General features: G+C 38.1%; 1 protein-coding gene across 2 annotated transcripts; it reads left to right on the plus strand.

The window, feature by feature from the left end:
• The first annotated feature begins 22,130 nt into the window (after nucleotides 1-22,130).
• Nucleotides 22,131-241,759, plus strand: BCKDHB (branched chain keto acid dehydrogenase E1 subunit beta). 2 transcript variants are annotated; one of them, XM_040983676.1, is made up of 11 exons: nucleotides 22,131-22,332; nucleotides 35,841-35,918; nucleotides 39,353-39,421; nucleotides 76,431-76,564; nucleotides 77,103-77,258; nucleotides 80,930-81,038; nucleotides 100,992-101,089; nucleotides 103,514-103,624; nucleotides 178,466-178,552; nucleotides 239,792-239,944; nucleotides 241,461-241,759. In XM_040983676.1, exons 1-10 carry the CDS (start codon nucleotides 22,137-22,139, stop codon nucleotides 239,930-239,932), a joined length of 1,179 nt encoding a protein of 392 aa, XP_040839610.1. In that variant the 5' UTR covers nucleotides 22,131-22,136; the 3' UTR covers nucleotides 239,933-239,944; nucleotides 241,461-241,759. The 2 variants fall into 2 exon arrangements, with proteins under 2 accessions (XP_040839610.1, XP_040839611.1); XM_040983677.1 differs by having other exon boundaries at nucleotides 239,792-239,940.
• Nucleotides 241,760-288,358: the final 46,599 nt, after the last annotated feature.

Below are 288,358 nucleotides of genomic sequence, written 5' to 3' on the forward strand. Positions count from 1 at the left end.
GCAAGTTTGACATTATTTTGAAAAAAAATTTTAAAGCCAAAAACAACGAATTATCTTCAGTTGTTCTACTTCATAGAGTTAACACTACACCGAAACTTGCTGAGAACTTGCTAACTGGGAGCACCTGTACTGTGAGTCCTTAGGGAAGTTACTCCAATCTCAATTGCTTCATGAATGATGAAGAAAATGCTATTAATCCTTGTATTACACAGTAAGCTTCAACTTTTGGTCAGAAATTGATTTCAGTGTTGACCTGTGGGAATAAAACCCAAATGGTGTTTGCCAATCAGCCTTAGTTGGGGGTGGGGGAGAGGAGAACTGCTTCATCTCCCAATTACCGGAGATACTGCTTGCTGGGAAGTTTGATAGGCAAAACTATTTGACTGGCTAATAATAAACACGCTCTGTTATTAATTGTGCCATCATTGTGTTTGATTTTGTTGTAATGAAATCCCTAGATTGCCACTGGGTGTCTTAGCATGGCCCAGAGAGTCACTGTTTGGAACTCACATCACGCGGCGGCTCCTTGTGACCTGAGGATCATGGAGATTCAGGTGTGGTAAAGGTTTCCATTGCATAGACTTCCTACCTCTCTGTAAACCATACCCTCCTGCTCCTCTCCCGCTGCACCTGCTGCCCCCTATAGACTAAGGTTAAAAGGATTCATTCTAATTTCTGTTTTCCTCCTACCCTAAGCCTTTTGAAATTGGCACAGATTCTTTCTGGGGATAAAACAGTTCTGTGCTTGGTCCCGATTAAACAAATAACTTACAATTCTAACCTCACACATATGTTTAAAAACATTTTTAAAAAGAAGGAGGACCACTTGAAATTTTTTCTCCTCCACACAACTTTTCTACTTCTATTTTAAGTTGACACCTAAAAGGCTATACTTATCCATGGAGTGCCATGATGTTTCTGTGTTTGAATCTACGCTATAATGGTTTCTCTACAGTTTTCTTTTTTCACCTTCAGTTTGCACTTAGCAATTTCATCTGTGTTGTGCCATAGTAGACAGAGTTCCCGTGAGTGAAGATGGAAACCACTCCTGTGGCACCTGCTTCCTCCAAGAGGAGCTCAGAGCACTCCAGCCTCTGGCCAGACTCTCCAGGTGACCTGTGCTCACATTTCTATCCTTCTGAAATTTTATGAGAAGTGCTAGAAAACGGGTGGGCACAATTCACATCTATCTCAGTCTTACAGAGCACATCCCACCCGTTACCACCTTCCTCGTCAGGCCCATTCCCACTGAGTTCCCTGTGCATGTTTTTATTGTCTTGCATTCATGAAGCAGGTATTAATATCGTCATTTTCCAGGTAAGAAAGGTAAAAGCTTATGGATGAATGATTTACATAAATTGTACAGCTTATTCTCTTGTTTATTTTTTAATTTATTTGAATCATAAACAATGTAGCAGAAGCATGTTTAAGGATGCCATACATGTTCTCAGACCTTGATGAACTCAGTCTGGTGACAAAGCCATTTAGGCATTGTGGTCTTTTTTGTTTTTTAAGATTTATTTTCCTTATTTGAAATGCCGGCTCCATCCACTGGTTCACTCTCTAGATGGCCACAACAGCCATGCATGGGCCAAGCCAAAGACAGGAGCCTGGAATTCCATACAAGGGATTTCAGCGGCCAAAATACTGTTGTTTTGCCTGGAACATTATCAGAAAGTTGAATCAAAGTGAAGCAACTGGGACTCAAAAATGGGTCATATGGGATGCCAGCATTGCTAGTGGAGGCTTCACCACTGCACCATGATGCCACTCTTGATCATCTTTTCTAAATCCTTTAACCTTACAAATCAGTATTTGCAGTAAAATGCACACACACACACACACACATGCACGCACGCACTACAGTACCTTTTTAATTGAAGGCCATGCTAAAAGCATTTTCATTCTACAAAGATTTGGGGAATGTCTAGCTTTTATTGAGTCTCAGTAGCCCCTTCTTCCACATTTCACACTTTCTCCAAATCCAATATGGCTCATCTAAGTTTCTTTGGGAAGCAAAATTACCTTGTGTTGTGGTCAAGGGTGGGCATTTTAGTGGAGAGAAGCACAGATGACCTTTCATCCCAGGAGTGGGTGTTCTGTTTGCAGAGTGGGCTGGCTGTCTGTTCTCTGTCACCTTTGGCCTTGAAGCAGTTAGGGAATCCAGATAGTTGTAACCTCTGCATTATTGAATTGAGGGCACCCCACATTTTGCAACGTTGTACTGTGTGTGCTTCAAAATTGTTGCAAAATGTATTTTCCTGAGCCTCTTAGTGACCATCTTATGAATATTTTAAGGCATTGTATACTGAAGTGTATTTGGATGAAATGATATATTAGTTTTGACATATTGTAGTGATAATGTTAACCACATAGATAAAGGAAGTTGACAAAATCTTTATGATCAAAATCTTCAAGGTTAATGGATAAATGTGGTTCATTATACATATATTTGTAAATGCTAAAAGCATGAAAATGGGTGATCCTTTAAGATGAGTAGAGAAGGCAAAAGTGTCATTTGCAAGGTTCTGTAAGATGTTTTTCAAGTTTATCTTATATTTTATATAATATAAAGATGCATACAAGTAGGGTATGTAGCCTCTGAATCTCAGTTTTATTCTTTACTTAGTTTTAAAGTTACTTGCATTTTTAGAAGGTGGTAAAAATGTCAAGAAATTCAATAATGAATAGGAGTAAAAATTTTTGAAAATTTTTTTACAGATTATTTTCCATGATCCAGTTTTGTAGGCATAGGCACTACCAACTTTTTCTCCCCTTTTCCACTCCCCACTTTCCCCTCTCACCACTTCCCCCATATTATAACAGTATTATAGTCCTTTATAAACAGTTATAAATTTAAAATTCTGCTATTTAAGTGCATCATGGCATTGTAGGTATAGGTAGAAAATCTAGGATCAAATTGTTGAGGCCTATTTAGCAGTTTCATTGGGAACTAATCCTTCTGTTTGGGGATAGAGCTATGTACTGCAATATATTTTCATTTCTCAGTATGCTAGTCTCCATTATAAAATTCATTTATGAGGATAAATGTATGTACTTGTCTGCCTGTATATAAATTCATTTTGTATTTTGCAAGAAGGCTGCATTATATCAGACAGAACATATGATATTTGTCCTTTTCAGACTGGCTCATTTCACCTAGCATAATGGTCCTAGTTTGGGACCATTTGTTGCAAATGGAAAGGATTTCATTCTTGTGTTTTTAAAATTTTTTTTTACTTCTTTTCATTATTATTGTTATTATTATTATAATGATTTTATGATACAGTTTTATGGGCCCTGGGATTTCCCTTACTCCCTCTTCAACCCTTTTCCCCCTCACTGAGTTCCCCTATATTATTACTGTAGTATAGTTCTTCACAGTCATATGTCCATCGTTGTGGGCATGGACATGGCAGAGAGTCCAGCATCCTGTTGTCAAGATATAGTAAACAGGTTCATTGACAGTCCATCTTTGGACTGGAAGTAGAGATGCATACTACATTGTACCTTCACATGTGAGTATAATAGCTTCCCTTACACAGTTACTGTACATCCCTTTAGAAAAGCTACAGAACAAAATTAATAACAGAAAGAAACAGCAATTAACACTGCCATGAAGTTAAGTAGCATGCTACTGAATGACTAATGTGTGGCTGGAGAAATGAAAGAGAAAATCAAGAACCTTCTTGAAGAAAATGATGCTGTTGTATGATCTATCAGTGAAGAATATAAGAAAACCCATCTATTTGTTGCCTACAAGAGACATATCTCACCAACAAAGATCAGAAGAAACAATGTCTCATGGATTTTCATTCTTTTTTCAGTTTCATCTCTTTAAAACTCTTTTTCATTAAATTCTTCAGTGACTCATAGATCATACAAATCATCATTTTCTTCAAGAATTTCATTCTTTTTAATGGTTGAGTAGTATTCCATGGAGTGGATATACTATATTTTCTTTATCCATTCCTCTTTCAATAGTCCTCTTGGTTGTTTCGGGAGTAAAATCATAACCATATTGGGACTAATATTGAGTCGTTTCTTCTTGCTTAGAGCAGAAATCCAACTATTTTAAGCATTAAATAAGAAACCGATTTATGTAAAATCCAAACAACTAAGAATGGATAATAAGCAACACTTTGGCATGTATTATATGCATATAATAGATATGAGATACTGTGAAAGATAATAATTCTACTATTATATATAACAACCACGATTTTCATGGATTAACATAACTGGCTATCAATAAGCAGATGTCAGACTGGAGCCTGATCACAATCATGCTGTTGACCCGTCTGTGGATAGCTGAGTGGACAGCACTTGGCCGTGTGAGCATCAGCCTTTTTCCAGGTGTTGTAGGTTAGTCATCTTGGGCTATGCTGTACCAATAAACTTCACTTGCTTAATCAAGTTGTCCTTTATGGCGTTCATGTCCCAAGATCTTGTGAAACAGACATGTAAACACACAGGTCTCTGGTTGCTACAGTAAAGGAAGAGAAAAGATGGAAGGTCATTTGACTTAGAAAAAGGTCACACATTTTACACATTTTCCTGTTGTAGAGAACTAGTAATGAAGAGTGGGACAGACATGGACATCTTGTGAGTAGTGTCTCTGCCAGTACGACAAATATAATTTAGCTCTGAATGTGCTATGATTTCTGTCCAGAAAAATCCAAAATGTCTTACGAAAGAAGTACACTTTTTTTTTCATAGTCCTCTATATTGGTTTATTAAGAAACAATGTTAGCAGCCAGCAGATACCCTGCAGAGAAGGGAACAACACAGAAATAATAAAGCACTAATGTTTGGGGTTGACATGGTGGTAGAGTGAGCTAATCCTCTGCCTGTAGTGCTGGGATCCCATAGGGGCGCCGGTTCTAATCCCAGCGGCTCCGCTTCCCATCCAGGTCCCTGCCTGTGGCCTGGGAAAGCAGTCGATGATGGCCCAAAGCTTTGGGACCCTGCACCCATGTGGGAGACCTGAGGGGAGTTCTTGGCTCCTGGCTTCAGATCGGCAAAAGCACCGGCTGTTGCAGTCAATCATCAGACGGAAGATCTTCCTCTCTGTCTCTCCTTCTCTCTATCTGACTTTGCAGTAAAATAAATAAATCTTTAAAAAAAACTAAGGTTTTTATTTAAAAAAAAAAACATAGAGAGTGAAAGCAAGCTCTCATCTGCTGGTTCAAATCCCGTTTGCCACAATGGCTAGGGTCGGGCTAGACCAAAGCTGGGAGCCTTTAGCTCAATCCAGATCTCTCACGTGAGTGATTGGGAACCAAGCACCCACAAGACATTACTCGTTTGATCTGAATGTGGGAAACTGGAGTCAAGAACTGGAGGTAGGACTTGAATTCAGAAACTCTGATATAGGATACAGGCCTGTCAAGCCAATATTCTAAACACAAGATTCAATGCCCGCCTTCAAGTTAAGACTTTTTGGGAATGTGATTCTTGTCTGATTGGTGTTAAGACTCCATGCAATACTAAACACATTTTTGCTGAATAAAAAAGGCCAAAAATAAATGCTACTTTGTGAAAAACAAGCACCAGAATACTCTGAAACCAACTCTGAAAATGAGTTTTGAGGTAATGACTTCAATTACTCCTACAGAGCTTCTGTTTTTCCTTTTACAAAGGAACAATCTGATGCTTGTCCACTTTAATTGTTTTTAAACAAAATATTACAAGCCACTTGGATATGGGTAGCATATAAACATTTTTGCATTAATCAAGTTTCAATTTGGGGCCAGCCAGCACTGTGGAGTCATAGTCTAAGCCTAAATCTGCAGTCTTGGCGTCCCATGGGGTGCTCCTTGCGCTTCTGAATGCTCCATTTCTGACCCAGCTTTGCTTATGGCCTGGGAAAGCAGTGGAGAATGGCCCAAGTTCTTGGACACTTTTGGACCCAAGTGGGAGACTCAGGAGAAGCTTGTCACTCCTGATTTGAACTGCTCCAGTTCTGATTGTTGTAGCCATTTGGGGAGACAACCAGCAATGAAAGATGTCTTTCCCTCACTCCTTCTCTCTGCACTCTGCATTTCAAGTGAAAGCAAAGAAATCTCTAAAAAATATTTCACATAAAATTTCGTTATAGTTGTGTCTGTTAAAATCAGTATTGGGGGTCCGTTGCGGTGGCCTAGTGGCTAAAGTCCTCACTCTGAACGCGCCTGGATCCCATATGGGCGCAGCTTCTACTCCCGTCAGCTCCACCTCCCATCCAGCTCCTTGCTTGTGGTCTGGCAAGGCAGTCAAGGACGGCCCAAAGCCGTGGGACCCTGCACCTGTGAGGGACACCTGGAAGAAGTTCCTGGATCCTGGCTTCTGGCTCCATATTGGCAAAAGCACCGGCCGTTGTGCTCACTTGGGGAGTGAATCATTGGACGGAAGATCTTCCTCTCTGTCTTTTCTCCTCTCTGTATATCTGACTTTGCAATAAAAATAAATAAATCTTTTAAAAAAATCAGTCTTGTACATTCACACCCAAATATAAATGCCATAATAGATTTGAGATTGCTTCCTACATTTTGTTTGAAAAAATTACATACAACTAAATTCTTTACTCATGCTGTATAGGAATTAAAGGCCATAGGAGACTATATAACCTGATTTAAAAAAAAAAAAATTTCTGTTAAGTCTTGGTTTAAATACCAATTTTGTGTTTGTTTTGGTTTTCCTGGTTATGAATTGGAGTTGGTGTCTACTTTGTAGGAGAGTTGAGGACACATAAAGCAATGTATGAAATATATGGGACTTGGCATGTCATAGCTGGACAGACAAGTGCAGGCACACGGCAATGCTGAAATTGCTAGCAGAGTTAATGAAGACACACTTTAAAATTTGTCCATTGACACAGGGAATTGATATTTCAGTCCTTCATGAATATGTCACAGGAAAATTAACGTACAAAGTATTCTGAAGAGCAGCGTATGCGCTAATAATTTTTTATTATCTTATGCCACCTGGTGTTTTGGCTACGTTACTACAACATGTATTTGTGATTTTAATTTAAAAAAAAAATCACCATGGCTAATCTTTGCTACATTTTTTTTTCTAATGCAGGCATATATAAACCCTCTTACATGTGCACCTTGCTAATTAATTAATTCAGCAAATATTCACTGAGCAATTACTGTGTATTGTAACTTTTTAATATTATGTGATTTTTATCACATGGGAAAGTTTCAACGCTACTCCCATGAGATTCAGAGGTATTGAATCATATCCTCAAGCTCACATAGTCAGAGATAGATGAGTTGGCACAAAGTCAATGAATCTTTTCCTTGCCTTTATAGTATATAGTCATATAATATATTTATTTACATTTTCTGTCACAAGATTATTCCTTCAATAGTACAAGCATGTCAATAATCTTTCAATATAGGCGCTGTTTTCAGATAGACTGAATATTTATTCCATTTGAATTCCTTTGTTGGCAGGGCAGGTTGACTCTGAACAACATTTGGTGGTTTCTCTTGGGACTGTGTTGTTCATTTTTAACATTTTATTGCCAATAGGCAATAGATATAGTCTAAATATGGACTTCAGGTCACACTGTTTCAGGGGGCTGGCATTGTGGCATAGTAAGCTAAGCCTCTGTGGTTCCTGTATTCCATACGGGCGCTGGTTTTAGTTCCAGCCGCTACATCTCTGGTTCAGCTCCCTGCTTATGGTCCAGGAAAGCATTAGATGACTCAAGGTTTTGGGCTCCTTGTACCCAAGTGGGATACTCAGAACAAATTCCTGGCTGCTGCTTTGGATTGGCTCAGCAACAGCTGTTGCAGCTACTTAAAAAATAAACCTGCTTTCTTTTTTTCTTCTCTTCTCTTCTCTTCTCTTCTCTTCTCTTCTCTTCTCTTCTCTTCTCTTCTCTTCTCTTCTCTTCTCTTCTCTCTCTCTCTCTCTACTACTAGAGTGATGTTGATAATTCTAACAAGTTGTTGGTTTCATCTTTCCAAGGTATACTGATTGACAAAGTCTACCTTAGAGCATCCACATACCCAGGAACATGCTGTGAAATGAACCCAGGAGATTTGTCTATCCTGTTCTGCTTTTCATTTTCTGACAAGGCACTTGACATTCTCTGCTGGCCTCGATGAACTGGCTGTCAAGTCCCCCATATGCATCTGGATAGGTTGTCCACCATCAAGTATTATCTGACAACACGTTCTATGATTTTTCCCTGTGGCTGGGATCTGAGTCCAGTGGTACAGTTGGGGAGTCCCCCAAGAAACCTTGTCTGAGGTGACCTTATACTTGGTTTTTCTGTGTGCCAGGGGTCAGATTCACTCTGTCATCTGCACCAGCCAATGCATTTAGGGTAGATGCAGCTGCCTGGTCAGTTCTAGCTCAGTCCTCTCAGCCCCATACCTCATTTGAACTGATGGGTGTTGTGGCCCAGCCCAGCCAACTGCCACATATCTGGTCCTCACACGTATCAGTATATGCTGTGGTCTAATATGGGTGACTCCCAAAAACCCCCACCAAGCCTGACTCCACCCCGGTTTTTGCATGTGCCAACCTCTGCTGTGGCCCAGCTAGGCCCAGCTCATATCCCATCTGGTTCTCATGCATACCCATAGGTGCTGTGGCTTAACTCATGCCACCCTGCCCCCAGACTTGGCCCTTACATATGCTGACAGACACTGCCATCTTATCCAGCCTGGCTCACCCCAGTCCTGGTTTCCACGTTCACCAGTGGTAGGTGTAATCTAATAGGGGAATGTCCATCTGGCATGCTCCCAACCCAGGATCTTGAGCTTGCCAGAGGATACTCTAGTCAAACCTTACGTGATTTGCAGTCAGGCCGGGAACCAGTTGGTGCTGTGGCCTAGCCTGCTGACTGGTACCCATTCTGGCTCTCATGCACATCAGTGGGTGCTGCAGCCTTGGTCAGTCTGGCCCGCCCCTAGTCCCAGCTCTCATGCTCCCAGCAGGGGAGTCCTGGCTCATTCTCAGTCATGGGTCTTGCACATGCTAGCGGGTGCTGCAGCCCACTTCGAGATGTCCTCCTTCCCAACTCCCCATCTTGGCATTCGATAGCAGGTTCAATAGCCTGGCTCAGCCTACCCTGCCTCTAGTACAGCTCTTGCCAGTGGGTGTAGAACCCTAACCTAGCCTAGCCCACTCCCAGCCCTCATGTGAACTGGCAGATGTTGTGGTATAAATAGACCTAATCTGCACCCCATCCTTTCTCTTGCGTGGGTCAGTGTGTGCTGTGGATTGACCCAGTCTGCCCTGCCACTACACCTAGCTCACATGTATGCTGGCAGGTAGTTCACACCAGCCTGGTCTGGATTGCCCCCAGCTCTGACTCTCGTGCTCATCAGCAGGAGCTGTGCCAATAGGGAAATTCCCTAAGTTCCTCTACCAGATGCCCTCCTAGCAACGACTCTTGTGTCTGCTGGTGGGTGTTGCTGCCCAAACTGTCATTGTCAACCTCCAGTCTTGGCACTCACTGATTGGTACTGCAGCCTAGCCCGACTGGTCCATACACATTCTGATTCTCACTGATAGGTGCTACAGCTTATTCTAGCCTGGCCTACTCCCAGACCTGGCTCTCATGTAACCTGGTGGGTACCATAGCCTAGCCTGTCCTGTCCCACACCTTTTGGCATGCTCATTCTATGCTGGCACACTGGTATAGTAAACACAGATTTCGCATTAACCAGGCCCGGAATGCCTGCTAGGTATTGGCCATTTTTTTGCCCATCAGTGTAACACTTGCTTAAGTACAAGGCAACCTACGAAGTTGCCTAAACTGAGGGTAGTTTTGCTTTAAAAAAAAAAAAAAAGTATTTTTAAATAAAAATAACATATTTTTCAAAAACTGTATCACATTGTCTCATACACACTGTGAGAACTTTGAAAACTACAATTCCATTTACTCTGTATTCTTTATACCATGATTGGTATGTATTTTACATCTAAACGTATCATACAGCTGACAATAAAATGTTACTTTTTTTCTTCAAGGATTTTTCACTTAATAGAATTAAGAAGTGGACCAAGATGTTGGCCTCTGTAACTGAGCACCTATTTTCTGTTTTGTTGTTCTTTGTTTTAAGATTTATTTTTATTGGAAAGGCGGATATACAGAGAGGAAAATCTTCCGTCCAATGGTTCACTCCCCAAGTGACCGCCACAGCTGGTGCTGTGCCAATGCAAAGCCAGGATCCAGGAGCTCTTCCGGGTCTCCCACGCGGGTGCAGGGTCCCAAGGCTTTGGGCCGTCCTCAACTGCTTTCCCAGGCCACAAGCAGGGAGCTGGATGGGAAGCAGGGCCGCTGGGATTAGAACCGGCGAACTTATGGGATCCAGGTACGTTCAGGGTGAGGACTTTAATCACTATGCTATTGCGCCAGGCCCTATTTTCTGTTTTCAATCTTTCTCATTCCCTTTGTCTAATATAAAAATTTCCTCCTTTCATTTCTGATTATGCTCTTTTCTTGATGAATCTAGATAAAGTTGTATGAAATTTTTGTTTCTAATGTGCCAATCTTTTGGTTTCATTGATTTTCTCTGTTGTCTGTCTTTTTTCATATTCTTTCTTTCACTAATTTGACTTTAATCTTTATTATTTCCTTCCTTCTGCTTGGCTTAAATTGATTGTATTCTTTTTTCAGTGTCTTAAGGAGTTTTTTTTTTTAAAGATCTATTTAAGATTTATTATTTTTAATGGAAGGGCAGATTTACAGAAAGAAAGGAAAGACAGAATCATAAAGATCATCCATCCACTGCTTCACTCGCCAAATAGCCATCACAGATGGAGCTGAGCTGATCTGAAGCTGAGTCAGGAGGCAGGAGCTTCTTCCTGGTGTCCCACATGGTTGCAGGCTCCCAAGGCCTTGGTTGACCCTCTGCAGCGTTCCAAGGCCATAATCAGGAAGCTGGAAGGGAAATGGAGCAGCTGGGATATGAACCGTCTGCCATATGGCATGCTGGTTCTTGAAGGTGGAGGAATAACTTGTTGAGCCACAGCACTAACCCCTGATTTGAGGGTTTTTTTGTTTTGTTTTGTTTTTAAGGATTTGTTTATTTGTTTGACAGGCAAATCAACTGAGAAAGAAGAAGACTTACAGAGAAAGCTCTTCCATTTTTGGGTCACTCTTCAAATGAATACAACATCGAAGCCTTGGCCTTCCTGAAGCCAGAAATCAGAAAATCCATCCTAATCTCCACACTGCTGGCAGGAGCCCAAGGTCTGCTGCTTTTCTACATGCATTTGCAGGGAGCCAAGTTAAGAGTAGTGCAGTGCCACAACTGGGGCTTTGATTTGCTGCACTTTTGTCTTTCATATAAAAAATTTTTTTTATATGAAAGACAAAAGTTATATAGAGAGAGATATCTTCTGTCTATTGGCCCACTCCCAAATGTTCACAATGACCAGATCTGAGTCCATCCAAAGCCAAGAGCCAGGAGCTTCTTCTGGGCCTCTCACTTGGTGCAGCAGCCCAAAGACTTGGGTCATCCTCCATTCCTTTCTCAGCTCATAAGTAGTGCACCAGATCGGAAGTGGAGCAGCGAGGACACAAACAGGTGCTCCTATGGAAGGCTGTCACTGCAGGTTGCGGTTTAGCCTGATATACAATTGCACCATCTCCACCTTATTTTTTATTTAGGCATTTACAACTATATATTTCGCTCTAATAACTGCTTTGGCTATATCCTATATGATTTAATAAGCTGTATCATAATTTATTTTTTATTTATTTTTATTATTATCACAAAGTCAGATATACAGAGAAGAGGAGAGACAGAGAGGAAGATCCTTCATCCAATGATTTACTCCCCAAGTGACCGCAACAGTCAGAGCTCAGCCAATTCAAAGCCAGGAGCCAGGAACTTCTTCCGGGTCTCCCAGCTGGTGCAGGGTCCCAAGGCTTTGGGCCGTCCTTGACTGCTTTCCCAGACCACAGGCAGGGGGCTGGATGGGAGGTGGAGCTGCTGGGAGTCGAATCGGTTCCCACATGGGATCCCAGCATGTGCAAGGTGAGGAATTTAACCACTACGCTATTGCACCAGGCCCAATTATTGATTTATTTTTAAAATAAGTTTATTTTATTTATTTGAAAGGCAGAGCTGCAGAGAGATTGATTGATGTTGTAATAAGCTGGTTCACTTCCCAAATGGCTATAATGGCCGGGGCTGGAGCAGCCTGAAGCCAGGCACTGGAAGCTTCCTCTGCATCTCCCTCATGGTAGTGGAGGACGTGAACCTGGGCTGTCCTCTGCTGCTTTTGTAGACACACTAGCATGGAGCAAGATTGGAAATGGAGCAGTTGGGACTTGAACTGGCACCCATAAGGGATGCCAGCATTGCAGGTGGTAGCTTTACCCTCTAGGCCATAGTGCCAGCCCTCTTTAATTAATTTCTAATTTAGTTCCATTGTAGCCAGAGGGTATGTTTCATGTTATTTCTATTGTTTAATGCACTGATGATTATGTTATAACCTAAAACATGGTGTATGTTGGAGAAGGTTGCATGTGTGCCTCAGAAGAAGCAACAGTCTTATCTTTTTAAGTGGCACGTTCTAGAATACACGTGTCAAGTGTTTTTTGGTTTTCTGCTTTCTTGCTGATATTTTGCTTTGAAAATGGAATATTAAGGAGTTCGTGCAGTGACATAGCAAGCTAATCACCTGTCCGGTGGTGCTGCCATCCTATATGCGCACTGGTTTGTGTCCCAGGTGTTCCTACTTTTGATTAGCTCCCTGTTTGTGGTATGAGAAAGCAGCAGAAGATAACCCAAGTCCCTGGGGCCCTACCCAAGTGGGAGACACGGAAGAGACTCTTGGCTTCTGACTTTGAATCAGCTAAACTGTGGCCATTATGGCCATTTGAGGAGTGGACCAGGAGTAGAAGACTTCTCTCTTCTTCTCCTTCTATCTTTAACTCTGCTTTTCAAATACAATTAAATGTTTAAAAACTTGAGTACTAAACTTTGATCTGTTGCTGAATTGCTTCCATCTCTCCTGACATTTGTATCACATATTATGATGTTCTGTTGTTAGAACGTTTATAATTGCTGTATTTTCCCGATGGGTTGACTATTACATCGTTATGCAATATCCCTCTTTATCTGAAGTAGCTTTGTTTTAAAGTCTACTTTGTCTTGTGGTAATACAGCCACCCTGCCTTTCCTGTGGTTTGCTGTTTGCATTGTTTATAGTCATGCGCTGTTTTGCAACAACAGCATGTTCTAAGAAATGTGTCGTTAGGTGATTTTTTCCTTTGTGTGAACATCAGACAGTGTACTTACACGAACCTAGATAGCTTATTTCAATCATGTGATGTGATCCATTGATGTAATCAGCAGATGCAGTAAAGTCCAGATCAGTGGGCATGTGTTAGAAACACTGTGTGTTGCTCTATAGTAAGGTATTTCTAAAATAAGAAGGGGGAGTACATTCTAATTTGATGTAAAGGGGTATTGTAACATCTTTTTAAAAATCATTATCAGGTGTGCTGTCCTGTTACAATGATCTTTGCTTTTGTTTTGTGGGGCAGGCAGCACTACAGATTCCTTCACAGCAGCATTCCCACAGATGCCTGGGTAATGAACTGAGCTATAATTTTGTTAGCTCCAATATCGCTGGCTGATACGAATTTTTCAGCTCCACTACAATTATGGGAATATTTTATGTTCCCCTTTGCTGAGTGAAATGTTTTTCTTTCTTTTTTAAAAATTATTATTACATTGCATTATGTGACACAGTTTTTTAGGCACTGGGATTCCTCCTCCCCCTCCCCCAACTCTCCCCCCATGGTGGATTCCTCCACCTTGCTGCCTTGCCACAGTTCAAGTTCAGTTGAGATTCTTTCATTGTCTTTCTACGGCACATGACTGTATCTTTTCTTAGTCTCTTACTTTCATGCCTTTGAATTCAAAGTGTTGCTTAAACACCTCATTTAGTTGGGTCTCATGTTTTCATCTAGCCTGAAAATCCTTGCTTTAATCATCTGTTCTTTTTCTGCTTCTACTGAAATGATTGCCTGCTTGTTTTTCTTTAATATTTTTTTTCACATTTTATTATTATTGCTATCATTTTACGATACAATTCCATATTCCCTTATCCCCTCCCCAATTCCTTACCCCCCCAGTTCCTTTATATCATTACTAACATATAGTTCTTCTTACTCAGTCATATGTTCATCATTGAGGGCATGGACAATGGCAGAGAGTCCAGAATCCTATTGTCAAAATATAATATAAGCAGTTTCACTGTAAGTCCATCTTTGTCTGGAAACAGAGATGCCAACCACACTGCATCCTCACACCTGGATGTTAGTCTCCATTTCACAGCTACTGTACATCCCCTTAAATGAAAAATCATGATACAAAGTCAACAATAGAAAGAAAAATAGAAATTTACAATGCCATGAAGTTAAATGACATGTTACTAGATATGACAGTCTCCATTACACAACTACTATACCTTCCCTTAAATGAAGAGCCACAAAACAAAATCAGCTTCCGGGAGAAAAAAGAAATTAACAACACCAAGAAGTTAAACAACATGCTATTAAATCTATAACGTGTAGCTAAAGAAGTGAAAATCAAGACCCTTCTTGAAGAAAATGATGCCACTGTATGATCTACGAGTCATTGAATGATTTGATCAGAAGAAAGTGTTTTGGAGAGATGAAACCAACAGAAAACAACAAAACCCATGTGATAGTTTTCGCTGATCTTTGTTGGAGTGTGTCTCCTCCCGACAATAAACAGATGGGTTTTGTTTTTTAATCCAGTCTACTAATCTATGATGTTTGATTGAGCTTAAGCAATTTACATTTAGAGTTAAATATACATAGGTGGTACTTTGGTCCTGTCATTTTAGGAATGGGTTGCTCATTGATTTAGTCTTCTGTTGTCATTTTACTGGGATGTTCTTCCCGTTTGCCTTTGGTTTTGGTAGGTGCTATTCCTCTTCTCTGTCAAGAGAACATCTTGAAGTATCATTTGTAGGGCAGGTTTGGAAGAGGCAAATTCTTTTAACTGTTCTTTACTCTGGAAGAATTTTATTTCATTTTCAAAGACGAAAGAAAGCTTTGCAGGGCATGTTATCCTAGGCCGACAATTTTTTTCTTTCAGAATCTGGAATATGTCACTCCATTGACTTCTTGCTTGTAGAGTTTCCTGGGAGAGATCTCCTGTGACCTTAATTGGCTTTCCTTTATATGTCAATTGATGTTTTTCACATGCACATTTAAGGATCTTTTCCTTATGTTCAATTAAAGAGAGCTTGATAATCATATGTCTTGGTGAAGATCGCTTTTGATCAAGCCTGTTGGGAGTTCTGTGTCCCTCCTGGATCTTGTTTCCCAATTCTTTCTCCAGATTAGGGAAATTTTCCTTGATTATTTCATTAAATACATTTGCAAACTCAGCTTCTCTTTCTGCACCTTCTGGGACTCCCATAGCTCTTATATTTGGCTTCTTAATAGTGTCTTTCAATGCTTGAATACTTTTTTTGGCCTGATCCAGCTCTGCTTCCAGCTTTTTGTTGGATTCCCCCTGGTGACAGGAGATATCTACCAATTCTGAGATTTTTTCTTCTGCTTGCTTCATTCTATTTTGGAGACTCTCCACTGTACTTGTAATTTGCTCTACTGTGTTCTTAATTTCTGATATTCCAGTCTTGATTTGCTTTATTGCTTCCTTAAATTCTTTGAACTCTTGCATTAACTTCTCATTTTTGACCAGAATCTTTAAAATGAGTCTTATGGATTCTGTGTCCCCCATTTTTTCAATGTCTTCCTCAGTTAACTCTGAGGTTGGCATAGGGTTTTGCTCCTTTGCAGGGGAGTTTTCAGTAATATTCATTGTGCCTTTGTCTCTTCTTTTGCTCTTGATCATTGTACTTCTGGTTAGCAGAGTCTTCTCCTTGGGGCAGGTTTCTAAGCTGTGTGACCCACAGGTCTACAATGCGATTTTACTTATTGCAGTTGGTACAGAACTTTTTGCTTGCAGACACTTGTGCCATAACCTCCAGCGAGTTCCAGGCCTGGATTCTTATGTCAGATATCCACCGTGATCTCCACAGCCCCAGCTCTTGGCTCACCACTCTCCACCTCCTGTGATACCGTGCTGAGGCTGCACTGTTGTCTCTGCAACCTTTCTCCCTCTTCTGGTTGGAGTGGGTTCCAGGATTAAAGAGACACCAGGTGTACTATCTAGTTAGGTTGTTGGTGGTGCTGATCTTTTCGGGACTTGTTGGATGTTAGGTCTGTGTGCTACACGGACCTGTTTTGACTGGTATGATGCCACAGTCGGTATTATTTTCCTGTGGGACCTTAGCGTGTTCTCACGAGCTCAGCACATGCGCAGTTCACTGTTGTCCCTGCAGTCCCAAAGCTATTGCCACAGTGCGCAAAATGGCGCCCGACGTGCTACCACAACAGTTCTTGATCTGCTGGCTGTCAGATCTGAGGGTTACACAGACCTACGCCGGATGGAATCCGTAGAACGCCATGTCGTTGCAGTTCACCGAGTCAGAAATGAGCACACTCCCTGCTCAGAGCATGCTCAGTCCTTTCCCTTGCCCTTTCTTCCTTTTCAAAATGGCGAACAATTCAGCTCTAAGGGGCTGACTGGGCTATGAAATCCTTGCTGTTCTCGCACTGCCCGCCTGGGATCTGCTGCTCTGTCTCTGCTCCTGGTCAAATCAAACGAACCAGCAGGACAGACAGTTCCCCATCTGGGTTCACCTCCCAAGCTTCCATTGAAAGTCCTTTCCCACCTGGTTGCTGGTGGAGTTCTGGCTGCTGGTGGAGTTCAGATTGCGGTGCTGGAATATCATTCACTGCAACACCACACTGCTGTGCCCACTGCCTTCCTGTGTCTGTCAGTTTCCAGGTACCCCTCTGCTGTTGTTCTGTCCTTTCGTATTTCCTGAAATATGCCCTCTCTGCTTCATTCTGGTTAAATGCTTGTCTGTCCGTTTAAACGTGTCCTTACCCTATTCCGCCATCTTGATTCTCCCTTTCTTTAATATTTTGAAATGGTTAATTGCATTGACTGCTTTTCAAATGTTTAATCAACTTTGTACCCCGTGATTGGCCTCATGTCTTTCTATATATAGTCATTTATAATATTTATTAGAATTTATTGGACAATTTATGCTAGAATTATTGTTTATTAGAAGTATTGAGAATATTTTCATGTATGTCCATGAGGGATAGCAGTCATTTTCCTTCGGTATGGTGCTTTGGCTCCTTGGAATATAAGAGTAATGTTGCAATCATAAGTGCACTGGAAAGCATTACCTTTCCTAATAAATGTTGGATTGTTAAAAATGTGATTGTTATGATTTGCTTCTTAAATTGCTGAGAGAATTCAGCAGTGAAATCATCTGAGCTTGTTATTTTCTTTCCTGGAATGTTTTAAAGTATGAATTTGTGTTCTTCTCTACACAAGTCTCCTAGATTTCTTCTACCTTTGTGAGAGTAACAGTCTGTTTTATTTTTCACTTCGGTTTAAATTTGTGGTTTTTAGAATTCTGCCTGCTCTGTGAATTAGATATGTTATTTGTGTCCTTAATGTGCTACTCTCTACATTTTAAAATATTTTATTTGCTTACTTGAAAGGCAGAGAGAGAGAAAGAGGGAGAGAGAGAGACAGAGAGAGAGAGAGAGAGAGAGAGAAATAAAGAGACTTGTGTCATCTACTCATTACTTTCACTTTTTCAGGTGCATTAGAGGTAGTGGTACCTGTTTGCCTCAGGGCTAGACCCCATTACTGTTCTTTTTTTTTTTTTTTCTTTTTAAAAGATAAGATGTAGGAAGATTCAAGTTTATGAAGCCATCAATGTCCTACGGAAATTCAGAAGTATATTGAGGTAGACTTCTTATGAAAATCTTTAGTCTATGTTGAAGAATCCAGAAGAAATTTCATCATGAGATTTCCACAACTGGAGGGACCATATAGATGTCTACTGAGAAGGAAGATGGACATCACTTCTTTTGGTTTCTAATCATCAGTTGCCCCTTTGGTTAGTAAAAATGCGTTCTTTTTTTCTTTTTAAGATTGTCTAATTTATTTAAAAGTCAGAGTTACAGAGAGAAAAAGAAAGAGAAAAAAAGAAAGAAAGAAAGATAGAGCTAAAAAACCAGAGAGAGACAGTTCTAGTCACTGGTGCACACCCCAAAATGACAGTAATGAATGACAAATGACAGTAATGACTAGAGCTGAAGCCAGAGGCAGGAGCTTCTTCCAGGTCTCCCATACGGTGGCATTGGCCCAAGCACTTGGGGTATCCTCTGCGGTTTTTGCAGGTACATCAACAGGGAGCTAGGTCAGAAATGACTCAATATGGTGGCCATATAGTATGCTGGGATCGCACTAGCCAGCGTTATCTGCTACATCACAACAGCAATCCCACAGTTCATTGATTTATGTTTATGTTTACGTTTTCTGGAGCTTATGGGTTGCCATATGCTTGTCTTTCTTGTCCATGTGAAAAATGTGTTTTGCTGGTCCAAATTCCATGCTGGGGAGTTTGAGGACTGACTTCCTGGTGAATCTACAAAGAAAGACATAAGTTATTTTTTCTTTATGGCTCTGCCTCTATGGGAGTTGAGTAATATAGGCTTCTACATAATTTTGCACTTTATTATATATATATGTATATATGTGGATGACATATAATATATATACACATATAATATATATATGTATATATAGATGACTATATATATTTTGATGTGAACTTTTGTGCCCTGAATCATTCAGTTTCCTGAGTTTTAGTATTAAGAAACCAGTCTTTAAACATGGGCCCAGTGGTGTGGCCTAGCAGCTAAAGTCCTCACTTTGAACGTGCTGGGATCTCATGGGGGCGCCGGTTCTAATCCCGGAAGCTCCATTTTCCATCCAGCTCCCTGCTTGTGGCCTGGGAAAGCAGTTGAGGACGGGCCAAAGCCTTGGGACCCTGCACCAGCGTGGGAGACCCAGAAGAGCTCCTGGATCCTGGCTTTGCATTGGCACAGCACCAGCCGTTGCGGTCACTTGGGGAGTAAATCATTGGACGGAAGATTTTCCTCTCTGTCTCTCCTCCTCTCTGAATATCTGATTTTCCAATAAATAAATAAATCTTAAAAAAAAAAAACCAAACAAACCTCAAACTAAGGCCTACCATGGCAGTATAGTGACAAAAGTCCTCGTATTGCATCTTCTGGAATCCCATATGGTTGCAAGTTCAAATTCTGGCTGCTGCTTCACTTCCCATTCAGCTCCCTGCTTGTAGGCTGGGAAAGCAGTTGAGGATAACCTGGGGCCTTGGGACCCTACACCAGCTGGGAGACCTGGATGAATGTCCTGGCTCCTGGCTTCACGTTGGCTGAGCTCTGACTGTTGTGATTACTTGGGGAGTGAGCCAGCAGATGGAAGATCTTCCTCTCTATCTCTTCTTTTCTCTTTAAAATATGACTTTCCAATAAAAATAGTGGTTACGTGTGATATAGGCATTCCATATGGATGCTGACTTATGTTCTAGATCCTCCACTTACCATACAGTTCCCTGCTGATTACCTGGGAAAAGCAGGGAAGAAAGTCCAAATACTTGGGCCCCTGCCACGCACTTTAGATTCTTGGATAGAACTCTTGGCTTCAGTCTGGTCCAGAAGGGCTGTTGTTGCCAACTGGAGAGTGACTCTGTGAATTTTTCTCTAGATTTTTTACTCTCTCTGTAATTCTAGCTTTCAATATAAATAAATATTAAATAAGCAAATACTTAAATACTTTAATAATACTCTTTCAAATTTACTGTCTCTGCCATAAGCTTCAAACTCTAAGATTTGAGGCAAAAATTTAATTGTCCCGCCCAGCAGGACAGTCAAGGGGGGTCGCAACCAACCTAGGAGAGAATGATGGAGACAAGAGACACGAAGAATGGACAGCAAGACAGGATGTCTGATCAAGCTGTCAGTATATTGATTTTAATTGAGGGTTTTTATATTCTTCAGTAGCTAAGGCTCAGGGAGGAAAGGAGAAATTGGGACACAAGCCATGGTCTCAAGACCGATTGTTCTTAAGCAGCCACCATATCAACAATAGTAAACACCATATGAACAATAACAGGTAATCAATAACAAGATGTCGGCAGGTACAGCATAAATCACATTCTGAAACAGTCGCTAGAAACAATTGAAGCTAAGGGTGTGATTAGTTTCATAACTTCTTTCCCAAGCATCTAGCCAGCCGGGGTTTTTCCACTGGCCCATAGTTCTATATTCAAAATGGCTTCAGTGTGGCTCTAGTACATGGCTCCTGACATGGCTTCAGTGTGGCTATAGTACATGGCTCCTGACATTTAATTTCTTTGCTGTGTATTTCTTTAATGCCTATGATTTTTTTTTTTTGGTAGAAGATGCCAGGATATAAGAATCTAATACTGCAAAATATTATCTTGGTATGCTCGATGTTGTTTAAACATAAGAAGTAGGAGAATCAAGATAGCAGACTGAAGTAAGGACATATTTTAAGAGATGGAGAATCATTAACCAGTGTGAAGCAGAGAGGGCACATTCTAGGAAATAGAAGAGGGCAGACTGATGGCAGAGGGGCACCTGAAGACTGACAGATAAGGGAAAGCAGTGGTGATGTAGTGACCAGATACCCCAGTGGCACTCAGCAAGTGGCCAGAGCTCTACCTGAGGCCAGAGTTCTATCAGCAGCAAGGTGGGAAGGGAGATCCATGGGGAGCTCAGGAAGTGAACCCATATAAAGAACTGCCCTTCCTGTTGCTTTGTTTGATTTGACCAGGGGCAGAGATAGAGGAAATGCTTCCTTTACATGAGCCTTTACTCATATTTTTTTTTTGTTTGTCTGCCCTTTTAGTCTGGCATCTTGTACCCGCATTTGAAGTTCCACTTTGGTGCTACTGCTACAAGCATTCGTGGCTTTCTGGAGCACAGTTTAATTCTTACTGTGTGTTTCTTGTTGTTCACACTGTCCTAGGGCCATTATTACATGTGCTTATAGTTATCACCTAATCTTTCTTCTTTCTGTTGATCATGTCTGCCTCCATGGTGGAGATTACCGTATAGTAGAGGTGGAATATACCAGTTTTTAAAATAATTACAGTTCTCTTTTTCGTCAAGACCCAAGATATCTTAGCTTGCTAGACTGTTAGCAAATAGAAAGAAAGAAATTTGATTCACTTTTATCCTTGCTGTTAGTCCTATTTAAAATTGTATTTTACTATACAAATGTAATTTCATTTGCCATGTTTCTTCTGCTTTAAAAATAACCTTTACACACATAAAAATGAGAAATATCACACACAACACACACAGAATTAAAGGAGTGGAAATGAGCACTAACAAAAGCCAAGAGTAAAAATCTTTTGAATGTTGACATTTTCAGCTCAGTGTGGCAGTATGAGCAATGGAGACATTGTTCTGGTTCTCCCTTTAAACATTTCTCAATCCCAGTCAAAAAAAACAAGCAACTGGCACATCTCTGTCTTTCCTTTCACCTATTTGTTTTCTTTCCTTCCTTGCCTTTTTGCAAAAACCAGATGGGCTGGGAGGCCAGAAGTAACACAGGAGGAATATTTTCTTCTCTCGGCTTTATATTCCACTCTGGGTGTGAACAGAGCCAGAGACTTTGAGCAGTAATCCCATCGGTTTTTTTTTTTAAATTCGAAAGCAGTAACCAAGGCTGACCACTTTCATTTGTTCACTTAAAGGAAGATAGAAAAATAGGAACGAATAGAAAACGCTTATTTTATTTTATTTACAGAAAACACACTTTGAAATTAAAAAGCCATTTCAAGTGGCATTGTAAATGGTAGTGGAACCGAATACATCCAGACACGGTGCGGAACCTCGCAGATCCGTGTCCTCTTCCCAAATCCACACAGCTGACGTCGCGAAGGCTGCACCAGGAACCAAACCATTGGCACTCACGTCGGCGAGCACTGGCCCCTGTCCGCCTTCCGCATGCGCACGACGATGATCGGCGACTTGGATGTCCGGGCGTCGTCCCCGCCCCCGAATTCCTAACCCCGATTGGTCCGTTTCACAGGCCCGCCCCTCTGGCCCAGCCAATGCGGAGGCGGCCCCGGGCGCTCGGCCCTCCTCGCCCGCGGCGTGCGGCAGCGGCAGTGCTTGCTCTGCTGAGCGCCGAGAGGGGATGGCGGCTCTGTGCGTGACTGGGGGCCGGCTGTGGAGGCTCCGGGCGGCCGGGCTTGAGGTGTGCCTGCGACGGCTGCGTGGCACGGGGCTGGCCCGGGCCTTTTTGCAGTCCACCTCGGCTGGCGAGAATGCGGCCCAGAAGCGGCAGGTGGCTCACTTCACTTTCCAGCCTGACCCGGAGTCCCGGGAGTACGGTGAGCCTGGGGGCTACCCCGTCCGGTTCTGCTGCAGCGCAGCCCGTCCGGCCCGCGGGCGCAAGTCAGGGGCGAGGGCCGGCAGGCTGGTCCTGCACCCGGGCTTCATCCTTGCCAGCTCTCTGGCTCCTCTCTGCCTCGGGGTGCTGCTGAGACTGCCGGCTCGGCACCGTGGTAGAGGCTGTTCAGCCCTTGAGACACAGCCTCTTGCATCCCGGAGGTGGGTGAGAGGCTGTGCCGGCCCTCTGGAAGGGCTTGCAGGGGCAGAGGTGGTGCTCGGGGAACGCCTCTCTCCCTTCTGCCTCCATCAGTGTGCTTTCCCAACCCAGGCCTTAGGTGTTGTCCTAGCTTGCCCAGAATTGGGCCACTAACTTTAGGCAGAGGCTTTTAAAAGAAAAGATCCCAGCCCTCCTCTAACTCCCTCCCTACTGCCCCCCTTGTCTTCTAACGATGATAAGGAACTCAGGACCCGAGTAGCAAGAGGCTGTGATTTTCCTCAAGGTCACACAGCAGCTTCTTTCTGCGGGTAGGAAAGATTCCAGGCTTCCCCTCTGGGCCTTGTCCCGAGCCTTTACTGGGCTGTGCAGCCGCTTAGCCAAAGAGAGGTCCATGGAGGCCGGGTAGGTTGCGGGAGGGCACACACCACGCTGGTTGTATGGCTTGTACCATGCAGTTATTATGTGCTCCCCCAGGACCCTTTGTCTGTCTTCAGCATCCCAGGAAAGAGTAAGAAATGGCAACCATGTCTTTGTGCACAAACTCCTTATATGCTAAAGCTGATGTTTTGGGAACTGTGTTGTTGAGCTTTGACAATCTTTAATAATAGTTAAAGTTTTTAGTCCCATGTTGTCATTCGTTTATCTTGAGATAGTTTGCCCAAGATTCCATTAATGAGTTAGTGGTGGCTACAGGTTTGAAACCGAAGTGGATTCTAGAGCTTCCCTTCTAAACAGTGCGTTAAGGTGTATTTCTGAATAATTGGTGGAGAGATGTTCTAGTTATCTTTTCCCACTAATAAGGTGAACACTTAATTTTCTTCAAAGCAAAGGAACTTTGGCCAGGTCTTCATCCCTCTGCCATAATTGTGTGATTACCAAATCTTAGTACAATTCCACATTTGTTGTTGTTTTTTTTTGATGAATTTATGTTTTAATTCTATTTTCTGTAAATTTTTGCTTTTTTAAAAAAGAGGTATTTATTTAAAAAGCAGAATTACTGGGGTGTAGGGGAGAGAAATATTTTATCTGTTGGTTCACTCCTCCATGGCCACAAAGGCCAGATGGATGCCAGGAGCCTAGAACTTCATCCAGGTCTTCTACATAGATACAGGGGTCCCCCTGGACCATCTTCTGCTGTGTTTCCAGGTGTTTAGCAGGAGCTCCATCAGAAGTGCAGCAGCCCCCATTGGGGATGCTGGCATCCATCATAGGAGGCAACTTAACCTGCTGTGCCAGTGGTCCAACCTCACTTCTTTTGAAACAATGTTTGTTCTTGTTACAACAGTAGTATACACATATTAGAAGATCATTTGGTTAATAAATAAAGCATGTAACTTTAACAAGGACTGCAATAGATTGTCAGTATTTTAGGATGTATTTTCCATAATTGTAGTGTTATGTAAATGTGGTTTGTATTATTGAATCAGTGCCATTTTCACATGAGGTTATACAGTTTTTATAACCTTTAGAATTTTAAAAAATTTATTAAAAATTTTTTTTATTGGAAAGGCAGATTTGCAAAGAGAAAGAGAGACAGAAAAAAACATCTTTTAGCTGCTGGTTCTCTCCTCAAATGGGCACAACAACAAATGCTGAGCTAATATGAAGCTGGGAGCCAGTAGCTTCTTTTGGGTTTCCCATGTGTGTATGGAGGGTTCCAATGCCTTGGGCTATCCTCCACTGTTTCCCTAGACTGTAAGTAGGGAGCTGAATGGGAACTGGAGCAGCCGGGATATGAACTGGTGCTCATATGGGATGCTAGTGTTGGCAGGAGGAGAATTAGCCAGTTGAATCATCATTCTGGCCCTATAACATTTAAAACATGCATGACATGCTCTGTGGAGCAGAGACACTACAATTCAATAAATAAAGTCTTCACTTGGAATCAGATTGTTCTAAATTTCTTTTTTCTTAAATGGCTTATGTAATTTGAGGGGCAGAGTTACAGAGAGAGGGAGGGGGAGGATGTGGGGAGAGACAGAGATATCACCCATCTGCTGGTTCACTCTCCAGATGACTAGCATAGCTGAGGCTCGACTAGGCTGAAGATAGGAACTTCATCCGGGTCCCCCATGTGGATGTAGGAACTGAACGCTTTGGGCTATCATCTACTGTGTTCCCAGGTCACAGGCAGCTAGATAGGAAGTAGAGCAGTGGGTGCCCTAATGGAATCCTGGAACTTGGAACGGGAAGATTAGCTAGTTGAGCCATTGCACCAGATGTAAGCCTCACTTTCTTTAAGAATCATGGGCTAGGGCCTAGATGTGGTGATACAGCAGACTAATTCTCATTGCTGTGGCACTAGCATCCCATATGGATGCTGGTTCATGTCCTGGATGCTCCACTTTCCATCTAGTTCTCTGCTTGTGGCCTGGGAAAATGGCCCAATTCCTTGGGAAACCTTCACCCATGTGGGAGACCCAGAAGAAGTTCTTGCTGCCAGCCTTGGATCAGCTCATCTCTGATTGTTGGGGCTGTTCACAGAGTGAACCAGCACATGAAAAACTTTCTCTGTTTCTCCTTCTCTCTTGGTAAAATCTGTCTTTCAAATAAAAATAAAATTCAAAATTAAGAATGCCCTAATTTATTTTGAATGCCTCCTTTAAAATGACCAGTTTATAATTCTATCTGTATACATGAAAATATTTGATATTAAGCATGAATGTGTGCACATTAACACTTAGGTATTTTGTACTAAGTATATTTTGTAAGTCGTATGTGTTTCATTGCTATTCAGGAATATTTTTCTCATGCGTTAGTTCATTAGGTTTCTTTTCTTTTTTTTTTTTAAGATTTATTTTATTTTTATTGGAAAGGCAGATATACAGAGAGGAGAGACAGAGAGGAAGATCTTCCGTCCGATGGTTCACTCCCCAAGTGAGCGCAACGGGCCGATACTATACCAATCCGAAGCCAGGAGCCTCTTCCAGGTCTCCCACGCTTGTGCAGGATCCCAAAGCTTTGGGCTGTCCTCGACTGCTTTCCCGGGCCACAGGCAGGGAGCTGGATGGGAAATGGGGCTGCTGGGATTAGAACCAGCACTCATATGGGATCCCGGGCGTCAAGGTGAGGACTTTAACCACTGCGCCACCGCGTGGGGCCCATTAGGTTTATTTTCTTTTGCCAGCTGAATATTCTGTTTTTTCAGTGTTTTAAAAATGACATGCTTAGCATTGTTCTTACTGATACATCTCCTGTTACTAACTGTTCTTTTCCAGAGGCTGTGGTAGAGATTCATCTGTCATCCTGATAGTAAACTTGTAAACTAGATAGGATTATGATTTTACAAGTGGGAAAATTGAGACTCAGAGATCCTAGCGGTCTTGTCAAGTCTGGTAAATGGTATAAGTAGAGCCTAAACACTAATTACATCACTCCTCAACCTGTGACACAACTTAGGAACTGTTATTTTGTGTCTTAAATATATAAATGAAGATAGTAAGTTTCTACTTTTTTTTTTTTTTTAAAGATTTATTTTTATTATTTTTTCATTGGAAAGGCGGATATACAGAGAGGAGAGACAGAGAGGAAGATCTTCCGTCCGATGATTCACTCCCCAAGTGAGCGCAACGGGCCGATACTATGCCGATCTGAAGCCAGGAGCCTCTTCTGGGTCTCCCACGCGGGTGCAGGGTCCCAAAGCTTTGGGCCGTCCTCCACTGCTTTCCCAGGCCACAGGCAGGGAGCTGGAAGGGAAGCGGGGCTGCCGGGATTAGAACCGGCGCCCATATGGGATCCCGGGCGTGCTAGGCGAGGACCTTTAACCACTTGCGCCACCGCGCCGGGCCCAGTTTCTACTTTTTGTATGTGCTGCAAACATTCTCCATTCTTTTGTTAGCTTTTGACACATGAAACAGACTACTGAATGAGTGGATGGTCAGGTGGACTCTAAGTGATTTTTAAGCTGCATAGTGTGGTATCACAAGGAAATCACCTCTATAAAGACTGGGGCAAGAAGTGCTTTTAAAGAAGAAACAAAAATAAACCAGGGCAAAGGCCCTGAAATTAAGTGAGCTTGTGTCTTCACAACAGAGAAAGTCATTGTTGTTGGTGTGTGCTCAGAAGGAAAGTGATATGTAAATCTCTTCAATATCAAGAGTGAACTGAAGAGTCGTTTTTCTGTGAAGAGAGTCCTCTTTTTGATATCAAGGAAGGAATAGCATGGATAACGAGAGAGATGCAGACATAGTGTTCAGTGTATTCTACTGTGCTGGGTATGTTCTATTCAGGTTCAGATTGTGTTGGCCTGTGGAGGGCCATTGATTATTTTTAGACAAGGAAGTATGATGTTGTTATTTTGTATTGGGAAGCTGCAGAATGGATTAATGAATGGAAAGGAAGAAATCATAGGGTATTGTCATTGGGCAGGTGAGAGGCTATAGTTGAACTTGGAAGATGCCAATGGGAATGGTTGTAATGGTTGTATGTTTGGCTAAATTGTCCAGATCTGGCAATATTTTGCCCATGGGGGCCTAGGGGAAGGTATGGCTGCTGAAAAGACTGATAGCATGGTGATGTTATTGACATCAGTGTGAAATACCAGGTGAGAAGCAAATTGGGGGTGGGGGAGTGGGAGAGCATGTGCAGGAGACTTGGGTTTTGAAACTGTTGGTTTGAAGCATTGGGGACTGTAACTCCCTCAGTCAAATATGAGGGCAAGACTGATTTTCGTCAGAATTGGAAACCCTTGAGACCAGATAATTCTGTTCCTTTTCTTTTTTTTTAAACCCATTGTGTTTGGAATTGTCCTAAATGGGTGCTTTTCATCTTTCTTTTCCCTTTTCCTTAGTCTGTGTTTATTTTATATTTCTCATTGCTCATCCCAACTATTTCCATGGTACCCCAGTAAGTGTTAATGAAAACAATGATTATAATAAGCAAATACTTATTAATACTCATCATTTAATAATAAGCAGACACTTATTAATACTCACCATGTGCCAGGCACTATTCTGAATCCCAACAGCGCTGAGATAGGAATCCTATTACCTACACCTAGGAAACTGAGACGCAAAGAAGTGTAATTTCTATTTAAGAAACTAATTTATTTTAAGGTAAGAAATGGGGAGAGGAAGAGAGAATATTCCCATACACTCCAAAAGTCAATAACCACCAGGGCTTCTCTAAGCTTGTGCTAGAACCTGGATACTCAATTCAGGTACCCTACATGAGGAGCAGGGACCAAAAGTTAAACTCAAGTACTCTGATATGAGACACAAGCATCCTAACAGACATCCTAGTTGTTGGACCATATTTTATCCTCCCCATTTTATAGGCCTGCAAACTTCTGCAGTTTATGCTACGTTTCAGAGATGGTACTGCATTTTATTTTCAAATGTTCTAGCCAGGTGTGCTCCAAAATCCATACTTCATAACACTCTACCATGCTGATCTCTATGTTATTCAGACATATTTTTGCGTCTTTATATAATACTTTGTCCCTCCTTCAAATCTAGGCCTTCTCCAAAGGCATTGCCTCATTTGTATCTCATTGAACAGAGACTGCTATCCTCTTTTATTGTAACTTTTGTGTTTTTTCTCTGTATTTATTGATACTCTGGGAACTAGTTTAATACTTTTCTTCATCCCATTTTTGCTCTTATTTTGGAAGACCTTAGCATTCTAAAGAAAATATTGCATGTGAACTTAGAACTGGGGTTTCTTGAACCTCTTCTTTATAACTTTACATTGTGTTGTTAATATTCATAATTTTTATCGTTCCTTGCTTAAAAGGTTAATGTAAGGAATTCATTGAAATGATTGTGTAATTACTACTGCCTGACACCTGTAGTACTAAAAATCAATCTCCTTGAGCAGGGGAAATGGATTGTAACCAGTACAGAGCAGATAGCTCCATAAATATTTGGCATTTGATGGAAATAATTTCAGTGAATTCTTACAATAGACTTACATAATATATATTGCGGTTTTTTTTTGACAAATACTGCTTTTGTTCAGTTAATAATGAAACAATGTGAGGATGCAAAGCAAGATAAAGTAAAAGGAGAAGTAGGCAATGTAAAAAATAGACAAAATAGGTTATAAATACAGCATTTATTTTTGAAACTGATGGTACAGTTTTGGTTAATGTACATTACAGGTGGTTTCATTTTACCATGTGGATACAAAGCCATACTCTCTGGATGGTCTTTTATGTAACCTATATAACAAATCATGCTAAGGAAAATAAATGTTTCAAAATAACTGACTTAAAAAAATATTTATTTATTTTTGTTGGAAAAGGAGATTCACAGAAAGAAGGAGAGAGAGAAAGATCTTCTGTTTGTTCGTTCACTCTCCAAGTGGTTGCAACAACCAGAGCTGAGCTGTGCCAAAGCCAGGAGCTTCGCCATGTCTCCCATGTGGGTGCAGGTTTCCAAGACTTTGGGCCAGTCTTCACTGTTTTCCCAGGCCACAGGCAGAGAGCTGGAAGGGAAGTAGAACAGCCAGGACACAAACCAATGCCCACATGGGATCCTGATGCATGCAAAGCAAGGACTTAGTCGGCCATCATGCTAGGCCTGTAGCTGACCTTGGAATACTTGTGCTATCTTCTTTTCCCATCTACACATCTATGCTGATACATTAAAAATAACTGAAAGTAAATCTCGCATTCTAAAAGCTTTCATTTATAACTTGCAGAAGCATTGAGTAAAATCCATAGGCCCCCTGGGGGCAGTTAGAGTCCCTTCTTTGGGACTTCTGCAGATGGTCTGGCATGGCCTGCCTAACCTCAGTTTTTGCCAGTAGGTGCTGTAGCCTGGCTTGGCCCAGCCCATTCCCAATTTTGGCTCAGGTTGATGGGGGCTACAGCCTGGTCCAGTTCAGCCAGTACCCAAGTCCAAGCCCTCATGTGTACTGGTATGTGTTGCGACCAAACCTCTGAACCTGGCATGACCCACACTCCATTCTTGTGCTTGGATTTGCCAGTGGGTGATGTGAACTGGCCCTGCCTGTTTTGCCTCCGACCTATGCCAAATGTATTCTGCTGGTTACTGTTTCCTGCCCTGATCTGGGCTGCTCCCTATCCAGGTTCTTGCGCTTAGCTGCATGGATTGTGTCCTAATAGAGGAGTTTCCCAGGCTCCTCCATCAGAAGCTCTCCCAGTGCCAGATCTTGTGCATACTGGTGGATCCATGGGCCAGCCCTACTCAGTCCACCTCCTGACCTAGCAGGAACAGTGGCTTTTCCTGACTGACCTTTAACCCATTCCTGTTATTATTATTGGGTGTGACAGTCCAATCTAGCCTGGTCCAGATGCAGACAGAGCTCACACATGGCTCAGCATGGGCAAAAAGCTAGTCTAGCCTGTCCTATACCCATCATGATCCTCATGAGCAACAGTTGGTGCTGGGGTCTAGCTCAGTCTGCACACTCAGCCCCAGTCTACACTTGTGCCAAGGTATGCTGCAGCCATGTCCAGACCAGAATGCGACTCCTCTTCCAGCCCCATGCTTACCAATGGGAACCACAACTCAGCTAGGGCATCGCCTTAGCTCCCCAAACAGGTCTGTTCCCAGCTATAGTTCTTGCACATGGCAGTGGTTGCTCTGACCCAGCTTGGCCTAGTCCCTCACCTGTAATAACCTTTGCTTTAGGATGTTGTAGCCTGGCCTGATCAAACCTAACCCAAGTCCCACCACTTGCTGGCAGGTACTGGAACCTAGCCCTGCTTCTTCTGCTCCCATTCCAGGCTCATGCAACCTGGTAGGTGTGACAACCTAGCTGAGCTTGACCTGTGCTCTAGCCTGGTTTCTGCTGTTGTTGGTGAAGTAAGGTTGGCTCGGCCCTGCCAGGTCCCCCTCCAAAACCAATCCACACATTAGCCAACAGTTAGTGTTACCTTGCTTAGGCTCTTCAACACCCAGGCCTGTAACTTGTGATCACCAATGGGAGCTGTGACCCTAACAGGGGAGTTTCTCAGGTTCCCCCACTCGGCCCACTCCCTGATCCAGATCTCACATGCTCCAGCAGGTGCTAGGGCCTTGCCCAGCATAGCCTGTCACTCCATTTTGGCCTTTGTATGAGCTGGAGGACGTTGTGGGCCAGCCCGCCTCACACCCTGTTTTAGGATGCATGTGTGGGTGCTGCAGCCTGGGCCTGGCCAGCCTGTTTCTAGCCCCAGCACCCCTGAGTGTTGGCAGGTTACATGGTCACTTCTAACTCAGCCCATTACCCCAACTCTTAAGCTAACCAGTGGGACTTGTATTTCTACAGGGTTGGTCTCATTCATTCCCCACAGAATCTACTCCAGGACTTGGTTTGCTTGCATGTTAGTTAGTGTCATGACCCTGCCTAATGTGACCCATCCCCTGTTCCAACACTCAGTCAGTTACTGAGATCTAGTCCTGCCAGACAGGCCCCCAGCCATAGCTTTTGTGTGGAGTGGTCTGTGGCAGTCAGTGATGTTCTGCGCTAACAACCTATCTCAGAACTCCTATGAGGGCTGGTAAATCAGTCTGATCCAAATAGATCTTATGGATTCTCTCCTCAAAACCACCAGATCTCAGTCTCCATGCTTGCCTGTAAGTTCAGTGACCCTGTTGCTGGGAGTCACACAGGATTCATTCCTCACCTACACACATATTAGTGTTATCCATGGATGGCCCTAGGCAATAATTACATACCCCCAAACCCTAGAGCTTATGGCCGGGAGGCCAGCAGGTGGAACCTGGTGTCACTTGGTGTGCTGGATGCCCAAAACCTAGGATTCACTTACCATGTAGCATTTGTATATACTGGAATTAACTGATTAGAAACCATAAGTTAAAAATATAATATCACTTAAAATAGTTCAAAAATGATAGCATTTGATATAAATCTAATGAAACATATATTGGCTCTAATTGCTGAAATATACAAACTGCTAATTTAAAAATGAAAGACATAAATAAATGGAGAAATGTATCATGTTCACATGTTAGAAGACTAAATGTAAAATTTTCAATTCTTCCCAAACTAATACACAGATTTAATGCATTCACAAAAATGGAAGAATGTGTGTGTGTGTGTGTGTGTGTGTGTATAAATCTAGCCTTTGTGCCCTTGTCTCCTTGCTATTTTCTTGGCTTTCTCTGAATGCAGTCTTCTTTCTCATTCCTTGAGCCAGAATTTTAGGGCTTCTACTTGTACCCTGTGTCTTTTTTGTTTTTCTTTTTCTTTTTTTCATTTTATGACACGGTTACATAGGCTCTGGGATTCCCCCAATCCCTCCACATCCCCACCCCCCCACCATGTAGGATTCCTCCACATTGTTGCAGTAGTACAGTACAAATTCAGTCAAGATTCTTTCTTTGCAAACAAATACCAAGCATAGAGTCCAGCCTCTTGTTGTCCAGATAAATTCAACAGTTTCCTTGGGAGACCATCGCAGGTCTGAAAGTAGAGCTGGCAGAATATCATCCCTTCCAGTGAAAAACCACAACATAATATCACAGCAATGTACAACATTATGGAGTTAATTGACATGGTGTTGAGTGACCAATGTGTTAGAAAAATGCAAGTTCTTAACCACATCCTGTAACTGCTTCATTGCCATTTCAATTTTAGTTTATGTACAACCGGCTATTATACACCTTAAAATGGTTATAGGGTACTGTTTCAGCTGTCTCATGTCTATTTTCATTTTTATATTTAGCACCTTACAATATTGAAGCATGCTGTTTACTCAACTTGGCAAATTTTAGGATAGTTCAAACAGGCTTATAATTCTAACAAGGCATATGTTAATAATTGAGGCGCAAAACAGTTTTAGGAGGGGTGTACAGAGAAATTTTCAATACCTTACTGAAGAGTAAATAATCTTTGTGTCCTACCTAGTAAGGTATATGGGAGTCCGAGCTAACTGTTTCCTGTCTGTTCTAAGCTTTCCTTATTGGTCTCTGTCTATCTGATCTAATTTTTGGAGGGAGAGGGGCTCCAGAGCAACCCTGATGGTCATTGCAAGAGAAGGTGGGGATCCAAAGTTGGAACTAAGTAAGGACCTGAGAAAGCTCCTGTCCTGGGTCCCAAAGGAGGCTTACTGTTCTTTTTCTGAGGACTACTCAGGGATCCTGGCTGTTGTTCCGATGACATTAGATCCTGTGAGGAAGGATCTGGGCTTCTTCCATCCTGTGTGGGAGATCCGATAGGGAATGGATGACCTCAGAGTTCTTGGCCTATGAGGCATTCCAATTCTCCGTGGTCTCCTGGGCAGTTGGGATATAGTCCGTGGTGTCTGTACTGATAGTCCTAGGTGAGGATCTGTGAATCTTTAGGGTTGGGGTACCAGCTTCTTTCTGTCCTCCTGCTCTACTCGGGTCCCCCCTTTTCTGTGTATATGACCTCCTCCTGTTAAGAAGCTGTCAGGATTGCTCTTGAATCCCACTGTATGTTTTTAAAGTTTTTGTTAATGTCTAATGCAGATTCGAGTCTGCTGTCTGTAATTTACAATGACCTGTTATAATCTTGACAGTTTATACTTAACTTCTTCCTCACACACCCTATGAAGGTATAAGATTTCTCTGCTCTCCCGACCCTTTTCAGAATAACATAGGGTATTAAAAGCATGTTAGGTTTTTCAGTTCTTTGATATAGATCATAAGCAGTCTAACAAACATTGATTGTTGGTTCATTGGTTACATCACAATATCTTATTGCATGTGATACAGGCTGTTCGATGTTGAAATAATATTACAATTTACAGGTACTTTTTTGGGATTGACATCATTTCATCTTAAGGCAAACATGTGATATCTAACCTTTTGGGATTGGCTCATTTCCCTTAGCATAATGGTTTCCAATTGGGTCCATTTGGCCACGAAGAACTGCAGTTCATTTTTTTTTTTAATAGCTGAGTAGTATTCCATGGAGTAAATGAACCATAGTTTTCTTATCCAGTCTTCTGTTGATAGGCATTTCAGTTGCTTCCAAGTTTTTGCAGTTATTGATTGTGCTGCTATAAACATAGGGGTGCATGTTGATTTCTTGAGTAACAGGTTTTGGACATATTCCTAGAAGTGCTATTGCTGGATCATATGGTGTGCAGATTTTCAGTTGTTTGAGTGTTCTCCGTACTGATTTCCACAGAGGTACCAATCTGCAGCCCCACCAACAGTAGAGTAGGGTTCCCTTTCCCCCACATCCTCACCAGCAAGTGTTGTTGGTTGCTTTTGGTATGTGAGCCATTCTTTCTGGTGTTAGGTGGTATCTCATTAATGTCTTAATTTAGATTTTTCTTATAATATATACTTTATAAATAGAAAGGAGAGGATCTGAAAAAAGTGCCTATTAAATGCTATAGATTTAGCCTGAAGAGAGAAAAAATTATGAAATAATTGTGGGCCTATGGTATGATTGTCAATTTAAGATATATGCCATAACAATGCTTCCTTGAACAAATTCCTGTGATCATCACTATAATTCTGAGCTGGGCAATGAGAGAAGCAGGGTGTACCTGATTGGGTCGTGCCAAGACCTCAATCCTAGGCATCCAGCACTGTTGAAGAGATTAGAGGAATATCTGAAACCAAACAGGATGTCAGAAGGCTGGGGCATTGGTGAATAATGGAAGCATTAAAGATGTCATAGGTCAGAATTTGTTGTGAAACCAGGATGGGCTAATGAAGGTCTTCAGAAAAGGACAGATAATCAATATGACCATAAATGGTTGAAGTCTGTAATGATAGATGTGTCTCATTCCGAGGACTAGAATTTAATTTTTGGAACTTGCTGGACTCCTGAGGAGTGTAATGGTTAAATGAACATTGGTCAGGGTAAGCAACAGGTATAAGGGATCTGAAGTATATGGAGCTGAACTTCAGCACATAGCTGAACTATATGGACAGAACAAACACCGGGGTCAAGACTGAGCATATGAGTGGGAAGACTCAGGCAGAAGCTTTTCTGGGCCGTGAATAGTGCTTTTAGGGAGGAATTGACTTAGAGTTATAGAATAACTGAGTTGTGGGCAGAATGTAAGCCTAAAGATCTAACATCATAGTCTGTCTAAATTGCACATTTGGAACTTTCTCAAAATTACTATTCATTCATAATAATCCTGATATTAAGAGGAAGGACATGGATGGAGTCCAGAATCTTAACAATGTAGTTAAGTGCGGTAACGTAGGGGCTAAAAATCTCATCTTGCATGCCCCAGGCTCCCAAATGGGTGCTGATGCATATTCTGGCTACTCCACTTACTATCCAGCTCCCTGCTTGTGGCCTGGGAAAGCAGTCAAGGATGGCCCAAAGCCCTGGGACCCTGTGCACACTTGAGAGATCCAGAAGAAATTCCTGGCTTCTGGCTTCACATCAGCTCAGCTCCATCCATTGTGGCCACTTGTGGAGTGAGCCAGTGGATGAAAGATCTTTCTGTCTTTCCTTCTCTGTAAATCTGACTTTCCAATAAAAATAAAGAAAATCTTAAAAAATAAATACTCATTGCTCTCAGTGTTTTATGTGTATTGTTCCATGTATTGCTGCCCAAAGTTCATCTAAGGAAATAATCATTTCTTACAGAAATTGTACTTAAACAGTAATAGGAAGTACTAACTGACATATTTGAGTATGGGATTGTGATTTCTTAAAATGAACAGTTCTGACTTCTAAAGTGGGTCTTTAGTCTTCTTTATTGTATTTTGAACCATGACCATTGGCTGTGATGATTACTTGATCGTGCCACTAGTTACAAGTTTAGTTTTCAGCTGTTTAAATATCTCAGGGCACTGTAGGTGTAGACAAAGGTAGAATCTCTAGTGTACTGTAAGGTGTATTTAACTGTTTCATTCGGAATCCACTTTTTATTTGGGAGTAGAGACGTGTATCACAGCATATTTCTTTTATCATTCAGTATATGAAAAGTTCAATCAGCAGCAGTTTTCTTGAGGTTTTGTTTCAAAGATGTATTTATTTCAAAGGCATAGTGACGACAAGAGATGGGGCCAGGAGGGAGGGTGAGAGATCTCCCATCTCCTGGTTGTTTCCCAAATGGATATTGATGACAGTATTTGGGTTGTCTTCTGCTGCATTCCCAGGTGCATTAGTAGGATGCTAGATAGGACTCAAACCGGCTTTCTGATATGGACATCAGTGTTACAAACAATGACTGCACCTGCTCTGACACAACACTGAGACCCTGCATTGCTTTTGTATCTTCCACAGAACTAGCATCATTTAAAATAATAAATTTGCACACTCTCTTTTATACCTGTATTTGTATGTTATTTTAAAAACTTGTAATAACCTGTTAATAAACTGGTTATTTTTACATAGTTTGCAATGTATATAATGATATATTTTTAATTTTCACAGGGCAAACTCAGAAAATGAATCTTTTTCAGTCTATAACAAGTGCGTTGGATAACTCGTTGGCCAAAGATCCTACTGCAGGTAAACAATATTTGTAACTATGCTGGTTTTATAATTCTGAGACTGAAGATTTACTTGCAATACTTGTCTTGAGTTCAGTGACTAACACTGAATCTCCATGAAAAATGTGAAAGTCATGATCAAGGCTAAATAAAAATGTAATCAAACATAACTAAGATTAAATTATAGTATTTAAATATTGATAAAATTTCAGTATACTTGTTATTAAAAGGTTTTCATACATTTCTAGCATCATTAAGTTTCTTGTATAGTATGGTCTTTTCTGGTTTTATTTTTACTTTTTTAAAGAAATTTATTATTTTATTAGATTCTCAGGGTCACAGTAAATGCATGCTAATTACCACCACAAGTTTGTTCTTAATATTATATCACAGGTTGAACTTCCCTAATCTGAAATTTTGAAATCCCAAAGTTCTAAACTTTTGAGTGCTGACATAGTAGAGCATCTCACACTGAACTTGGTGTAACAAATTGTAGTCAAAATGAAGGTGCGCTAAAAATATGGAAAGAAATTATTTTCAGGCTACCTGTGTAAGGTGTATGTGAAATATAAATGAGTTTCATGTTTAGACATGAATTTCAAAGATTTCTCATTATGTATAAGCAAATATTACCAAACTGAGAAGTACGTGAAATTTAAAATACTTCTGGTCCCAAGCATTTTGGATAAGGAGTGTTCAATCTGTAACATTTTCTTATTAATACCTACTGTACATTCCTTTCTTCTAGCATATTTTTTTGTAAAGCAGAAAATACAGTTAGTTCAAAAATATGTTTATAAAATGAAGATTTGATTCCATACATTCCTTTGGATATTGTAATTCAATTTCAGGGTTATAGGGAAAGAGGAAAAGGGAGAAAGAGAGAGAAAGATTTTCCATCTGCTTGTTTCACTCTCTAATGGCTGCAACAGCGAGGGTTGGGCCAGGCCGTAGCCAGTAGCCTTGAACTCCATCTGGGTTTCTCACATGATGGGTTCAGGGACCCAAGCACTTGGCCATCTTGTGATGCTTTTTCAGGCATATTACCAGGGAGCTTGATCAGAAATAGAGCAGCAAGAATTTGAACCAATGCCCAAAGGAGGTGTTGGCATTGCAGGGAATAACTTGATCCATTATACAGCAATATCAGCCCTAAATTTATAAGAGAATTTTGAAAACAATTTTAATATTGAATATTTACTTTTATTTATTTGAAAGAGAGAAGCAGAGACAGAAAGAAGGAATGAAGGAGAGAGAGAGAGAAAAGAGGAGAGGAGGAGAAGAGAGAGAAAGAGATCTTTTATGCATTGATTTATTCCCCAAATGGCTGCAATGGCTGGGCTGGGCTAGGGCAAAACCAGGAGTCTAGAATGCCAGCCAGGTGCCCTATGTGGGTGGTAGGGGCCCATGTAATTGGGCTATCTTTTGCTCTTTCCCCAGCTTCATTACCGGGGAGTTAGTTCTAAAGAAGAGCAGCAGTTTCACTCATTGGGGCACAACATTGGCACCCTAAGTTTGTATTTTAATTTATTTTCAGTGAACTTTCTGAGACTCCTTAGTAACCACTCCACTGTGCTATAGAACACTAGAGCTTGTTCCATTTCTGTGTGTATTGTGTCCATTAGCCGACCTTTCTCTCTTTGCCTTCCATCCTTGCCCTTTCTGAGACAGATAGACTTTTAAAAGAAAGTTTTATTTCAGCATTATGTTTCTGATCCAAGGTGGTGGGCCTGCTTCTGCTGACAGCATTCTTGTTGGTAGTGTCTCAAGGATGTCACTTGGTGAAATACAGGGAGAACTTGTATGTTCTGTGGTCTCTCTTCTCATAAAGTCACCAGAATTCCCTCATGAGGGTTCCACCTTTCTGACTTTATCTAATTCTAGTTAACTCCTAAGGGATCCACCTCTAAGTGCAACAGTTAAATTAAGTTTGTACCTAGCAGTAGAAACTCAGTGGGAATGAAATTGAAATTATAGCTTAGAAATATTTGAGAGAAACATTCCAACTATATTCAATAATATGTGTGTGTATCTATATATATATATATATACATTTGTACACTTCCAGTTGTGTGTGAATATACTCCCCCCCCCCCGCCGACACATACACACACTTCCAAAAGTTCATAGAGGAATGGAATTAAACAATAATGTGCATTTGGGCCCGGCGTGGTGGCGCAGTGGTTAAGGTCCTCACCTTGCATGCCCGGGATCCCACATAGGCGCCGGTTCTATCCCGGCAGCCCCACTTTCCTTCCAGCTCCCTGCCTGTGGCCTGGGAAAGCAGTCGAGGACGGCCCAAAGCTTTGGGAACCTGCACCCACGTGGGAGACCCGGAAGAGGCTCCTGGCTTCGGATTGGCATAGCATCGGCCGTTGCGGTCGCCTGGGGAGTGAATCATCAGACGGAAGATCTTCCTCTCTGTCTCTCCTCTCTGTATATCTGCCTTTCCAATAAAAAATAATCAAAATAAATCTTTTAAAAAAAACAATAATGTGCATTTTCCAGGAACTTTTGAAGAACTGTCATATTTACTATGTCATGGGCTTCCACTTGAGAATCTGCAGTTCTAAGGTTAAGTGAAAATGATACTGTTTTTTAGGGAGAATTGAGAGCTAGACTAGGGAGTGATTAATCTTGATTTGTTTTGAATACTCTCTGAGTGTGCTTGAGCCAGGCGACTGAATTCCAACAGAGACTGGTGAGTCATTTTCTCGAGGTCTGCAAAACCACTACATGCATCGGAGTCCAGCTCTCCAAATACTTTGTTTTATTTTCTCTTCTTGCTGTAGAGCTCCTCTAAACTTCCACTCATACCATTCTTCATTCTGTTCACACTGTCCCACCATACTTGCCTCTTTACCGTGTTAGACCCTCTGTATCCCTTTTTCATTTCTGATCCCTTCCTTTGGCCTGGGATGTTTGACCTTCAGCTCTTCAGATGGCTGACTTACAATATACTCTATGGGGAAAACCAGGGAAAAATCATGAGCCCATAGCCGGGAATATGAGCCATGGTTCTGACTTGGCAAATCAGTTTACTATTTTTTAGACTCATTTTCTCTATGGGTAAAAAAAATGAGATTACAGGTCAGTGGTTCTCTCTTGCAATTAATTTGTACCCTTGAACTGCTATTGTCTATACCCCATAGCTTTAACAATGACTGGAAGACATACCACTGTCATAGTGGTATGTTTTTATATGTGAGTCAGCTGTTATCCAATGAACTGTGGTGCTGTCATATTGTTACATTGCACAGGAAAGGTCTGTACAAGCAAAGATGTATTTAAGCTGAGAAGTCAACTATGTCAAAATTGAGAAATATTGATCTTGATCTATGATATATTTCTATTTTATGATTCAAAGTGTAAATATTTATGTTACTTATTTCTCATTGCTAATATTATCTAGGGATTGCTAAATAATTGTGTTACTTAACCATTGTTTTACAGTAATATTTGGAGAAGATGTTGCCTTTGGTGGAGTCTTTAGATGTACTGTTGGCTTGCGAGACAAATATGGTGAGTTAGTGTCTATATGAATCATATTCCCTTGGGAATTTTACTTAAAGATCTTAAAAATATAAAATACACCTGCTAAATTATTTGTTGTAGTCTTCTTACATCTATTTCTTTTCCCCAGTCACCAACAGACTTCTTTGGCTTAGATTTCTCCATTGATGTTTTAATTCTCTCATCTTCTGATCCATCTCATATTATACATATTATGGATTCCAAAATTATTTTCATTTGTTTATCATGTTACTTGTCCAAAAGCACTTGGTTACTTCTTGGTCATTCATGACTATCTGCCTAACCATTTTAATTCTATTGCTTCCACTTCAAGATTTTGCCTGTTTTTCTCCATTAAAAATCTATACATATGTATACACACACGTAGATACGTATGTATGTATGTATGTATTTTTTTGGTGGTGTTAGGGAGTGGGAGGAGACTTTTTTTTTAAAGAATTGGCTTCTAAGACTGTGGATGTTGGCAAGTTTATAGTATAGGCTGGCAAGCTGCAAACTCAGGCCGAGGTTCTTTGTTCAGTCTTGAATTCCTTAAATTGATTGGATAAGGCTCATGCACATTGTGAAAGGTATTCAGCATTACTCAAAGTCTACTGAATTAAAAGTTAATCATATTTAAAAAGATACTTTCATAGCAACAACTTTATCTGTGACCGAAGAACAGAGTACTTTGGTCTGGCCAAGTTAACATTGAGAGTTAACCCTCATCATATAACTTTTTTACTACTTTGATCCTGGTTGTTGTGTGTCCTTTGTTTGGTATGTGATTGATTTCCACCAATTGCTTTTACTGGTTTTGTTTGACTCAGAATCCTCAGCATGCCTGTGGCCTATAGCCTACCTTGCTCACAGATAGAAGAGTAAAGAGCTTCTTGGTTTTAAAAAATTTTATTATTATTTTTGTTATCATTTTATGATACAGTTCCATAGATCCTGGGATTTCCCTTGCCTCCTGCCCATATTCCATCCCCTACACTGAATTTTCCCATATTATTGTAATAGTGTAGTTCTTCATAAACTGTCATAAGTCTATGATTGTGGGCATGGACAATGGCAGAGAGTCCCGCATTCCTACCGTCAAGATATATTTAACAGATTTATTGGGAGTCTATCTTTGATTTGAAAGTAGAGATGCATACTGCATTGTATCCTCACATCTGGATATGATAGTCTCCATTTCACAGTTACTATACATTCCCTTAAGTGAAAAGCCACAGAACAAAATCAACAGGAAGAAAAATGGAAATTTACAATGCCATGAAGTTAAATAAGATGCTACTGAATATGATAGTCTTCATTACATAGTTACTGTACATTCCCTTAACTGAAAAGCCACAAAACAAAATCAGGAAGAAAAAAAGGAAATTAAAAACTCCATGAAGTTAAATGACATGCTACGGAATGACTAATGTGTCGCTGAAGAAATGAAAAAGAAAATGAAGAACCTTCTTGAAGAAAATGATGCTACTGTATGATCTATGAGACAGTAAAGAATTTAATGAGAAAAAAATCAATGAACACCCTATTGCTAAAATGGCAGGAGCATATTACCACCTATTTATATTAACACTGAATATAAATGACTCATCAAATGTCATGAGTTAGTAGAGTGGATAAAAAAAACCCCATCTATTTGTTGCCTACAGAAGACACATCTTACCAACAAAGTTCAGTGGAAACTATAGCTCATGGATTTTGATGTTTTTGTTTTAGTTTCAGGTCTTTTTGATTAAAAAAAATTGTGTCTTTTTCCATTGATACTGAGATTATATTATAGTTGAATCCAAGAAATTATAGCCTTTTCTGTTTTACTTAGCAGAGACTTTCAGATTTTTGTCTTCATTTTTAAATTTATTTTCCTTTACTTTTAAAAGATTGATTTAAAAGGCATATATGTGTGTATGTATGTGTGTGCATATCTATATATCTATGTATCTATTTATCTATCTATCTACCTATTTATCCATCTATAGAGAGATTTTCTATCTGTTCGTATGACTACAAGAGCCAAGGCTATGCTAGGCCAGAACCAGATGGAGCTGAGAAGTCCATTTGGGTCTCCCATATGGGCAATATGTGTTACCTGTGTTCTGTTGCCTTCCCAGAAATATTACCAGGGAGATGATTTGCATATTGGATGCTAGCATTGCAGGTGACAGCTTAACCTGATGTGCTATAACACCAGCTACTCTTTTCCATATTTACAAAGTTGTGTTCCTGTTCTCTCTCCTGCTTGTCTGTTTCTAAGAGCAGTCTAGCATTGAGATTATTGGGTAAATGAATATCTTTCCTACTCATTGAGACATTTACAGACTTGTAGATTTTTTTCACCTCATTGAAGTTTGTTTTAATGGTTCTCAAAATGCTGTGATAGATTTTTGAATAAGTTATTTCCATTAAAAGTGACTAATTTTTAAAACTAGTAACATATAAATGTGATATGTTTACCCTGATTTGGACATACTGTATGCGTATTCTGACATACTACATGTTACCCTGTAAATATGTACACTTTTTATGTATCATAAAAATAAAATTAAAAAGAAGATGCTAACTTGGAAAAAGAGGCTATAAAATAGTTATGCACAATGTGAACAGGTATTATTTGTTGCAACTATGAACAAATACTGAAAGGAAATGCACCAGATTATTCTCAGTGGCTCTTTGGTGTACGGCCATACCACCCCGAATGCGCCCAACCTCGTCTCAGGGGGCTCTTTGGATTGTTTGTACCCTTCCCAAAAGGAAAAAAAAATATTAAAAAAGGTATAAAATCCTCCAAAAATGCCTTCATAACAAAAACTTAAAACTCTCTCTCTCTCTCTCACACACACACACACACACACACACACTCTCCACAAAACATTCTCCCTTCATTCTGGAGGTTTTACTGTATATAGTAATTATTAACCAGTCATTTACAATTAAACTTTAGTGGTCACTGACTATGACTGGAATGGCTGGTGTTAGGGATAATACTTCTTTAGGCTTCTGAGCTTTCTGGGTAGTTCCTCCTTGTCTATTGCCTTGATGAATCCTGCAGCATTGTCTGTTTTCTATTATAAGCAGCAAAATAACCCAGAGGGAGTATTCAGAGAAGATCTGAACACCCATGGGCTGGCTAGGAACCATGTTCATGATGGCAGCATTAACAGTTTTCAAGAATTTAGGTCTTTCTTCCAGCTTTTTAACAGGAAGATGATCAATCTTTCAGCTCAGCAAACTTGCAAACAATGTGAGCCATGTGATGGTGCAGTACAGAGTCACAGCCAGGACTGATGTGGCTTGGGTACTTAGGGTAACTACCTTAGCAGTGAAGCCAGCTGCTTCTACTGGTGTGCCGTTTTTGCCGATCCCAGTCACATTGCCATGATAAATAGCTTTGACAGACACATTCCTGATGTACAAATCTACATTGTTATAAGGGAGAGCTTTGCTCAGAACTTCATGGTGCATTTCAGTGGACTTTTAATTTCAGTTGTGACATTTTTATTTAGTGTGACAAGGTAAATGCCACACTGGAATTCAGAACAACAGTCTTCACTTGGACTGCAATGGATACTGTCACCACCAATTGTGTAGACATCTTGTAGGCACAGACACAGAGGCTTGGCATTTAGCTTAGTTTGGTTTAGGATGCAAAACAGAGCTTCAAGTAGTGTGGTTCCACTGGCATTGTCATCTTTACAGGTGGCTTTTTTTATTTGTTGAACCAAGTCACCAAGTCACGTGAACACTTGGCTCCAGCCTGTTGTCACCATTTCCACCAGAAATTAATACCGGTGCTTCTACATCAAGGAACTAACAATTTTTCTTAATGTAGGGGCTGACTTAGTGGTTTTTTTTTATAAGTCACCTGGCTCTAGTGTGGTTCAGGAAAATCTATTGTGTTAATACCAGTAATTGTTTCCTATCCAGTGTGTAAGCTAGAAAGCTATGCTGACGGTTCTACCTTTTTTTTTTTTTTGTAATATCAGCTTCACATTTACAATAGCAGCAGCATAAAGCTGGCAGCACAGCCAGCCTGAGGTGCCATAAGTCTCCGTGCCCCGGAGCCTCAGTGGCAGTCACACTGATGGTAGTCACATAATACTTGCCACCTCACATTTCCACAAGGTGTGCATTTTGATGCAACATTCATGCTCAGCATTCAGATTATGCAACCCCCCAGCCATTTTTGAGGACCTCTAGCGCATCTCAACAATGTGCTTCACAATTATTTCAGTGTTTATTATTGATCTCACCATGTTTTGTAGTAGTGCTGAGCTTATGTAATCATAAATACTGATAAAGAAACTAAGGAGAAATAAATGAGAAATATATATTAAAATGTTTTCTTGCATACCTAAAAATATCATGTGCCTTAAAAAAGAAAGGAGTTCTCTGCTGTTTTTTACACATAGGTCAGAAATTAAGAGCATTTTTTTATTATCTTTTTTAAGATTAAAATTATCCATAGTTACGATACTGAAGGTTAAGTTGATATAATTGAATATGTTGTGTTAAATGACAGAGCAATCCCTTCTTACGAGGGATTCATTTGCTTTCTGGGGAGAACTGTTGCTACTGAAACAGTTAGTCAGTAGGTGGCAGCCTTCACTTTGAAATGAGAACTATCCCTTTTGGCTTTGGACCAGAACTCTGGAACTGCCTCGGAGTATTTTATATTCTGTTGGAAGATGAGAGTTGAAGAATTGCTATCTACTATGTAACATTGTAAAGCTGAATACTACCAAATATTAAAAGAAGGGAACACTATAAAAAAGGAAGAAGCAGAGTGCCATTTTGTATCCTAGATGATCTTGATGGTGAGCATGGGTTTAGCATCCCTAAATGTGTCCTTTGACAGCATACTTTAATTACCTTAAAAATTAACTAGAAGATGTAGAATAGTTATTCAACAGATTGTGTACCACATGACAGCACTAAATTCTTCACATAGAGTGACGTATTGACTGAAGCAACAGTTTGGAACCAGAAGAATCCTAGGGAGGCAGAAGTTAGGAGAGGCAGATAAAGTAGTTGATCTGTAGGGCAGGGGGGTGTGCGATTTTATGTTGGATGCCACACATGCTTTCATTTAAATAGACAAACTGCTTCCACAAGTTATGCAAACTATTCTCACTGATGTGATTTTCTGTGTGAGAGATTTATACAGATAGGACTGTGGTATGTCAGGTTTAAGGTATGTTTTTAATTGATACTACTCTGTAGTGATATTCTTGTTGGGCTTGGGTTCTTGGCTACTCTATTGGAGGAAATGTAGGTGAGAAAGTAACAATGGAAAGGACTTACTGAGTTTGCCTACACACCCACACATCTGCTTTTTTCATGCGACTTGGTGTTTTTCCATTACTGTATTCATTCCTTTACACCACAAGTGCGGCTGTCATAGCAGCTTGGGAAAACTAATATAGCCACTTGCTTATTTTCCTATGTAAACATCACAGAAATTATAGGACCAGATACTTTAATACACAGGAATCAGGAAGGAAAATTGGGCTGGCATGTGGAGGAAGGGAATTTACTTCTGTAAGATGCCAATATTTGTGAGCTGACTTTAGAACTCGGGGTTCTTATTGGTAAAGGGAAGCAAAAGAACCAGTGGATCCCCATGGGTATTCCAGAGCACCTCTTTAGGTAATTCTGCTTTTGCTTCTGGTTTAAAGGGAGAAACGCAGGGTCTTCATGCTCTGATTCCCTTTATGCTTACAGATGCTGTGAATATGACACTTTGTCTTATCTTGCAAACATGGACTGCCATAGGCATTTAGTTTATCTTAAGAAATTCCTTTTCCTGAATAGTGAGTTTAAATTTTGAGACTGAAAGCAAAATCTTTTCACCAATAATCTCTTATACTCACATGGATTTTAAAATTAACATCTTTAGAAGAGATAAGGCAGAGGGACTGAAAAAGAGACAGAGGGAAGAGAAGAAGAGAATGAGAAAAGGACAGAAATGTTCCGATTGCTGGCTTGCTCTCTAAATGGCTGTGGTAGCCAGGTTTGGGCTAGGCTGCAGCCGAGAGCCAGGACCTCTGTCCCGAGCAGAGGTTTGGTTTCTGGGCAGTTAAATTTATATTACTGGAAAGAAATCGGCTAGAACACAGGATTGCTTGGGAGAATGGAATACAAGGTTTATTCTCCTAGTTAAATTCTATTGACTTTTGACTTAAAAGTTGCCTGAGTTTCCAGATATAGATTTTAAGATATCTGTTTTAGAAATATAGAATGAAAATGAATCTTAATGTGTTGGTATAAACTTCTTCTTCTATTGTACTTATTTTTAGAAAAGATTATTAGTACATTTAAGTAATTTTGTTTAATTGCTTCTGGTATTAGGTTTCTTTGTTTTCTAGAAATAACATAGAATAGATACAAACATTTTGAATATGCCTTGTTTCCTATTCCAGTGCTCTTTTACTTATTTGTTTATCTTTAAAGATTCATTTTATTTATTTAAAAGGCAGAATTACAGAGAGAGAAAGGGGAAAAGAGAGAGAGAGAGAGAGAGAGAGAGACACACACACACACACATCTTCTATTGCAGGTTTATTCCCCAAGTGGCCGAAATGGTTGTTCCTGTACCAGGCCATCCATAGCTAGGAGCCAGGAGCTTCTTCTGGGTCTCTCATGTGGGTGAATTAACCCACACTCTTATTCTATCCTCTGCTGCTTTTCCACACACATTAGCAGGGAGCTGAATTGGAAGTGGAACAGCAGGGACTCAATTCTGGGGGAGATTCTATGACAAAATGTTGGCCCCAGTGCTCTTAAAAGTTGTGGTAAGACGTGTAATATAAAGTTAACTATTTTCACCATTAAAAAAAAAGATTTATTTTTATTTTAATTGGAAAGTCAGATATACAGAGAGGAGGAGAGACAGAGGAAGATCTTCCATCCATTGATTCATTCCCTAAGTAGCTGCAACGGCTGGAGCTGTGCCCATCAGAAGCCAGGAACCTGGAGGCTCTTTCTGGTCTCCCAGGCATGTACAGGGTTCCAAGGCCCTGGGCCATCCTTGACTGCTTTCCCAGGCCATGAGCAGGGAGCTGGATGGAAAGGTGGGCTCCCAGGATTAGATCTGGCACCCATATGAGATCCCAGAGTGTTCAGGGAGAGGACTTTAGCCACTGGGCTACCGCACTGGGCCCTATTTTAAACAATTTAGAAAAACCTGATTTTTATTGGAAAGAAAGATTTTATAGAGAAAAGGAAGAACAGAGAGAAAGATCTTCCATCACTGGTTTACTTCCCAAATACATGCCTTAGAGATGAGCTGTGATCTGAAGCTAGGGGCCAGGAGCTTCTTCTTAGTCTCCTACGTGGCTGTCCTCTAATGCTTTCCCAGGCCATGGTTGGATGGGGAGTGGAGCAGCCAGGACATGAACCAGCATCCAAATGGGAAGCTAGTGCTGGCAGGCAGCAGGTTAGTCAATCAAATCATCATCCTATCCTCCATTTTAGCTAATTTTTTTTTAAAGATTATTGGGCATAGCAGCTGAAATGGGAAGAGACAGGGGAAGAGGGAGAGAGAGAGAGACAGGGACCAATCTTTCATTTGTGGGCTCACTCCCCGGATGACCTCAATAGCCAGGTCTGGGCCAGGTTAAAGCCAAGTGCCAGAAAGTCCTTCCTGATCTCCCAAGTCGGTGGCAGGGGCTCAGTTACTTGGGCCACCTTCTCATACCTTGCCAGTCACAGCAGCAGGAAGCTGAATCAGAAGCAGATCATCCAGGACTCAAACTGGCACTTCAACATGGGATGCTCGTGTTGTAATCTGTGCTTAATCTGCTGTCCTATGATGCTGGCCTCTTTTACTGTTTTAAAGTTTACTGAGAAGTAAACTTTACTTAAACATCACCACTGTCGTTTTCCAGATTAATATTATTCTTTTTAATTTTGCAGAACAAGAAGAACTAAAAAATACCCATCAAGCAATAACTCTCCATTCTGCCTTTACCAGATCTTGGCAACCACCATCCTTTCTGTCTTTGAATTTGTTTGCTCTAGGCACCTCATATAAATGGTACTGATATTTGCCCTTTGGTGACTCACTTACATCATTGTGTTGTCTTCAAGACTTATCTATGTTGGAGCATGTGGCAACAATTTTCTTTCTTTTTAATAATAGCGAATAGTAGGCTATTGTGTGTGTTTAATGTTTTTGTTTACTTAGCTATCAGTAGACACTTGGGTTGATTTTGCTTTTTGGCTGCTGTGAATCTGGGCCTACACATGCCTGCTTTCAGTTGTGAAATGTAGAGTTGGACTCATTTTCTTATTTCAAAACTTACAGCAAAGCTCTGGTAATCAGTGTGGTGGGATGGTAGGGATAGTAGGGGAATGCCTTTGGCACCTGGTGGATAGAGACTAAGGTTGCTGCTCCTGACCATCCTCACAGGACAGTCATCAGCACTGAGATTCAGAAACCTGATCTAGTCCATTTCTACAAAAGGTACAACTGAAATTTGAAGAGGTTACTCTGATCAGGTTGCTTAATGGATGAGTCACTTGTTTATAAACAAACAAACACAAACAAAAATTGATAAGAGATGCAAAGAATTCAAATAGATCAAAGCTCAAGGGTTTTGATTATTCATGAACTCACTAATAGAAACCCATATTAAAAAAAAGTTTGAACAAAATCTCCTTTCATGAGCAAGAGTTTTTGAATGTATTAAGTTGTTCTGCGGTGGCAGCTGTTGCTTATTATTTTTTCCCTTAATTGATTAAACAATAAGTGTTAGTGCTGCCAACAGGTGTTCTTTTTGACATTTTAAGCATCAGTCAGAACGTAATGCCCTTAAGCCAGTTTTTCTCGACCTTTTCTGACAATAGCATGCTTTTAACATTTTGAGCTGTGAGCGGCAACAGGGGTTTAGGCGATAAGCTTGGATTAAAATGGCCAGGAACAATGGCATTATAGGTAATTATTGTCAGAAAGTATAAAATTGATTATTTTGAAACCTTACAATAAAGAACTGGAAAATGAAGCTGTGTTTTGTTAGAATATAAAATCTAATATAAAAGAGTGAAAGATTCTTTTTGTTTTTTTCAAGTATGAAACTTGTTATACATATTGAATATTTTAAGAACATTTAGACAATAGTGATAAATCATGTTTTTCAGATCTGGTGTTGAATGTGCTAGAAATTCTTTACCTTGGTACCTTAAACAAAGAGAAGACATAGGCTTTTTCTTCAGTAGTTAGAATTTCTTGATATACTAGATACTATTTTATTTTTGACAGCTTAATTTCTAATTTTTGCACATTGAAGCCCATGATCTAGTACTTTTCCTTTTCTATGTATTCAGAATTGCCTCCTATTTAATTAGGATGTAATCTTTGAGTCATAAGGCTTTTCTTTTTCCTTTAAACTTGACGTTTTGGGGCCTGGTGCAGGAGACTAGTGGTTAAAGTCCTTGCCTTGAATGTACCGCGATCTCATATGGGCACCAGATCTAATTCTGGCAGTCCTACTTCCCATCCAGCTCTCTGCTCATGGCATGGGAAAGCAGTTGAGGATGGTCCAGGGCCTTGGAACCCTGAACATGCCTGGGTGACGTGGAAGAAGCACCAGGCTTCTGAGCTCAGATCAGCTCAGCTCCGGCCATTGTAGCGATGTGGGGAGCAAACCCTCAGATGGAGGATATTTCTCTTTGTATCTCCTCTCTGAATATCTACTTGTCCAATAAAAATAACTAAAAATTTTATTTATTTTTGTTGGAAAGATTCACAAAAAGAAGGAGAGACAGAGAAGGATCTTCCATCTGCTATCTCACTCCCCAAGTGGCTGCAATGGATACAGGATCCCAAGGCTTTGGGCTGCTCTCCACTACTTTCCCAGGTTATAAGCAGGGAGCTGGCAGGGAAGTAAAATAGCAGGGACATGAACTGGTACCCATGTGGGATCCTGGCTCATGCAAGGCAAGGAACTTACCCATAGGCTATTATGCTGGGCACCCCTCTAACCTCCTCTCCCTCACCCCCCGCAAAATTTTTAAAAAGCCACTTATCATTTTGGTGTCTCCACAGAAAAGAAGGAATTCAGCAGGCTTTGTGACCTTCCAAGCCAGACGTTTGTTGATCCACCAGTGTTACAAAACACATTGGGTGGTGAACTATTCTTGCTTAGTGATTTGACTGTTGAATAAAATGGACTTCTTACATTTATCACTAAATCTTAGTTGTCTTAGGACAACTAATTCATTATTTTATTTGGCTAATAGATGACACTTTGACAAATGTTACTATATATATATATATATATATATATATGTATGTATTTTTTTTTAAACCAAGTTATATACAATGTGTGCCCCTTTGGCTAAGAATCATTTACTTATAAGTTCGAAAAGCAAAGTACTTCATAAATGCTTATTTCAAAGTTTGTTGGACTTTACATAAGAAAATGGATTTCAATTGAATCTCTGAACCATAAAAACAGATTTGGAATTAGATATTATCAGTAGTTTTTTTCCACTTAGTCCCATGCATTTGGTGGAAAATTTAGATGAGTGAATTGGTCTCATGGTACGGCAGTGATGAAAGCATCAGTTTAAAAATACTTAATTTCTGTTGGCATTCCTTCCAATTGGTGAAATTCTAGGAGCTTTTAATGAATTAGAGTTGTGTTTGTCTAAAGAAGATGGTGAAGTTATTGGTTAGTTCAAAAATAGCTGTGTACATGGTGGGATAAGAAGATACTTATGCAGTGCTATTGTATTTTATCACTAGTGTTGTTTCTGCCAAATTTGTGGCTATGCACAGAATGGATTCTTGTGTACCTCGATACAATGTGCAAACATGGCACAGAAGAAAGGAAAATTTAATACATAATCTTCATTGGTATAGTGAATGAAAATTTTAAAAAAGCAGAGCTGTGTGTAAAATGAATATGAACATATTCTCTGAGGACAGCCATGCCACAAAAGAGAGGGAGGGAGAACAAACAGCTATTGTTTATGTTGCGAGACTCCAGGATATAGTCAGTGGTCATGAACGGATATTGACCATTAGGTCATAGAAGATGACCAGTCTGATGGACTGCCCTCTGCAATTATAATCCATCACTGTGCTACACTTTTTTGTATATTGATTATCTTTTATTTTTGGTCAGATTAAAAAAAAAACAGTTTACTATGCTACATATTAGATCTTGATATCATTTTTAACACCAAAGGTATGAACTGTTTATACAGAGTTCTCATTGTTTTGTGCCTTTTTTTTGCTAATGTGATGCTGCCAAAGTGCATCAGCACAAAATTGATTTTCTATAAACATCCTTCATGTATGTGAAAATGTCAAAATTTTTCTATAAGGTAGCAGTTGCCCTTGCTGTGTATCTGTGTTTGTGAAAAAGATAAAATTTGCTGAGAGCTCTTTGGATGACTGCATAGACAATGGTGACTCATTGTGGTTTTAGATTAGTCACACTAAAAGATCTAGCCCATTTGTCAGATAACCACAGCTGTAAAGTGGGATGTGCCCCATTACCAACTATAGTGTTATGTGTTTATATGTTTCACTTTTTGACCTATTAGTTTATTCCTCTGGTTCATCTGCTTAGCTGTTATGCAGTTGTTAATATGCTTGAACATATGATTGCAAAAGCACCTATGCTAAAATGCCTATTTTATTATGTCAAGTGCCTTGTGTTTGTAATGTCAGTTTTCATGTTTCTCACATTAATGTCTTTTAAAAAAATGTAAGTAGGTATATTTTAAAAAGCTCAAGATAATTTCTTCCAAAATTATGTTTTTGGGATTTTGGGACTTTGATCTTTCAATTTCAGTGTTTGGGATTGTGATCCAAATATGATATCATCACTTACCTGAAAATCCTAGTTATCTTTGGAAATGTATAGTTTATTGTATAGTCAGTTATTTGGTGCCTTTAGTTCTGACTTGGAATTCTACACTAGCGTGTTTAGTGTACTTGCAAAATCACATAATGATAATAATTAGATTTCCTAGGAAAAATGGTTTTCCAGTCAGACTAGGGGTAGCCAGTAAAAATAGCCCTGCAGAGAGGACAGCATTCATGTCATGTGCCAAATGTTTGTTGAGTGAGACCTCCTGTGTAAAAGTCACAGAGGCTTGGGGCACAGTACTTAATTTTCTGTTCCTGTTTAACATAGATGAGATTGCTCAATTGCTTTGATTGGCAGAGTTGATGAAGGATCAGTTAGGTAGGTTGGCAAATATCATGTTCTAAGAAATCATTTGGGAAACTTGTTAGACAAAAAGTTTTCGGTTTCCTGATGAGCAGCTACACCCAAAGGCAGCCTCAGCAATGGAGTGCCTGACCTTCTGTGGCATCTTGCCATCCTAACCCCTGTTCTCCTGGCTACCAGCCATAGTGGTGGCTTGTGGCCAGTCATAAATTAGCTAAAAGATTCTTATTCTGTAGTTTGCTTCTAGAAACTGAAACATCTTGAGTATTAAGGAAACTTTTCTCAGTTTCTTTTTTTTTCCTTTTGCTTTCTAATAATAAATTTATTTAATTTTTGATGATGTTTACACAATCAAGAAGGATATAAGCCCATGTGGCCCACTGATTAGTGTGAGGCTATTCAAGGAATGAGAGAAAGTGGGTGATACAACTGTTTCCAATCTTCTTTTTCTTTGTGTATCTAAAGAAAGTGTAGAGAGAAGGGGCGAGGTCTAATCCCAGGAGCCCAACTGCATTAGTACCCTGCAATGGGGGATGGTCTCCAGATGTCATCCCATGGTTACCGTTGTGTAGCATGTTTCGGGGGCACTGCTCAAATGGTTTTGCTATTCTGAGATGCTGTTAATTTTGTTGCTCCAAGGTTGAGGAAATCCTTCCAAGGTCTGTTGGTTGACATAACTCTACTTTAGAGTCTCCACTCTCCTAGATACTCGCTGTCAAACTTGGCCAGGAGAGCTGTCCAATTTGTTGTGTCCTCCATGGTACAAATAGACATCCTCTTCAGGTCTCAATGAACTGGTTATCATGTCTCCCATGTGCAACTGGGCATACAGTCTGCTGCACAGGCTTCAGCAACCAAGTGGACCCAGCTCTGACACATATCAGATCACATATCCTGTGATTTTCACCGTGGTTGGAGTTCTGAGTTCAGTGATCCAGTTGGGAGTTCTCTGAAGAGGCCTCAGCAAAGGTGACCTCAGATCTGACTCCTCTGTGTTAGCCAGTGTGAGGTCTGGCTCAGTTTGTCACCCACATTAGCCTACACATGCACTGGTGGTTGCGCTTGTCCAGTTTCTTCTGTCCCCATCCTCGTATATTACATCACCCAATGGATGCTGAAACCCAGCCCATCCCTGGCCACCATACTCTTGGCCTTCACACACACCAGCGAGAATTGCAGCCTAACTGGGGTAACCCCCACTAGGTCCAGTCTCAGCTCTGTGTCCCTGTGCGTGCCAGTGCGTTCAATAGACTGGTCCAATCTGTTTCACATCACTTGGTTCTTTCACACATCACTGGGTCTTAGAGCTTAGCTCTGCCTGATCAACTCCACTATCCAGCTCACACTGATTCTAGTGGGTATCTCTGCCTGTCTAGCCAGGCCTACCCCAGCTTTGGTTCCCATGCTCACCAATGGAAGCTATGGCCCATCAGAGCAGTGTCCACAGTTTTCTTATTAGGCCCATTCCCAGTCCCAGATCTTCACTTTCCAGGTGGTTCTGTGGTCTAGCCTAACAAGATTTGCTCCCTGCTAGCCTATGCTGCGGCAAAGCCCAGCCAGTCTGCAGTTACTATGGCTCATGTACACACCAGTGAATATGGTCACTTAGCTCAGCCTGGCTTTTCTCCTGGCTCTTCCCCTAATCCAGTTCATATGCAGGCCAGCTGTTTTGTAGCTATGCCCAACCCAAACGCCCAGCTTTCACACTCAACTACAAGAGTAATGTCCCAGCAGGAGAGCCCCTTGTACCCACCAGGTCTCACATGCACTGGTGGGTGCTGCAGTCCAGTCTGGCATGGCCCGTCTCACCTCAGCATTTTCTGGTGGGTGCTGTAGCCTGTCAAGACCTGCTTACCGCTAGTTCCAGCTCATATTAGTAGGTGCTACAGCTTAGCCCAGGCCCAGCCAGCCCCCAGTCCTGGCCCTGATGTGAACTGGATGGTGTTGCAATCCTGCCTGTCCTGTCCTGCAGCCCATCCTGGTTCTCAGAACTGCCAGTGGGTGTTTTCACTTGAGCACATGTATGGCAGCAGGTACTGTGACCTGGCCTGATTTGGGCTGTTCCTAGCCTTGGTCCTTGCACTCATCTGCAGGTACTGCTTCTTGACAGAGGAGTTCCCCAGGCTCTATCAGGCTACCTCCCAGTTACAGATCTCACACGCAACATTGGGTTCTTGGGCTTCTCTGATTTGGCCCACCTCCTGTCCTGGCAGGAACAGTGGCCTTGCCTGACCAGCCCACATCCATTTTGGCTCTTACTGTTGGGTGTCACAGCTCATACTTGCCTGGCCCACCCCTAGACCCAGATTTAGCAGGTGCCAAAACCAACCCTGCTTATCCTACACCTATCCTGACGCATGCGAGTACCAGCAGGTGCTGGAGCCCAACCCAGTCTGGCACACTTCAGATTCAGTCTATACCCATATCAAGGAATGCTACAGCAATGTCCGGCCCAGTTCACCATCCACCATTCTCTTAGTTTCTTGGCTGGAAATTCCTTTAATCTATCTTCTTTTCTTATCTTTGCCGGCTTGGAATTCAGTAAAAACAGAAACATTTATTAGACAAGAGGGAGTATACACAAATCCAATTTTATATTCTTTTTTTAAAAAATTCATTTTATTTATTAATTTATTTTATTACATTGCATTATGTGACACAATTTTTCATATTCTTAATTAGTAAATATCCTGTCGACAATGAATTTGAGCATTCACTTTCCAAATGGCCACAACTGCCAGGACTGGGTCAGGCCAAAGGGAGGAATTAAGTGCTTCATCCAGGTCTTCCACATGGAGATAGAGGCTCATGGACTTGGGGCATCATATGCTGCTTTCCCTTTAGCAGAGAACTAGATCAGAAGTGGAACAGTTGGGACTGAAACTGGCACCCTGATGGAATGCTGGCATTGCAGATGATGGCTTAATCAGTTATAGCACAATAGCAGCTCCAATTATATTTGTCTTGAAACAGCAGAGATTGCTCAAAACTGTAAATGAAACTGATTGCTTTAAGAACATTGTAATTCTTTAGCAGAGGAAGAAAGGGAGCATATTAAATGCCATAGATGCGTTCTATTTATTCAAATTTAAATTAAATTTAAAGGAAAGTTTATTGATGTTCTCAACAAATCATTAATTCCAGTGAGCCAACTCAGCCTTTTATGTGAAGAAAGTTCTCTTATTTTGACAAAGACTGTATAGTTTCTGTCTCATAGAACCATTTGGGCATTTGACTTTTAATTATTCTGTACATGTATATTAAAGAAGGTTACAGCTCTGCTCATGATATATAACTTACTTTTTAAAATAAAGATGCTTTCAGTCATTTTAAAAAATAAGATGTGCTTATTTTTTATTGGAAAAGCAGATTTACAGATTTAGAGAAAGATCTCCTATCTGCTGTTTTACTCCCCAAGTGGCCTCAGCCGCTGGAACAGAGCTGATCCGAAGCCAGGAGCCAGGAGCCAGGAGCCAGGAGCCAGGAGCCAGGAGCCAGGAGCCAGGAGTCAGGAGCCAGGAGCCTCCTCCGGGTCTCCCATGTGGGTACAGGGTCCCAAGACTTTGGGCCTTTTTTGACTGCTTTCCTAGACCACAAGCAGTAAGCTAGAAGGGAAGTGGAGCAGCTGGAACATGAACTGGCTCCCATATGGGATCCTGCTGCATGCAAGAGGAGGATTTAGCCAATGAGCCATCTTGCCAGGCCCAATGTATAACTGTTTAAAGGAGACCATTTTTGGCTTCTTTTTTTGTCATATAATTACTGTGTTAGTAGTGTTCTTTCTTGTTGTTTCATTCATCTCATGATATCCGGAGGGTGGATAAGTATCAGTGGGGAGTATCTGACCTACCTATTCTCTGATGCTTTCACTTAGACATTTAGAAGCAGGAGTGAGTCAAATCATTTCATTGATGCATGTCCCTTGTTTGGCTCTGCTGAATTAGCATTATTTGCCCCTATATTTGTTTTATACTATTTCTTTTAAAAAATATTTATTTATTTCTATTGGAAAGTCAGATACACAGAGAGGAGGAGAGGCAGAGAGGAAGATCTTCCATCCATTGATTTTCTCCTCAAGTAACTGCGATGGCCGGAGCTAAGCCGATCTGAAGCCAGGAGCCCAGAGCCTCTGGTTCTTCCATGTGGGTATAGGGTCCCAAAGCCTTGGGCTGTCCTCGACTGCCATCCCAGGCCACAAGCAGGGAGCTGGATGGGAAGTGGGGCTGCTGGGACCAGAATCAGTGCCTATGTGGGATCCTGGTGCACCCAAGGAGAGGACTTTAGCTGCTAGACTACTGTGCTAGACCCTATACTATTTCTTAAGTTATGGGACAGAAGGGGACTTGCTCTCAGGGTCAGCCACCATGACATTGAAAGATTGTGTTAAAATAAATTTTCAGAGAAACTTTTTCTTAGTTCTTCCAGCTTGAGTGAAACTTAGCTTGTCAGTATTCATTTGTTTCAGGGAGTAAGAGGGTGCCTATTGCATAGTTTTTTACTACTTAAAGTTCTTTTTTCAGCAGTTTAATGGTATTGTCTTGGCTATTTTCATCCTACCTTTGAGTTCATGTAGAATAAACTCCCTGTACCAAGGAAATACAGGATCTTTATTTTTGAGAGTTGTGCATCTTCGTTGGTTTGTAATTTTCAGTGGAGAACAGTCTAAGATGTTATGCTTTCTTTGCCCCATTTCTTTTTTTTTAATTTTGTGAAAGGGTTCTTCTAGTATTATTTAGATCTATTTTGTTCTCTCACTTCTGTTGAACTGCCAAAGGATTAGGCTCAGTTGTCTGCATTTGATCTATTTTCTCTCTTTCAGACTACCCGGTATCTGTTTTTTTTCTGGGTCCTTCTAATAGAGGCTTCAGAGGTGAGTCCATGTAAATGGACTGATGCTTTCTCCCACTTCTCCTAATTCTAAGACCCCTATTGATGGTGCAAGTCACATATACATCTGTGATCTCTGCCTTTGCAGTGTTAGGGGTGCTTGAGGAGGCTTGCCATTAACTTCCCCAAAAATTCCACCTCCTGCATACATCAAATCTAAGTACTAACATTAGGCTTGTAATGCAAATGTAAGTTAAAGACAAGCTGTCAGGCTTCAGTTTTCAACTGGAAAGATTTTCCTAAGCTTCCCCCATGTAGATAGGACTTTGTTGCTTGGCAACTTCATCCGTTTTGTTTGTTTGGGTTAGCTTTATAGGTTCTCTAGACCTGGAAGGCTGCCACTCATAGTCCTGGTTCCATTTACACATGTGATAAGATTGCTGGGGCAAGTGCTTGCAAATAGTAAAGGAACAAATAAGGCAGTGATGGGCTGAAGTACAATCAGTGCAGAAAGGCTTCCATTGACTGTTTCCATTCTCACATTGATTAGTAGACAAAGATGTGTGTGACTAATATGAAAATGTCACCAGCTGACTAGAAAAAAAATACCATGCAACTTTGTCTACATTGATGTACTTCTTTAGTGTTCCTAGGATCACTTGATTATTTTCCTGGTTGCAGAGACCAATTTATTAAGCCACAGAGTTTGTTGCAAATGCCATTCTAGGAAGGCAGATGTCTCCATTTTGTGTTTAAGCACAGAGCAAAGATAGGTAATCAAACTAGATATCCAGATAGCTGCAATTCCACCCAGCACTGCTTCCTGATCTGCCTATTTGTTGCAATGCTCCAGGAATTCTGAGTTACTGGTAGGGGGTCTAGCTGGGGCATTGTAGTTTAAAACCTCCAGGTGATACAAATGTACAGCCAAGATTGAGAACTACTGCTCTAGAAAGTATTAAAAATTTTAAGATATGGTTCCTGCCTTTAAGGAAATCATAGCATATTCAGAAGTCAAAGCAAAATTATATAGAAAGTAAAGCACAATGTAAAAATGAAATAACAATATAAACTTATGTAAGAAATGCTTGGAAATGTTGTTTCTTTTATTTAGGACAGAATTTAAATTATGAAGGTGGGATAGGTTTTGCACTCATAGTTTTGATAGAAAATGGTGGCTGTGATTTTTGGAAGGAGAGACAGTTGAACATATACATCTGCTTTTGTTTCTTCTCAAAGCCTGACTAAAATATCCAAAGTCTTCTTTTCTAAAGGGATTGAATCCAGGTGAATGGAGATCGTGGGACTTGAAACAGTATGAAGAAAATGTTGAATGGTGAGAATGAAAACCTTGATAAACCTGTGAAAGCAGAATCTGGAGTGGGCAATAGGGCAGCCATGAATGAGCGTGCTTACACCTATGATTTATTCAAAGGCCCTGCTCAAGGAGTGACAACACCAAATACCCCTTGGATTTGGGGTAAAGGGGGTAAAGGCTCTAGAATCATACCTGGTTAAAGGTCTCAGCTAGAGGAAGGATAGGATTGTGGGTGTAAGGAAAAGTAGTGTGGGAAGTATCATTATGTTCCTAAATCTGTATACATGAAGTGGATGAAATTTGTTCATCTTATATAAATAAGAAAATTAAATTAAAAAAATCAGAAACCACTAAAAAAAGTTGGGTGTAAATTCTCTATAGAGAGACAAAATACATGTGGCTGTTAGGGTGCCTGGGAAGTGTAGTATTTGTTTTGTGTGGATATGTGCTTAGCTAAAACTCTGGGTTCTGTTACAGTGTAAGAAGGGGAGAATTAATATCTAGGGATAATTGCTGTTGGACCTATGCTTATATGTACATGTATTTGATACCTTTAGTAGTGAAAATGATTGTGATGATAATCACCACAAACTGTTCAGTGCTATTTTTTTTTCTTTTATTCTCAGGGCCATTCTAAGAGCTTCATATGTGTATTAGTTTACCTAATGCGCAAGGATAATCTTGGGAAATTAGTCCTGTTACTATCTACTTTGTAGACATGAAAACTGATGCAGAAAGATATTAGACAGTTTCTCCAAGTTTTTCAGAGCTAAAACCAAGTAGGAGAAGGTGACAAATGAAGTGAGTAAATTGACAGTTTAGTATCTAACTATGGACATAGTATAGGGAAGTGAGAATGAAGACAAGAAGGGTTGGTGAGCCCGGAATGTTTAAACTCCAGTGTACATCAGAAGTATCTTAGAAGGCTTGTTAAATCGCAGATGTCTGGAGCCTATCCCCAGGATTTTTGATTCCATATGTCTCAGATGGGGGTCAGGAAGTTTTACTTGTGAAAGCTTTCCCTAATGTAAAATTTGTGATCAGAGTTTGAGAACCACTGTGTTAGTATTTGAGAGGTGCTGAGATTCTGAGTTGTGGCAGTAGGAATAATGAGCCAGGTAAGTTCATGCAGTATGACTTTGATTTGTGGAGAAGGATAGACCAAGGGCAATATTGGGACAGAAAAGCTCTGTTAAGTGTAGCTCTTCAGGCATTATTGGTGCCTTGCTGAGTCATTTAGAATAATCTTCATGATAAAGTAACGTCAGAAATATATTAGAGGACCAAGGCTTTGAGGGGATCTGATTAAATCCTGTAAAATAGAGAGTATAGGCAGATTTCTTTAACTTGGAGGAACTGAATTCCATTCTGTATCCCAGCTGAATTGTACTGGCCAAGTGATTTGGACCAAACCAAATGCTTTATGATACTTTCTGGCATTCCTTTGGTCTTGTGTTTAAAAGTGGACTTGGCATTAGCAAGAGAAAGAATCTATATCTGCTTTATTTCAAGTGAAACTCATTCTTCAGCATGTGTGTTTATTAGTTTCAGATCAACGTAGAAACCTTTCTTCCTGCCTGTATTCTTGTGTGTAGTGATCTTCAAGCTGGTTGCCTCCTGGGTTTTCTTGTGGATAATCAGAACATTAAGACTGGAACTTGAGTATTGCCACGTTGTGTTGGATATATTTTGGAGTTCCTCTTGCTACTGTCCCTAATGTTACCAGCACAAATCATGTCCCTGTCACATTTGTTTGGAATTACCATAATATTTTTCATCAAAATCTTAGCTCTCATTCTCCTTCCTAGTCTAATTCATATTACACACACACATGCACACACACACACACACACACACACACACACGTACTGTGAGCTTTAATAACACACTGTCTTCTCTGCCTCTTTTGCCTCTTTGCTTTTTTTTTTTTTTACCCTATCTCTGCCCCCTGAGAAAGCATCCCTGTCCACTTCAAAGCCAACCCATACCTCCAGACCCTGGGCATCTTCTTTACATTTTTATCACCTAGACATAATTATTTTTCATTGTCTTTGTTTTCATCCAGCACAGCATCTATACCACACTAGACTTTATTTTCTACCATTTACTTACTTATATGTATGATTCATCTTTATATCTGTCATGGTGATTATAATAGTGCCAAACTCTAAGACTGAGTGGATAAATGGAAGGATGAGGAGTAGTTGTCACGATTTAATATAAATAAATGAAATTAAGTGATGATTCATTAACTGACACAGTGTTGCATGTCATTGAATGACTTCAGATGGAATTTTCTAAAGCTATTGTGAGCGAGGCTTTAAGGTTCCTCTTCTAAAGAATAGTCAATTAACTTTGTCATCTCTTGATTATTCAGAATCTTTTTTTTTATTTCAATGAATTCTTGGATTTTTAATCATTTCCTAGGCATTTCATTGAACTGAATACAGTTCTTCATATGTGTGAGATGTCAGTGTTGCGGTCTTTTTGACAAGCTTATTAAGCATCAGTAGAAGACAATAAGGTTCTTCAAAATATTCATGGAGAGTAGACATTTGATGCCATGTGTAAGATGCTTTGTGGGACACCTGCAGCCCATATCAGAGTGCCTGGGTTCAAGTTCCAGCTCTGCTGTGGGTTCCAACTTCCTGCTGGTGGTCACCTTGGGGGGCAGCAGGTGAGGTTACTCAAGCACATGTATCCTTGACTGCTACAGTGAGAGATCTGCATTGAATTCCTGGCTCCTTGCTTTGACCAGGCTAGACTCTAGCTCCTGTGGGCACTTAGGGAATGATTCAGGGGATAAGAGATTTCTCCCTCTTCTTTTCAAATAAATATAATAAATACAAAATTAAGAAGAATATTCATGGAAAATATATATTATCTGAATATATAGGTATGAAATCTATGCATAGACCTCAGTATTTTTTTGTGATTTGAGAAAATTTTCTTTCAGTTCCATCCTCTAAGAAGTAAAGGAAGTATCCTCATACATACATTTATGTTTGATATACATAAATTCACATATATTTTACCAGAGATTAATGTGGGTCAGGTGTGTTTTCCACACAGTTGAATATTAGATGATTAGTAAAATCATTGAGTTAATTGATGATATTCACCCAATACTTCCTGCTTTTGATAAAATTGGTTGATGAATTTTCCAATTCTGCAGTCATTGCAGTGAAAATTACACAGGTAATGTGCATGGGTAATTAAATGGTAGAAGTAATGTATACAGTTGGCTGGGTATAATGAATTTTTAAGGAAGATACAGGTAGAATTATAAGCTACAAAAATTGTAAAACATTCTTGGACTTAGGATAATATGCTTCTCACAATTAGTGTGCTTTCTCTTTTCTAAATGCTAGTTTTTGGGAGTCTTTAACTGTACTGTTTTGGGGGCTGCCTAAGAGTCATCATGATGGCTGTGTCTGTAATTCTGCTGTTGTGGTCTGGGGTTTCCATTAGACTCTGTGGCAGTGAGATTTACATGTTCTTTAAAAGAGCAGATACATTTAGCAAATATTGTTTATTTTCTGGTTAAAGCTGACTCTTCCTTTTCTTGAGCTTTATCTTATTAATAGCTCTTCAATTTGGACTAAGAATTGGTTTAATGTCAACCTTCTCCTGTTTACCGAGGGAAAAGCTCATTTATTTTTCATGCTTCTTTGTCATGTTGTTCCCTTCGCTTCTGAGAAAAGGGCACCAACCTATTTAGATAGGGAAGTTTAGGCTATTTATAAAGCTAGGCAGGTTAATGGAAATTGACAGCTTGGTAATGTCCGCTTTGGTGAATGACGCACGTGGGCTGTAGATGATGTTGGCATGCTGTGCTCGCTTATAGTCAGCAATCAGCTGGAAGAATTGGTGTGCTTTGAGCTTTAGTGTTGACGTAGGTCCTGGGTACAGATATGTTTTAGGAAACATCTCATTTCCATATAAATGAAGGAAGATTAAAAAGAAAAATTTAGATGACTTGCCCTTACATTCCAGCCTTTATCAAAAGGATGAAGAAAATATTTCTGCTTTATGGAAAATCAGCTTTGGTTATAGTAAAGTGCTGTGAAATAGTTGCAGGTTTATTTAGAAATACTCCTTGTATTTTTTGGAATTTGTTTAATACCAGGTATATGTACATTTATTTAGAGCATACTTCTAAAAATTCTAATTCTTTAGTCTCTTTGTAGGGTTTAAATAGCTCTTAATTAAGAAATCTGTACAATCACATCAATAAACTTGTCAATTTGATTTTAATGAGAGAAACCATCTTTTGTTTGTAAATGATATAGCTGTGATTCTCACCCATTTTGAGCAAGACAGATTATTTATTTTAATAGTTGATATGTTTAAGAGAGAGAAAGAGATAGATAGTTAGAGAGATACAGATGTATTTTCCATTACAACTTCCTGAAGCAATTGGACTGGCCCAGCCAAAGTCAGGAACCTGTGTGGGATATAAGACACAGGTACTTAGACCATTAGCTACTGCCTCCCATGCTACAATAATCAGGAAGCTGGACTTCAGATCTGATCTAGGACTCGAACCCAGGCACTCGTATGTAAGATGCACACATCCCAAGTTACATCTTAACCATTGAGCTGAAATGCCTGTAAGATATGTTTAAAGATTAATTTGACTGAAATGAGCTTTTGTGTTTTTTTATTTTCAAGTGTAATTTTCTTTTTTAAATGTTTAAGAACCATATAGTACATAATCCCTAAACTCCAACATACAGAATAGTTTTTAATTTTTTTCCTTTTTAATAAGATGGTTTAAAAAGTGTGGGTTTTTTTCTCTCTCTCTTTCTCTTTTAAAGGATTTACTTATATTTATTTGTTTGAAAGGCAGTGCTAAAGGAGGAAAAGGGTGGTGGTGGCAGGGATTGCTCTGTCTTCCATCAGTTGGCTAGCTCCGCCACATGGCTGGGTTGGGGTCTAGGTTGAAATCAGGAGTCTGAAACTCCATTCAGGTCTCCCAAGGGGATGGGGTCTAAATACTGGGCCATCTTCCACAGCTTCCCCAGGTGCATTAGCTGGGAGCTGAATTGGAGGTGGAACAGCCAGGACTCAAACCAGTGCTCATACGGGGTTCTGGCATTGTAGGTCATAGCTTATACCGCTGTACCAAGATGCTGGCCCCAGAATTTTTTTCTCCTCAAGTCACAATGATGCTCACACACAACATTTCAGCTTATGTTCATGTGAAAACACTAGCTGGCAGTTTATTATTAGTTATACTATGTGTTCTGTGGGCCCACAGCCCTCATCAAAGTCAGGTTTGGGGCTCTGTGAATGCCAGCTGTGTTCTGCACCTTCAGGTTCATGCTGTTACTTTTGTTTATTACTGTGTCATAGCGACTTACTCAAGCATGATGGCAAACCACATACAGCACATAGCTCAAGCAGAAGGTTGTCAATTACTGGGCTTCTTGTTTATAGTTCTACTCTGTCCAGAGTGGTAATTCTCAGTACCTAATGACGAAGGCACAAGGAAATATGGTTGGTGTCTTTTCATGGTCTTGCTAATGGAACCTGATTTTCAATCACAGTTGCCCTGCTGCCAATACCTCTTGTGCCAATCATAAGAAGGTTCTCAACCAACAACTCTTTAATCCTGTGGATTCAATACTGTCTCTCAAACTCTGTCTCCTTTTAAATTTCCTTACCAGTATTATGATTACAGTTACGCAAGTAGAGAATGGTGATTCACATTTGATCTCGTTCTGCCTTTAAAGCTCATACTTTTTATTTATTTATTTATTTGAGAGATGGAGACAGGCAGACACACACACACATACATACACACACACCTTAAAATAATTTCCCTCCAATGTTTCATATTTTTAGTAGTTTCTAATTGGCAAATTGCTAACAGCATTTCAATTTCTTGAAAAATAAAATAATTATAAATTTTTAAGTACTAACATTTTTTATTTCATTCTGTAAGAGTTCTCTTGAGGTAAGTGTTTGGTACAGTGGTTAAGATGATATTTGGGATTCCCATAGCCCATATCAGAATGCTTGTGTTTGATTCCTGACTCTGCCTCTGATCCCAGGGCTCTGCCAATAGACACCCTGGGAGGTGGCAGTGATGTGTTGAATAGCTGGATCTCTGAGCCTTGCTTGGGAGACACTGACCGAGTTCTGGGTTCCGGCTTCACCATTACCCAGCCTCAACTGTTGGCAGCAACTGTGGGATGAACCAGAGAATAGGAGGTGTTCTATCTTGCTCTTTCAAATAAATACATTATAAGATGTAACTAAGCACTGAAGTATAGTGTGTAAAGTCATTGAATGCAGTGCCTATGGATGGCCGTTTTAGCTTCTGCTCCGCTTCCATTCCAGCACCCAGATGTGTGCTTGGAAGAGAACTGCCCAGGTCTGCCGTCCCCTGCACCTATGTTGGAGAACCAGAAAAAGCTCCTTGCTCCTGGTTTTGACATGGCCCAGCTCTGGCTATTTTGGCCATTTGGAAAGTGAACTACGGGCCCGGCGCGGTGGCGCAGTGGTTAAAGGTCCTCGCCTTGCACGCCCGGGATCCCATATGGGCGCCGGTTCTAATCCCGGCAGCCCCGCTTCCCTTACAGTTCCCTTCTTGTGGCCCAGGAAAGCAGTCGAGGATGGCCCAAAGCTTTGGGACCCTGCACCCGCGTGGGAGACCCGGAAGAGGCTCCTGGCTTCGGATCGGCATAGTATTGGCCGTTGGGCTCACTTGGGGAGTGAATCATCGGATGGAAGATCTTCCTCTCTGTCTCTCCTCTCTGTATATCCGCCTTTCCAATGAAAACATAATAAAAATAAATCTTTAAAAAAAAAAAAGAAAGTGAACTAGTGGTTGGAAAATTTTTTTCTCTTCCTTTCTCTCTCTATAATTCTGCCTTTAAAATAAGTAAATAAGCCTTTAAAAGCAAACGTTAAAAATGGATTTGTTTTTGTCATTTTATTAAGAAGTAAAACTTTTAAATCAATTTTAGGTTTAACCTGAAGAACATAGCAAGCAGGAAATATTGACCATAATTGAACTTTTTTGAATAACCACCATTACTTAAGATCTTTTGTGAAACTGCAATATTAATACAGTCAGTTGGAGATTTCATTTAAAGTTTCCTGGATATCTGCTTGTTTCCCTTCCCTTCAATCCTTTTCTTCCCCCTCTTTTCCCCCCAGAAGTGTTCATTGTATAAACTTAATTTGACAGCTTACTACTAATAATGTCTGTTTTATCCACAAGCTTGGAGGCTTTATACTACTTTTGAAGATAGAGTAACAGTTTCAGTATTTGTGCACAGTAACACTGCTCTCTTGATATGCAATTAATTATTGAATCAAAGCTTGAGGCAGCCCTTTTTAAAAAAATAATTTAAATGTACCCTCAACTGACAGTTTTGGCATTTATCACTGTTCTTTTTTTCAAAGATGCTTTTATTTTATCTCATTCTTGGCAACTGGATCATGTGCTATGAAAGCTTAAATTAGCTTACATATTTACTTTAGCTTTTTCAGAAAAGTATTTGAGGGAATTTTAGGATATTTTTCCGTTCAGATGAACAATTTAAAGCTAATTTGTATTTGTGGTTATTGTGCCAGATAATTAAGGTCCAATTTGACATATTTTAGCATTTATAACTTGAGTAGTTTGCAAGAACCAAATTAGGAAACACATTTCTCCAGGAGAGGGGAGCAAGTGTTAATTAGGGTGCTAAGGTTGCCAGTTACTGGCATTGGACTTTGGGTAAATACTTTAGATATGATTTCCTTATTTGAAGAATGTGGAGCTAGTTAAAAGGTCTTCAAAAGTGCTGCAGTTTCGTGGTTGTGTAATTAGCTTTTGTGCTTGCTATCTTTCTATGCCCAAACATACTTTTTACAGATCGTTAAGTTATCTCACCGATTCTGCATTGATCTTTTCCTTTTTATTTACTTAAAGAACACCTTTTTTACTCCCTGTAGTTATAACCTTCAATTATTTTTCTCCTCAACAAATATAATATCCCTATTTTCTATTTGATTTGAAAATTCATCTAGATAGTTTATTATATGAAATGTCCCCCTCACATCCCAATCTTGCAGAGCTTTTTTTTTTTTCTTAACTCTTTTTTTAAGTGCTTTCTTTGTGATTGTTCTTGGGAAGGGAGTGATTTATAGTACCTCATTTTTCATTTGGTAATTGACTTTAAAATTTTGTTTCTTTCATTTTATTTGAAAACCAGAAAGAGAGAGAAAGAGAATTAATTTCCAAATGCCTATGACTGCCAAGCCCAAGTTGGGAATTTGGAATTGTATCCACAGGTCCTGCACAGGTGACAGGGACCCAGGTACTTGAGCTATCATCTATTGCCTCTCAGAGTTGGGCTTTGTAGGAGGTTGGATTAATGGAGGTGGAATTTAATCCAGGTACTCCATTATGCAAGTGGACATCCTGGTGGCATTTTAGCCAATGTACCAAATGCCCATCCAAGATATTCATTTTTCTGAGTTTTTTCTTTGTATTGTGTGTATGTCTTATAATTTTTAAAGATTTATTTATTTATTTGAAAGAGTTAGAAAGAGGTGGGGGGGAAAGACAGGAAGAGAGGTCTTCCATCTACCGTTTTACTTCTCAAAAGGTATCCCAGGTGCATGAGCAGGGAGCCGCATCAGAAGTGGATCAGTTGAACTAAAAATGGTGCCCATATGGGCTACTGGCATCACAGCTGCTGCCCTTGCTGACTATGCTATTGTGTTGATCCTTACAATTTATTATTTATTTATAATAAATTTCTTTTATTTTTTATGATGTTTACATAGTTGAGAGGATTGCATGCTCATGTGGGCCACTGATTAGGTTATAAAGGTTATAACTGATTTTTTTCTTTTTTGGTTAGTGCATTTCCTTTATTTTAATATACAGCAATTACTTTTTTTCTTTTTATAGTTTTTTAAATTTCATTTTATGACCCAGGTTCGTAGGCTCTGGGATCCCCCAACCCCTCCAAAAAGCCTTCCCCCCATGTTGGATTCCTCCACATTGTATAACTGATGTTTAAAACAGCTTTTCTCCAGTTTACTTTTTTAGTTTTTAATTTTTCCAGTTTATCCTCAATACTTGAACAGTAGAATCAGTTATTTAATTGGTATTTTTATTCTCCCTGTGATATTTTTTCTCTAACTGGTGCTCATTAATCCTGTGTGTCAATAAATATATTCAGTGAGTTTTCAATGAGTTTTAAAATTTGGGGTTTATTATCAGTGACCTTCTGTAAAAAACAGCATAAGAATCTTCAGTTTCATTTGGATAATCTGCCACATAGCTGTATCCTGCTATATGGTGAAATTGGTGCAGCTGCTTTTGTACTCATGCTATGTGAAGTCCAACATACTTCCTAATATCTGAAGTCATTAACGCTTTTACTGGGAGTGTAATAAGAAACTATGTTTGGAGCAGTCCTGCATGTCACACCTCAAACATCCTTTGTTGTAGAGAAGACATATTCAAGTTGCAGACAGATGAATTTACAAATTTAGTTTTTTATTAAAGCAACATGCAACAGTATATTAGCAGCAAGTGCATTAATTTGTTTTCCATTGCTATAGTAAAATATGTGAGGTTAGGTGCTAAATAAGGAAAAGAGAGGTTTATTTTGTTTTCAAAAATTTCTTAAAGATCTGTTTTTTGTTGTTGCTGTTCTTTTTTTTTTTTTTTTTTTTTGAAAGAGAGAGAAGCAAAGTCGGAGCTGTACTGATGCAAAGCCTGGAGCCAAGAGCTTTTTCCCTGGGTCTCCCATATGTGTGTAGGGACTTGGGAACTTAGGCCATCCTCTGCTTTCTTTTTCCCTGGGTCATAATCAGGGAGCTGCATTAGAATTGTAGCAGCCAGGACGTGAACTGGCACCCATATGGGATGCTAGTGATGCAGGCAGAGGCTCAGCCTTGATGTAGGCCCTCGCAGGTTCATTTTGTTCAAGTGGTATCTTGATTATGATGAGGGCTCCTAACTGCCTCAAAGCATGGTAGGTGGTGTCATCGGGGGAATGTCTAGCCAAAGAAATGACCCTGAGTGAGACAGTAGGTCAATCTAGCTCATGGGATTTCAAGAATCCTTTCCAAAGGCCGCATTACAGTGATCCAGTTATCTTGCAGTAGGCTCTGTCTCGTAAAGGCACCAGTGCTTCCCAGAGTTACCACATTAAGGACCAAGCATTCTTGGAGGACACCCTTAAATCATAACCATCTTAGTAGCTGTACCCTGTAGCTGATTCCAGCAGGAATTGAATAGACACACATTTAGTGTGGGTTTCAGTGTGGTTTTGTTGCCAACTTCATCTTTGAATGACTTCCTAAATTACTGTTGATGGTTTGTTTGGTGTGAATTCTGATTGTCTTCAACTGGTTAAGGAAGTTGAGTGCTTTTTGGTATGATTTTGAGTGCATTGAAGTGAGAAGATATTATTTTCATCAGTTTGATTAAAGTGAAAAAAAACCCCAGAAGATTAAATATAAAATTAGATCTGAAGCTGCATTTTAGTTTTAATTGATAACTAAAATGTTGTTTCTATTTTGTGCTGGTAATTTGAACTTAATTGGTTAAGTAGTTATTTTTGTATTTATTTTGATAATTTGTTTTGCCTTTCATCAGAATAGCTAATGCTGTTTAATTTTGTATGTGTTAAAATGATAGATTATAAAACCGATTGAAGTTGATACTAGTAATGTAAAAAAATATGTTTTAAAATGTTTCCATCTGTTTCCTTTGAGTAACCTTGTCTGTGGAATTAAATGATATTGTATTTTATTCGTGAGGACTGAACTTCAACCACATATTTCCTATATCAGTTGCTATGTGTTGTTTAAAGTTAAATGGTCCCTTTCTGTAGTGAATAAATTGTTTAAAGATCTGTATACCTGTAACATAGTCACAAAGTACTTGGCCCACTGAAAGTACATTTGTAACTTGATTTGTAAAATATTGTGATTTTGTCTGATTTTAGCTTTTCTGATTGTGACTGTTATCTCTGTTTCAAGATTTTTATTTTGGCCATTTATTTGTTGAACAAAGTTTTAAAAAATTGTATGCATAAAGAATTATCCTAGATAATAGAGACTATGGGAGATTCAGTTGTATGCTGTGGCAGATCTGATATAAATATTTTTTACTGTTGTATTTTGTTGCTACTTAAATGAAAAAAGTGTCCTGTGTGTTGCCTAATATGTATCTGAATTTCAACCAAATACTGATTTATCATGCTGTAATTTCTGCATGTCTGAATTCTTGGTGACATATGACCATTTTGTGATTGTTCTAGACATAAGTGTCTTTTTTAGCTCAACATTTTAGCACAGTCAAAACTTTCCATGTAATCAGCTTACAAGTTTTTGTTTAATTCTCGAATCCCTGGATCTGATTTGGGCTTTGGTGGAAGTGGCCATCATTCTGCACCCAGAATTGAAGGCTGATAGATTATGGAGGGATTTCTGTGTTTTATAAACACTCAATAAACACTAAGCACATGCATTTACTTCAGGTTGTTTTAATCCTAATTTTCTTGTTTCCTACTCTAATGCTTTAGATCTCTTGTTTAATAATATCCAGAATAATATAAGTAAAATGTATAGTTCTATAGATTTTTCTTACCAATGTTTCCTGGAGGTTACAATTTGAAGAATACTGTAAAATAATTGCAAATACAGATAACCTTCTAAATCTGTAAACCTTGGAACCTGGTATTTTCTCCAACCATAATACCAGAGCTGCTCTCAAGTGTAAACAAATTTGGACACAGGGAAACATCAGAAAGGATGCAAAACCTATGACAGGCTTGTCCAGCTCCATGGGATCTCTGCAATCAGCCTGAGCCTCTGAATTATCCTTAGTTGGGTTGAAATGATCAGGTCATTCTACTCTCAAATTGACTAATTAGTGCTTGGGGTGTGCCCAGCATGAGGAGGGTCAGCTGATGTCTGTTAACTTGCAGGTAATAAGCTGGGTGATGTTCACGAATAAGTAATCTTGACTATGTATCTAGTGTCCACATGAGGCAGGCATAGTGTGACCACTATGTTGATGACAAAGACTACTTCCTCTCCTTGTTTTTTCATTTTCTAGTGCTGGATCATTAGCAGCCCAATTTAGGATGCTAATGTATTATAGGCTAGACAAAGAATAAGGGGAATTATTTATTTTCCACTTCTTATAGTAAAGTAAGTGTAAGATTTGATTTACTCTGAGCAGTCCTGTTTGTGACATTGCAAATCAAGCCTATTGGATCAACTAACATCTGTTAATTATTTTTAATAGCTCCTGGTACCCCAGAAGTTTTCTGATATGGAAGATGGGTTATGTGGTTATCTTACCTAATAATCTTTTATCTGTGTTCATATTTATTCTTTTAAAGAGTTAAAAAATCTTTTTAGTTTTATAAGTTTTTAAACAGATTCAATAGAGTTCATAGATATAATTCTTAAAATATAATGATATGCCTCTCTCCTACTTCCCACCTGTACTTTTTCTACCCTCTCCTACTTTCACTTCTACTCTCCTTATTTCCTTCCTCCTTCCTTCCTTCCTTCCTTCCTTCCCATGTGGGTGCAGTGTCCCAAGGATTTTGATCATCTTCCACTGTTTTCACAGGCTGCCAGTAAGGAGCTGGATGCGAACTGGAACAGCTAGGACACAAATCAGCACCTATATTGGATACTGGTCCTTGAAGGTGAAAAATTAGTCAGTTGAGCCATCACATTGGCCCCAGTATTCCTACTCATTGATTTGATAATGATATAAAACAAATGGCCAAGACAGTATTTTTTTAACGTGTTTTTGTCTTGTTTCTGCAATGAATAGATTATTCCATTTTCCATTTTTTATTTTTAGGAGGCAGATTAGATTTCTAATTACCATTATGCTTTGGTTCTAGTGAACCTTGAAGAAAATGCTTATTATCTTTATCAAAGTTTTCTAATTCCAATGAACTCAATCTCGTTAAATCCTAAGTCTCTAACCTGAGCATTGCTAAAGAATATGACATCATAGCAGATGGTCTCACTCTGATTTTCAGCATCTTTACCTGACATCATGCTACATGTGCTGCTCCATTTGGTCTTCCATTTTTCTAGATAATCATGCAGAATACATGCATAAGAGGAATCATGTGGGGAATTAAGAGGCAAGGAGGGAGGCTGGGCCAAACTCAGGCTTTTACAACAAATTTCTTAATGGAAGTGACTTCCTTGGGAGGTGAGCTTGCCCTGGTAACTAAGTACCTCCCTCCAAGCTCACATGTTAAATGCTATAATTGGATTTAGGATCCGCTCTTCCAGTATGTTAACTTATGACTTTGTAATCATATTCAAATATAAGAAGGTTACCTATCCTAACCTCTTTTTCCTATTACCTCAAAGACATGATTCAATCCTTATTTCTTCACATTTAATTGGTTTTCTGAAAGTATTCAACTTTCCCTTTTTGTTGTTTATTTGCATTTGCTTGCAAATACATTCAGTCCTGCACAGCTGCAAATTCAAGCAACAGCAGATTGAAAATATTTGGAATAAATGTTCAGCACAGACTGAACTTTTCCTTGTCTTTCTACCTAGATAAGACAGTATAACAATCATAGAGCATTTGTTCTGTAATATGTATTATAAATAATTAGACATGATTTAATTTATACTGGAAAATGTGTGAAAATCATATACAAAACTACCTTATTTTATTTTCAATTTTTACTTATTTGAAAGGTTGAGAGACTGTGAGAGAGAAAAAAGAGAGAGACATATTTTTTTCATCTGCTGATTTACTCCCCAACTGTGTTTAACAGCTGGGACTGGACCAGTCCAAAGCCAAGAGCCAAGCAGGGAATGTAAGTATTTTGTGTGGGTAGCAGGGACCTAGGTACTAGAGCCATCATCTGCTGATACCAGGGTTCACATAGCAGGAAGTTGAAACTGAGAGTGGAGCCAGAACTTTAAATCAGGCCCTGTAATATGGATGTGGACATCCAACATAGTATCTTAACTACCCACCTTACTCCACTTATTATAAGAGACTTGAGCATCATTGGATTTTGATATGGGATGAAGTGGTACAACCTTGAAGCAGTCCCATGTGGATACTGAGGGATGATATCTGTTTGCTCTTATTTTCTTTATATCTTTTTGAAGAAGATTTAGTTGATTTGCCTGAAAGGTAAAGTTACAAAGAGAGGGAGAGACAGAAACCAATAGATGCGGCAAGGGGACGAGGGAGGGAGGGGGAGAGAGAGATACAGTGAGCGAGAGCAAGTGATCAAGCTTCCACCCCTATCCTCTGGTTCACTCTCCAAATGGCTTCAACAGCTGAGGCTGGACCAGAAGGCTGGAACACCATCCAGTTCTTCCGTGTGAGTGTGAGTGTGCAAGGAACTGGGCTGTCATCCACAGCTTGGTCAGGTGCATTATCAGAGAGCTGGATCAAAAGTGGAGTACCTAGAACTCAAATGGTTATTCATATCCCATCTCGAGTCACTAAATGTCATCTTTATGTGAAAGTCTTCCATCTCCTGTTTACAACATTCTTTCTGAATGTCTGAAGTATCTCAAAGTAAATATCTCCCAAACTGAACTGCTGATCTTTTGTTCCAACCAGATCTTTCATAGTTTTTTCTTTAACGGCAATTCTTTCATGTTGCTGAAGCCTAAAGCCTTTGAATCATCCTTGGCATTTCTCTGACTCATAGTGCTCATCCATCTCATCAGTGACTCCTTTCGGCTCTATCTTTAGAATACATCCCGAAACTCACACCTCTACACATTCTTTGCTGCTAGGCATCATCGTCTTATTGAAATTATTGCAATATCCTGTAATCAATCTTGCTATGTCTACCTTTGCTATTTCTAGGATAGTCACAACACCAACCAGAGGAGTTCTGTTAAAATATAACTCAGAGAGTAGCATAACTTTGCCCAAGGACTTCCTGTTTCTCTCCCTCACTCAACAGTTTTCTGACTCATACTAGAAGAGCTGTTTATCATGGCTTTTAAAGCACTTCTTCAACTGGGCTGCCTTCCCATCTCATTTTGTTTAACTCTGACTTTATTTTTAACCCCTGTTTCTCTATTCTGGGCACTTGGGACTTCTAGTCTTTTACCTAATGTACTAAGCATATTCTTGTCCTAGGATCTTTTACTAATTTCTCTCTATGGTCAGAGCACGTTGTCTCTTGGATATATATGCATGGTGAACTTCTTGGATATATATGCATGGTGAATTTCTTTCTACTGCTTGTTTAAATGTTGCATTTCAGTGAAACCATCCTGGTCTCCTATTAAAAACTGCAGTAGGTGCAAGCCCCTCTTCAATCATCTAAGGCCTGCTGAATTAGTTTTCATAGCACTTGTCATCATCTAATACTATATATTTTATTCATTTGCTCTTTCTTGACTGTTTCCCTTGACGTAACTGTAAGCCTGATTTGGACATGAGCTTTGTGTGTGTGTGTGTGTGTGTGTACCAGACAATACATGGAAGGTAATTAATCACTCAAGCCACTGTGTGTTATGTCTTTGGTTGTGCATCAACAGGAAGCTGGAATCAGGAGGTGAGTACAGACTTGGACACAGACACTCTAATATGGATCACCAGTATCCCAAGCAACATCTTTCCCACTTGGCTTTATGCTTGCCCCCATGAACTTTACATCGTGTTGATTGCATTATAAGATGGAAGAATGAATTGCTACAGAGCATCTTAATTTTGCTCCAATTTTCTGGGAGAAAATAAAGGCAGATTTGTAACACTGAATTCTTGTTGAAGTACTTTCTTGTAGACCTTGGAAACTTATTGGAGAGTGTAAACTGCTTCCCCTTAATCAAACATATTTTTTGGAATAATTATCTCTGAGAAACCCATCTTTCTAATTGTGTATCAACAGAAAGGTTATACTTTCTCCCTGAGATGAAAAAAAAATGTATTAATTGTAGGTGGCTGTTGTAGCATGGCAGACTAAATCATCACTTTATCCTGTCAGAATGCTGGTTAAGCTGGTAGCTGCTGTACTCCTGGTTCAGCTTCTCATTATTCATCCTGGGGGATAGTGGATAAGGTTTCATATTTTTGGATCCCTTCCAGCCACATGGAAAACTTGTGTTTGGTTCCTGACTCCTGGATTTAGTCTCACAAGCCTCTGGCTGTTGTGGGCATTTGGAAGGGAACCAACAGATAGAATCTCTTCTCTCTTGCAGTGCCTTTTACCTAAAGGCAAATACATAAATACACATTTCAAAAGAAGTGTCTACATCTTGTGAACTTGGGACACCAGTAAATAAAGAATACTCTCTCTCTCTCTCTCTCTCTATATATATATATATATACACACATATATATGTATATACACACATATCAGTATTCTATACACACACATTTTTGGTTCAGGTAGGCCAGGAATTCCAGAGATGTGGACTCCACAAGAGGCAGCTGTAAATTAAATTCATTTTCCCCACTGAATTGCTCTTATTTCAGTGGAATTATGGGGTTTCAAAAACTATCAGGCTACTTTTTGTCAAATAGGGGATTGATGAAGAATAAAGTCACCATTTCAGAATATGATCCTAGAACAGGATGAACATGAATAATGCTTTAAATTTTTGCATCTGCTTTTATAGTTACAAACTGCAGGATATGTCTAATCAGCATTTCTCAACACCTGCCTTATTTGTAGCTCAGATTCAGAGGGAATGACTGTTGAAACTGAATTCTACATGCAAAGAATAATTGGTCTCCTTGGAAATGAATAATGAATAGCAGATCTGTCTGCGAACAGTTGATTAACTGTCCAGACTGTGGCCATTGTTTGTGTCTACTTAGTTACTTGAAAACAAAATTTCTTATAAAAAGCCAAAATTAGCTGACAGGTGTTGAAATGTCAAGTGAGAATCAAGTCCTACATTAACATAGAAATATCTTTCAGGTTGAATGGAAAGCCTAACACATCTAACATCTTTTTTTTTTTTTTAATAAGCTTCTCATATGTTTAAAACAACTTTATTTGAGAGGCTGAGATATAGACAGTAAAACTACCCCCTTATCCGCTTGTTCCCTCTCAAAATGACTTCATCAGCTGGGGCTGTATCAGCTCAGAGCCAGGAGCGAAGAGCTCAATCTGAATCTCCTGCGTGGATGACAGGGATCCTACCACTTGAGCCATCACTATTGTCTTCCAGGTTCTGCGTTAGGAGGAAGCTGGTTTCAGGAACCTAGACATGGGCCCAGTCACAGTGAGATAGACTATTCAACTGCTAGGCCAAATGCTTACCCTGGCTTCTCTATTCCAAAGAGTCTCAAATTCATATTCCATCACTGATGTGGGCACAGCAAAAATCACCACTTAGCTCTGAGCTCTCAGAAGTTATGTTTTGCTGTGCAGTTAGAAGATCCTAAAGGCAGAGGAGTCAACCAAGAATTTGAGCAGTTTTGAGACATATTTTTGGGGTGTCCCCATGGGATACTTTTAGGCATTTGGTTCTCTGATTTACAGCCACAAGCAGCCACAGACTGTATATACCCTGATATCTCAGCCTGGTAAGACAGTCCTCTGAATTCTGGCTGTGTTGATGCACAGACTAGAGAGAACATTGGGACAAGAATCTTGGAACAAGCATGTGTCATGCTCTGTCCCTGTGCTTACCTTCTTTCGAGGTTAAAATCCTTCTCAGTTTATGCTGGATTTTAGTCCTTTAAGTAATTCTTTATTATGTCTACCAACGTTTGTAATGATTAAGTGTGTGAGGGTTCATTTGAAAGAGACTATTCTGCCTTTACACTCAGAACCTCAGTAAATTGTGATATATAATTTTTTCATTTTATTCAGCTCAGTGCTTCCTAATTGCTATTATAATTTCTTCTTTGAGCCAGGGGATATTGAGATACAAATTTTAAAAAACTTTTCCAGCATTAATCTTTTTTGTTACTGACTTCTAGCCTAATTTTATTGTGATCTGAGGCTATATTCTGCATGAGTTTCCTCTTAGTTTGTTGACTTGCATTTGTAAACAATATATGGTCAATTAATGTCCATGTTCTGTTTTCCTGGAAAGGATTTGCATCATCAACCACAGTATCCTATGTGGGTCAGTACAGCCATGTGTTGGGTTTGTTCATCTGTGGGTTTTTTTCTTAACCTTCCTCTTGTTTCGCTTACTTTCCCTGTCAGTTAATAAGGCTGGCAGGTTAAAAAAAAAAAACTCTCACCAACATTATGAATTTTTCTAATTATCCTTTCCATTATGCTAATTCTCTTACTTGGAGCGCATTGTTGTATATGGTTACCTTTAAAATGAAGTGAACTGAACCCTTGAGCAGCATGAACCTCCCCTTTTATCTCTGGTAATCCTTTGAAGCTGTCTCTGTCTGCTGTCAACACAGAGACATCACCTTTGTTTAGATATTTTTTCTGTCTTGCTTTTACTAAGGAATTTTTCCTTATAGTTTATATTTTAAGTAGTTGGGGTTGACTTTTTTTTTATTCTAATGTGACATTTCAGCTATTGAATCTAATTACTGATTGATTTAACATCAATCATTATATTATTTATTACCTATTTCTATCACCTGTTCTGTACTTCTCAGTCCTACCATTATTGCTTTAATGAATTTTCAGGTACATTGTACATTATATTATTCTTGCTTGGCATTTATGATTACATTATTTCCTTTCATTAGGCAAAGACAGAGTTTTTAATACCCCTCTCTGTGAGCAAGGAATTGTTGGATTTGGAATTGGCATCGCCGTCACTGGTGCTACAGCCATTGCAGAAATTCAATTTGCAGATTATATTTTCCCTGCTTTTGATCAGGTAAGTGCTGCATCTTAAAATTATTATTCTTTACTTTTTGAAAACCTACTTGTTAGAGAGGCAGAAGAGAGAGTCCCCATCCACTGGTGCACCCCCCAAATGCTTGAATGAGGCAGGTTGGACTGAGCTGAAGCCACAGCCTGATTCCAGGCCAGGCCTCCCACATCAATGGCAGGAAGCCAGTCCCTTGGGCCATCAATATTGCCTTCCAGGTTCTATGCTGGCACAGTATTGGAGTCAGGAGCCAGAGTTGAATCAAGAACCCAGGTGCTTCTGTATGGACACAAAAATATACACTGCGTCATAACTGCTGGGCTGAATGCCCTCCCTTGAGTGCTTTGTGCTTAATGTCTATGTTGTGTCCAGGAATGTTGGCTCCACCTTCACCCACAACTTTGTAGCGTTGTGTAAGTATATTGGCTCAGTGTGAGGCAGTTAGCATTTTGTTACATTTAAAGCTCTAATTAGGAGGTTTAAGAAAAAAGGATGGAAAGGAAGAACTCATTTTGACACGTCCCTTTCTCTTTCTTTCCTCCAGATTGTTAATGAAGCCGCCAAGTATCGTTATCGTTCTGGGGATCTTTTTAACTGTGGAAGCCTCACTATCCGAGCCCCTTGGGGCTGTGTTGGCCATGGGGCTCTCTATCATTCTCAGAGTCCTGAAGCTTTCTTTGCCCATTGCCCAGGAATAAAGGTACCCTCATTTATGTACCGTATCTGACCTCCATGTGATGTTAGCATTTTGGCTGATTGTATTAATGTGATAATTTTTAGGGAAACAAGATTTTTGAAATTTATGTGGACTTAGTTGTATTTAACAAAAAAAGCATTAGCATTTCTTTTCTTTTTTTTTTTTAAAGATTTATTTATTTCATTGGAAAGTCAGATATACAGAGAGGAGGAGAGACAGAGAAGAAGATCTTATGTCTGATGACTCACTCCCCAAGTGAGCGCAATGGCCCATGCTATGCCGATCCGAAGCCAGGATCCAGGAACTTCTTCTGGGTATCTCACACTGGTGCAGGGTCCCAAAGCTTTGGCCCGTCCTTGACTGCTTTCCCAGGCCACATGCAGGGAGCTGGAAGGGAAGTGGAGCTGCCGGGATTAGAACCAGTGCCCACATGGGATCCAGGTGCTCACATGGGATCCCGGCGCATTCAAGGCGAGGACTTTAGCTGCTAGGCCACACTGCCGGGCCCATTAGCATTTCTGTAAGTTAACTATTCAATGCTGCAATGTATAGAATGCTATTTTTTTAGGAGTTATTTGAAAAATAGAGAGGCAGAGGGAGGGAGGAGAGAGAGAAAGAGAGAGAGAGAGAGAGAATGACTGAGAGACAGAGAGAATATTTTGTCCACTGATTCAATACCCAAATAACCAGAGCAGCTAAGTCTGTATCAGGCAGAAGCCAGGTGTCAGGGATTGTATCTTGCTCTGCTCATGGTTGCAGTGGCCCAAGTACTCAAGTCATCATGGGTAGATTAGCAGACAGCTGGGGAGGAAGCCGGGTATCTGGGACTGAAACCAGTACTCTAATACAGGATGGATACAAGCAGAAATTTAAGATGTTTTGCCAAAACACGCATCCCTACGGTACTAGTCTTGAGACTTGATGCTAGCTTTAACTTTGTAGATGTCAAAAAATTAGACTGCATAAAGAGTCGGTTTATTGTATTTTTCAATACTGTGTTTTTTCTAATGGATTTTTCCCTCATTTACCTGATTCTATAGTTATTTTAGTAAGTCTGGTTTAAACCGATTTGTCTCTAAGTCACAGGGAGTGTTAGTTTATCTCTTTCTTTTTATCCAGTTGATTCGCTTGTTTCAAGTGCGGAGAGAAAGGGAGAGAAAGAAAATTATCTGTCATCTGGTGATTTGGTTTGCAAATGTTCACTCCATTCTGGACTGGGCCAGACTGTTGCTAGAAACCAAGGATGCAATCTGGGTCTCCCCAGTGGGCGGAAGGGACCAAACCACTGGAGCCATTATTAGCAGTCAGCTAGAACTGGGGTGAGGACTAGACTGCAGTCCAAACACTCTGATGTAGGATGCTCATATCCCAGGCTTGACTACTACAGATTCCCCGAATGAAGACTCTTAATCAAATGTGCTTACTATTTTTTTTTCATTCGAGAATAATGTGATTCATGCTCAATCAATTTTGAAGCCTTCCACAATAGCTAGGTCTTTTGACAATAAGTCTTTGGAGCATTTTATTATTTAATTTCTTTTATGTTGTCATTTTCTCTATTCCAATATTTACTGAAGAGTTTGCCAAAGAATCATCATAGGGACTCAGCTATGCTAGTCCAGAGACGTCTATTTGTTTTTTCGCAATGTGAAATGACTGTGAACATGTGTCTGTTTTTTTCTTATTTAACTTTTCCACCAGATGAGTCATGAGTTTTCTGATTTAGTAAGGTTGCATATGCTTCTAATGTAAGCTGAAAGTGATAGGTTGGGAGAAAAGCCACTTTTGAGACAATTATTATTTCTATGTTTGAACTGAACATATGTTCACTTCACATTGTTATTTTGTGTTTTTATGAACAAATGTTTTCTCTCAATCCTTAAAGCTTATCCTCAAACCTTCTTTTTTTCCTGTCCTCCTTCCCCCTATTCCATCCCAAATCAAAATACACAGGAAGCACAAAAGAATAAAAATAAGTATATGAAGCAAGCAGATAAAATAAAATGTAGGAACTTAAGATGAAGACATTGTATGGCATGATTATTAATTTATATAGAAATCTGTTCAAAGAAAATAGAGTAGTGAGACCTATGCTGCTTTTTAATTTTTCAATTAAAAAATTATTCAATAGGAATAACTTTGAGGAAAATATAATTTGTTTCAAAATTTCATTCCTTTATTCACTCCCCAAATGGCTACAAATGCTGGAGCTGAGCCAGTCTGAAGCCAGGAGCCTCCTCTAGGTTTCCCTCATGGATGCAACGTCCCAATGGTTTGGGTCATTCTCCATTGTTTTCCCAAGCCACAAACGGGGAGCCCATTGAGAAGTAGAGCAGCTGGGACATAAACTGGCGCCTGTATGGGATGCTAGTGTTTGAAGGCGGAGGATTATCCCGAGTGTTGGGCCTTTCTGTTACATTTGGCATTAAAAGAAATAAAACTGGGCCCGGCGCCGTGGCGCAGTGGTTAAGATCCTCGCCTTGCATGCCTGGGATCCCATATGGACGCCGGTTCTATCCCGGCAGCCCCGCTTCCCTTCCAGCTCCCTGCCTGTGGCCTGGGAAAGCAGTCAAGGACGGGCCAAAGCTTTGGGACCTTGCACCCATGTGGGAGACCCAGAAGAGGCTCCTGGCTTCGGATTGGCATAGCATTGGCCGTTGGGCTCACTTGGGGAGTGAATCATCGGATGGAAGATCTTCCTCTCTGTCTCTCCTCTCTGTATATCCGCCTTTCCAATAAAAAAAAAGAAATAAAACTGTAAAATTATAATATTTATTTTAATAATAACTCTTCTTGTATAATATACTTGCCTAATAAAAAGTCCACAATCAGTAAATTTAGACATACATTTATGATTTGAGGGCAACATGATTAGACTTAAGAGGCTTGGGCTTTGGTGTCAGTGAGAGCTTTGAGAACCCCTAGTCTCACACATCTGTGATTGTGGATGAGCTACTTAATCTCTCTCTAGCCCTCAGTCTCTATTTCTAAAATGGATAACATAACAATCACTCCCTTATGGGGTGCCATCAACTGGAGGTGAATTAACCTGACTGGAGTACTTGGCCTACTTAACACCTGTGCTTGCTGTTGTCATTATTCTCTTCCTCATCACCACGGTCATTTCCTGTCGAGTGAGGTTGAGGAGCAGCCTCACTTTCCTTCTTGCTGTCTGTAATTGGACATTATAGGGACACTATTGTAAAAATCAGGGGACTACTTTTCCACTGCTGAAAAGCAGACCATGTGTTTTTCTTGAAAAAGAGCTTGGGAATTGAAATTGAATCAGAGAGTTGCATGCGTGCACTTTGAAAATAGTGGCAGAGATTTAGCAGAAGAGATTTAATTATGTACATATAAATATGGATATGGATGGATATTGACCATTGACTTGTTTGTTCTTTAAAGTGTGATCTTTTTAGATTACTTTCTTCTTTATGTTGCTTAAACTAAGCTCTTTAAGAGAAGAGCAATGACTTAATTAAAAGTGGTTTAACAAAGGAATATCTTTTTGATGACATTTAAATTTTATAATAAATATTACTTAGACTAAAATAAATGCCAAATTTCTATTTTTACATGTAATTGATAATTAAATGTTTGTCTTTCTTATAAATGAATTTACAAGGTACACTTTTACTAAATTTGTCTTTAAATAATATCTGTTTTTACAGGTGGTCATACCCAGAAGCCCTTTCCAGGCCAAGGGACTTCTTTTGTCATGCATAGAGGATAAAAATCCTTGCATATTTTTTGAACCTAAAATACTTTACAGGGCAGCAGGTAAAGGCTTTCTTAATTTTTTACTTATGTGTTGATGTTCTTTATTTTCCACATTGCAAAAGCCCATTTTTCCCTTGATTTCTTCCATGTTAGTTTGTGTGAATTCTATCTTTCTAGCTATTTTACATTTTGACAAAAGCAAAGAAGCAAGGTGAAATGGTAATAAGAGCAAAGGGTTTTTGCTTTCCTACATTAGAGTTGATTAGTAAACTGAATGAGCTCATTGTATTAAATAATAATACGTGACCATGAGGTATCTGTATCTGTATCTGTATCTGTATCTGTATCTGGAACCTTTGCTAGTGTGGGAAACAAAGGTAACCACCATTCTCTCATATCGGTTCTCGTGGGATGACTGTTGAAGGCCAAATCAGCCGCTTGGGCAGCTCTTATTTAGGCTGAGTTATAGTTCTATAAACATGGACCTGTGGCTTTTCTCTCAGCTAAAGTGGGATTTTTTTCTAAAAGATAAATTTTAATTATCAAAAAAATTGTTCTTTGTACAGTGTATTTATTTTGAATTCAAGAGGCAACTTTGGCAATCACTCTTTTTCCTTAAATAATTAAGTTTAAAACCACTTGCTTATAGTGATTTCATTTATGTACAATAAAATATTCAGATATTAACTATTCAGTTGGATGGACTTTTGACAACTGTAGACACCAATGTATGTGTTATGCAAAAGCAGGTAATAAAACATTTTAATTGTCCCCGGCAGTTTCTTTCCGTTTCTTTCTGCCAATTCTCTGTATCCCAAATTCAGCAACGTTCTGATTGCTGCTAGGATCAGTTGTATGTGTATTGGGGCTTCAAATAAATGGATTTACATAGTATATATATTCTTTTATGTTTACCTTTTTTGGCTTAATTTATTGTTGAGGTTTATTCATGTTATTGCATATTTCAGTAATTTATTATTTTTTGGGTTACTGAGTAAGCAGTCCATTATATGCATATTCATGGTCATTATTATTATGGTTATTTTAAATAAGATATTAAGTTATTGTGGTTAGATTCTGTGAATATTCATTGTTCACTGTTATTTCAGTGCTGAATAACAACTGTCCTTGTTAATATTCTTAGCATTTGCATGGTTACTAGTAGAGAAAAAGTTGTCTCCGTTTTGCCAAGCTAGTGTCTTGATCATAGCATTAGTAAATTACATTTTCTGGAGCCTATAAATGCTTCTTGGCTATGGAGAAAGGACCATCTGAATATTTGTGGCATGTAAAGTGTTGTTGAATACGGAGCATTCCAGTGTGTGAAAGTATCTCAGGTTTGTGGCCGAGGAAACTGGAGTTCTGTTTCTACTTACCCATCTCCTTCTTGAATAAATATCCATCACAGTTTTCATTTTTTTGGCCTATTTTATACAAGACTGAAAGAGATTTCTGTATAAGTTTTTGTGGACATGTGTTTTCATTTCACTTGAGTTATAAACATCTAGGAATGATATTGGCGTACTGTCAGGTGGATGGGGATTTCATTTGACAAGAATCTGCTGAAGAGTTTGTCGAAATGGGTGTGTTATTTTACACCTCCACTGGAAATTTATCACAGTTCCAGTTGCTTTTAATTTTAAAACCATTTAAAATTGCCTAGATTTTTAAAAGCAATTCCATTATAATATACATCTCATTATGAAATAAAAAATAATTACTGTAAGAATTTAAAAATCTTGGTGATATGTACTGCATACCTTTTTACTGAAAATGATTTCTAATCCTTTGGATATACTATAGAAATTGTAGTTGTAATGCCTACCAGGTGTTATAACCAGTCAATGTAGTTATTTTTTTCAGTGTTTAATAAAAGGAGACTGAATAAGAGACATTTGGAAAAGTAATACAATGTTCACTCTGCTGGAGATTTTGAAGCAGGATTGGCCAGGGAAATATTTAGTAGTTTAGGATTCCAGCTGAGAAAATGAACTTGAGAGATTTGTTTTAGGCCTGACTCTGGGGAAGATTTGGAAAGACTTTCATGCAGGTCAGAATTCAGAGGTTTTTCAGAAGTTTCCCTTGTGATTGACTTTGTGCTGTTTAAGGACTCTAATTCTGAATCCTTTCTGGACTTCTGATGGCTCAGTAAGGGTTGGACTGGCACTGGTTATTCGCATCAAGGAAGCATCACACTAAAAGGAGTTGGACAAGAAAAAAGAGGCAACCATTAAAGCCTTTTTATTAGTGTTAATCCCTGAGGCTTAGCTACCACTTATCATTGTCAGGCCTGATCCATGGCCTACTGGAATTATAATCTATGGCAGCAAATTTTATGTGTCTTGGCTTGGTGGCCCTCTAGGTGATTCTTACCCAAAAGAAAATCTGAGATCAATAGCTGAAGGTCAGTTAGGAAGCAATACTGGTGATGTGTAACTCCATTTATTTCATTTGGTCCAAATACAGAAATTAGGGTGATTTTTATTCATGGTTTTGTTAGAATTGACCTTTGTTTGAAAGCATTGTCTTACTGCTGACCATATTTTGGCTCTAAAAATTATGACATTGATCCCTTAATTGTTATACTTACATTGAATCCACTTTTCTCTAGGCATCTTAGTCTCTAAGGTCCACTTGACACCTAAGGTCCAACTTTCAATTATTTCAAATCATATAAAAGGAATGGAACATTTATGATTTGCAAATCTGGGGAGACTTATTGAAAACATTCCTTATGGAAAATGCAGTAAATGAAAATTATTTAGATTCATTTCAAAGACCAAAGTGAACTAATGATTTCTAAGTATAATTTATATTATATCATATTATATTATATCATATTATATTATATATTGTATATATGTGTGTGTATTAGAAGATATCTAGTATTAATAAATAGTAATTTAGCAGACAGGCTATTTTTCTTACATCTTTTCTTCTTGAATTTCTATCATATATTGGGGAATCAATGGACTCAAACCCAGATTTTTCACTTTAAAGTTTTAAAAAAAAGTTCACTTCAGGAGTATTCATTGAGTAATAAATGTATATGTAGAATTAAATTATTGTAAATCCTAGACTGATCATTATTTTTAAATAAAGGAGAGTTTTGAAAATGAGTTTCATTATGTTACATCCCATTTGGGTTATTTTTATAGTAATATTAGCTAAATGGAACATAGGTAAGTACATGTAAGGGTATAAGAGATAAATTTTTGAACAGTAGAAGATAATGTTTATGAAATCGATGCATTTAAGTCCTTAGGTCTTATTTGTGGAATGGTATTTCCTTAAACAAAAACATAAATATATATTCATGAATTTGGGTATATACTTCATGCTGCAGTTGTAGGGCAGAAATAAACAGATTATTGTGTCTTGAACCATGACAGAGACTGAGACTCCCCAATCCTTTTAAGGGTATGCACCCAGGGACTAAGGACCTCCCATAAGCTCCACCTTGTACAGGTTACATTGCACTCCCAATATCATTGCCCAGGCCCCAAACCTCCAATCACAGTGGAACCTTGGAAGATACAAACTGTACCCAGACCATACCATTATATTACTAAAGTCAGCTCAAGGATGATGTAGTTACAGAGGTAAATTGTAAGCTTTAACTTATAATGTAGTATACCACTCTCTCTAATTTTCCTGGGTTCTTTTTGTCCTTGTGGACCATATTCTTTCCAAGGTCATGGCTTTTACCTCACTACCTGTGGTTCTAAAGGGGCTGCGAGTCATCATATCTGAATTTTGTGATGTTAGGCCATGGCCATTTGACCCTAGCCCAGCCATTTTGACTGCTTTTCTAGGTTTTAGTATGTAAATGTAGAGCCATACTTGCTATCATGGTTTGTCTGGGGATTCTATGAGTCTTGAGCCAAGGATTACTCATTACTCTTCCTTTGATTAATCAATTTCTTCCAGACCCTTTCATTTTTCCTCATTTAATCAATTAATTTCTGTCTTCAGTAGGAGGTAATTTTAACTTACATGCCATCTTGGAGACAGGAAAGAATGCTTCTCTCTTAAGATAACAGTATCTTCCATTTGATTAGCATGATAACTTTCCATAATTGAACATAGATGCTATTTTTTGTCCTAATTTATGTAGGAAACCTATCTATTTTTAAAAAGTTAAAAATTTTATTAGTTATTTAAAAGACAGTCTGAGAAGGGTATATTGATTGATTGGTCTCCTGTCTGTTGTTTCTCTCCCTAAATGCTCACAATAGCTGGGTATGCTACAGACTGAAGCTGTGAGATCACAGGGATCCAAGCGTTTGAGCTACAATCTGCTGACTTCTAGTTTGACATTAGCAGGGAGTATGCATTGGAAGTAGAGCCAGAAGTAGAACAGGCACTCCATGTGGCTTATGGGTGTTCCAAGGTGCATTTTAGCTGCTACTATAAATACCACTCCTTACCCACTTTTTAACACTTGCATGTGAGACACAATATATATTGTATAGATGTAATGGTTATTTTGATCTAATTTTTACCACAATCTTATTAAGTAAATTCTGCATCACCATTTTATGAGGTTTTCAAATTGTTTAAGGAAATTGTGTACTATGAAAAATCTATGCATTGGTATCATTTTTTTTTAAATTAAAATTGACTTATCATAACCGTCTTCCCTGAACTTTTTGATGTCCCCCTTTGCCCTTATAAATAAAAATCTTAGGATTGGGGAAGTTAAACAGTTTATTCAAAATCACACGACCTGGATTCAAGCTGGAATTGGCCCTAGAGCCACACGTTAGGTGTATTTGACTTGTCTTTGTTTACATGAATGCCAGGAAGTGATGTTATTTCATATTCATATAGGAAACTGAAGTTTAATGACCTTGAGAAACTTACAGAGGTGATCAGTGCTGGAGTTATGTTTTACATCAGAACTTTTAATGCTCTACTTCCTTTTTTTAAAAAAAGATTTGTTTATTTTTATTACAAAGTCAGATATACAGAGAGGAGGAGAGACAGAGAGGAAGATCTTCTGTCTATTGATTTACTTCCCAAGTGGCTGCAACGACCAGAGCTGTGCCGATCCAAAGCCAGGAGCCTGGAGCTTTACCTGGTCTCCCATGCAGGTGCAAGGTCCCAAAGGTTTGGGCTGTCCTCGACTGCTTTCCCAGGCTGTCGCAGGGAGCTGGATGGGAAGTGTAGCTTCTGAGATTGGAACCAGCACCCATATGGGATCCTGGCATGTGCAAGGCGAGGACTTTAGCCACTAGGCTATCGTACTGGGCCCAACTACTTCTGATCCATCTCCCTACTGAAGGCTTGGGAGAACAGCAGGGGATGGATCAAGTGGTTAGCTCCCTGTATTCATGTGGGGAACCCAAATGAAGCTCCTGGCTCCTAGCGTTGGCCTTGCTGTGTTTTGGACTCATTGTGTGAATCAGTGGATAGAAGATTCTCTCTCCCTCTGTGTCACTCTTTCAAATACATGACAAGTAACAGTCTTTGAAAATGACTTACTGATTTATTTGAAAGAGTGACACAGAAAGGGAGAGAGAGAAGAAAGATACCTTTGATCTGCTGAATCCCTCTCCAAACCATAATGGCTAAGACTGAAAAACAAAAACAAAACAAAACAAAGCAAACAAACAAACACACAAACAAGAAAACAAACCATGAAACCAGGAGCTGTGAACTCCATCATGGTCTGTCATGTGGATATCAGGGACCCAAGTTTTTAAGCCATTCATCTACTGCCTTCTCAGTCAGACTGAGACTCAAGCAGATGTTCTGGTATGAGATGTGGATAACTAAAGCTGGAGCTGAACACTTTGCACTGGATGCTCATTCTAAACCAAGGTGGTTTGTTCCCAGAGGCTGTCTTCTCTGTAATATATCCATACTTTACATCCCATTTGATTATTATTGAATGGAAATTATACCTGAAATATTTCTTCCTCCAGCATCCCAGCTTCTTTCCAAGAAATATGCCCTATATTTTTCGCCAAAAAATTTTGTACAATGAAAGTTTAACCTAATAATAATACTTCTTTTTTTTTTTTAGATTTATTTATTTATTGGAAAGTCAGATATACAGAGAGGAGGAGAGACAGAGAGGAAGATCTTCCATCCGATGATTCACTCCCCACGTGAGTGCAATGGCTAATGCTTTGCCGATCTGAAGCCAGGATCTAGGAGCCTCTTCTGGGTCTCCCATGTGGATGCAGGGTCCCAAAGCTTTGGGCTGTCCTCGACTGCTTTCTTGGGCCACAAGCAGGGAGCTGGATGGAAAGTGGAGCTGCTGGAATTAGAACCAGCGCCCATATGGGATCCCGGCACATTCAAGGCAAGGGCTTTAGCCAGTAGGCCACGCCGCCGGGTCCAATAATACTTTTAACCTGGATAGAAATACTCTCAAAGTGAATATATTTTTGTAACCATGCACGTGGGAAGTATATCTCTATGTAGTGTATACTCCAAGGTTTGAATGTATTCTATATCATTTTCTCCGCTGACATTGAAATAAGTCACTTTTTTGAAAGTTATAAAAATGACTTGACTTAGTCTGGTATGATCACAGCCTCTGCTTGCCTCATCATACGACCCTGGATTAAAGCAGTGCAACTGAGAAGTATAAGCTTCCTGAGTTTGGGGGGTGTTTGGTGAATGCACTAGAACGTTATTCTAATCACAGCTCTTCCTGACTTAACTGCAACCCTCATTTCTGGGCCTGGTACCTGTAAACCATTAACTGTTCAAACCCATGTCCTGTGGTAACTCTCCCACATGGCTAGCCTAGAAAAAGAACTGATTTCTCTCATTCAAAGCATTAATTTTATGAACTGTACAGAAGATAAAAATAGACAAATCATTCTTATGAGGCATTTTTGAAATTTATTCCTACTTAATCTGAGTATATATATAAGGAATACATTAAAATTATTGTCCTCTGAATGTAGAGGAAACATTAGTGATATTTTTGGATTTCCTGACTATTTATTGTAATTATGACATTTAAGTATAATTGATCCTTTTAGAAGTAGCAGAGAGCTATTTAGACAAGATAGATAAGGAAGGGCAATCTAGGCTTTGTCAAAAATGTACTGAATAGTTATGATTCAAAGAGAGTGAGTCAACATGACCTTAGATATAGGTATTGCATAAAAGATAGCCTTTTATTTCTTTTGAACTTTTGATTTTATTTAATTGAGTGAAACCTGTTATTTGTGCATCAAAGTATATGTAGCTCTCCTCTGATTCTAGCGAAAAAGATAGACATACTTAAAAAGACTTAAGTCTTTGTACTGCTATGTATGGCTTTCCAGGACTTCTGAGAAAAATAGAGATATTTCAGGCAAAAATATGTCATAATAATGGTCAGGATTTTTTTTTTTGGAAAGGCTTATGGACACAGAGTTATGGAGACAGCAGTCTTACATTTAGTGGTCCACTACCCTATGGCCACAAAAGCTAGAGCTGTGCCTATCTGAAGCCAGGAGCCTGCAACACAGTCTACGTCTCCCATGTAGGTGGCAGGGACTCAGTTATTTAAGTAGTAGTCAGATGCCTCCCAGCTTACAAATTATGCAGGAAGTTGGATTACAGGTGGAAGAATTGAGACTCCAACCATGTTCTCCAACATGGGCTTGAGGGTCCCAAGTGGTGTCTTTAACCTCTGCCCCAAATGGCTGCCCTAACGATGTTTGTTTATTTTTTAAGCATTATACACTGAGTGTATTTGAATTAATACCTTGTAATGAGGAGTGCATTGTTTTAATTAGCTTTTGATTGATAGAAGCATCCAAAAATGATTTTGATATGTAGCAGTATGAGAGAGGAATTAGTACTACTGTTGTGGTAGGCTAGTACATTCATTACTAGGTATGCTCAAGGACAGGAGTAAGTTGGACTCACTGAGAAAACATATATTTGTTTTGAAAGCAGTGTATAAGGAAAAAAGTACCTATATAGAATTGAAAGTCAAAAAATGTAACTTCAACTAACAGTTCCTTACATTATTCCCATTAATTCTATACCTCTGTTTTTACAAGGCAGCCTCTTTCAACTTTTTTTTTACTTGCTTCTTTTGCTAATTTGTCTTCAGATTTGTAAATATATGTTTATGCTGCTCTATTTTTAGACATTGTTATTTTAACTTCATATCAGAGAGGAGCAGAATTTCCCCTGTTCTTGTGGGCAATCCTTTTGTCCTGGAGCTACCTAATAAAGTGGTTAGCAATGTGGATTTGAAAGCAGATTGTTTGAGTTTGAAGTATGGACTTTACTAGTTCCCTGTGTAAGGGCAGTGATAGATTCATGTTAAAAGTCAACTGAAGCCTTCAGTATGATGTAGTTTTGTTGTACTTTTGGGCTAATTTAATTTTGCCGTTTTTCAATTAAGTTCTACTTTCAATTATGTACTGCTGAAAACTAAAATAACTTTATATTTTGATGTAAACAGTATTGTAATGAGTGGTTAGCAATGCTGTTATTATTTTTTGAAGGTTTACTTTTTATTTGAAACGCAAAGTTAGAGGGAGAAAGAGACAAATCTTTTATCCACTGATTTCCTTTCTAAATTGTCCGTGATAGACAGGAGGGCTGGGCCAGGCTGAAGTAAGGAGCTAGGCATTCCATCCTAATCTTCCACATGGGGAGGCTGAGGCCCAAATATTTGGACCATTTTCTGTTGCTTTCCCAGGCACATTAACAGGGAGCTGGATTGGGAAGTGGAGCAGCCAGGGTTTGAACCACTGTTTATATGGGATACTGGTATTGCAAGTAGTGGCTTAAACAATGATGCTACAGTGCTGATTCTTCTCCCTTACTTTGTTTGTTTGTTTGTTTGTTTTAAACAGTGATTTCTCTCACTATAAAGATAATGCATATTTTATGAGCTATAGGTGATTTATAAGCCTCTCATAAAACTTAAAGGCTTAAGTCAAGAGCTAGTTTTGTGTATCTCCTCTGTAGGCTGACTGTTTAGGTCAGAAACATCTGGGAAAATCTGATCTCCTGTTGTCTGCCTCATAGGTCTGTAGTGAGTTTAAGTCATGTGGGGTTGTATGTGTGCCCTTCATAGTTGGGCCAACTTATAAACCTGAAGCTGTGGCTCATAGGGACTTCCCTACCTGTTCTTCATCTTCCATCAGACTGGCTCAGACTTGTTTACTTGGTTAAAGTTAAGGACCTAAGAGAGTGAAGGAAAGTGTGTAAGGCTCCAGAAGCCCAGGCTGGGAACTGGCATACCATCACTTCTGTGTTCATTCATACCAGGCAACAAAGTCAGGCCAAATTTAAGCAAAGGGCGAATAGATTCCAGCTCTTTTTGTGAAAAGCTGCAGTCACATTGCAAAATGCTGTGGATGCAGAGAGAATTGGAAGATTATGTCTGTTTTCCATTCTTTCACGTGGAGACATGCAAGAGGTGATAAGAGGAATGTATGAATCCATCATCCAACTCTTCTTGACCTTTTTGTATATACTGCCAGATTTTGATCTGCACTTTTGAATGTGTATTTATTATTGTCAGCTCATTTCAGTTTCATTTATTTGCCTTCAAGTCATGTTTACTTGTTCTTTTTAAAGAAGTTATTTATGTTGCTTACTTGGATGGCAGAGTGAAATAAAGATAGAGCCAGAGAGCTATCTTCTATCTGCTGACTCATTCACCCTAAGCTGTACCTGATGGAACTGGGCCAGGCTGAAGACAGGAGGCAAGAATTCTATCTAGGTCTCCAATGTGGGTGGTAAAGCTCTAAGCGTTTGAGCTATATCTGCTACCATCCACTACCATGCATGGTGAGCATTAGCAGGAAGATGGATTGAAAGTAGAGATAGGACTCTAATTAGACACTACTATATGGGATGCAGGAATGTCAAGGGGTGCCTTAACTACCCTGCCAAATACCTCCCACTACTGTATTTTTATATTATTCAGTTTTCTAAGTTGAAAATTTAAATATCTCTTTTGTATAATTGGCCTTAAGATGTTTATATTCTCAGTGACTAAGCATAAGCTATGTGATAGAGTTGATGTATTTCTGTTTTAAAACTTGATGGAATGACTCATGTGTTCTTGCTCAAAGCTCATGCATCACGATGCTGTAGAATAAGAACAGTACATTGTCCTGTCCTGTGTTGCTTCACCTCCAGCTACCTCTGGTGCTTTTCTGTGCAGTTACATTTATATGTGTATGTAAAGCATAGACAGTTTGATTACATGTAAGCAGAGTTTGGTGTAACATAATAAAGACTGTTTAAACATTGCTCTTTAACTTATTTAGCAAGTCCATTTCTATGCATTCATTCAAATATGTGAATGTTTTGACTGTATGCATATGGTTTTAGATGTTATTAAAAATGCTTCCTTTTCCCCTCTATTCATTATGTTGGCTGTGGGTTTGTTATATATTGCCTCTGTTATTTCAGGGTATGTTTCAACCATGACCAGTTTTCAAAGGTTGTTTTTCTTGAAAGAATGCATCTATTTATCCCTTCCTTCCCCCAAACCAAAAAATTGCCTTTTTATTTTTTTTTGCTTTGTGCTTTGTTTTTATCTTCTCTAGAATGACATATGATTGGGATCATACAAAGTCAAACTTTTTCAAATTGGCCTCTTTTACTTAGTGAAATATACACTTAAGATTCTTCCCTGTCTTTTCATAGCTCTTCTTTAAAAAATTATTTGAGAGGGAGCAGGACAGAGAGAAACAACTTTAATATGTGAATTCATACTCTCCGGATGGCTGAAATGGCAGGGGCTGGACTAGGCTGAAGCCTGGAGATTGGAGCTAAATCCAGGTCAAAGCCCTTGAGCTGTCAGTGTCCCATCCTAGGGTTTGTATTGTCAGGATGCTGGAGTCAGTAGTTGCAGCCAGGTGTTTATACCAGTTTGGGAAGTAGGTGTCTTTACTGGTGTCTCAACTGGTAGGCTAAATGCCTACCCCCTGATAGCTCTTTCTAGTGCTCAATAATTAATCCTTCTTCTGGGTGAATGAAAGTTGAATTTTTTTCCTTTTCATTATTGTTTTTCAATGTTAAAAGGTGACAGAGACATTCAGGAAAAAAATATTTGGCAAGTATAGCTGAAATTTTCTAAGTGATGTGAAAGTTACAGACACCAGATTCTGGAAGTTGGAAAAATACCTAGGAGGTTTGACTAGAAAACATCTTCACTATGCTGTGTAGTAGTCAAGCTATTGAAAATATAAGATAAAGGGAATTCTAAAATAAGAGAAAAGTATCAAGTCACTTGTAAGAGAGACTTCTTTACAGAAATGTTATAGATTGGGAGAGCGAAGACTTATCTAGTCAAAATTCCTGAAACAAAAATTTGTCAAGCCAAGAAGATTATACCAAGAAAAACTATTTATGAAGAAAACTTCTATGTTAATAATAAAAGAAAAGCTGAAGGAATTCATCACCACTAGACTGTCCCTACAAGCAATCAGTGAGCACTTCATCAGAAGTAAAAAGATAACATGTGAAAGTAGGTAATTCAACCATAAAGTTGATAACATATGAAAAAAAAATTAAATTCTACCAACATGGAAAGCCATGAAACCACAATAAAGAGAGTGAGAAGCAAAGGTTATATGAAACAATGGGTGAATAAACACAGAAAAAATACAACAACAAGAATGTATCTGTACTTACTAATTATAACATTGACTGTAACCAAATGAAATGAAATTTAAAAATACTGAAGCAAAGCAAAACACAGTTTAGCAAAACTCATTGACTATAACAAAAGCAATTACCATTAGGAATTTTATCCCAATATGTGCTTGCCTAATAAAAGGAGAAACATTTTAGTGTAGAAGAAATGTACCTCAACATCAAAAGAACTATGTATGACAGATCCACAGCCTATGTCATTCTCATTAGGAAAAGCTGAAATAATTTTCTACAAAATCAGAGACAAGACAAAGATGTCCATTTTCACCACAATCACTTTTAGTTGATATAGAATTGAAAATCACAGCCAGAGGAATAATAAAGAAATGGAAAGGAGAAGGTCATTTTATCCATTTCTTCATATGTCATGCTTTTATACACAGAAACACTTATAGGCTCCATCAGAGAACTGTTAAATTTGGTGAACAAATTTATGAGAAGGTGTGATACAAAATTAATATACAAAAATTATTAGTTTAAACACCAATAGTAACAGATTTGGTTAGAAAGAAATCAAGATTGTTTTTTTTTTTTTTTTAATTGTTGCTTACATTGTATTATGTAGTACAGTTTTATAGGCGCTGGGGATTCCCCCCACCCCTCCCATACCCCTCCCCCCATGGTGGATTCCTCCACCTTGTTGCATAACCATAGTTCAAGTTCAGTTGAGATTCATTGCTTGCAAACACATGCCTAGCATAAAGTTCAGCGTCTTATTGTCCAGATAAGTTCAGTGGCCTCTTGGGGAGACCTTCTATGGTCTGAAGATAGGTCTAACAGAGTAAAGATCCGGTCAGTTAAAAGGCCCAACAAGGCCTCAATATCAATATACAACATTATGGAATTAATTGACATAGTATTGGGTAAACAATATGTTAAAAATAATGCAAGTTCCATTCTTCGAAACATCTGGGTTGAGACAGTATCAATGACAGGTTCAAAAAATAACAAACGACCAAACAAAAAATTACAGGTTAAATCAAGGCAAACATGTGGTATCTAATCTTTTGGGATTCGCTCATTTCCCTTAGCATTATAGTTTCCAGTTGTGCCCATTTAGCCACAAAGAACTGCATTTTGTTTTTTTTAATAGCTGAGTAGTATTCCATGGAGTAGATGAACCAAAGCTTTCTTATCCAATCTTCTGCTGATGGGCATTTCGGTTGCTTCCATGTTTTTGCAATTACTGATTGTGCTGCAATGAACATAGGGGTGCATGTTGGTTTGTCGTAAAACAGGTGTTTTGGATATATTCCTAGGAGTGCTATTGCTGGGTCATATGGTATGCAGATTTTGAGTTGTTTGAGTGTTCTCCAGACTGATTTCCATAAAGGCTGTACCAATTTGCAGCTCCACCAGCAGTGGAGTAGAGTTCCCTTTTCCCCACATCCTCGCCAGCAAGCGTCGTTGGTGTTCTTGTTTATGTGGGCCAATCTTACTGGTGTTAGGTGGTACCTCATCGATGTTTTAATTTGGATTTCCCTTATTGCTAGGGAGCTGGAACATTTTTTCATATGTTTGTTTGCCATTTGGACTTGTTCCTTTGTGAAATGTTTGCCCATTTCCCGTGCCCATTTCTTGAGTGGCTTGTTTGTTTTGGTTTTTTGGTTGTTTTGAAGTTCTTTGTATATCCTGGAAATTAGCCCCCTGTCGCCTATATCGTGTGCAAAGATCTTCTCCCACTCTGTGGGTTGCTTTTTTACTTTGTTGATTGTTTCCCTTTCTGTACAGAAGCTTCTTAGTTTGATGAGGTCCCATTTGTTTATTCTGTTCTCAACTGCTATTGCTTTTGGTGTCCTTCTTAGAAAGTCGGAACCTACTCCTAGGTCTTGCAGGGTATTTCCTACATTTTCTTGCAAGAGTTTGAAGGTTTCTGGATGTAGGTTTAGGTCTTTTATCCATGTAGATTGGATCTTGGTGTATGGTGATAGATGTGGGTCTATCTTTTTGTTTCTACAGGCTATCAGCCAGTTGTCCCAACAACATTTACTAAAGAGGCCTTCCCACTTGCTTGAGTTGTCATTGGTCTTTTTGTCAAAGATTAATTGGTTGTATTTGTGTGGGTTCCCTTTTGGAGCTTCTATTCTATTCCATTGATCTTCCTTTCTGTCTTTGTGCCAGTACCAGACTGTTTTGATAACCACTGCTCTATAGTATGTCCAGAGGTCCGGGATTGTGATTCCCCCTGCTAACTTCTTATTTTTCAGGATGGTTCTAGCTATTCGTGGTTTTTTGTGTTTCCAGATGAAGTTTTGAATCATTGTATCCAGTTCCGTGAAGAATGTTTTGGGCAATTTGATTGGAATTGCATTGAAAATGTATATTGCTTGTGGTAGTATAGACATTTTAATGATATTGATTTTGCCTATCCAGGGGCACGGGATGTTATTCCAAACACAATGTTTTCAAAATACCAAGGAATAAATTTAACTGAGAAAATGAATTTTCTGTATAATGAAAACTAAAAAACATGAAAGAAATGGAAGAGAACACTGGGAAAATGAAAAAAATCCCACATTTATGGATTAGAAGAATTAATATTGTTAAAATGCCTTTACTACTCGAATCTAAATATTCAGTACAATTTCTATCATTGTGCTAATGGCATTTTTTTGGAAATAGAAAAACCACTGCTAAAAATTGTGTGGAACCCCAAACTATTCTACCTGGCCAAAGTAATCACAAGAAAAAACAAAGCTTGTAGCATTGTAATAACAAATTTCAAAATCTACATCAAAGCTGTAGTAATCAAAATACTACAGTATGGGCATAAGAACAAACACATAGATCAAAGGAACACTATAAGAGAACTCAGAAATAAAATTCCCAGTTGATTTTCAAGAGAAATAGTAAGAATGTACACTGAATAAAAGAAACTTTCTTAAATAAATGATGCTGTAAAAACTGCATATCAGGGCTTGGTGCAATAGCCTAGGGGCTAAATCCTCACCTTGCACTCACTGGGATCCCATGTGGGTACTGGATCATATCCTGGTTGCTCCACTTCTCATTCAGCTCCGTGCTTGTAGTCTGGGAAAACAGTAAAGGATGTCCCAAGGCGATGGGACCCTGAAGAAGCTCCTGGCTCCTGGCTTTGGCTTGGCTCAGTTTTGGCCTTGTGGCTGCTTCGGGAGAACCAGATCATTATCTCTGTATCTTCTTTCTGTAAATCTGCTTTCCCGATAAAAATAAGTAAATTAAAAAAAAAAACTGCACATAAACATGCACAGAAGTGATACGTGCATCCTTATTTTTCACTCTGCTTAAAAATTAACTGAAAAATTAAGTATATCATCTCAAACTATGAAACTTCTAAGAAATAATATAAAAGAAATGATTCTTGAGATAACATTCTAGGCAAAGTATTTTTGGCCATGATTCCAAAAATACAGGCCAATAAACACAGTCTAATGATTACATCAAACTAAAAATCTTCCTTATAGCAAAGAAAGCTATTAACAGAGTGAAGAGATAGCGCACAAAATTGAAAATAACTATTTGCAAACTGTTCCATGGATTAGTTTTTCAGAAATTTAAGGAACTCAATCAACTCAGCAGCAAAATCCTAAATAGTTGAGACTTAGGATGGGTAACTGAACTGAACATTTTTCAAAATAGAATATACAAATGACCAAATACATGAAAAATTGCAAAATATGACTAATTATCAAGGAAATGCCAATCAAAACTACAGTGAAACATCATCTAACTCTGGTTAGAATGTCTGTTATAAGAAGATAAAAAATGCTGGCAGCGGGAGGGAAAAGATGCACTCTTGTATAATGTGGATAAGAATATCAGTCCAATTATTAGGGGTAAAAGTATGGGGGTTACTAGAAAAACAAGCATTAACATCTGGATGTCTATCCAAAGGAATTGAAACCAGTGTGTTAAAAAGGTATCTGTATCTACACTTGCAATTTTATTGCAGTTGTGTTCATAGTTGCCAAAATGCAGTCTCAACACACATGTCTGTTGATGAATGAATGGATAAAAAATGTGATATACATCAGGCAGCCATAAAAGAATGAAGTTTTCTCATTTTCAGTACCGTGGATGGAACACAGTTTTATGCAAAATAGTTCAGGCACCAAAAGGCAAATACTTTATATTTTCTCTTGTATGTGACAGGAAAAGATGATTTCAAAGAAGTAAACATTAGAATAGTGGGTACCAAAGCCTGGGAAGGATATTGGAATGGAGAGATGGAGAGAGGATGTTCACGGCACAGGGATGCTGTTGAATTGGATGAATAAATTCTAAAGTTGTATAGGATAGGTAAGAGTTGTAGTAATTAGCAAACTGTTTCAAAATAGATTTCACGTGTTTCCAACACAAAGCAGTGACATATGTCCAATGGAGCAGATATATTAATTACCTGATTCAATCATTTAGGTATTGAAATGTCATAGAGCACCGTGCAAATGTGCGAATGCTGTATGTCATGAACACAGGATGTCCTACAGTGTTGTACTCGGCTTGTTTTGACCTTTGTGGTATTCACTATGATGATCTACTGCTTAGAATGCTGGTTTTTTGCCTTTGTGCATCTCATGGAATTTATGCCTTCAAATCTACCTTTTTTTTTTTTAATGGTTTTCTGCAATTCTTCTGATCTCTCACCTCTCAGCAGTCCTTTCTTTTGCCCTAAAATTCAGTAAAGTCTGTCATATTTGTAGTTTGAAGGCCTGTGCTATCACATGGTATCCTCTCACTCACTATTGTTTTCTGGAGAATTCTTAGAGTTAATCTGCTACAATACTGCGACTTCTTTTACTAATCTATGTTGTCCATACATGCTGTCATTAATCGCCAATGATTAAGTAGTATCAAAGGTTAACACTTAATTATTTTACTTTCTGAAAGTTAGTTTTATTTTCTAATCACATGGTGACATCCTTGCAAGCCTGGACATGTTGCTAGATTTTTGTTTTGCATGAACTAGAGAGAAATAAACCTTATCAACACTGTATTGATAATGGCATTTTTGTTCCTGACTTTTAATATTGAGATTTTTAATAATTTAAGAGGAAGAAGGGAGAAGAAGATTGGTTGTTTCTGTGTTTGGAAAACAATTGTAAAGTGACTATCAGGATAAATTGTGCTTAATTTTCTTGTTTCTGTAATTTTTTTTAAATCTCTAACTTCAGTGTTAAGAGTCAGATATAAAATTGAAAGGTATAAAAAAATCTGAGAGATTAGCTATTGAAAAAAGTAACAGTTATATCATTACAGATACTCATTTGCAGTCAGTAACAATTTCATTCAGCAAATGATAATAGGGATAAGAGTTACTCCTGGAGCAAACACTTCTTTACAGTCTTAATATCACTGAATTATTTTAAATTGCAATACTTTTCTCTGTGCAAGAACACAAAAGATCTTTGGTGATTAACTTAATGTGTCCTTCTGTTGTATGATGCTTCTACAATTACTGGGGCATAGGCATAATATGAAACTATCAGAGATCACTGTGTTAATTAGATGAAAGCACAGCGCTGGAACTTGCCTTCTGTCAGGGTTGATTTGCCTTTTTTACTACTTCCCCCAATTTAGATTAAATTCTGCCCATCAAGATAGGCTTTTCAGATTTAGACACTGAATATGCTTTAGTAACAAGGCAGTGTGAGCTACTGTTTTTTGAAATATTTCTCCTTCCTTTTTTTAAAAAAGAGAACTTTTATGTCTTTCTATTATTTTTTGTATAATGCAGCATGAATTAATGCACCAACAATGTTTCCATTTGCAGGGAAACTAGCATCACTGTAAAATAGTGCCATAGCAGATAAATGACTCTATTAACTCTGTGATGGTGTTAGTAAGCTTCATGGGAACTTGTAGCATTAAGAATAAGTTGCTATTTTCTTTCAGATGCCATTTTCATGAATTATTAATTTGTTAAATCATAAGGAACTGGAAAGTTGTTTCTAGGGAGTTAGAAATATCATTCATGGCTTTGATTATTCACCCTTACCTGGAACATCATGTAAATTTGTGCTTTCATATATGTTATATGAAATAATATACATTTAACTTTTCCATTTCCTTGAGTACTCTTTCTGTTTGTACAGAAATGTCATCTTTATATTAAAAATGTTTATATGATATGTATATCCCTACAAACTATGTTTAAGATGACTTCTTAGAAGAAAATTGGAAAAGAAAGAAGAGGAGCATAGGAAATAATATAGGACCAAGCACAAGCTAATTCATGACATTAATCTCTTAAATAAAGGCTTAGCCGGAATGTGAGTACATATGTAGATATAAGAAAGTACATATGTGGAAAATTTTAATAAACATATTAAAAGCCTATTCTGTCTGGGGCTTGTACTGTGGTGTTGCTGGCTGACTGCCACTTGCAATGCCATCATCCCAGGGGGATTCCCTTCAAGTTCTGGCTTCTCCACTTCTGATCCAGCTCCCTGCAATGTGCCTGTAAAAGCAGTGGAGGATGGTCCAACTCCTTGGGTCCCTGCCTCCAGATGGGAGGCTGGAAGAAGTTCCTGGCTCCTGGCTTCAGCCTGACCAATTCCTACCATTACAGCCATGTGGGGTAAACCAGTGGATGGAAGACTCTGTGTTTCTCACCTTCTTTTACTCTTCCTCCACTCCAAATTCTCTCTCTCTCTCTCTCTCTCTCTCTCTCTCTCTCTCTCTCCCCCCTGCCTCTGTCTCTCTCCATAACTCTTTCAAATAAATAAAATAAATCTGAAAGAAAATCATCATTTTTGATAATAGCATCTTTTAAAATGTTTTATCGCTTCTCGGCCTTTTGGCTAAGATCAAGTGTAAAATGTTTTGTCCTCTAAAGATTTCTGAACTTTTTTTCTGAGTTGTGCATTTCTTTCATATATTCTTGATGTTGAAGGATTTCTCTGGAATGCTCAGTAGTGCTAAGATTTGAATGTAATCTGTGTAAGAGAAAATGGCGTGACTTCAGTTACTATCCCTCCTTTGAGGATAGGGCTCTGTAATGTGATTGTTTATGGAGCAGTGCTCCAGTTCCTGTCACTTGCTATCTTCCAGAAAGCACATAGCCAAGGGACAGAATGCAAGAATGCTATTTTGAAACAGTAACTTCTCTTGGAATAAATTAACATAACTGAAAAGTACCTTTGACTTGCTTTGCAAGATTAAATAAATTACATACTAAAATTCCTGCTTTCAGGATTAAATTTATACCAATCTAAGAAGAGGACTTTTAATTTTGTTATTATTTTCCTGCAACGTGGTTTTTCACATGGCATTTTTTTTAAAGATTTATTTTTATTATTTTTTCATTGGAAAGGCGGATATACAGAGAGGAGAGACAGAGAAGAAGATCTTCCGTCAGATGATTCACTCCCCAAGTGAGCGCAACGGCCGATGCTATGCCGATCTGAAGCCAGGAGCCTCTTCTGGGTCTCCCACGCGGGTGCAGGGTCCCAAAGCTTTGAGCCGTCCTCAGCTGCTTTCCCGGGCCACAGGCAGGGAGCTGGATGGGAAGTGGGGCAGCTGGGATAGAACCAGCGCCCATATGGGATCCTGGGCGTGCAAGGCGAGGACCTTAACCACTGCGCCACCGCGCCGGGCCCTCACATGGCATTTTAAAAGATAGATGGTCAAGATTTATTTACTGTGTTGTTCCTTAAAAGATTATAAAGATAGGGCCCTGCGCAATAGCATAGTGGCTAAAATCCTTACCTTGAACGCGCCTGGATTCCATATGGATGCTGTTTCTAATCCCAGAGGACCTGCTTCCCATCCAGCTCCCTGTCCGTGGCATGGAAAAGCAGTCAAGAACAGCCCAAAGCCTTGGGACCCTGCACCCACGTGGGAGACCTGGAAGAAGCTCCTGGCTCCTGGCTTCAGATTGGTTCAGCTCCGGCCGTTGCAACTGACTGGGGAGTGAACCATTGGATGGAAGATCTTCCTCTCTGTCTCTTCTCTTTGTATATCTGCCTTTCCAATAAAATAAATAAATCTTAAAAGAATTTATAATTCTTTTTGATTTCCAGAAAAAGTGTAGCAATGGTGCAGAGTTTCCATCTACCACAGACCAAATTTTCCTTACTAACATCTTATTTTCATTAAACAAATATTGTTAATAAACACATTTCCCTGAATATTATTTAAAAATCTCCTTAATTTCTACTTAGAGGTTTTATCCTGATCCACTATTCATGACATACTTAATACATTCTCACTGCATTGATCATCTATGTAACAACATCATAAAGCCAAGTGACAGATACTATTTGTATTTTATGTAACCTAAGGAATTTGGGAAAAAATAACTAAAATAATGCCTGATTTCAATTTATTATATTCCTTGCAAAAATGTCAAAACATTTTCATTTCTCTCCTCCCCTGTTATGTATTTAGTGGAACAAGTTCCTGTGGAACCCTACAACATCCCGCTCTCCCAAGCCGAAGTTATTCAGGAAGGCAGTGATGTCACCCTGGTTGCCTGGGGCACTCAGGTCAGTACGATTGGTCCCAACTGTTAAGGCCTGGCCTGTGCTTGGAAGCTTTTAATTTTAAATTCCATTATATATGAAAAATGGACTTTTCCTATGCATCTCAAGCTAGGGGTGTTTAGTGCTTGTTTGTTTCTTTTACCTATTGAGGTAGAATTGATTAAGATTTTATATTTTGAAGGTATTCAATGTGATGATTTTTTGTTTGTAAACTGCGTGTTTTCAAATCGTTGCCACGATGAATTGAACACATTCATCTCTATTGTTTACCATTTTTATGTGTGTGTGTGTGTATTGAGAACATGTAAGATTTGCTCTATTAGCAAACTTCAGCTAAGTGATACAATACACAAGTATAGTCACCATACTGTATGTTAGAGTCCCAGAAGTTGCTTTTAATTGAAAGCTTGTGATATTGATTTATTAATGAGGGTGAGGAGCCTATTTAGTAGTAATAAAATATAGAGGCAAATGGTGAAGTCACTAAAAATATGTTGAGTTCACAAAAATACATTATTTAAAGCATTGTAGTCATTAAAAGCAATATATTTGTTAAAAACATTCATTATTTTAAAATACTTATTGCATATTTCCATTATTGCTCCTGCACTTGACTTTTGATCTTTTTCATACCATTTCTTACCTTTCTTGTGATGGCTTTGGAGGCCATGTTTACCCAGCAGTCAGTCTTCTGAATTCTGTCTTTCTTTTTTCCTATAGGTCCTCTTTGCTGGGCCCCCTCTATTTTCTCCTTGGCTTGTTGTCAGGATGATTCATGTCCAGGCTTTTTAAAGTATAGGACCCTTTTTTTCTGACCACAGACTTTTTTTCTGACCTCTTACACTTGGCTTGGCTGAAGCTGTGAGCCAGAAACTCAGTATGGGTCTCCCAGATGGAGGGCAAGGACCCTGGAACTTAAGCTGGAATCAGGAGCAGAGCTGAATTTGAATATAGACACTCCTATGGGGAATCTCGGGGGCTTTCATCCACTGAGCCAAATGCCTGCTGCTCACTCTGCTTTTGAATTATTCTTGTGGTCCTCAGCATGTGACCTCCTTTCATTTCTCTTAAGCAGAAAAGCAAGTTTTTTTTTTTTTAACTAACTCTCATATGTGGTCTTCCTTCATATTTAGAACTTTGACTGCAAATCCTTTATCTTTGAAGAGATGCCTGTTTGTTTTTACCTCCCAAATCTGTCTCAGACTGTATCTATTTTACCTTCTCCAGGACTGCTTCCTATTAGCGCATTTTCTGTCTTGAACCTTCAGTTTTTCATTTCCATGTTGTTTTTAGCAAAATGGAGTGTGTCTCTTCACTAACAAGTAGCTTTCTCCTTAAATACTGCTATTATCGTCTTCATTTCTTTTATTATCAACCTGAAAAATTGTTTATGTAATCTGTATTTAATCTTCCAAGTCCTTATGTTCTTGCAGCTATGTGTTCTGTTCTCATGAATTTACAGAAACCTCCTGTTAACACTGTCAATCCATTCCTCTTCTAATTGTTAAATCTACTTCTTTCCCATGTAGCTATGGTATGTGACATTGATTACTATCTTTATGAAAACTTTTTTATCCCTTGCGATCTGCCATCTCTTGGCTTCTTCTGTATTTCTTTAAGTATTAGTTTTAATTTTTCTTTGGTCTATGAGGTATCATGGTTTTCAAAAAATGAGTAATTTTAAATTTACAAAACAAAAATTGTGAGATAGTGGGGTTGCTGTTGTGGCTCAGAGGATTAAACTGCTACCAGTGATACTGACATCCCATATGTGCTGGTTTGAGTCCTAACTGCTCTACTCCTGATCCAACTTTATGCTGATATGCCTGGAAAAACAGTAGAAAATGGGCCAAGTGCCTGGGACCCTTCTACTCCTGGTTTCTGGCATAAGCCTGACCCTACCCCTGACTGCTATGGCCATTTGGGGAATGGACTAATAGATAGACAATCTCTTTTTGTGTCTCTCTGTAACTCTGCTTTTGAAACAAAACAAATAAATCTTAACGAAAATTGGGAGGTTAAAAAAAAAAGAAAGAAAATCATGAGGTAGTTAGTAAAACAAAGAATTCCTGTTTATCCTCACACCATTTGGTTTCTTTGTCATCTATTTCTCCTTCGATATGCTTTTGATAGAAACTCTATCTACTTCTCTGTCTTTATTTGCTGTCTATGTGCTGCCTTTGGAATCAGCATAGTTATCACTTACATTTCTCCCTTTCTCTGGCAACCGAGTTTCATCTGTTTTGTGGACAACTCTGCTTGTTTATTTGGTGGACATAGAGTTCTGTATGTCTCAAATGAATTTACGAATTTTCTGTGCATATCACTATCTGACTCTGAACATTATTGCTGTTAATGATATATGATTTCACTTTGTTCAGGCCTAAATATCTATAATCATTCTTTATATTTTTTTTCTCATTTCAGGTTCATGTGATTCGGGAAGTGGCTTCCATGGCACAGGAAAAACTTGGAGTGTCTTGTGAAGTCATTGACCTGAGAACCATTATACCCTGGGATGTGGACACCGTTTGCAAGGTATGAACATCATGTTATTAGAATTCCAGCTCCTAATATCTTGGACTGCATTTGCTGGAAATGTCAAAAAATATTTTGCTGGAGGAACACTTTTGATCGTTTTGAAAACTTTAAAGTTTGTGGTGTAAAAGGATTATGGGCTATTGTAATTGCTTTATGCTTAAAGAATCATTCATTTTAGAATTTGTTTTTCCTACTTTAATTTTCTACTTAAAATATTACAAACCTGCATTGTTCATGCAACTTTGGGTTGAATTGTTTGAGTAATTAGCATGATGTCCATAAGGGAGCATATCTGGGCTGTTGGAATTGCTTATGCTTTTATTATGGTTCAGTAAGCAAGGTTTAAATTAGTCAGGCAAATGGTTTGGCTGAATTTTCATTTGTCTTTCCAGAAGTGATTAAAATAGATTAGTTTGAAATGAAATTCTTTTTATGCAGCCGCAATACTGCATATTGGAGTTTGGGTGTTATATGATTCTGGCTGCACCGATTTACAGTTTCTAAGTAGTTTTTGATCTTTAGCCTGTTAAGATTGATCTAGCTCTTATTGTAATGGGATTCTCATAGTACCCTCTCAAGACTGTAGTTTAGTTTTCATATACTTGTCTGTAACCAGTATCTTTCATATTAGTGTCTAGGGAATATGAAAACTATCTATTTCCATGCTGGCCCATAAGGAAGGTTAAACTATGTTTTTGTGATGATCTTATCTGCTGAATCTAGGAAATAATTACATAATTCTTTTTTTTTGAGTTACTGTTATCAAATAACTCCTAAGACATAGAATATGGTATTTTTCCTTCCTTCCTTCCTTCCTTCCTTCCTTCCTTCCTTCCTTCCTTCCTTCCTTCCTTCCTTCCTTCCTCTCTCTTTCTTTTTCTTTTTCTCTCTTCTCTTTCATTGTTCTGATGTTTTCATAGTGTTTAGAGGCTGTTTCTTAAGTTAGTTTCTGGCAAATAATCTTAATATATCATAGCTCTAAAGATTTAGCAGAGGGTGTTTTTGTGTGAAAGTTGTTATGTAGTCTGGTGCAAGATTTAAGGTTTGTTTTAGTAAATGTTTCCATGACTCATTTGATACCATCTAAACACAAGACATGGTTGCCAATGGTTTCAACAAGTATCTTAAGCTCTGATGTTTTTAGTTGCCAAAGTTAAGTGCAATATTCTATATTTAATTATTCAGAATTACATGAAAATAGTCTAATGCTTTCTAAAGCAACTTTTTTTTTTAATAATTTTCATGATAAACTTTCTTAGGCTCAAGAATTACCCCCTTCATTATTTTCTGCTATAATGTATTCATTTAAGGAAATTTCTAATCCATTAAGTCAGTAGGCTTTTTTTAAAAATAGCAATTAAATATACCAAATTCTGATTAAAGTGAAGCTGGCTCCTTGTCTATTACATGTATTCCCTTTTGTAGAGGATATGATATTTGTCACAGCACAATGGAAAGTACTGATATTAGGCTAGGGCAAGTATTTTAGAACTTCACTTACATATTTGGATTTCATCTATATTCTAAAGGAAATTTATTGTGAAACACAGTAATGACACTGGTTGGTAACCATTAAAGCCAAGCAATGAGAGATGAAGAAGAAAGGAGAAATTAATAATGCTTATATTAATCAGCTCTTGCCCCAGTCTCCTATATTGAAATCTACTTGTGTCATTTTTGTGTGATCCTAGCATGTAGTTCCAAATATCTCAGGGCTCTGTTTTACTGGAGTAGATGAAAGAGGAGTCCAGAGAGCTGTACTGAAAGGCTAAAGTGATGCATCTGATTTCTGTTTTGTCAGTACTGATATCTTAGTTTTGTGTTGAATGTTTTCATAGTGTTATTTTTCAAGCCAGTCACCCTCCAGTTGTGGCAGTGAATATCAGCTTATAACTTTGTGATGATTTTGGGTTTATTTGTGTTTCTCTTCTCCTTCTTCTCTCCCACATCCTCCTCCTTCTTTAAAGATTTATTTATTTTTATTGGAAAGTCAGATTCACAGAGAGAAGGAGAAACAGAAAGAAAGATTTTCCATCTGCTGGTTTACTCCCCAAGTGGCCGGCAATGGCTGGAGCTGAGCCAATCTGAAGCCAAGACCCAGGAGATTCTTCCTGGTCTCCCCTGCGGGTGCAGGGTCCCAAGGCTTTGGGCCATTCTTTACTGCTTTCCTAGGCCACAGGCAGAGAGTTGGAAGGGAAGTGAAGCATCTGAGATTGGAACTGGTGCCCATATGGGATCTTGGAGGGGCCTTTAGCCACTAGGCTACTGTACTGGGTCTCTGTGTTTATCTTTTTTAGTGGCCATGGTACATTTCCTGTTTTAGCTTCATCTATCAAAACAGAAAAAAAAATGAAACTTATCTCTGCTTCCTCAGGAGTTATAACCTTAAAGAAGAATACATGATTGCCAAATCTTCATATTAAAATTTAAATTTGTTTTCTTTTTAAGAGACTTATTCATTTATTTAAAAGGCAGAATTAGAGAGAGAGGTCCTCCATCTACTGGGTCACTCCCCACTTGGCTAAAACTGCTGGGGCGCGGCCAGGCCGAAGTCAGGAGCCAGATGTTTCAGGCAGGTCTACCACATGTGTGCAGGGGCCCACGCTCATGGGCCATTCTCTGTCGTTTTTCAAGGTGCATTGGTAGGGAGCTGGATTGGAATGGTGGCAGTCTATACTTAAACCAGTTGCCAAATGGATGCCTGCTCAATTGCTTCAGCTTTACCAGTTATGTTACAATGTTGTCCCCCAAAATGATGGATTTTTTTTTAAAAAAGAATTATACTTCTCATCTCTATGAATTCTATACTGAATCAGAATTTAAGTTGATAACCTCTTTCAGTTGTTTTTATTTTATCATAAGACAAAATGAAATCTCTTCACTTTGTACATTGCATAAAAAATACCAATCTACATCTCTTGAGATACTTAATCAGGAAAAGCCTAATAAATGTAAAAATGACACATTGAACACACATGTTAGTGAATTGTATGCAGCAAAGTGACTGTGGGACAATTAAACAATTCATAACTTTTGCTTCACCAAAAAATAAAAACAAAAAAGCCCTAAAAAATGTTGTTTAGGCGTAGAGAAAACCACAGGATGTTTGAATGTTGCTCAAGGGAGCTATAAAATTAGAGAGTTGAATGGCCTAATAACCACTGCTAGTTTTTCCATTCAATTCTAAACCTGATATATTAGAGGACTAAACTGGAGGCCACTAAAAAGCAAAATAGGCATTCTTGAGTTTTGGGGTGTTTAATTGAGAGTTACACTGGGACATGAAGGCATGGGCTAATGGAGTGGCTTAAAGTCCTGAAATGAATGGTAGAGAGACAGTTCATCTTTTTACCTAGTGACACTTGCTGTTCTGTGTAAACTAGTTGAAAATCCAAGTTTATGTAACCCATGTTTTTGTTGTAGTAGAGTTGAAAATTTGCAGGGTCTTAAATACACGGTTAATTCTCAAACTTCTGCTAAATTCTAAAGCTGTCTGGTGTGAAGTAAACAGAAGATACATTATGAGCAAAGCCATTGCTGAGTGTCGGAGTGGCCAAAACCAATAATGCTCTCCAATGAAAACCATGGAGAGCCAGGTCTTATGTTGAGAAATAAACTGTAAGTAGATATGGATCTTCTCAAACCACAAGACCACCTCCATTCGTTTGAGTTCCTTGTGGATTAATAGAATTCTTCTTCTGCTCTGTTTGCTCATCAAAGCAGTGAGTCAGTGCTCCCACCATCTGAAACTGTTGTGATCTGGTTGCCAATCAAAAATTACTAAGCATATGAAGAGTCATTAAAACTAAGAGAAACAAACAAAGGCAGAAATATAAGCTATCCTGATATTAAGCAGGCGATGACTTTACAATGTTTATGAACATGGAACAAAAAGGAACAAAACATATAGGAGAGTAGATACTCTAGGAAATTGAGGGGTGTGTATGTGTGCATATGTGTGAAATAAACTTTACGGAAACAATGAAACTGACAAGAGGAATGCAATTTCTGGGTTTATATTGTATTATAACTTAGTAGATGATAAAGTTAATGAGCTACAAGACAGCTTAATAGAAAATGTCTAAGTTCAAGTGCAGAGAGAAGAAAATAATAAATAAGAAAATCAATGTGAAATGTGTTAAGAATTTATTCAGAAGTTTGTCTGATATATAATTTGTTTTCCAGTGAAATTAAAGAAAATGAGATAGAAACATTTTCTAAGCAATATATTCTTGAAATTTGTAGAACATCAACCCATGTGTTAAAGACACCTTGTTGATTGGTAAGATAGCTTTGTTCAAAGGCAACCACACATATGTACACATGGAACGACATCTTAGATTGTTAAATATGCTAGTCTACAATTTTATTGCTATACCGAATATATACATCTCTTTACTATTAAAATGAAATAAAAATAGTTTAGGTAGCCAGAAGTTGACAGATTTTATTAGCAGCAGAATTTTTCCAAAAGAAATCTTGTAAGGGAATTTTCTTAGGCAGAAGGAAATATGGAAATGAAGAGAGCTTCACATATAATAGTAGTGATGGGAGAATCAAGATGGCGGAATAGGGTAAGGATTTAAATGGATGGAGAAACATTTAATCAGGATGAAGCAAAGAGGATGCATTCCAGGAAATAGGAGAGGACAGAACAACAGCAGAGGGGTAGCTGAAGACTGACAGACACAGGAAAGCAGCGGACACAATGGTGTGGTGTTGCAGTGACTGATACTCCAGTGGCATTCAGTTAACAGCAATCTGAACTCCACCAGCAGCCAGAACTCCACCAGCAACCGCGTGGGAAGGGGCTTTCACTTGGAGCTTGAGAGGTGAGCCCAGACAGAGAACCGTCTGTCCTGCTGGTCCATTTGATTTGACCAGGAGCAGAGACAGAGTGGCAGATCACAGATGGGCAGTGTCAGAACAACATGGATTTCACAGCCCAGTCAAACCCCTAGAGTTGAATTTGGCACCGTTTTGCCTAAGGAGGAAAAGGTAAGGATAAGGACTGAGTATACGCTGAGCTGGGAGTGAACTCATTTCTGACTCAGTGAACTGCATCAATGTGGCATTCTACAGGTTCCACCCAAGACAGGTCTGGGTTGCCCTCAGACCTGATGGCTAGCAGATCAAGAACTATAGTGGTGGTATGTCAGGCGCCATTTTGTACACTGTGGCAAACGCTTTAGGACTGCAGGGGACAACAGTGAATGTGCATGTGCTGAGCTCTCGAGAACTGACTGAGTTCTGTGGATTGCACTAGTCCTGCAGGAAAATAATACCGACTGTGGCATCATATGGGTCAAGGTAGTTCTGTGTGGCACCCAGACCTAATGTCCAACAGGTTCCGGCAAGATCAGTGCCACCAACAACCTAGCTAGATAGGACACCAGGTATGTCTCTAATTCTGGTACCTGCTCCAACCAAAAGTAGGAGAAAGGTTGCAGAGACAATGATGCAACATCAGCATGGAATCACAGGAAGTGGAGATTGGTGAGCCAGGAGCTGGGGCTACGGAGTTCTTGGTGGAAGTCTAACATAAGTACCCAGACCTGGAACTCGCTGAAGGTTGTGGCACAATTGACTGCAAGCAAAGAGTTGTGTACCAACTGCAATAAGTAAAATCAAACTGTAGACCTGTTGGTGACACAGCTTAGAAACCTACCCCAAGAAGACTCTGCTAACTAGAAGTACAATGACCAAGAGCAAAAGAAGAGACAAAGGCACAATGAATATTACTGAAAACTCCTCTGCAAAGCAGCAAATCCCTCTGCCAAGCTTAGAATTAACTGAGGAAGATATCAAGAAAATGGGGGACACAGAATTCATAAAACTCATTTTAAAGCTTCTGATCAACAATGAAGAGCACATACAAGAGTTCAAAGAATTTAAGGAAGCAATAAAGCAAATCAAGGCTGATATATCAGAAATTAAGAACACAGTAGGGCAAATTAAAAGTACAGTGGAGAGTCTCCAAAGCAGAATGAAGCAAGCAGAAGAAAGAATCTCAGAATTGAAAGGTATTTCCTGTCACGTGGGGGAAGCAAACAAAAAGCTGGAAGCAAAGCTGGATCAGGCCAAAAAAAGTATTCAAGAATTGAAAGACACTATTAAGAGGCCAAATATAAGAGTTATGGGAGTCCCAGAGGGTGCAGAAAGAGAAACTGGTTTTACAAATATATTTAATGAAATAATAAAGGAAATTTTCCCTAATCTAGAGAAAGAATTGGGAAACAAGATCCAGGAGGGACACAGAACTCCCAACAGGCTTGACCAAAAGAGATCTTTACCAAGACACACGATCATCAAACTCTCTTCAATTGAACCTAAGGAAAAGATCCTTAAAAATGCGTGTGAAAAAACTCAATTGACATATAAAGGAATGCCAACTAAACTCACAGGAGATCTCTCCCAGGAAACTCTACAGGCAAGAAGAGAATGGAGTGACATATTACAGATTCTAAAAGAAAAATATTGTCAGTCTACGATAACATCCAGCATAGCTTTCTTTCGTCTTTGAAAATGAAATGAAATTCTTCCACAGTAAAGGACAGTTAAAAGAATTTGCCTCTTTCAAACCTGCCCTACAATTGATACTTCAAGATGTTCTCTTGACAGAGAAGAGGAATAGCACCTACCAAAACTAAAGGCATATGGGAAGAACATCCTAGTAAAATGACAACAGAAGACTAAATCGATGAACAACCCATTTCTGAAATGACAGGACCAAAATACCACCAATACATATTAAACTCTGAATGCAACTGGCTTAAGCTCCATCAACGTCATAGATTATTAGACTGGATTAAAAACAAAACTCATCTATTTCTTGTCTAGAAGAGACACACTTCACCAACAAAAATCAGTGGAAACTATGTTGCATGGGATTTGATGTTTCGGTTAGTTTCATCTCTTCAAAACACTTTCTTCTGATCAAATCATTCAATGATTTATAGATCATAGAGTAGCATCATTTTCTTCAAGAAGGTTCTTGATTTTCATTTCTTTAGCTACACGTTAGTAATTTAGTAGCATGTTATTTACTTCCTGGTGTTGTTAATTTCTTTTTTCTTCCTGATGTTGATTTTGTTTTGTGGCTCTTCATTTAAGGGGATGTATAGTATCTGTGTAATGGAGACTGTCATATCTAATAACATGTTATTTAACTTCATGGCATTATAAATTTCTATTTTTCTTTCTGTTGTTGATTTTGTATCATGACTTTTCATTTAAGGGGATGCACAATAGCTATGAAACAGAGACTAATGATGTGAGGATACATTGCAGTATGCATTTCTACTTGCAGACAAAGATGGACTTACAATGAAACTGTTTACTATATCTTGACAATAGGAATGCAGGATTCTCTGCCATTGTCCATGCCCGCAATGATAGACATATGTCTGTGTATGAAGAACTATACTTTAGTAATAATATAGAGGAACCTGGGGACGGAGGCAGCGGGGGTGGGGGGGATTGGGCTGGGATAAGGGAAATGCCAGGAGCCTATGGAACTGTGTCATAAAATGATAATAATAATAATAAAATGTAAAAAAATCATAGAAAAATAATAGTAGTAATGGTCCAAACTAGCAGAGATAGTTTTCTGTGAAGTTTAGGGATTGTATAAGTATTGGCAGTGGGGAGAAAATTAAAATGGAACACCATAAAATTACTAAAGCTAAGCGTAGGGAACTTTTGTCATATTACTAGAGGAATGTAATATTTCATTGGGTTAAAAATCAATCAGGCATGTTATAATTTCAGTGTAATAATTGAAATAATAGCCAAAGAATGTTCATCTAGAAGTTGGAAGATGCAAATTAGTAAAAATATTTACTTCAATTCTGTACAATTGTGTACAAGAAAAAGGTAGATCATTAGAAAAGAGATGATGATAGATACAAACCTCAAAATTTGACAACAAATAGAAGAAATAATTTGAGTTAAAGTCTAAGTTTCTGAGGAACCATTAAAACAGAAAAACCTGCTATCACATTCAGTCTCAACTTAAAGAGATAGGAGTAAGAATTGGTATATTCATACTAATTTGGCACAAAGATATAAAGATATAAAGAAATGTTACCAAAAGCTTAATCTCTGTCCCTGGTGCCGAATTAAAATGGAGACAATATTGGAGTGTAAATGAAAGGGGAAGTTTAATTGATCAGTAGGTGAGTGGGTTGTGGGTTGACATCTTACCAACTATCATGCTGCTTAGTGAGGATGGTGTAGGATGTTGAAGCTGCAAGGAAGAACAGCTGGTTTCACTGCAGGAGGAATAGCTCAACTTCAGGGTAGTGGTGACAAAGACCAAACTGCTTAGCCAGGTGCAGAGCTTATTCCGAGATTGTTACTCCATCCTTGAGAAGCTCTGCAGGGGAACATTAAGTGTGGCTTACACTGGGTTACTGTATTCTGGCTGCCTGTTAGAGAAGTCCAGATAAAGATTAACTCATTCCCATGACATGGATGAAAGGTAAACCTAAAAATTTATCCTTGAAATACAGTATAATTTCATGCTTCATAACAGTGGCCTATAAAACATTTGGCTAGAGTTAATGAGAATATAGCTGTATGCCTTGGGAATCTGCCACTTTGAATTTAAGTACAGCAAGAACCAACTTAAATTTTTACATCACCCTGTACCCAGTGTATAGAAGAACATTTCATAATGCTAAAATGCTACCATGGAGATATCATAAGTTTTAAACCATTTGTCTTTGATAATATAGCTTCAAAATAAACAAACAACAAAAGAAAAGATAAACTTTAGGAAATATAGACTCATTTACAATTACAGTGGTGGATTATGACAACCCTTTTAAAGCATGAATTAAGTGCACAAAATCTTGTTAAGTCTGCACATAATGTTATGGAACAGTTACCATGCTTGTGCTAATTCAACACCAGATTGCGCAAAATCATTTTCAGTTGAGTATGTAACATGTGTCGTACCTCACCATTTGTTAGCCCACATGTATAACTTTAAAATTTTGCATGTCATGGGTGTTTGGCTTAGTTCTTAAGACATTGATTAGGATTCCTGCATCCCTTATCAGAGTACCTGGGTCTGATGTCTTGCTGTAGATCCTGAGTTTAGCTTCTCGCTGATGTGACACTGGAAGTCTTCTGTCTGGCTTGATAAAGACTCAGACATAAGGGGCATGTGGGAAGTGAAACTGATAAGAGTGTGCTCTCTTACTGTCTCTCCTTTTTGTCTGTCCATAGTCAATCTCTCTGTTTCTCACACAAGTAGATAATTTCAAGCATATGAAGTTATTTAGAATATGTTACTTGACAGCAGTGAAATTCGGTTGCAAGTTGAAGGGAGTAGTAGGCTTTATGGTGTGTTAGGTTAAAGCAATGTACTAAGCTGCTTTGGAAGCTTGCATCCTATTTTGGAGTAATGGTTGGAGATTCAACCCAGCTTCCTGTTATTACACCAGGGAAGGCAAAAGATGAAAGCCTGAGTGCTTGGCTTCTTGCTATCTGTGTGAGAATGCTTCACTCATGGCTAGTGGCCCAGCCCTGGCTTTTGCAGGTATTTGGAGAATGGTTGAAAGAACTCTGTTTACCTCTGCTGCTCTATCATTATGCTTTTGAGAAAAAATTAATAAAAAGAAAAGAATAAGAAAAGAAGGTCTCTGGAAAAACTCCAATTTCTACAAGTCATTTTTTGGGGGGGTGTTTAAGGAACCATAGGCTGTGAAATACAAAGTAATAAATGTTATGATATTGAAGATAGAATGCATCAGATAGATGCTTCAGGATTTGATTCTATAGCCATAAATAATATGTTTAATAAGCAGAAATTAGAATTAAAAGATTAATGTTCTGAGATTCTGTCTTTAGAAAGAAAATGAAACCTAGAGAAAATGGAAGTGGAATGGAATGTTTGGCATTTAGCCTAATGTTTACAATACCATTTAAGATGGGATGGCCCATATTAGAATGTTCTGGCTCCTGTCTCCAGCTGCCTACTAATGAAGATCCAGGGAGACAGTGGTGATGGCTCAAGTAATGGGACCTTTGTCACCTGTATGGGATGCCAGGAATGACTTTCTGTGTCCTGGTTTTAATTTTCCCTGGCTCTTGCCATTGTGGGAATAGAGGAGTGGCTAGGGGATTTGCAGCTCTCCCTCTCAAATAAATTAGAAAGAAGTGAATACTAAAGATCAGAGCAGAAATCAGTGAAGCTGAAAGTGTACAATTGATAAATTTAATCCAACAAAATTTAAATCTTTGAAAAAAATAATGTAATTGATAAACTTTTAACAGGTCTGATGAAAAAGTTAGGCAAACACAATCAATAATTGTGGGGTAAAAAATGAGGCTATCCGTGCAGGCTATTGGCACTATTAATAATTAAAAAATAAAAAATTGGGCCCGGCGCGGTGGCGCAAGTGGTTAAAGGTCCTCGCCTTGCACGCCCGGGATCCCATATGGGCGCCGGTTCTAATCCCGGCAGCCTCACTTCCCTTCCAGCTCCCTGCCTGTGGCCCAGGAAAGCAGTCGAGGACGGCCCAAAGCTTTGGGAACCTGCACCCGCGTGGGAGACCCGGAAGAGGCTCCTGGCTTCGGATCGGCATAGTATCGGCCTGTTGCGCTCACTTGGGGAGTGAATCATCGGACGGAAGATCTTCCTCTCTGTCTCTCCTCTCTGTATATCCGCCTTTCCAATAATAATAAAAATAAATCTTTAAAAAAAAAATAAAAAATTAATAATGTGGATATTCTGAACAACTTACCAATGAGTTGGGTAAAATTAATAAATTCTTGGACAAATAGAAATTACTGAAAATTGATAAAAGTGGAGTTAGAAAATCTAATCTCTTTTATCTACTAAAGAAATTAAGTCCATTTTTATTAACCTACATACCAGAAAAACCCCAGGCACATATGACTTTAGTTCAATTCAATAAAACATGTTTGTTATATGAATTCTCAAGGAATGGAATCAGATGGGAAAGATATAGAATGTTTTTTAAAGGCAAGTGAAATTATCATATCATTTTTTAAGATTTATTTTTTATTGTAAAGTCAGATATACAGAGAGGAGGAGAGACAGAAAGGCAGATCTTCCACCTGCTGATTCACTCCAGAACTGACCATAAAGGCAGGAGTTGAACTGATCCAAAGCCAGGAGCCCAGAACCCCCTCAGGGTCGCCCATGTGGGTGCATGGTCCCAAAACCTTGGGCCGGCTTTGACTGCCTTTCCAGGCCACATGCAGGGAGCTGGAAGGGAAGTGACCACTGGGACATGAACTGGATCCCGGGCATACAAGGCAAGGACTTTAGGCTACCGTGCTGAGCCCACATGAAACACTTTAAAGACAGTTTAAGAAGGAAAATTACAGACATTTTTTAATGAACATTGTTAGCAGAGATAGTAGTCTCAGACATTTACCAAACATTTGAAACTTTTCCCTGTTTACCAAATGAGAAAAGCAATTTAATAGCCATCTTTGTAATATGGAAAGGCTTTTGTCTAAATTCAGTATACACTCATAATTAAAGTGTTTGATCAACTTAGAAATAGGAGTGAATTCTTTTACTCTGAGAAAGGTAGCTACCAACTGCTTGCAGCAAAAAAACTATATATATATATAGATACACACACACACACACATATATATATATGCCGGAGACCAGCTCCAGCTGACTGAGAGCTTGCAAAGGATGCGTGGATCGGCGAGATGATAGGAAGAGATAAGACACGGACCCCTATGACTTGATGCTCATAATGGACAACTCAGAAAAGTTGCCTTCTTTATTTATACATAAATCATCACAAGTTTTTTCACAACATCCAATTGTTTCATTTTTCATTACATCATGGTTATGAAAATGCAAGAAGCAATCCTAAAAAATATTTTTCTATTTCAAAGAAAACATTCTTAACAAACCATTACTCATTGAAACCTGCAATCACCTGGCAGAAGCCAGGAACCCCACGGTTGGCAGCGCATGCAGTTACATAGTGACAAGTAGTTTACTTATACTCAAAATCAACTTTTACTAAACACAAACTAATATTGATTAAAATATTAAGAATACAGAATTAAAAGATCATAAATGAAAGATTTTATAAAAGCATATAACATAGATTCTTTGCTAAATTTTATAATCAAATCATGCATTAATTACGGTCACCGTCACCTAGTGCTGATTCAATTGTTTTTTATTCTTTTGTTAAAGGGCAGTGAAAGGGATCAAGGCAATTCAGCTAATCTACAGAGGGCCTCTTACAAGAAACTTCCTTTCATCTATATCAACTGTTTTCTTTCCCTAAATATAAGTGCCAATATAGGATAAAGATTTTTATAAACGGTTTTCTTTCCCTAAATATAAGTGCCAATATAAGATTGAGATTTTAAGCCAATTTGACGGGGTTCACATTTATTTCCTTATAAAAGATGCCCCATATACTTTTGCTTTCTGTGGTAAGAAACTAAAATGCGTCATATCATGTGTTGTAACTGTTCGAGGTGAATGGTAAACAAACTCTTTGTGCCTCCATGATTGCCATCTATTCCAGGATATTATCAAGCCATTTCTTAAGGAAAACATTACTTATACTAGGGCAAACTTTAGGACAAAAGTGGGCACATAACAGGATGTTTGGAAACATAGTGGGCTCAATTGTATTATTGTATACTTTTAACTGTGTGTCATAGCCTTACGTTACTACAGGTGTTTTTATCATAACATGATAGATCAATTTGAGGTGTCACACCAGTTACAGGAATCACTTCACATTAGCAGAAAAGCAACAACAACACCCTCAGAAGAATTCTATGAAACATCAGAGAGGTGATTGAGTTCCATACAATGGGTGAGGCAGCAATGAGGTGACCAGAGACATTCTGCCGGGCCTTGCCACGCAGCCAGAAACTCCTCGCAGCCTTGCTAACTGAGGAGCGGTGCTCATCACACACCCATGCCATCTGACCCAACTGCACGGCTCCCCACATATATATATATTTGCTAGCAAAATTTTGACAGTTTTTCTCTTGAGATCAGGAATATCTAAACAGTAATTTGATGTAACTCATGTCAGACCCTTACACAGGAAATCACAAAATATTATTCAGACAAATTAAAGACTGAAGCAAGCTGAAGTATATGACATGTTAAACAATTGTAAGGCCAAGAATAGCCATGGTTATTTTGAGGAACAAAAAAGCTAACAGACTTCATCAAAGTCAAAATGTGTTATAGGACTATAGTTATTGAACTGTATTAGTATAAAGGTGGACAAAAAGACCAGTGGAATAGAATGTTAGTCCAGAAACATACCTACTGTTTGTTAGGACAGCAGTGACATTGCAATTCAGAACAGAAACCATAGTATTTTCAGAAAGTGATCTTTTTGCCACTGTGAAAATGATCTTAACCTTTATTACAGAGAGAAAAATTACAGATGAATTGCAAATAAAATTGTGTGGGAAAGAATGATAAACTCTTGGTGCTATTACAGAAGTTTAAAATGTAGCCATAGGTGGTGTTGCATGCTTTTAGCACATTGGTTAAGGAGCCATTGGAATGCCCACAGCCCACCTTAGAGAGCTTCCTGGTTAGTGGTGTGCACCATTCTGGGCATCATATGATGGCTTATATGCTTGGTTCCATGCCACCTGTGCAGGGGACCCTGAGTGAGTTCCAGGTTTCTGCCTTTGGCCTGGTCCAGCTCAGTGAATGGAAGACCTCTCTCATCTTTCTTTCATTGCCTTTTCACTTTTCAAATAAATGCTTTGGTTTTTAAAATTGCTCTAGAATATTGCTCTATTAAAATGTATTAGCACATTCTGCTAAAATTTAAATATGCATTACATTTTTAAAAAGATTTTTAAAATTTTTATTAGAAAGTCATATATACAGAAAGGAGAGACAGAGAAAAAAGATTTTCTATCTGATGATTCACTCCCCAAGCAGCTGCAACGGCTGGAGCTGAGCCAATCTGAAGCCAGGAGCCCAGGATCTCTTCCAGGTCTCTCACATAGTTGCAGGGTCCTAAGGCTTTGGGCCGTCCTTGACTGCTTTCCCAGGCCACAAGCAGGGAGCTGGATGGGAAGTGGAGCTGCCAGGATTAGAACCGGCGCTCATATGTGATCCCAGAGTGTGCAAGGGTTTATTAGTCGTTAAGCTATTACGCTGGGCCCTAAATTTTGTTTTTAACTGTGCCTTATTTTTCCTTTGACTACTCATTAGAGTAGTTACAATTTATCTTCTCTGAAAGTCAAAATGAAATTGACTCTACAGTACATCTGTAATTTCTAAAACTGGAGTTTTTATGGGTCATTATGTTTTCTGCATGGATGAGCATTATCATTTCATGTAGCAGTTCTGAAACTTTTTAACCTTTTGGATACCAATATATCAAAACCATATTACTTATATTTTGTCAAGGAGACTCTATGTAATTTAATTTTTAGGAAATAATTCAGGTTAATCAAACATGAATTATTATACATAAGACATTTACATTTATTGAAATACATGACTTTATTTTGATAAATTTGCATTTTAAGTTTTCTTACTTTAAGTCTTTTTAAGTTTTAAATTTTATTTCTTTTTATACTGTCGCATTCCTTCATAGTTATACATGAGATCCAAATGCTGAACCTTTGTGAGACACACACATTGACCAGAGGTCTGTAAAGCTTTTCCATGAATCAAGAGTATAAAGTTTACATTTAAATCTTCTTGTATTCAATTGGTGCCTTTCAGAGCCTTGTTTCATTTCTTGTCTGCTTTGCAGGTGGGTCATTGTTATAGAATTGGACTATAAGAATCAGACGGGGCCAATCCCCTTGAACCTTGTTCCCAGGGCTGATTTTTGTTATTTTCACAGCCAGTAAGTCCTGTTTCACATTGGGGTTGTTCTCTGTCCAAACATGCAGGGGTAGAAGATACTGTATCACATTTTCTCCCCTTCCTCTGCCCAATGCAATGTGTTACTCTTTTGAAGTTCTTTTGAAATGTCTTTTTTGTTTTGCTTTGTTTTAATAAAATTTGGAAATAATGTAGAAAGACTATCATATCTGCTCTTCTAGCTCATTTTCTCTTTTTTAAAAAAGGTTTTTAAATATTAATTTTATTTATTTGAAAGGCAAAGTTACAGAGAGAAAGAGAGAGTGAGCTGAATCTTCCATTCATTGATTCATTCCTTAAATGGCCACAATAGCTAAGACTAGGCCAGGTTAAAGCCAGGAGTACAGAGCTCCATCCAGGTCTATTCTTTGATAATCTTCTGCTTTCCCAGGTGTAGTAGCAGAGGGCTGAATCAGAAATGGAATGTCTGGAACTTAAATTGGCACCTGTATGGGGATGTCAGTGTTGCAGGTGGCAGCTGAATCTATTGTATCTTTTTTTTTTTTTACAGTATTTTTGGGTAAAGTATCAAGGGAACAAGGCACTAAGAGATGCTACATTGTGGTCTATACACTGAGGGTAGTTCTGCTGTGGCCTGGCAGAGCGATTATAGTTGGGAGGGAGAGTTTAATGGCTCAGTGTCCTTAGATAAAACATTCTCTTCAATCCCTTTGCTCTGACGTTCTCATTCTCACTACAAGATTTCACTGGAGGCACTGCCTAAAGGTTTGAGGCTAGTGAAGAGAGGGTAGGATACTGTGAGGACAGGGAGGCAGCATGGAAGGGAAAGGGAATCTTGCAAGGGTGTAACAATGAAGGAATTAAATTGAATGTGGGTAGTCATTTATATTTAAAAATCACTAAGTTTGCTTAGTCTTTTCATTGCCAGCTGAGTGTTAGCATAATTTTAAGGGAGCTTCAAAAAGTGAATGGGAATATAGTGAAAAGGCAGTCTCATTTTGGTGCCAAAAATGTAAAAATATTCCTTTTTTTTCACACCATGTCTTTTCCACAAACTCTTTGAATAAGCTCGTACTTTTCAATAGCTAGAAGCATGTTTAGAAGACCTGTAGATTAAATTAAAAATTACCTCCAATATTACAGCTTTTATGTTTTATTTTTTAAAATAGGGTTGATGTAGGCTTCCTTAAATTTTATTTCTTATTAAGATTGCTAGTTCCAGCAAGGTATTATTTATTATTTATAGTTAAATTGGTTTTGGACAAGTTGAAAATTTGCTGGTATAGGATATCTGATTGACCTTATGAGTTAATACCTTTTCTTGGACCCAGTTAGGTAATTAGGTGGAGAGGTGAAGGAGGATGTGGAGGGGACGTGAGAGAGGGAAGAGAGAGAGAAAGGAAATGAGAATAAGGGCATTCTTAATGAATGTGTTTGGGTTGGTGTGAAGTGGAGCCAGTGACTATTGATAGCCGCTAGAGGCCTCTCTTGAGCCAGGCTTCATGGTTAATTACACTTATTAGGTTTCTATAGTAGTTTCTGGTTCCATCGTTGTAAATATATTTTACTTTATAGTTCTGAATGGATAGTATGGAAGTAATTTTATTCTAGGTCATGCTTTATAACTTATCCTAAAAGTTTCATTTGATTTATGTATTGGAATAACTTGTAATTTACTAGACTAAAAACAAGTTAAGGATTGCCTCTCTGCTCTTCTTTTTCTTTCCAAATAAACCTTGGTAAAAACGTGTAATCAAATAGTGTTGCTCAATGAACTTATAGGACTTTATTTTTCAGTACAAATATATTTGGGTTTGAAATTATTCTGTGCCCTGGCATTGTGGCATAGTGGTCAAAGCCCCAGCTTCCTGCTGGTGGCCTGGATAAAGCAGAAGAGAATGGCCCAAAGGTTTGGAACCCTGCTGCCCATATGAGAGACCTTGAGGAAGCACCTGGCTTCAGCCTGGCCTGACTGGCCATTGTGCCCATCTGCGAAGTGAATCAGCGGATGCAAGATCTCTTTGTGTCTGATACTTTCTCTATAATTCTCACCTTCAAATAATAAATAAATCTTTAAAGCATTATTATGGAAGTGGTTATCAGAGCCTGGGAAGGATGTAAGGAAGAAGAGATGGGGAGAGGCATTTAATATGATCAAGGCTGTAGCTTTATAGGTGAAGTAACTTCTAATGTCTTTAGGTCACAGTAGGAGAATTCTGATTGGCAAAGCTTAGTTGAATATTTAAAATTAACTAAATTGAAAGATTTGGAATGTTTCTAACAAAAATACATGCTACATTCTGAGGTACTAGATATGACAATTGCTCTGATCTGGGCATTACACATGTGCATGGGAATGCCAGCCTGAACCTCATAAATGCAGCGTGTACAATTATAATGTATCAGCCAAATAATGTGTTAAAACTAAATTATTAACGATGTCCTTATTCATATTTCCGATGATGAACTGTAGGTAGTTATAAGTTGTTAAAGTTGTGTATATTTCATATTTATAAAATAAGGTTCTTCTATAAAAACATCTTTTAAGAAATAATTCTTTTACAGTTATCTGGAATGAAATGCTCTTCTTTAGGAATAAGGAAATTAATTATGATTTTATAGTGTGGAATTACTGTGACTGTAGATTGACCCTTCAGAGAAAGCAAGTTAGATAGTATTTGCCTTCTGCAGAAGAGTTTGTGATTGTATTTCAGAATGGAAGAGCCCCATGAAGAGGTCCTATGGGAATGATCCCATTTGCCAAGTGTTCCTTCCTGTAGAATTTTCTTTGTCACAAGACTGGCATCATGGCTCATCAGGCCTTACAATCTCGGCCCCAGATCTTATGCTTTGAAAATGACCTTTTTATAGTTTTAATGATTATCAAGAATTTTCCTTCATATTTACCTTCCTGTATAATGCATGTTTTAAAAATGGGAGGCTGGCATTGTAGTGTAGCTGGTGAAGTTGCTGCCTATGGGGTCAGCATCTCATATAGATGTCTGGCCATGAACCTGCTGCTCTGGGCCTGAGAAAAGTAGCTGAAGATCTCCCAATTGTTTGGGCCCTTGTCGTCCAAAGTCCTGGCACCTGGCTTCAGCCTGTCCCAGTGCTGCCCATGGTAGCTATCTGGGGAGTGAACCAGCGGATGGAAAATCTCTCCATCTCTCTCTCAGTAACTCTGACTTTTAAATAAATGAATAAAATCATTAAAAAATATGTATATATTTATGTCTGTTCACACACACACACATATACTCTTTCTAAGTACAGTTTATACTTTGTAACTGTGACTAAGGTATTTCCTTTTAACTGGCGTATCTTTTTCTTCTTCTACACAGAAATGAATAAAATAGGACTAAATTATATGATTGCATTTGTCTATTTTTAATCCTATTTGATGTAATTTTGAAGTAGACTATTAAATTGTGTGAGTTTAATTCAAGATTTTCTGAAGGTTTGCCTTTGTTGTTTTGAATAGCAAGGGAAAGAAAGAAATTCATCACCACCTCATTTTATGGTAGAATAGGATCATCGTACATATGTTCCTGGTGTAATATTTTAGAGATAATGTGAGAAATCATAATATTTTTGACTTTCTGTGCTGGTCTTTGATGGCCATCAAATTGGTACCACCAAAATGGTACTTACATTTTTAAATTTGTAGCATATTCACTCTGATTGGTAAGATGTTTCTTGCTCCTTCTGTGGTGGTACCCTGATTCTGCAGTCTGTATGACAAGTTAACTTAGTATTTTTAAAACTGGTATGTAAAGATTTTTTTACATAAAATATTTAAAATATTATAGAAGAATATGACATTTAGTATGAAAGTATAAAGTTCGGTGAGCACACAGATGTAAGAAATTTTAATATTCTGCCATAAACTTCATAAAGCAGAGGCTTTACCTCCTCTGCCACAAAGCCAGCTGTGCCAGACTAGTTTTGTGATTATCCTGTCTTCAATTGTTATCCAAACTTTCAACTGATAAACATGCCATCAATTGGTAGTTTTCCTATGCATCTTACTTAAATTCCAAAGTGAATATGATTGAACTATAATCTTTTTAGAAAAAGATTTATTTTGTTATTATTGGAAAGTCAGTTATACAGAGAGGAGGAGAGACAGAGAGGATAAGCTTTTGTCTGCTGATTCACTCCCCAAGCATCTACAACAGCCACTTTGCTTTCCCAGGCCACAGGCAGGGAACTGGATGGGAAGAGGGGCCACCCAGAATTAGAACCAGTGCCCATACGGTATCCTGGCATGTGCAAGGTGTGGACTTTAGCCACCAGGCTACTGCGTCAGGCCCAACAGTATGAATTATTACAAGCTAATGTTTTTTAAAAAAAATTTTATTATTATTATTTTTTTATTTTGACAATCTTTACATAGTTAATTTGGGTAAAAAGGTTCAAGGGCTACAGGAAATTGGGTAAGATTATCATTTCCACATTGTTTCCTTCATGTATCTGAGGTAAAGGGGGATATTGAGGGAGAAGCCCCACCCGGTTCCCCACCCACCACAAGTCCCGGATGTTGGGCATGCTCTGAGATACTCGCTCAAGTGGTTTCAATAGTTCACCAGTTCTGAATCACTGCCAATCTCGCCACTCCAAACACGATGAGGTCATTGAAAGCTAATGTTTTTATATTACCTATTATGTCTTCATTTAATCATTTCTTCAGATGTATCTTTTTCTAAACTTTTATTATTTTAAAATTTAATTTAGATTACTTTGAGAGTCAAAGAGAGAGGGAATGAGAACAGCTTTTTTCTGTGGCCTCTAGATCTCTCATATGGGTGCCATCACCATTACTTCTCAGGGTAGATATTGTCAGGATGACAGAGTCAGGAGTCAGAATTGGGCATTGAACCCATGTACCCTGTTATGGGATACAGGTTGCTTAACTGCTAGGCTAACTGCCCGTCCCTGACATTTAGCTTGACTTTGCACAGAGGTTTGAAGTTCTCCTGAATGTCTCTTTCTTCACTAGGCCTTTTATTATGGAAAAAAGTTGTGTAGAATCTCTGTTGGTGGGAGAGACTTTGCTTTATGGTGAGTGGGTAAGAAGCCTTTCCTTAGATGGGAAGGACTACCTGGAGATGTGAAATTGGGGTCGTTTTAATTCTTGGACATCAGCACCCACATGCCTGTCTTATGCAATTTGAATGGTTCTCTGAGGAACTAGCTGTTTTTCCTGGATTTTCTGTGGGGTCGTGGTTAGAGAGATGTGTTATATTTGGTGAAAATGGGAAAGTTGGTACAGCTGTTCTGTTTAATCCTACTGTTTTCATTCTTAATTCTTACACCCACATCCTCCACCTGCTGATGAGCCTACCTTCTCTCTGGGGGATGTCCACTTCCTCTTTCATTTGTTCTCCATGTGTCTGGATTTTAGCTTCCTCTGCTTTTTGTTTATGTTCTCATTACATATCCTTAAGAAACTTCTATCAGTTTTTTTTTTTTTGCCTGATAACTATTCTTCTCCAATTTTGTTGTTTTTACTGCAACAGATTTTTTTTTCAGTTTTTGCATTCATTTCCTGTCATGAGAGAGTTGGGAGATGAAAGAATAAACTCGGCTGGTTGTGTTGAACTCAAAAGCTTCTCTATTATGTTTTTTCATTTTTTAACAGGCAATGTGACGATCATCTAGAAAGTACCATCTTTTCAAACTCTTCTTACTCATTCAGTTATTTCTTTAATTCCCATCACATTCTAGGAATAAAATCTTTCCTATCTTCTTTTCCTAATCTATATACTTACTTTCTTCTCATTTGGCCAGTACCACTGGATGACCGCCAACCATGAAAATGATATTTTATAAAGCTTAATCTGAAACTGACTGAATTGCTATGTAGCCAATGGAAAGTATTAACTGCCTTATATAAATTACTAGGTTACTGAGGAAGATATCAAAAATTCCATGTGCAGTTAGTATTTTAAAGTAAAAGGACTTCTTACTGCAAAATACTGAATATCTCCAGTTCTTTAACCAGTGGCACAGCTTAGAACTGGGGATTGATAAGAAGGGATAGTTAGCTTTCTAAGAGTCAGATTTTCATTGTTATTTCCAAATTTTACCCAATATAGGAGATACATCATTATTGACCACCAAAATTAGCTTATTTTTGACAGCAAGTCAGTTAAAAACAATTTAACTGGCAGTTATCCTGGATCTTCAACTCAAGCCAATCAACCCCAAGAGAACTGACCACTTCTGGAGACACACCTGCATATGATTGTTGGGCCACTTGCTTGGTTGCTCAACAATGGTTCTTTGCAAGTGCATGTAGATTTGATCATTGGTTAGCTAGCCAATAGGAAGAATTAATCATTTGTTTTGTCTTTGTTTTATAAAAATGCTTTTTGGATAGTCTTATAGACAATAAAACAGATTTCTGAAGTGAAATTTGAAAGTATAGCATTTAGAAATACATTTAAGTGACTTTAAACTAGTTGGGACTGTGGAAAAATGCAATCTGTTGTCTTGGGTAGTTGGAAAGCTGTTCCTCCATAGTGGAGGTGGGAGAGAATTAATGGCCATGTGGCAGAATGTCAGAAAGGTTTAGAGAAAATGGTTTAAGCAATGTCTTCCAAAAATATTGTGAATTAGAGAAAAACTGTTCTTAAGTGTTAGGAACTATAAGAAATTTACATTTCATTATTGTATAGTATAATAAAATATAAATATAAGAAGTTATTCACTTGCCTTTTATGCTTTATAAGGATTTTTCTCTTACAGTTCTGGTTTGAGGCCTTAGACCTGTTCTTTTGCTAGCTTTTTCTTCATTTTATTCTAATCTAATGGCATATTATTTTCTTAGTTTTGTACGGAGAGTTCCCCTGGCCAAGTATTTAGTAACTTGCTTATGAAATCTCTACCCTGTGCTTAAAATATTCTTAGCTTCTGTTATTTTTTTTTCTGCTATTTTCTTATCTTTCAGCTCATTTGAAACCCGCTTTTGCTGTGTAACCCAAACTGAACACCTCTTGAGTAACTTGCTCCTTTCTTCTCTCATTGCCTTGTACTGGCCTTCTTGGTTCCTGTAGAGTGTAGTATTCTCTTGCCTGTTGGAATCCTTTCCCCATTACTGGGAGTTTCAGACTGAATATTCACATCCTCTCAAGACTCAGGAAATCTGAACACATAGTGGGATGGTGTTCAAGAGCAGATAGGACCTTTGGGGGATAATCAGGTTAAACAGTAGACCCTAATGATTTTTGTCATGAGATGATTGAAGGAGAAATGAATATTTGTAACCAGAAGAGGGAAGGCCCCAAAGAGAACCTGCTCATGATGGTACTCTCATCGCTCATATGCAATCTCCAGACCCTTAGGTAAATTTGTTTTAGATGAGCCACTCACTTATGAGAATTTGTTATGAGAACTTCAACTGACTATGATGCCGGCATATTTTCTCTTAACCAAGGAACTGATTGTATTATTCTTGGAGCTCAAGTCTGACAGTCAAGTTTTCCTTGAGACATAATGCACATTCCTGGGGTAGGTGTTGGGTATTGTGGCACTGGAGATACCTGTAACCTATGTCAGTGTGCCTATTTCAAGTCCTGGCAACTTTGCATCTGATTTGACTTCTATTAGCTGGCATCCTTGGAGGCAGCAGAAGATGGCCTGATTACTTTAGTCCCTGTTACCCATGTGGGAGACTAATGGGATGTCATGCCCCTGACTTCAGCCTGTCCCATCCCCATTCTGTCTTCTCTGTTGCCTTTAAAAAATGAATAATAAAAATATAAACTCCTAAGACACATTTGGCCCTTTTATGATCAAGTATAATAGACTCATAATTTCTGCCATTTCCCCCGACATACAAGTGAGAAGCTAGCTGTGCCAAATTGTTTGCTGTTCTCTGAAGACATCCTGTTGTTTGTTATTATACTACCTGGATACATGTTGTGTTCGCTTTCCCTTCTTCACTAGATGGATCTGAGATGTGATGAGTCTTTTAACGGACACTTTATAGGTTTTCCTCTAACAGTGAGCTTTTCCTGAACTGTTTATCCATTGCCTGTTGGCTCTATTAAAGCTATCTTTTAAATATTTCAGTGACATTTATATCCAACTTCCTGATCAATTATCCCTTTATGCTGTGGTTTTCAATTTTCCTTATGTATTTCTCCACTCTTAGTTCTGCATCCTTTATGAACACTATTATTTGTAGCAGCAAATAGGTGGCATGTATAAAAGTACATTTCTTGCTTCACAACATATAAAATTTCCTTGTATAAGGACATTGTTTCTTAGAATTCAGTTTCCCAACAATGGTCTTACCTACTTACCTGTGGCCCTTGACCCTTTCTTCAGTAATCAATTGAGTAAAGATCATTAAAATGAAAGAATAAGTTAAAAAATTCAGTTTTCCAAGATATTAATAAGCATCTTGAGGTGGGTTAAAGCAGGCTTCTGAGCAGCTTAAAGGGACTCATGGAATATCTTTGCCAACAAAACAACAATAAAGATAACTGAAAAATAATAAAACAATCTACTAAAAGTAATACAAAATAATAATTATTGCAATAATATAACATAATGCAATTATACAAAATAATAATTACAAAATAATAAATAGTCTACTAGGTCCTAAAGATATTCCATTAACTTTACATATAATCACAACAAACTTCTTTACTTGGTATCATAATCTATATTTCTATAGAAACAATATAGTATAATAGAGGTGAAGGGAAAATGTTGACAGAGGTGTGGAAATTGGCAAGACCTAAAGCTGATATATTGATAAACCAAAATTAAGAAAATCTGTGGGAAGAGAAAATTATGGAATGTGCTTAAGGTTTTTTTAAAAGACCACATCTATTTGTGTTTATGTGATGTAGAAACAAAGTAGACACCCACCTTGGTAGTGTGATATTGTAACTGATATTCTGAATTATATCCCTTAAGAGATTAAGTTCTGTTCCCAATGCTTTGTTTGAAATTCAATATTATTGTTTAAAGATAGGAATTGGGTTAGCTCTTCAAGTATGTTGAATAACTCAATCCCCCTGCACTGCCAGATAAATGAGTTCTTGCTGGGTTTCTTCTAAAAAGTTGCAGAGAACTCTTTGCTTCTAATCATTGATTTCTGTCTGGTTATATTCACATTACAAACTGTCATTAAGTGATATGCTAGGACATTTTTCTGTTTATTTGTAATTTCTTAAGTCAGATTTATTCTTGGCCCTTAGTTTTTTTTTTCTTTGATTCTTTTAATCCCAAAATTGCTTATGAGTTTTAGCTGGTTGAAGTCTGATTCTGATGTCATTTTGTATTAATTTCCATTTTACATTTTCCTCACATTTCTTTAACCGTATTGGTAGGGAACAAAAGTGGGGAGGAGGTTAATTCTCATTTTTGATCTCCAAAGAAACTTCATCTGAGATACTAAGGTGTCACAGATACAATATGTGGTAACAGAACTGCATGTTCTTTGTTGGGCCCTGTTTAATTTTCTTGGTGTGAATCACTTGAGACATGTATCTGTGTCTCCTCGTGTAGTTAAACTCTTCCAGGGGAGGTTGGACTGGTGATGCCAAAGGGTGGAGGGGGGTTTGACTAATCTGTTAAATAGCCTTTAATCTATGAGTCTAGTTTCTTATTAGTATTTCTGCCCAAAAGGATAGATGGCTGGAAATGAGGAGTTTTGTTTTTAATTAGTCTCTCTAGGGATGAGAGGCTTATTTTTGAAGAATGGAATCTTAAGGGAGCCTGACAACTTCAGTTTCCATGTGACTGAAGCGTTTTGGCAGATGAAAGAGGTTTCACAACCATAAGTTAGAGCCAGACTTTCCTGTGGCTGAGCTGCTCTTTGGGAGTTAGATGTATGGGTGACTGGTACCTCCACTTTCACATCAGAGAAGTTCCCATTAGTGTACAGTTTATGTATTTCCTATGTTAAACTCTTCTTTCCAAATGGCCTAGAGGGCTCTCCTGGGGATATACTTCTAGCTTGTGCATTGTAAGGGTCTTCAGAATTTCATCCTAAGGTTGGGTGTTTCAGTATAGCCAATTGGTGTCTACTATAGCCCTAAGGTTATATATAACACATCGTTAGGAAAATATTGAAGTAGCCCAAACTGAGCAGACTTTGGAAGACATCCAGTTCATCTTGTTTTGCACTGCCTGATAACACTGAACCATGGTCATTGCTGGGCTCCTTCTCTGGAATTAAACTCCCAATTCTCTTATTGTACATTGCTGAGTGTTAGAGTCTCCCTTTGTTGAACTGAAATTTGTTTTTGTCTGTGTTTTTCTCTCTTGTAATATTATGTATATACCTACTTCTACATCACTTGTCTCACTTATTTGAGGATGGCTTTGCCTCCTTATGATCTTTGTATCTCTGGGATAAGTAACATAATCCTTCCCTTGTCTGTACTTTGCTTTGCTTTCCCATGATTTCAGTTGCCTGTAGTCCATCATGGTCTGAAAATATTAAATGAAAAACTGCAGAAATAAACAGTTCATATGTTTTAAATTGAGTAGCATGACAAAAACTCATGCCATCCCTTTGTATCTCTCTTGAGATGTGAATCATTGCTTTGTCCACCATAGCATATTTCCTACCTGTTTATCATTACGTCTGTCTCAGTTATCTGATGACTGCAGTAGTATCACAGTACATGTGTTCAGGTCATCCTTATTATACTTTATGGCCCCAAAGTTCAAGAATAGTTATGGGAAAAAGGTAGCGCCACATGAAATATGAAAGGAGATTGAACTCTGGTGTTATGTTTGAACACTGTAAGGAATATAGGTGGAAATGTAAGACAGTCATGTGTCAGTAATAGGACTTACAAAGATATGTTGTGTCTTTTGTCAATAATGTTTGTTTTTCAACAATTCTACCAGTGCTCTTCCTTCATGTCAACATGATTTTCTTTTTTTTTAAATTGTTTTTTAATAATCTTACTTAGTTGATTAGTTGATTAGGGTACAAAAGGTCAAGGGCTACAGGGTGAAAGTGGATAATACCATTGTTTCCACACTAGTGTTAGCAGTTTCCCCCATATCTGGGATTAGGGGAGTAACAAAGGGAAAAGCCCTACCCAACCTCCCATCCATCCCAGATCCCCAAAAGGGAGGCACGCTCTGAGGGTCCTGCTCAAACAGTTTTGATAGTTCGTCAGTTCTGGATTGCTGCCAATCTCGCCATTCCAATTGCAATGAAACCTATTCAGAGTCTACTGCCTGACAGTCTCTTCATGGTTGGGGTTCTGAGATCAGCAGTTCAGTTGGTGGGATCTCCAAAGAAACTTCATCTGAGATAATCCCAGACCTGATTCTTGCATGAGTTTGCTAGTACAGAGTCCAACACTGTCCGTCACACAAATCAGCTTATGCATATGGTCGTTGCGATTACTGGGTGCATTCTCTTTCAAGCCCTGTCTTCCTGATGAACCAACGGGTGTTGTAGTCAAGCTTGATCCTGCCCACTTCATACTCGGTCCTCACGCAAACCAGTGGGAGCTGCAGCCTAGTTGGGGCGACTCCCTACAACCCCAACCAGTTCTGCCCCTTATCCTGGTTCCCATGCTTGCCAGTATGTACCACAGGCTTGTCCAGTCTGTCCCACATCGCATTTAGCTCTCGCACATGTCAGTGGGCATTGAAGCCTAGTTCAACCCAACCAACCTACTATCCAACCCATATATCTACTGGCAGGTGCTTTTCTGTCTAGCCACTCCTGCCCCTGTCCTGGTTTTCATGCTCTCCAGTGGGAGTGGTAACCCTGAGGGAGGTGCCCACTATTTCCCTTCTAGGCCACACCCACTCCCAGATTATGCACTCTCCAGGTGGTTCTGGCATTTGACTTGACAGAATTAGCTCCCAGTGCCAGCCTCTGCCAGCTAATGCTGCGGCTAAGCCCAACCAATGCTCACCCACTCTAATTTTTTTTAATATTTATTTTTATTTATTTATTTATTTTTTTTAAGATTTATTTTTATTATTTTTTCATTGGAAAGGCGGATATACAGAGAGGAGAGACAGAGAGGAAGATCTTCCGTCCAATGATTCACTCCCCAAGTGAGCGCAACGGCCAATACTATGCCGATCCGAAGCCAGGAGCCTCTTCCAGGTCTCCCACGTGGGTGCAGGTTCCCAAAGCTTTGGGCCATCCTCGACTGCTTTCCCGGGCCACAGGCAGGGAGCTGGAAGGGAAGCGGGGCTGCCAGGATTAGAACCGGTGCCCATATGGGATCCCAGGCGTGCAAGGCGAGGACCTTTAACCACTTGCGCCACCGCGTTTTTTATTGGAAAGGCGGATATACAGAGAGGAGTGACAGAGAGGAAGATCTTCCGTCCGATGATTCACTCCCCAAGTGAGTGCAATGGCCGATGCTATGCCAATCCGAAGCCAGGAGCCTCTTCCGGGTCTCCCACGCGGGTGCAGGATCCCAAAGCTTTGGGCCGTCCTCGACTGCTTTCCCGGGCCACAGGCAGGGAGCTGGAAGGGAAGCGGGGCTGCCGGGGATAGAACTGGCACCCATATGGGATCCCGGGCGTGCAAGGCAAGGACCTTAACCACTGCGCCACCGCGCCGGGCCCGCACCCGCTCTAATTTTTGCTTGTACAAGACAGAACTGTCAGGTCACCGTGGCCCTTCCATTATCTAGCTCACATGAGGCCCACAAGCGTTATTAGCCCTGCCTAGTCTGATCTGCCCCCATCCCGACTCACGCTTTCCAATGGAAGTAGTTGTCCAGCAGGGGAGCCCACATTCCCCTGTCGGCTTTGCCTCCTCCCCATGATTATCACATGTGCTGTTTGGGTGCTGCAACCACATCTGGCATGGCTCATCTCACCTTGGCATTCCTTAATGTGTACTGGTATGTGTCACAACCGAACCTGGCTCCACCCACACTCTTCTGGTGCTCGGATTTGCCAGTGGGTGATGTGAACAGGTTCAGACTGGTCTGCCCCCGACACATGCCATGTGTATGCCAGTGGGATAATTTCCATTGCCTGTTCTGGGCAGTTTCCTATTGTGCTTCTTGCACTTACCTTCAGGGACTGTGTCCTGCCAGAGAAGTTGTCCAGGTTCCTCCATCAGAACCTCTCCCAGTGCCAGATTTTGTGTATATCAGTAGGTCCATGAGCCAGCCATACTCAGTTCACCTCCTGTCCAGCAGGAACAGTGACTTTTCCTGACTGGCCTTCAACCCAATCTGGTTCTAACTGTTCGATATTTCAACCCAGCCATGGCTCTTCCATACCCCCATACAGCTCACACATGGTTCAGTAAGGGCTGAGACCTAGCCTAGTCTGTCACACATCTACCCTGGTCCTCCAGAGCACCAGATGGTGTTGGAGTCTGGCCCGGCTTGGTGCTTCCAGTCCCAGTCCACACTTGTGCCAAGTGAGATTACAATCATATCCTGAGCTGAACGCAGCCCCAATTCCAGTCCATGTACTCCTTGGTGGGAAACTCAACCCAGCTAGTGTTTCCCCATAGCTCCCCAGCCGGGCCTATTCCCAGCCTTAGATCATGTGCAGGCCAGTGGTTGCCCTGACTCAGCTTGGCAGAGCCCCTCACTTGTCCTGGCCCCTTAGATGCTGCAGCTTAGCGTCCCTGTCTCACGCAGATCAGTAGGTGCAAGGACCTACTTGGCATGACCTGTACTCCAACCTGATTTCTGTTGTTTCTTGTGAGTTAAGGTTTGTTTAACCCTGCCCATTCTGCCCCCTTCCAGTGGCAGCCCCTCCCACCTCACATCCTGTTTTAGGGTGCACATTCAGGTGCTGCTGTCTTGACCTGTCCTGGCTGTTGTGGGTTCCTTTACCTGTGAGTGCTGGCAGGTCATGGTCACACCTAGCTTAGTCCAGTCGCAACCCCAGTTTGCGAGCTAACCAGGGGGACTTATATTTCCACAGGTTTGGGCCCACACAACCCCACAGAGTCTACCCCCAGACCAAGTTCTCTCGCTTGCTGGATAGTGTCTTGACCCTGCCAAATGTGACCACTCTACCACTCCACCACTCAGCTGGGTAATGGTACATAACACTACCAAAGAGGCCCCCATCCATGGCTTTAGTGTGGGCTGGTGTGTGGTGATCAGTGATGTTCTATGCTAGCAGACCATCTCTGGATTGTTAATTGGGCTGGTGAATCTGTCTAACCCAAATTATCTTCTGTATACTTCCCTCCAAACCACCATGTCCCAAGTCCCCATGCAAGCCTGAAAGTTTCGTGATCCTGACACTGGGAATCACCCAAAATTCACTTCTCACCTACACTAAAACTGGCCTTAGTCATGGGTGTCCCCAGCCAGCAAATACATATCTTAAAAACCCCAGAGTTCGCCGCCAGGCAGCCAGCAGGCATAGCCTGGCACCACTTGGTGCACTGGCTGCACAAGGCCGAGGACTCATTCACTGCCTCCCGGCAGTGTCTTTGGCTTGAATCCCCAACATTGGGTCCGACTCGGCAGGGACACCCCCCACAGCCACCACACTGCAGGGAGCTGCAGTTGCCCCCAACCTCAAGGCCCAAACCCCTCCCAAACTCGCCCAGCCACAAGATCTTAGTGGCAGGGTAGAGCTAGGTATTTTAACCCAGTTCCCGAGTACCCTCATGGTGGACTTACCCTGAGGGAAGAGCTCTCTTGGGTCCTGGGTGAAGCTGAGGACTCATTCATTGCCTTCTGGCAGTGTCTTTGGCTTGAGTTTCCAGCATTGGGGCTGACCCAGCAGGGGCACCCTCCATAGCCACCACACTGCAGGAAGCTGCAGTTGCCCCCAACCCCAAGAACCCATCAACGTGCTTTTCTACATTTGCCCACATTATATATTTATTATATGTAGAATCAACATTTGGGGCGATACAAGTAGAACTTTAGAAAACTTCTTAAAATAATTTGTTTATTTTTATTGGAAATGCAAATTTAGAAGAGAGGGAAATACAAAAAGATCTTCCATCCTCTGGTTCTCTCATCAAATGTCTGAAATGACCAGAACTGAGTTCATCTGAAGCCAGGAGCCAGGAACCCACTTCAGGTCTCCCATGCATGTTCAGAGTCCCAAGTTTTGGCCCATCCTCTGCTACTTTCCCAGGACCTAAGCAGGGAGGTGGATGGGAAGTAGAGGAGCCAGGACACAAAGCAGCACCCGTTTAGGATCCCAGCGCTTGTAAAGGGGAGGATTAGCTAATTGCGCAGGCCTGAACTTTGTAAAGTTTTGAAAGACCTTTATGTGACATTGTTAACAATTGTATTTTCTCCATTGCTAACTAGTCATTTCTTGCACCAGGATAATGTAAACTCTGATTTGTCCCATGTTCTCAGATTTTTACTAGACATGTTTATAAATAGAATAATATTTATACTAAATTCTAAACTCTTTTTGAAATGTATATTGACCTTATTATAATTTTAAGGCTGGGTAGCTGTTACAGTTTAGCAAATTAAGATAGAGTTTTGTGATATTAATTTAGGAAAGGCAATTCTGTGATGACTGTGTTAATAAAATTTCACTGCAGGGTGTAGTATTTTTTTCATAACTTTCAAAATATATAGTTGTAGTGTGATTTTCATTCCAAAAATACATTGTATATAGGATGTGCAGGGAAAAGGGTCTTGTGCTATAAGAAAGGGTTGTTAAAAAACCAGAATCTCCCAAGTTGATTGTGGTTTGTAACAGTTCCACCCTTGGGAAAGGGTGGCTCATTGAAACTTCCATGGTTATTAATCTTGTGAGATATTGCACGCATGAGCCTGTTGGTCTGAAGCCTTAAGCCATTTTATGGAGGCAAGAATGGGAAAGTAGGGTTGATTTGCATTCTTTTTTGGCCTGATAATCAGCATGAAGAAAATAGTAGTGGATGGATGGTAAATTGGGTCTTTTGACAAGCAAATGTACAGTATGAGTCATACATATTTCTCATCGTTGATTTTACCAATTGTTTGCCTAAATTCACTCACCAAAAACATAACTAAAAAGTTTGAGTTTTTGTAAGTTTGCTTGACTTGTTTTGGAGAATGGGTGAGAATGATTTTCAACTAGAGCTGTTGTCAGGCTGCCTTTAACTTTTTTACAGATAACGTGATGTACTCCTTCCTTTTTCTTTGCTACCATTAAGAGCAGTATGGTTTTGTAGTGCTTTTGTAGGCCCTGGACTATAGAACTGACTGTACTGTCTGCTAGTATACAGATTTCTAGGGCACAGAGAGGGGACTCAGACCCTGACTTTTCTACTGGTTGATGGATGACCTTGGGCAAGTGAGTCAACCTCTTTGTTTTTCTTTCCTGCTTTCTAAAATAGTTGAGAATTTTTTCCCTCCCTTGTCTGTGAAAGGAAGTTTGCAACCATGAAAGAAAGGGTAAATGAGAATTCTTGAGTGAATTAACATGTTTGGGATACTTAATTTCCTTTATCTAAAGGGGATATGTTTGAGAACCTATCACCAACACCAGTGGATGCCTGAAATTGTAAAGAGTGCAAACAAATATACTCTATTTATTTTTGCTATGCACATATGTCTGATAGTTATAGAGACAAACTAAAATGAAAGTTGTATGAATGTATTTCCTAGAATATCATATTGTGCTATAATTATTTATCTATGAGGATATGAGATGATATGCAGCCAAGGCAGAGGGAAGTAGTGAGGGGGTGGCTACACAGCTCGTGATGCAGCATCAGCATATGGATATGAGGATCGTTGAGTCATGCCAATGCCAGCTGACTGCCAGTTGACTGCAGAATGCAGATCTGCTTACAATTAGGGTGACTTTATGAATTACTAAAATGAATTAACAAAACGCTCCAAATGTCTTCTGGATTGTCTGTGTTCGATTAAGATAAAACTCTGAATTTATATAAATCACTTTAATCTCTTTGGAGGAAAAGCAATATAGTCATTTAAATCACATATGTAAATTGTATTCTAGCTTTAGAGAACTTCAAGGTAACCTTGACGCAGCTAAAGGTTGATATGAGATGGATTTGGAAAGTATGAGGCACTCTACTGATGGTCAAGCTATTGTCTAATAGAAGTAAGTCTGTGACTCACTCTAATTCTCCTGCCTCTTATTCTGTGAGTGTAGGAAAGAAACCACTGTAGGAGTTAGAAATAGGCTTGCTTATAATTGTGGGGTGAGAGTGGTTGCTTTTTTCAGCTGTTTTATGTGGTGATTAGGCTCCTTGGAATGACATTGGGGCATTCTTTTAGCAAACAGCAACCTTCTTCCAAATAACTTATAATAAATAAAGTGTGTCAGTCATTTCCTCAAGCCAGAAGTGATATTCAATAGTTGAGGAATATTTTTAAAGAAAACTTTGGGGAGATCCTGACTGCACCAAGAAAGCAATCATGCTGTTAGAAATAAACTTATTTCCTACTTTCAGGTGAGAATATACAATGATTGATTAAAATATGTTTTTTGTTTTTCATAGGAAAATATATGAATCTAATCTAAACATGTAACTAAAAGTTAATTTCAACTGTTACTGAATCTTTGTTTCCAACTTTTAAAAACATGTAAATTGATACTATTCAAGGGAGTGTGGTTTATATCCCTGAATGTTTTAGTGACTGATCTAAGTTTTGTAAATTAGGTTTTGTTTTATATCTAATAGTGAAAAACTCAGTCCTTGGCAACCTAAAACAAAGTCAAAATTTCTGGTATCTGGGGCTTGGAGATTGGTGCAGGGACAGCTAGAGGACTTGTCTAGAAACTGTATGTTTGTATACCTGTGCTTCATGTTTTTTTTTTTTTGATGGACTTGCAGTGTGGGCTCTGTGTCTGTGATAGATAGCTGGCCTTTGGTGTTTCCACTACTTCCAAACCAGACCTGAGCCATGTTTGATGGGACTGGAGATGTACTCTTTTAAAGATTTATCTATCTATCTATCTATCTATCTATCTATCTATCTATCTATCTATCTATCTTTTATTGGAAAGGCAGGTATACAGAGAGGAGGAAAGAGAGATAGGAAGATCTTCTGTCCAATGGTTCACTCCCCATGCGGCTGCAACGGCTGGAGCTGAGCTGATCCAAAGCCAGGAGCCAGGATCTCTTCTGGGTCTCCCATGTGGGTGCAGGGTCCCAAGGCTTTGGCCTGTCCTCAACTGCTTTTCCAGGCTACAAACAGAGAGCTGGATAAGAAACAGCCGCCAGGATTAGAACTGGCGCCCATGTGAGATCCCGGCGCGTGCAAGGCGAGGACTTTAAGCATTACACTATCACGCTGGGCCCTGGAGATGTACTCTTGACCCAGGTGGTCCCAATCAAGGTTGTCATAGTTTCAGAAATTTGTTCTGTTTTCTACTGGACAGGAATTAGACAAGCATTGGAGATATTCTGAGTTAAGCCATTGATCTCAAAGCTTACCAGAGAGATCTTGGATGGGAGACTGAACACTCAGGGGAACCTGGCACCTGTTCAGTTTTTTGATTACAGGGACTGGTTACAGAAATCCTATGGAAGATGTCTTGACAAACTAGTGTTCCCTCAAGCGATTCTCATTAGAATTGTGTATAGTATTTATTACCTTCATTCCTTTCACATTGAATACATTCTAGAATCATACATCTTATTTAAAGATTCACTTTTTAAAAGGGTTTATTTTATTTATTTAATAATTTTTAAAAGATTTATTTATTTTTTTTTGGAAAGTCAGATCCCCAGAGAGGAGAGACAGTAAGATCTTAAATCTGCTGGCCTTCTCGCCAAGTGGCTGCAATGGTCAAAGCTGAGCTGATCCGAAGCCAGGAGCCAGGAGATTCTTCTAGGCCTCCCATGTGGGTGCAGGGTCCTAAGACTTTGAGCCATCCTCTGCTGCTTTCCCAGGCCACAAAGCAGAGAGCTGGATGGGAAGCAGAGTAGTTGGGACAGGAACTGGTGCCCATATGGGACCTGGGCACATGTAAAGTGAGGATTTAGCAACTACGCTATCATGCAAGCCCTAAAGATTTACCTATTTTATTTTGGAAGTCAGAATGACAAAGAGAAAGGAAGAGACACTCCAAATGGCTACAGCAGCCACAGCTGAGCTGGTCTGAAGCCAGGAGCCTGGAACACACTGTGGGTCTCTTACACGGGTTCAGTGACCCAAGGTCTTTGTCTGTCCTCCACTGCCTTTTCACGCGGTAAGCAGGGAGCTTGATTGGAAGTGTAGCATCATCTAGGACATGAACTGGTGCCCATATGTGATGCTAGTACTTCAGGTTTAAGATTAGCATGCTATTCTGCCCTGACCCTGGAACTATATATTTTAGAAATGCAGGGCACAACAATGAACAGGAAATATTTTTGTGTTCCTGAATCTCAGATTCTGTTGGGGACATGGGTCATAATAAGTGTTATGAAGAAAATAAAGCAGCTTAAAGCTTTACGGGAGTGAAGCAAAGTTATATTTTAATGGCTGTCAGATGATGTCTTAAGCTGTATTACTGCTATTAGATGATGTCTTAAGGACAAAGTTGTGTGAAGAAATACCTGGCAGGAAGAGTTGGCAGATGTGAAAAACATATGCAAAGGGCCTGAAGCAGAAACATGTTTGTCCTGTTGGAGGAGCAGCCATTGGGCTGATGTGATTGTAATAGAATGAGCAAGAGTAGTAGGGTAAAGGTATTGGAAGTAACAGGTGGACAAATGAGGCATGAAATAAGGAGACTTACTCTTACCATAATTAAGCAGCATTTCTCCTGAAGAAGATTGTAAATAATGATTAAAAACTAGAAAATTGGAGGCCTAGTGTTGTGCTTCTTCAGATTGAGCCGCTGTTGGCAAAGCCAGCATCCTATATAAGCATTGATTCAAGTCCTGATTGCTCCAGTTCTGATCCAGTTCCCTAATGATGCACCTGGCAAGGAGTAGAAGATGGCTAAAGTATTTGGGCCCTTGCCACCACTATGGGATGGGGTTTCAAGCCACTACCTTGAGCTTGGTTCAGCCTTTTGAGGAGTGAGCCAGTGCATGGAAAATCTTTCTCTTCTCTCCTCTGTTCCTCCCTCTCTTTTTCTCTCTCCTTAAATCAATAAAATAAAAATATTTTAGAGTAAATTTTACAATAAAGGTAGTAAATGTATGAAGAAAAGAATAAAATCTTATGGAAGACCTTAAAACCAGGTTCAAATATATTCTGATGTTGGATGACAAGGTTATATCATATAAACACCGTTTAATAAACCCCAATTTGAATCCTAAAGGAGATTTTAGTTTGTTTAACTGCCTAAACATTTTTAAAACTATATATAAAATAATAAATGGCCAAGACAGAAATTGAAAGGGATTTTCTTTTAGCCGAAATTAAAATGCTGGAAGGCCATATGAACGATTTATGGGTAAAAATTCACATGTAGATCATGGATTAGTAAACTTTTTCTGTAAAGGGAAGATAGTAAATATTTTCAGGTTTGTGTGGCATATATCTCTGATCTGGCTACTTTGTCTTTGAAGCAATCATACAATACATCAGCAAGTGGGTGTGATGTTTTGTTCCTTGACTGTGTTTTGACAATTCATCATGTAGTTCTTACAAAAGTGCTGAGAAATAGCTAACGTAATATAGGACAAAGGTGATATATTTTTAAACCACTTGGAAAAGATTTTTATTGAGTATAGGATGCAGATAGTTTATATCCATTTGGAGAAATGTATGAAGTATTCATGGTCTATATAGACTTAATTATGAAACCTGAACAAAAGCAAAAATCTAAGAAATTATTTTTATAACCTAATGGTAAAGGAAAACTATAAAACAATGAAAATATAGAAGCTTTAAAGAACGAGTCCAGATATTTGGCTGTCTGAAAAGAGAAGGGATGAACTTGAGGACTCCAGGTTTAAATAGGAGACAAAAATGGAAATAGAAATTACCCTGATTTGATCAGTGCACATTCTATGCATTTTTGGATTATATGTGCTCCATAAATATGAGAGGCAGCAGTGGTGACTAAATGGCTCCCTTCCACTGCACAGTAGGCACCAGCACTGACTTGTTGCTGGCTGTTAGGAGGATTTGAGAACTGAACTGACAAATGGGAACTTCTGCATTTTTGCTGATTCTCTGCATCTCAGAAAAAAAAGTATAAAGTGATTCAATCTGCAAAATATTATAGAGTATTACACTGTGAATATTCAGCCATAACTCAACATTTATAAATTGTAATATGTTGACCTGTTTGTTCAGTTCTTTTTTCTTTTTTAAGGATTTTATTTATTTTTATTGGAAAATCAGATCTATAGAGAAAAGAGAAAAAGATCGTTCTTCTGCCGGTTCACTCCCCAAGTGACCACAACCTGGACCTGAGCTGATCTTGAGCCAGGAGCCAGGACCTTCTTCTGGGTCTCCCATGTGGGTGCAGGGTTCCAAGGCTTTGGGCTGTCCTCGATTGCTTTCCCATGCCATAAGCAGGGAGCTGGTAGGGAAGCAGAGCAGCTGGGATATGAACTTCAGGCAAGGCAAGGACTTTAGCCTGTGGGCCACCATGACTGGCTCTGCTTCAGTTCTTTTTAAAGAAATGGGATATTAATGATAGTTAAATTCCCAGGATAGCTTATGTAGGTGTGGTTTCCAGAATATTGCGGTTACATTTGTTGCACATTTTTTGTTTTAGGAACATGTACATGTAGTATCGGTTTGCATGTTTTGTATTTTAGAAGCATATGATATCTCACTCTATGTATTTTTCTACAGTTTAATTTTATTTTGGTCTCTTTCATATTTTTTCAGTTATTCATTCAGTAAATTTTTGGAGCACCTAGTATGTGCTTTGGCTATCTCAGCGAACAAAACAAAGATCTCTCCCTTAGCATAATATACTAGCCAGAGAGGACAGCTAATTTGTAATAAGAATTTTGAAAGGTAAGTGAAATATAATTTTGGAGGAAGACACTATGGGAAAAATACAAATTGAGATAAAAGAGTGATTATAGGGTCATGTAGTGAGGGTTGTCATTTTAAATATATTAGAGTAAGCCTCAGTGAACATGTAATTGAACAGAATTTGAAACAGAGGAATTATTTTTGACATCTTCTCAGGAAAATACTCAAGTTTGAAGGAAGACTTACTTGATGCAAGGCCTTGGACGTTAGAAGTGTGCTTTGTGTACTTAGCAGAGAGCAGGGACGGTTGTTTGACTAGACTACTGTTAGTGAGAGTGAATGTGTTCAGTGGTCAAGTGTCGGGTGAAAGTAGTGGTTGGGCATAGTAGAACTTTGACTTCTCTGAGTAAAATAGGACTTTGCTGAGTGAAGTGATGCAACATAGTGGAAAAACTTTCATTCTTTTGCTGTGTTGGAATGCATCTAAGAGAATAATGGTGAACATTTAAGAGACTGTTGTAACGATTTTGTAAGTGAGGTAATGGTGGGTTGGTGGAGTCACAGTAAACGTGGTGAGAGCAGGGGTCAGACTGTTTTCTGAGGGAAAGCTATAGTGTGCGAAAGAGTAGATATGCATGATTCAGGTTTTTAATCAGAGCTAAGTAAAGGTCAGGAGTTGAATTTTGATGGTGGTGTTTTATGTGTTTCACAGGAAACTGAAGTTTTGGAAAAATATTTCAGTTGGGAATATACAATTAATTGATGTCAGTGAATAAATGATATAATCCATGAAACTAGTAAGATCACTAAATAGCAAGAAGAAACAGGGAACCCCTAGGAAGCAACCTTAGGGATTGCATCTTTTTGAGATCAATGAAACAGTAGCAGCAGAGGAAACTGAGAAGTAGTGATCAGAAAGGTAGGACACATAAGGTCACTTGAGATCTGTGAAGATAGATTTTGTTGGGCATGATGCAGCTAGAATACGATTTTGGGTATTCATATGTATGTATTTTCTAGTTTTTTCCCAGCTAATAGTGTCTGATTATGTGAACATTTCAAAATGTGTTTATCCTTTCTCTCAGTAATGAATATTTAAGTTGTTTTTCAGTTTTCTGCATTTCATGCAGGGCTTCAGGGAATATTTTTGTACCTATTTCATTTTTTATCTTTATAGTATTCTCTCTGGTAGGTATCTGGAATGAAACTTCTCAGTTATACATTATCTGTATTTTCAGATATGACTCAGTAAATATTTGTTGTTATACAGCTTGCTAGTACCATTTACATACTTATCAGCAGTATATCAGATTTCCTGTATGCTCAACCAGATTGTGTGAAATAATGTCCTACTGCTTTTAAATCTTCCTTCCAAATTTTTCTCATGATGTTGAGCAGCTCTTCAAAAGTACCCTGGACATTCTGGTTCAACCACTGTAAATTTCCTCCTTTTTTTTCTATTGAGGAAAATAAAGAAGATTCATAATAAATCTTGAAATTCTTCATGTTCTCTGGCTAAGAAATATTTATGTATAAATACTGCAAGTGTCCTTTCTTATTCTGTGACTTCTACTTTCAATATTTTTATGTTTTTATGTTTAAATTTAAGATTTTTAAACTTCTTAATGATTGGCTTGGTAAGGCTATAAAACAAAGATTGAAAAGCTGTATTTGTGGCAGTGTTGATACACACAGGCGTTTCTTTTTTTCTTTTTAATTTTAGCTCCCACATATAAGGGAGAACATGTGGTATTTGTCTTTCTATGTCCAGCTTATATCACTATAAATGATGTTCTCCAGTTGCATGCCATATCATTACAGCTGGTAGAATGTGATTTTTAAAGTAGATGGATAGTGTTTCATTTTCTTTATCCAGTCCTCTGAAGATAGATGCTTTCATCAATTTCATATTTTGGCTACTGTGAACAGTGCTAATCTGAGCATAGTGAAATTACATGTGATATAACTTGTTTGTGGGTTTTTTTTTTTTTTTTTGGTATCTTCCTGGTAATGGATTTGCTGACTCATATGGTAAGCCTACTTACAGTTTTATGAGAAATTTCCATACTGTTTCTGAAAATTGATATACTAATTTACATTCCCATCCATGGTGTATGTATTCCTTCTCCATGTGTTTGCCAGTTATGTATTTCTGTGTCTTCTGGATTTTAGCTATTCTGACAGTGGGGAAAAATGATCTCACTGTGGTCTTGATGTATTTCTCTGATGGCTAGTGATGTTGAATAACTTTTCGTAAACTTGTTTGCCAAAACTTGTTTGCCATTTATTTTGGTTTTGTTTTTAAAGATTGATTTATTTTTATTGGAAAGGCACATGTACAGAAAGAAAGACATGCCGAAAGAAAAAAAATCTTCCTTCTACTGGTTCACTCCGCAGTGGCCACAATGGCTGGAGCTGAGCTGATCCAAAGCTGGGAACCAGGAGCCAGGAGCCAGTTGCTTGATCTCCCATGTGATACAGGATCCCAAGGCTTTAGACCATCCTCTACTGCTTTCCCAGACCAAGAGCAGGGAGCAGGATGGGAAGTAGAACAGCTGAGACAGGAACTGGTGCCCATATAGGATCCCGGCATATGCAAGGCGAGGATTTAGGCTATCATGCCAGGCCCTTGTTGGCCATTTGTATTCTTACTTTGAAAAATGATCAATTGAGGTATTTGACCTATTTCTTAATTGGATGCTTGCTTTTCTTGTTGATTTTTTCAGTTGTTGATATATTCTGGTTAGTAATCCTTTGTCAGGTAGCTTGCAAAGATTTTTCCTATTGTGGATGTCTCTTCACTTTATTGATAATTTCCTTTACTGTGAAGAAGTGTCTAAGTTTGATATAATTCCATTTGTTTAGTTTGTTTTTGTTGCCTTTGCTTTAGGAGTTTTGTCCAAGAAGTCATCCCCTGTATACCAAAGTCTTTGAGTGTTTTGCTTATGTTTTCTCCTAGCAACTTGATAGTCTTAGATCTTAAATTCTTTAGTGAATCTTGAGTTGACTTTTGATATGATGAGAAATATGAATCTGATTTCACTGTACAGATACCCATACCCAGTTTTGTCAGTATCATTTGTTGAAGTAATAATCCTTACTTAATGTATTGTCTGAGCACCTTTGTCAAAAATTAGTAGGGTGTATGCATATGGTTTCTTTTCTAGGCTGTCTATCCTATTGCATTGATCTGTGTCTTTTTTTATGCTGTTTTAGCCGCTATACCTCTGTAAAACTCTTTCATGATGCCTTTGGCTTGGTTTCTTTTGCTCAGGATCATTTTGATGATTTGGGATCTTTTTTGATTCCATAAGAGTTTTGGGATTTTTTTTTAAAGTTGTCAAAATCTCATTGGTATTTTGTTAGAGATTGCACTGATCCTGATGCCATTGGTTCTTCTGCTCCATGAACAAAGAATATCTATTTTGTTATGTTCTTATTTATTTCTTTCATCAATTTTAAAATTTACATCAATGTTTTGTAATATGCATTGTGAAGGTGTCATTTCTTTGGTTAAATTTATTTCGAATTATTTGAGTTTTGTGGCTATTTGTAATGGGATTTATATTTGATTCCTCTTTCAAGGAGCTTACCATTACTGTATTTAAAAGCTACTTTTTAAAGATTTAGGGTTTTTTTTTTAATTTGAAAGGATTTCTTAGATAAGCATAGAGACAGGGACAGAACTCATACATCCACTGATTCACTTCCTAAATGGCCACAATGTGCATAGCTGGGCTGGTTTGAAGATGGGAGACAGGAGTTTATTCCAGTTCTCCTACAAGGGTGCAGGGGTCCAAGCACTTCAATCATCCTCTACACTACTTTCCCAGGCCATTCGGAAAGAAATGGAGTGGAAATGGAGCAGCTGAGATTTGAACCAGTGCCCATATAGGATGCTTAGACCACAGGCAGAGGCTTAGTTTGCCATGCCTTTGTGCCAGCCCTATGTTTTTTACTTTGTTTTGTAACCTGAAACTTTTTTGAACAGTTATGGATTTGTTGATTAAAATTTTACATGTACAATGCATGACATCTGCAAACATGGATTATTTGACTTCCTGTTTTCCAATTCAGATCCTCTTTATTTCTTTCTCCTCCCTAATTGCTCTGCTAAAACGTCCAGTTCTAAGTTAAACAAGAATGATGAAACAATGAAAGTGCACATCCTTGTTGTGTTCCGATATGAAGGGAAATATTTTTGATTTTTTCCTATTCCATATGATATTGGCTATTGATTTGCCATATAAAGGCCTTGCAATTATTAGGTGTGTTCATTTCCAAGATTTCTATTTCGTTCTTAGGGTTTTATCTTTATTCATGTCGCTCATTGATTATTTTCATTTTTTAAATCAATCTATCTGTATTTTCTTGCACACATTTTGTTTCCTTTGCAGTAATTATTTTGAATTCTGTTTGAGGCCCTTTATGGATTTTCTTCCATTTAGGTTCCAATTCTGGAGGGCTATTGTATTTTTTTTGGAGGCATGATGCTGCCTTACTTCTTCAGGTCTCCTGTGTCCCTATATTGACGTATGTGTGTCTGGTGTCCTTGTCTCTCTCTCTTTTTTTAATGGTCGGTTTTAGTAAACATTTATCTTCTTTATTGATTAAATTTCATTCAAAAAGAGTTTATGAATTGTCATAAATGTGAGGTATTGCTTTGATTGTTGCTTTTTAAAAAAAATTTAAATTTATTTATCTGTTTGTTGGAAATTCAGACATACAGAGAGGAGGAGAGACAGAGAGAAAGATCTTCCGTCCGTTGATTCACTCCCCAAGTGGCTGCATTGACCCTATCTGAAGCCAGGAGCCAGGAGCTTCTTCTGGTTTTCCCTGGTGGGTGCAGGGTCCCAAGGCCTTGGGCCATTCTTGACTGCTTTCCCAGGCTACAGGCAGGGAACTAGAAGGGAAGCAGGGCTGCCGGGACTAGGCCCAGTGCCCATATGGGATCCTGGTATGTGCAAGGCAAGGACCTTATCTGCTAGGCTACTGCGCTTGGCTCTGGGTTGTTGCTTTCGCTTTGGTTTTAGTCAAATCTAGTAGTGTAGCCTCTGGCTGATTTATTTGTTTTAATGAAATAGTTGTGTTTGTGGTAGTCTGTTGTGCAATTCAGATGGATAGAATTGTAGCTTTGTGATAAATATGGGTTCCCTAGGATATGTATCTTTAGTTGTAAGTCACTTTGGGAATTGTGCTAGGTAAGTTTCTGTTTACCGTGCTGAGGGAGACAAAGATTCTCTGGTCTCACTGGCACGTTTGGGTAATGCTGGGGTTTGTGTCTCCAGGTGCAGCAGATACAGGACTATGGGTTGCAGATGGGCCTATCTAGTCCTGCTCAGAGAGTCCAACTGGTGTTGTGACATATAACGCAAATGGTTCTGTGACTCATAACAGCCTTGCTTCCAGGACTAGAGGATCTGAACTGAATCCTGCTCCGTTCTTACAGAATGACTACATGCCATATGAAAGTTTTTCTCTGGAAGGTGTGAGCCCAGAGACATGTAATTCAGGCAAGTTCTTCCATAGATGCACCAATGGAACTGAGGAAATGAGAACTGATTGTCATAGTAGTGGTGTTGCAGAATACAGTTGCTTCATTACCACATCATCTGGGCAGAAACGGATTTTTACATGGATAGCTTCTGGTGATAATCCACAAAACCTAAGGGGAAGCACCCCGACTCTACTGCCACTCTTGTGAGTGAACATAGTTCTGGGTAAAATGGCCCAGACCTTGTTGCAGGGTACAGATCGTCTAACTCTTCTCCCACAAGTTGTCCTAACTCTGACTTCTATTGCCTCTAATATCAGGAGAACAGAGATCTGCTGTGCAGTTTTCAAAACCCAAAAGGTGCTCTGTGGAGTGGAGCAGAGAAAGGAAACAATGAGCTTCCCTTTTCTGAACCTACTGTAACTTGGACCCTGGTAAATTTCCCAGGCTTGAGTAAGAGTCAGTATGTGACGGTGGGATTCTTTCAGGTAAAGCTGCTAGTGATGGGGCATGGGACAATCTCTTCTTGTGTTGTCTTAGCAAGATGGTTGTTTCCAGATGGGAGCTGGCTTTGTTACATGTCCAACTGCAGTAGTGACTCTGTTATCCCTCCTCCTGTTCTGTGGCATCTGCATTGTCTTCTCACTTCTCCACTGAAAATGTTCATCAGCTAACCTCCTGGAAATGTGGGCCTTGCTTTGTTCTTTTCATTTCCCAGGGCAGCTGAAGTCAGCATGGCTACACCCTATTCAGCTGTGTTGGATCCTGTCTATTGTGATACTTTTTGATGCCAGAAGTTTTAAATTTTGTTGTGGTCAAAATTACTCATTTTTTTCGACTTTTATGGTTTGTCCTCTGTCTCTCTTAAATCCTTCCTTATCACAAGATTGTTAAGATAATTTTTTTTATAGTTCCCTGAGCAGTTTTAAAGTCACACTTGATATTTGTCATGTGGTTTAACAGGAACCCTGTTTATTTTTGATCCTACACTATTTATTGGATTTATTGAACAGTGTGTTATTTTCCATGGGTTTATGCTGTACACTCTGATAGTATTGACCTTTTATATGTGTACACATGGCTTGTTATTCTTTGCAGCATTTTAGTACCTTTTACAGTATCTTACTGGGTCAACAGCATAATAACTTTTGCTATCTAATGGACAAAGTTTCACCAACTTGTTTGCTTTCTATTTTTTTCAAATTTTTTTCAGTTTTTAAATTTTCTATAGACATTTGAAGATCAACTTGCCAGGTCAAAAATATGTGTACAAAATCCATGGCAGTTTTCAGAGGAATTAATATACAGATAATTTGAGGAACATAACATCTTCACAATGGCGGTTTTTCCTCTTCCATTAATATTTAAATCAAACCTTCCTATGTTATTTAATATTTTTTTTTCTCCAGAAACCTTTTTTATTTGTTTGGCTAGATTTGTTCTGTGATATATTATAGACTTAATTGCTGTAATGAATACATTTTTTTTCCACTTTGTTTTCTGTTTTGGGCCCAGAGGGAATGATATCACAAGAAGTGAATGATCGAGGATTGACTAAATTAGTAGTGGGATGAACAGGTTGATGTAGGCAAAAGCTCGTGAACTGGAGAGACCATGTTGAGGGGCTGAACTAAGAAGGGAAATAGAATGGTTCCAAACTGTCTGAGTCTGACCCCAAAACTTGGTGGCTAATAGAACTGAGGACATGAAAGACTTGGGAAAATGGTAACTGTCCTGTTAAGTGGAATTGCTTGTATAAGAGAATGTGTTGAGGAAGGTTATTTGAAAGTTCATTTGAGGATCACATTCCAGTCATCATAAGTTGTAAGAACTGGAATCCTTGCAAGTTCACTCAGGAAAAGTCTGGACAGCATTATCGAATACAGTGGACAACACTGGGGCAGGCCAGCAGCTGGAACTGACAGTTTAGAAAAGTTGTTAGGTTCTTTATTAGACCATTTTGGATTGCTGCTCATGGTTGCCTGATTTTCTATTTTTCATTGACCACATTTTTTTTCTCTCTCTCTTTTTAAAGATTTATTCTTTATTTGAAGGTCAGTTTGAGAGAGAGAGAGAGAGAGAGAGAGAGAGAGAGAGAGAGAGAGTCATCTTCTATCTCTTGGTTCACTCCACAGATGGCCACCATGGCTAGGGCTGGGCCAGGCCAAAACCAGGAGTCAGGAAACTTCCAAATTTCTCATATGGGAGGCAAGGGTCCCAAACACTTGGGCCATCTTCCACTGCTTTTTCCAGTACAGTCAAAAGAAGCTAGATCAGATATGTAGTAGTCAAGACGCAAACCAGTACCTATACAGGGCTAGCATCACAGGCAGAGGCTTTGCATGCTCTGCTACAATGCCAGACTAGTTTTGTGATTATCCTGTCTTCAGTTGTTATCCAGACTTTCAACTGATAAACATCCCATCAATTGGTAGTTTTCCTATCCATCTTACTTAAATTCCAAAGTGAATGTAATTGAACTCTAATCTTTTTTAAAAAAAGGTTGGAAAGTCAGTTATACAGAGAGGAGGAGAGGCAGCGAGGATGAGTTTTTGTCTGCTGATTCACTCCCCAAGTGGCCACAAGACTGAAGCTGACCTAATACAAAGCCAGGAGCCCAGAACCCCTTTGGGTCTTCCATGTGGTTGCAAGATCCCAAGGCCTTGTGCCTGCTTCAACTGCCTTCCCAGGGCAGAGGCAGGGAGCTGAATGGGAAGTGGGGCTGCTGGAACTTAGAGCCTGTGTCCATATGGGATCCTAGTGCGTTCAAGGCAAGATCTTTAGCTGCTAGGCTATTGTGCTGGGCCTTTGAACCATAATATTTTAATAAGTTTTATAAGTAATAGGCTACTGGCTTACTTAGCAGAGTCTGTAACGCATGGCTACTTATTCCATATAGACATTGTGAGGGAGGAAAATGACACTGGTGGATATAAACTCAAAGGTGAATGGAAAAGAGGGAGAATGAGAAGAGACCCACTATTTATGACAAGTTTTTCTTCTTGTGGGTGTTAACAAATGGATCAGGACCTAGCTAATTGGGTAAGATTTTGAGTTGAAGGAGCCTAGTAAACAATGTTAAATTTAGTACTATTTGAAATATGTCTAAGAAATATGGAAACATGCTCTCAAGTTGCTATAGTTTGAAAAATCAAACTTAAAAAATGCTTTGCTTGAGTGAGAGAATTAGAATCCTGTAGATTGTATTGTATTTTATGTTACTGGATAAAGGACAGCTCTTTTAACTTTGTTTAAGCAAACTTTTGACAAGCTCTACATATAAGCAAAGTCTGTAAAAGAAAATTTACTGCTTCTTGATGTGTTGTTTTCAGTCCTAGACTGTAAAATAATAGCAGAAGTATCTGGGCTTTAATGTTGGGAAACTGTTTTTGGATAGTTGCTCATGTGTTAAATATTGCTATGTGTGAAAAGCGGAGGTATTTGATGAAATATGGAACTAAAGGGCTTGACAGGGATGGATAGTCTTGAGATGTTTTTTGAATCTTGAACCTTAAAGCAGCATGGCAAGAAATGTGTGTTATAGTAGAAGCAATTAATGGTTTCAGAGATATTAGAAAGTGAAGTTTCCTTTTGAGGTAATATCCCATAGAGATTCTGAAAGGGCTTGTTCACAAATCAAACCATGAAGTGTTCCAACCTAAGTAAAAAACCAAAACGCTTCAGTTGAGATCCCTGTTGGGTAAATCCAGCATAACCTTATTTTGTTTTGTTGTTATTTAAATATAGAACTAAATTATCTTTGTTCTGAGGGAAAAATGGGTAACAGATATTTTACTTGTGTGGTTTGTACTGTGTGTATGCGTCCACAATAATAGTAACAAATAGCTTTTTAACAGCTCATGGAAAGAATTAGTTTCTTTCTTACCAGAGAGCTAGCCCGTAGATGCTGACAAAAGTCATTATACTATAATGATTTTTGGCTGCAGAAAATAATGATATCTTGGAAAAAAATGAAGGGGTATGCCAGCAGAACAAAGATGTCTGTAACCAACAAATTACTTAAACAAAAGATACAGTGTTTCTTTAATTGGATTCTCATGGAATATTGGTTTAAAATGTGCTGAGCAAAGGCAGTAACTAGAAGAAAAGAGCTTTGAATTTCTGACTCATAATTTTTACTGCTTGGATTCAGTTAGGCAAATTTTATTGAACGTCTGTTCAGGAGCGAGACAGCCTGAGTTTGATTCTTGGTTTCACTATTCTTGTGTCAATGGTGTTTCCTCACCTGTGGGATGCAGAAATAATAGTAGTTCTAACCTCTGTGATTATTTTGAGGACACATTTAATTTAAATATATGTAAAATCCTTGGAATGATATTTGCTACTTTGCAACAGAAAGTGTAACGTGATAGTTAGAATTGAAAAGTGTTCACACTGCCTTAGTAGGAAAGACAGCTAAAGCATCTAACAATTTCATTCGTTTTTCAGAATACCAAGAAAATGCTTATCAAAAGATTGCTCTGGAAACAAAAATAAACAGGCACTCACAATAGCAAAATAGTCTCCTGGAAAAACATTCAATAAGGGCTTTTCTGCAGGAAAAGGAAACACATCTCCCAAAAGCTCAGAAAACAAAGTAGATGAAGCCTGAGATTGGGACTCATTCATTAGCTTTTCAAGCATCCTTTCTTCCTCGGTATAACAATATGGGTACTCACTTTTTGGACAATAAAAACATGGGGAGATCACATTAAGTTGTTTCATCAGTTGCAGCACCTGATCGAGGCTTTTGAATGTAGATTAGCAAAGAATACCCTATAACATAATGCTATGTACGAGGCAAAGTAATGACTTCTGGATTGGGCTCAAAGAACAGCCAGGAAGAGCAAGAGGCATCTTTGTATTGTCACTGTTTCCTCCTACTCTGTGTCAGTGGTAATGAATGAAGCAGAAAATTAGAGAGTATTGTCTGATCAGAAACAGAAGAACAAAGGATAACATTTTAATAGCAGTATGTAGGAATCATACTTTGGGATAGTCTCAATATTGTAATAATTTGTGATCACCATGCAAAATTTTAAAATCCATAAACAATATTAAGTTTATATATCTATTGGTGTAGAGAAATGTGGCTTTCTAGTGTAAACAAAACAATGAGCTAAGGAAGGTGTCATTCAAGCCATTGTCCCTTGTCCTTTTCTGGATTCTGCTGTATATCTGTCCTACTTGAACTTTGACTTTGGTCTTCATGTTATCCTTTTAGAGTGTATCAATAGCTGGGGCATCTTATGGCTGACTTTTTATAGGAAGCTAACTATGTGTTCAATTGGCTGGTCCTGTATGTCTCCATGATAAGCATTTTCAATCCCTCTTCCCCATTTCTGCAACAAAACCCCTGCCAAACCTCCTTGAAGTACAGTGTATGGGAAAATTTTTGGGTCTCAATGACATCAGACTGCAGAGACAATGGATCTTTGAGCACCATCTTGCCCTGGCATACTCCTTTCCCATTGCTACTCTATTATATTCACCTTACACTGACTTAAAAGACCATCAGAATGGTTCTCCCAGAAGGCATTGTAACTGAGCACAAATTCCTATCATTTATGGATACCTCCCTATGTGTATCTGAACTATCTATCATCTCACCCTCATCTCCTTCTGTCCTGTTTCCTCTGACACTGGTGTGCATGCCTATCCATCTCCTTTTTCCTACACACACACACACACACACACACACACACACACACACACACCTTCAAGGACCTACAGTGTCTAAACTCTTGTTAGACACTTTAGTTCTCTTCCCAATGGTTAATCAACTTTTGTCATTAGCTTTGCCTAAGTCAGGGCAACAGCTCTAACATAGTGTGCTACTGCTATACTTTATGACTAGCTTTCGTAGAAACTCAAGTCTAGATGCTCTAAACCAGGTGGTGCTGGCCCATCAAAACAAATCAATTTCTCTCTGACTCTTGTAGTAGAGTGTGGGTTTCAAGACTTTTGCTTCTGCTCATCTCATTTTAAAAACTCTATCTGAAAGTGAGAACTGAGCCATAATATGCTTCTTGGCTGTATTGGTCTGTACCCCAGTGCCAAAGCTATCTTGGCTTTTCTGCATAAAACAAGAGAGAGCAGTGTAGGTGAAACACAATTGAGATACTACTTCATAAATATGATTCTGTTAAGTTTTATTGCCTCAGTTGTTGTAACACACAGGTGGATTCATCCTGTTAAATCTGTTACATCCTTCACATTGTGTATTAATGAGCCTGCCTGATTTCTGTAGGTAATTATAAACAGAATAATCATCTTTGCAAAGATATGTTCAAGGTGAGCTAATGTTAGATATACAACGGAAGCTGTTGGTCAGAATTTAACTTTTGATTTCTTTTATTCACTGGGCTGTCTGGAATCTTATCACTAAAAATGTGCATCATGATGCACTTGTGGCCAAAAAATGTATTGTCTGTACTATTGGAGACGTTGTGGAAGGATGTCAGTAGCTGACCAAATTCTATTAACTGAGATCTAAAATGAATAGAATTGGCTTGTAAAGTGACCCCTTTGGTTCCTAAAATAGCTGCTCCTTAGGTAATCACAACTATCAATTGCTGCTGCTGATGGCTGCATCAGTGGAAGTATGTGGGGGTGATGAGGACCACTTTTACATCAGCTGGGTCAGGGTAGTTCTGATGTTTTCTGCTACTTAACATTCAGAGCGATCCATAGCTGAGGCTAAATTGCTAATTCAAAATTCCTCAGTGTCTTGTCAGTGGGTGTTCAAAAGTATCCTTGCTGCATAATTATAAGATATACTTGTCTCAGAATTTTTCAAGGAATATAATGATGCACATGAATGCTGAAAAAAGCTTACGTGGCTGTTAAGTGGCTATTATTAGTAGCAATTTTAGTAACTCTGCTGTACTCTGTTTCTCCTTTGTATATTTTTCTTTCTTTATGCACTGGGATCTTTCTGTCTGTGCAAGTTGGTTTTTAAATAGTGCCATCTTTTCTAGAATACCCTAGCTGTTCAGTGTCATTTCGTATCTTAATGTCTCTCCACTTTTACAGTTATGTCTTGGGATTTCTTTGGCTCTTTCTGGGTCTGTAACTGTTTCTGCTTTCTGAACAGGGGATTTGTTTCCAAATATGCAACTTTGTTTATATAGTGGGCTTCATTCATTACTGTATTGGTTTCACTTATTGTAGTCTTTTTGTGGGTTCAAGAATCTTTTTAAAAGAATTAATTAATTATTGTGAAAGAGAGGTAGAGAAAGACAGAGGAAGATCTTGCATCTTTTGGTTTACCACCAAATTGCCACAGAGGCCAGGGCTGGGCCGATACAAGGCCAGGAGCCAGGATCTCCACTGGGTCTATCACATGAGTGGCAGTAGCCCAATGGTTTGGCCTGTCCTTTACTGCTTTCCCAGGGATGTTATCAGTGAGCTGCATCAGAAGCAGAGCTGCCAATGTCTGACGTTCTGATATTGGATGCCAGCATTGCAAATGGTTGCTTAACCTATTGTGCCCAGCTCAGAACCCCTAGAGTTTATTCTTACTTATAAATTTATCTGAAACCAGATAAATTCATGCAGTATTGAACATTTGAATAAGTGCCAGTTATGTGCCAAGCACATTTGTGTTGCTGGGGTTTGAGAGGCGTGTAGGATATCTGGGCTTCTAGTTTGAGTAGGAGTTAGTGCAACACACCTGGAGGGGAAGGTTGGACCAGAGTGGGGAGGTGACTGGAGACTGCTCTTAGCCTTGGGTGTCGGGAAATTTGAAATGTTCAGATTATGGTGTGATGCCTTGGAGAAACTTGAATCATTCCAAGTGGCAGATCTGATTGTGGTTTTAGCATCAATACAATCTTGGGGGTCATTGAAGTGAATGGAAGAGAGTGGAGATGACTACTGAATGTAATGATGACAAAATTTGCCATGATTCTGAAAATAGATTACAAAATCAGATATCTTGGTTCTGCATGTTGAAGAATTTATATTTTTAATATAATTGGTACTGTCAGGAAATCACATTTGAACATCAATGACAACCATTGTTGAGAGCTTATCAACCCTTTTTTTTTAAGAAGTGGTTTTTTTTTTTTTAAGATTTATTTATTTATTGGAAAGTCAGATATACAGAGAGGAGGAGAGACAGAGAGGAAGATCTTCTGTCCAATGATTCACTCCCCAAGTGAGCACAACGGCCAGAGCTGTGCTGATCCGAAGCCAGGAGCCAGGAACTTCTTCCGGGTATCCCACACGGGTGCAGGGTCCCAAGGCTTTGGGCCGTCTTCGACTGCTTTCCCAGGCCACAAGCAGGGAGCTGGATGGGAAGTGGAGCTGCCGGGATTAGAACCGGCGCCCATATGGGCTTTAGCCGCTAAGCCACGCTGCCAGGCCCGAAAGCTTATCAACCTTAACCTTACATTTTGGATCAGTTAATTCTTTTTTTTTTTTTTTTTTAAAGATTTATTTTTATTATTTTCTCATTGGAAAGGTGGATATACAGAGAGGAGAGACAGAGAGGAAGATCTTCCGTCCAATGATTCACTCCCCAAGTGAGCGCAACGGCCGATACTCTGCCGATCCGAAGCCAGGAGCCTCTTCCAGGTCTCCCACGTGGGTGCAGGGTCCCAAAGCTTTGGGCTGTCCTCGACTGCTTTCCCAGGCCACAAGCAGGGAGCTGGAAGGGAAGCGGGGCTGCCGGGATTAGAACCGGCGCCCATATGGGATCCCGGGCGTGCAAGGCAAGGACCTTAACCACTGCGCCACTGCGCTGGGCCCGGATCAGTTAATTCTTTGATGGGGGGGGCTATCCTGTGCATTTTCCGATGTATAGCAGCACCCTGAATCTCTACTCACTGGGTCCTAATGGCTTCCCTGCCTCATACTTATTTATCTACAGTTGAGGCTATCCAGAAATACTTTCAAATGTTGTTAAATGTCAGTGGGTTACACAGAGCCACCTGAGCGGGTTCTCTGAGTTTACATAAAGCATTTTGAAAAGTTATCTTAGCTTTTTCTTTCTAGAATAATTGAAAAATATATTCATGTCTGCAATTACCCTGACCTGCATTTAGGAGGCAAGCAAAGCATCACCTGCTGCTTATAAAACACTGATAACTGCTCATTTCAGATTCAGTCTTGCTTTTCTGTCTGTATATATCATTTGTAAATGGAAGAGGCTGGCTGGGATATGCTGTGCTCCACATAGTGAAATAATTTGTGGTTATGACTCAGCCATTTCAAAGCAATTGCTCTCGGTTTCTTCTGTGACTGACATTTTTAAGGCAGACCATTCTCAAGAATTACCCGATATGGTCCGGTTCATGGTGGCCTCGCAGCTAAAGTCCTCACCTTGCAAGCGCCAGGATCCCATGTGGGCACTGGTTCTAATCTTGGCAGCCCCACTTCCTATCCAACTCCCTGCTTGTGGCCTGGGAAAGCAGTCAAGAATGGCCCACAGCCTTGGGACCCTCCACCCATGTGGGATACCAGAAGAAGCTCCTGGCTCCTGGATTTGGATCAGGCAAGCTCCAGCCATTGCAGCCACTTGGGGAGTGAATCAATGGATGGAAGATCTTTCCCTCTGTCTCTCCTCTCTGTATATCTGATTTTCCCAATAAAATAATTAAATCTTAAAAAAAATAAAACGAATTACCTGATTGTGCTCTGTGATAGAAGATTTCACAAGAAGCAAACTTGAACTTTGTGATAGTAATTTGAAGTAAAAAGATGGAAACTAGTGCTTAGTATTTTAAAACTTGCATTCTAATTATAGCTTAATCAGTCACTTGCATGTAAGCCATGTTTACTTACATCATGGAAATATCCTCTTAGAGTTACTCACCAAGATGTATCAGGAGGCTGGAATCAGCAGCCTGAGCCCAGTATTAACCCCAGCCGCTCAGACAGAGGACATGGGCATCTTAATAGTTCAGATCAACTAGTTTCCTTAAAAAAGAAAAAGTGCCTTTTGTTTTGCTCCAGTGTAGGATATGGACATCTTAGCAACTGGGATAAACTGCTGCCATCCCTGATTTTTTCTTTCTTTCTGTTTTAATCATTTAGTTATATTTGAAAGACAGAAATGGGAGGGCGGAGTAATGAAAGAGAGAAAGAGCACAGGCAAACGATCTAACAGCAAGAGTTCCTTCAGTTAAAAACACAGTGTTAAATAATTTGAGTTCTGACTTATCTGATAGTTTTGGTAACAAGGCTTTTCACAATCTTATGGTTTTTTTTTTTTTAACAAGCACATGCAAATAGAACAATTGTTTAATACATTATATTTGAATTATTTGTTCAAGTCATGTTCAAAGTTGGAGGACAATATACACTTTTATTTTTTAAGATTTATTTATTTTCATTGGAAAGGCAGTTTTGCAGAGAGAAGGAGGTACAAAGGGAAAGAGTTTCCATCTGCTGATTCAGAGCTGAGCTGATCCAAAGCCAGGAGCCAGGAGCTTCTTCTGGGCCTCTCATGCGGGTGCAAGGCCCCAAGGCTTTGGGCCATCCTCTACTGCTTTCCCCGACCACAAGTAGAGAACCGAATGGGAACAGCTGACACAAAAACCAGTGCCCATATGGGATCCTGGTGTGTTCCAGGTGAGGCTTTGGCCATTGAACCATTGTGCCTGGCCCAACATACATTGATTTAAATAAAATGTTTCCAGAACACAATCTGTGAAAGGGATAAAATTGTATGAAGACATTATTTTATCCATTGGCTGTTTGTGCCCAGGCGTCTGTTCCCCAGCAATATGTAAATCATTTATCCTGTTTGTTCTTAGAACCCCGCCTTTCCTCCATGTTTATTATACAAACCATGGAGATTATACATCATTAGGAGAATCCTACTCCAGGTTTAAACTTTCACATACCATTTGTTCTTTGTGTTGTCATGGAAAAGTATCGTTAGTGTCTGAAAGACCACTTTTTCAAAGAAAAAAAAAAAGAAAAAGGAAAGTAATGATTTTTAAATGATATTTTCAGCAAGCAGCACCAGCAGGTGATTGGTTCCTCATATGTAATTTTTAAAGTTAATGATACCATGTGAAGTTCTTAAACTCAAGTCTAGCACACAGAAATGCTCAGTATAAGGTATGTGCATGTTTTGACTGAATTGACATATTGGATACTGTTGTTGCTAAATTAAGTTAGTGGGGACTTTATCATATAAGCATTTAAAAGTACTGTAAACAAATACAGAATCAACACAGAATACAAACTCCATTTTGTGTCAGAATCACAGCTACCATTATATGGAATGCCCAAAGTAGGCATCATGTTAGGAGCTTTATGTATGTTATTTTCTTTAAGTATTCTTTTAATGCCAATATATATAGTCATTAATATATATTAGGCATTAATATGTATGTACAGGCATTAATATATATAAATGTATATTATATATAATAATATAATGTAACATATATATTTAATGCCTATATATTACCCTATGTTTTATATGGCTGGGTTAAATAATTTGCCTCTGGTCACACAGTTTGTTAACAGAAGAGGTAGGGGCTGAATCCAAGCCGTTTGATTCCAAAACCAATGCTGAAACTGCATTAAAAAAAACCCCAAAATTTCCTTCATACAACACTGGGACTTATTTTTGTCCATATCAAATGATGTGGTAAATTAAGCGGTTTCTGGAGAAACCCATGCCCGATTTTATTACTGAGATCATTCAGATTATTTTTGTTATTAGCATTTGGTGGTTAGGACTGTGTCACGAACCAAACGTGATTATAAATGAGTTGGAGGATAGTACCTTAATTCTCTACTCTCTGGCATATCAGTTACGAATCACATTTTGACAACGTTATTGGTCACAACTTATTTTGACAAATTTTCTGGTGTTAATAGCAGGCAGAAAATGTTTTAAATTATGTTTGAAAGCGTCACATGAACTAAAACTGAAATATAGCCATTTTCTTTGCATAAAATTAGGAGAATGTATGGCCACCATCTAAGATGATTATTTGTTCCTGAAGAACCAGAATTTAAAATAATACTTTATATATTAGTATCACATTAACATAAAAAGAACATAGTACTTAAAATAATATAAACCTATTTTTTTTTCAAAATTGGCTTTGTAAAGATGTATAATTATGTGTAAATCTAAGAGATCCTGAAGAAGTCAGACCAATTTCCTGCTACTACGGACTCTGAGGCAGTGGCAATGGTACTAGTAATCGGATTCTGGTCGCCCAGGCCAGTTCCATTTTAGACATTTGCGAAGTGAATTAGTGAATGGGAGCCCCTCTTTCTCTCTAAGTAAAATAATTAAGATTATCTAAAGAGATAATAAGAGTGATATGTATTAAACATGAAAATATGATTGGACAACTAAAGCCTATTTTTGTAGATTAAACTGAAGTGAATTAAATAGGCTTATTTGTGAAAACCATTACAGCGTAGATTTTCCTTCTCTAATTCCTTCTTTTTTCATGTCTTCCCTCCTCAGCATCGTAATAACCATGGCTGTAATCGCCATCACCACATACGCCACTGTTTTCCTCTTGATAGCTGCAATAGAAATTTAATTGTCAGCCACAAAACTTTACTCTAGCTAAGTGAAGAAACAGGGAGGAAAGATACCCTCATAACTTTTTATGCCTGTCTTATTTTCACACGTCATGGATTTTAAATCAGATTGTTTCTTTTTTACATGTTTTTTTAAGAACATTTAAAGTGGTTTAAAATTCTTCTGAATTTCTGAATTTCTTCTGAATGTTCCTCCCTCTATTTCTGTGTTATAAAGTATGACTATAGAGTAGTATGTGTGATATTTTTATCTGTTCATTAATTTTTAAAGGTAATTCCAGATGAAAAGTGTCACAAATGGAATAAAGGCTTCATCAGTAGAATAACAATGTAATTGGTTATGTATTTGAAGAGCAATGTCCATTGTTTAAAAGTGTCCGGTTGCCTGATCAATGCAATACACACTGTATTTTCCCATGTACTTTAGAGAATACATTCAGAAATTCTCTGTGCTGTAAACTCCAATCCATATAAGCCCAATTCTTACTTTTCCTGAGTTTTTCCATTACTGATTATAATAACAGTACTTTGTACCACCCTTAAAAAGCAATATGGAAAAATTAGGTATCATACTTCATTCTTGTGTGGGAATAATTAGTATTATTTCACCCCTCAGAATATGTTAAAAGCAGCCATCCTTCCACAATTTTCAAAAATGAGTTATTCATGAAAAGGTTTTCATAGACCTTTGTTTCCATCCATAGTAGTTTCTGTTTTTCTGTATCTGAATTGAAGTTACTACCTGGATTTTGTGATTCTGGGTTCAAATCTCACCCCTGTTTCTGACCCAGCTTCCTTCTAATGCACACCCTGGGAGGCAGCAGGTAATGTTTCAGGTAATGGCTCATGGTAAAGTCTCCCCAGAAAGGGAAGCCCTGATGCACCTTGCTCTTGGCTATAGCCAGGTCAGCCCTGGTGTGTGACGTAGTGAAGCAGTAGGTGTGAGATTCTGCTATGCTCTATATTTTTTATCTGATACTAAAAAATGAATAAATAGAGTAATATTTTGATATAAAAATTTGCTTAAAATGATTATTAAATGACATTTTTTTTAAAAATAAAAGGTTTAAAATTTGGATTACTGCAAACAGCTTATCATTAAGACAGTTGCTACTAATATGTGACATACAGTGGGGAAAAACTGAATGGTGAGAGTTGAATCAATTTTCCATGTTATTAGACCAAAAAATAAAAGAAATTTACCATTGTCTTACAATGGGTAAGGATGCAAGTCATGGATTAGGCTACATGTGACTAGAACACAATGAAAATGTTTCCCACGTTGGGGTTATACTGTATAATTTCTTATGTTACTATATCTTAACCACCTGATCATAAAGAATATGTCTAATACGTTGTTTTCAACATCTCTTAATCTTATTAGAGAAAATTTGAACAGTATAAAAGTGCCAGATATAAAAGTCCTTTAAAAAGGTAATGGAGGAGCCGCTGTGGCAGAGCAGATCAAGTTGTTGCTGTGACGCTAGCATCTTATGAGAGCACTAGTTCGAGTTCTGGCTGCTTTCTTTTCATCTGGTGCCTGGGAGGACAGCAAAGACAACTCAAGTATAAGGGGCTCTGCCATCCACATGGGAGACTTGGGCCTCTGATTTCTGCCTGTCTCAACACTGACTGGTGCAGCCTTTTCGGAGAATGAACCAGTATGTGAAAGATTCTCTCTTTCTCTTTCTCTCGCTCTTTTTCACTAAGTAATTTGGAATTCAGTGCAGGATTTTTTGAGATATGCATTTTCCATGAATCTTATCTTAGTTACTGCAGTTGTTTATGGACAACTAATAAGACAATAAACCAGTGACATAAATTTGAGTGCTAGTTTCTGGTAGCATGGATTCTGCAATGAAGATTTGCTGCATACTGTGATGTGTTCTGCCTTTGTTTATTTCCTCCCAAAGTCTGGGAGTTCTGTAACATGCTTGCCTTTGAATTGAAAAAAAACATAATTTCCTTTTAGCTCATCAGACTGGCAGCACATAATAAGCTTAAATCAACAATATTCAAAGTTAGTAAAAAGTGATTCATGCTATTTAACTTTCTTTTCCAGTGTCACACTTATATATACTCATATTTATGCATATTTGTGTATATGTAATAAAGTTGCTCATCTAAGGAAACCTTGATTTAAATTCAGAAAATTACAGATGATTGTAATGTCTTTTTATTTTGTTGCCTTTTTTTTTTTAAAGGAAAGAAAGCTATTTTATTGTAGATCTTCCTGGATTGAATTGAATAGCACATTTTTCTCTATTGATAAAATTAAATAATTTCTTATGGTGGGCTTTAATTATATTTTCTGAACTGTGATTTACATCTTCTGTGGCTTAGCCTTTCAGAAAGATATAATTAATATCTAGCCTTAATAAATGTAATTGTCTTATGATGCATATATCTAAAAATGGCATCATAGCTAAAGAGTATCCAATTGGACAATTACTTCATAACAGGAAAGGATGTTTCCATATTTGCGTACTCATGGTGGATTGTTTGGTTCTAAAACCAATAATTTCCTGGCTTAGTCTTATAGTTTCTATAAATATTAACAAATATAAATGCCTGCATTATTGATAATAATTGATAATAAATTTTCCAATGGAATAAAAGCTTGTCTAACATTATTTATATGACACTATTCTAAAAATGGAAAAGCTTGTCATGTTTAAACCATCAACAGAGAAGTTCACTCAGTAACTGCTATATACGTTGGCCATGAGGTGCAGCAGTAAAAACACAAAAATCCCTTCTGTCATGGTGCTTTCTGTCTTCTTTTTGACTGATTCATTAGTTTTGGCTTAAAATATTAGTTTCTTTTCTCTTTACTCTTTAATCATTTCTCTGTCTCCTAAACACTCCCATGCTTAAGGTACATGCTCAGATGAGTATAGATGATACATATGGTACTCTATACAAGCGTACATACATATGTAGATAGTGTGTTTGTATATAAATATATGTAATGGCACATGTATCCTGTGTAGGGTATATTTATATTATATTATATTATATTATATTATATTATATTATATTATATTATATTATATTATATTTATTTATTTGTTTTTATTATATTATATTTATTTGTTTTTGTAATAAAACATATGTCTTGGCATTAATTTGTTATACATGAAGAATAGTGACCACTTTAAGAGCTTAATTTCTCCTTCAGGTTTTTTCTGTTATGCATCTTTGGTTTTTCACTTTAGATTCTGGTATTATGAGATGTCTGTAATCTATCCTAATTACTTTTCTACATAATTTTTCCTTCTTGTTTGAAGCAAAACAAAATAAGTTACAGTGATGGTTAAGGCTCTTGTTCAACCTAGAGTTCCAGAAGCATTCAAAGATAGCTGGGAAGTTCTGCTCTCGTTGGGTTCTGCTTATCTTTTCAGAATGCAGGTTCCTATGAAGGCAATATCAAACTGAAGGGTTTACAGGACTTGTGCAGTATAATCCTCAGAAGGCCAGCAGAACTCTGATTCCACCTATGGGATAAGACAATAGATTATGACTCTTTTGTGTTTTAAACGACCAGGGCCTGGCGTGGTGGCCTAGCGACTAAAATCCTCTCCTTGCACATGTCTAGATTCTATATGGGCTCTGGGTCTAATCCTGGAGGTCCTGCTTCCCATCCAACTCCCTGCTTGTGGTCTGGGAAAGCAGTCGAGGAAGGCTCAAAGCCTTTGGACCTTGTACCCATGTGGGAGACCCAGAAGAGGCTCCAGGCTCCTGGCTTTGGATCAGCACAGCTCCAGCCATTGCGGCCTCTTGAGTAGTGAATCAATGGACAAAAGATCTTCCTCTCTGTCTCTCCTATCAGTATATCTGCCTTTCCAATAAAAATAAATAAATCTTTAAAAAATTACCAGGGTACATCTTTACTATGACTTTATCCTCTATCCTTAAAAACAGTCTACCTTGAAATTTTCTTTTAAATTGCTAGACTACAGTTCTATAGAATCAAGTGGTCTGAGACAACAATGACTAGGTCTCATGTATTGGGGTTAAAGGTAACGGTGCAGGGAGCAGCCCACGGAACAGGCTATCTAGATGATTCTGAACCTCACCCAAGCACCAGGAGAGTTGGGATCTGTCTTTTCCCAATCCAGGGATCCTCGTGTGATGATTATTTCCCAAGCAGTGATCCTGATGAGAAGACTAAACCACAGGAGGTAGTATAAGCATTTATTCTATCATGTGCATGTGGTTTTGGCTGTCCTCATGCATTGTATCATTGAAGCTCAAGTTAAACCTCTGAAGGTATAAATCCCATTTTTTTCCTTCATGCTCTAACCCTTTGTTTTATAATTCCCCCAACTCATCCCAGTCCTAACTGCTAGAGTGGGTGTTGTTATGCCCCCTGATTATGCTTTGTTTTATTTGCATGTATTTTTTTTCCCAGTACAAGGTGACTGCTGTAAGATGTCCTGGGGCAGTGGGTGATATATTGTCAGGTAGTTAGGAAAGAAGACTACTAAGTATTATACCAACCAGGAGCTTTAAATTGTTGGGTAATTCCTTGTTCTTTTTCTTCACAACCTTTCTGTACTACCCTTCTGTGCATAAAGAATATGCTCACTACTTTATGTATACTAAAATCCAGTAATTATTAGTATAGGTAATTGTGTTATTTCCTCATGTTGATGCTTTCTCAAGGATTAAGACTCAGGAATTGATGTAAGTAATGGTATTGGTATGAATTTAAATCGTTATGTCTTGATATGTTCTTTGAAATTTCTTTGGCTTATGCTTGTATATGAACTTTATGCATAAGGGCTTCATACCTTTATTTTTGTGTAAAGTATCATAAGAACATCAAGTTTCTAAATAGTTTTAAAGAGATTTTCCTCTATAGAGTCTGTCTGAGCTTTCTTTGAGTTGAGAAACACTGCTCAGGGTCTTTTGTGAGTGTGGGTTTTCAAACACTGGTCTGATAACGGCTCCTAGGGAAGCAGACTCTCCTTTTTCTGATGGCTCTTGTTTCTGGGACCTTGTTAGACCCAGTGCTGCTGTTCTCTGCTGAAATTGGTTGCTGATTTGGGACCTGCAGTTGTACATTTTTTTTTCTGTAACACTTATTGAACACTTGGAATTAATTTGAACCCAAATGATATTTTAGAAGACACTTCATGCAATTGAGGTTCATATTTGATCAGACCTAGTAATTTTTATTTAACCTTCAATGCTTATATTGTTCATGTTTGTCAGGATCACACTTTCTTTTAAAACTAATTCTTAGATTTTATGTTTATGATATGCTAATTTGGTTGCAATGCTAATCATGATAATAATAATGGTGGCAATTGCCATTTAGCGAGTGTCTCTAGGTCCTTGGTATATCTTGTATAAAAGCAGTTATGTATAAGAGCAGTGGTTCTGCTAACAGTCTTGAAGTAGATGATATTGCCTCTAGATTACAATGAAAATTTATATTCACAGAAGCTATTTACCTACATAGTAAATATAGAAACTAGATTTTATTTTTATTCTAAGTCATGTACCCCTGATCGCAAGCCTACATACATTTCACTATTCATATTACCTCTATTTCAAAATCAACATATATTTATTAAAAGCTGGGGACAACAACTTGAGACTTGACCTGCTCCTTAGAGTTTCTTATATTAAATTGGTTATTTCAGAATAAACGTGTGTTCTATGATCTTGTTTTCTGATTTGACTTCCTTTCTTGTGTATATTAAAAGTAAAGCTTAAATGGTTCAGAATTGAAGATGGTATGTGTATGTTTATTCATGTTAATAATCTCACTACTTTATTTTGTTCAAAGAGCCAACCTTTGACATTCTCTAGTTTGGGTACGGCACTTTTGCTGTCTTCACCTTGTTGAGAGTTGTATGATGTATGTTTCAAAAGTTCTGTTCCTCTAGGTAGTCCCTCTCCACTGCCATGCTCAGTGATCATGGTACCCTGCTGCTACTCTGGGTCAACCATAGGATTATGGATTCAATGTCATTCACGCAGAGCCAGTTGGTTCCAATTCTGGAATTACAGTTCACTATCCCGGAGTTAAAATGATTCAGTCTAGCATTGTGAAGCTATAGGGCTAGGGAGAAATAACATGGAAGGGAAGTGTTAAGATTCTACTTTTTGAAAACCACAATTACAAAGAGAGAGAGGGACAGAGAGAGAATCTTCCATCTGCTGGTTCACTTTCCATATGGTTTGAATAGCTGGGACTGAGCCAGGACAAAGCCTTGAGCGAAGAACTTTATCTGGGTTTCTTCCATGCTTGTCAAGGCCCCAAGCACTAGTATCATTTTCCTTGGAGCAGTTGGGAAATGAACCAGCCTCCATATAGGATGCTGGTATTATGACAGGCAGTTTTACTCACTGTATTGCAACACCAGCCCATAAAACTATTTTACTTAATAAAGTGCACCTCATCTATTTCACATATTCATGATGCACTATTTCTTGTGTGAGAGACTGAATATAATTGGGTGTTTTGAAACTGGAAACTGAAATTCATTACTGTTAAGCATGTTGGAAGTCTCTGGTGAGAACAGCGATAATGGTTCAGATGTACCATGCATGGTTAAGTTTTTTTTTTTCTTTTAGGGCTGTGGATGCTTTTTGTTGCATATTCAATATTCCAAATACAAAGGACAGACATTTGAGATGCATGTGGTTAAGATACTTGCATTCCATGTGAGGATAGCTATGTTTAATTCAGCGTTTTGCCAGTTGGGACCTTGGGAGACCGTGATGATGACTCAAGAAATTAGGTCCCAGTCACCTAATTCAAGCAACCGTCTTACATTCCTGGCTCTCATTCCAGGCCCTGTCTGATCCTGGCTTTTGAGAACCTTTGAACAATCAATCAACAACTAAGAGATCTGTTTCTATCACTTCCTTTTGAATAAATGAAATATTCAGATGCCATAGTTGTGAAATAATGAGATTATTTTATGATATGTAGCAGGACTACTGAACACTTAAAGTTACACATTATTGTGGAGAGCTCATTGTTTTTCTGGGATTTGGAAACCTGGGCAGAAGAATTGACTCAAATGTCTCTTTTGAGTAACTGGGTCTTCTCTGCTAAATATAACTTTACAATCAAATTGATATTTGTATTGGTAAATATCCATAAAATATTTGAGAAGGCCAGAGTAGAAATCTGCATGATTTATTGTATAATTTTATAGGAAATTATTTCTTCCTTCCTTCCTTCCTTCCTTCCTTCCTTCCTTCCTTCCTTCCTTCCTTTCTTTCTCTCTCTCTCTCTCTCTCTTTCCCTTCTTCCCTCCCTCCCTCCCTCCCTTCCTGCCTTCCTTTCAGAATTGGTGTCTCTCATTCATCTCCCGTGCTCTCTCTCACAAAGGCAGAGTTTCAGACACAGGGGGAGAAAGTGTCAGGAAGAAATATATAAGTATTTCCTATCCACTGATTCACCCCTCACATGACTGCAGCCACTAAGATCTGGGCCAGGCTGAGCAAGAGAAAGGAGCTCAATGCTGGTCTTTCACCTAGGTCGCAGGAGCCCAAGTTCTTGGCCCTCATTTGCTGCCTTCCCAGGTGCATTGGCAGGAAGCCAGATTAGAAATTGAATAGTTAGTACATTCAATTTGATGTGTTAGGACATTGAAGTTGATGTGAGATGTTGGAACATAGCCTCTGTGTCACAATGCCTGCCCCAGCTTAGCATTTTGACTACTATTGCTTAGAAGTTGGTCTTGTATTTTGTTAAAAATACACAGTGGTTACTAAACACTTTCTTCTGAATCTCAAGTAAGTCAAAGAAGAATGATTAGGATAAAATTCAGAATTTAAAAAAAGAGCCATACTCTATGTGCCTATTTTTACCTTTAGTCATCTTTGAACAAGTATTTTGACTGGAACCCTTCTCTGCATAAGCAGGTTATGTCTGCTGTGCTTCTGCTCCCCCACTATTTTTCTGGAGAATCCTGCTCTCCAGTTTCCAGCTGAAGGTTGACTGTGCAGTTCCCAGGCTGATCTGCAGGGTAGCAGCTCTGCTGGACAGTTAAGGTCTAGGCTCTTGGCCTTCTCTGTGCTTCTCTGCAGTTCTGAACCAGAGTCCCTAACTCAGGAGCCTGCACTTGCGAGACCAATGAAGCAAACATTCGTAAAGCAGTGTGAGACTTCTAGTAGTGTGAAAGGCATTTAAATGCATGCTTTCTAAGAGTGCTGTAGCCTGTTAAATAAGAACTGCCATCAACAAATATAGATCAGGGTTCCTAGTATAAGCCCCCAATTCTAAAGCAGTGTTTCTTTGTTGAAAGAAAAGCCTTTTTTCTTAACAATCTCTATGTCTGTTTCTCTCTGTGTGTCACAAACTCACTCATTCAGACACAAACAGGGGTGTGTGTGTGTGTGTGTGTGTTTGTGTGTGTCTGAGAGACTATTGTAAAGCAAAAGTTCAATACTTGACATCTTTTAGATTGTTTTTGAGAGTTGATCTCTCAGGATGGAGATTCCTTATATCAGAGATTAAAACATTTGTTGGCCTTTGATAAATATGTTCTCCAAGTATTTCTCAAAAATTGATGTAGACTATTTTCTGTTCCTCCTCTTTTAAAAAAACGCATATTATTTTCTATGATACGGTTTTATAAGTATAGGAATTGCCTCCTCCACCTCTCCTTCCCCCACTCCAATTTCCTTCCTTCTTACTTTTTCCCTTTGTATTATTACAATAGTATAATCCTTTAGCAATAGTTACAAGTTCAGAATTCTACTATTAAATGTATCACAACATTGTTGGTATAGGCAGTGGTATAATATATAGCATCTTACTGTCAGGGTATGAGATCAGTTTATGATGCCTGTGGAAGGAAGAGTTCATTATTCTCTGGACATTTAAATTATGTGTAACTTTCATGGTGAAATGTCACATCATTTGTATTGTTAATAATTAGTTTTTTAAAAATCTGTTACATCACTAGGACATTTGCCTTAGTTACTAATGATGTTTGCTCTTTTATAATGACTAATTATTTAATTCATAAAATGTATAACAAAACCATAAATGCTCTATGATAAAATTAAATAAAGAAACACAAAAGATTCTTAGATCACTTCTCAAGAAAAAAGTAACTTTATCTTTCACAGTCTAAGTCATTACAAGTGTGACCTTTTTTTTTTTTTTGAGTAATGGCCAGAATCAACTTACTCCATTAGTCTGTGTCAATACAATCAGTGCCAAATAGAGAACTGAAAATCAAATACAAATGGATTCCTGATAACTTTGTGGCTCTAAGGAAAGAAAATTCTGGAGGGATTTTTTTTTCCATTAGAAATATTTAAGTCTAGATATAAAGTGATTTTTAAATATTGAGTCATATTTTTTGGACAGGTATTATCACATAGTATAATTATTTCTTTAACAATGAATTTTGATCCTATAATTCTTGACCTTAAGTTTTCTGTACCTGTCTATCCCTTACTTACTCAATTTGTCAGTGAATGTTTGAGAACAAATTCTATTTCAATTGAAGTGATTTCTCCTAAATTCCTTGGTACTGATGCTATTGGCAGTCTGAAAGTTATGCCCTTTATTTCTGTCTGTGTCCTTTTATATACTAAAAAATATAAATGTAATTTTTGCTGAAACATTCTTTGTAATATGCTGTTAATATTTTTTGAGTCATATCCATAAAAGACCCAGAAGATTTTAAGCCTTGCCCACGTATTATGAACTACACATGATTTTTTTATTTCGTAATGGACTAAAAATCCTTTTATTCCAACAGAATTGGACCAGGTTTTAGGAAATAAAAATCATTTATCCATGGTGATACAAAAGTGTAGCAGTGTTTATACTTTTGATCATTCCTTAGAGAAGTATTGCCTTGGTAGACAACCAGTTGGCTCAAGACAAAATTATACCCTTGATGTGCTTAAAACAGCAGTGTAAAATGTAATTGGCTAACATTCTTGGTCCTGGTTAGGATTACTTTCTTACTGCTTGTGGTATGCCTGAAGTACAGGGGATGATGTCAGTTTCTACCTTTTAGAACACTTTTGATGTCCAGACATAGTATTTCCCTCCATTGTCAACAGCTGAAAAATATTTGCCAAATGGAGACTTATGAATTGAAAAGGGAAGATATTAGTAATGATTGTTTGAGAAAGCAAAAGAAAAATTATAGTTCTTCAGTGCTATTTTAGGAAAGAACAGATGAGTTAAAATTTTAAAATTCTAAATTTTTTCTTAATCTTACACTTTGATTTTTAAATGACAAAGTTCTGCATTCTTTTGTTGTTTTTTTATCACTGAATTAATTTCTTTTCTTCTTGAGTATGCTTTACCCAAGGACATTATGACAATGAAGTTTACGACACTTTAGAGAGTTTGGTTAACTTCTCATTTTTTCCCCAGTGTTAGCACTGTGAATGGCTTGGTGCTGTTTTTGAAATGAACTGATGACCTTTAGAATTTGTACATTATAATTTAATTGACAGAGTGCACTAATATTGAAATGAAATGATTTTCTCACTTTTGCTGATGTTTTTTAGTTGGCGTTATTTTTCTTCTAATATGTATGGTGCGAAGATGGGAGATCCAAACAACTCTAGAGTATGTAATTACACTCCATTTTCATTAAGAAGCAGTGGCTCATACATGGTATTCCCCGTTATCAGTTAGCTTTGAGATTGTGGTTAATTACCTTGTCGTTGAAGATTTTTCAGAGATAATTACTGTCTTGAATAATCAATTTGAGAAAAGATTTATAACATTGATGATATTAGGAAAAAGTTTCTCTTTTATCTCAAAAAAGCAGATGGTAGAGGAACCAAAATATGAAGATTTTAGGAGCGAAGACCTGGTGTTGATTATTTTCTTGTTATGATGTAACATATTCTGAAAGGATTTTATTTCTAGTCCTCACAGAGACTAGTGTAAGAAATTAGGCTCTCTTTTAAAACACGGTCTATATTAACAATTTAAAAAATAATCAAGCAAGCTGCTTAAAATGTGGGTCAAGTGTTTCAATATGCATTTGTTCAATGATAAAAATGACCAACAATCAAGTAAAAGGAAGCTCAGCATGGTTCATCATTGTGGACTTGCAGGTCAAGCCACAATGAGATACTAGTTCACCATCAGTGACAACTATTAGAAACAAGTATTGGTGCATCCATGGGGAAATTAAAATAATTGTATACGCTTGGTGGGACTCTGACTTGAGTGACAATATAAAATGGATGCTGTAGTTGTGGAAAACAGTATGGTATCTCTTAAAAAAAAACTGCACATAGAAAAAATTATGGTATAGTCCAACAGTTCCACTGTTGAATTATATTAAGCCAAAGAAATGAAAGCAGAAACTAGGTGAGCTATTTGTACATCTATGTTTATAAGCAGCCTTGTTAATAGTAGACAAAAAGTAAGAGTGAGTGTCCATCAGCAGGTGAAAGGATAACGAAAGTGATGTATCTATATAATGGAGTATTATTCACTTTACAAGAAGAACTTCTGATACTTTGTATAACATGGATGAATCTTGAAGGCATGATGCTTAGTGAGATAAACCTGTGTCACAAAAGGATAAGCACAGTAAGATTCAATTTGCTGATGTTCTAGAGTAGATAAATTAATGTAGATAGAAAGTAGGATGATTCCAGGGTTCAGAGGAATGGTAAGGAGGAGTATAGTATAATGATCATCGAGATTCAGCAAGTGATAAGGACGTAGCACCGGAGTGAACTGTCCTGACAGCTGTAGAATAGTATAAATGGAAGGAGGTGGTTGGGTGTAGAACATGGGCAGGCAGTGAGGATATCTTGGAAAGTATCATTATGCTCTTAAATCTGTGTTATGAAATAAACGAAATTTGTTTACATTTTTAAAATAAGGCAAGCTATTTAAAACATAAGGAAACTTAACACTATAGGACAGCATGGTTAATGATAGCTAAACAAAACTGCCTGGAATTTTTATGTCAGCTCATAAGCCCAAAATCATAGCTTGAAGGATAAGCTATGTGTGTCTGTATATGTGTGTAACACCATAAGAAAAAAAAAGATAAATTGGCTGATTAATGAGTATTAAACATATTAGAATATACTGCCAAGGGCCTTTACAGTTTGATCAGATTCTTAATTTACCAAATGCTCTGTGGTAGCCATGGCACTCCTATTTTTCATTTGTTAGAATATTGTAAACATATTTAAGGTTTTAGTTAAGTGGTATTTCCAGATGCTTTCTGCCCATGCAAACTCCAAAGAAAAATCCTAGAGAACCCAGAATGTTTCTAAGAATATAAGGTTTAGAACATACAACACATTGGTTGTATTTTAAAAATGCAACTTAGCTTTTAAATAGTCCTTATTGACAATTTTCTGAAATTATAGGATATGGAAGGCAATATTATTTATATCCAAATGATTTGTTTTAATGTGTTATCTTCAGAGAAGAGATTGATAGTGTTGAGGTGGGAGGTGGATGTAAGTTTATCAAGGTATTTGAAAATCATGCCAAACAATGAATAACAAAGTGATAAGAATGAAGATATGAAAATAACTTAAGAAATGGCTGCTTCACCTTTGAGAAAGTGTTTTGGCAGAAAACATTACATATTTCTAAGAAGTGGTTATATTTTGCATGGTATGTAAGCTATCAGGGCATATGAAAAAAGTTCAAGATATTCATTTAATATTTACTCAGGTTTAACAACGTATCAAATAAATGTTCACTAGTGTATTACAATGCTTTTTCATGTTGGTGATCTTTTATCAATAGGAAAGGCTCATGTTCCATACTGGCTCTGTGTATATTTGTTTTTTTTCTAAATGTCAACCAGTATTTTTTATCTTTTATCTCATATCAAAACAATCATTTATTTATGTACTCTTTCATCCATCCACTGACTGAATAGAGAAGTTCTGACATTGTTTCAAAACAATACATGGATTTAGTGTAACAAAGAACTGTATTGATCATTGAAGTTGCAAGGTATAATGTACTACACCGGTGCCATATAAAGGTATATTGGTCTGATGCCAAAAAAATAGAAAGACAAAAAAATCTACACTACTGAAAATATTTTGATTCTCACTCCTGGTTTTGAATTCTCCAACCTTACTTTTTCCCAAAAGGGTAGTTTTTTTTTTCTCCCCTTCTCTGCCAACTTCATTTATTTGTGGCAAGTGAGTTTTTCAGACAGTTACATGCATGAATGAGCCATATCTTGATTGGATAAGCAATTAGGTGAAAGGAAGAAGACGTGACACAGGAAACAGTAAATCTCCCCCCACCCCCGTTGTAATGTTAGTGGCTGAGTAGCCATCATAGTGGTCACCAAGAGTTTGATCATGGGACATATTATGCCATTGAGGGATACAACTTCAATACTTTTAGAATGTGATCTTTGCATTTTTCATATTCAACCAAGATTATACTTTGTGACTTCTTAAAAAAAAAAAGCAGTGAAACTATCCAAGAGATCCCAACCTTTTGAAATACTTCTACCAAGAAATAGTTTTAGTGAATTAAAATACTCCTCCCATTTTTTAATGATATGGTTGGCTGCTTTTCTGGACAGTATGACAAATCATTTAAAAATATGCATTTTTTCATCTGATACATACAACCAGAAACTAACAGTGCAAACATTTAATATAAGCAGGCACTAATTCTATTGAGGGGTGGACTGTCAGTATACAGTTTAAGGGAGTCAAGAGCAAGTTTGTAACAGTCATGAATTTTAAAATGACACAGAAACAAAAACATGTGTTGTATTGTTAATATCCCTGCCTAAAACTAAGTAGAAGTAGAAAAAATTTGTAGAAAAGTTTGACTCAATGTAATCCTCTTTCAGAATTAGAGTAAATAGAGTTCAGACTTAACATTTATCTCTTAGTCATTCATAACATTATTAATCCCCTTTAAGAGATTAAAACCATCAGAAATTTTGACCATGAGAGAGTTGAATGTAAATCAGTGTGCATAATGCTTTGTGTTTTTGTGTCAATATAAACAACATCCATTGAGCATCCACATACACTGTATTTTAGATATTTTAGTTAGAAGTAGATTATTTGCTCTTTCTGAATTTCATGCTATTGAAATATTTAGTCTGTTCAGATTCTTTCACTGTGTAAAAGTCTATTCTCCAAAACATACAAAAGAAAGATGTTTAGAGGAATTTTCTTTCCAGTATGTTTGTCAACACACACTTGTCCCAAATAACAAAGTGAGTATAATTTGCTCATGAATATTTTTCTTATGCCCTGGACTGCAGTAGATGTGAGTAACATTGAGTTCCTGTCTTCAAGCTTGTTATTTCAGAGTGTGTTCTGAAGTGGTAGTGAAATTCATCTTCACAGGGCTTACTGTGAAGTACATTACTGGCATCCCTTAGATTGTGTGCCGCTTTGATCTTATTATTTGATTGTTGTGCTTGTACTTGGCTTTTGGTTTCACAAAATATCGTTTGATTGTCAATTACCTCAAATCATATTAGGAAATGGTTGCTAGAATATAAACAGTCCTATCAACAAAAGACGTAGCAGTATCGAAGAACTTAAAAAATAAGGAAAAAGCCAGATGACTGGGGGGACCCAAGAGGAGGGGCTGTAGGAATGGGTCATAAGGGAGGGATGAATGACTGCCAATTTGGGGAGGAAAGTCAGAGGCAGAACAATCTGGCTCGTATTCAGAGTAGCCTGTGGCCTGCAGCGTAGCAGGAGTATGAGAATGCAAAAGGTGAAGGTAAGGTTGATTGGCAAGAATGTGTTTATCTGAAATATTCTGAAGCAACATTTAGAAAGATGTCTATATTTAATTTTGTATTTTTTCCTATGATCTTTGATCTTTCAGCCCCAGTTATAGAACTAATTGAAAAAGACTGAACCAGAGAAGATATCTGAAAATTTCCCATTTAATAGTCTTTTGTTGTTGTTGTTAGTAGTGGTTGCTCATTCTCTTGATTTTTACCAATTCTCTTTGTGCTCTGTCTCTTCCTTTACATACGTTTTCCACATGGGTGATAAAATCCTGAGGATTTTATTTTTCTCAGTTTTTACCACTTTCCTACAAACTAAAATACTTGTAACCCCATCAGCCACATCCTTGCCAAAATGGAATATTCAGAACTTTCCCTGGAACTCATGACTGTTTTTTTTTTTCACATTAGTATTTCTCCAGTGGGATCACTGCCAGTGGTCCAATGGAGGTCATGCTGATTAATAGTAGTTACTAGATATATATTAATACAGTTGTTAGCCAATGATTAGTTGTAATATTTTCCTGGCTAACTTGTCTGATGCATTGGGCTTCTAAACATGAAGGCCTTTTGAAAATATATCTAATCCATTTGCATTAATTTTTAAAACTTCTCAAAATTGTGTCCTTAATGATTCTAAGTATATAAATGATTATGGATTCATAAATTCTTGATTAAGAAAGCTCTATAGTATGATTTTTACCATTAGTTGTACTTAAAGGCATGTGTTAAATATATGAAGAACTGATTAAGGCCAGCTTTGATGGTTCTTTTGCTTTTCATTAGCTTTGTATTTGGAAGGAAAATGCTAAAATTAATAAATTATTTATCCCAAAATATAATTTTCTTATTTTATCAGTGGGCAGAAAGGGCTACTGAAGTTCATATTGTTAAGGTTGATTATTCTATAGGGAAAAAGTCTTGAAGTCTTGTTATAGAATTTGAATAAGAAGTATAATTTCTTATATAATGTATGAATATATATGTATATATACATATACATACATTTTTTAATGTCAGTATTGTGCTTTCAGGCATATTCAAGCTTAATTGTCTGTACCATTTTCTCCTGGAATGACAGCTTAACCATTTTCCTGGTTGAATTGTGTTAAAATCTTTAAATGCTGCATTCACTAAAACATATGTCCAATGTTTGGGCAGCCAAAGTCTGTGCAATCATTTTAACGGAGAATTACCGAGCAACTGTGTATTACCTTAAGTATATTATTGTTTAAGCTACATTAGAATATGACCAATTTGGAGTCAAATTTTGCAATTAAATGGGAAATTTACTTTTACAGCATTGTAAAGTGGATTTTGCTAACAATAGCAGAAGCTAAAAGAGGACATGTACAATATATTTTAACAATTTTTAAAAAGATTTGTATCTCATTGACTATTCTTGAGAGTCTACCACGTTTGGTGCTCGGCATCTTGCATGGTTGGCTTGAATTCATGGTCATTAATGAAGACAAGTGGACAGAAAATGGGCAGTGGGTGAAGAGTCACAGAGTTACCAAACAAGGAACAAGTTCTGTCTGAGATTCCACCAGAACAGGGGTGTCATGTATATTCCTTGTTAACAATGTCACATGTTCAATGTTGAGATTTGATTGTTCCATTGGTGATAGGGTGGTGTTGAGTCTGTAGTGGAAGAATGATAAACAGAAATGGTGAGATAATCCTTCAGTTTTAGGACTTTTTTCCCCCCAAATCTTTTAAGGCCTGTTCAGAGAACTATGCTTGTTTGTTTCATGGTAGAGGATACGGTGACAAAGTGTTTGTTGTCCTAATCTTTAAGTGACTTCCTTTCTCTAGGGCCATTTTTCACTTTTAACTCTTTGGTATTCCATCTGCCCTAGGCCAGAATCCAGGAGCAGGTCTTACTGGTAAAAAGTTGGAGAGCTGATACTGGAAAATCCAGCCTTACAGCATCTTTCCCGGCTTTGATAGGTTTAGCTTTCATATTGAAAAGTTGTTCAAATACTTTTATATTTGTTCAAGGGGAAGAAATACATTAAGCTAAAAGAAAACTTGAATTTCTAAATATTATTTTATCTGAAGTTATTTATGTTAGAGCTGTTAGTGCTGTTTCCGTTGAAAAATACCATATGAATGTTTACTATGTAAGTACATCAAAATGCTAAATTTGCTTAGGTAATTTATTGCCAATTGAATATGGTTTTTCCTACATATATGAAAATAAAAGTCTGTTAAAAATGATTAAAAAGTGTTGTTTAATCAGAATTTTGAACCGAACCACAAAGAAATAAAAGGATAATATTTTCTGAGTTCTTAATTATCTCAGTCACAACATTAACAAGCTGTAATAGTAATAGAAAAACAACTGTTGGGAATTAAGTTGAAAATGATTACAATGATATACAAGATTGAATTCCTGTTATTCCTCACGAAATGATTGAACTGTGTTCCAAGAGTTCAGTGTAGGCTGATTCTTACATAGTGTGACTTACAACATTGGTATTACTTTAAATGCTATTTTCAGAAATTTGCATAACTTTGTTTTATGAACTTTAACACTTCAGATTTCCAATATGCATTTTTAAGAACGAAAACTAAAACTTAATGAAGCAATGGATGCAAAATGAAATACTTAGCTTACAGATTAGCACATAGAAATAATGCATCTTTGTGATAATCATTTGTGATTATGATGGTTACTGCTGAATCCTCATTTCTTGCCATACTATATATCTTTTACTTGTTGGGTACACTGGCAACATACAAAGGCTCAGAGTGTGATTACTTTCCATTATACGTATGTGCTAATTCTTGATGTTTTAGAAATTTCTGGAATTGTTTTCATGTCTGTTAGCATCACTCCTCATCTGTGTAAACATTTTTATTTATTTTGAAAGGTACAGTGTGTGGTAGGGGAAAGGAGAAGAAGAGAAAAGGGGAAGTTTTCAACAGCTAGTTAGTTTATTAGTTCCATGTTAAAGACTAGAATTGGGCCAAACCAAAGTCAGGGGCCAGAAACCAGGAACTCCATTCAGTTCCTACCTCCTGTGGAGCTGGCAGGGACACAAGTACGTGGGTTATCATCTGCAGTTTCCTTGGTGCATAAGAAGGGAACTGGATGGGAAATAAAGTGGCCTGGACTTGAACCAGCACTCCATTCAGGATGTGGGCATCCCAAGTGATTTGACAATGCCTACCCCTGAGAACAGACATTTTTATGGTTTGCATATGCAGAAGTGGTATTAATCATTATATCTCTGGTTGCAGTATTTAATTTTTAATTTCATTGAGTGTGCAAGAGCTTGTGCATCAAATGTTGAGCTGAATAATATCCTGACGTGGATCATATGTGTAGATAGTAGCAAGGGGAGAAATGTTCATTGTGTTTTTAATATGCCTGTTTGCTGGTGAGTTTGGAACTTCATGGATTTTTGAAGCTAGTCCTAAAATATAATACATATTATTATTCTTTTTTTAAGAATATGGTGGGTGCCACAAAACATGTGTTTGTTAACTTCAAAATTAATTCAGGTGCTTTCCCTTTATTTTTATTTACTTCAGACTTATTTGGAAAATTTCAAATAATCCAAAAATACATAAAACAAAATGTAGTCTTCTCAATTCTCTCGCCATCATTCCCCAGGAAAAAACAAATTTTGGTTGTTTGCAATGAAATTTTCCAAGTTGATAACACATATTAGGTTAGTATATAAATTAAATTATGAATGGATTTCAAACTCTGTTTTGAATCAAAATAAACTTACCTTTTAATTCCGTTTTCCTGTTTCCCCTGTGTGTAGCCATTCCTCTGCTAAGGACTGTCAGAGGTTTCCAGAGTTCATGCTGCCTGAGCCTTATGGGTTGGAAGCTTTTGTCCCGGGTCATGTGTGCTTAGTTTTCTCCTGAATTCTACAGGCTATAGAAGCGTGGGCCAACTGTCCTCCTTGGTCTCCAGTAGATTTGGCCTCAGACACAGAGGAGCAATTTATTGTATGTGGTTTTAGGATAGCAGCAGAATGTTTTATAAAAGTTTCTTGTTTGTACCTGCTAGGAATGTAAGATGCATTCAGATGGAGTCTGGCTATGTCACCCTTAGACACTTTGTTAGTAGACTTTTGAGTTTCAAAGCTGTTCGATTGATCATCCTAAAATTCAGGACATGTTTACGAGAATGTTTTGAAAATGTATTTGTTTTTCTGATTTTGAAATGCACTTGTCTGCTCATATTTCTGTCTAGGTACATTGAAATTTAACTTGTGATTTCATATACATGGCATAATTCTCCAAGGCATAGAACATTAAATCACCAATATTTCAAGTTTAGCATTTCATTGTCAGTAGGGTGATATTCATTAAAGTGTTATAACATTTTATGTTCTTTAGTCACTCATTACCTAATAGATACTGTAACCTATTTTTGTCATGGATGCCTGCCATATCTTGGAGTTAACATCTGCTGGCTGAAATTCCTACATACTGTTTAAATGTGAAATTAGAATTGTTCCAAACAAGTAAATCATGTCATAAATGTGTGTGTGTGTATGTAAAAGAAAACCATGTATTCAGGAAAATAATATTCATAAAATAATAAGTATATTTAGAAATGGAATAAAAAATTGTTAGAAATCTGGGAAAGAAATTACCACTTTTCTTTGTTAACATAGTAATTGTTCAAGGTATTTCAAGCAATAACTTGCTACGAATTTTAAAAGCTTTTATCTCGCAATACAGCTGGCAATCTGTTAGGATATAATAGCTCTGTGTTTTATTTATTTTTGTGCAGGGAATATCATGCACAGTATGAACCATTACAGTAAGAAACTGTCAAGAACATATTGTGTGTGATGCATTCCACAGTAAAATGGAATTAGAGTCATTAATCAAATTTTAGTACATTAACAAAAAAGGTCATAGTTTTTATTTTTGGTGTGACTTCTGCTGCTAGGTTTCATCAAAGGTGTATTAGATGAAATTTTCCTTTGCTATAGTTTTTGTGGGCCATCTTCTATAAGCAATTCTGTATTGCTGTTTTCTATAAGTGATATTTTTGAGGACTGTTATTATTTAAGTACATATGTTTCCCAAAATGAACGAAAAAGCAGTTTTAGTCTTAAAATTATATGACAAAAATTACTTGTATTGAGGCAAAAATATGAAATACAATAATTCATTTTACAACTGAAAAATATATTTTAGTAATGGCCACACATTTTTAATTGCTTATATAGAATTACAAATATAATTTTTTTCTTTGCACTGGGATTGTAATGTATATTGAAAAAAAATTTTTAACAGCATGAAATTCAGATGACTGCAGTTGAAAATAGTTGTAACTTATTTGGAGTATAATTGAATTACTGGTTACGATATTATTTATGGAATTGTAAGCATTTATTTTTATTACTGAATTTCATTGTTTGCTTGAAATGTATATTTCCTTCAACATCAGGTTTTCCTTTTCTCTTTCAGTCTGTGATCAAGACAGGGCGGCTGCTGATCAGTCACGAGGCTCCTCTGACTGGCGGCTTTGCATCAGAAATCAGCTCTACCGTTCAGGTAGGGGGAGTGGTTGGCACTGATTCCCACACGGGTGTGATTACACATGCCTGTTCAAGAACACAAATATTTATCATAGTGTGTAAAAGTCTGCACATGGTGGAAATGCACTTTTCCTCCTTCCATTTCCGCCTCACTGTCCCTTAATGCTCTATTCACATCTTCTAGAGGAGAAAATGTAAATTAATAATAAAAATCTTTAAAAAATCCCTTATGGGAAGAGGGAAGTTTGATACAAAATTAATAAACTAACTTCATCTGTGTTTGCTAGCGTAATAGGAAAACAAAGCTTTTGAATTTCAATCTGATAGTTTTTTAAAATAACATTTCAGGTTGTTATAAAATAGATTATGAAATTGATATGAGTTCACCTCTCAAAAAGAAAACTAAAAAACTCAATAATGTAAATAATGTAAATCTTAAATATTTTATTAGTCTAATTAACAATCAAATTATATTTTGATATTGGCAATGATTTAGAAATTGTTATTAAAAAATTCTGCTATCTAATACACACTTACAGAAAAATAAGTGTAAAATTTTTTCTTTATATGAAGCATTGTAAGATTTTTTACTTTTAAGTTCATTCACATTTGTTTGTAAAGATCCAGAAAGTAATTTTAGGAAGTTTCATTGTTCCTAATGTTTTTAAATTAATAATTTAATAGATTTTAAATATAAGACATACATTTAAAATTCAGATTCCTTTGCTGTAATAGTGTTAATTTGTTTTATAATTGTTAAGATGAGTAGAGAATTTCTGCAAAAGGGCTTAATAATCTGACTTAAAATTATAATATATAGCTAATGAAATTTTTATTTTTCAACTTAGTAAACTGATTTTTGCCAGTAAAAACACTAATTATCAAAACTATAAACATCTTTGAATTAGATGAAGCAAATTGAACCTAAAATGTTTCAAATATTAGGTCAAACTAACTCCTGATTATACTCTATCAATGATATTACATTATTGCTTTTTAAAGTATATTTTTGTGTGTGTAAACATCTGTACATTTATATATATAAAATCTGACAAAATTTGAAAAAGCTAATAATTGTTTTGCATGTGTTTTTCCTATACATAGATAAATATTTGAAGCATTTACCATGACGAGTGCCCAGTATTTGTAGTGCATTTTATTCATTGAATAGTGTCATGAACTGTTAAAAAAATGTGGAGGTTACAAATATGTGTCACTTTATCAAGATTGTATTTCAAAGCAGAGACAAATCTGGGGAAAAGAAATTGAATTTTGTGACTTCTGCTTAATATGTGATTTACTAAACAATTTAAAGTGATTCCTTCATTGCAAGCATATATCTTGCATAGAGTCCAGCATCTTATTGTCCAGATAAGTTCAGCGGCTTCTTGGGGCAACCTTCTCTGGTCTGAAGGCAGAGCTAACAGAGTAAAGTCCCGGTCAGTTAAAAGCCTCAACAAAATATCAGCAACGATATACAATGTTATGGAATTAATTGACATAGTATTGAGTAAACAATATGTTAAAAATAATGAAGGGATCTCAACTGAACTTAAACTGTGGTTATGCAGCAAGGGGGAGGAATCCACCATGGGGGGAAGGTTGCGGCAGGGATGGGGGAATCCCAGTGCCTATAAAACTGTCTCACATAATACAATGTTATTAACAATAAAAAAAAATAAAATAAAATTAGTTATGTAAAAAAAGCAATTTAAAGTGATTGTAGCTATTGCTGATAGAAATTTTGGTAGCTTTTGGTCTTGCCTGTTGAAAATTTGCTCATATCAAATGAGCAAATAGTTGCAAAAGGAAAACAACTGCGCCATAGGTGGGATTAGAAATTATGACTTCTTTCATAATGTTTGCTTTCTCTTAGTATGCTTTTTAAAAATTTTAATCTTCATAATTTATTGGTAGACCTCAATAAAATGTAACATTTCTTAGGCTCGAAAAGATTTAGGAAGATGATCTAATCTAGGATCTCCTGATTTTTAATATGTGAAGTCATGTTAACAGGCAAATCTCTCAGAGGTTTCAAAAAAACTTCAGGGAATTAATGTTTGAAGAACAGTATAGTAAGAGTTCAATATAGTCATGAAACCTAAGTTACATGAAAAATCATAATCATAATATGCCAATCATGTTCTAAAATTAGGTGATCGTAACTGCTAGCAAAAGTTGTCAATATGATTTTTGAAAATATAATTGTATTCATAATACAAAAACACTCTCCCCTCTCCAAAAAAAAAAAAAAAATCAAAACACACAAAAGCAAAACAGGACACTGTATGACGCTCTCTGACTTAATGAATGTAGCCATAAAGCCTCAGGTGTCTGCAGTCTGAAATCTGAGGACCCTTAATCTAAGCCAGTCCAGAGTGCTCCACAGTGCTTTGACCTGCTCATTTTAAAAGGCGGTGGAAGATGCAGTGCTAGGATAGGAGCCTGGAGTAAATGCTTAGTGTGTACATGCACGTTCTCTATTATGAATGCACTGTTTCGTAAGAGGAACATAGAAATTTTGGATTTATTATATATGTCTTCTGTTTGCTATGATAAAATCATTCAACCAGATAACCGCAAAATTAATTAATGCTACCATTCTATGAGGTTTGTATCTCCACATTTAGTATCTTGAGTAATTAGAATTTGGATTAACTAATATAAGAATGAATTTAAAATATACACTACCGTTTTTTGCCTCATCAGTTTTGTTGGCACAAGTAGAAAATACAGAAAAATGAACTTTGATAAAATTTAGTGAGCAGGGTATCCACAAATGTTTGTTTGAGTTGATTTTATTGATAAAGAAAGGTAGACACTTAGAATTTTTTCTTTTTCAGGAATAATATTTGCACATTTTAAAATATAAACATACTTTTTAGTAATTTTTATGCACATACACAAGTAAATGAAATGTATCTTATGTGAACTTTCTTCATGAAAGACTCTGCTTCACATTACAATTGAAACCTGGATCAAATTACCAGCACTTTGGGTTGTTTTAAAATGAAATCAGTTAGTGTGAGGTGTGGTTGATTTTACCACTGGGAATGGCTCATGTTTCTATTTTGTTGTTGTTGCTGGTGTATATACCTTATGTGGTTATAAAAAGAAAGATAAAACAGAGTTAAATATTATAAGTCAGCTTTCTGGGATGACAAGAAAAATGTCCACAGTGAATCTATTGTTATTTTGAGAAGAAGTTTGAAATTCTGGATGAACATATGTGTACTGCTGAATTAAATATTGAATCATAGTTACATAAGTGTTGGTTAATTCTATGTGAAAGTTTGTAAGAAAATAAACTTTCACTTCACAGACACTTTATTTTGTGGAAGATACCTGGTAGATTTTAAAATCCCAGGATTAGTCCTATAAATTTGCTCCTAAGAAAGAATGATTATTAAAGCATACTTAATGTTTTCTAGTTTATTAAAACCTGAACTCCTAAAGCTCTGAATTGTTTTAAATGCAAATTCAGAATTATCACTCATTAGAAATAAGTGTTGAGCACAGTATAAGCACTATAAAGAATAAATAATTATAAGTTTTCAATTGATATTTTTATGCAAAATACAATGACACCATGCTTTCTAAAAGCATATACTAAGCAAAAGAATATTTTTATAGAAAATATTATTAACATTGCTATTAAAACATTATTTTTAGGTGTGCAGCCAAAATATGAGTAAAATGAGTAGAGTGCACAATCATTACATTTTTACATACTTATCCCACCTAAACAACTCTTTCACCACATAAGGAATTTGGTGCTCATAATTTATATTTGTTGGTGCCTGTGCTTTTTCTCATAAAGCCATTTATTAGCTAAAAAAATTGTTATTAACAGTTTGAAGTAATGTCAAACTCACAATGTAATTTGAAGACTGCATTGATTAGATGTAAAATAGTTTTTATTCATACTTATTTTCTTCATAAAATTTCTATGAAATCAATGATCTGAGAAATGCTTTACATTTCTGTTGGGTTGGATTTGGAAGTTAACCGGGATGCAGAACAAGCTGAGTTTGATATATTTGGCCCCCTCTGGGGAAGATTTCTATTCCTTCATCCAAAGCTTCACTGTCTCTTCCTATCTAATTTTACATTCCCATCTGTTCTCACTTTGGGGTCAGGGAATTTTTTCCTTCTTTTCTTTCAGTTAGCGCATAGTGAAACTTGAAGTGCTTCTTGAAGTCCTGCACCGAGGACTGTAATTTATGGAAAAGTACGAAGACAATAGAATGTGGGTAATTCATTGACCTGACATGGTGTAGTTTAAGCAAAGATTTCACTGTTTAAAAAAAAACTTTCACATGAACCTATTTTTTGTGGTTATCGTGTTTCTCAGTTTTTTTTTTTTTAGGCATTTCAAAAAAAAGTCTTTCTTATACAAGAAAGTGTTAACCTCATTTATTTTAATAGTTCCCCAAATTAATTTATGTTGTATGTTCAACACAAGCATTATTTATTTAGATGAAAAGAGCAAATAATTTATGGTCGTTTAACAGATTTAAATAGCATGATTTCCTTAAGCATGGGAGAAACCAACCTTTATATTAATTTCTGACACACTCAAAATGATGAAATAAATCTTGACTGATAGAATCGTGTGATAATAAAAATACTTTTTTTTCTGGATTCAATGCTTAATAAGAGTGCCAAAATTTAGGGGATTGTGGTTGGCTTAAAGGTTTGAGTGTGTGTTTTTTTTTTTTTAAACACATGGAAGCAATAAGTCTGCAATAAAGCGTCCAATTGGAGAGGATGGTAAGTTTCCATGCCATTGTTCCATCCTTTCTGTGCGGTCCCTTTTCTGAGAACAAGAACTCGAAAGTTTTACATACTGACATACATTTTTTAAGGTTAACAGTTTCTGATCATTTGAAAAGGCTTTCACGGGACGTACATGAATCACTGTATAGAAGTCAAATGTTTCAAGTAAAGGGATTTTGCTTTCCTCATTTTTTATACATTTTTTTGTTATAAAGTTATGGCTGCCTAATTTGTAAAAGTCTATTTAAGGATCAGGTTTTTTTTTAAAAAGGGGAATGGTCCTAAATATTTTTGCATTGTTTACATTGTATAAAAATTTGTTTAATTAACATCATCTTGCAACAGAGAAAACGATCAGAGTAGTACTTTGATGGACAATTAACTCTAGTTTTGTAATCATGGTTATTAAGAACAATTTTGTTAGTGATACAAACATTCTCCAGCAATAAAACAATCAGAAGTATGATGTCTGTATTTTACTGTGGACCCAATGCACCAGCAAAGCTGCTTAACATATAGTGTGTAGGTATAGGATGGCCTTTTTGCAATGCAGTTTTATCCTGAAGCCTGAAGAATATTGTGTAAGCAGCCTCTAGGACCACAGGTTATGATCACAGGTGTGAAGTGCTCGAGGGATGTACAGTCTTGGAGCTACTTCATCTCTGACACGTTACAATCTGTGGGTTCTGCTTGCCCTGACCACAAGTGGTCTCCTTCCATGTCATTGTTTCCTTTGCTTCTTATTGTAAATGTGGCCAAGCTTCCGTCATCATCCCTCTCCTCCCTCCTGCTACTCACTCTTTCTTGGGAAGTCTCAGCTCTATCCTCACAATCTTTGGTTTTGAAAACTTCCAGTTTGACTTGCTGTTGAACTTTGATTTAAAATTTGAACTTCATATTCATTTCAGTATTTATAAAAACTTTTATCTTAAAATAGGAGTTGAGCAGGAATTGTGAGAGAATGTGTACATGAGCACATAATATTTTCCAATTTCTGGACGTCAGCTTATCTCGCAGTGAAGTTTGCAACTTTCTTTGGATCATTTAAGCTGTTTCTTTGTCTTGGTCTCCATCCTGCCCCTTACTTCTTATGACATCAATAGGCATTATTTTCTTAAAATGTATATCAAATTTTGTCCATTCCATTTAAGAAAACTTCAGTGGATCTGCAAGAAAATATTTGATCAACATTGAAGATCCTGATCTACCCAAAACAGTTTTCAAAGTTATTTCTAACATCCGTCTTTTTACTGCATCATTCTGGTCATTCTGGCATATTGGCCATTTTTTGAATAATAGTGAATTCTTATAACAATCCTTTATTAGTTTTGTGCATGTTCCTGCTACAAAATTTCATCCAAGAAATGACGTTCTTGTTTTACAGACATCTAGTGTTCATTAGAAGAAATAGATGAGAAACACATAATCAAAGTATGATACTGCAAAGATATAGCATTTAGAAAACTAGAGGGTTAGAAAACACTTTGCTGCCTAAGCCAGATGTGACAGCTAAATTAACTTTTAGAGACTGAGTATAATCTAGGCAAAGAAACAACATGGCTAAGAAGGCAGGAGAAGTTTTGGCTTAATAATTACAATGTTTTTGGAATGGTTGGAGGGTAGTAGGCAGGGCAATCTTCGGTACTTTTTTTTTTCAGTGTAAAGTAGTCCCTCTAGATCTGAAAGTGCATTTACACCTTCTATTTCTCTTCTTTGTAACCTCTGCTTACCCTCTTGTTTTGTCCCAAGACCATTCCTGTCCTTCCCATTTAATCAAGACTGACTGGTCTGCCAGAGGGATGGGAAAGAATGAACTCTGCTAATGTGTTTGCATGAGAATCTCCTCAACTACAAAGTCATGTTATAAAAGTGTAGTCCATGAGCTGAAAATTTGATGCCACTGTATTTTAAAGATTACGTGGGTTCCAGCATAATCTCAGTTTTGAAAGTCTCTTTGATGCCCCATTTCATATGGCTTCTCACCCCAACATCCTTCCATTGTCTCACTTGTTTTGCTGCCTCATAGCACTTGAAATATTTTTAAGTGCCTTGTTTTTATTTATTTTCCTTTTTTCCCCAGTTGAAAGCAAGCTTCATGAGCTCCAGAACTGTCTTTTGTTTACACTCTTCCATAAAATCTCTGTGCCTACAATTATGACCTTATGAAGCAGGTGCTTAGTAAAAAATTTAAGTTGAAGTATTAATAATGAAGTATTAATAATTTCTTTGAAAGAGAGTGCTGGTTTTGTATATATAAGTTATTTTAAGTGATATTGTCAAAAATGCAAGTAAGAGGTATATTTAATTTGCTGCAAATAATTTGGAGGTCCATAAATGATATTTTCATAACATACCTGTTAAGTTTCTGAAAACCCTGCTATGCAAACATTTCAATTTTTTGCTCGAAAATATGTATATTATTAATTCCATTCCTTTATTAGCTTTCTGAACTATTCCTGTATGTAAATTTCTCATCTCAAGAACTGCCAGATAAAATTGCTGCCTTTTGCACTTCACAAATCTGATTTGTTGACCTCAAAGATGATTTCAGTTTTGTGCTTATTGAGCTTGATAATAGGTACTAGCACTATATGCTTTTGTGTTTCACTGAAAGTAAAGGTGATACTAGAGGTGCCATTATCTCTTATGATCACTTTTGTGAATGCAATCTATGCCAACACTTCTTGATAACAGAAGATGGGCTCAGTTCTTGCATTCTTGCACTCTGTGGGAAGACTTTAATGAAGCTCCTGGCTGTTTAACTTCAGCCTGTTCTTACCCCAGTCTTTTGGGCCATTTGCAGAATGAACCAACAGATTGAAGATCTGTCTCTCTTTCTGTGTGTCTCCCACTCTTTCTGCTAACCCTGCCTTTCAAATAAAGACTTAAGACTGCTTTTGAAGGACTATACTATTGTAATAATATAGGGAAAAATCAGTTGGGTGATGGGGATTTGGAGAGGGATAGGGAAATTCCGGACCCTATGGAATTCAACCAAAAATTCAAAATTTAAAATATCAATAATAATAAAAAGAAAAAAAGGAAGAAAAAGAAGAACAAGGGGAGGCAAGAGGAAAATAAAGATTTTGTGTTTGTAAAATTTAAAAGAAAAAAAAAGAAAGGCATTCACTGAACTTGGTGCAGTGGCTCAATTGGCTAATCCTCCCTTGCAAGCACTGGGATCCTCTATGGCAGCAATGAGTGTCCTGGCTTCTCCGCTTCCCATCCAACTCTCTGCTTTTGGCCCGAAGCCTTGGGACCCTGCATCTGCATGGATGGGAGACCCCGAAGAATCTCCTGGCTCTTGGCTTTGGATTAGCTCAGTAATAGCCATTGCAGCCATTTAAGGAGTTAACCAGCAGATGGAAGATCTTTCTCTTTGCCTGTCCTTCTCTCTGTTAACCTTTCACATAAAAATAAATATTTATTTTTATTTTTATTTTATTTTTTTAAAAAAATAAATACATTTACTAAGTACATATATACCAGTGAAGTTGATAAACCGAATAGACCATTTGTTTCGATGTAGTTAGTGCAACTTTCAAAGTGTGGTTGCATGTTAATGAAAAATTATGATTGATTCTAAATACTGCGCTTGCTTGCTTATTTGGCATGAAATCTTTTACATTAAAATATGTTTTTAATGTTCAACTTTGTTTTAAAAAAATTTCAGTCCATGGTGCCATTATTTAAAATTTTATAAATGAGAGACAACGGAGAATACATCTGTGTCCTCACTAGTTCTTTTTCCTCCTTGTTAAAAATTTTAGACAACAATGAAGATGCAAATAAAATTAGGCAGGCTATGTTTGTTATGTTTTATCGACACCTTACTTACAATCAGCAACAGACTGGGTCTGTGTCCTGAAGATTGAACTGAACCTGTCAGCTTGATATAACCAGAATTCAGTAGAGTTACTGTGTGTAAGCTCATTTTATTTTCATAATTTATTGTAATTAAATGTGTATATCAAATTAATTTATGTATTGTTATAAGGGCTGTTATGTGTTTTAACAAGAGCATTTGCAGCTTACCCAACTTGGTTAAGCTTAAAGTAGACATTAATTACTGCTAATGACATTTCTGCTCAATTTGAATTTAAATACTTGTGAAATTATATTACAACCAGCACTTACTACAAAGAACAAGCAGTTGAAAATGAACCTATAAGCAAAAAATCATCTGGGTTATAGTTATGCTTTTTAAATCTGTCAATATTAATGTGAATTTTAAAATTTCATTTTCACTTGTAGAAATGTCTGAAAATTTTTACTTGGTTGAGAAAGTATTTGTGTGCTTGATAATTGTCTTTCTAGTTAAGTGAAAAAAACAAACAATATTTACTACTTGATCCACTTGCAGGGCTATGCTTTCCTGCTGAAATTCTTCAGAGGACAGCTAATACTTTTTACTGTTGAAGATGATTTTCTATTGTAAATGATGCAAAGAATATGTGTAGTTACCAAAATCCCTACTTGGAAAAAAAAAAAGATAAAATTGGCAGTTGTTTTAAATGGGTATAAAAGCTTACATTTAAATATTGTTTTATAGTGACTAATGCTTCAAAATTTAGATTCATATCATCTACAATTTTGGTTGTTCCATTGTTTAAAACAAATCCTGATTATTTCTTATACTCTGATAGTTTTAGTTTACCCTCTTACTACCTACATTGTTGTATTTATTCTCTGGATTAATTTTCTTCTTCTTCTTTTTTAAATCATTATTTTAAAAGCAGAGTTGCAGAAAGAGAAGGAGGAAGAGAAAGAGAGAGATTTTCCTTCCACTGGTTTACTCCCTAAATTGTCACAACAGCAGAAACTGGGCCAGTCTTAAGCCAGGAGCATGTGTGTCTTCCATGGGTCCCACTTGGCTGCAGGGGCCTAGGAGTTGTGCCTGTCTCTGTTGCCTTCCCTGGCCATTAACAGGGAGTTTGATAGGAAGCGGAGCCACTGACACTGGATGTGGCATTCATATGACATACTGGCAGTGCAGGTGGAGACTTAGCTTACATGTTATGCCACATTGTTTTCCCTTGCTATATCAATTTTAAAGTCTGAGCTTCAAATAGTGATAATATAAAGGGCCATCTCCTGCCTCTATACCCCCACACTGACTTTATGCTGTATTTCTTTTTCTTTTGTTTAGCATACACTTTTCTGGAAATAGATCTCTACCCTGTGTGCATAGCTGACCAATTTAAATATGTTTTATGAGTAATGTTCCCGTATCACACAATCTCATACATTTTATTAAAACCAGCTTTCCTGTGGCAGTTCCAAAAGCATAGTTAAAATACATTAAAATAATACAGTGCTGCATAAATGTTGATTAAATAGTTTTAAAATATGGTGGAATGTTTTGATTATGTGTGCAGCAAATAATTTACCTAATGCATTAAATACAGTATCCATTTTAGTAAGACCCACATACTACCCCAAAATGGGACTTTGACTAGCCTGTATTTACAGAGCGTCTTGGAGTAGGAACAGCATTGCTGCAGCACAGTCCTGTCAGTGAGCCTGTCTCTTGGATCCCTTTGTCGCCATTTAGAGAACCACGGTATCTTATCCTCTTCTTTGCTTTTGGCTGCTTGCATCTTTGCTTTCCTTCTTTTCTCCTTGCTTTGACTGACCCCTCTTCACTCTGCCAACTTCCACAAGCATAGGATCTTTGTAATTCTTCTCTTACCATGTATAGATGAAGCATGATTTTGGTCAGTTTTGCTTACTGAAAGTTTTGTTTATCCCTGTAGGGAAGAAATAGTAGTGCACTGTGATACTGAAAGAAAGAAAAGCAATGTAGTTGCATATAGGCAAATCTTATCCTCTATGTGGTTAACTGGAGGTATGACTCATCAGAGGAAAAACCCTGAAATCATATAATACCATTTGAAAAGCATTTGGCCTTGCAATCTTCTATTAAACTAAGAGTGTGTGTTTTTCTCTCTGTCTCTCCCTCTCCCCCACCCCCGTGTAGGGAGGAATGCTTATTTTCCCTATATGGACTTTTTCACTAGTGAAATTAACTTTTACACTAGTGATTTTAAGTGGTATGATTCAATGGGATGTAATACATGAAACATTTCCATGTAGTTAATTTCTTCCAAGGATATTCTAATTAACCATTGACTAGCTGAATGTTTTGAGAGGCCTTTGAGTATATGTCAGATAAACTAGACATCTATGTTTGGTAACATTTCATCGTGTTCAGAATTGTACAGCATGTTGCTATAGCTTATAAGAAATATGACTGAAATTGTCTCTTGTGATTTGATTACTGTACTCTTGAACAGTGATTTTTCTACTTCTTGGTTTCTTCATTTAGTGGATGATTAAGCTTGTCATTTTAAGTAAGTTGGAAGTATGTCATCATAAACGTTAAAATAAGAAAAATAGGAGGAAGAAGGATGGGAGCATGGAATAAAGGGAAGAGAAGAGGGAAGGAAGGAGGGACTTTAGGATGGGAAGTATTATTCTATTTTTAAAATTGTGTGCATGAAATACATGAAACCTGTCCCCGTTATATAAATAAAACATTTGAGAAGCTAATTTTCCATCTCAGAAAAATATTTCCATTCTAGAAATTTAAAAATTTGTGACTAGAATATTTTCAGTAATTTGAAAAAAAATATTCAGTTCTCATATTCAGGATAAGGGGAAGCAAACTGGTAGGAAGGAGAGCAAGTTTTGATGGTCTGTTAAAAAACATTATTCCCACTTTCACTAAACTCCTAAAATCTAATATATTGGCCTAATAAGGAAGCTAATGATGACCACCTTATAGTTTATTTCTAAATATGCATGGCAGCCATAAACTGTGCTTATGCTTGTTTACTTTTGCTACATCATGGGAAGATGTCATTCACTGTAGTGTGAAATTAGATTTTAAGTAAAGATTAGTGACAGTGGAATTAGAACTGCATAGCTGTTTTTCTCGAATCAAATTTGGATCTCTTAATAATCTCCAGGATTATTTAAAAAGAAGAATTTAAAACAAATTATCTTTGCCAATGGTTAACTGGCTCTTATTCACATATCTTACTCATTTTTAGTGATGAACTGCTTCAAAATCATTCAGTGATTTGTCATTTATTATGTTTGGAATAAAATAATCTCTAATATTTTCAAAATATTAGCAATTCCTAACTGATCTAAAAATAAAACACATTTTTCTTACAAACTGGATGGCTAGTAGTTTGTGTTATGAATAAAATGAAGGTAAAATATAATTGTATCACTTAATATACCTTCTAGCTTTTAGCTGTTTTATAAATCAGCAAGTGAAAAAAAAACATTCATTCTATTAATAACAACTTTCAGTTCTTACAAGTTTGACTTTTGAAATAATTGCCAGAGGAGCAACTTATATTGTCTTAATGGTAAATTAAGATGCTGGTAAGCATTGTTAGCTATTTTATTGTGTTTATTCTTTCAGTAAACTTTTTTTCATTTCATTAAATCATACAACTACAGGGTTGACATTTTTTCTATAAAAATGTGCATAATGGCATACTGACCCCGACGTTTATATTTTTGAAAAATGTCTTCTGAGTGATCTTAAAATACTGCTTTCTCTGCATGACTGCCTAAGGCAGAGTCTTTCCAAAGTGCTGTGTTATGTAGACTTTATCTTAGGGCTTTTAAACCTAATTTCATTATATTATACACATATATCTGTGTTTTTACTTGGAAAACTTGTGAAAGGACCCACCTCTTCAAATTGCCCTGGAGTTTAAGCGTCTGACTTCATTGCCTGATCTTTGTTCTTAAATAGAAGAGTTGGAGTAAATTAGTGTCAGGAAGCTTAGGCGTAGTAGCAGAGATGTGGGGAGCACTAATGTTCAAGTGTCCTTTTGTTTTAGAATTAGAATTTATCTCTGCATACATAAATAGGTCTTTTGTTAAAGCATTCAACCAGCAAATATAAATTCTTATTCCTTGAGTGAATGTAATTGTGGATTTTTAAAGAAGTATTTACTGATTAAAACAGAGAAAGAGAGAGGAATAGTTATATACAGAAAGAACACCCATCTTCTGGTTTTCTCCCCAAAGGCCAACATCACTAGAAATATGAAGCCAGGAGCCCGTAATGGAAATTAGGTCTCCAAATTGGTGGTGGGAACCCTGGTTGCTTGAACAGATGCCACTGTTTCTCATGATCTGCATTAGCAGGAAGCTAAAGTCAGGATCCAGAACCAACAGTGAAGCCAGCTGCTCCGATGGAGTACACTGGAATCTTCAACAGAATCTGTAACTGCTATGAGAAATGGCCCCTCTTCAATAACAATGTCATGTAAAAACTATCACTAGGACTGATTTCAAGTTGCCAGTGGTCTTAGAGTTGAGCCTCAAAGTTTTAGAAATTTTATATACCTTTAGGCAGTATAAGAGATCCCCCTTTTTATATCCTTGTTAAATTTTATTCATTCTAGAGTAAATGCGATCCTATCTCATTGTGATTTTATTTCCCTTTCCTTGATGAGCTTGCTTACCTTTTCAGTATACTTATATCTCTTCATGTCATGGCCCATTTTTTTTTTTAGTAGTAGTCTGTTTCTCACCAATTTTAGAAGCTCTTATATATTTTAGATACAGGAATTTTTTTGTTGTTGAAATTTCTTAACCAAGACAATAGCTTGCCTTTCTCTCTCTTAATGGACTCTTTAAATGAGTGCTAGTAATATAGTAAAACTTGTTCATATTAATGTGAAGATTAACGTTTTTGTTTTATTTGATAAATATCTATATATTATATAAAATTAGCATATTCTCTTATGTTTTCCATATATTCAATTGTGTTGCCTTGCACATTTTGATTTATCCACATACAAGCAAGGTTTTTCTTTTTTCTTTTTGCTTGTTCACATAAACTAGAAAGGCAGCATGCATTTTTATTTTTACAGATGTGAAATGCGCTAGCATACTTTATGGGAAATGTTTTGCTTTTTCATCTCTGGAGTAGTACCGTTTTTATACATAAAGAGTCCTCAGATGCTTTGGGTCTTTTTCTGGTATATTTCTCTTGTTCCACTGCTTTATTTGTTTTTCTTCACAAGAATGTTACCCTGTCTTGTTCAGAGTAGAATCCTAGCAAGTCTAAGATAGAACAAACCCAGACTCATTCCTGTCCAACAATATTATGGCACCTTAAAGCAGATTTGGGGCAGACATTTGACAGAGCAATTACGAAGCGACTTAGTCTGATAAACCTAGAAAAACTATTCAGATAAGACAAAAATGACTTGGATAAATGACTAAAGTGTCCTATGGTATAGCATTATTTTTCATTTTTTTCATAATGCCCGTTTTTGAGTCATACCACACCTTGCAGTATACAAGTAGCTAATTCTGTTTGGAGTAATTGTAAAAATTTAGTTCACTTTCATTTTAATAGATGAATATTGCTTTAGTCACAATTTCCTGTTATTTTATTCAATAGTTTAACATTCATTTAATAGAAATTCAGTGTTGGATTAGCTTTTTTACTTGAATTGATCCACGCTGTTGTTTCTCTCTTTGAAATTTAGCGAAGTGCTGATGACAGACATGCTCAGCTACAACAGGTCATGTTATAACTGAAGTTGCCAGGGAGAAATATGACAAATTCAAAAAATGTAACTAGAATCTGTAGACAAGGACAGTGGCTATATGTGAAATGAAATATTCAGGGGAAAACAGAATGAAGGTTGCCTTTCTTCAAAAACAGTTGGAGGTTAGAATGACGCTTTTAAGAGGCAGGCAGGAAGAACTAACAGCTGAAAAAAAATTTGTATTCAGTTGAACTGCCTTCAAAAGTAGAGAGGAAATAAGGATTTCAGTTCACTAACATTAGGCCTGCATTACTGGGAAGAAAAGGAAATTCTTTGTCCTGAAAGGAAATGACACCAGATAGTGCCTGAGCTCTATAATGAAAAACTGCAGAACACACATTCCATTCAAATGTACATGGAATATTTAAGCACATACCATGCTGTAATCGTATTTTAATAAGATATAAATGTTTGAAATCTTATATGATACATTTTCTCACCATGATGCAATTAAAGTGAATACAATAAACACCTAGAAAACAATCAATATTTGTGAATTAAACCTCTATTTCTAAATAATGCCACATCAAATAAGAAATCATAAATGAAATCATGAAATACAAAAATACAACATAAAATTCATGAGGAGCAACTTAGGCAGAACTTAGGGGAATATATGTAGGTATTCATATTTTAAAAAGCTTAAAATGGTAATAAAATAAGACTAGTAATAGGTAACATACAAAAATTTAACAAAATTGAAGAAACTTGATTTATTGCAAATAGAAAGAAAACTTATAGTACCCTAGCAAGTCTAATCAAGAAAAGGAGAAAGAATGTGTATCACTGAAATCAGGATTGAAAATGGAAATATTACAGATTCTACAAGCTCCAAAATGATCTAAGTGGGCATTATAGAAACCTTTATATAACACACAATCCTTGGCTTGAATCAAAGTGATATACAGCCAAAGAGGAAGACTTGGGAGTAACATAGAAAAGGAGGGAGCTCTCAGGTACGTACAGTGTGGTCATAACTTTGGATATTTCATATAAACTCTTTATTTAATCTTCACATTATGCAGTTGGGCTCAGGGAGGGGAATTAATTTGCCCAGAGCAGAATAACTGGCAGAGTAACTAGGGGAAGCAGAAACTGCTCTACACCTGTTTCCAAATGCAAGTATACACCTTTGACTCAAAGGAATATGAAAGTTTTGGCAAGTAATCCCAGCAAATGAAGCAGCAGGCTCAGAAAGTCACGAGTATGTTCAGGCTGGTATAGTAAAACACTACAGATTTTGTGGTTTATAAACATGGATACTTACATGTTGTGGTTCTTGGGGCTGAGAAGTACAAGATCCATGCACTTTGCACCTGTGGTGTCTGGCAAAGGTCCACTTGCTGGCTCATGGGCTGTTGTCTTCTTACTGTGTCCTAATAAGATTTAAGGAGAGAAGTTCATTAGGTCCCTTTTATAATGATATTAATCACATTCATGAGGAATCTACTCTAATGACCTAATAATTTTTCAAAGGCCTTGCTTTTGATGTATTGCATGGGGGATTAGAGCTCAATGTGTGAGTTTTGGTGAGACAGATTTAGTCTCTTTATAGCACTGAGCTGTGTGAATCTGTGTCTTTTGTGTGGGAGTGTTATCCACTGGTCCCTGATGGCCATATTGTTGCCCTTTTTAATATATGTAATCTAAAATAAGAGTAGGTATTTGACTCAGGAGTTAAGATGCCAGTTTTGTGTTTTATCATTAATTGATTTGACAGGCAGTGAGGGAAACACACACACACACACACACACACACAGATGAGAGAGACAGATTGAGTACTCCCACCTGCTGAGTCACTCACTGGTGCCTGGGAGCCAAAAAATTGATCTGTGTCTACCACTTGGGTGGGTGGCCAGGCCGCAAGGACCGGAGCCAACACTGCTGCCTACCAGGGTGAAGACATTAGTATCAATCTAAAATGGAAAGCAGAGCTGGGACTTGAGCTGAGGTACTCCAAAATGTGGGCATTCTGAATGGTAGCTTAACCACTGTGCCAAATGCCAGACTAGAGAGAGGTATTTTCTAATAAACCTAACAGATATTTGTTCTATGTCAATGCAAACCAGAGGTACTTGAATTTTTTGGCTGTCAGATCTTAAAAACAGCAATAAGTTCTCTCTTTCTAGTTGCGCATTTACATTGGTGTAGCACCACACTGTATTTTGTTGTTTTATTTGGTTACATTGTTAAAGGAGAAAGGGAACACGTTCCATGCAACAAAATCCTGGGATAAAATAAAATATGAGCTGTGCTGTGAAACAGTGTAACATGAACATTAGGTAATAAGCAACATTTATTGGGAAACTCAGCATTTCGTTTGTTTAAGATTCACAGATGTCGATGTTAGCTTACCTCGGATGGTGATACTTAAAATTTTTTTCCAGAGTTGTGTGCAGAGAAATATAGCTAAGATTTTCTTTTAATAAAGCTAAGGAGAAAAAAGCAATAGAAAAGTTCTTACATGATAATACTTGAATTCATAGGAAAGTTTTATTGTACCACCTGGCTTCAGCCCTTTGATTTACATAACTTTATGTCAATATTCACCAGTGTTGAAGTAGTGCCATAGTAATATGAAATCTAGTAGAGTGTTTGATAAAAAAAATAGCTGGCATACAAATTTAGGGCAGAAACCATGCAAGAAATAACATTTCACACAATGCCCATCCTAAATGTCCTTTGTGTGTGTGTGTATGTGCTTCTTCTCTTGCAATCCCCACACAACCTCTCTCCCTGCCCATGAATGTGCTAGCACCAACCTCCATGTGGGAGATGCTTTGGAATCTGTGTCTAGCAAGCAGGAAGGATTCCTGGGCCAAGGAAAAAGGCCTGTTTAGAACAGAATGACTTCTTGACTACAGATTGCAGAAAGTCAACTCTACCTGTGCCAATGTATTTTTCATGAAACTAACTCACAGTAAGATTGTATTTATATCTTTATTACATTATATTGACAGAAAATCCTCAAATGCCCGTATCTTTCCTTGGGGACATCAGTCCTCTATTCTGAAATTTTTCTGTTTCTTGTTCATTTCAAATACAATTTTCTTGTTTCAGTTAATATAATTGGTTTTAATGTTCCTATCACTAAGACAAGTTAATGTCAATCACCAGTTTCTTTACTTCTGTTTAAAAAATTATACTGATTTACAGACACTGCCATAGACAGTTTTTTCATTATCATGCAGAAATATTAGCTCCTTGCAGCTATGTCTCCATTCTGTTTAATTGCTGTTTGTTACACAACAAAAAGGTCAGCTCAAATTTTTCTCCAAGAAACTAGTAATAGAAACAGCCTGCCTCAAAAGAAATTGCCATGAATGTCCAAATTTTTCATTTTTTAAAATTTGAATACTTCAAGGGTATAAATAATTTAGACTCTGAATTACTTGGCATTTTAAAGTCTAAACTACATAATTTATTTTATTTATTATTATCTTTTTACTACAACATATTTTGTAGCAATAAGTGTCCATCACTCTCTATCCCCTTCCTCCCTCTCTATCTTCCCTTCCTGCCTTTCCCACCATATAATCACAATATTATAGTCCCTTAGTACCAGTTAGTGAGTTTGACTTTTTGACATTTAAATGTATCATGGCATGAGAAGTAAAGGTTAAAGATAGAAAACTGAGTATTATATAGAGAAATGTATTTGTAAGTTTCATTGGAAGTCTTCCTTTTTTAATTCAGGAGTAAAGTTGCATTCTGTCTGGTACCTTTACTTCTCAGTATGCTAGTCTTTCCTGAACAGTTAATGTGTATAGATAAATACCTGTATGTGTGTGTGTGTGTGTATGCTTTGTTATTAACTGTCTTATATCAGGGAGAGCATATGATATTTATGCTTTTGAGACTGGCTTACTTTGCTCATCATGATGGTTTCCAGCTGAGATCATTATGTTGCAAATGGCAAGATTTCATTCTTTATGGCTAAATAATAATCCCAACAGATGTATTATAGTTTTCTTATCTATTCCTCTGTTGACGGGTTTCTGGGTTGATGCCATGAGAAGATAAGTAGCATTGGAGTCTGTTTTAGGTGCATCTAGGATTCAAAGGTGGAGAAAATCACAAGCAGGAATGATAAAATTAAGTGCTAAATTGAGGGATTGGACAGTCCTGTGGGTGTGGCTGAAGGATCCAGCAGTTCCGATGAGGCTTCATGTATGCTGTGTGGTCCATGTCCAGGCTGTCCTAACCCAAGCCATGTGAGAGCTGTGGATCTCCAAGTGTGGTTCCTGAACCAAGAGTGACCAATGTACCCTCAGCAGCACAGTCCGCCCTGCATACTTTATATCGGGGCATCGGTTTCTTGTTCTGCTCTCAGCTGTTCTGCTAGACGAGCACTGCTTCTGAGACCTTGGTTCAGAATTACTGCTGCTCCATGCCTTCCACATTCATGGCTGGATACAAGGAGCAGGGCAGAGTGACATCACCACTCAGCACTGCCCCTATGGAGTCAGAGGGGCCAGTTACCAGGAACTCATCTGTGGCCACAGTCACAGGACTGAGAACACTGGGGAGACAAGGTCGAGGGCCGAGACACAGACTGTCAGGAGGGAGAACCGGCAGACTGGGAACAGGTGCTGAAGGTGGGGCACCAGGCCTTGTGGATCCTACATCTGGATAAGATCTCAGACCACAGGATGTGGACCCAAAATAATGTCACAGACACACTCATCTGCCTGGTCCCTGGCTGTCCCATGAGAAGAAATCTCTACTGCAGTGGGTCTCAACCCTAAGCATACACTAGAATCAAAGGTTGACTTGTAAACCCTGGTTTCAGACCCCACCCCAAGAACTCTTGATCAGTTGTCAGGGTGGGCCTAGGCATTTATAGGCAGTCTCCAAGGAGCTTACACTTTTGGTCCAGGAAGATATATTTTTTCCTAAAGAATTTTTCTTTAGTTCTTTTAAAATCATTTTAAGCATTAATTTAATACTATTTAATACTACTCGAGGAAGATAGGGGATTTACAAAAGTGAAAATATAGGGGCCAATATTGTAGCACAGTGGATTAAGCTGCCACCTGAGATGGTAGCATGCCAAGCTTCCCATATTGGAGAACTGGTGCAAGTGTTGTCTGCTCTACTTTTGTTTCAGTTCCTGCTGATGCATCTGTGAGAGCAGAGAAGCTGGCCGGAGTATTTAACTCCTCCCACCTGCTTAGGAGATCTATCCAGGCTCTTGACTTCATCCTGGCCCAGCCCTGGCTGCTGTAGACATTTGGGCACTGAACCGGTAAATGGAAGAGTCAGTCTCCATCGCTCTGTCTTCCTCCTTCACTGCCCCACCAAATCTTTTACTGTCATTTGGCTTTTCAATTGCCTAAAATGGCCTTTTTCATGGCAGTATATTTAAAGACCCATAATCAACATTTGTCCATTACCAGGATTATTTTGTTTTAAACATTAGTAATTAAAACACGGGATCATAAAATAGTGGACCCACTGTTGTCTCCATTTTCCAGATGACATACTCAAGTGACAGAGATTAGCAGCTTGACTAAAATCACACAACTAATAGATTACAAAGATAGCACTGGCCAGCCAGCTGCAGATAGCTGAATTTCCTTAAAATCGGTTAATAGTAGGAAGAGACTGTGTTGCTAGTAAAAATGAGCAAACATTTCTTTTAAATATTTGTGAGCATTTTTTTGTAGTTTACCACTAGATTGTTCTTATAGTAGTTTTTAAGTCCACCTTTTTAACATTATTTTTATTGCAAAGGCAGATTTACAGAAAAAAGAGAGAGAAATCATCCATCTGCTGATTCACTGCCCAAGAGATTGTAACAGCTGGAGCTGAGTCTGCCTAAGGCCAGGAGCCAGGAGCTTCTTCCTGGTCTCTGATGCAGGTGCAGGGTCCCAAGGCTTTGGGCCATCCTGCACTGCTTTCCCAGACTATAAGCAGAGAGCTGGATTGGAAGCAGAGCAGCTGAAACAGGAACTGGTACCCCCATGGGATCCCAGCATGTACAAGGCAAGGATTTAACTACTGAGCCATCACACTGGGCCCTTCAGTCTGCTTTAATATATGATTGATATAAATTTTATTGATAGAAAAATGAGTTGTTCATTTTCCTATTAATAAAATTATTTATATATATACATTTGATTATATATATGTTCTTTGGAAATTTATATAAACAGCAACATAATTTTACAAACGTTTAAAAATCATCAAATTGTGAAGTAGTCAACACAAGTTTGGGCAGCTTTTTTAAAAATATAGATAGGCACTATTAAATCATTTCAGTTCTATTTATTTTCCCCAAGACCTGGGAGATTCTATTCTATTTTTGAAAGGCTCTAATGCAAGGTTTTAAATACCAGTAAAGTTCTATATTGCTAACAGAAGTTTGGCAAGCAAAATTTCCGATTTAGTTAACAATTTTTCATTAACAACATCAGTGATTAATCATCCAGTGCTATGTCTATATATAATGATTTTCTGAGTCTAAAAGTTTTAATCTTTAATTTGCTGTTAACTTGCTCTGAATTTTTTAAGATTAAAATACCCATATTCTTATCTTAAAAAAAGAACCATTCCTTTAAGGAATCTTTAAGTTTATTAGTATTTTTAATAAATTTTGATACTATTATTTTTAAGTTTATTGTTTCTTTAAGTTTATTATTATTATGTTATTGGGAAGACGTACTTATAGAGAGAAGGTGAGACAGAGAAAAAGATCCTCCATCTGCTGATTCACTCTCCAAGTGGCTGCAACCCAGAGCTGAACTGATCTGAAGCCAGGAGCCAAGAACTTCTTTCAGCTCTCCCACTTGGGTGCAGGGCCCCAAGGCATTGGGCCCTCCTTAACTGCTTTCCCAGGACACAAGCAGGGAGCTGCATGAGAACTGGAGCAGTCAGGACATAAATCAGCATCCATATGGAATCCTGGCAGATACAAGGCGAAGACTTAGCCACTAGGCTATCATGCCAAACCTAAGGAATCCTTTATGTTATACATACATTTATATGTAATTATTTTATAATTAAATATATAATTTATTTATTTTAATGAATTAATTAATATCTATATGTTTTATTTATTTATTTTTATTGGAAAGGCAGTTTTATGGAGTGGAGAGAGAGAGAAAGATGTTCCTTTCGCTGGGTCATTTCCCAAACCTCCAGCTTAGCAAGAGCTGAGCTGATCCTAAACTGGGAGGAAGGAGCTTCTTCTGTGTCTCCCACATTAGTACAATGTCCTAAGGCTTTGCACAAACTCCGCTGCTTTCCCAGGCCACAAGCAGGAGCCAAATGGGAAGTGGAACAGCTGGGGCATGAATCTGTGCCCATATGGGAGCTCAGTGCTTGCAAGAGGAGGATTTAATCAATTGAGTGGTCACACTAGGCCTGAATTTCTTTAATATTTTGATATGCTTTGAAACTTTTATTTTACTGTGCTCTGAACATCAAAGAATACTTTAAACATTAACATTACATGTAAAAGTAAGTATGTGTGGCAATTTGAATCTCTACTTCTAAACTACAGTAATATCCCATATCCTTGGGAGACACCTTCCAAAATCCTTAGTGGGTGCTTGATAATACAAACAATATTAATTCATATACAATGGTTTTCCTTATATAAACATACTTATGATAAATGTTTTTTAAATTACTTTTTAATTTAAAAGGTAAAGAAATACACAGAAACAGCCAAACAGATTTTTTGGCCCATAGTATACTTCTCAAGGCTGGTTCAGGCAGAATCAGGAACCAAGAACTCCATAGAGTCTCCCACATGGGTGGCAGGGAACATGTACTTGGACTAGCTTTTTATGCCTTTCCAGGAGCTTTTGTAGGGAGCTGGGTAGGAAGTGAAACATCAAAGATTTGAACCAGCCTGTAACAAGGGATGCCAGTGTTGCAAGTGTAGCTTAATGATGTCCCAACAATTGCCACTGTACAAAATTAGTAGTAACCACTAATAATGAAACTATAAAAATAATAACAAAGGCCAAGTGAACATAATCTCTATCTTTTTCTCTCTTTTTTTCACCCTTATTGTAATGAGGTCATGTGAAGCACTGCATTTGTCTTATACTGGGGACCATCGTTCATAAACTAAGGGTTACCTGAACAGAAGTACTTTAGAACCCTGGCAGTGAATCTGATAACTGACATGGCAGTGAACTGACTCATAGGTGAATAGCATATACTGGACAAAGAGATTACCTGCATCTCAGTTAAGACAGGATCAAGAAGGTTTGAGATGTTATCACATTACTCAGAACGACATGCAATTTAAAACTGAGTTAGTTCTGTCTGGACGTTTCCATGTAGTATTTTCAGACTGGTTGACCAGGGTAACTGACACTCTGGAAAGTAAAACCATAGACAAAAAGAGGTGACTGTTTGTCTTTTTCACATTATCAATAATTATGAACAAAAATCTCCCAGGAAAATAAAATTCATTATGATAATACACTTTGCAAAGAAGCATTTAAGAATTTTTTGTTGAATGTAGACTTTAAAGTTTACAGTTAGAAATGGTGTCAAGTGAGCACAACTTAATATTTTATGCCACATGGTTCCTTGACACTAATTGCTCAGGACTCACTGTGTGCCTGATTTTTAGCTGTTAGCAATTGTTTTATTTAAATTAGTTTAAATATATCTAAATTATTATAATAATTTAAATAATATAATAATTTAAGTTTATTTAAATGATGGTGAAATAAGTTGAACTATTGATCAAACTTGGGGAAGTTATAGTTTACTTTTTGGGGGATTTTTTAATTTGCAGATCTAGAGACTATCTGGGTATTATTTGGTAGCTAGACAGAGCACCAAGTCTGAGCTGTGAGAAGAGTCTGGGAAAAGCTTGAACAGTGCATTTCCCTGCAGTTATGGGAGGAGGTAGGGTGGCCCACACCTTATGTCTCTCTTACCTTCAACTTGGGTTGAATTTCCTAACATCCTACTCGTCTTGTTATTCTACCGTATTTGTATTCTCTATTTAATCTATTTATTTCAGTGGAAAGAACAAAGCATAGAAATAGTGGTTCCTAGATCAATTTTTTTCTTTTTTGCCTCAGCCGATATTTTAGGAAAATTGGCTAACCCTGTTTTCAACCCAACCATGATAATGGAGGTTGCAGGAACTTCTAAAATATCAGAGTGAGAAAATTGGATATGACCTTTTAACAGCTCAAGGAAAATTGGATGCAGTTTAACACCATCTGTGAATGCTTTTGAGACTGTCACATATTCTTTCTTTACTATGCTTTCTCATTCTTCCCCCCAAATTCCCTCTCTCTGTCTTTCCCTCTGTCTGTGTTTCCCTGACTTATATACATTTACTCTTTCTTCCATGTGTCCTAAGGATCATTCTGGAGACTTTGTGGCTGATTGCAGTTCTTTTTTGACTAGGGGTTAACCAGTTAGTTGCCTAGCTGAACTTTAGTAGTACGGTGGGAGCACATTGAATTTATCTTGATTTTAAAACTTTGAATGACAAAGAAATTAATCTGAGGTATTATGAAGTAATGGTATGTGAGTTTTAAGGTAAGTTTAATAAGTTCATTTACTATACCCATAATCTTGTTTTTTCTGAAATCTAGAGGAAATATTGATGTATTCCTGGAGCATATCACTCACACAGTTATTATTTTATTTTGGTTAGCATATATAAGCAACAAAAACTAAATTTCATTTAAGAGTGAGACGTGTTTACTTGGTGTCATAGCTTTTGTAAATGTTTAAAATTTATACAAGTGGAATAGATTTTATGTATTTTATATGTACTGTTTTAAGCACATAATGGTACAGTTTTCTTCTCTTTTCCCTTCCTTTTTACCTTTGACATTTTATGATAACATGCTTCCAATTTATTTTATTTTCCTTAGGATGGAACGATAATTTAAAAAATGAAATGATAATTAAAAAATGAAACCTAACTAAATATTGTTTTATGTGAACACAGAGGGATGTAAGGAAGAAAAAAGGATATTGAAATAGCTGAGATCTTGCTGAAGATAAAGGAGGGCATAGTAAAAATAAGTGATCGGTTCAGAAGTGCTCATCATCGTGGTAGGATGGAAGAGTCCCAGTGCTTTGATGAAGATGTCTATAAAATATGAGCAGGTAGACATGTTAACAGTGCTTTGGTACTTTCATAGGCTCTTAATTTTAACATTCTTCACTTAGAAAGGCTTTTGTCAAAATATTAAGTCATTTTTATCCAAGGCAGAATTGAGATGGAGTAGAGATTGGTAGAAATTTATCATCTATGGATTTGATTGAATTTGTGATGAATTTTTATTGAAGATTTATATATTTTTTGTTTGAAAGGGAGTGTTAACATGAAAAGGAGAGACAGAGAAAGAGAGATCTTACATCTGCTGGTTCAATTCTTAAATGACTGCAATAGCCAGTTGGGGCTGTTTTGAAGGCAGGAGTCAGGAGCTTCTTTTTAGTCTCCCATGTGACTTCAGAGGCCCAAGTATTGAGCCATCCTTTGCTACTTTCTCAGGTATGTTAGAAGGGATTGGAAGTGGAGTAGCCGGGAATTGAACCAGTGCCCATATGGAATGCTGGTGCCATAGGTGGAGATTTGGCCTGAGTGTCAATGGTATCAGGCCCATAACATGCTAATTTTAAATTTATTTTCACACATGTCTTCTTGTACTAAGTGTCTAGACAACATGGTAAGATAAGAAAAAGAGCTAAGCATTTACAATTACTGAAAAGAAATGAAATAAAAATGTCAGCTATTGATAAAGGATATGGTCTTCTCCATGAATAACTCAATGTAGCTTATTAGAATTAGAGATATTAATGGTATAATTATGTATACATATCAAATAAAAATAAAAATATACTTTTAAAAAATATGTATTTGTCTTTTAAATATATATATGCAACTATCGGTATTTAGGGAAAATCTCAACAAATAACCGAAGATTTATATGCAAATGTTTTGAGGTGAATGAAAATCATTTTAAAAACATTTTAAAAACCTTTAGGGTAATTTATTACCTTTTAAAACAAAATATAAACATATTTTTCTTTAATATTTTTGTTTTATTCATTTGAAGGCAGAATTATAGAGATCAGAAAGTGAGAAACTGAGAGAGAAAGAGAGAGAAGTCTTCCTTCTACTGTTTCATTCCTCAAATGGCCACAACAACCGGGGCTGGCCAGGCTGAAGTCAGAGTCGGAAGCTTCTTTAAATTTCTCACATGGGTGTAGGGGTTGAGTGCTTGGTTCCCAGGGGCATCATTGGGGCTGGATTGGAAGTGGAACAGTCAGGACTCTGAATTCCAACCATAAGGGTTTCTGGGCCTGCAGATGGCAGCTTTACAGTCTAATGCAAGTTGCCAACCTCAGCAGATCTTTTCTCAAGCTCAAGTACGCAGGGCCTAGCACAGTAGCCTAGCAGCTCAAGTCATCACCTCTAATGCACCAGGATCCCATATGCCTGCCAGTTTCAATCCTGGCAGCCCCGCTTCCCATCCAGCTCCCTGCTTGCCTGGGAAAGCAGTTGAGGACTGCCCAAACCCTTGGGACCCAGCACCTGCATGGGAGACTTGAAAGAAGTTCCTGGCTCCTGGCTTCAGATCAGCACAGCACCGGCCGTTGTGCTCACTTGGGGAGTGAATCAGCGGACAAAAGATCTTTCTCTCTGTCTCTCCTCCTCTCTGTATATCTGACTTAGCAATAAAAATAAAAAATACTTTCACTGGGCTTCCAATGAAACTGTTGGACATGTGTAGACAATGGGATGCTGAACTGTCTGACATTGTCTATACCAACAATCTCGGGATACACTTAAATAAGAGACTGATAGAATTATGATTCCTTATGAAGGACTACACTATTGTTACAAAATGGGAAAAGTCTGACAGAGGTGTGAGTTTGGGTGGGAGGAATCCCAACCTACACAAAATTGTACCTCACAATTCAAAATTTAAAATAAAAATATTAAAAAAAAACCTTAAAAAAACAAATTTTTGGCACCACATTATTTTGTTACAACCTTCAAACAACATAGAGAAATGATGACTTCTGATGCCAAACCATGCACATGATAAAGGGACAGAACAAATCATTGACAACAGAAAGAAACTGATTACACAGACAGCTGTTTCACATTTCACAGAAGTGTTCTGACATGTTGGCAAGTACTTTCGGCTGACTGCCTTCTCCAACAACAAGGATCATAACAAATTCCTGATCTTAGCAAAAGTGCCACATTTGCCCCCTGACAGTTCACACTCCAAGTCACTGTAGGTCACACCACTCCGTTCGGCAGACTTTTGTAAACTCAATCAGAGGTAACTAAATTGTGAGTGGTTCCAATGGGGACGAACCGAAAACACAACAGAATGGCAGGGAAGGAGACAGGTTTCCTGTAAGGCATCAGGAGACCACTGCTGTCTCGGCCTTCATCAGCTTCAATGAAAGCTTTCATTTTCCTTTCTCAGCAAACCCAATATTCAGAATCTGACTCAGCAGGTTCAAGTCAAAGATTTTAAAGATTATCTCCTCATCATGCCCTTTTTATTTTTTCTTTTTTTGTAAATATTTCATATAGAACCTGAAATCAAGTTGTACTTTATAAAAAAGGGATATTTTTAATAGTAAAAAAATATATATAATCTTTAAATTTCTGTTTAAAAAGACATTAATAACAATACTGCAGAAGACTGAATTGAGCTCCCTTCCGCCACCCTCCATAGACACATTAAGGCCAAGGCTCGCAGACAGCCATGTCCCCCCTGGCTGGATGCTGGAGATCAAGGTGGACACATCAACAGCAGGGCTTCTCCCTCACAGACGGACGCAGAGCCGTCCTGCGTCCCAAAGTATACTCGCTTGGCCATGTTGATGAACAGGGCTGTGTCCACCACACCTGGGATCATTTTGATGGCCGTGATCATGTCACTCCATTTATGGACCCAGTCAAACTTCAGGCCAGGATAAAATTCCCATTATCTGTCAACACAGGACTGGCCACTCAAAGTTGAACCTCGCCACCAAACTGATCAAGGGCAGTGGAAGCTGCCTAACTCAAGAGAAGATCATGGCAGGCTATGCCAGTCACTTCATCATGCTTGCTGATTTTAGGAAAGATTCAAAGAATCTCAAGGATCAGTGGCAAAAGGGAATCCCCATTGAGGTTCTCCCTGTGGCCTACATCTCAGTGAGCCGAACAGTGACCCGAAGTTTGGTGGCGAGGTTGTAGTTAAGAACTTGCATTGTCTGACATATTGGTCACTCAAAACCATGGCAATTTACCCCTCAATAATGTAAACTGTTGTTAACACTATATTGTGGCTTTTCATTGAACGAGATAATACTCTGCCAGCTCCGCTTTCAGACCAGAGATGATCACCCCAAGAATCTGCTGAATCTATCTGGACAGTAAGAGGCTGGATGCATGGTACATGCTTGCAATGGAAGAATCATGACTTGATTTGAACTGTAACACTGAAACTAGGTGGAGGATTCCTCCAAGGGGGAAGGGTAGGAGGAGGGATTGGGTGGACCCCAGAGCCTACGAAACTATGTCATAAAGTGAAATAAACAAACAAAAAAATCTTACCCAACTGAGTACAACAGCCCTAAGTAGTAATTATGTTCCAAAGATGAAGAACTAGGGCAAGGGACCATATCTGTTGGAAGTTGAAGCAGAAGGGGCAGCCTGTGGGTAAGGAATATGAGTACCATCTGTTACGGTGACCTTCATATAGCCCTGCATCATCGGAACTGGGAGCACCTGCACTGCCACTGACCTGCTGAGCTATGGAATGCGGACCAAGTCAGCCTAACTTGACTTATCTTCTTGTACAATTGCTTTTGAACATTAAATGCAAGGGAAATTTGACTGGCAGTGGTTAAGGGCAGTGACTCTGGAGCCTGCCTGATTGGATTCAAATCCTTGCTCAAATCTATTAGTTGTATGATTCTAGGTTATTATTTAGTCTTCCTATGCTTCAGTGTTCTTTATCTAAGTATTATTATGTTATTGTAAAAACGGAGTGAATTAATATATGTAAAACTGGTAGAACAGGAGCTGTCACACAGCAAGCAGTGGTTCTTACTGTTTTTATTTCTTGGCATTTTTATTCTTTTAAGGAAAATTCTTGCATTGCTGTGTCACTTTTCGACAATACTTTCTATCACTTTTAATTAATTAGATGTTAAATTGCAGGTACTCAAACACTCTGCACCTTAACTGAAACAGATAATAAATATCAGATTTATTTAACAAATGAATATTGAGCACTTGCTATGGGCTGAAGTTTAAAGAACCATAAATTCAAAGAACTTTAGGTATAATGAGGAGAGGTATTTGTCAATAAATAGCATGATTACTGCGATAGTACTATTCAGAGGTCGTGGGTATGGTGGGAGAATTGTAGTCAATACTGTTCAGACACAGAGAGAAGGTGCCAGAATGAACTTTAGAAAATTAGTTCATACGATTTCATAAAGAAAGTAGGATTTTTCTCTAAGATTTGATGGATGTGTGAAAGTATCCCAGGAAGACATGCGCAGAAGTAGAAAGCCAGTTGTTCACAGGGTGGGTTTTCAACAACCTTATCAATGAGTGATTCACACTCCCTGAGCTCTTTAACTGGATGCCTGCGAGATACTCTCTTTCTGTGCACTGATTACAAGGCTATATCTATTCATTGAAAATAATTAGCACCAGTTAAGCATGGCACGTTCCTTGGTGATGTTAACTGTGAAGTGAAGGTCAGTTTCCAGGAGCATTCATCAGGCCAGGCTCCAGTCCATCTGAGATTTCTCTATTCTTGAAGCAGAGTCTTGGTACCCTACTTTATCCTGTCATTTAAATTACTTAGCTAGTAGTTAAGTCTGAAACTTTCTCCCTAGACCTTAAACTGGTCCTTACGACTTAGTTTACTTTTCCAAGAGGCATAATGGCTTTAGAAAAAAAAAAAATGAGCACTTTTTAAAAAAATTTAGAATTGGAGAAATAAAACAAACTTTAATTATGATAAAGCATAGAAGGAAAGGGAAAGAAACAATGTAGGTCTGCCCCATGATATACGGGATTCTGCTTGAGCCATTAGTACTGCCTCCCATGTTCTGGAATAACAAGAAGCTGAAGTAAGAACTAAGAATTGAGAACTAATCCCAGGTACCTCTGAGTGGGATCTGGGGATGTTAGCTGCTATGGATGCTCCATGTAGTTTTATTTAATCAGACAGACTAATTAGAATCTTCTTGTGAAATTTTATTTCTGCTGTAAAACTCAATGTTTCAGTTAACTGAAAGTCAAAAGTCTTTAGAAGTGCACTATTTAAAGAGAAAGATTATTCTAAAGTTGTAGATAATTTAAATAAAAGATGTTTATATGTTTTTGAGCTACTGAATATTACAAATATTACTTCAAATTAAAAACTGGGCCAGTCATATGGATACCAGCTAACATGCCCATATCCCATACTGAAGTGACTAGGTTTATGTTCTGGCTTCTCTTCTGATGCAGCTTCCTCTGGGAGTCAGCAAATAAAGTTTTAAGCAGTTGCTTCTCTACCACCCACATGGCAGACATAGGTTTTGTACCACATTCTTAGATGTCAAAGTTGGTACCAGATTATTACATTGTATCATAAACAGATACATGCAGTTCACTTTATGATTCACATACATAGAACAAAATCTAGATTTTTTTCTTCACTGATTTTACTTTCCATTCATATGTACACAAACTTACATAGTTTTCATAATTTATTCAAATGGATTATTATCTATCATTTATAACGATGGGTTATTTTTGACTATTGATAGTAGTATAGTTTGCTGACATTACATGTAAACATTGAGGATTATTCAGAATATGTTTTATCAGTGATTTTTGTCTGAAACTTTCTATAACCTCACTATGACTTTTATTAAAGTAGTTTTCTTTGAAATATTCATAGTATGACAAGATATTCAGTTGTTTTAATTAAACTTCAGGTAATAGTATCCTGTATTTAGTTATTTAATTGTTTTTCCCCCCAATCTATAAAATGTTGTTCAGAAATTCATTGTAGTGAGTAAATCATTTAAAAATATACAATACTTCTAACACAGTATATGGTAGAGATGAAATAAATGACCAGTCTTTCTCTTTGTTTGTTTGTTTTAGTTTTATTTTGTTTTGTTTTTGCTTTCTGTTTGCACCAGAAATTAAGGCAAACATAGGTCTGTGGAAGATTCTGCAAGGAAAATTTCTGTATCCCATTGGAGCATTTTAAACAGTGAAAGTATCGTTAGAAATCTCGGCTATTTTTGAACTAGAGTAATTTCCAAGGTTTCATTCATATGCTGTGATTTCAGAATTCCAAAAGAGTGAAAATGACCGGTAGGCTTCAGTAGGTAGTACAGTTTTAAGTTTAGGGTGATTTAGTTTGACAGTTAAATTATAAAACAGATGGTGAAGCACTTACAAAAGTCAATGAGCTATGTTTTAATTGGCAGGTCAATTATCCTAAGAACTTAAACTATACTTGATTGTATTAGATTTTTCTTGAATCATAATGACTTAATGTGCATATAAAAAGTAATGCCAGTTCTGTGATATTATTTCAAAAAATATTCAGTGAAATCAAACACAAGCTGTTCTTTGTTTTTGTTTTGTTTTGTTTTCATTTTCTAAGTCTTTTTTTTCTGCAGACTTTATCTCAGTTTTTCACAATAAACAATATCCTCTTTTCCTTCAGAATTTTCTTTCCCGACAATTACTATGTCTGTCACATAACCACTTGATGGGAACCAAGATAAGCAAATGTGTTTATGATAGCCATTCTTTCCTCAACTTTACTCTTAATCAATGGAGAACATTATGAAACCAAGGTACTTTCCATGAAGAGCTTTTGAAGTGCTTCATACAACTAACTTTTGTTATGATTTCAGCTATCTTTGCTTAGAAATACTGGAAGCAATGACAGGCATTAAGCTCATTTGTTTTAAAATCGTGGTGGCCTGCCGTTGTTTTTCTGGAACCTGGGCATGAGTTTTATTAGGGGGCCTTGAGGACTGCCTCCTTGCATGCACAGGCCGTGCTGACCTTCCTTGCAATGGAAGATAGAAACCACTCAGGAGCACCCAACACTGTGGCTTTTCATCTCATTATTTCTAGACTTTCTTTGCTGGGTTTAAATCAAGCTCCTGAGAGCAAAAGCTTGAGTTGGAGTTTAGAATGAAAATAGCCTATTTCCCTAGACATAAAAAAAAATACCCAAATGAGGCCTTATATATATAATGTATTCTCATTGGGCTAGCTCTTGTTCTTTAAAACATTTTCATTTCAATTCTTTTCAGTTTCCATTGAGCTGTCTGGGTTGGATGTGGCCTTTCTCTCTCTCTTTTTTTTAAGATTTTTATTTATTTATTGGAAAGTCAGATATACAGAGGAGGAGAGACAGAGAGGAAAATCTTCCATCTGATGATTCACTCCCCAAGTGAGCGCAACGGCCGTTGCTGTGCTGATCTGAAGCCAGGAGCCAGGAACTTCTTCCGGGCACCCCACACAGGTGCAGGGTCCCAAAGCCTTGGGCCGTCCTCGACTGCTTTCTCAGGCCACAAGCAGGGAGCTGGATGGGAAGTGGAGCGCCGGGATTAGTACCGGCTGCCCATATGGAATCCCGATGCGTTCAAGGTGAGAACTTAAGCCACTAGGCCACGGCGCTGGGCCCAAGATGTGGCCTTTCTCTTAAGAAGCTCCTCACGGACTCACACAATAACATCATTTATTTCAGGAAAGTCTTCATTTTCTTTTTCATTTCTTCAGCAACACTTTGGCAATTTAGTAGCATGTTATTTAATTTCATGTTGTAAATTTTCTATTTTTCTCTCTTGTTGATTTAGTTTTATGGCTTATTTTTTAAGGGGATTATAGTAACTGCAGTAGAGACAGTCTCATACAGAAGTAAAGATGCAATGCAGTTTGTATTCTACTTCCAAATCAAAGATTGACTCCCATTGAGGCTGTTTGATGTATCTCAACAGTAGAATGCTGGACTCTGTGCCATTGTCAATGCCTACAATGTCAGGATACACTTAAATAGCAGAGTGATGGACTTATGACTGACTGTCCATGAAAGACTATATTGTTGTAATGACATTAAGGAGTGGGGGATAGGGACTTGCGGGAGGAGAAGGGAAATCCCAAAACCTATAGAATTCAATTATGGAATAATAAAATAGATAAATATTTTAAATTTTTAGAAAATTAATGAGATAAAGATCCAAAATTTTTCAAGGAAAAGTAGATTGATGTCTAAGACTTGTATTAAAATAAAACATGAACATTTCAAGTCCAAAAAGAAGAAATTAAACTACAGTTTCTTTCCGCTATCCTCAAGGGTGTTTTAATTTTCTAGTGCTGCCATTAACAAATTGCCACCCATTTAGTAGCTGAAGACAACAGAAACTTATTGTCTTTCGGTTCTGTAGGTCTGGACTCTGAAGCATTTGTCTCTCTGGGCTTATGCTGTGGTGTTGGAAGAGTGCTGCTCCTTTCTGGAGGATTCTCTAGACGATCATCCATTTCCTTGCTCAGTCTGGTGTTTAGAGGCCACCCACATTCCTGGTTTGTAGGTCTTTCTCCATCTGCAAATCCGGCAGCATTGCATCTCTGACCCTTCTCTAGTCACATCATCTACTCTCTGCCTACAGCTGGGGAAATTCTCTAATCTCAGGATAATGATGAGCCTGGGTCCACAGACGCTATTCAGGCCACTATTCCCATCTCCAGGTCACATCTGTAAAATCACTTTTGCTGGTGAGCAGTTTCTTTGAAGATTTCTAGGATTTGGAACATGGATGTTTTCAGGGTAGGGTTTTTTTTCCTACCAATATCCTTTTCCTCCTTTTTGTTGGGTCTTGCTATTCTGGGTACTACTTGAACTGGGTAGTTTCCTTGACCACAGTGAGTCCGGGATGCATTTATGTATCTGACTTCAGACCAGGACTTCTCCACTGTTTCCTGTAACAGACTGGATTTTGGCATCTCTCCCTCTATTTTCTTCCAGCAGTCCTAAGTCTTCATTTGGAAACAGTGGTCCTTAGTTTGTCAATGTATTTCCTGTAACTTTTTCCAGTTTTCTAGATCAAGATATGTACAGTATGTCCTCTGTAGAATGGCTATGGAACTTCAACAATAGTGGGTGCTTGGGCAATCATCTACAACCCCCTGCCCATTGAGTTTTCTAGTGCTTGAAGCCAGACTTGAAATTTATTCAGCTAATCATTCAACTATTCAAGATGTAAGGATAATTACAAAGATGTGATCTCTGTCCTCAAGAAGCTAATGGTCTAATTGGGAGGAATATACATAATATTATTATTATACACAGAACGGATTGCATATATATGTGTATTTTTTTTAAGATAAGTGATGTATATGGTACTTCTTTTCATGTATTTGAAAAGAGGATACACATACAAAGACTGTGAGAAAATAATCCAGATCGAGATCTCCAATTCCCTAGTTCACTCCTCAAATGCTTGCAGCCAGAGTTGGGCCATACTGTCTCTCACACATGGCGGTAGAAACTCAAGTACTAAGCTATCGCCTGCTGCCTTTCAGGCTATTAGCAGGAAGATGGACTTTAAAATAAAATAGAGCTCAGACTCCAACCCAGGTAATCTGACTGGGGGCAGTCTTCCCAAAGAACTCTGTAACCACTGCACCAAATGCATATTCCATTTGTATATTCCTGTATGTACTTGTATGTGTGTGTTTGTATATATTATAATAGTAACACCAGAAATTTAAGCCCTCAATTCTTCCTCTTCCTAGGTGATTCATAAAAAGTTGTTTGGAAGTAATTGACACAGTGAAATGACCAAAAAGATCCTCTACTTTCATTCTTCATGGAAAGAGCTGAGCTTGTAGAGTTTTTGATGTGAAAAGGAATTAAATGACACAACATGTGTTTTTCTCCTGACTCCTTGATTTTAGGAACAATATGAGTGTTGGTTGGCCACTTCCTCGGTGTGTGGTCTTACACACATTTCTTAACTCTGTTATCCTTAGTTTCTTTATTGGTAGTGCCAATTTCATTTTCTTGTGAGGTTTGAAAGAGGTATAATGTTAAGTTTTAGAATGGGGACAAAATGCAGAAGACATTCAATATTATTTTAATGTATTATCATCATAAGCTCTCATCACTTTTCTGCCATCACAATATAAGCTTTTTGATTCAGTCCAGCTTTTTTCTCTCTTGTTTCTAGTTCAAGAGTTGTCTCTAGATATCTGAAGAATGCTGGAGCTCCCCAATTGTTTCTCATAAGTGAATATGTAGTGAAGCCAGGTGGACACAACTTCCAGATGTGAGGATGTGTGGATTCAGGTGTAAGAGTTATCAGTTTCCTATTAAGAAAATTTGTAATACTTAATTTAGACTTGTAATATCCCACATAGTCTTCTTGAAAAATAACTTGTACTTTGGATGTTTCTGCAGTTATCTTTTCCAAAAATATTTTTATTTATATAAAGAGAACAAATTTCATGTGTTGCAAACATGCAGTTCTAAGCATTAACAGGCTAGTTTCTTGCCTCCCATTTTTCCTTCTTCCATTTTTCTCTCAATTTTTGCAATAGCATGCTTTTAATTTACTGTATAATCTCACTAAACACTCTGCTAGGTATAAACTTCAACAAGTAAGAGTTAGAAAGGTCACTGTTGTAGTTAGGACTGAAAAATTCAATCAATTTATCCATATGTATTCAGGGTTTCACTTTATCTTATTTATTTTTTGTTCTCTATTACCTGCAGCTGTCTTTCGTGCTCCCTCTTAGAAAACCTATTTCCTGTTGTCATCCTTCATCAGTGAACACTGTCCAGACAGGGCTTTGTGGAATCTTCATGGTGTCCTAACTCACATAGACATCTGCAAGTCATGTGATCCACTTGGACATAGGATGATGCTGGATCATTCATGTGTGAGTTATGTCCAGTTTGTGGTAGTCCTGTTAAACATTAGGATTTTTATACTTTTAATTAATATGCCCAAAACTTATTTTCTGCGAGTCATAAAAACTTTCAGAAAACTCAAATTTGTCCAAGTTTTTTAAAAGATTAAATTTAAATGCACAATAGTTCATTATTCTGACATAATATCATCTATAATTCATTTTAACTTGAACGAAACAGGAGTCTAATAGCCTCAGGAGTTATAATATACACAGGAATAATCAAAATGAAGAATATTCTTTTCCTCAGTTCCTGTTTCTCTGTACCCCCTGGATTGCATTTTGTAAAAGGTACACAATTACTTTTGCAGTTTCTGTTAGGGAAAAATAGCATAATGAAGCCAGATGTGTTTTCTCACTGCATATGTGTATTGTAGTATTTTGATTAATATCAATCTTTAAATAAACTCAGTAGATATTTACATGGAATCTACTACAAATGCTCAGCAAAAGAAGAGCAGCAATGAATTGAATGTAGTGTTTGCCTTTAAGACACATTCATTTTAGAGGGGAGCTACTCCTAACTGAATCTTTTAAGTATTTTTTATTTCTTTTATTTTTTATTGGAAAAATCAGATATACAGAGAGGAAGATCTTCTGTCCAATGATTCACTCCACAACTGGCCACAACGGCTGGAGCTGAGCCAATCCGAAACCAGGAGTTTCCTTCAGGTCTCCCACACACCGATGCAGAGTTGGAGGCTTTGGGCTGTCCTTGACTATGTTCCCAGGTCGCAAGCAGGGAGCTGAATGGGAAGCGGAGCCTCTGGGATTAGAACCGCTGCCCATATGGGATCCCAGCACATGCAAGGCAAGAATTTTAGCCACTAAGCTAATGTACTGGGCCATCCTAACTTAATCTTGACTACATAGGCCACATATGTAAGGATATTTTAAAGAATTCATGGAAAATGGGATTAAATTATCTTTATTTTGGTACAAAAATTAGTGAAATTCATGCATGTTTTCTTTCATATTATGTTTTTTTAAAAACTGAAAATGTTGTCAGATTAGTTTTATGTATTTGAACATGAAAGAGGAGGAGAGAGAGAAAGAGAGCGCAAAAGAGAGAAAGAGAGAAAATGACCATCTACAATCTATCACTCCTCCAAAAAACCCAGAAGAGCCAGGACTTAACAGGTCAGACAGATCAAAGCCAGGGGTTAGGAACTCAATGTGTGCCTCCCATGTGGATATTAGGGACATGGCAACTTGAGCCAAAACTACTGCCCTCCACAGCCCGGGAAGCTGCAATCAGGAGCAGATCTGAGACTAATTTGGATACTGTGGAAAAGAATGCAGGCATCGGCATCCCAAAACTTGACCTCGCCATACAAAATGCCTGAGCTCCACACTTCTTTTTTATTTATTTTTACTAGAAAGTCAGATTTTACAGAGAGGAGAGACAGAGAAAATGATCTTCTGTCCACTGATTCAGTTCTAAAGTGGCCACAATGGCTGGAGCTGAGCCGGGCTCCTGGTGCATGCAAAGCAAGGACTTCAGCCACTGGGGTACTGCACCAGTCCCACCCCATGACCTTTTGAAAGATCCCTTGTCTCTGTAATAATTTATAGGAGGTGAGGACTTACACCAAATACTGCTGCTTTTTCTCCCTTATTTATATAAGGTATCAGTTTCAAGCCCGTGAAAGCCAGCATGTGATGTGTGTTTTCTAAACTCACATACATTAACTAGAGGTTGGGATTTGTTCAGCTATCATTCATTAGGGGAAAATTTAAAGTAGTGACTTGTGCTTATATGTAAGTTAAAAGCAGAATTATTGGAAAAATATATTCTCAAAGGTATAACTTTACAGCTGGTAGAATAGCATGCATCAAAACTAGTGTAAAGTCATAATTCCTTCATCATCACCAGTAAACATTTATGGAGAAACCTCAGAGTGATTGGCTCTGGATTTTACATTTAGGGTAAATTGGCCTTAACTTATGACTTACCCATATCTACCTCAGTTGCTTTCTGTTAGTTTACCCAATGATTAAAAAAAAATATTTATTGCATCTATGCTTTTGTTTTTGTTAATTGATTTTAATGACAGTTAGAATTTGTAAGCATAAAACAGTTATAAACTAAGGATTTGAACAGAGCTGATTACAAATACTTTTCTGCAAAATGTAGCTGTAGAGCTTGACTTTTCATTTGCCCATGTAGACCTCCTTTTCCTCATCTTTAAAGTAGGAGTAATAAAGATTCTTCCCTTTCATCAGGCTGATGATGCTTAATGAGCTGCTTAATATTGGTCAGTGTCACATGCTTAATACTGGCCCGTCACAAGTATTCAGTAGGAATTAGTAGTATCTCTGGTCATAGCATTAGTGTTACTCTGGTTACAGAAATCCACTTTTTTTTTTTTAAGATTTATTTTGTTTCCTGGAAAGATAGAATTACAGCGAGGCAGGCTTATAGAGATCTTCCATCTGTGCATTCACTCCCCAAATGGCTGTAGTGGTCAGGTCTGGGCCAGGCCAAAGTGAGAAGCTTTATCTTGGTCTCCCTTGTGGGTTTAGGGGCCCAAGCACTTGGGCTGTCCTTCCACTGCATTCCTATGTGCATTAGCAGAACTGCATTGGAAGTGGAGCAGCAGCGATTGGAGCAACCACATAGGATGTTGGCTACAGTTTATAGCTAACCTCCTGTGCTGTAAATCTGGCCTGAGGGATCCTCTTTCCTAACTTGTTTTATGCCAGTAATATTTTTTTGAAGTATTGTTTGTAAACACATAATATAAATTGACCTTTATTCATTTTTTAGAATTATCACCTTTGTTTCTAAAACTGCATAGAAAAGTGGTAAATGCTGATAGCTCAGATTTTCTCTGAATACATACATGAATTTTAAGATGCTAAAACCCTCTTGAGAGCCTTCAATAATCCAGGTTTAGTAAGTAGCTTTACGTTCTAGTGTCTCTACCGAATTCAGACTGATCTTCAGTAGAGAGACATTTATATGCTTGCAATTTTTGCAGTCGGTGATTTCTTCTCTTTCTGCTTCAGTATTTTAGTAAAACATGCTTTTTTGTTCAGCAAAGAATTTTGTTGGTGTATTTTCCTCTGAACATTCTCGCACTTTGGCTCACTTTGGAATGCTTGGAGCTCTGCACACTGATTGTGCTTTTCTTTCATAAACAGTATGGGGCTATTTGTGAGAAAAGAGATACTTTTTTATTTACTATGACTATGAAAAAAAGATCTTGGCACACCCCCACCTCCCATTTCAGTTTATGGTAAAGCCAGCTGAGGAAAATTTATTGATCTCAGTGATTCAGAGATCATTTATAACAGCTGTGCCACAGTGCTTTCATTCTTAGCTCTAGTTGTATATTAGAATCTCCTGAGGTTTTAAATAATCCTGAAGTGCTGGCCATATCCTGTAGTGATGAAATTAGAGCTCTGTGACCCAAGCATCCACAGTGAAGGATCTTCAGGTGACTTTAATGGGAAACCAACTGTGAAACCTAACTCTAGGAAGGTCTTAGAGCAGGATTGGATAGAAACACTTCAGGAATGAGTGGGAGGGAAGGGAGTCAAGACGGCAAATGTAGACTACCCCTTTGATAAGTTGTGGTGTTGAAAGGAATAAGAGGCATTGGATTGTAATGCAAGAAACCAGCAGGGGATGTAACATACATCAGTGAAAACATACTGCCACACATGTGTTCACAAATGTAGCAGTGAGTTGCAGCTACTCCTGTAAGGCTGTGTATTAGTGTAATTTTAGGATGAACCTGTGGTTTTTGAAAGTCTGTAGTTAATTTTGATGCCCTCTTCCCTTCTGCATCCCTTTCACTCTTCCCCACTGGTTCTTCCTCATCCTGTCACTTTCCTTTTCATGCCACTGGTCACCTAGTCTTTTTTCTTATATCAGGTGGAATGGGTTGAGTATCAGATGCTTAATCTGTTATAGCAGCCATATGGCTCCAGCAAGTTCATCCGGATTAACCCATGAAGGCCATCTTTCCTTCACCGGAGACTGAAGACATGGATATGACATATGCTGATTGGCTAAGTCATTGAGGTTTACCCTTGATACACAGGGCAGGTACCCAGAACTTCTTACTACATTTATAGAAATGATAATCATCCTGGATTATCAATTTTACATGTGCATATCATAACATTTTTATAAGGCAGTTTTGAATAGCATGCAAAAAAATACTAGTGTTAGCATTTCTCTGAGCACTAAATATTTCAAGAAAAAATATTCTGACATTTTAGAATATATTGTGATGAATATCAATATATAATTTACTCTACCAGGTGTGATTTAATCACTGAGATGCTGCAGCATGCACAATTTATATTGTGTCTTATTGATTCTTTTTGTGAAAAGCAATTATACCAAATTGTGACAGAATCCATTATCATTATCATTCCATTTTTGTAGATAGTCAAGCATCCATGTTACTGTCCTTTTTTGGTTTATTGTTGTTAAAAAGAAAAAGAAAAAGAAAAAAATGTGATGCCTTGGTGTATCAGTTTTCACATCCTGCAAACTCTTTTTCTAGAAAATGGAAAAATGCCAAGAAGAGATTTAAAGAACTGTCATAGGCTTCTACAAATGCAGTTAGTGATTTTAATAAAACTTACTCGGTCAGAGATCTAAAACTGTAGGGTAAAGATCATAGCAGTTGATTAGTGGACTGCAAACAAAGTAATTGACATTTAATATTAATACTTTGGTTGTTGGTGATTGTATTCCGAAGAATTTATTTGATATATCAGAGCAGTTTCTCAACAGTAAAATGAGCAAAAAACCACTTGCTAGTTTCTGGAGTTTAGATAATGAGACTTTAATCACATCTGTTCAATTTGTAATTAAAGCTTGGGAGTTAATATTTTTTAGCAAAACCCCATAACTCCAGTAAAATCAAGAGAGAAATGTCAGGTAAATCTTACTCAAGGGATATTCTTCTGAACACAAGATCAGTATTCTTCAAAATTGTCAAGGTCATCAGAAGTAAGGAAAATCTGAGAAGTGTCATAGCCCAGGGTATGAGTATATGGCCAAGCCAGATAGAGTATAATGTGGATCCTGAATGAAGTCTTGGAGTGTAAAAGGGACATCTGGGAAAAACTAAGGAAATCTGAATAAAGATTGAAACTTTAGTTCATGATACGTCACTATTGGTTCATTGTTCGCAACAAATGGATTATGCTAACATAAGACATTAATGGTAGAAACTGGATGTAGGGTGAATGGGATTTATGTGCTGTTGTTAAACAGTTTTTCTGTAAGTTTGAAACTACCCTGAAGTCAAAGGTTATTTTTGAAAATCTGGGAGTAAGTTTTGAAGTAAAGAAGCAGTTTGATAGCAGAGCCTTGGGGATATGGCATCAATAAGGTAAAAAGTTTTCTGTACGTTGGAATCCTTTTGGCAGAGTTTGAGATTTGGAACATGCATTAGATTTAACACTTCAGAGCTTTATTGTAGATCTGTAACATCCCGTTCACATGGCTATAGTTTCTTTGCAGTGTAGTATAGGTTAAACATGCAGGAAACGGCTGTGTTTTCCAGCATCTATTATGTGCCAAATATTGGACTGAATGTCACAAAAATTAATTCATCCAACATTTAGAAGCTGTGGTGCAGGCTACTATTTCCACAAATAATAATAATAATAATAAAAGGACTCAGAACATGGAATAACTTTCCCAGTGTCCTAAACATGCTTAATGATAGACTCTGGGAGAGCCTGGGATTTCCTGGACTTTCCCTCTATTTCTGTTACCAAAAGAGCTGTTGTGAATATTTGTGTGTGTGTGTGTGTGTGTGTGTGTGTGTGTGTGTGTGTGTGTGTGTGTGTGTGTGTGTTTGTGTGTGTAGAAGTTTGATTCCTCTGAGATTTGCTTCTTGTCTGTCTGTGCCTATTTTTTACTAAATCTATAAATCTTACCACATGCTAGAAGCTCAGTTTCTCCCCTTAGGAGATGGTTTCTTTCTGTGAACTCCAGCACATTATTTTTAACATTTCACTGTAGTTGAAATTTTTATCAAAGTTCTTGGGTTTTTTTTTATTATTATTACAAAAGGCATAGTGTTCTCCCCATCCTCTGACCATTTCCTATCTAAGAAATTCAAACACTTCCGTTTAGAGAATGAAACTCCTTTGTTCATGACAGCCAGATTCTTTTCACCAGCATGGCCAGCATTTGTGTACCTTGGGATCTCATTAATATGAAGTTTGAACTCTGTGGCCATCTGTATTTCATTTTTATTTTGTGCCATTTTAGCATCAAAATAGTTAATGATCTGATAACCCTCTGGGTCTGAGCTTTATGGAAAATTCGGGCTGAAGTTTTTTGTTTTGTTAAGAAAGGGTTTAACTTCTGTTATCAGTACCAAATGGCTAAAGACTCTTATGCCCTCCCATCTTCCTGCTCTGGAGGGGTGGGCAGGTGTGATAACTGTAATTTTCCAGGTAAAATTTCATTTACTGAGGGCTTGTTTTGTGCCAGACATTGTGTGTTAGGATAACTTTTTTGAAGGGATTTGAGAAGCACCTTCATTCTTTCAATTCCTGGAGTTTGGTTTCTTTTATCAATGTGTCGATCCGTGTATGTTGGCACTGTGAATGATGGAGTGGAAAAGAGAGCAGTACTGTTTTGGCACTTAGTTACCTGATGGTAGATTCGGGTTTAGGACTCCAGTCTTCTTCCCAAAGTGCAATTAGCCCCAAACCCAGAGAACTTAAGATGTTTTAGCATTCTTTAGTTTTCATACAGAAAATTGTTTTTCACAACACAAAAAGGCAATTGGAACTCATGTAAACTTTCTAAGAAACTAATGCTTACCTAGAGACTAAACAGAAGTTCCAAACAATGAGGAATTTTATAAATTAGAATTAAAATAAAAGCTAAAGAAGAACAAATATATTCTTCTGAACTTTGTGTAATTGGGCACATGGACAATTTCCTAGCTATATTTTAGCTTCATTTTAAAATAGTGCTACAGACACCTAAAGTTGCTAGGTAACAAAATTTTTATGGTCCAGCCTAGATTTATTGAATTGTTATCAGCCTTGGTAGCTTAAAAGATAGAGAAAATGTGATTGAAGGAAAAATGCTTCCTTTACTGCCCCTAGATAAAGAATATGGAAATCTGCTTCTGTCTGCAGTAGAATCTCATTCCTTGTCAGTAGAGCAATAACAGCATTTATAAAAATATGACATTTGTACCTGTTGCTAAGTTACTAACATTCGAGTCTTTCTTTACAACGGACAATTATTTTAAAAAAATAGGGAAGAGATAAGAAACAGGGAAAAGATGTCAGTAGTGAGAGTAAATGTGGACACTGATATCATCATTAAGACATTGGTTCCGGTAATAAATATATTACCTCGCTAGAAAAGATGCTTGAACACTAGCCAAGAAAGGATTCCAGTTAGACACAAAACTATGACAAATTACTTTTAATTCTAAAATACCCTATTTTTATTTTCTAGCTTTTTTGGAAGTAGGTGCTTTTGAGCTGGTAGGGTTTTTTTAATTGAATGCATTAATTTCCCTCCAAATATACTCATACATGATCTGTCTTATTGATTGTGTACTTTGATTTAATACTCTCATCACCATACAATGATTCATTCAGATTATCAGCAACTCTGTTATTCACCTCCAGTGGTAAGAATCCCACAATGTCACATAGATCCTCATGTGTCTAATTTGTAGGTACAAGAGGATACTTGAAAACTTTCAAGCGGAGGTGGAATTTTAAATTTTTTTTGGTACAAAATAAGTTGAAATCCATGCTTAATTTTTCATCATATCAATTTTCCATTAATTTTTTGAAGTCCTTGTATAAGAGATCAAAACCACCTGTCAGTATCTTCCTGCCAGGGTTGGCCCCTTGGCTGTCTGGTTACCTCCTTCCCTTGTGCTACTCCATTGTTCTTCCCTGTGCTTGGTCTCTCTCCTCCCTGTGCTGCATGCCAGTAACTCAGCATCACTGGTCCTTACCAGGCTCTTTTCTGCCTCTGTGCCTTTGCACTCGTGTGATTCATCAGCCATGCAGCTCCCAGTTCTCTTCATCCTTCCCAAATGATGGGTCTTTACAAAGTCCTTCATGGAGCACCCTGTACAGCTCAGGGCTCCCTGCACAGCTCAGGGGTCCCTGCATTTTCCATCACACATCACCTACTTCTTCTCTGACACCTCCCACATATGTTTCCCCTGTTACATTAAACTCTGTGAAGTTAGGGGCATTGTGGGAATGCAAACATTTGGTTTTATATAGTTAGAAAAAAAGTGAATGCTTTTATAAAAAAAAAGTTTCAGAAGGCTTCCTGGAAAAGCTGAATTTGAAAGGTGAGCTGTGCAAGATGGCAGGGTATAGGAACACAGAGGAGTCCAAGAAGATAGTGTCTAGATAGTGTTATTTTATAAGATTTGGAAAGAAAGCATGCATGTATGTGTCTGTCCTGGACTTTGGGATTGGGGAGAAAATGATACGGAATAATAAGCTTGGAAAAGTCCTTACAAAGGGAAGTACATGATCACAAAGGCAGCAGAGAAGCTTCTGGCAGGTAAGAGGGTGTTCAGAAATAGTGAAAAACATCTCTACACTCCACTTCCTATCTTGCTGATTTACATATTTATTTTTTATGTCTCATCAGTGACCAAGCTCACTAATGCAGTATGAACTAGAATTGTTTGTTTACTCTGTATTAATTCTGTACTAGAGAATGTTCACTGATGGCTCCTCGAGTCAGATGCTGTACCTCTGCTACAACGGGCTGTGTGAAGCAGTGTAGGTAGTACTCGGCCACGTTAGCTTTGTGCTCCAAAATGGGATGCCACTTAGACATTTACTTATTGATACGTGAGCCACTGAAGACACACTAGAAAAACTTACCTCCATGAATAAGAAGGGGATGGATTTAATGTAGAAAATGTAAATCGTTTTTACCCTGCAGCATCATAATTAGCTATCAAGAAGCAGCTACAGATATGACATGTGATAATTGATAACAGCTTCTTTTAAGAAACTCCAAGAGTTGTATGGAAATAAATGCTGTTTTCATTTCACCAGTTTTGTTTCTGATATGCCACTTCATCTCTAAAGACCGATTTTTTGTTCTGCCGGAATCCCACTCCAGCTGTAACATCCCTAGGTTATTTATGTCACAGATTCTACCTTCTTTTGAAACTAGAGTACAACTGCTGATTTAGCTGTTTTTGCATTTATTTAGAAAACTGAGTTCTAGTGAAGAAATCTAGTCAGCAAAGATACTGCTTGTTTTGCACATAACGAGGTGTATTTCAGTCTTGAAATTAGGTCGTGCTGTTATTGCTGCACAAAAGGAAAAAATAATTTTTTTTCAGAGTATTGCTGTTTGTAGCTGTTGGTGATTGATATAGAAAGAGGGTAGTTGCCATAGTGATATAACAGTCTCCGGAGAGAATGCGGTCGTGGCCTTGAACATCCGGCCACCCACCCTATTTGGAGAATCCCTCTGAAAAGGATTTCCTTCTGCGAAAATTCTTTGAGTGGCTGAACAAAAAAAAAAAAAAAAAAAAAAACAGTTTGATTTCTGTAGCTCAGATTTGTGCATAGGTTTGTTTTATAATGTTTATCGACTGTGATTAAGAGAGATGCGTTACTAATAAAGACAGTATGTATGTCTTTCTGGAGGAAGGAGAACAAATATCTTGCATCGTTATTCTATACGTATATTCTCAAACGTACGAAAGAATCCGTACTCTTATCTGTGTAAGCCAGTGAGCTTGGAGACAAACCAATCAAACTGATAGAATGCATTTATCAATAGTCAGGGTTTTCCGGGTTGCAGTTAAATGGCTTTAGGTGGAGTCAGCGCTTGTGGTAAAAAGAAATCTGCTCAAGCTGGTCTGCGTGAAACAAATGAATTTGTGCTCACATGTGATACTCCTGTAACAGCAGCAGAAACCTGCAGGTCATTTGGAATCCGAAATGCCTGGTGGCACGGACTGATGTGCGAACACTGTGTTTACAGGCCCAAGGCCGCACATTTGCTCTGCAGCTGTGTTTAACGGTTATCAGTTTGGCGCACAGCATGATTGTTTTGGAGGGAGAATAGACACTTCAGATCTCTTTGGCAGGTCCTGAAGTAGCTAAAGTACCTACTTCTGTAGTGGATCACATGAACTTAATTAGGCTTGCTATACAATTAGCATAGTGGAAACCTAAGGAAGATCCTGTGGGGTTGGTGATTTGTTAACTGTTAGCATGCTCATTGCGGCGGGGGGGGGGGGGGGGGAGAGTGGGAATCGAAAATGATGAAATTCTAATGGCTAAGATCATAAAGCCAGATGGATTATATGCATATTCAATTTTTCAAATCGAGGGTTTCAAAGTGATTCTTTCCTAGGATTGACTGAAATGCTTATTTCTGACAGCTGGAATCTATCTGCATTTGCGTGTGAGGATTGATTAGTCGGGCTAGGACCATGGCCACTTGATGGCACTTCTGTGTGTGGAACTATCTACCGCCCCCCCCCCGCGCGCCCCCGAGAGCCCACAGCTCTTTAATAAACACCCCGGTGCAGGCCACGGGGCTGTGCCAGTAACCGCTAATTGAAGCCGGCCAGTGCAGCCAGAGTCATTGCAACCCTGAGCCACAGTTGTATTTACATTTGAACTTAAGGCTGATCTAGCAGCAGGGGTTTTCTTTGTTGTCTGTTGTTTCAGTCCCCCCCAAAAGAAAGTGAATTTTATCCTTAAAGGCTACTCCTTTAAGTACTCCAGAAACTGCTCACTGTCAAGAATTATGTCATGAGTAAGTTGTGGAGAATAGCTATAAAATGTCTGCTGAGGAAAGAGGATTAAATCTAATGTGTAAGTTAAAGATAAAATTTGCCAGCTCTGAATTTAAAATATTTTTCTAATCAAAAATCTGCCACATTTTATCAAATTATGCAGTTACTTAAGTTCAGTTATGTTGTACCAAGAAAATAAAGGAAGCAGGTTTAATTTCCTAATGTTTTTACACATGGGTTGGAAAAAAAAAAATTTCAAATAGCAGCCTAACCTAGGCCAAGCATCCGGTGATCCCTGGGGAGTGGAGACAAGCCTTACAGTTTAAGCAATGGTTGATACTCTGAGCCCAAGCAAGCCGCTGGGAACCAAACTGAAGACACGGTCTAGCCATGCTCACCCCTCTCATTTGCACATCTTCCTAGCAAGTATCTAACTTCAAAAGCAGAAACAAAAATCTATCAATCCAAGCTTAACGTACCGCCAGTCTAGTTAAACATCTATTTGCCAATGATTGACACTTGTTTTCACACATACGCACAAAGGCATTAAATGGGTAAACTTTATTTTTTTTTAAATTCTGATTTGATTTGACATAAACAGGCACATCATTCCACCAATTTCCTCTTTCACAGGTAGTGTGGTGCTAAATTACAGAATTTACCTTCCATCCAACCAGGAGTCTTTTAAGTACCATTAGGCCTAAGGCCTTTCGCAGTGCACTGAAGATTAACCAGACAGTTGGCACCAGTACCAAGAGACTGCATGCATGTGCACCTCTGTCATATTGATTCTAGCCTCTATTTCTTCTTGCCACTACGTTAAGTTGTTGCAAGTAGACAATAACAGTATAAAAATACAGTACTTGTGCTGATCTAATTTGAAATAATATCTTAGTTACTATTGGATTTGGATAATATACGTCTGGGTTCTGATGGGCATTTGGGCAACTGCTTTCCCTGGAGCTCTGTTTGTTTCTCTAGCTACTCAGCAAGATTTACTGAGAGAGAGAGAGTGAATGTGTGTGTGTGTGTGTGTGTGTGTGTGTGTGTGTGTGTGTGTAACTACTTTTCCTCGAGTTCTTTGTGGTTTCCCTAAGCTTCACCAAGATGTTCTGCAAGTGTGTGTGTGTGTGTCCATGGTGCTTAAACTGTCATCCCTAGCACAACACAGCTATATGAACTTGTGTAATCTATTTGTCTTAGCTCTGATTCCTAATTAAGGGACCTGATTGAATTTCTATAATTCAGCCTTTACATAAGTAGATTTAAAAAATTAAAGTAAATGCTCTGGTTATCAAAATAATGACATGACTATTACCCTTTTATATAAATTACAAATTCAGTTTACCCAGCTTTAGAAATACACAGCATCATTGAGCATAACTAATATTTTTACACTTAATATTATAAGTACTCAGAACCAGATCTCATTCATTAACTATGTTCATTAGTGGGTATGTGGTTTTTATCAAATTCTTCAGGTATTTGGCTGCACTGAACAAATAAAATAGGTCTCGCAAAAATATGTACAAAATCGAATTCTTCATATTAGTACACCATTTACCAAATTACAGGGCTGAAAAAGGAAGCAAGTGCACGTTTCACTTAAATGTGCTGATTCTTGAGATTCTAACATGAAAATGTTTGTATGCAAACTCACTGACATGCGGTGTTAACTAGGTTTAAAAGTACATATGTGAATTTGTAAACATAGTAGAAAGGAAAATACATTTTGGATTCTGCATTTACTTTTCAACAGATACAAATTTTGATCACAAATTATGGGTTTATTTTAATGATTGTTACATTCTTCATATTTACAAAAGTCACTTGTATATAAGTAATGAGAGCATTTATTGTCTCAGGCCAGATATTGCTTTCAGAAATTTATTTTCTTTCTTAATTTGTTCAGTGGTTAAACTTTGGGAGTTTAAAACTAAATTTATCAGTATCACTTAATTACTATGTTGCTACACTGTCCTACTAACTGATAGCATATAACATTTATTTTTATTGTGTTTTATTAAGAAAATTATAATTTTAGAGACCAAAATTAAACTGTTTAAATGACTGCGTCTAATTTATTCATCCAGCAAAACGGAACTTTAAAGACTGTGTTACTATGGCACCCAGACTAACTTTGGAAAAAAATGGGGGGTGGTCTGTTTAATTTTATTAAAACATTGGCACATGACTTCTAGCATTATGCAGATTTAAAAAAGCTGATTTGTGCTTTCACAACTTTAGCAAGAAATTTTGCAATGCTTGTAAACATAACCCAAAAGGTAGAAATTTACTGAGGAAATTACTGTAAATACGATAGTTTATCAAAAGAGTATGATTTGTAAAGCACGTTTGTAAAGCAACAAGTATTTTCACTGTCATTTTCTTTGTGAAATCAAGTTTTTTAGAAAGACTATTATAGAAATCCCCCATTTAGTAGTTTCAGTTTGTAATTAGTCTTGAAGCTTAAAAACAGGTTGCAAAATTGGGACAGTGACAAATCCTAATAGAAATTCTGAGTGGAATTTCCATCGCCTCAGTTCTAAAAGAACACATTTTCTCCATCAGAAGACAAAACAAAGCGATTGTTAAGTCGCTTGAGACAGGGTTGGTTTTTGCCTCCTGAACAGCATTTAGTGGTGGTAGATGGCCGTATGGGTGGAAAAACAAACAGAAAAATCGAATGCCTTGTAGGGTCCTCAGAAGTCACTTTTCAGGAGTATTTTAAATTTCCTGCTGCCAAGAAAACCAGAAATCCTACCTGTCAGAGAGCGATTTGTTCCTGGGATGATCAGGCGCTGCTTAAGTCGCTTATGTTTATCATTATGCATCCACATTCTAAGGGAATTCCACATCCAAGCGTCCCTGCTGTAGATGCTTTGCTCTATAGGAAGAATTTGAACTGTAAAACTTGAGAAGCTTCAGCGTCTGTGGAAATTTGAGAGCACTGCCTTTTCCCCCCTTTCTTGAATGTGAAGTATTTTAACAAAAGCATTGTAGCCCAGTATATTTGAAATGTCTGATGTTATGCAGGGTGGATCTCAAAAAAAAAAAAATCTAAATTTTAGATGTTGAACTCTCAAACCCTTAAAATATTTTTAGAGGCTGGCTGTGGTAATGAAACCTAAAATGTGTTGCAAGGAGATTTGATAATGAAATTAATTTTGACTTGTTTTCTAGTAGTGTTCTGCAGGTAATGTGGCAACATGACCTAGGTCAAATGCAGGGCTATCAAGGAGTAAGTTGCAAAGGAGAACCAAACCTTTACAGTTTCAACCTGAAAAACCAAAGTAGTTTAGATGAGGTGTTACTGGTTCTTACCTTTGGGGTTGCTGACAAAGGATTTATGAAAATGGAAATGCAAATTTTAAAATACATATGTATAGTTAAATACAGATGATGTAATTTATAAAAATTATTTTGGATATGAATATAAATTATTGATCATCTATATTCATGAGTTGTTCCTGCTGGGACATTTCTGATTTTAAAAATGAATATTTATAAAATTATGGTTTAAATAAAACAGTTATATATTGTCATCATCTATAAACGAACAAAAAGTTGCCTTAATGTTTCATTTTGATTATAACGTTTGTTCAACTTCAAATTCTAAAGGTAAACTACCAAGATTCATAGTTTTATATTAACATATGTTTATATTCTGACATAAGTGTTGAATTTGAACCGTAAAGCATTTCTCTACATATTTTAATAATGTTCTCTAACTTTGTTTTAGACAGCCAGACTGTATCTAGGGAATCTCATATATGTCAGAAGCAACATAACTCTAAACTGCAGAAAATAAGCTTCTAACTTAACATAGCAATTATATAAATATTGTTGTTTAGGATTAAACAATCTTTAGAAAGAAATCTTAAGAAAAAGTCACGCCATATTGCTAATGATTTGCATTAAAGAGAAAGAAATGGAATTTTCATTCAAATCTTATGTATTAATATCTTAATTATTAATATCTGCATGATATTGTATAGTGAAATTAAACCATAGAGGTCTGATTTTAATTTGCAAAGGTTATGATTTTGTATGGGAAGTTTGCTGAAATTGTTTGGCTTGGCAATATTTTAGGTTTTATATAAATATAGATGAGATTATATTATTCACATGCTGTCTGATTAAGTATGTTCATTCAGTCATTATTTAAAAAAGACCTTCCACCAAGTATTTGTTCCATGCAGCTCATGTGCTTGATATTAGAGAAATAAACATGCATCTAACATTTAAGGCAACATTTTGTTAGCTTGAGGTTAGATTGGGACCTGGCCTTCTGAAGAATTAATTTCATAGATCCATTTATGTGGAAAATTGGTGCATAGTAATATATAATTTATGTTCTATTTTGAAAGCGTGTTACATACTGTTTAAAGCATTAGCTTAAGTGAAAATAATGAAATCAATTTGGAGCTGCTGGCATTTTGCCTTTGCAGGTTTTTCTGACTCATTTGCTGAGAAAGTGTGATTCAAGACACCAGCATCATTTTTTTTTTCAGTCTGCTAAAACTCATGTTTTGATGGGCGAGTTTTCACGGCAGATTTAAAGCAAATGTAATAGAAATATTCTATGATATATTTGGAAGCTGGATGATGTCAAGCCTTGCATAACAAGGAGTAGTCTCAGCCCCCAAGTTCATGAACTTTAATGATATCGAATATACGTCATTTTGGAATTCTAGTTCAGTTTTTTCTCATATTTTTAGAGTTTAGCTTTATTAATTGTGACCTCCAGGCCACTTATGCTTAGAAGTAAGTTTTCTATGTTTGATTAATAAACAAGAACTAAAAGATAGTAAGGCGTAAATATAAACAATCCCAAGTCAACTGAAAGCTGTCTGAAAAGATTTTCTTCTAGAGATGAAACGCTGTCTCTGTGATCCACATCTTAGTGCCCATGACTTACACCACGTGCTTGCTCCCTGCTCGATTCCTCCTCCCTCAAGTATATTCTCAAAATTTAAATGTGTTATGATGGCATAATAGCAATTACATGATTTAGCATGGACCTTTTTGTTTATAAACTAATTAAAATCATTTTCCCAGGTTTTTTGCAATGAAATTAAGTTGTTGAGTGGTGGTGATTTTTGTTGTTCCAAAGAAGAACATAAAAAAACCCTGATTTATCAGATAATCCTATAGGTGATGTATGCTTATTTTGACATATGATGTGTTTCTCATTATACTGTCTTGCTTTTCTGGCTTTCTATTAAATGTTTAGAAGAGTTAGTTAATAGTTTTACAGGAAAAGAAAGGAATTTTATCAGCCTATAACATCGTAAGAAAGTAGGAACATATATAAAAGACCTATAATTTTCTGATTTTTACTTTGAACTTTTCCTCACAGCTTTCCAACTCAAGATGGTCTAAAGTCTTGCACAAAGGGCTGCATCCAACTTTCTGTCATTAAAAGAACTGAGTATGGATCTTTCCAAAATTGCTCTAAGAAAGAAATATGAGCCTAGAATTGCACTAAGCTAAAAAAAAATTAAAAGCAAAGGATTTTTAAAAAACATACCAAATGATATTGTATGGACTTCATTCTTGACTTTACATATTTCAAAATTGCTTGCACCAGTATAAGCTTATCTTTTAGTTCCATTTTCCACAGTTTTTGAAGTATCATTGTATTTTTCAGAATGTGTGTGCTTTGGTTATATCCTTTTGTCTCTCGGGCTCTTTTGTTCATAATCTTTCAGAAGTTGATTGAAATGTCACTTTTTAATGGTATCACTGCTTGGGATATATGTTTCTGCAATGAGGCGATTGTTTTCTAAAGTGTTTCCTAAGCTCTCTTCTATCTAAACACATGAATTACGTGGTCCACTTGCTGGGACTGTCAACTAGTGTTGGGGTTATGTTTCCCACAAGGGGGCAGCACTGTACCCTGCTTTATCATGTGGCCTGGTCCTTCAGTCCATTCTGCTCTCCACTTTCCTTCCTCCTACAGCAGGTTTGAAGGTACTTTGAACAATTCATGGGAAAACGAAATTAATGTACAAATTTATTTTGGTGTAAAGAATTCTAAATTAATGCATAGCTCTTTCATAATGCGCTTTTCTGGTAAACTTTTTGCAAGATACCATGTAATACATTTTTGGTATTTACTCACAAGTTTTTAAGTCACACTCAGTGTTCAGCAGGTAGCACTGTTCATGTATTGAGCTATAAAAGAAACTACTTCTCAGGTTTGACAGTCTTGTGTATCTTAATCTTGTCTCCAGTGATAATCTGATCTCTTTTCAAGTATGTTGTGCTTATTTTTAAATAAGGAATTTCTTTAACTTTGGAGATATTATGAGGAAAACAACAACCTATCAATCAATATTATATTGTGTCAGGCATAAATTCCCGCTGTTTTTCTTATGTTACTGCCCATCCAAAGAACCAACTAGACAAGGGCTGTAAAATACCAGGATGCATGATTTTCAGCACCGTTTTTTGGCTGATCTGCAGAGGCTCCAAGAGGTTAAATCATAGAGAAAAGAATCCAAATTCCATGCTGTATCAATTATTTTATGCAGCCTTGCCCTAAAAACTACAAAAAAAAAAAAAGATTTGCTAAGGGTAACCAAAGTCAGTGTGGAAAGCCTGAGACAGTGATTTTAGTGGTGTAGCTGTGACCCCGTGGCAGGAGAAGTGGTATTTGATGTACTTATAAGTTGGAGAGGGCTTTAGGGTCAAGCATAGAGAGATCCTGAAGGATCGCATGAAATCCTATAATTTATATGCATTAAATCTTACCTATTTATGATACTTAACACAGCACATATAACACTGCATATAATATATTAACAATTCTGTTTTCCAGTGGTGTCACAGAATGCCTGAGATGTATAGTTTTTGAGGAGTAGAGGGTTGTTGGCTTCCCGATTTTCAAGATGAGGAAGCCCAGGAACAGTGTGTGGCATCTGAGGAGGGCCTTCTGATGTCGTTCATACCGTAATAAGGGGCAACAAGGCAAGACAGAGCTCGCTCCCTCTCACTGTGAAACCACTGATGTTGTCAAGCGGGCCCCACTTGCATGACCTCCTCTTAGCTGAAGGTCATCCAAAGGCCCTAACTGCAAATGCCACCAACATATGAATTTGGGGATTAAATTTTGAACCCGTCACCTTTTATTCAAATCATGGCAGTTATATTCTTCAAAATGTCAAAATGTATGCAATATTCATAATTGTTAACAACAGTATTTATTAGTATAAAACTGTAGTAGTGCAACCTATTCTTTTTCTTTTTCCTCATCTATTCTTACCTGCTAAAAACCTTAAATCTTCTGCAGTTTCAATGAGGAGTACTTGGTGTTCGAAAAATAAAAACGCAAAGCAGAGATTCTTTTTATAATTCAAAAAAATGGAAAATGAATATAATTTATTTTGCCTGTGTCTAAAGTGACTTGGAATTGTGTTTTTCACAATGTTTGCTTCCTATTCTGGTAATCATATTTGCAGCAATCCAGATGGCTAATATATAAATAATTTGAATTATGCCTTTTTGACTCATTTAGTGTAGTTCAGGAGGTAGCCAGAACCATCTGTTTATTGCTGTGTGTGTCACCTTCATTCCTAAGTCTCTGCTTTCAGCTTCACGATCTGTCTTAGCTTCTGCTTCCTTTAGTTTGTGAAAAGAGTATGTGAGGTTGGATTTAACCTTAAGCGTCAAAAGAATTTTATAAAACCTTGATCAACCCAGCCTGCCTTCCATATTACCATTCTCCTTTATTCCTGTGTCATTTTTTTTCTGTTGTTATTACTGTTCTCAGAGGTGGTGTTTCAGAATGAAACCCAGGGTGAGCCAGCTCTTGGATTTCATATTCAGATGTGGGTCTGACTTGCCTCTCAATGCAGCTATTTGACTTTGGGCAAGTTTCTACATCTCATTTTCTTAAGTTGTAAAATGGAATATAATGCTGGCCTCAAAGATTTTCTCTAATTATTAATGAAATAAGATACAAGAGAACTTCAAAGTTCATGAAAATGGAATTACATTATGTTTGTTTGAGTGATTTTTTTTTAAATCCACATAAAATTTTTGATGAACTCCTGTCTTTTCTTTTAAATTAATTATTAATTAATTATTTTATATTATTTCATGATGAAATTCCATAAGCTCCATCTCAGGGGTCCCTCTAGTGGGGACCAGGACTTGAGGTGTGACATCCATGCTGAGAAGAACTTTGGGACACAAGGGATGCAGAGGCAAGATGAACCAATGGGCACCTTGTTGAGTTTCTCTGGGGCAACTTATCCAATTTTGTTGCAGGGCAAGCAGGTAGATAAAAGTTACTAGTTAACTAAATAATAACGTACAAGCTACTCCAATGATACATCACAAGGGATTAAAGAGAACAATCACCAGGTCTCAGGCAACAGGATAAGTAAATATAAGTTACAGGAACCAATGCTGGTAAACAAATAGATCTAACCAGGAAAAGAATAGCAGAACTTTGTTTATACTCAGCCATATTCAGTCTATAATCGTTAAAGAAATGATGGTGAAGATGCCTCACACCTCCCCAGGCACACTGTGTCAGCAAGGTGACATACAATCTCAGCAGGAAGTTTGCTTCCTGAAAAATTCTGTCTGCCAAGAATGCTTGAGATTTGGGGTTCTCGGACATTTGGTGGTCTGGCTTTTGTGGGGGGGGGCAATCCTTCAACAGCTGCTGGATTCCCCCTCCCCAAATCACCACCTCCCTATCCCCCAACTTTTTCCATACCATTGTAATAGTATAGTCCTTCACAATCAGTCATAAGTCCATCATTCTGCTATTTAAGTGTGTCCTGACATTGTAGGCGTGGACAAAGGCAGACAGCCCAGCCTTCTCTTGCCAATACATGTTCAACAGTGTCATTGAGAGTCCTTCTTTGCTTTGGAAGCAGAAATGCACGCTGCATTTTACCTTCACATTTGTTTTAGTCTCTACCTATCAGTTACTATTCATCCCCTTAAATTAAAAGCCATAAAACCAAGTAAAAATAGAGAGAATGATAGACAATTTAAAACAACATGAAGTTCAATAACATGCTACTGGATGGTCAATATGTCACTGAAGAAATGAAAAAGAAAATTGAAGACTTTCCTGAAACAAACGATGTTTTTGTGTCACCTATGAGTCAGTGATGAAATTAAAAATAAAAACTATTTTTTAATGAATGAAAATAAAAACAAAAATATGTCCTGAGAGGTAGCAAAGGCAGTGTTGAAAGGGCTATTTTGCATAAAGTTTGCCTTGTATCATAGAGAATTCTGATATTTGTCCTGTTGGAATTTACTTGTTTAGCTGAGCATAATGATCTGTGATTGGGACCATTTGGTTGGAAATGGTAGAATTTAATTCTTGTTAATGGCTGAGTAGTATTTCATGGAGCAGATGTTCCAGTTTCCTTATCTACTTCTCATTTGATGGGTGTCTGGGTTGTTTCCATGTCTTCACTGTTGTAGATAGTGCTGCTGTAAATATAAAATTACAAATCTCTTTCTCATATGCAGGCTTCATTTCTTTTGGATATCTTTCCAGAAGTGGGATAGCTGGGTCATATGGCAGGTCAATTTGCAGTTCTCTTAGCACTCTCCATACTAGTTCCATAGTGGTTGTACTAGCCGACACCCCCACCAACAGTGAAGGAGGATACCTTTCTCCCCTCATCCATGACAGCAGCTGTTATTAGTAAATTTCTGAACGTAGGTCAGTGTTCCTGGAGTTAGATGGACCCTCAATGTGGTTTTCATTTGTATTTGCCTGACAGCTAGTACAGTAGTCTGCAGAGGTAAGAAGCAAGTCCACTATCTGTCACCTTATGCAAAAATCAGCTCTAAATTGATCTAAGACCTAAATATACACCTAGAAACAATCAAACTATTAGAGGAAAACGTAGGAAGCACTCTCCAAGATATAAGAATTGGGAGTGACTTCTTAGAAAAATTACCAAAAGCACAGGCAGTCAAAACCCAAATGAACAAATGGGACTTCATCAAACTTAAATATTATGGGGTCACTATACATTACTTGAAATGAGAAGCCACAGAACAAAGTCAACAACAGAAATGAAATTAAAACAAAAAATTTGTAGCACCATGAAGTTAAACAACATGCTATGGAGTAACTAATGTACTGATGAAGAAATGAAAAAGAAAACACAAAGTGTCCTGGGTAAAATGATACTACTATGTGATGTACAAGTCAGTGAAGAATTTGATAAGAGAAAGGAACTATTTGGAAGAAATGAAAGTAAAAACAGAATATCAAAACCCACAGGTTGCAGTTATTGATCTTACAACTTGCATGAAGGCTGCCTTATTAGAGATAACATGATATTTGTGCTTTGGGGATTGATTCATTTCACTGCATATGCTAGAATTGCATATGGACTTTTGGGAAGAAATATCTTCTTTACAGTAAGTACCTGATTGTTTATGTGAAAGCTCTACCACCACAAAAGATTGTAGATGTTCCTGCATGGTTGTTCAGGTCTTCACTTTCAGTACTTCTTGCTGCATCCTGAGAGAAGTACTAGACTTTGAATAGCTGCAGAAAAGTTTCTGTTGGTGCCTGTCTGGCTACATGTTACAGTATGATCACTTTGGAGCCACACAGTCATGCCTGTCATTGTTCTATGTGGATTGAGACAATTCACACACATAGCTCTCCAGGGATTAAGACCAACACTGACTCTATTCACCTCCAGCCCATGTTTTAATCACTGCATGTCATCCTCCCAGCAATCATTGGGCCAGGCTGTTATTAATTCCTAATTTTATGCAGTTTAATCTTTCTGAATCAAAAAATCATCAAGTATAATTATTTAAATATGTGTGTACTTAAGCAGCCAGTAGGCAGATCAGAATGATTAATGTGAACTGTCATGATAATCCAGGGCACATGGTTGGTGTAGTTCTGTGTCATGTGGCTATAATGGAGAAAGATGCTTTGTGAAAGATTAATCTTGCACATTAGTTCCATAGATCTTCAATGAGATTCAAGTGTTTCTTTTTCTAAGGGGGTGTGTATTCTTACACAGGTCTCTATGAAAAATCAGAGGCTGAACAATGGTGCCCTGTGTTAATGGTTGTTCAGAAGTAAAAATATTCATGTGCAAATCATCTATATGTGAACTGATTCAGTGGGAAGTAACTCTGTACTACTATTTATTGAGACAAGCCGTTTATTTTCAATTGGTCTAAAATAACTTCTTTGATATAGATTTTTTTAAAAAAATTGATGTATTTAAAAGCATTAGAGAGTAACAGAGAACTCTTCCATTTGCTGATTCATTTCCCCCCAAATGACTGCAATAGCCAGAGAAGAGCTTATCCTAAGCTAGGAGCCAGGAGCTTCCTCCAGGTTTTCAAATGGGTGCAGATGTACAAGTGCTTTGGCCATCCTCCCTTGCTCTCTCATGCACACCAGCAGGAAGCTGAACTGTCGGTGGGGCTGCTGGGACTCAAATTCATATGGGATGCTAGTGCCATGGGTGATGGCTTTACCCTCTAAGACACAGAACCAGTCCCTCTAAAAGAATTTTTACTGAAGTCTACGTAAGAAATAACTCAAAATTCTTTAATTCAGTGATATTTTGGTTAACAAAGAGAATTTCACATGGTTTCATTTGATAACACTATATCATTAGAAAGTTGAGTACCTCATTCACAGTCTTTTGTGCCCACATGGGTCTCTGATTAGGGTGAGGTCAGTCACAGAGGAAGATGGATAGGACAAATGTTTCTACTTTTTCTCCCCTGTGTCCACAGGGCATGATGGGAGGGGCTGCTCCTTGAAGCCAAACTACATCAGACCCAGGGAGGGGGAACAGTTGCTTTTTAGAGATTCCAGTGTGGGAAAGAATGTTCTTAGGGTGTCACTAGGCCATTTTAATAGTTCTGAGATGTAGTCAGCTTCATTGCATCAGGGTTAAGAAAATCTTTGTAAGATCTTTGGCTGATCAAGTCCACCTTAGTGCATATAGGCCTGGGAACATGTTGCAAAGCTTGGCCAGAAGAGTGGTACAACTTCTTCTGCTTTCCATCCTCTGATGATGCACTTGACATCCTTTACTGGCCTAGGTGAGGTGGATGTCATGTCCACCTGTGCATCTGGGCATGCTGTGTTGGCATCAGCTCCTGAAGAAGCTCAGTCCCAACACATGTACTCCAAGGTTGGAACACATAGTGTATGATTTCCTTTGTGACTGGGGCTTGAGTCTAGTAATCTAGTCAGGAGTGCCCCAAGAAAACTTGTCTTGGATGACCTCAGATTTGACTCCTGAGTGTGCCAGCCAATTCAGGGTCAGATTCAATCCATCACCTACACTAGCCAACATACATACCATTGGATACTGCTACCTAATCAGTTCCACCCCCAGCCCCATCTTATGTGAAATGATAAGAGGTGTAAGTGGTATGATTTAGCCTAGCCTAGCCCACCATGGCTGCTCACTCATACCAGCCAATGCCATGGCCTAGTTGGGGGATCCCTAACAGTCCTAACCAGGTTTGTCCCAGTCCCGGTTTTTGCATGTGTCAGCATATGCTGTGGCTTAGCCAAGTCCAACCTGTATCTGCCTGCCCAATCCCCAGATTTGACCCACACATATGCCAATGGGTGCTACCACTTTGACCAGCCTGGCCTACTCCCAGTGCTGATTCTCATGTTCACCAGTGGGAGCTGCAGCCCAACATGGGAATGCTCCTAGTGCCAATACCAGCCCTGGATCTTTCAGTTGCCAGGGGATACTGTGGTCCAGCCTTACAGAACTCACACCCAATCCCAGCACTTACCATAAGATGGTTAACACAAATTTGGTATTAAGCAGGCCCAGAATTCCTGTCAGGTGTTTGGTGCTCTTCTTCCTGCAGAGTAACACTTGCCTGGGTACAATACAACTGTTTTATTTATGGTAATTGCTTCCAAATAAGGAAACCTTTCATGTAAAAGCACACATGTAAGATAAATTAGGAATTTATGTTCACAGAAGAAAATGCTTCTCCATTTTTCTTTTTGCCTTTGTCATTTGATTACAAAATTAACACTGTGTTATGAAAACTCAAAAATATGCATATACTACAAAGTGGAGTTCTTTCTCCACTCTGCCCTTCCCAGCCTCTAATGTTAGGCACTGTTTATAATTCAAGTGTGACCTTGTGGCGAATGTTTTTCTGAGTACCTGAAAACCTTTAGATGTGTTCCTGGAAAGAGTGATGCTCACATTCTTGAGGAATTAGCCACATTTTTATTTGAAAACTATCAATTTGGTGACGTTAGTCATTATCCTAGGAGGAATGATTTTAAATGACCTCCGTCTTTCTGTAGTAGACCTGCTCCAAGTTGCTAAGCTTGAAAGAAATAACATTTATGAAACTGGTGTGGAGTCAAAAACACTTAGGACATATTTTGCCCTTGACTTTCTGCACATTTTGGTGTCCAAAAATAATTTGTGTATTAAGGTTGCAATATTCTTTAAATATTGTAATATATCTTGTGTCAGCTAAAGTAATAAAACTGAGTTAATACCAAGCTAACAATCTAAATCACTTTAAAATGACTAGTTGCAATCAAGAAACAATCTTTCCAGTGTGTTGTCTCTGTTCAGCTTATTAGTAATGGAATCTCTTAGATGACTCCATAAATTATATAAATTAAGGCCCTGTGTTATAACATAGTAGGCTAAGCCTCTGCCTGCAGCACTGGCATCCCATTTAGGTGTTGGTTTCTTTCTCAGGCATTCCGCTTCTGTTGTAGCTCCCTGCTTGAGATCTGGGAAAGCAGCAGAGGATGGGCCAAGTCCTTGGGCCCTTGCATCCATGTGGGAGATCCAGAAGAAGTTCCTGGCTCCAAGGCCATTGTGGCTATTTGGGGAGTGAGCCAGCGGACAGAATATCTCTTACTAATTTCCATTCTCTTTGTAATTCTGCCTTTCAAATTAAAATAAAATAAATCTTAAAAAATGATATGGATTAAAAATTTTGAAGATGTTTGTGAAGCACCAAGGTTTACTTGGTGTTTCATGCTGCAAGTCATGGCTGTTGTTGGCACCAGTGGGAGCTTCTTAAATCATCAGCTGGCTCTTCTAGAAGCTAATTTTTTGTTTGCATATAATTTCTGTCCTGATATCCTTGTTTCCAGGATATAAGGAAGGAACTGAGCCTGAAGTATGAGGATTTATTAATGGAAATCATTTCTGTGCCAATTAAAAATTAAATATACAGTTTGTATATAATTTGTAAGAAAATTTGAGGCCTCTCCAATCGTTGTGAAACAGGGCAATGGATAAACATATGCATGAGGAACACAAGTTTTATTTGAGGTAGTAACTGTGAATGATAAAATTTTTTCACTTAGAATAGTTTAAGGTAATCTCTTTTCAATTTCTTGAAAATGTTTGTGTTTGAATTTGAAATTTTCACTTGCACTATCTTTTTCTTCCTTTGTAAATAACTTCCCACAGTATTCTACTGGGGTTGGGATTTTATAGTTTGATTCAGTTCTAATGTCATAGAATCCTTGTTCTCTCCAAGGGAAGGTGTTGTCAATGGAGGCTTTCCAGTGGAGGGACTTCCAAGGGGCTAGCTGAGAGGTACACACATACGAGTCAGGCAAAGCTCAGCGGGTTTGGTGTATGGGTGGTAACAGGCCAAACGACATCTGTGAAAATCTGGCCATGAAAGAGGAATAAGGACATAGTCAAGTAACTGAAGGAAGTTCAGATTGGCTAGAAGACAGAGAAATTAAAACCATTTATTATTAAAATAATGAAGAATCATTTTATAAAATTAGAAGAATGTGCAGGAAGCAAAAGAAGGCATATGCATGCATCATCATTTATAGGAAGCCAAAATTATTGTGAACTTTTTGCTATGTTTTTCTCATGTCTCATTTATATTGATGGAATAGCATGTTTGGTATCATCCTGATTTTCTGACAATAGATATGCAGAAGTGCACCAAATGCTTGTATATATATGAGAATCTTTCTAGTAAAGTCAGGATCGTGCCAGCATGCTGTGTGTTACCTTTTTCTTTTACAGTGTTATAGGCTCTGATACTTTGAATGCTCTTGGATCCAGCTTAATGCTGAGCGAGTTATATAAAAGTTGGAATGTCTCAGTTTTATGAACATAAGAAATATTCTTGAGCATTTTATTTCTTCTCTGCAGGAAGAATGTTTCTTGAACCTAGAGGCACCCATATCAAGAGTATGTGGATATGACACACCATTTCCTCACATTTTTGAGCCATTTTATATCCCAGACAAATGGAAGTGTTATGATGCCCTTCGAAAAATGATCAACTACTAACCCAGCAGGCAGGTAAGTGCAATGCATTGTGAGACAGCTAGTGTATGCCAGTGTTGCTAGTCCAAGGACCAGGTCTGCTGTGTGTTGAGTCTGTGTAAAGCTTGCAGAAAATAACTGCTATGAAAAAATTGCGCATGCATTTTAAAGTTTTCTTTGCATAAGATAAACTTACCCTTTAATTCTATTTTCCACAAACTTTTGAAATGATTTTTGTATTTTAGCAATCTGCAACTTTCATAACAACATGTGTACTTGAGGAAAGAATTCAAATTTATACTAGTATATTTAAATTTGATAGAATCGTATGCAAATCTGCACTATGTGATTTCTAGAAAACAGAAACATATGTATGTTAGCATTACCTAGTCATTAGGTAAAAATGCTCTCAAGCTGGGTTTAGATTGTAAATGTATCTTACAACACAGCTCTTCCTTTCGCCTTCATTAATGTGTATTTTTTCAGTTACTTAAGATGTACCTGTATAAGGTTATTTCTGTTAATTAAAAATGGTCCCTTCAGCACTATTAATTTGGGCTTATATCATTCTTATTTCAAAATGAATAGATAGATGCTTTAGATTTTAACAACTCGACTGATAATATTAATAATAATAAATTTTGAAGGACCATGATTTTTCAAAGAAAAATACATTCTATATGTTTGATAAGAAATTCTATTATTGGATTCTGTGTATGAATTCTAAAGGTAGCATCTGAAACCAGAGAGATGTGCTTTACAAATGTACAGAAAGATAAAATAACTGCCACCAATATGCCTGCAGTGTTAGTGGTTCTAGTCTGATAACTGTTAGGGGAATAATCTAGTGTCGTTAATCTACCTACTCCTGGTAAGGTCCCAGCCGTGCAGATGTGGATACTGATTTTTGATCTCTTCTTAATGTCTTTGAAAGCAACTGGCTTCTACAATAAATCATAGCTAGGTTTGGTTAGAGGGCTTCTTGGCTTTCATTATCTATATTTTTGCATTCCATGGGCCATTCACAATAGAGAGTCAAGGTAACAATTATAGCCATGTGCCTTGTTACAATTTTTTAAACCGATTTCTTTATTTTTATTGAAAAAATCAGATTTACAGAGACCAGGGGTGACAGAGAAAAAGATCTTTTGTTTGCTGATTCACTCCTCAAGTGGCCACAATGGCCGGAGCCGAGCTCCAATCCAAAGTCAGGAGCCAGGAGCTTCTTCCTGGTCTCGCATGTGGATTCAGGGTCCCAAAGCTTTGGGCCATCCTCTGCTGCTCTCCCACGCGACAAGCAGGGAGCTGGTTGGGAAGCGGGTAAGCCAGGATGTGAGCAGGCACCCATATGGGATGACAGTGCATGCAAGCCTAAGACTTTAGCCACTACGCTATTGCGCCAGAATATTTAGACACTGGTTGTAAAGTTAGATAAACCTGTGCTGAAACTACACAAACAATAACTTTTCTATACAAAGCTAAGTATGACATTAAAGAAACTATTTATGCATGTAGTTGGAAATTCATGTAATTGTTACAATGTCTTTTACAGGAAAATGAGAAGATTATGACTAGATATGGAAATATTTTTTCTGAATTTTTTTATATTTCCTCAGAATTATTCATTCTTCAAGATAAAGATTTTATGAAGTGGATCATTGTGAATATTGTCTGAAAGATTATAAATTAATTGTTATACCAACATATATGAATTGATGATTTCCATTAAATGTGTTTTAGATTAACTTTTAAAAATATTTCAAATGATGATCTTTTTAAATTCTGTTTAATGACACCTAAAAATATTGGCAGTGAGATGTTATTCAATAAAGCGAACTCAGGTTATCCTCAGACTGTGTGTGTGTGTCTGTATATTCTCTTTCCATTACTTATCAGTGTTTGTCACAGTATAATAGATTATTAACTTGTTGATTAGATTTGAAATAAAGTGGAAAACTTATTCTATAAATGCTGATATTTCTTGTTTATTAAGAAATAATTTATTAATTCATTATTTTATTAAAACACAGAATATACACCCAAGAAATGTAAATAAGTGTATGTATCAATGAGATTTTTTTTTTGTTATCTATTCACACTTATAACCAACACTCAAATTAAGAACAAATCCTTACTCTTACTTCCTTTCCAATTTTTTTTTGATATGTGAAATAGGAGTATATTACCATTTATTTCCTTTGATTCATTGAAAAAGTATCTGTAATTATATAGCGTATAATCTGACACACAATCTTTGTCCTCTCTATGTTACTTACCACCAATGAGTATCTTTGTGCCTTTCTTTACTGGTCTGTCTTGTATCCCTTAGCAGTAGTGATCTTCAGTTGCATCCATTTGGTTGCAAATGCCAGGATTTCATTCTTTTTATTTGCTTCAGTTTTTCATGGCCAAGATGATAGTATGTTTACTAATCTTCTGTCTTGTTTTCACTCTGTTATCCCCTTGCCTCAACAGTTTTATTTCATAGATTTAATTTTCTGGAATGTGAAGGCAGCAGAATGGAGAGGTGGGCAGGATCGTTTCTGTTGCCACGTTCCCTTCTTTTTGGTTAAGAAATAATAGCATGACCCTGACTGTTATAAAATTACCAAGCTGCACTTATAGCTTTTTGCTGTTATTTTCATATTCTTCACGTTTTTTACATAGATAAAAAGGACAGCAATGTTAATAGCAATAAAAAGCTGTCAGGAGGAAGTTTCTTTGTTAGGGAGGATGCCAGGGCCTCCTGCTTCTCCCCCTGCTCTACCCTGCCCTGAGATGGAGCTCTTAGCTGTCTCCCCCTCTCCTATCGACCCAAAAGAGTTTTCTTTTCACAGTTTTCAGCTGAAAAGTTTCCAGTCTTGAAACATTCTTTACGATTACATATTTATGTATTTCTTTAAAACCATACTTTAAAAAAGTTAAAACTGTATATTATTATCAGAATTTGGAGGAGGATGCAGGAGGCAACATTTATAGAGTGCCAGAAACTTGGAGGCAAAGTAAAGGCATTCTGTAGCAATTCTGGATACAAATGGACTGAACTAATGAGCCAAATCATTTGTTAGGAGTAAAAATAAAGGCATGCCCTTGGATTAAAAATGGAAATATCTGTTACTATACGGGAAGAGATGTAGTTTGTGAGCAACAAGCTTAGAAAAGATTTAGGGAATCCAGTTGGCTTCCTATGCAGGATGTTCCGAGTTGAAGATGCCAAGACTTAGTATGGACCTTGGCTTTCAATTCTCCACTGATGTCCCAAGATGTCTTCAGGGATCTGTACTCACACAGCTCAGCAGAATTCAAACAGTACCTTTATCTGAAACTAATTTTAGCAACTATTGTGTATGATTTTCTAGTCAAGTTTATTGCAAGTTGTGTTGCTCTGTATCCTTTTTATTATTCATTTGATACTTTAAGACTTTTTCTTAATGCTTTTAATTTTCTTTAGCTCTAGTTCTGACACACCAAGGGTGAGGAGAGCTTGGATCATCTGTATAGGAAGTGCTTCATTTCCAACGATCTTCCCCACTTAGAACGGGCACAACATAACCTGCCAGTGAACTTCCCTTCCAAAACAAACAGCTTGCAGTTAATTCTAAAGTCAGCCTGTAACACAAGCTACATATAGGCATATAAATGTTGTCAAAGTGTATTTTTATGTGAAACAAATATGCCATGTTGTAAAAATGACAAAAATACTGGCAAGAAGAAATGCAAGAGTTTTTATTTTTACATTTTTGTTAATCGTTTAATTATAATGCTTTTATATTCCTGTGGCATATGGTGCACAGAGCAACATTTCAACATATGCATACAGCACATAATAGGCAAATCAGGAGTTAGCCCTTCCATTTCCTTAATTTTTCTTTATGTTTGGAACCTATTAACATCTCTCTTCTGGTTCTTTATGCAATGTGTAATAGACTTGTGAATTTTAGTTACCCAAATTTACTGTGGAACAATAGAATTTGTTCTTTTTTTTTTTTTTAATGTTTTCTGGACCTGTTACCCAACCTTTCCCCGTCTTTCTTCACAGCCTCTAGTATTCATTATTGAAAGTTCAAATCAATTTTTTTTAAATTTCCACATAAGAGAGAGAACATGTGGTAGCTGTCTTTCTGTATTAAGAGATGTTAATTAAAACCAAGTACAAACAGTTTCCGCTGTTCCCACCCCAGCATAAGGCTGTACCCTGTGACACAATGGATGTGTAAGTTAAATTTCCCACAATTCAAATTATCCAATTCTGTCAGCAAAAAAAGAAGCTATATCTACACTCTATACATCTGATTGACATCGTCCATGATAAGCAAACAGATCTGTGCACACTAAAAGCTGTTATATTAGAAACATTAGACCAGGCGTAACATCCAGAAAGTTACCTTAATTCCATCCTTCAGGCATAAATCACATAAATTAGAAACTCCCAGAAAGAATCTTTAGAAATCAACAGACACACCATGTTTGGTTTATTGAAATCCCTTTCTCTTCAGCTTGCCAGTAGAGCATCCATGTGATTCTTGGTGGCCTGGCATCCCTGTGGCCTCCATTTAGTAGCAGCACTGCCATTTGTTTACAGAAGAAATTCTCTGCACAGCATGTGGTTCTGGAGGAGCTGCCAATCCCGTGCTATCCAGTGTTAACCACAGAGGTGGCTGTGGCCCAGGCCCTGCTGTGTGTCTCGGAATAAAAAGGTTACCCGTGCAGAAATACAGATTCACCTGTGTCTTTTCAGTGTTGCTGAGCGCTAAGGAACTGGATCTTAAAATTCACCTGCTTCATGTATAGCTGAGGATACAGCTGGAAAATATTAACACCTAGGCACAAAGACTGTATCATCAGTGGCAGAAATCCTTGGCTAAGGGTTGAGGAATATGAGTCCAAAGAAGTCAAGCTGGAGTTTCCAAGGAGACATGAGATTTTTGAGGTTCTGATATGTTCCCTTGGGCCAGGAGGTTTGGAACACAGTAGAAAATATTCAAATATGGGTAAGGATTTAGAAACTCTGGAACCCTTATATCTCTCTGAATATACTACTAATTGAAAGTATTTTCCAGAAAAATGAGAGGAAAATAAAAACCAAATGAAGAATAACAGTTGGAAGACATAGAAGTGGGGATGCAAACAAAAGTCAAACATCGAATTGTCCTGAACACAATGTCTACGTGAAATAGGATCTATGTTGTGAAAAAAATTATGACAATCATAAACACTGACTTAAAGTTGACAAAGACTGGGGTAGTAGATTCATCAAATACAGTGTAAAAGTGCTTAACTCTTCCAATAAAGGGAAAGGCAAGAGAATTAAGCTGTTCTTAATATTTCAAAGTGTAGTAATGATTAACTTCCCTGAAAATTTGTTGTAATCATTACTAGAATTAGAGCAGCATAGGTGTGTTACATGTTATTATACAAGTGTTTACTATACTCAACTATAAATCCATTCCACAAATATTGAGTGAGTTGTGGACAAGGAACAAGGTTAGATTTGCAGGTGCAAATTAACTGAGAACTAGCCCTTTCAAAGAAAATGGAAAACAAAAGTGGCAAGGAAAGGAATCTATGTTAAAACAATATAAAACATAATTAAGACAATTAATGTACTAGGGTAATTTCCATAGCGAGAAAGGATTTAGCAAGTTAAGAAGCAAAATATACTTAAAAGTTGCTTATCAGAAAATTTCTTAAAATAACCTAAGATGGTTAATGTGACTTATGCAAAAAAAAAAAAGCCACACACACACAAAAAAAACCAGGAATAAATGTGACAGAATTCAGGTCAGACAAAATAGAAGATTAGGAATATATTGACAAAAGAATTAAATCAAAGTGAAGGTGTAACAGTCAAATCTCTCAGAATCCAAATCTGTAGTTGTAAATTGTCCGATTCCAGCGTTGTGGTGTACTAGGTTATATGGAAGTGTTGGTTTGTATCCTGGCTGCTCTGGTCATGCGCCAACTTGCTAATGTACGTGGGAAGGTAGCAGAAGTTGGTCCAGGAATTGGAGTCCCTGTAATCCATACAAGAGGTTTGGATGGAGCTCTTGGCTCCCCTGGCTTCCACTGGCCCAGTGCTGCTGTTGTGTCCAGCTGGAGAGTGATCTGGTTGGTGAAAGGTCCTTCCTCTTTATCTTTCCCTTTCTGGCTGTGCTCTGCTTTTCAAATGTAAATAAAATTTCATTTGTTATCAGACAAAAAGTGTGCTATCAAATGCAAGAATAATGGAAGATGACTTTATCGGTTCACTTTCAGCTTGAAAGAAGCAGATGACAGTAAGAATACATAAGACGTTTTAATTGTATGAGTAATTGAAATGAGAAAATTTAAATGCTTTGAAGATTTTACCTCCTCAAACAGAATACGTCACTTTTTAAAACAAACACAAGCAACTAAAAGTTTTGATCATGTACTAGGGCACAGTGAAAAATATCACTAATCCTCCCAAAGAAAACACTATTAAAAAGCACCATATTTTCTGATCACATCCCAAATTAGTAACAAATATTCCTACTACTTGAAAATAGAAAAGCACCCAGCTTAGTCACTATGGAACCAAAAAGGAAATGTAAAAGTAATTACAAAATATTTGGAACATGAGATCACTAATGTGCTTTGGCCAAGATTCTACTCAGAAGTAAATTCATAGACTAAACCTTTTAAAGAAGCAGACTGAAAATAAGAATAAAGGAAAAGCACAGAAATAATGAAAGCTTGTCATTCAAGTGAAAAACATTAAAATAATGAAGTTAGTTCTGGATACTTTAAAATCATGAATTAAGTGGCTACATGACAAGATTGTACATGATATGTATGAGAATACAGAACACAAGGCTCTCTCAAAACTCTACAATTTTGGTGGTGAGGCCGAGACTTCTCTTTTACTTCTTTAATTTTTTGTGTGTCTTTGTAGTCCCAAGTGGAATTCTGGCCTAGCTCCTGGGCATCCTCCAGTGTTTCAGGTCCTCTGTGTGTCTCCCTCGCCTTCCTGGGAGGAGAGTCTTCAGACCAGAGACTGTGCTATGTGAGGGCCACCGGTTCTTGGCCACAGCCACTGGTTAAGGTATAGAAGGTGACACAAGTTGGGCCAATCAGAACCGTTTTTTGGGACTTCTTCAACCAATAGATTTGGAAAGATATTTTTCTGGAAGGACAAGAGGCCATCTTTCCCACAGAGGAAGACCTTTTTTATCTGAAAAAGATAAACCGCTGTACATATGAAAACTGCAACACTGGAAGGAGTCAGTCCTGGCTCAGGTCCAGGTTCTAGAGTCAGTCACGTGGCCTGGCCAGCTCCACTTCTGCCATCTGCAGCCACGAGTTCTCCTTGCTTCCTTTTACGATATAAGGAAGTATTCCAGTATTCCAATGTTTTCTGTGTTCAAGCTGGGCATCTATTGTTTTAGACCCAAAGCATCCTAGGTTGACCATTTTAATTCTTTGGAATGTGTTAAATTTGAAAGAAGAAAATCCACATTCTTTTAACAAGGTATGCTTAGAAAAAAAGTAACATCTTTAGGATTAGTTTATGTATTATGATTGTTTTTCTAATCTATGACATGCAAATCAGCTGCAAATACTGTGTCAATCTAAAGTGTTTTGACCATAAAATGTGAAAATTTGAATAATGAGACTCAAAGTGAGATGTTGACAACCTTACTTCAGGATGGGAAAATGAGCCATCCTTCCACATGTGTCATCTAGAAACCCTATAACCTACAAAGCTGTATCATAGAAAACACTAATGAAAACAAGAAACTTTTATTTTTGGAGGTTTATTCATATAACGTTTGCTGAAGACTTGTGTTCTTAGAACCACTGTTAAATTTAACCGTGTTGCTGAAAAACAGCCATGGCAGTTTTCAATTTCAATGCACTTTAATATACCTATGAATGTTAATGTGCAGTTTCATAGCAGATTTCTCATTGAAAATATGAGTACTTAATGTAAATTCCCTATATTTGCCCCCCTTCATTTGGTACATACATTTATTTCCCCTCTATTTCATCTCCTAAAGTGTAATATTTCCAAGATAATAATGTGAATGTCGTTATACCTTTCACCTAGCGTAAAAGTTGTACAATTGATCATCCTTTGTCATCCTTAACTCAGGAAAATTAAGGCCCCATTATTAGTAGCAAGTTGTTTTACTTGTTTGTTGTCTGCTTATTTTAAAATTCTATCGCAAAGGCAAGACAGTCCTATAGGATCTCCCTAATTAGTTCTTGTCTTTAGCCGTTTAAGCACTCAGATAGAGAGCACAGTTTTCTCTGGCTCTGGTTCCAGGGAAAGCTGGAAGAGATGCCCTCTACCAGTAGCTATGTAGGGCAGCTTAGGGCTACTACCACTGCAGAGACCCACTGACGCTGACACTGGCAGCTGCCCTCCCACCTGCTTACAGGCGCAGATGCTACTGACTTTCTTGTTGGACCTGTGGAGTGCTGACTGCTCTGTGCCTTCCTTGGAAGCCTAAGGCTCCTTTACCTCCCGCTGAGAAGCCCCAACCTCACCTCCCACGGATTCCGCAACAGTGTGGAGTGGGATGCCATCATCTCACTGGTGTTGGATGAAGCAGGCCATGTACCAATTTGCACACAGGTTAGCCTCACAACCCCTTTTCTGGTCTAGGGCTCAAGCACTGTTGCCAGGAGCCAGGAACTTCTTCCAGGTCTCCCACACAGGGTCTCAAAGCTTTGGGCTATCCTCAACTGCTTTCCCAGGCCACAAGCAGGGAGCTGGATGGGAAGCAGGGCTGCCAGGATTAGAACCAGCGACCATGTGGAATCTCAGCACGTGAAAGGTGAGGACTTTTAACCAGTACGCTATTGGGCCGGGCCCCTTTCATGTAATTTTATTGCTCAGTCTATTTGTTCTCAGGTAAAGCATTGAAGGATTTTTCAGTTGCTTCCACAGGTCGAGGTATCAATGTTGTTTCTAAACCCTATTTTGGAGTGAATAGCACATCTGTTAGCACAACATGGGAAGAGAGAGAACACATCCTGGTCTCTCTTTTACCTTCTGATCACTTGTCATTGCTTTTCGTTGATCAAACCTGATTTCAACTTGCAGGGACAGTGGGCAGGATGATATAAGCACTATAAAATAACTAGGCACAGGTCAGAGAGAAGATAGGTGGAGGCAAAATGGTGATGCAAATGGAGAATGGCCAGCACACAAGCCCTGGCTCTTACATAGCACGGTGCATCTCAGGTCCATGTCTATCTAACTACAAGCTTACTCTCTTGAAGCTGCCAAAAACCATATATCATTTCTAACCGCGCCCCCTTCTTCTTGAGCAAGCCTGGCCTCCTGACATCTTCGACTCTGCTGTTGGTTATTTCCAATGGAATATTTATTCTGTGCCTTTGCAACAATGCCCCTAGAGTCCTCAGTCTCTCGTTATAGAAACCAGGACCGGCTATGCTGTGAGCCTGCAAGGCAGCAGCCCCATTGGAGCACCCCTGTGCTGTCTGCCAGGTTATACTGACTGTTCTCTGGCTCCATACTTCCTTAATTTCTCATTTTGGTGGAGCACACAGCTAGATTCCTTAGGAAGTCTTCATGGGAAGTTAATTTGCTGGGACATTTTGTCATAAATGTCCTTACTTTAACTCTTGACTAATAGTTTGGCTTAGGGTCAACTTGTAGACTAAGAAACCTCTTTGTCTCAGAATAGTTAAGCCATTGCTTACTTTTTTCTCTCCTTTGTCTAAGTCTTTTACATTTTTTTCTCAGTATTTATCTCTCCATCAAGATCATTGTTATAGTTTCTACTTGATAGAATTTTTATTTTGGCCAACTGTTTTGTGTTTATTTTTTCTCATGTCATTTGCTTTGCTATTTTCAGGATGCCATATATCTTTATATGTGTATGTATAGCCATGTTCATGTGTAAATACATGTGTGCATGTTTTTAATTATCTTATAATATATAAGGAAGGAATTGTACAGTGTCCACTGAATTGGTTTTCTATTTAATTTGATTTATTTTTTTGTCTTACGTATAATAATTACGGATTGTTTTTATTATAAGTCAGGGTTTTAAAATAGACTTGGATTGTGGAATATCTTTTTTGTTATATATATAAGATTTATTTATTTATTGGAAAGTCATATACAGAGAGGAGAGACAGAGAGGAAGATCTTCCGTCCGATGATTCACTCCCCCCGCCCCAAGTGGGCGCTTTGGGCCGTCCTCGACTGCTTTCCCAGGCCACAAGCAGGGAGCTGGACGGGAAGTGGAGCTGCCGGGATTAGAACCGGCACCCATATGGGATCCAGGGCGTTCAGGGCGAGGACTTTAGCCACTAGACCACACCACCAGGCCCGTGGAATATCTTATATGATGAAATGTCATTCACTCATAAAAAGGAAGTATACTTAGCTGTGCTGATGTTGATGGACCTCTAACACGTTGTATGAAGTAACAGAAACCAGGCACAAAAAGCTGTAGAGTTTAAGATTTTTATTTTAGTGTTTTTTTTCCAAAACTATTGGAAAGTTTTACAGAGAGAAAGAGAGACAGAGAGAAAGGTCTTCCATCTGCTGGCTCACTCCCCAAGTGACAACACTGATTGGAGCTGAGCTGTTCTGAAGCCAGGAGCCAAGGGTTTCTTCCATGTCTTCCATGCAGCTTTCCCAGGCTTAAGTCAAGGAACTAAACGGAAGTTGAGTAGCCAGCACATGCCCATATGGCATGTCAGTTCATTGAGTTCTTCTTGGACTTAGGGACTAGGCATGATGGCATTGTCTTTTAACATCTTATGCATCAGTATTTTCTTATTTGATCTGATTCCTGTTTTGCAGTCCTTTCCTTCCCAGCTTCTGACAGCAATCCTCTGGTCTCCGTGCGGCACAGGCACATCTTGTTTTCCTTGGGAAGTTTTGTCAGGCATCCATTGGTTTTTTGCCTTGGCCTCAGCAGGTTTATGCCATACAGAAACCTCCAAAGACCTTTGCACAGTCAGTCAACTTCTTCCCACTGGACTGGCCTGCACCCGATGGCCTTTGCAGCAGGGCCAGAGCTTCCTCTCTTAGAAAATCCTTCCATTTCTTTCCATTCTATGATGATTTGCTCATGTCCTTACCTGCATTCTTTGTCATTGGAATTAGGTTTTTTGTCATTGGAATTAGGTTTTTTGTCATCGTAAGGCTGGCTCGCAAAGAGGGAAAAAAGAAACCTGTTTGTGGCTGCACAGGCTCACTTAATATGAAGACTGTTCATTTCTTTTGAATTCTTGTCATTCTTGGGAACTTTTTGCCCTAGATGAAAAGAATACAGCTCCACTGTCAGCTCTAAATTAATTGGTATTCTCAGACAGGTTGACAAATGGCCCAATCTTTTCTTTTCTTTTGCCTGATTTTTAACTGTTAGAAGGTGATGGGATATAGATAGCTAGGGAATACAAGATCTGGGGGAAGGCGCTTATAGTTATTAAATACTAATGCTTTATCTCCGAGTTCTGGTGAAAGTTACTGAAATAAACTTAGGCCTACCAGTGCCATGTGATTGTTTTTGCCAAGTGTTAATTCAGATTACATTCTCACTTTTTAAAAGATTTGTTTTTATTTATTTGAAAGGTAAAATTACAGAAAGAGAAGACAGCAAAAGAGAGAGACAGAGATCTTTCATCTGCTGGCTCACTCCCTAAATGGTCTGAAGGGTCAGAAATTAGGCATTCTGAAGCTGGGAGCCAGGAACTTCTGGGTCTCCCAACTGGAGACAGGACCCCAAGCTCCTGGGCCATCTTCCACTGCTTTCCCAGGCACATTAGCATGGAGTAGACTCAGAAGCGAAGCAACTGGGACTTGAATTAGTGTTCATAAGGATGCCAGAACCACAGGAATAGGCTTACCCTACTATACCATGACACTGGCTCTACACAATCAAGGAAGTGTTGTCAGAACTATATAACATCAGGGCCCAGCGCGGTGGCGCAAGTGGTTAAGGTCCTCACCTTGCATGCCCAGGATCCCATATGGACGCCAGTTCTAATCCCGGCAGCCCCGCTTCCCTTCCAGCTCCCTGCCTGTGACCTGGGAAAGCAGTCGAGGACGGCCCAAAGCTTTGGGAACCTGCACCCACGTGGGAGACCCGGAAGAGGCTCCTGGCTTCAGATCGGCATAGCACTGGCCGTTGCGGTCACTTGGGGAGTGAATCATCGGACGGAAGGTCTTCCTCTCTGTCTCTCCTCTCTGTATATCCGCATTTCTAATAATAAAAATAAATCTTAAAAAAAAGAAAAAGAACTATATAACATCAGCCTGTGGCCACAATGGTTTCCCACAAACCATTGTTATTATATATTTATGTTGTTACCTCTTAGTACCTTTAGAAGGAAGGAAGGAAACCTGACTTATGCAATATTATGTTCAAAGCAGCTCAGTGAATCATGATAAAATATGTGGCTTCTCTATAAAGGTAATCATTTCAGTGGAAGAAAACAAATTGGTATGTATAAAGTGATCAGAGAATCCAATGTCACCTTTAGTCCAATGACTAAAATGAAAACCCATATGTTTAACAATGGCTACTTAGAGATCCTATTTTTTTTTTCCAAGAGAAAAAATCAACTAGTAAATGCACATTTCATTGTGAGGATTCATGTTGACTTACGCGCTGTGAATATTCCTGGGGAACCTGATTTCAGGAATACTCTAGGACTGAGCTGGGGAATTATCCTATGTGGTTTTATTTTATCTCCTCTCTTGTCATCTCTCCCCGGGATTGCTTGGAATTTCCTCTCTGCTGTGTGCCAGGTTCATTCTTTTCTCTCTGCTGACTGCTTCTCAGTTTACTCATCAACTTGCACTTGGCTGCCTTAAAACAACAGCCTCTCCCTGGATTTCCAGCTTGGCTTTAAAGATTTAACAAACTCAATATTTATTCATCCTTATTCCAAGATCTTAGGAATGACAACTGACTCAGCTTGAGTCAGGCATGGCAGGGTATGCAGGGGCACTTTGTACAGGAAGAGGGGAATGGTGAGGTCTCTGCTAGAGTGTGATGGGTGTGTTGCCGCTTGACAGATTAGGTTGCTATTGGTCTGTTGTTGTTTTCCAGTTAGGTATTTAACGAGAAGTTAGCAGATGAAGCTTATGTTGTCCCGGGACTGCCTTGTTGAAAGGAATTAGTGCAGCAGAAGACTCACCTGGGGTTGAGCCCTGGGATGCTTTCTGACTGCTCAGTGTGATGTTTCTGTGTTTGAGACTGCAAAGGAGCTCCCTGCTCCTGTTAAAAATGGTGTTGTTTCTGTGTTTAAGCAAAATTTCACAAATTGTAATTCAGATGCTCTGTACTACCAAAACAACAGCAAATAGAGTTTGGAAGGAAATAAAGCCCATGTTACCACAAGCTTTGGGAGGCATCCCTCAACAAATGCTTAGCAAATTTCCATCTCCCTAAGCATATGCCATTTTACTCACAGAAGTCACATGTTATGTTCAACAACATGTTATTTTGAAGAAGGCAACTTCTTAAATTCAGAAAACGCATGGCAGAGAGTTAGAGAGCTTTTCCAAAAAGAGGACACTTCATATACAAAAACTGTGCAACTCAAGTGACTATTTTATCTTTTCAATATGTACTGATCATATGCTAGCCTTTCTCTGGGTTGCTTTGAAATAAGACTGAACTGAATTTAAGGAATAAATGATATTTAATTCCAAGGATGAGTATTGATTGGAACTAGAAGCCTGTTTGTGGCATCATTGGCAAAGTCACATTTTTTAAAGATCTATATCCATATAAAATGTAGGTGCAAATACCCCAAAACTTGGGCCATTCTCTGCTAGTTTCCTAGACCATCAACATGGAGCTGAATGGGAAGTAGAACAGCTGGGACTCAAACCAGCAGCCTGATGGAGTGTTGTCCTTGTAGGTGGTGGCTAAGCTTGCTCTTCCACAGTATTGGATCAAGTGATGTCTTCTTTCTTTATGCCATTGCTGATCTCAATCCCATTTTTAGGTTCTCTTAATTTCCTCTCTTATTTTCGACCCCCATAGCCGATAGATCTGATCACATTTTGACTTAGAGTGACATTGAACACCCAGTTCCTGTCAATCAAGTTGTTATTTCAGTGCTGGCAGGACTTACTTTTGGAGAGTACAATGAAGTTTCCCTTCAAGGTGGTCAAAGGGCTAGGGTAAACTGGTGAAATGATGATAATTAGTGAGCATCCAAGGTAACCAGAAATTGTCAATTGATTTTTCGGATTCCTTGTCATGTAAGAAGCTCAGCCAGTTTCTGTAGTGGGTCTCTCCTAGCCAGAATAGGGTTGAATCACTTTTTTTTTTTTTTATAGAAGCAACCAAGAGCTATCATAGTACATACTAATGTGCCATGTCTGATGATATTGCACCTCTTAGAAGACCCTCATCAGAAAGAATTTGCAGCAGACTCTAGAACATGAGCTAGATATTTATTTTTTTGAAAGAACAGAAAAACTTTCCTAGATAGGAAGGAGCTTAGGCAAGATTTGATGTAAGGAAATGGAATCAAATGAGACTCTTATTAAATGGTTTCCTCCAAAAAGCAATTAATTCTTTCAAAAATCTCAATATTACAAGCCACTTCAATTTTAAGCTTAATAAATTCTCTGTCAACTCCTTGACTTGTAATGAAAGTTGCATTAACCAAAGATGTGGCCTCTAGATGTAGCTTTAAATAAAGCACCTCCGAAGGAGACTAAAATTCTATGTAATTTTACATAATTAAATGTAACTATTTTGTTATACTACAATTTTATGCTTTGCTCTTTATGTCTACAATTTTGATGTTCATCATGGATTTGGATGGTTTATTTCAGTGCAAGCTTACCCACATTTGTAGGGTACAGATGGTAATTACTCTCTACCCAAAAACCAGACAAGATGCCTCCATTTCTTGGTTTGATTACATTTGAAAAATGTTTAGCAAAGAACCTAGCAAATGCTCTTCAAATCTGAACACAAACAATCAAGGCAAAATAAGGCAAAATTGTCTTTCTAAAGGGCTCTTTCATTTTTGTTGGTGTTCTTCATTTTTAACCCATCTCTCCTTTTTGTTGGTGAGAATTTGATTGACCATCTTGACATGCATGTTTCTGAAAAGGCTAAGATTACTGTGTAATTCCAAGGGTTAACATGCTTTTAGTTATAAGAATCTGTTTTATTCAAGAGCTTTTCATTAAGAAATTTTTTTTTCTGCACAAAAGATCATGCAGAATGCCAAAATCTGAAGTCTTGTGAGTCTTGCACACCACTTTTTTTTGCCTTTCCATCACAATTGAAAAATGATCTTTTGAAATTTCTACAATTTTTTATATAGAAAATTATTCATGCACTAAGCTCCTTGAAGTTAGAAAAGCTGACCTCATCCTGTGAGCATTGTCATACATACTTTGCTATTATAAGCACAGCAGGGCTTTGGGCCAAGGAGATTACAAAAGAAATGTTCATGGTCTCCAGAACATATAATCTGGTGGGCGGAAGGAGTGCAGCAGCACTTCCAACTTCTCTGTAGAAATAGGTAGACAATTTTCTAAAAAGGCTGAGGATGTTTGTATCAAAAATATTAAGAGATGTAAGCGCAAATAGTATATGAATGTGGCAAATAATGTGTAAATGACGTGTCAGTGACTGACATTCATGCAGCCCCGTGCGTGCTGCTTCCTGTTAGTGTTCCAGAGTCGCAGTGAGCACTGGGCTACTTCTACAGATAACCACATCATTTTTATTCATGCCATCGATATATAGACATTGGAGGCACTGGGATAAAGTTAGTCACAATTTACATGCTCTTCCTACCAGTACAGAGAACATCCTTTCTTATTTTCAAGTTTTGAATGACAAGTGACAGTGCCACAATGATGTTGTGCAACTCCCTCTCACTTGTCCTTCTTTCCTTCCTGCCTTCCTGCCTTCCTGCCTTCCTGCCTGCCTTACTCTCTCTCTCTCCCTTTCTTTTTTACATTAAGATTTCTATATGAATTCTATGTACTAGGATTTACAATGCTTATCACTTTCATACACACACACACACATATAATACTAAGTCATTACAGCAAGCTTGTGGCATCCTCGAGACACCACGGCAGTCATGAGGGGGGCAGACATGGTCAAATAAAGAAACCGCTCTGAGGTGAGCCTGTAAAAGGGAGGAGTGGGGAAATCAGATCTGTTGACATCTCCATGTGAGGTGGGAGAGTCATGGGCCCTGAAATGCCAGTGGGAGGACAGCATTGCTCTTTTGTTTTTCAAAGTAATTTTGAGAAAATATTGTGCTACAAGTAAAATCCATTAATCAATCTGGGTCTGCGGTAAGTTGAGCCTATTTTCCTTCACATTTTTTTTTCCTCCAGGCCTCTTAATTGGAGCCACTTACAACCAAGTTAGTGAACCTTGGATGCTCATTGTCAGGCACATCAAATTCTGAGGGTCTCAGTTGAGATTAAAACTCAAATTTGTTCACACTGTATAAACAGACTCATGATAATAAGAACACGTGTTGGCAACTCGTAGAAACAGATTTGCTCCTACTTTGGCTTCCTCTGTACAACCAGTGAACCTGTTGAAAGCAAATTTGGGGCCAGGAATTACTTCTGAGTAGGAGGCTATAATATGACACTTTTGGAAATATTTGAAAAGCTAACAAGCTCATTCCAACTAGTACAAGTCTTTCAGGTATAATCATTCAAAGATTTGTTACGGTATTTGCAGTTTTGTTTTATTAGTGCAGGGTGTGTTTCAGTTTTCTGCAAGGCCAATTTTGTTCTCTAGACAATGCTGTAACCTGCAACCTGCAATAATAAAAGCAGCCATTTCCCTATTGTTTGGCGCTGAGTTCCACTCATTAGCTGAACGTGTAGAATTGAGTCTCATGAGGGATGGCTGGCTTCATAAGGAGACCGCCTTCATAAGGAGACACAGATGGAATTCCCACCTCCAGGCAACAGCGGATAGACACAACACTGTCCTGAGGAAAGTGTGCGTTTAATTGTTATAATCAATAACAGTGGCTGCAAAAAAGGGACCAAACATGGTCTAATTTTTAGAACAACCCTAGTATCACATCATAGACAAAATCAGCAGCAATTCCCTTCAATGGTGAAAGGAGTATCTAAATACAGACTAAAAAGAAAAATATATATAATGTCTAGTTTTGACTTATAACTCAAATGTTGTATGATAATAAAATTGATACTTTGTTCTATTTTTAATATATATGTATGTTTTTAGGATTGTGCTTGATTTTTATGTTTAATTTTAAATTACTTAAAACATTTAATGTCATAATATTCCTCACTTAAAAAGAGATAAAAGCTACCATAAATGTACTCACATAAAAAGTTTGTACAATCCTTCCAAATTATGACTTTTCATGGTATCTTTATTTACTGTTAAATGCCATTCTAACTAAATAAAACTTAATTTGAAATTACCTGCATACAGTGCTAATTTTCTTTAAAGATGTATTTATTTTTATTGGAAAGGCAGATATGCAGAGAGGAGGACAGAGTGGAAGATCTTCCATTTGTTGATTTACTCCCCAAGTTGCTGCAATGGCAGGGGCTGAGCCGATTTGAAGCCAGGAGCCAGGAGCTTCTCCGGGTCTCCACGCAGCTGCAGGGTCCTGAGATTTTGGGCCATCCTCAACTGCTTTCCCAAGTCATAAGCAGGGGGCTGGATGGGAAGCAGGGCTGCCATGATTAGAACTGGCTCCCATGTGGGATCTTGGTGCGTTCAAGGCGAGGACATTAACTGCTAGACTCTCATGCCAGGCCCATAACTCTAATTTTAAGGACAATTTTAAACACATTAAGGTCTATGTATAATACGCAAAATTATACAGTTATTATCTTATAGTTCATACATGTCCATATATTTTATTCTTAGGAGAGCTGTGGGATCACTACACAGAATGAACAGTACTGTTTTTATTTGACTATCGATGTACTTACTTTCCACTAAACATCTAGGATCACCTTACTGATGTGTAAAACAGAGCTAAAAGGAAAGTGAACTGTGAATGGCCTTATTTTTCCCTTTCCTTTAATGTCATCATCCTCTGTGTAAGTAAGTGGCAAATACTGGGAAGTAACAAGAGTAAGAGAATATGAGAAGGTCTCTTGGGCATAAATGCATTTTAAAACATCACTGATTTCTTTCAAATCAGCAGCAGAAGGAATGACCTCTATAGGTTTTCAGTATATCTCGGCTATACTCTCCCCAATCTATGATGAAGCAGGCCTTGTATTCATTTGGGTCTTACTGAACTCGTACACATTGTGAGTAGATTGGAATTCTCTGCACGTGGTGCATACTGCACCTGCTTGGTGAAGCAAGAGATAGTGGAAATGCATTCCCTATATATGGTTCTCATGCATATTCTCTATTGCTTGTCATATGCATATTCTACTCAGTTTTACTAGCACAGTGTAAGTTCATGGAGAGAAGGAGAGAAATACCATGCTCTTAAAATTGTATGTATGACTACATGAGATCTGTTCTCTTTATATTAATACAGGTGCTTAAGAAGTGTTAGATTGGACCTTGCAAAATGGCTCAGTGTCTAAATACTTGCCTTGCTTGCACTGGGATCCCAGCAGGTGTCTGGGCTGCTCATTTCTTCCCACCCAGCTTCCTGCTTGTGGCCTGGGGAACAGTTGAGGCTGACCCAAAGCCTTGGGACCCTGCATCCACATTGGAGACCCAGAAGAATCTCCTGACTTCTCGCTTCAGATCAGGTCAGTACCAGCCATTGTGGTCACTTGGGGAGTGAACCAGGGAACAGAAGCTCTTTTCTTTCTGTAAATCTGCCTTTCCAACAAAAATAAGTAAATCTCTTTTTAGAAAAGTATAAGATCAAGGATAACATTTCAACACTGTGGCAACAGAGTATTATGCTCGGTATGCAGCCAACTTGATAGTAAAGTCATCTGAGACTGCACAAAGTTACACACCTGTGAGGATGCCCTAGGCTGGCTTTGGTTTCGATTTCATCCAGTGTACCTCATCAATGCCATTTGTAGTTCTGTCATTCTCTTTTTAGATTGCCCTCTACTTTATGGAGTCAATTACACTTCTGTGTCACTCCTAGTTTTCCCCCAGGCTCTGAACACCTAATTAGCCTTCTCCCAAATTTTTTTGAATACATATCATGTCTAAAATAATAGGCATGACTTTCCTCCTATAGCTGATTATGCTTTAGATTTTAGAACCAAAATTTTCAGTTCCTGATCTTCAGTCAGCACAACTCTTATGACATGCTAGTTGTTCGATAGACATTGGCTAATGCCCATATTGAAAATCTGTTTCCAAGTTTGCGAGATTGCTTCAACCATTTGGAAATTGATTCCTGTAGATTTTCTGTATTTTTATTGCTTTCCATTTCCATTTAAAATTAAACTTATTTTTTTTCAAGACATTGGGCAGAAATGGATAACAAATACATCTATGCACTTTTACTTATTCATTTTAGGGATTTATTTATTTTTTATTAAAAGGTAGATTTACAGAGAGAAGGAAAGACAGAGAAAGACCTTTTGTTTGTCCTCTAATTCACTCCCCAAGTAGCAGCAATGGCTGGAGCTGAGCCGATCTAAAGTTAGCAATCAGGAGCTTCTTCTGGGTCTCCCAAGCAGGTACAGGGTCCCAAGGCTTTGGGCCATGCTCTATTGGTTTCTCAGGCTATTAGCAGGGAGCTGGATGGGATGTGGAGCACCTGTGATGCAAACTGGCACCCATATGGTATTCCGGTGCATGCAAGGTGAGGATTTAGCCGCTGAGCCATTGTGCTAGGCCCTGTACCTGTATTTATTTATTACTACCTAAAGACACTTGTCCAAAAAATCATTGGTAGTGTCTTAAAATGCATAGTGTGTTTAGAAGAGATTTTATTTGCATATGCTCTCAATTATCCTTTTAACTTTTCTAAAAAGAAGTTCCATGTCTTATTTCGTTTCTCAATTAAATTTTTAAAAAATTATTTTGAGTTATTTGAAAGATATTTTCTATTTCTGTTTCATTTTCCAATTATCCACAATAGCCAGGGGCTAGTTCAGTCCAAGGTCAGGAGACCAGAATCGCATCTAAGTCTTCCACATGGTGGTATAAACCTACGTACTTGAGATCATCTGCTCTCCCAGTGTGTGCATTAGCAGGAAGCGGAAGAGTAAGCACAGCAAGACTGACACTTCGGCAGTGGATGTGAGATGCAGGCATTCCAAGCAGCAGCAGTAACTTTGTGTCATATACCTGTCCTAGGTTCTTATATACATGAACCTCTCCAATGGACCACAGACAGTCCATGTCAAAGCCACATTGACTACTGTCTTATTTGTATTTTTCTTTGTTGCAGAAATTGTAACTTAATGGACTTTAATTACAGTATCATGATATTCCTAGTGCACCCCCCCAGCTTTCAAGGCCATGCATGCACGGTAGTGTTAGTATTTTCTGGCACTTCCAGTTCAGAACACAGGAAAATGGAAATGTATTAAACGCATCAACGATTAAATGATGACTAGCACTAATAAAGTAACATGAGTTTGGGTTATTTCAAACCTGATGATGGTATTTGGTTTGCATTAAAGTCAAGTTCAAATCAGTTCTTGTTTTTATAGGATCTCGGAGCTTAGTTTCTAGCCATTTTTGCTTTAGGTCTGGCTTTGTGGAAAGACTAAAACTGCCTTCTGAACTAATTGGGGCTCATCTAGTCATTAACTGCCTGCAAAGTCGTGGTAGCAGTTTTACTTATTTCAGATGGCCCGGGCACTGGAAATAGTGTGCTGCTTTTCTTATAAATCCAAAAAAAAAAATGTCAAAATAACATGTGGCATCCAAGAGTGGCCCAGAGAACTGTTAGGGCCAGGAAATAGGAAGCCAGCTTGGAATCCAAGAGCAGTCTTTTTCAGATCTGCATTCTAGTAGAAACTGAAGTGCTAGTTATTGAAAAAATCTCAAAGTAATGTTTGTGATGGGTGTGTTTAGGCTGTTTTGAGACACATTGTATTTTGGGACTTTATAATAAGCCTCTAATTTGAAGTTCCTCTGTTTCATATTGCTAGATTAAATAATATTAACAGTTCTATGACAGTGCATTTTGTAGCATTAAAGTCAGTCAAGTAGTATAAGAATCAAACTATTTTAATTACATAATTTAAAAAATTGAGTATACTGGGGAGGATGAGAAACTAGAGTTAAATTATCTTTCTTTTTGGAAAGTTGATAAAGATTAGAGAGGGTATCTATACAGTCAGAGGCACTTGTGAAAAATAAGGCTCTCAGCGGAATTTGCATATTACTAGCTGTTGCATGTAATTTTTGGATTTCTTCTGCTTTGAAAAGATTGTGGGGTATCCAGATTGGAATGTGTGGAGTGAATTAGAATTGAATTAAAACCTGATTATCAAGAAACTTAAAATTCAAAGAGTAGCTCAGCTTGATACTATAATAAATTATCTCTTAATGGAAATGGTTTTTAGAAGGACATTAAAAATGTGCTGTTCAGATCTTTGCATATTTTTGTGTTGTATTTTGAAAACTGAATGCAGGAGTTCCTTATATATTCTTAATATAAATCCCTTATCAGACACATGGTTTAAATTTGAAAACTCTCCCATTTTGTGGATTGTCTTTTTGTTTGGGGGATGGTATCCCTTCAAGTGTAAAACTTTTCCATCTACACAAAATATATCTGTTTTTCCTCTGTTGCTCTTGCTCTTGGTGTCACATATAACAATTCTTTGTTCAAGCAAGGTCATGATGAGTTAACCCTTTGTTTCCTTCTAAAGTATTTACAATTTTAATGTCCAGTTTGGGTTTGCTTATTGTAAGTGTATATAAAGACAGTTGCATGAATTGATCTTATGTCCTGCAAATGTGCTAAGCTCATGTTTTTAGTTCTAAACTTTATTTTGAGTGGATTTCTTAGGATTTTCTGTAAACAAAGTCGTGTAATCTGTGAAAAGACAGAGTCTTACTTTTTAATTTCCCATCCATTCCTGGAAAGCATCCGTATTCTAAGTGTGGAGAATAGGTAGATGGGCCAGACTTACAAAAGAATGAGGTAGGGTTTTTTTTTTTTTTGGTCTTAATTTTTTTCTAATCTCTTTTCACTTTATTTATTGGAAGGGGTTTGGAACAAATATGCTTCCTGAAATTATTATTTATAAGTAAAAGTTTAAAATAAATTTTGCATCATTTCTCTATTTGTTAGCAACAGCAGGCACAACATTTATTCTTCATTTTACAAAGATGTAAAAAGGTAAGCTTTGCAATCCTCATAGACTCTATTTTAGTAATGACCTTAAAATACAATGGATCTATTCTTGGATCAAATGTTTCATATTTTTCATATTCTGTGTAATCTTTTGGGGTTTGAATAATTCTCAACACCTGCATAAATAAGATAAGTATGTCTTAAGAAGATTTTCATGTGTTATTTTTATTATCTTATTGAACACCATCTAACTTATGGTAAATTGTAAGGCATGCAGGAAAGAACCCATTTAATTGAAAATATTTGTTCATTTTGACGACAATGATGACACATTCTAGAAAAACAATTTTGAAAATGTTCACTATCATTCCTAACGTATATGTGATAATCTTGGGCTCTAGACTTAAAAGTATATATTTTTTCCTTTTAATTATCAAGTAGCTCAATAAAAAATATGAAGCATATTGCTTATAATACTCATTGTTCTGGAAATAATCAAAGATAAATACCCTTCTTATAATAAGAGCCCATAATGCTAACTAAGTGTAGGGATTCCAAGATTACCTTCCTCAAATTCAAAATAGGCTTAATTTGCATTACTAATATCTAGTCTCTTCATGACTTAAGGCACATTATGTGATATAAACAACATGTTCATGTCTTGATTCGTATTGAATCTCGAGACATTTTGATTATGCACTCAACCTGGTGTCCTAGTCCACTCCTAGCATACCTGCCTAAAAGTTCATCTCACTCTGGGAGGGGTCATCTCTTCCTATCTGCTTGATGTCACTGTCATGCTGAAAACTGCATACAAAAGAAACTCTTCAATTTGAAATGGCTCTTCATCTATAATTAACCCAAGAACAAATGTGATAATTAAATATAATTCTAGTGTTCTAATCTATAAAATAGTTATTACTGCATTTTCTTTCTTTGTGAATTTATATTGCCTACTTCTATATAGATAAGTAACTAGGACCAATAAGATAGATAAGAAGGACCATAGATAAGAAGGACCATTAGACAACTCAATATATGACTTTGGGTTCTATTTTGAGTATAGAACAGGTATGTGATGCAGTTTGTACTCTGTGAGGTAGGCAAGAAATAGGAGAATTATTGTGTAGCCCCAGGAATGAGTACCAAAAAACCAAGAGATCCTTAGGAAACAGGCCCATTCGATACCTGTCCCACTCTGGATTCCCTGTTTATTCCCTCTTTTCCATATGGCTGAGAGCTTCAGATGAGAGGATTTCTCCCTTCCCCATCCATTTTCACTAGTCTGTTCTAATAATCCCATTTTTCTGAATAATACTTGCCATGACAATTTCCAAGTAATGAAATGTGAAGGGAGAATTCTGTGGGTTATTTAGAGAAAGTCAATTTCTACTCAAGAGGGGTTGCTTGTCTTCCTGTGGCTGTGTTCATATCTCAAGCGACTAAGCCACATTTAACCTTGAAAAATAAGAGTTTCAGGGAAAACCAGCACAATGGGTAAAAAAGGGTGAAGAGAAGAAAAGAACTTGGGTCGCTGATATTAGTTTTGTGATACGGATTGTATCCAGTTTAGCTTTTGGCTGCATAAGAAACAAAATTTCTCACGGTTTGAATTATGTGCTTATTACTTAAGGGAGACGTTTTGACCAAGATTACTTCAAAACATTTTAAGCAGGTACTGGCAAAGTACGTTATGATTTGTTGGCAGTGCTAGAGGGTCTCCAAGAGCTCATATTATTCTGTAATCCGTATCAGTGCCACAGGCCAAAAATGCTATCTATTTCATTTAGGATTGCATAACCTTGATTTGAAATTAGGACTATTTTCCATTTCATCTACTTATTTGTGTGTGTGTGTGTGCAGTTAATTGCTTTTTTTTTTATTTCCCAAACATTCTGAAAATGTAAAATGTTTCTCAAACTGATATATGAATTTCTGATAAATAATAAATAAACCAGTACTGTTTCACAACCTTTAGAACTATTTTCCCAGCTACTTTGCTATTAAATTTACAATTTAGCTTGAAGTATAAGAAAAGCTTTATTATTATAAATTAATACTTTTCAAAAGTTCCTGTAGTTGAAATGCTCTTATTCATAATGTTAGTTAACCCACCAATATTTTCAAGTACTTCATGGCTTCATACTGCACATTTAAATACTCAAGGGTAAGCTTTTGGCACAGTAGTTAAGCCACTACTTGAGATGCCGGCATCACCCAGAGGAGTGTCTGGGATTGGATCCTAACTTTAGGTCCAATCCAGCTTCTGCTAATGTGTATCCTGGGAAGCAACATGTGATGGCTCAAATACTTGGGTTCCTGCCACCCTGTGGGAGACCCTGTTTGGGTTACAGGCTTTTGTCTTCCAGCTGGCCCAACCATGGCTGTTGCAGGCATTAGGAAAGTAAAAGAATAAGTGGAGGATTTCTCTCTATCAAATAAAATGAAAATAAATGAAACCCTATTAAATATTTAATTTATACAAAATTGGTCCTTAAAACGTGAGATAAACATCTAAGTTCTTTTTCTTTTTCAAAATGTTCGCTTCTTACTGTTTCTTAGTTAAAAACAGTATTAATTTTTAATGTACATTCATATGTTTCAAAATTTCAAAAACTGTAGTATTGCAGCATGCTTCCTAACTTACCCCACAATAATACAACAGAGGGAGTCGAGAGCAAAGTCAGATCATAGAAAACATAATTAATTTCTCTTCCCTGTTCTCAGTCTTCCTAAATAGATTATAGGTTTAGTGTACAATATATGTTTGATATGACTGTGTTTATTTACATATTCTATCTTGAGCTTTAGGTGTGTTTAGTTCAATAGTAAGACATTTAAATTAATTATTTGGATACTCATATTTTATACTTTCAAAATGATCATTTCATAATTTTCTCATTCATGAGTTCTTGATTTTACTCTTATTCAGCTAAAAGATGTTTTCAAATAATTTTCTTTCCAAGCAGTTACTGTAGGTAGCACAGTGGCTCAACGACGTTTCCAGAGATACAGCTATATTCTATTAAGATGATGCGCTGCCATCATTTTATATGCAAAGGATATGATTCAGCTGAAGATTTTGACAGAAACAAATGAGATTGCATTTCTCTCCCTTCAGAAACAATTGTAAATTGGCAAGTTTTAAAATTTCAGAATTGTAAACCTATGTCCCAGACACTTGCATCATTGATAATTGTCCACGTTCCCTATTTAAGGGATCCTGATTATGCATAAAAATATTTCTCCATCATTATTTTGTTAAAATCTTTCAAAGCATGTGCTACTTTAAACTGAATTTTGAGTATGCAAGGAAAGGTTGTTTTCTTTGTTTCAAATTTTTTTGTTTCATTCGGCTCTTGTTCTTCCTTTCCTCCTCCTCCTCCTCTTTTTCTTTCCTCTTTCTTTTTCTTCTTCTTCTTTTTCTTCATGTGCGTGTACATGCGTGTGTGTGTGTGTGTGTGTGTGTGTGTGTGTGTGTGTGTTGAGCTTCTAATTTATTTTGGACTTCTGCTTACTATTGCAGTATCTGCACACGAAGCTGCCCTGGCCTCAGACACCCGATCCCTTCTTTCGTTATTTTCATCTCATTGTCTCTTTCCTGCCTGGGTGGCTGTTTTAATTTGTCCTCAGCAATATTGTTTCTATTTTCTGAAGTTAGTTTGTTCTTTATGGTTTCCAATGGTGACATTTTTTATTATTATTATTCTGCTAGCTCTATTTCATTCCAATCTAATTTTGTGTTGCTTTTTCTAACCTGTTTATTCCATGAGCTACTTTTGTTTTTGTTTTTGTTTTCATGTTTGTAGAGGCTTTGTCTTGTTTTTAATTGAAGATGCTGAACATTTTCTTAAACATTTCTTTTGGATCCTGTTACATCATTTTCAGATATGTACTCTTTGAGTGACTCACAAAATCATGTTTTTTTAAACACAATTACCCCTTTGTCTTATCACATTACTTTTAATATTTCACTTACAATGGCAGACTAGAACAAGTCTGCACAACAAATAGCAGTTCTCTGCCTCAGCTTAACCTCAGCCGTTCTAATTACCATTCTGTAAGGGCAAACATTTTTGAGTAGTTTGTTTCGTCTGGCAGCAATGTGGCGTAAGTAACAGTCTTATATTGGTTCAATATCACACTGTCTCTTTAATTTTGTGGCCTTGGATTTATTATACTTTGTAATATGAATGTAATATCTCCCCGATATCTCAAAAGAGTATTTTCTTTTTTTTAAAGATTTATTTTTATTATTTTTTTATTGGAAAGGCAGATATACAGAGAGGAGAGACAGAGAGGAAGATCTTCCGTCTGATGATTCACTCCCCAAGTGAGCACAATGGCCAATGCTATGTCTATCCGAAGCCAGGAGCCTCTTCGGGGTCTCCCACGTGGGTGCAGGGTCCCAAAGCTTTGGGCCGTCCTCCACTGCCTTCCCAGGCCACAGACAGGGGAGCTGGAAGGGAAGTGGGGCTGCTGGGGCTAGAACCGGCGCCCATATGGGATCCTGGGCGTGCAAGGGAGGACCTTAACCACTTGCACCACCACGCCGGGCCCTCAAAAGAGTATTTTCATGCTTTTGCGCTTTTAATGTTTACATTATTATAATAGATATATTACCTTGGTGGACTATGAACAGTTGCACAAATACATTTTTTTGCTTTCTCTGTAGTTACCATTTGCCTATTTATTGCCTGGCTTTATTTTTATATGTCTATCATTAACTAATGCTTAAGATCTACCTCGATTTGCCTTGTTGAAGTTTTTGCTTATATGTTCATCAGGAATATTGATCTTTAATTTTCATTTCTTGAACTTTCTATCAAGGTAAGGCTGCAAAGGCCAGGACTGAGGGTAGATCATGTCAAGCAGGGCCGCAGCACCCATGGCGTGCTTGAGATCTGGGGTTTGGAGTTGTCCTGGTAGGATAACTTGGGAAACTCTCCTACTAGGCCACAGTGTTCTAGGGGCAGTCTAAGCCTGGCCAGATAAGACTCCAGAACTCATCAGTACTTGTGTGTGTGGGATCTGAGGGCTGACCAGGCTGGACCCAAATGCAGCACCCACTTCGGTGCATGAGAGCCATGTCAGAATATAAGCTGTAACTAGCTCAGCTAGGCTGCAACACCCACCAGCGAGAGCCGAGACTGCGGGCAGGCTGTATCAGGCTGGATCAAAGAACCTGCCAGTATATGCAAAATTTGGTGCTGGGAATAGGTCTGGTAGGGGCAACTCTGGGAACTCCTCTGCTCACCTGGAGCTCCCACTGGTGTATGTGAGAACTGAGGCTGTGGATGGAGGATGCTGTGCAAGGCTACAGCACTCATTGGCATGCATGAAGGCTGGGTCTGTGGGGCAGGCCAGACTGGGCTAGGCTCCAACTCCTGCTGATTCACATGAAAGCTGGGTTTAGGGGCGGACCAGGCTGGGCTAGGCTGTAGCACCTATTGGTGAGAGCTGGATTGGGTGTTGGTCATTTGAGCTAGGCCACAGTACCTGCTAGTGAGTGTCAGGACTAGTGGCTGGCAGTGGCAGACTGGGCAGCAGTGTCAGCCAATACTTGTGAGATCTGGAGCTCAGAGCTATTCAGGTAGGGGATCTTGGAGAACTCTGCTGCTAAGCCGCAACTCCCACAGGTGAGCATGAAAGCTGGGGCTGGGGTCAGGGCAGGTCATGCTGGGCTGCAGCACCTGTGGGCATATGTGTGGGCGAGGTCTGGGGGTTGGTCAGGCTGGGTCAGTCCATAGTAAACACTGGCATGAGTGTGAGCCAGCATGCAAAGCAGACCAAACCAGCCTGGACAACAACACCTGCCAGTTCACAGAGGGTTCGTGCTGGGAGTAGGCAAAGCTGGGGCAACTGCTGCACTATTTGGGGAGAGCTGGCTCTTGGAGAGGGCAGGCTCAACCAGGGTATAGTACCTGGTGGCCAATGCTGAGACTTAGGGCAGGCCATATCAGACTAGGGACAGGGCTAGAGCACCCACTGTCATGCCCACCACCCAGGACTGGCAGCAGGATTGTTAGGGAAATTTCAGGGACTGCTATGCTCTGCCACTGCTTCCACTGCTGAGTGTGACAGCTGGACCTGGGGGCAGACCACTCTGGACAGGGCTACGGTACCCACCAGTGGGCATTTGAGTTGGATCTGGGGTCAGACCAGGCAGGGCTAGGCTGCTGCACCCACTGACACAAGAGAAAACCAGAATGAGTGAATGCCAACCAGGCTAGGCTTGCAGTACCAGCTGGAAAGGATGCTGAATGGGTGCAAGTCACATCAGGCTGGACTGCAGTAAGTGCTGGGATGAACATGATCGGAGGATGTGAACAGGCCTGGTAGAGGAACTGTGCATACTCCCCTACTGGCTGCAGCTCCTGGTGGTGAGCGTGAGAGCCATGCCAGTGGTGGGCCAGGTTGGTCTAGGTGGCAATACTTATTGGCACACATGTGGACCAGGTCTGGGTGGGTCAGGCTGAGCTATGCTGCAATACCCATGGGTGTGCAGAGCCAGATGGTATATGGGATCAACTAATAGGTCTATATCACATACCAGCACATGTAAAAACTGGGGATGGGTGCAGACCTGTTGGGGGTCTTTAGGTGTCACACCGCCTAGGACATGGTGCCTGCTGGTGTGTGGGAAATTTTGCCTGGGTTGGGTTGGGCTTGGCTAGGCTGAAGCACTAATTTGCATGAGATGGGTCTTGGGCTAAATTGACCTGACACCTGGTTCTATTGGTATGTGCACTGGCTAGTGCCAGTAATGGACCAAACCCAATCCTGCAGTAACTGCACAAGTGTCAAGTGTGAGGTCACCCAGGTGAAATTTCTTGAGGGACTCCCCAAGTAGATTGCTGGATTTAAGTCCCATTCATAGTTATATCACAAGATATGTGGTATGAACTTGAAGTGTATGTAACAGGACTGGAGCCACTCAAGAGCTGATTTCTTTGCAATGAACAGCATTCTCTGTGTCCTTTCAATAGCTCAGCAGGTAGGAGGAATGGACAACATGCCCAGATACACATGAGGATCATGACAGCCAGCTCATCTATGCCAGCTGAGGATGTCGACTGCTTCTTCAGAGGACAGAAAAGAGAACAGTTTGGACAACTCTCCTGGCCAAGTTTTGTAGCAAGTATCTGGATTTATGGATGTACACTGAGGTGGACTTGGTCAGCCAATAGACCTTGAAAGGCTTTTTCTCATTCCTGATGCAGCGAAGCTGACAGTATGTCAGAACTATCAAAACCACTCAAGGAATGCCTTCTGAAAAATCTCCACATCAGGGTCTAAATTGTCATATAATGACTATTCTACATCGCTGGTGCTGATGTAGTTTGACAGAAACTATCCTATCAGCACCTTGCAGATCAAGAGAATGAAAATGTAAGAATTGTAACATTTGTCCTACCCACTTTCCTCTGTGACTGGCCCTCTCCCCAATCAGAGACCCACATGGGCATGCACCCCTCTTCAACTATTTAAACAATATTAAAAGTTTTAAACTTAAAAAAAAACAGATAAAGTCAACCTCAATTCAGGTGTTACATGAAAGAAGAATTTTCATGTGGATAATTTCATTGTACAAAGCAAGATTTATTAAAGTTGGAAACCTCCTGTAGAGTGTCACGTGATACTTCTCTCTTTCCAAGACAGACCCAAGATCATGGTGGCAGGATGTCTTTTAAGCAACATTTGTGTCGTTGGAACAATGACTAACAATTAACAACAGGGTAGGGACAAAGCCTATCTAGCTTGATTTTGATAAAACAAAAGCCAGAAAGGTGTGACTGGCCACTTTTAATTTTCATGTTATTCTAAAAACTCGGAGTGGGATGGCACTTCTGTCTTGCTAAGTACCTCTGGGCAGAAGCAAGCATTTCATACACTTTTAAAGAGACCTCACACTTTCTCATTCTGACAGAGGTGACCCTGACTACCCATTAGCCCATCTAACTGTCAGAAAACTTCTGTTTTTCTTACCTAAGTATTTTGTCATTGTATACTACTTTTATTTTTTAAGTTTCCAATTATTGCCCAAGAATTTCCAGTACTTAGAGTTGAGCAAAGCAAACTCTGTTTTGGAGAACACTGTCAATGATGAAGAGATATTTTCAGTGCCCCAGTGGTTATAAGTCCTGGAATTCTGAAATGTGGATGGATGATGACAGACATAAAATACCCTGTTTATTCTTAAGAATTTTTTAAATGAAACAAAGTGAGAATGTGTCAGAAACTACAGTTCTACCATTTGCCTTTTAATTAGTGCTAATTTTTCGCAGATTCTGAGTGGCTTTGAGTCTTTGTTTTCAGTGTCACTAAGAATTTGCATTTACTTTTGCTTTCAGCAGCCATTTCTTGAAAAGTCAAGAGGATGACTGGGGATTACCAGCCAGATTCCCCTATGAAGAACTCTTGTTCCATTTGAAATCGTTGTTATGATTAACTTTGAACTTTGAAAGTGTTATTTTTTACCCATAGTTTTCTCTTGTTCTTTTAATTTCAAGATTGGAAATTGCATTTTAAAGAAATTATTTATTTCTAGTCCTTCCTCAATCCATACTTGAAAATCACTTCACAGTATCTGATAATATGAAGGCACTTCAAAACTCATGAAAATGGAAATAAATATGTATTTATTTTGCTGCATAAAACATGACCTGGTGCAACTAATTTTAGAATATTATATATTGTAAATAAGTATATACATTTCAAAATTACTTTTGCATTAAAATTAACTAATTAAAAAATTCCATTTCCATGAACTTTTGAAATATTTTTGCATAACACTTAGTAATTTTAATAGCATCTATTTAATTTTAATATTATTTGTTTCATTTAAGTGATTTTGGACATCTGCACACAATTTTGCAAACATGCACTTTAAAAAAATGAAGTTTAGAGACCTGGCCTGTCATGGTAGCCTACTGGCTAAAGTTCTCGCCTTGCAAGCGGCTGGACCCCATATGGATGCTGATTTTAATCCCTGCAGGCCTGCTTCCCATCCCTTCCTGCTTGTGGCCTGGGAAAGCAGTCAAGGATGGCCCAAAGCCTTGGGACCCAGCAGCCATGTGAGAGATCTGGAAGAGAATCCAGGCTCCTGGCTTTGGATCAGCTCATCTCTGGCCACTGCGGCCACCTGGGGAGTGAATCCTTGGACAGGAGATCTTCCTCTCTGTCTTTCCTCTTCTCTGTATATCTGACTTTCTAATATAAATAACTAAATCTTAAAAAAAATGAAATTTATGTTTCATGTGTTAATGTTTATTTTTAAAATTGTGAGGGAACTTAAAAAATTTCTGGAATAATGTCTTTATGTCTCAGAAATTGCTTTTGTAACATCTTAAAATTCAATTTTCCCATAAACATTTTTATGTCTCCTCATGTTTTTAACCATAGACTCCCATTTTTGAGGCATTTAGTTTTATTCACCACCATTTAGCTAGAGTGCATTGTTAAAAGAAAAAAATTGTCTTAATTTTTTTTTTGAAAAGGCAGTTGACTCAAGTCTCTGAATTATGAAATATCAAATCATTTCGATATATTGTCTTATTATATAAGTGATGAGCCAATTCTTTGCATAAAATAGTTTTGGTATAAATTTACAATTTTTATTTTTGGTGAAGTTTGCATAGTTGCTCAGGGTGGGAAAGATAAAGGGTTAGGAAGAAGTGGATGTGATCATTGTCTCCAAATTTTCCATTTCTTCTTCCTACTTCTGGAGTAAGGGAGGAATATAGGGGAGAGGGCAACCCAGCCTCCCAACTGCCCCAGAACCCGGGGATGGATAATGGCCATGTGATATCAACCCAGGGTCCAAATGTGGTAGACTTCCTGAGGTTTCTGCCTAAGTGGTTCAGTAGTTCTGAAATGCATTTGATCTCGCTGATCCAAGGTTGCGGAAACCCTTCTAATGTCCATTGACCAATATAGTTGACCTTGGAGTCTCCATTTACCTGGATTTTTGCTGTCATCATTTGGCTGGGGTAGTTGTCTAATCTGTCCTATTCTCCTTCCTCTGCTATGGTACCAGGTATTCTCTGCAGGCCCCAGTGGACTGTCATATGCTTCATGTGCATAACGGCCTGTGGACCACTGCTCTGGCTTTTCCATAGAGAAGGATCAGTTCTCACAGGTGGACCCAAGGGCCTGGGCTAGGCAACCTGGGACCTGCCAGAAAACTGCCCCTGGGGTTCATAGGTGCCACACCCACTGAGCAGACTGACCTGAGGACCTGGGCCAGGCAACCCAGGCCCTGCTGGACCTCCGTCCCTGGGACATACAGTCACCAGACTGACATGGCTAACTTTACCTCCTTGTCCATGAGCAGGAGCTTAAGCCTGGCTCAAACCAGCCTGCTTCTAGTTCCAGCTCCTGCTGGTGGGGACTGCAGCAAAGTCTGGCCCAGGCAGTCCCTAATCCTGATACTAATGTATACTGGCTGATCCTGTGGCCCAACCTGCACCCTCTTGCACCTAGTCCTGGTTCTCAGATTTTCCAGTAGATGTTGTGCACTGGCCCAGCCTGGCCTGCCCCAAACCTGATCCACATGTGTACCAGTGGGTACTGTAACCTGGCCTGGCCTGGGATGCTTCTTGCCTTGGTTCTTGCTCTCACCTGCAGGAACTTCATCCTGACAAAGCAGTTACCCAAGCTCCTCTATCAAGTCTCCTCCCAGTGCAGATCTTGCACACACCAGTGGGTCCTTGGCCCTTGTTCATTTTATCCACCTCTTTTTCTGGCATGAACAGTGTCCTTGGCCAACTAGCTCACACCCATTCTGGTTCTTACTGTTGGGTGTTACAACACAGTCACACCTGGTCCATGCCCAGACACAGCTCTAATGTGGTTCAATAGGAGCCAAGATCTAGCCCAGCCAGTTCTACACCTATCCTGGTTCTGATGAGTATCAATAGGTTCTGGAGTCTAGCCCAGCCTAGCATTCCCTACACCCAGTCCATATCCATGCTGAGGGAGACTTCAGCCATGTCCAGCCCAGCCCACTGTCCCCATTCCAGCTCTCACTCTGACTAACTCAGCCAGGGTGTCCTCTTAGCTCCGCAAACAGACCGTTCCCAGCCAGATATCACACGTGCCAATGGAGATTGCAGTTAAATGTGTGTTGAATCCACATAACCCCCACAAATTCTGCCCCCAGACCTGATTCTTTCTCTTGTTGGTTAGTATTATGGCCCAGCATAATATCACCCATCCTTATTCCTACTCTCATTTGTGGTTACTATAATCTAGCCCTGCCAGGTAGGCCCCCAGCCCTAGCTTTAACGTGTGCCAGTGAGTGATATTTAGTGATGGTCAATGCTAACTATCCCAGCTCAGGTCTCCCAGTTTGGTTTCCTGCTTGGGAGGTCTCCCACTTTTTGGCACTTTGGTCTGACCTTAAAGGTCCTCCTGTTCTCCACTCAGTCTTAGCCCACTGGATTACCTGCAAATATAGTGGCTTTGTCTATAGAAGTCCCTCAGTAGTCATTCCTTACCTGGACATGAACCCTTGGGTCCCGCTTGCTGCCACCAGTTCCATCCCCCCAGACTCCTTTTAAGCCCACAACCCCCAGTCTGCAGAGCACACCACCAGGCAGCACTGGGGTTTCACCCAGAGCCATGGCCCCAGGCCATCCAATAATGGGCCCTCTACCACTGCTGCTGCACAGGTGGGCAGGTAAAAAGTCCCTGGGCAGGCCCAGCATGGGACCAAATCCACATACAATTCTTTGACCAAGTTTCCTCACAATCAAAATATGTACATTGATCCTTGCTTATAAATTTGTAGAGAAAAATAGTTGCCTGGCCTTTTTATTTTTTGCCCCCCCTTTTTTTAGATTTCTTTTTTTTTTTTTTTACATTTTATTATTATTGCTATCATTTTATGATACAGTTCCATATTCCCTTATCCCCTCACCAATTCCCTCTATCCCCCACCTAGTTCCTTTATTTCATTACTAGCATATAGTTCTTCATACTCAGTCATATGTCCATCATTGCAGGCATGGACAATGGCAGAGAGTCCAGAATCTTATTGTCAAGATATAGTAAACAGTTTTATTGTAAGTTCATCTTTTTCTGGAAACAGAAATGCATACTACACTGCATCCTCACATCTGGATGTTAGTCTCCATTTCACAGTTACTGTACATCCCCTTAAATGAAAAGTCACAATACAAAATCAACAATAGAAAGAAAAATAGAAATTTACAATGCCATGAAATTAAATGACATGTAAATCATTCAATAACTCGTAGATCACGCAGTGGCATCATTTTCTTCAAGAAGGTTCTTGATTTTCATTTCTTCAGCTACACATTAGTCATTTAATAGCATGTTATTTAACTTTTTGGTGTTGCTAATTTCTTTTTTCTCCCTGATGTTGATTTTGTTTTGTGGCTCTTCATTGAAGGGAATGTATAGTAGTTGTGCAATGGAGCCTGTCATATCTAGTTACATGCCATTCAACTTCATGGCATTGTAAATTTCTATTTTTCTTTTCTATTGTTGATTTTGTACCATGACATTTCATTTAAGGCAATGTACAATAGTTGTGTAATGGAGACTGTCATATCTAGTAACATGTCATTTTTTGCCCTTTTTATAATTTTTGTTCACATGTTTTCCTTACATTTACTTGTGTAGGATTTCATTTTTATTGTTCTTACAGCTACAAAGTTCTACAAAATTACTAGGACTATATATACTTTTTTGTGCAATCTGACTATTCAATTTGCATATTGCAAATTTGGTTTTGAAAGTTTTGCTTCAATTATGCCTTTATTTCCCAACTGTGTACTGTGTACTGGCTTCCACCCCAGGAGCATTTTCAAATCACACAGGAACTTTTTTTAAAATCACTTGTCTGCTTTCTATAACCATTGTATTCCTTTGTTCATTTCAGGTTCTGTTCATCATTTCTCTGGGAAGGCTTTGTAAGTTGGCTCCTTATTTTATTATTTTGGATTTGTTCTTTTATCCTGAATCTTTTCATTGGCTCTGTGTTTTTGCCAATTTTTTCTTTCCTTCTTCAATTGTCTCTTCTCTCTAGATTATTATATGTGCATTGCATTCTGTAGGCCTTTTGTGTCAGTCTTTCAGACACTGACTAACTGTTCACCTAATCTCGTCCATTTTTCTTTGGGTCATTCACTAGAAGTTTTTTTTCACTCCTTTGAAGTCAGATAAATCTATGTGATTTAATTTTGCTAGAGGAATGTAGAATAATTGATCCATCTGATAAAAATTTACCATATGTTTTCTCCCATGCTATTTCCCATTCTGTTCACCTTAAAAGCCAAGCATTGGAGGTGGGGTAGCCTGATACTGAAGTTTCTGGTTGTCCAAATTGCTGATAGGAGGAGAAGCATCTGCTAATTAGGAACATCTGTTTTTATATTACATTCCAAAGAAATAAACTTTTATTTTTTTGATCCTCTGACATGTGAGGAGGGTTTTGTCATAGAAATACTGCGTCTGTGCAATTCTCTCTAATTGGTCTTTTGACAATAGTCTTTCCTGAAACAAAAACATGTACAGTACAAACAATAGTTTCCCAGCATGCACTGCTGTCAGGGATTTCTTATTCCTGCTTTAATTACAATACTGAAGAAATAAAGGTAGTGACTCACCTACTGTATCTCTATAATACCCTAGTATTTGTGATTTTTTTATTGTTCAAGTTACCCTTTCAACTGGTAAAAACATATAGATCTGTGTGGCATAGAGACTGGGACACAGACTTTCTCACCAATAATTTGTTTTTTAAGAGAATGACAGATGGCACAATTACTTGTGGGTAATAACTTGGATCTTCAGATTTCTTAAAATACAGAAATCTTGGGCCCCATTATGGAAATTCTGATTTTGTGATTCTGGGAATGAGCCTAGAAATCCAGATGATTTCAACATGTAGTTAAGAATCTCATCCTGAAGAAAGCTAACACCATAGCAAACAATTTAAGAAATATTAATTTCATTGCAACAAATGTTTTCATCAATGGATGACAAAATATGATATCTATATAAAATGATACTTTAAGTCATTAGAAAGGAACACAATACACTAAAAAATGAATGAGCTTTGAACCCATGTTAGGTGAAATAACACCATGAAAAGAGCAAATATTGCATTATTCCACTTGTAAGAGATACCTGGGTTAGACACATTTATAGAAACAGCAAGTAGAAAGATGCAAGTGGGGGAAAATGAAGTTATTATTTAACAAATATGAAATTTTAGATTTGTAAAATGAAAAAAGTTCTGGAGGAAGATCATGGTGATGAATAGATATAAATGTATTTAATGCTACTGACATGTACACTTAAGACTGATTGACATGTTATTTTATGTTATATTGTATGTATCAGAATAAAAACCATAAAATAATTAATTTTATTCCTATTCTACTGTTTGAATTTTTGTGTCATTACGAATCTAGACTTTGAGAGCATTAAGAATTTAGAGATTTGGGGCCTGAAAAATCTAGATGTTTATTTAAGTTCATCAGGTGAGTAAAAGACCCAGAAATACTTGTCATAAATCATGGTAGCATTTGCTGCTATTGTGCTTCAAATATGGAGTGTCTCTTTTTCCTGTTTGCTGGAATGAAACCTTTGGGGTTTTTTTTGGCGACTATGAGTTCTCTTCTTGAGACAGGGAGGCTATTTTGGTGGGAAGTAATGTGACTAATCTTATTTCTAGTAAATCTAATAAAAGTCTTTGTTAGTGGAAAAAATTAGGACTTTTACGAAAGGGCATATTAGGGGATGCTTCTTTAGTTGACAAGAGGACTTTACACCACAGGAGATAATGATGCTATGACTGGATTCCTGGAAAACTATGGACCATTGCATGGAAAGTTACAGGGCATGGAGTGGAGGGTGCAAGAGAATTCAAGGAAAGCTTGTGATACCTTCCTGGCTTTGCAGTTGCTGAGTAAGTGTGAATGTGCCTCTTTTTTATTTTATGACTTATTACATTGTCTTAATCTAAAGAAAGGGGATGGCAAAAATTACAAACTACTGTCTGGAAAAGATTTTTCTCAGACTGGAAAAGTCAAATAACTCAGTGATAGAGAATTTAATGAGTTGCATCTTAGAAGAACCCAAACAAAGATGAGTTTACACTAATTTGCCACACACGAAACATTCTCCAAATATACAAGGGATAATGACTAAGCCCTGTGTACAGGACTTAACTGGGTTCTATGTATGCCACAGCCTTGGAAAAAGAGACAGCTAACATTCTTTAGGTCACGTTGGAATTCAAGACCAAAATACTCTTCCAATGGGTAAGTATAAATTGTGCAACCACTGAGCTGCCTAACTTTCCCCTGACTCTTTACAGATGTAACTGCCACATGTGACCGAGAAATCGTAATAGCTTGGTCATGTCAACTGGGGAAATATAGATTTGAAGAATGTGCTGCCTACAGCATTTTTCGGAGTAAACCACTGTGTGGTCAAAGAAGGGATTACATCTGGAGTGTCTGAAAATAAAGGCATTTCACAGGCAGTATTAGATGGAGTGGCTTAAAATAGCACATGTGGGGATAGGTTATTTTGTTCTCAAGGAGGCACCTACAGCTTTGGACACTTAGTCATCATCGCAGCTGGTGGCCGTGAAACCTAAGAAAGCTGATGACTTCAGCTTGATCTTCAATGATCATGCAACTCTGATGCCATGTGTTCTTGTTATGGTATATTTTTCTTTTCTTGTACCACAATGTCAGCTTATTTTGTTAATTACTGTAAGTTGTAAGAGGAAAGCGAAGTAGTGTTGTGTGGTGAATGAAGCAAATGTAATATATGCCCACATTGTTTTCACAGCAAAACTTTTTTGTTTGCTTGCATTCTTAGAGATTGAAGGAAAGCTGTTCTGTTTTGTGTTCAAAATAGGCAAATAAAACCTATGTTTTTGTCTTATTTTGGGTTACATGGGAAAAGCGTTATTGCTGACATGAATGTGATAGGTTTGAATTTTGCTCCTAAAAAATACTTGGCAGAGTCATATACTGAACACAGCTTCTGTCCACACAATTGTCTACTTTGTAGTCAGATTAAGTAGAGACAGTTACTTTCATCAGTGCCAGGTTTTCTGTTGATTATGGAGAAACTGTTTAAGGTTTATTGAAGGAAATTAGTAAGAAGGTTATCTGTCTAAGGATGAGCACTTTGTTAAAAACAATTAACAGCAATGCTTGCCTCATATGATACAGCACCTTAAAGGCTATTGAATTCATTATATCGTCTGGGGTTGAGCACAAGATCTAGAATTCAGCTTCATTTAACTCTTCTGTTTTTCTATTTGCACTTGGTCTTACCCCTATTACTGATTCATTCTGTTCAATATAGCTTCAATTGGTAATTCTCCTTCAAATTTATTAGAGTGAAAGTTTAGCTAACTGACTTGAGAATTTTATTTCTCACATAGTCATATAATGCTATAAATTTACCTCTAAAGAGTACTTTAGCTGTTTCCTTAAATGTTTTATATATACATATATATAACATTTGTATATATGTGTGTTATATCTATATTTATATCTATTTATCTATCTCTATCTATATAACATTTCAATGTAAAAACATTTAAAAAGTTTCCAGGTAATATCTTCTCTGATAATGGATGACTACTTAGAACCACACTTTTCATCCCTACAGATTTGAAGAATTTTCAAGTATTTTTTGGTGGTAATTTCCAACTTTAAATGGAATGGCAGGTGTCACTGGGACTCATCAGTGGTGGACCCAGAGCTGTAGGATGTGGTAGGGTCTTTCATAGGACTACTGGGGTGACCTCAGGGGAGTTTCTTCAGTCATTATCACAGGATTGACTTGGAGGGTACCTTACTGAGGTTCCGCAGGGCAATCATGTGTTATGCTAAGGACTGTGCACTAGCAGGTGCATGCCTGGAGAAAGGAATGCAGATGTGGCTGTCCTCTGGTCACATGGTGGAGTACAGAGTACCATGGGCCTTATAGCACTTACTGTCACAGCAGCTTACATTTTATTTTTCAAAGGTGTTACAGTTATTATGCTTTGTTTTCTGTTATGTTGACTTCTTTACAAAATGTCTGGTGCCATTCATCATTGTTACTTCGTATGTGATGTCTTTTCCTCTCCTTTGGCTACATTGAAGATTTCTTTTTAATCACTGATTTTCAACAATTTGTGTATGTTGTGCAATTGTATAGTTTTCTTCTTAAATTAAAAAAATCTTTATAGGAAAGGCAAAGAGAGAGAAAGACAGTCACAAACACATATTTTACATCTATTTGTTTATTCCCCAAATGCCTCTAACAGTCAGAACTGGATCATGTTGAAGCTAGGAAGAGTAAGGAACTTCACTTGGGTCTTCCACTTGAGTTGCAGGGATCTCAGCAATCAAATCATCACCTGAAACCTCCTAGGGTGTGTTGTTAACAGAAAGCTGGAACAGCTGTGGAGCCCGGCCTTGAGCCTTGGTATTCTATTGTGAGATGTAGGCATCTTAATCATCATGCTCAATACCGACCCCAGATACTTTTATTTTAGTTTCTTTTGATTCAGATTCATTAAGTTACTTGGAGATCCGGCTGTGTCAAATTTGGAAAATTTTCAACCATCACTTTTATTTTTTAAAAGTTATTTATCTCTTTTTATGTAAGAGGGAGTGGGAAGGAAAGAGTGAAAAAGAGAGAGCATTCCCATCCTTTGATTTACTACATAAATGCCTGCAACATTGCATCAGCTCGGGCTAAGTTGAGGTGAACTGAGGAGCCAAGCATACTGTCAGGTCCTCCCACAAAATGCCAGGGATTCAAGCACCTTCCCTGGGAGTGCATGAGCAGGAAAGCAGAGCTGGGCATGGAGCATGTGCCTGAAGCCAGATTCTGATATGTGGGAAGTGTGTATCCTAACTGGTGTCTGACATGCCAGGCTGAATGCCTGCCCTTATTTTCACATTTTCAGAATCTTTTTAGCTGTTTTTGTATGTACACATATTTTAAATAATCATGGAACTGCAAAATATGTCATGAAAGTCCTTAGTCATCAGTTGCAGAGATGAATATGACACAAACATGCAAACATGTAATGGAGCTGTTGGTGGAACTAAAACTGATCTTAAATGAGTGAAATGTAATTTTGCAATTAGTTTGGCTATGATCAGACAACACATCTCAAAAGTTCTTGCATATTGTATGGTTTTCTAAAGACAACGGGAAGCCTCATCAATTAACTGAAGAGATAAGATTTGAATGATTGTTGTCACTGAGATGTGGGGAATGGACTAAAGGATCTAGAAAAATAATCAATTTTAGCGTGAAGAAGACCAAATAAAGCATTTTATCACATTCTTAGAAGAGAAGTCATTCTCAACTAAGCTATTGCTCTTTGTCTCCGTTTTTTCAGTCTCAATATTTCTCAACATTGCAATACACCCAGCTTCTGGTTTCTCCCTGTTTCAATTGATTTGTTAATTTGATAATGCTAGATTTAGTTGGAGGGTAGGATTATTGGAAAAGTTGCAAGAAAATAGAGATATATCCAAGTTTAGAAATATTATCAGTCCAATTCCTGTTTATCATTTTAATTCAACTGAACTACAGCTGTTTGAACCAAGAATGGAGCAAAACCCAAGTCCAAGAATTAGAGTGCTCACAGAGAAAGTGAGAGGAAGACTGCCATGTTGTGAGCAAACAAGAATCCTACCAACTAATTTCTGGGATGTAAAACTTAGCCAATGAGACTAATTTATGATGATGTGGTTAGAGTTGACATTAGTGAAACCAGCAAATTAAGAAAACCAAGAAATGAGTAACCAGGCAAAAGATGAATCAAATTTTTGACAATCTTGGAAGCTGACTAAAACTTACAGTAATTAGGAAATGTTTCATCATCAAGACAACACAGCTAAAGTTCTGTGGCATTTTGATCTATCTCAGTGGCATTTCCCACTCATTAGCTCAGCAGTGACCTTAAAATATAGCCTGCAGTTTCAGTCTAGGTAGTCAGCAACAGAGGGAGAAAAATACCTTATCACTAACTCACTCACATACATCCCACTGAACCTAAAACTATCCAGTGTTCAGGTCAAGAAACATACAAAGGGGCAAAATGTGCTAGTCTTAACTTTCTGAAGCAGGAGAGAATATTGGGTGCAAACAATAGGCTAATGGTTAGAGAATGATATACTTTAGGAAAAAACTCCATGTTTCTGAGACTATATAAGACCGGATATAAAGTCTGTGCAGGACACATGGTCAGAAAAGATCTGGAGAAAAAAAAAAAAAACCCAAGCTCTCTTCTTTACATAATGATCAGGCTTTGTGCAAGCAGGAACTAAAGGATAAGCAGAAACACCTTTAAACCATTCTGAATAGATTTAATTTTTAATTATTCTGCACATGGATCCTGGGTTTTCCATAACATCATTTTTTTTTTTAAAAAAAAGTTATTTTGCTTTTATTGGAAAGTCAAATATACAGAGAGGAGGAGAGACAGAGAGAAAGATCTTCCATCCATTGATTCACTCCTTAAGTGGCTGCAATGGCTGGAGGTGAGCCAGTCCAAAGTCAGGAGCCCAGAAACTCTTCTGGGTCTCCCATATGGGTGCAGGGTCCCAAGGCTTTGGGCTGTCCTCAACTGCTTGCCCAGGCCACAAGCAGAGAGCTGCTGGGATTAAAACCAGCACCCATATGGGGTCCAGCCACATGTGAGTTGAGGACTTTAGCCACTAGGCTACTGTGTTGTACCCACTCAACCTCCACCAACACCATTTATTGATAAAACTATTTTCCCTCATGTTATAGCTCTAGCATTGTTGAAACTAAATAGATGTTAACTATGTGGGCTTGTTTCTGGGATTTCTATTCTATTTCACTCACTGAGTAACGTTTCTGTTTCTGTGACAGTACTATGATGTTTTGACTACTACAGCTTTGTAATATATTTTGGGTCATGTACGGTGACCTACCAGGTTTGTATTTTGTTTGATCTTTTCTTTTGGTCCAGATTTCTTTGGTTGCTTAGATTGTTTTGTATTTCAATGTGTATTCAAGCATTTTAAAAATATTTCTGTGCCAATTTTTTAGAGATTACATTGAATATATAATTTGGTTTGGATAGTAAAGTCATTTTAAAATGACTAATTTTCCATGAACTCAGGATATCTGTCCATTTATTTGTGTCTTCTTTAGTTTCTTTCAAGAATGTTTTATAGTTCTCAATTTTCAGCTACTTGGTTAAATTTATTTATAACCAGCTTTTTTAATATATATAAATAGTATTTTTGGTTCCATTAAAATGGACATAATGTCTTAATTCCCTTTGCAGACATTTTTTGATAATGTCAAAAAGTTTTTGCTTTTTTCATGTGGATTTTGTATCTTAAAACTTTCATGGAAGCCAGTATTATGCTGTAATGGGCAAACACTGCCTGGGACATCAATATCAAATATGGGGGTCAGTTTGAATACAAGTTGCTCCACTTTTGATCCAGCTTCCTGTTCGTGCATCTAGGGAACTAGTAGCAGATGGCCCAAGCACTTAGGATCCTCACCCATTTTCAGGAGGAAGATCTGTGACCCAGAAGATTCTTCTGGCATCTGACTTCTCCCTGGACCAGCCCTGATCACTGTGATCATTTGGGGAGAGTACCAGATGATATAAGATCTTTCTCTGTTTGTAATTCTCTCTCCCAAATAAATTAAATTAAATTAAATTAAAAAACTATTTTGAATTATTTTATTTGAAAAGTTTTTTGGTGGAGTAATTTGGGTTTTTTCTGTGTAATATAATAACGTATAATACACATTTCATCAATAGATGGAGGAAATTTCTTATTTCCTTCCTTCTTATTTCTTTCCTCTCTTCCAATTCTCTTCATTTCTTCATTTTTCTGTCTAATTTCTCTGGCTTGAATTTTCATTATCATGTTGAATAAAAGTGACTTAAATGGGTATTATTACCGTGTTCTTAGAAAAAAGGCTTTAACGTTTTCATTATTTAGTATGTTGATTGTGGGCTTGTCATACATACACTGTTTTGTGCTGAGACCATTTATTGTGAAAGATGATGAATTCTGTCAAGTACTTTTCCGCATACACTGAGATGCTCACATGATCTGTAGTCTTCCTCATGTCTACATGGTATAACACATATTGATTTGCAATGCCTAGTTATCCTTGAATCCCTGGGATACATTTTACTTTATTAGAGTGAACAATCATTTTAATGAGCTGTTGTATTCAGTTTGTTAATATTTTTGAAAGATTACTTATTTCTACTTGAACGTAAGGGTTACAGGGAGGGAGAGTTCTTCTGTTTGCTGCTTCACTCCCCAGAGGGACACAATGGCCAAGGCTGAGCTGATTTGAAGCTGGCAGTCAGGAGCTTCTTCTAGGTCTCCCACAGGGGTACATGGGCCCAACGCAATGGGCCATTCTCTACTGCTTTCCCTGAGAGGTGGATTGGATATGGAACAGCTGGAGTCGAACAGATGCCTGTATGGGATGCTAGTTCCACAGGATTAGCCTGATCTGTTACTGCACTGGTCACCATTTGTTAATATTTTATCGAGAACTTTTCTATCTATGTTCATCATAGATGATGACCTGTAGCATTCTTTTCTGGTCGAATCCTTGTTTGATTTGGGTATCAGGGTAATGCTGATCACATAAAATGAACTGTTACTGTGCTCCTTCTTCAATTTGGGGGGTGAGAGTTATACAGGATTAGTATCATCTCCTCTTTAAATGTTAGGATGTCTTCATCAAAGTTAGAGGAAAAACAGGAAGACAGAAGTAGGGGCGTCACAGTTAGGTGCAGATGACAGTGATGGCTCATGCAGCTTCACCCTCCTTAATCATGAGTGATAGGTCCTACATGCATCCCTGATCTATAGGATCAATGGTCTGAGGGATGCATGGGAGGAGTTGGAGGCACAGGGAAACATGTGTACGCCTGTTCTTTGATGTTTCCCTGCTGTCTGGGTTCCCATAGTAAAAGAACTTGAGAAGTACTCCAAGCTGGTAGAGGCAGAAATGTGGGATAGCTTTTTTTAATTGTCTATTTCAGAAGTCATCCTTGACATGCATTCTTTTGAAAAGTATAATCAGACACTGGGATTTCTTTGGCACTCAAATCTTAAAGAAAAGCCTGGTCTTTTTGTGCACCATGACATGATCAGGATATTAGCTGGAACATGGAGAGAACTGGCCCCCTCTGGGAAATATTAACTGTGACACCATCTGCCAACTACATGTCTTCTGTCACAGTGAAGGGAAATGTTCTGAGCTCCCTATTTCTAAATATTTTTGCCCTCTAAGATTAGCCACACCCTTTATATACTGTTAGGTAGCCTTAGTGCTTTTAGCTGCAGCTGTCCTCAAATCCCACCTCCTGTCAACTGTCATAAAATCTATCACAGAGCAGTTGCTCTATCATTCCTGTTCTTGATTGCAAGGCTATCTGGGATTACTTGTTGGTAAAAAGACACCCAACTGCCCACTTCCATTTTATCCCTTCAGGAAGTTCCTGGAGAATTCAATGGCTCTAATTGTGTCCAGGTTCCTTTTTCCCTGAAGCATCTACAGGTGAAGGAGGACTTGGCAAGATTTTCATATGACCCTGGCAGAGGTTTTGAGGCCTTCAGGTGTTTGTCTCAGATCTACGATCTCTCCTGGAAAGATGTGATGTTACTCTTAAGTTAGATCTTAAAAGGGACTGAGAAATAATCTGCTCTGAAATTTGCAGAACATTTCAGAAATCTCCTAATCAGAGATTACAGGAACACCTGTAGCCTATTGGAAAACAGGCTATTTGTACCAAGAAACTCATCCTAAATGGAAAGATACCCACTCTACTTAAATGGAAATGAAAGCATTTCACTTCTTGTGACCTGGATGTACTGAGAAGGATCAGATTACAGTCTGTAATTTCTCCGAGCTCTCAGTGCTAGATCAAAGCTCAGAGGAGAACTCCCTACCTTCTGAGACAGACTGAAGTGGGCATTAATTAACCATACTTCCCTAATTCCTGATTCAGTGGGAGGACAGGTTATCTTGAAGAACAAGTTATTTATTCAGTCAGCTACAGATATTAGAAGAAGCTTCAAAAACTGGCTATTGGACTTGAGAGTACCTTAGAAAATCTTTTGAAGGTCACCACTTCAGGTTTTTACAATCAGGACCAGGAGAACACTCAAAAAGGAGAAGGGCTAAGAAGGTCACAGCTCTGGGGGCAGCCTCACAGTCATAGCAAAGTTCCCTCAGAGGCTTCGAAGCACTTGTCTGTCTTCAGATGGGGCACTGCAAGGAAGAATGTCCACTCTTCTTGGATGACTTTATATGACTGAAGGGGCCCAGATCTGCCTCTATAAGCTTTGATCACATGCCCTATCAGCATTTAGGAGCAATGGGTGGTTCTAAAACCATCAAAAGAAAGGAATTTAATTTTCTCCTAAACAGGGAAGTCACCTTTCTCTTTGTTTTTTCAGATTTGACCTCCCCTCTTCCCTTAGTGTGATTGTGAGAGGCATGTTGGGAAAGATTCTGCTGAGGGTTTTTTTCATATATCTTCTTGATCACACCAGATCAACACTCCTTCTGAGGATAGATTTCTTAGCCTGGGTGAGAATCACCATTGTCTTGGGTCCAGTGTGATCCTTATTCCTTTCTCTAACTGACACAGATGTTAATACAGAGGTTTGGAAAACTCAAGGAAAGACTGGCTAAGTAGTAACTTCTCAACCAGCATGAATTCATCTTATGGATCCTTCCTTTTCTCCAGTCAAAACCAATACTCTTTAAATTTGGAGACCCAACAACAGATAAAATGATAAACAACTTAAAGTTACAGGGATACTTTAAAACCAGGTAGTAGTTCCTATAGTGCTGCAATGTTTAGAATGAAGACCCTGTAGTATTCCAATACTTAGGACTGAAAAGAACCCTGGATAAGGAAAACAAAGTAGCCAAATAAGTAGGAGAGAGGTCGAGAAGTTGTAGCTTAATGAAATCAAACACGAAAATAACTTTAAGAAACCAAAAGCCAATTGTGTTGAAAGGTGTTGGTAAATCTACTAAGTTGAAAATGCAAGTTTATTTTCCAGCATACATTCTGAATAGATATATTTTGCAAAGAATGTGGTATTACTGAATTCAAAGAAACAAACCTAGTTGTAAATTCAAGTTGTTTCTTTCATTTGTTGGTTTATTGCCTCATAATAATCACTTTAGCTTCTCATATTTTGATTTCCTAGAGTCTTTCTGGCCCAACTGCTATGTTGGAAGATTTGGACTTGTAAGAGTCCTTGAGCTGGGTAAGGATAAGATGGTAAATATTTATACAGATGTTGAGTATGCCTATTTAGTTCTCTGCTCACTTGGCTGTTTAGGAAGAAAGACCCTTTCTCACTGCAAGTGGTCCCCTATCAAGTGCCATCAAGAAATATATTGATTAATATCTTTGATATTCCAGACAGCTGCAGTTTATACACTGTAAGGGACCCCAAAAGAGACAGCTATAAAGCTGAGGAAAACTGACTGACGGATTTTAATGGCCAGAGCAACAGCCATAGAGGTTCCCTCCTATGAGCGTATAGAATTCCCTTTGATTTGGGAAAAATTCCCACAATCAGGCCGCAATACTCCGCTAGGGTCCCAATGAGCACCTTCTAAAACTTCTAGTCTCCAGCCCAGTGAAGGGCTCAGTCTGAAGAATTAAGGATCTAGCTCGCTTCCTCCTGCCATCAAGATTTCTACCCAAGAGGGATAACACTTTTCAGTTGACAAGAAGATATTTACAGGAAAGGGTCTTTTCAGAACTGTAAATTTGTGGAGGTCTGGGAACTTTGTCTTAAGAATAAAAAGAACAGGAAGTCATCCAGAAGAGTAGCGGTAACTTGATTTTACTTATACCTAAAGTAAGGAATACCCAGCCCCTCTTTGCACAGGTGGGCACCTTTACTAATTGGGTGGAAGTCTTTCCATGTAGAACTGAGAGGGCTACTGAAGCAGTGAAGCACCTTCCCTGCATCTTTCCTCCTGTGTGTAGCCTGTGTCTTTCTTTCCTAATGACTTCCTAATGGTCAGTGAGGAATTGTACATGATTAGATCCTTTGCAAACTTGCCAAATACTGACACAGTGTTCAGGGTCTTTCAGAAACACATCAGTCAGCACATCAGGAAGCCGCAAATGTACCCTGGGAGACTCATTGTTCATCAAGGCCTTTTCAACTCTCTCTTTAGAAAGGGGTCAGGAAGACTTTGTATTGGGATTCTTTCTATTTCCACTGTGGTAAAAGTACCCAGCTGGGATTCCGCGATCCATCGTTTTTAAGTAAAAGCCTGAATTTCTGAACTAACTTCTTATTCAATCTTCTGCCAAGTCTCTACAGACTCAAACTCCCCTTTAAAATATATAAGTAAATCTCTTAGGTATACTGTCTTCCAGCCACCATTCTTTAATCCCATCATTCAACTACAGTTATTTTGAGAATGGTCTGGCTATGTAGGAAGCTAGTTTCTTTCATCTTGTATTAACAGTAGAGTTGCACATCTCAACTTCACTTGGCTTTATCTCTGTTGGCTTATGCCACACGTGACTGCTTACAAACATGTCTTTTATTTCAGGAGACATGTCCATGATAACCCCTTATAAACTTTGTACACCTTGTATCTTTCAGCAGACTGACCCACAGATGCAGGTCTTCTACTGGGGCTAATGGAGGGACTTCTGGATGAGGACTCATGACTCCTGTTGCTGCCTAATATCTTACAACCATTGATTCAAACATAACTCTGTCATGGCCAGCCACAGGAGTCTCTAGATGGGCACAATGAGATTTTACTAAAACTGGCGTGTCTTTCCTTTAAGTTGCTACCTGAATTTAGATCTAAAAGGTAGTATGAAGTAATGGGAAATACTCAAGATATAGAGATATGAAGTAGAAGCCTAAATAATTTCTCTAAATATGTATTAATTAATTCAGGCAGTCTTAATTTTATTTTAAATTTTATGGTAGTTATAGCATTGTGCTATATTACATAGTAGATCCGGTTAGTCATCTACAAAACAGAGAGATATAACACATTATCTCCTGATTGTGAAAATGGCCATAGTCTCTTCCAGTTTTATTTATTTTTTCCTACCAAGAAGCAAGAAACCACAAGGGATAGCCAGGTAATTTATTTTGGTCTGCTTACTGTGCCACAGTGATGTGGATTATTTGGAAAACTGAGTCTAAGTCAACT

The sequence above is a fragment of the Ochotona curzoniae genome, unplaced genomic scaffold (genome assembly GCF_017591425.1).
Source record: "Ochotona curzoniae isolate NIBS_2020 unplaced genomic scaffold, NIBS_Ocur_1.0 contig_3819, whole genome shotgun sequence".
Classification (NCBI taxonomy): Eukaryota; Metazoa; Chordata; class Mammalia; order Lagomorpha; family Ochotonidae; genus Ochotona; species Ochotona curzoniae.

Coding starts and splice junctions, on each gene's coding strand:
- BCKDHB (XM_040983676.1), top strand. CDS start 22,137: ATGGCGGCTCTGTGCGTGACTGGGGGCCGGCTGTGGAGGCTCCGGGCG. Junction 39,422..76,430: donor TGGCTTGCGAGACAAATATG/GTGAGTTAGTGT, acceptor TCCTTTCATTAG/GCAAAGACAGAGTTTTTAAT. Junction 77,259..80,929: donor CCCATTGCCCAGGAATAAAG/GTACCCTCATTT, acceptor CTGTTTTTACAG/GTGGTCATACCCAGAAGCCC.